At 43.0% G+C, this 243793-nt stretch overlaps 17 protein-coding genes and 3 long non-coding RNA genes across 30 annotated transcripts; 10 read left to right on the top strand and 10 right to left on the bottom strand.

Annotated features, from left to right (window-relative positions):
* Positions 1 to 2739: 2739 nt before the first annotated feature.
* Positions 2740 to 8916, top strand: LOC143316819 (uncharacterized). Its single transcript, XR_013076622.1, has 2 exons — positions 2740 to 4522; positions 4602 to 8916. It is a non-coding gene; the product is annotated as an uncharacterized LOC143316819 (long non-coding RNA).
* Positions 8917 to 16595: 7679 nt separating this feature from the next.
* Positions 16596 to 20218, top strand: LOC143316804 (E3 ubiquitin-protein ligase TRIM39-like). The gene is made up of 6 exons (XM_076724493.1): positions 16596 to 17159; positions 17629 to 17724; positions 18340 to 18573; positions 19075 to 19222; positions 19524 to 19550; positions 19640 to 20218. Exons 1-6 carry the CDS (start codon positions 16596 to 16598, stop codon positions 20197 to 20199), a joined length of 1629 nt encoding a protein of 542 aa, XP_076580608.1. The 3' UTR covers positions 20200 to 20218.
* Positions 20219 to 21505: 1287 nt separating this feature from the next.
* On the top strand, positions 21506 to 31109 carry LOC143316799 (nuclear factor 7, ovary-like). Its single transcript, XM_076724488.1, has 8 exons — positions 21506 to 21562; positions 23257 to 23723; positions 23852 to 24043; positions 24199 to 24294; positions 26380 to 26613; positions 27729 to 27876; positions 28662 to 28688; positions 29476 to 31109. The coding sequence occupies exons 1-8, from the start codon at positions 21556 to 21558 to the stop codon at positions 30012 to 30014; spliced, it is 1710 nt and encodes a 569-aa protein (XP_076580603.1). The 5' UTR covers positions 21506 to 21555; the 3' UTR covers positions 30015 to 31109.
* A 1537-nt stretch (positions 31110 to 32646) lies between these two features.
* LOC143316798 (E3 ubiquitin-protein ligase TRIM39-like) lies at positions 32647 to 36018 on the top strand. Its single transcript, XM_076724487.1, has 6 exons — positions 32647 to 33603; positions 34322 to 34417; positions 34531 to 34761; positions 35030 to 35177; positions 35293 to 35319; positions 35412 to 36018. The coding sequence occupies exons 1-6, from the start codon at positions 32647 to 32649 to the stop codon at positions 35963 to 35965; spliced, it is 2013 nt and encodes a 670-aa protein (XP_076580602.1). The 3' UTR covers positions 35966 to 36018.
* A 481-nt stretch (positions 36019 to 36499) lies between these two features.
* LOC143317340 (E3 ubiquitin-protein ligase TRIM38-like) lies at positions 36500 to 39817 on the top strand. The gene is made up of 7 exons (XM_076725451.1): positions 36500 to 36574; positions 36904 to 37492; positions 37586 to 37681; positions 37766 to 37999; positions 38268 to 38412; positions 38496 to 38522; positions 38594 to 39817. Exons 2-7 carry the CDS (start codon positions 36911 to 36913, stop codon positions 39172 to 39174), a joined length of 1665 nt encoding a protein of 554 aa, XP_076581566.1. The 5' UTR covers positions 36500 to 36574; positions 36904 to 36910; the 3' UTR covers positions 39175 to 39817.
* Positions 39818 to 41905: 2088 nt separating this feature from the next.
* On the top strand, positions 41906 to 43704 carry LOC143317445 (E3 ubiquitin-protein ligase TRIM47-like). The gene is made up of 3 exons (XM_076725601.1): positions 41906 to 42433; positions 43324 to 43554; positions 43678 to 43704. The coding sequence occupies exons 1-3, from the start codon at positions 41906 to 41908 to the stop codon at positions 43702 to 43704; spliced, it is 786 nt and encodes a 261-aa protein (XP_076581716.1).
* Positions 43705 to 44688: 984 nt separating this feature from the next.
* On the top strand, positions 44689 to 48504 carry LOC143317216 (E3 ubiquitin-protein ligase TRIM21-like). The gene is made up of 7 exons (XM_076725257.1): positions 44689 to 44766; positions 45659 to 46230; positions 46321 to 46416; positions 46735 to 46968; positions 47078 to 47225; positions 47307 to 47333; positions 47430 to 48504. Exons 2-7 carry the CDS (start codon positions 45661 to 45663, stop codon positions 47990 to 47992), a joined length of 1638 nt encoding a protein of 545 aa, XP_076581372.1. The 5' UTR covers positions 44689 to 44766; positions 45659 to 45660; the 3' UTR covers positions 47993 to 48504.
* Positions 48505 to 48781: 277 nt separating this feature from the next.
* On the top strand, positions 48782 to 64374 carry LOC143317444 (uncharacterized). The gene is given in 39 exon segments (XM_076725600.1): positions 48782 to 48858; positions 49972 to 50450; positions 51057 to 51138; positions 51238 to 51320; positions 51402 to 51485; positions 51566 to 51662; positions 51768 to 51835; positions 51954 to 52034; positions 52144 to 52206; positions 52484 to 52562; positions 52647 to 52687; positions 52807 to 52902; positions 53002 to 53097; positions 53431 to 53526; positions 53679 to 53774; positions 54057 to 54135; positions 54220 to 54260; positions 54381 to 54476; positions 54576 to 54671; positions 55005 to 55100; positions 55253 to 55312; positions 55418 to 55499; positions 55581 to 55624; positions 55750 to 55845; positions 56110 to 56205; positions 56285 to 56380; positions 56645 to 56734; positions 58842 to 58877; positions 60030 to 60270; positions 60479 to 60564; positions 60810 to 60885; positions 60982 to 61061; positions 61264 to 61359; positions 61688 to 61783; positions 61869 to 61972; positions 62058 to 62166; positions 62346 to 62490; positions 62593 to 62619; positions 63506 to 64374. Coding segments are annotated over 38 exon segments (4155 nt in total). The 5' UTR covers positions 48782 to 48858; positions 49972 to 49973; the 3' UTR covers positions 64054 to 64374.
* Positions 64375 to 68356: 3982 nt separating this feature from the next.
* LOC143317443 (cerebellin-2-like) lies at positions 68357 to 70813 on the bottom strand. The gene is made up of 3 exons (XM_076725599.1): positions 70591 to 70813; positions 70347 to 70478; positions 68357 to 68649 (listed from the first exon to the last, which is right to left on the bottom strand). The coding sequence occupies exons 1-3, from the start codon at positions 70811 to 70813 to the stop codon at positions 68357 to 68359; spliced, it is 648 nt and encodes a 215-aa protein (XP_076581714.1).
* A 1053-nt stretch (positions 70814 to 71866) lies between these two features.
* Positions 71867 to 97060, bottom strand: LOC143317442 (uncharacterized). Its single transcript, XM_076725598.1, has 7 exons — positions 97004 to 97060; positions 91061 to 91108; positions 90856 to 90946; positions 90202 to 90369; positions 89978 to 90106; positions 72294 to 72503; positions 71867 to 71901 (listed from the first exon to the last, which is right to left on the bottom strand). The coding sequence occupies exons 1-7, from the start codon at positions 97022 to 97024 to the stop codon at positions 71867 to 71869; spliced, it is 702 nt and encodes a 233-aa protein (XP_076581713.1). The 5' UTR covers positions 97025 to 97060.
* LOC143317498 (galactose-specific lectin nattectin-like) lies at positions 75699 to 78537 on the bottom strand. Its single transcript, XM_076725655.1, has 11 exons — positions 78492 to 78537; positions 78288 to 78378; positions 78104 to 78142; positions 77954 to 77989; positions 77796 to 77837; positions 77315 to 77344; positions 76968 to 77000; positions 76752 to 76861; positions 76474 to 76593; positions 76280 to 76391; positions 75699 to 76037 (listed from the first exon to the last, which is right to left on the bottom strand). Exons 2-11 carry the CDS (start codon positions 78358 to 78360, stop codon positions 75970 to 75972), a joined length of 663 nt encoding a protein of 220 aa, XP_076581770.1. The 5' UTR covers positions 78361 to 78378; positions 78492 to 78537; the 3' UTR covers positions 75699 to 75969.
* On the bottom strand, positions 81571 to 85926 carry LOC143317497 (uncharacterized). 2 transcript variants are annotated; one of them, XM_076725651.1, is made up of 8 exons: positions 85819 to 85926; positions 85614 to 85704; positions 84716 to 84880; positions 83773 to 83826; positions 83568 to 83658; positions 82849 to 83076; positions 82625 to 82753; positions 81571 to 82309 (listed from the first exon to the last, which is right to left on the bottom strand). In XM_076725651.1, the coding sequence occupies exons 3-8, from the start codon at positions 84773 to 84775 to the stop codon at positions 82029 to 82031; spliced, it is 843 nt and encodes a 280-aa protein (XP_076581766.1). In that variant the 5' UTR covers positions 84776 to 84880; positions 85614 to 85704; positions 85819 to 85926; the 3' UTR covers positions 81571 to 82028. The 2 variants fall into 2 exon arrangements, with proteins under 2 accessions (XP_076581766.1, XP_076581767.1); XM_076725652.1 differs by lacking the exons at positions 85614 to 85704; positions 85819 to 85926 and having other exon boundaries at positions 84716 to 85553.
* An 853-nt stretch (positions 97061 to 97913) lies between the features above and the next one.
* Positions 97914 to 102105, bottom strand: LOC143317199 (uncharacterized). 2 transcript variants are annotated; one of them, XR_013076646.1, is made up of 4 exons: positions 102065 to 102105; positions 101860 to 101950; positions 98103 to 98244; positions 97914 to 97988 (listed from the first exon to the last, which is right to left on the bottom strand). It is a non-coding gene; the product is annotated as an uncharacterized LOC143317199 (long non-coding RNA). The 2 variants fall into 2 exon arrangements; XR_013076645.1 differs by having other exon boundaries at positions 98103 to 98150.
* Positions 102106 to 104664: 2559 nt separating this feature from the next.
* On the bottom strand, positions 104665 to 105980 carry LOC143317196 (complement C1q tumor necrosis factor-related protein 3-like). Its single transcript, XM_076725231.1, has 3 exons — positions 105479 to 105980; positions 105255 to 105383; positions 104665 to 104945 (listed from the first exon to the last, which is right to left on the bottom strand). The coding sequence occupies exons 1-3, from the start codon at positions 105720 to 105722 to the stop codon at positions 104665 to 104667; spliced, it is 654 nt and encodes a 217-aa protein (XP_076581346.1). The 5' UTR covers positions 105723 to 105980.
* A 176-nt stretch (positions 105981 to 106156) lies between these two features.
* LOC143317197 (uncharacterized) lies at positions 106157 to 110342 on the bottom strand. 2 transcript variants are annotated; one of them, XR_013076643.1, is made up of 6 exons: positions 110318 to 110342; positions 110113 to 110203; positions 109459 to 109624; positions 109235 to 109363; positions 106352 to 106399; positions 106157 to 106237 (listed from the first exon to the last, which is right to left on the bottom strand). It is a non-coding gene; the product is annotated as an uncharacterized LOC143317197 (long non-coding RNA). The 2 variants fall into 2 exon arrangements; XR_013076644.1 differs by having other exon boundaries at positions 109459 to 109621.
* A 1671-nt stretch (positions 110343 to 112013) lies between these two features.
* casq1b (calsequestrin 1b) lies at positions 112014 to 134415 on the bottom strand. 2 transcript variants are annotated; one of them, XM_076725093.1, is made up of 12 exons: positions 134032 to 134415; positions 119439 to 119471; positions 116921 to 117014; positions 114883 to 114983; positions 114624 to 114735; positions 114456 to 114529; positions 114228 to 114358; positions 114010 to 114055; positions 113859 to 113913; positions 113682 to 113782; positions 112943 to 113017; positions 112014 to 112708 (listed from the first exon to the last, which is right to left on the bottom strand). In XM_076725093.1, exons 1-12 carry the CDS (start codon positions 134266 to 134268, stop codon positions 112439 to 112441), a joined length of 1329 nt encoding a protein of 442 aa, XP_076581208.1. In that variant the 5' UTR covers positions 134269 to 134415; the 3' UTR covers positions 112014 to 112438. The 2 variants fall into 2 exon arrangements, with proteins under 2 accessions (XP_076581208.1, XP_076581209.1); XM_076725094.1 differs by lacking the exon at positions 119439 to 119471.
* An 18194-nt stretch (positions 134416 to 152609) lies between these two features.
* pea15 (proliferation and apoptosis adaptor protein 15) lies at positions 152610 to 200201 on the top strand. The gene is made up of 4 exons (XM_076724689.1): positions 152610 to 152998; positions 191339 to 191513; positions 191599 to 191754; positions 192826 to 200201. The coding sequence occupies exons 2-4, from the start codon at positions 191342 to 191344 to the stop codon at positions 192888 to 192890; spliced, it is 393 nt and encodes a 130-aa protein (XP_076580804.1). The 5' UTR covers positions 152610 to 152998; positions 191339 to 191341; the 3' UTR covers positions 192891 to 200201.
* A 2237-nt stretch (positions 200202 to 202438) lies between these two features.
* Positions 202439 to 208070, top strand: LOC143316894 (NACHT, LRR and PYD domains-containing protein 1 homolog). 6 transcript variants are annotated; one of them, XM_076724681.1, is made up of 10 exons: positions 202439 to 202492; positions 202975 to 205597; positions 205909 to 205968; positions 206054 to 206097; positions 206197 to 206261; positions 206357 to 206571; positions 206669 to 206919; positions 207017 to 207145; positions 207231 to 207354; positions 207463 to 208070. In XM_076724681.1, exons 2-10 carry the CDS (start codon positions 202999 to 203001, stop codon positions 207522 to 207524), a joined length of 3549 nt encoding a protein of 1182 aa, XP_076580796.1. In that variant the 5' UTR covers positions 202439 to 202492; positions 202975 to 202998; the 3' UTR covers positions 207525 to 208070. The 6 variants fall into 6 exon arrangements, with proteins under 6 accessions (XP_076580796.1, XP_076580794.1, XP_076580797.1 ...); XM_076724679.1 differs by having other exon boundaries at positions 205906 to 205968; XM_076724680.1 differs by lacking the exon at positions 202439 to 202492 and having other exon boundaries at positions 202895 to 205597; positions 205906 to 205968.
* A 155-nt stretch (positions 208071 to 208225) lies between these two features.
* mrpl48 (mitochondrial ribosomal protein L48) lies at positions 208226 to 212364 on the bottom strand. Its single transcript, XM_076724688.1, has 8 exons — positions 212189 to 212364; positions 211509 to 211567; positions 210844 to 210875; positions 210643 to 210722; positions 210088 to 210257; positions 209119 to 209221; positions 208932 to 209021; positions 208226 to 208457 (listed from the first exon to the last, which is right to left on the bottom strand). Exons 1-8 carry the CDS (start codon positions 212207 to 212209, stop codon positions 208380 to 208382), a joined length of 633 nt encoding a protein of 210 aa, XP_076580803.1. The 5' UTR covers positions 212210 to 212364; the 3' UTR covers positions 208226 to 208379.
* Positions 212365 to 212629: 265 nt separating this feature from the next.
* Positions 212630 to 219188, bottom strand: LOC143316895 (E3 ubiquitin/ISG15 ligase TRIM25). 2 transcript variants are annotated; one of them, XM_076724686.1, is made up of 8 exons: positions 218810 to 219188; positions 216919 to 217753; positions 216612 to 216720; positions 215560 to 215655; positions 215101 to 215334; positions 214875 to 214897; positions 214479 to 214624; positions 212630 to 214100 (listed from the first exon to the last, which is right to left on the bottom strand). In XM_076724686.1, exons 2-8 carry the CDS (start codon positions 217551 to 217553, stop codon positions 213796 to 213798), a joined length of 1548 nt encoding a protein of 515 aa, XP_076580801.1. In that variant the 5' UTR covers positions 217554 to 217753; positions 218810 to 219188; the 3' UTR covers positions 212630 to 213795. The 2 variants fall into 2 exon arrangements, with proteins under 2 accessions (XP_076580801.1, XP_076580802.1); XM_076724687.1 differs by having other exon boundaries at positions 216919 to 217566; positions 218810 to 219176.
* Between the last annotated feature and the right edge of the window lie 24605 nt (positions 219189 to 243793).

Below are 243793 nucleotides of genomic sequence, written 5' to 3'. Positions count from 1 at the left end.
CAGGCGGCGACAGAAAGATGAAAGATGAGAAAATTAGATGAGTCGTCATCTGGAGATGGTCGAGATGTTAGCCGCAGCCTCCCCCTGCTTTGCTCTGTTTTCCCTCTCTGAAGGTAAACGCCAGGCACATTTGGCATGTGACGAGATGTAGCAGAACCTGGCTCCCACTCACACTCATTCAGCAGTGAATGTGTCATTTCGAGTCCCTCGCAGTCATTTGATCCCTTCCAAGAAGACACCATACTGTCTTCTGCCTCTCATCCAGTCTGCCAGGAAGCGTGTCTCAGCAAAATATGAAACTCTCAAGCCGCAGCGTTTGGCAGAAAGCTGAAACAGAACCGAGCGCAGATTCATCCACAGCGTGTGTGTGTGTGTGTGGGCGCTACTGTGTTTATTAATACAATCATGACACTTGGATGATTCAATTATGACTGAAAACACTTTAATTTGGCAATCAGGAAGCGCTTGATGGAGCAGTTGTTATGCATATGTTGCGCTAATTGTGTGTGTCTTTGTACACGTGCGTATACACTAAATATCTCATGAAGTTCCTTTGCAGGAAGCCGTAATTTAAACATGTGACAGTATAAAGTGTACAGTTGCAGTGCATGTTGCTTTAAGTGCTGTTCTTTATCGTCTACAGGTGGCATCCACTAACTCTGCTAACAGCAGCCAGACGACTGCAGCTGACAAAGGTATGTCTCATGTTTATTCACCACCTCTACGATGATTCCCAGCTATCACTGCCGCCGACCTTTTCCATAGCTTTATTTGTTACGAGCTGAGGAAAGTTTTTAGCAGACATCAACAACTTTCCTTGAAAGCGTTTCCACTGAAGTTCGGAGAGTCTTCAGGCTTGTTTGCACTCCCCTCTCAAACTCACACTATGCCCGCAGTTGAGTCATCGGCATAGGCAAAGACAAAAAAAAGGGTTTTGAGGGAAAGCCCCGAGAAGTTTTTAAAACTACTGGCTTCATAATTCAAATCATGCAAAAAGGGCCTTGCTTCTGATGGTGAGTGCATTATTCCATAAGGAAAGCTGAGGGTTGTTGCGCTGGAGTCACTCCGGAGATGCAGATTTGTCAGAAACATCAAGTCTTCAAGTGACAAAAAGTGTCTGAAAGGCTTGTGTCTCTCTTCCTCAGGCCTTTTTTTCTGTTTATCTCTGTCTTTTTTTGCTCCCTCTTTGAGCCTCCACAACACAAGAAACCTGGCATTCTGCTTTACAGAGGTCAGACCACTGATTTTCCATGAGCTAAGCAACTCAGACGAGGCAGTCTTTTGGCAGGAATCACAGTGTGTCAGCCGGGAAAAGTTGGCTGCAGCTTAACTTTTGTGCAACATTGCTCATCAATAACCAATTCCAGCACTGCAGAATTTACCATCTATCAATGCACCACCGGTCTGGATCAGCCGGTCGAATGAGGTTGTGAATGCACAGTTTTTGCTTCCCTCCGCACATCTTGCATTTTCAGTATTTCATGAAACAACAACAAAACAACATCAGCGGCTCTCAGTGCCTTTCCCTCTAACACGAACTCTTCCTCTACCTTCCTTCTTGTCGCCTGTTCTCTCTTTTGCCTGAAATGTCTTGCGCATTAAGGTTTCCCGCTCTGGCCCTAAGGCAAGATTCACCTGCCGTAATGGCCACAGTGCCTTGCAGCTAACGTACATGCACAGTGGAAATGGAGGTAACCCAAGGCTAATCGTAGTGCTCTAAATCTTACTATTGCCCATGCAGCTTGATATCATGCCAAAGCGTGCAATAAATCCACCATGTCAGCATCAGTTTTGCCTCATAAGGTGAAAAGAAAAGAACACGTTCTCATTACGTTGGCAGGATTCAGATACAGACGCTCAATATGCATCTTTATGCATTAACCAAGTACCTTCTCTGAAGAGAATTTTCAATATTAACTGAGTTTCATTCTTAAAAACGAATCAGTTAATAGTCTAACTGTTACTTTCTTCACATTTCCCATCAGTCTCGAGCATTTTACCCCTCGAGAGATGTAGATATTTCACATGAGGGCTGCTGAATCCTAGTCTGTCTGTTGACAAAGCCGTCTTAAGGGTCTCGGTCCTCGAAGACATTTTTAGCTGACTGAACGTTTTCTGTGGTCTATTTTTTGTGCTGCTCCTCATGACTGAAAATTAACAGTGACATCTTTGTTTTCCGAATAACCACCAATGTTCCTTTGTCTCTAATAAACTCAAGATTGTAAGAGATCGTTCTGCATGACTGCACAGAGGTGCTGTTTGTTCATCCACACGACTCTTTGCACAGTCACTGCAGATTAGACCAGCATGCCGTGTGGTTTTTAAAGCGCCATCAAACACTGACTCGTTACTGTCACTTAGGTACATTTATGTTCTGTAGCTTTTATCACCTCTGATTTATTTTTGTCTTTGTCGTCATGTTTCCTTCTCAAAATCAGAGATGGGATGTTTTGGAAAGAGTGCTGAAAGCTACTTCTTGTACAATAACAAGCAAGTTTTAGTCGAGAAGAAAACTGATTGAAATACTGCTAATGAACCGAAATACTGACAGATCAACTTCCTGTCCACTCTGCCGTGTATTAACCTCTATCCTTCTCCCTCCACCCCTCCAGAGAAGGCATCAGCAGCCAAGCCTCAGGAACAGGAGGAGGAGATCGACATTGACCTGGAGGCGCCGGAGACGGAGAAGGCAGCGCTCGCCATCCAGAACCAGTTCAGACGTTTCCAGAAGAAAAAGAAGTAGAGTGACTGATTATGAAAGAAAATGAGATGAGGAAAAAAAAAAAAAAAAAAAAAAAAAAAAAACTTTCCGCAGATGTACAGAAATACAGTAAATGATTGAGATGAGTGGTCTGGGGGCTGACGGAGCAGGGGTTTCAATTGTTCAGGATTTATTGTCATATTATGCAAAATGTCATGAAACGCCTTTTTGCATGAGAGATCGACTGATACCAAGGATGAGGAAGTTGTAAGGGCGAAGAAAGAGGGAAAATATGGGGGAAAAAAAGGTGGAGATTTGGAATTTATAATCTAGCATGATGAAATACTGTAATCTCCCATCACCAAATTAACCTTTGCAAACTTCCTCCCTACATGTCACCCGTGTGTCCCTCGACGCTCCCGAACATGCAGCCCTGATCCCTTGTCCTTGCTAGTCCTGCAGATGCAACGCAAGCCCAGCACATAAAACAGACAGGAGCTGTGCTTAAAATCAGCTAAACACTCGTCTCTGCTGACTGACAGAACAAGCACACGTCCTTCAACGTTGATGAAACAGCAACGCACAAAAAGAAGAGAAGCACACTCTCTAGTTTCCAGGTTCTTTTCTCTCTGTCTCCTTTGCCGTCACAAGCTTTCTTTCATTCTCTGTCTCGCTCTCTCTCTCTCTCTCTCTCTGCAAGGATGAAAATAACACCGAGCGACTGTCTCAGGTGTAAAATCTCCTCCCGTGTAGACCAGATATTGGATTGCCTTTGCCAGTCTGATCTCACAGGTGACGGAGGTGGTGGTCATGGAAACTGGCTGCTAACTCGCACGGTCAGAGGCGGTTGGCTGTAGGCAGGCTCGATATGCGACTGAAAGTAGTCGTTAGCGCCTCTCTCGCACATTGACTGACGCATTAGTGATCGTCAGGTGTTTCCGTGTCTCGAGCGTCTGCATCTTTTTACGGTCCCCCATCTGTCAGTCATTCCTGGCCAACACAGTCAGAGCAGTTTGTGAAATAGTCACAAGATGTAATCGAAAGGATCCATGTGCGTGGACCTGAATTGTCCTTTCGTTTTCGTGACACTCAGGACGACTTCCAAACACGCCTGCACCACGTCCATCATTGTTCTCATTCCACTGTCAAGTTAGCAATAATAAGTATGCAACATCTGGTTAGACTTTCAAAACCAACACCAGGGAGGCGTATGACTCATCACCTCCCCTGAGAAGATCTGATCACAACCTGGTGCACCTCCTGCCTGTGTACAGACCTCTTACACCCTGGCAGCCAGCTGTCACTCACACAGTGAAAATGGTCCAATGAGGCTGAGGAGGCTTTGAAAGGACTGTTTTGGTGCAACTGTGTGGGAAGTACTTTGTGATGCTCATGGAGAGGACACTGACAGTCTCACCCACTGTACAACAAATTGTACTAACCTCTGTGTGGACATTGTCGTACCCACCAGGACTGTACGGTGTTTTTCCAACAACAAACCCTGGATTACTCCTGACGTAAAGGCTCTCCTGGAGGAAGAAGAGCTGCAGAACATGCAGAGGGAACTGAGGAGGAGGATCGGAGAAGGAAAAAACACCTACAAGTTACACCTGCACCCACTTCCTCCAACATTCAGCTCAAAGCCACCCTATACATCCACTGCATTGCCTGTCCGATGGCCTACCCCAGTCCCAGTGGTACCAGTGCCAAAGACTCTGCACCCCAAGGACCTCAATGAGCACCATGAAGAGGTCCTTGTCCATCGACATCAATGTGGAAATCATAGGGCTCTAGAAAAGTACTTGGTTAGATTTAGGAAAAGTTCACGAGTTGGGCTAAAATAACTTTCCTTAAAAGAGTCAGCAGTGACTATTGGTTTCACATGGGAATCAAACCACAGTCTCCTGTGTTTGGCCCATCCGTCCATGCTGCTCTTTATACTACATTCGTCCTTATTACTTTAAAAACCGTACCGAGTGTCATGAAGAAAATGGAGCATTTGTACGCACGTTCACGAATCTACAGATTACATTTTGTTTCACTGTTTCACAAACTGCTCTGATACTGCGAACAGCCCAGTATTACCTGCTGACACTCCATTTTTGTGGGTGACCCGACATCTGTCACTGGCTACTTAGCTGTAGCAAGCTAAGGTTAGCTCCATGACTTTGTTCTGGTTTGCTTTTTGTTCTTTTCGGCCAGCAGTGTTGTCATTGCCATCCAGTTGATTCTGGACTTCAGACTTTCGACCACACCTCATAATCTTCCTCAGCTGATGGAGTTTGCTCAGCTCTCATTGCTGTAGTGACATATGGCGTATGAGAACTGAGCAAACTGAGCAAACTCCACTCACCAATGCTCTGGAAAAAGCCAGTCAGGGGAAACACTGTAATAAGGTCCCTCCTCTTAAATAAGGCATTTTAACACAGAAAATATACAAATTCTGAATGAGAAGTGGCTCAAAAGTAACGAAATATGAAAGAAAACAGGAACTGACTACAGTGCGTATTGTTATCATGCTGCAGCATACGGCCTCAGCTCAGCACCTTTCTACTGTCTTTACACAACCAAGAATAGTTTTGAACTCCAGCAGCCCGGAAACCAGGCCTGAAGCCACTGATATGACGTTTGCTTGTCTCTACAACTGGCATCATATTGCTTCTCTGCCTTAAGTCACAATTACAACATTTACGCAGTGTCTGTCTGTGGCTGAGAGCTCTCGACCACGCTCGGTGTTGGGTTACTCAGTGCCCCAGTAGGTAACTCAAGCCTCCGCATCCTTAAATAAACACTTGATAATGATTCGGAGCAGATGCCAGCCGTGAACCTGAGCCCTGTCACCTTTAGATCAGAGAGACAGAAGGAGAAGAGAGACGCAGCTGCAGCTGTTGGACAGAGACGGAAAGAAAGACTCTGAACGAGAGAAAGAAAATTCAACTTCTTGTTCGACTCAAATCAAATATGAAGCACACTCTACAATGAATGATCGATATACACGTAGTCTGCACACACACACACACACACACACACACACACACACAGCTTCATCCATGCCCCCCCCCCCCCCCCCCCCCGCCTCCCCCTCCAATGTATGTAGCACAAACTGCTTCTAAAAAGCCAGACTTACTCTCCATCGCTTTAATAATAATCTCACTAATTACTGGAATTATTATTGGAATGTAACCTCTTTTCTATTTCGAGGACAGGAAGTGGTTTCCAAAAAGCCAGCCGCCATCGCCGCCCGCTCGCTCTTCTGTCATCGTCCGACCGTTCCCTCCTTCCTTCGCAGCGTAGAGGAGATTTGTTGATGACTTCACCTGAGCTTGATATCAAACCCCTTTTTCACCCGTAACTGGATTTGACATGGCTTTCAAATAATCACCTGACGTACACTTAGTAATACGGATTTAGGTGGATTTGACTTGGCAGGCGTTTTGAATGAAAAGCCACGTCTAGTAAAAGGCTTGTATAACATATAATTCTTCAAAAAATTTCAAGTCTGTGTGGGTCTATCCAGCGTGGACACATTTGTGCTTGAGCTTAGAGGACAGCTGGGATAAGCTGGACACCACTGAGATTCAACCTCCTTTATGCACCTGCACCTGCCCCCTTTACTGTACATCCAGCTGTTCCAACATCGCTCACACTTAAAGTAAGCAGTGTTTGAATGTTACACACCTGTCTGCAAATAGCGTATACTCTGAATTTGGACAACGCATACTGTCTCTGCTTGATACTGTCCGTAGAAAATAAGGAAAACACCGCAGAGCAACGTGGGAGAATGCAGTAAAGCTTGTTAATCAACCTGCATTCAATCAATCAGCTTCGTAGGTGCCTGTGTGGAGAAATAATAGAAAGAACGCTGAAGTAGAAAGACATTTGCAATAATCAGTGTCTCCTGAAGTGAAATAATACCTTACAATGCTTTATTTAAACTTTGAATGCTGCATGTTTAGTCATAAATATATAGTATTATCGTGAAATAATAAGGTTTGAAGCCACGTTTTCAGGGGTTTTAATCATCGGGTGTCCCCAAAGTACCACCACTGAAAACTGATTGCCCCCCAGAATTTAAAAGCTCCACATTTAGCATCATAGTAAAGGTTATAGAGCGCAGTCAGTGCAAATCAGTGCTATGACTTGAGTAAATGCATGTACTGCATAAAAAAAAAAAGAATGAATCGTCATTGTAGGACGTGTTCAGGAGGCAGATCGGTGTAATTGAAAACAGAGTCTGCATCTGGAGGCTGTAAATAGCGACCTGTCAGAAGCTAAAGAAGCTGAATGCTGCTTGGCAACAGCCACAACTCAAGGAAGTGGCGCCATGCTGGTCATTTCAATGTGAACTGTGACGTGTGATAAGCCTTTGGATCTGAGGCCGTGAGACCATCCAGGCGGTTAGATAAAGGTGACCCCCAGCTGAAAGGTCACAGGTCGGATCCTCGCAGGAGCGTGCAGCCGTGTCTCTCGTGGCATCGGACAAGATTTTCCTCCCTTACTTGCATTTGCTCAGGATTAGCGGAAGTTACGAGCCTCAGCTGTAGAAGTCACTTTTGCTCACTCCAGGAGGGCGAGAAAGGAGTTTGATACAAATTCAGCCTCTAGAGGAAAGCTGATAAAGCCATCGCAGTCACACTTGCCTACAGTCCGTCATGAGTTTGCATGTAGTCAAATCTAAAATGAAACCGAATCCTGTCCATCTGTCACATTTTACTACTACCAAGCAGGGAGATCACTTCTTTCTTTGCGATATCACGACAGCCAGTACCTTTATCGATCCAATAACCGCTCCTCCGAAACAGCTGATTAACTGCTGATAAGCCATTCGTGTGGATGCACTTTGCTAACATAGCTACACTTATCACATGACAGATGCTGCTACTTTAGCATGTTGATCCAGATGTGCAAGATGTTTCAGGTTAGACTGTCAAGGCGTCATATCACATCCTGATCTCTTATTTTTCCAATATTTAATCTAGAGTTTGAGCTAATTTTAGACATGTAGCCCCCCCTCTTGTAATCTACTGCACCACACTACAGCATAGAAGCACACTGGTCTTTCTTTATTTCTGCCTTTCTTTCTTTGTCAATGTTTTCGCTTTGCTTTGTTCGCCTGACCTCATTTCACTTTCCCCCCCCGAAGGCAGCCGAACGGGGGGTTCGGCGAGCACAGCACGGTCGCTGTGTGTGAGTGCAAAGGATGGGTGGAATAAAAAAGCTCGTCTCACTGCTGTGATCGTGAATGGAGCAAAGCCGCGTTTAGTTTGTCCAAGATGGCTTAAGTGAAGTCCCCACATCCTCCTTAAAAACCTCTTGACGTCACGGCAGACAAGAGCTTGGCAAACAGCGGCCAGGGTTTTTGTACATACCATTTATACACTACAGCGTCTGTGCAGTGTCTCCCCAAATCCATGCTTGCTAACTTAATATTCTCCTCTGCTTGTATATGTTTATCTATATCCACTTCTTATTATGCTTGACGAGAATATAATGTACTTGACGGAGGAAAGTAATTGGTGCGGTACGCCGACGGTGGATATTTGGGCACAGCTTTACAGCCGAGAAATGACATCAAAGCCATACTTTAGAGAACAAAAACATGTATATTTAGATAATCCTTCCTCGTGCATCCCTTCTGTTATGTCGTCTGTAGCGCTGTAAAGACGCAGTCAAGCGACCCCAGAAGAAGAAGAAGAAATCCGGTGCGTCCCGCTGTGATGACCATGCTACAAACAGAAAGCCTGTGAAGTAGGATTGTAGTTTGTGTTAAAGGTGATTCGCAATGTGGCGTTAAGGTGTGGGCTTACCCTTCACAGCGTGGCCAATCAGTGACCACTGTCCTTTCAGGGAGGCATCTGCCAATCAGGAAGCTCTACCGGGCCCCATCCCACGACCCACCAATGTTCTTATTGCCTCATCACTTCTCCTACCCTGATGCTTTATTTATTGCTGGTTGATTAAACCATGTTTCTGTCATTTCTGTGGATACCTACGTTGTTGTGAACTCCTCTGAACTCGTTTAGTCGTGAAGGCATGTGAAATCCATGTTTGTATGTTTTAGGCTATAAATTCCCTCTGTGTGTTTTTGACATTTCAATCTATGATGTGTTGTTGGACTTTCAGAAATGGTGGCTAAGGTGAGAATGCACAAGAACCCTCCCTGTACTGTGTTTTCTGCACTAAATAAAATTTGCTGCATATTGCTTTGAACCGCAGACGCCTCGCTGTTTTCAGTTTTGTCGATTATTTGCGTTACGCATTAACAAAAACACTCACGTTCCACTTCTGTAGGTGTGTCACGTGTGTTAAACTGAATGTCGAGCTCCTAAACTTATTCCAATATCTTAAAGAATATCCTTCTGGCCTGGACCCTTCAGGGGACGCTTGCTATGAGGGTCCCCACAGGAGCTGGTTTCAATCTCGTCCCCTCTGGGTGCTGTTCCAGTTCAAACAGGCTCGTGGATGACACCACAGAACATGGCTTCTTCATTACAGCGTTGGAATTTAGGAATGTGGAGCAGTCAATTATGTACAGGCTAAATGGGACGCTTTGTCTTTGGCACACATGAAAGCATGTGACACACCGCAGGGTTCAGGGAGGCCGTGCATGTTTCCATGCTCCCACACAGACACGTATTTGTGCACATTTAAGTGAAATAAAACACTTTTATTAACATGAGACATCTCAAAATAAATTTTCTAAAGTTATTAAAAGTCACTTCTGGTCATTTAAACCTAACAAAAACTCATTAATGTGTGGTGCTGTCTCTGTAAGACCTAAATAGGACCTGAATATTTGTGCTTTTCTGCAGCAGCACGACAGTTTTTGGGGCGATGGATCCTCTCATTGTGGTTTTCTACAACCCATTACTAACTGATCACCCAAGAAAACAGACTATAAAACTTCAACCTGACAATAATTTTAATACAATGACATACAATTTGGTTTATAATATAAAAAAACTGCCCTTCTTCTTCAACCAAGAGCACAGAAGAAGACAGCACAGCTCAAAATGTCTCGAGCAAACAGTTCAGAGTTCACCATAAAAGGGACACATGCAGTGATTGAAAGAGAGAAGCTCTTCTGTTTGTGTGGTGATTATTACAGGGATTAATGGAGGAAAAAGTAATCAAAGAAGTGACTGATAGCACTTCATCGCACGATAACATCAGAATATATACAAAGAGAGAGACACAGAGAGAGATATTTAGGTCAAAAAGAGGCAGATGAGTATGATTTTATTCTTTCTGTCCAACAATGATCAACTTCAGCTTATTTATCTTCCAGACTTCAGGCTGAACTCCCTTTTTTCTTTGACTTTGATTGAAGATTCAAGGTCTTGGACATGAAGACATTTGCAGTGCTGTCAGACACATTTACATCCCCAGAATAAAGGAAATATCGGCATTATGCAACAACTGACTTCCCTCAGAAATAATCATTTATACAGAATGCAGAATTAACTTTTGATAGCCCGTGAGCAGGCGCCTCAAATCCACCATGTTGGATTCATTTTCTCTCTACTGTGGTGGCGTCTGTGTCCTATTGATTCTCTATTGTAATTTCCTTTGGAGGATCAATTTGCAGGCTTGTAGATCAATTTCCCAGTGAAAGATCAATAAAGTTTCACTGAGGCAATGCTCAAAGGTAAAGTCGATCTGAAAGCGGAGACCGCGACGCCTGCGGCGGTTTTAAATGAATATTTCAGGGCGATTATCTGATTCCTTTTCGGAGAGTAGCTGACAATGTGAGTAAAACACAGAAAACTTGAGCTGAGAGGGCTGAAAGCATCCAGACAATGGTTCTGAGAGAAATCCATGTTTGATCAATACACGCAGGATGTTTTATGTGAGGACATACTGGAGGAGGTCAGAGGTCAACCTGCTTTGTTTATGCTTCACACACACTGAGGGAATATGTTTGAGGAGCTGTGTTTGGATAAGATGCTCAGATGAAGCGTAATGAAAAGAAAACAGAGATCCGTCGGCTTTTGGCCGCCTTCAGCCTGAACTGCTCTTTTGTTTAAGATGAAATATAAGAAAATCCTGCTGCTGAATTCTGGGAGTCTATAATTTAAGGATGGGATTTCGCATGTTTACTGAACCACATGAGCTCCAGCCTCAAAACGTCTCATACGATCACACCACGATTAGACATGCCATTTGTCTTCTGTGGCGTTTCACTGTCTTCATTGAGACATATGCACAGGATAATTCAAAATTACACAAGATGAGGAGAGACGAGATCAGATCAGACAGTATCAGATTAGATCAGATCACATCTGAAAGGAGAGGAGATAATGTCGCTGTCAACTGCAGCGAGCCGCGTAAACAGAACGCGGTTTGAGGAAAATCCGACATTGGCCCGAATGCACGAGCTCTCATGTCTCAATTACACTGAAAAGAACACGCGAGTCATCAGAGCAACAAACGGCCAACGTGAGGCATGAAAAGGTATTACCAGACACGGGTGTGATACAGATGTTACAGTGAAAGAATTCAGTGGAGGACACGGAGATTCACTTCCCCCATTCAGGGACAGGGTGCATGTAGACACACACGCACTGAACATGCAGCAACAGGCAGAAGCTGAGAGAGCAGAGAAGCCCACAAACTGAGCGCTGCATGTGAATGAAGCACTGCAGTGCTGAAGCTTGTCATCAGCCGCATGCGTCTGTGTGTGGTGGAGCTTCTGGGGACCGAAGGCAGGTTACAGCCACACATTTGTTTCTGAATGATGGGGACGATGAAACGGCTTCTCACTCACTCTTTGGCTGAAAATAGGTTTATTTATGAAGCAGACACTGTGGCTCGATTAACCGCTGGGATGGTTTTCTCAGCGCTGCTTTTGCTCCACATTAATGCAGCTGCAAACGTTCATTCAAGCATGCTTCGACAGGCTCTACGAGGCAGAGGCTGCTGATGAGTATGGATGTCTTCCCTGGGAAACTCCTCTCCTGCACAAGAGGCGATGAATTTCAACATTTAAAGAAACAGTGTTTGGAATACAAATGAAAAGCAGGGGAGCACATAAGAAACTGCAGTCTTCACTGACTCTTATTTATTACTTTTTTTGGCCCAGTGCACTGTGTGCAAAAACATCAAAGTGATGACTAACAGCAAAATCAACAGAAGCAGGACTCATGCAGATGATTTAACGGTGCTGTTGAAAGGTGACTTGGAAATTTATGCTCTCATTACTCTGCTCAGGCTCCCCCAGTCTCCCAGTCATTATCTCTCTTCTGTGAGCTTCACGCTGCCGCTTCGTGTCGTCGATGGGTCAACATCATACAAGGCTCTCTAGCATTTCGTTACTTTGATAGGTAATTAATTCATACTTCACGAAACAAGACTTCAGAGTCTGCAGCTAGAGCTGTACTTCAAAGCAATAGCTTTGAGCTAAATGCTAACATCAGAATGCTAACACACACACAAATGGTTTCTTAACATGTTAGCATGCTAACTACCACTAATGCTGCAATCCGCTGCACATGTAACTTGGGAAACGCTGACCTACAACATGGAAAAGTGTAACAGAACACTGAAGTCAGAATTTTAGGTGAGAAACTTGGGAACATCCACCTAGCATGAATTCGCCAACATAAACACACTTGCAAAATGGTGGTACACACAGTTTTTATTTGCCTTTTGTGGTGTTTGTGTTGTGAAATGTGCAGAAAGTTCCATTTCCATTCAGTTGATTTGTGGACAAAGTGACATTTCGCACCATCCATTTTAAGGATTGAAATGTTTTTCAGCATCTGAAGAAGCTAAAAAACTGCATCTTGGGTATACGTGCTGGTCTGACTGAACCGACTTCATGCATTTGTTAAATTCATGATCGACTCCTGACTCTGCATGAATGAGTGAGTTAATAAGTGCACTGATTTTCATTTGGCAGGAGCTAATGGAGCGCCTCATGGTCGGATCAGTTTGGTGCTGCTCTAATTTACATGTCATGTCACTGACAAATCAGCTGTGCCACAACACTCCTCTGGAACAATCAATCAATCAGTCTGCACCACTGCTCTTACATAACCATTCAGCTGCAGCAGGGTTAGTTAAGGGTCGAGGAACAGCTTCGAAGTTGCAGGCATGGGCACCTGCTCTGCTTCAGCGCCCTTAAGCAAGACGCTCAGTGTCGGCTTCTGAGCTACTGATCTCACCTCCCCCAAAAAGTCCAAGGAGAAAACCCCAACTGGGATTAATATCATCTCAGGGTGTTATTAGAGGTGCTAATGCAACACATTACCCCACTGAGAAATGCCACCTGATCAGATGCAGGAGGAGTCATTTCAGCTGTGGGTTTTGTCCTCCGGTTGCCGGGGCACTGCGAGGTTATCGGTAACATAGAGAGTGTGACACTATCCGCACCGACTATCAATAATGCTCACCAGCGCTACCGTATCCCCCGAAGGAGGTGAGAGCACCGATACCCTCTCTAAGAAACCAGAGAGCGTCCGGAGGAAGATGGCACGGGAGAGGTGAGCCGGAGAGGAAGCAACATGCAGAGATGTGAGGAAGTACGAGGAGAGCGAGCTCACTGTTCTTCCAGCAGAGCGACAAGCGAGCGGGCAACCTAAAGCTACATTTTCCTCAGAGAGACCTGTGTGTGTTTGCAGGGTTCTGTCAGGGTTCCTCAAATTGTGACACGAAAGAGAGAGACGGGGGTGCAGCACGAGGGAGTTTAGAGTGAGAGATGGTTCAAGACAGGAAAAACAGTGCAGCGTAGCTTCCAGCCGAGACTCGGGTTGCAGACAAGGAGAGAAAAAACAGGAAGCAGTGGAGAGAATAAGAAGCAGAGAGACAGCAAAGGAGAAGGGTATAGCTTCTATTTATAAACCTGAAAGAGAACCTTTGGATTGGGCTACGGAAAATAAACCAGAGAGAGAGAAGGAACAAAGGGGGGAGTCAGAAAAGACAGCCGGATGAGTGCAAAAGATGAAAAGATGGATGGATACAAAGAACAGCTGGAGAGCTCGAGCTGCCAGTGGACGGAGAGAAGAGAGGAAGAGAAAAGGGGGAGGAAAAGGGGGAAGGAGGAATACATTTACCTTGACTGACACTGCGACAGGGAGAGAAAGCAGAATCCCCCTCTCCAAGAAACTGTGGCTCCAGAACATCATGCGACACAATCTCTGCAGTGGGTTTGCTGTGGGGGCTACACTGAACATTACAGCATGCACGCACAGATGCATGCCCACGTGCACACACAAACACACAGCAACGATCCGACAACGCACACAGTTTTACAGCAATAATAAATATAGTAATAATAAGTTTCAGCTGTAAGTTTCCAACTGAAGCTGGTGGAATAAGACCAAAACAACCCAAACTCAGGTGGTTTCTCAATAGAAACTGAGGAAAATGAAGATATGTAAGATAATCAATAATATGCAACAGATAAATAGAGATGCAGTGACATTTGGAGGAAGTGAGGAGGATCAATAACATCTCAGAAACCCGGAGATGTGGTCATTTTTAGAACAGAACCCCCCTCTTTAAGGTCTCATTGACATCAGTTGCCGTCAATATGCTGCAGAGCCAAGAAATCAATCTTTCTGAGGGCTCGGCGGGCGGCGGCAGGTTTGAGGGTCATCACTCAAAGTTGTAGCCCAGAAACGGGAGAATCTTCTGTAAAATGACGCTGAGTGCATCGTCATGTTTTCTGATGGGAAAGCGTCTCACGGTATTGATTCCACAGCGTTTGGAAGGCGCAGCAGCTTTCACCCCAACATTGATTTCTTTAGGATGTTCAGGAGGATTGAAGCCTGTTCTGTTGTTGTGCTGACAACTTGCCATGCGCGACAGCAGCAGCTATAGGGTAGAAATGCAACATGCCTGTGAGGAGTCTGCTGGCAGAAAGCTGGTGTTCCCTCAGTGTTGGCTCAACGTCGCCCACTAGTGGTGGAGATGAAGGATTGCAGCTTCTAACACACTCAGTGCTGCTGTGCATTAAACTGAAAACTTAAATATTTAAAGGGGAATACAATAAAGACTCAAAGTTTAATCAACTGATATGATTTCAATTGATGATTTAAAACACAAACAAACAAAAATGTTATTATAAAAAATCTTCCAGCTGCTTTGCTCTTGGGATGTCGACAACTTTTGGATGGATTGTCATGACATTTTGACATTCATGCCCCTCTTTGGGTGAACTGCAGTGAATTTTGTCATGGCTAAGCCCATGTGACAAATCTGATTTTCAGTGACCTAAAACTGTGTGGCGAAAGGCCAAAACTCACAGAAAAGCTACATTTAGAAAAATGCCTGTGTGCATCTGATCTATCTGTGTATGTGTGTGTGTATGTGTGTGTGCTGTGAGCGTGGAAATCCCTCTCTCGTTCCCTGCTCTTGATCCCTGCCGATGACGCACACCTGCTGAAGCTGCCCACCTGCTGTCCGACAGCTCATCAGCCCGGCATCGTTTCAGCCCTGCCTCAACCCCCACTCGCTGCTGAATCACTGTTTTTACCAGAGCGGTGGTTATACTTCAGGTCATCTCTGTTTATGTTTCCAGTGGTTGATTATCTGGTTTTCTTTCTAACCCGCTCTTTCCTTGTGCTTCAGGATCCCGTCGACATCAGCTGTACTTAGCGTTTCGTGTGAAGTGACAAACGTTCTTCTGCTAACAAGTCAAAATAAGAGAGTGAACATAGTAAACTTCAGTGTACGCTCGCCAAACAAACGCTAACAGCGTGCTAACATGCTGAATGGCAATGACGTCAGAATTTAGCTAAAAGCACCACATGCTGATTCCACTTCATACATAATCATATTACATAACTGCCATACTGTTTAAGCAGGTAGCATACAAAAAGAATACTTTATGTGTGTGCTGTCAGAAGTGTGTCAAAGCACACCCTCAAAAATCCATTTTTTTGGTCTGATTTGAGTTTATTTGTACAAAACCATACACTAAAGTCTGCTTAGAGTCAGCGTGTAATATGTTTTTTGGGACACGCTGTCTTGTTTCCTGTTAAAGGTTCTTTTATGTTCAGTTTTGGGGGTTTAAGAAGGGTCTCACAGGCCACCTTGTCCGGTCTGTGAAGCCCTCCGAGACAAATTCATATAAAAATAATCACTTCTGTCAACATTGACGTGACTGACCAATGCACAGCGGCTTTGAGGTTGTCTTTTGTCGTCCCAAAACAAAAGAGAAAGCGTCTGTGGATACCTGGCAACACGAGCACCTGGGGAAGTACAGAGCTTCCCAGCAGTTACGTTTACAGGAGGAGTAAAATGTGCTACTGTTTCTCAGATTCCAGCCATTACAAGCAGGAAGAGAGATCATACTTAACACCTGTCACAGCTGAGCGAGCGGCCAAGAGACACACAGGTATGTCTTCATTTCTTATATTCTCTGTGTGGTGGGCTTATACATACATTAACAGATATGGGTACTGTGTTTCTGGGGAGGTCTTACTCTGTTTTCTAAACAATTCAGCTATTTTAAGCTGTGATGATTCATTTTATTGCGCTGTATGTAGAAAATGACACAGCAAACTGACATAAAAACTTGGCTCATTTTGGGCTCAAACGTTCACTCGAGCTCAAGCTAAACCCCGAATAATCTGTTTCTAATGAGTTTGATAATTCAAAATGTGCCGAAGGGCATTTAAACCTGAAAACTAACGAAGTGATGTAATCATTTTTATCGATCAATCTTGTGTAGACTCGCCCAAGTCATTTCCTCGAACCAAACAACATTTATGATTTGTTTGCTTTTATTTATCGCCTGGTTGTGGAAGCCTGCTGTGAATCTCACATTCCATCAAACCTGTTCGATATGGGCGGAGTTGGTTTTCACCTATTACCTCATTAGTCAGTCATTAATTTTCTGTTCTTTGCTATTGTTTTGGTTGGTTTCACTCACGTTAGACCTTCAGACATGGCAGACGAACTGGACGAGCAACGCCTTCATTGCTCTGTGTGTTTGGAGCTTTACACCGATCCGGTCTCGACTCCCTGTGGACACAACTTCTGCAAGCTCTGCATTGAACAGTACTGGGACAGCACAGAGGTGTACTGCTGTCCCCTGTGCAACGAGACGTTCTGCAAGAGACCTGATCTCCGGATCAACGTCTCCTTCCGAGATGTTGTCAATCACTTCAGAAACACAAACAGCATCAATGAAGCCTACAAGGCCAAAGCCAGCGACGTGCCGTGCGATGTCTGCACGGGCGTGAGGCTGAAGGCCGTGAAGTCCTGCCTGGTGTGCGTGGCGTCTTACTGTGAGAGACACCTGCAGCATCACAAGACGGCAGCGGCCCTGAGTAGACATAAGCTGATCGAACCGGTCAAGAACCTGGAGGACAGGATATGCAAGAAGCACGAGAAGATCCTGGAGCTGTTCTGTAAGACGGAGGAAAAGTTCATCTGTCAGATCTGCGCACAGACCAACCACAGCCGGCACAAAGTGGTGACGGTCGAGGTCGCGTCACAGCAAAGAATGGTAAAATTCAGTTTTCAGTTTGCTCCTTTTGTCTTTTATGCAGAACCAAATATTATTATTCAATGCAGATATGCTGGTTGAAACAGGATTCAGAGCTCTACGCTGTGTATATAGTGTTCAAACTACATGACCTCAGTGTGGACATTTGCATGATCAAGGCAAAATTCAGGCTGGCTGGTGGCCTCTAAAATTCATTTTATGTTGTATAATATGAACCAGTGGGGTAGAAAATCAGTTGGATTGCTGGATGTTTTTTTATAGTAAAAGAAGTAAAATTTAGCTTCTTGCTTCTTGCGGAGAAAGATTGACAGATGATGAAAAGTATGATGGCATTTACAGCAGTTACTTCAACAGTGAAACTAAGTGCATGACAACATGAGGAGGACAGGAAGAGCTGTGATGGTGTTTGTAGAAATGAAAACTTTTCTCCCTGTTTTCACCACAGCTGATGTTTTCAATCCCCTCCCAGATTCAGGTGAAGAGGCGAGAGAGAGAAGTGCATCTGATGATTCAGGATCGGCGAAAGAGGATGGAAGAAATCCACTGCGCCCGCAAGCAAAGCAAGGTGACAGCACAGCTCCAGTTTATCAGCTCTTCACACCTGCCTTAACTCATGCACAGTGCTCACCTGTGCTGCATTGACGTGCCTTAATTAAGCCCCCACTCTCTGAACCTGAGAACTGCACAAAGAAACAGCCATTTACAGCCACACAGCCTCTTTCTGACTGAGCAACTTAAAAACAACACGGTGTTTGACAGCAGAGGTAGCATTTACCACATAACAAACAGTACAGCGTCGTTTGTAGAAAGTTTGAAGCTCCATTCATAAGCTTCACATTCAGATTCTAAATCAACATTTGAACGCTGCTCAGCTTTGTTTCTGTTCACACCAGGTATTTCGGCACAGTTGCAGATAAAGATTAGGCTCCTTTATCAGCATTAAACTGTGTGAAGGATTGTTTCCAACCTGTATGACAAGTAAAAAAGCAATGGTGCATGCTTTTCTTTTTCCACTATGGCACAAGGACAATGTCAGAGCTGAAATAAGTTCATGCATGTTATCAAGAACAAAGGAATAAATCCCACACTTTGCTTAGCCTGCACAGCACGACCATTCATGTCTGCTGCCGACACACAAGGTGCCTTCAATGACAGCATGTTTGATTTGCTTGACTTTCAGAAAAATGCACTGAACGAAGTGGATGAAAGCGTCCGGGTGTTCATGTCTGTTATAGAGTTGATGAAGAAGACCCACAAAGAGCTTATGGAGGAGATTACGGCGAGAGATGATGCCGAACAGGAGAGGTTTGAAGAGCTCATCGAGGAGCTGAAGCAGGAAATTGATGAACTGGAGAAGAAGAATGTTGAACTCCAGCAGCTCTCGCTCATCGAAGACCACATCTCCCTCCTGCAGGTCGGTGCTGGAATAATCTTATCTTGTCTTCCATGTGAATGAATTGCTGTGTACAGTATGCTAACGACAGAACATGCCTGGTTGTATCTCTGCTGGGCTCTAAATGAGAGGAAACATCTATACTATTGATGCAATACAGGTCTACAGCCAAGGTAGCAGCTGAAAGCAAATGAAGTCAGTTTCATTTATTTAGTCCAAAATCATAAATAAGTTGCTACAATAGATCAAGGGGTTGGTTTTATCAAGGAAATAACATAAAATTATTACCTGAATCTGCAGTTCCTTTCAGCTCTATGTAGCATTTTAGCATCTTGCTGCTCTTGGTTTTGGTTTTATGGCCCACACCTTTACTGGCTCATCGTTAAATGTGTCTTTACACATTAGCATGCTAACATTAACGTTAACAACAGATATGTGCTGATGTTTAGCATGTAGCATGTTGGCACACAAGTATGATAAGTTCCACAACTGCAAGCTAACAGCTAACAACAACTTCAACAGGCGATCGACCGAGCCGACGCGCTACCATCAACTCTGGACTGGCCGAGCATCCCTGTTACTGAGGTGGATTTCCTGGGTTACGTGCGGACATCTTTGGTCAAAGCGAAAGAGTTCATCAACCTGGAAATTAGACATCAGTCAGCCAACGGTAAGCCTGAACAAGTCTCATTAGCATTCTGCACATTTTTTAGCTGGGATCACTGAAACGGGTTAAAATTTACAATAAAATGAAGTGATGAATATTTCTGACTCTGACAGTCTGATGGATGAAAGGTTATTTGACGAAAACGCACAATAAAGAAAGAGTGATAAACCGTGTTGTCACTAACCTTGAGTTGACCACAACAGGAGATTTGATAAATTGACCTATTTTTCTCTGTCATTTATCATCGGTCACATCAAACGCATCATTTATCACACCGCTGATTATGTTCTGTCTTCCCCCACAGACCTAAAGAAAGCGCAGAAATTTGCAGGTTTGTCATTTTTCATATTTGAAGTTGGATGATGTGTCGTTAGAAAGACATCAACGTATTTAATTCTCACATCCCGTCTGTTCTTACAGAGGACATCACCGTTGACCCCGACACGGCGGGGCCCTGGCTCACTGTCTCTGCAGATGGGAAGGAGGTCAGACAGTCTCCAAAGAAGCAGAAGGTGCCATCTAGCCCAACGAGGTTCACCGAAAACACTTTCGCTGTTGCTACACGGGCTCTGACCACAGGCAGGCACTACTGGGAGGTCGGGGTGAAGGACAAATCCAACTGGCTGCTGGGAGTAGCTTCCGGCACTTTGAGGAGGACGGAGCAGATCCCCCTGTCCCCGGAGAACGGCCTGTGGACCGTAGGTCACAGGGATGGAGGGCAGTATTTCGCATGCACGCAAAATCCATTCCCTTTCATGCTGTCTCCTCCTCCCCAGAGGGTGGGGGTGTTTGTGGATTACGAGGAGAGGCTGGTCTGGTTCATCAATGTGGAGGCCAAGACCCACATCTTCACCTTCACAGAGTGCGACTTCACAGACAAGGTCTACCCCATATTTGATCCGTGTTTGGCGATAGAAAAGAAGGAGGTAGCTCCTCTGAAACTTATGATCCCGAAGATCAAAGACGGAAAACCAGTCTAGGTTTGTGACCCTAAGCAAAGGCCGACGCAGTCATCAGAAATACTTGCAAAAGCAAGTAATTGCATGCTTTATGATAAGATTGCAGATTATTATATACTAATATATCTCTCAGTTTGCAGCATGTGGTTATGTTCAACATTTGTAAACACTGTTCTCGTTGTTATATGGTCAAGATGATGGTGGCGGCCATGTTTGTGCAATACGTCCAGATGCATTGATGTAATATAAGAGATCTGAGGTGATTTTGAGGTTGTTTTTTTTAGCAATTTAAAACATGATCCCAACGGATTCCCCCTGAAATAAACATCAACAATGATATATTTCCTGTTTCTGTGTGTGTCTTATTTTGTCTGCGTGTCTTGTTCTGTATGCAACTTAAAATAACTTTATGACCACTGAAGTACAGTGACACTTTTCTGCTTTCCATTAAATTGATTCTGGACATGCTAATATATTTCCAGCTGTAACGAGGTTTAACTGAAGGGCATTCACTGTATGTAATTTCTATTTTTATACAATATAGGACTATTAGTACACTGCACAGTTGAAGTAAATGAGGAGGGTTGAGGCTACAGCAAAGAAAGTCACTGCAATAATGGCTGATAAAGCTCAGAGGAACGGAAATTTGTTTTTACTTGTTGTCATTTTGGATATTTTTGTCGTTATTTTTGCACATTCATTGTGTGTTTGTATATTTCCTTGTATAGTTTGAGTTTTTTTGCCTTTTCGTGACATCAGTTCACCTGATTTCTGCCGTTTTGCGTGTTTTTGTTGTTGTTGCATGGATTCCATTGAACTGATATATCAAAACTGATCAAATATAGATATTTTTCATGCATTTAGCCTATTTAAAACAAGCAATATGTCTCAAAATTGAAAGAAAATGAACTTTGAAATTCATGAATTTTCCAAGCTCACTGTTTAGTGACTGATGTCGGCTCTCAATCTGATTATTTTATTCTTCCACAGTCAGAGTTTATGATCTCATAAACCTGTTTATGAGACTTTGTGAGATGAAAGGATTGTGTAGTAATTGTTACCTTTCAGAATGACACAGGGTGTAAACTGCTCTCTTATTCCCACAACCTTCATTTAGCTGCTTGAAGTGTCCCGCTGAGTCTTTTCAAGACCTCTTCAAATGGAGAAAACACAGCCCGTCCTGTGGTTTTGCATACCTACGCCGCAGAGCCGTAGAAATCAGAGCGTGATAGCGGCGGGAGGGCATGTGTGGAGGTCTGGGTGTGTCGCACTGAGAGTGGGAGGGCCACTTCAGGTTTCAGGAAGCACCTGTGAGCTTGTGATTCACAGCAAAGTGCATGAAGTGAAGGACTGCGCTGCTCCACGTCAGAGGGAAACATGCAGAGTAAGTTCTCCTTTATCTTAAGTGTTTTTTATTGCCTCTTCTGTCGACTGTAGGACATTATGAAGCTTTCAAGTGCAGGTTTCTGTAGAGGTTGTGTTCAAACTGTGTGAAATGATCACACTTCTCTACAGAGAGAAAACCTCTTTCAGTGTCGTATACTAACAGAAACTTACAGCTGAGGGCAGCTGTTTGTTTGACTGATAAAAATGGTCTGAAGCTGATGTTTGTGAATCAAACGCTGCTTAACGTTGAAGTCCTGACATGATGCTGCACCGGCCGACATGTTTCAGTCTAACTCAGTTCTCAGTAGCTGTTACATAATAAGAGAAAACTAATAACTACTGATTCTGTTACTTCACTTTGCTTTAAAATAATGACGTGATACGGAGACCTAATTAAAAATTGCCAGCAGCAGTGGCTGTCAGTTGGTTGGAGCTGACTCAGAGTAAATTTCCAGTGTGTGTTTTCTTTTAAACCTGAAGCAGCTGCTGTGAGGTAGAAGGTCCTGAGTTTCTGCATTCCTCAGATAACTTCTCAACAATCACTGGACACAATGACACACTTAAACTCACTTCCTGCTTGTGTGCGAAGGCTTTGCGTTCCCTGGCTCTGAATGTCAGAAAACTTCTAGGAAAAAGCTGTTTTATCATCTTGTGGCGAATCTTCCCACTTCTAAATATGTTGAGCTGTGTGACGTTTTCGCTCAGTTTCCGTTTGTTCACACTCACACTTATCAGCTCTAAGTATTAGTCACCATCTCGTTGCTCCCCCTCATTAGATCCCTGCCCTGAGCTCCATGAAAGAGAACAGAACGAATCGTAAATTATCAAAGTTGCACCTGATAGCGCCCACGAATCCCAGCATTTCCTCCCACGTGCCTGCTGATGTTTTGATAGGTCACCTGTGTCATGCTATGAAACACTTATCACCTCTTCTCTTCTCCTCTGCGACTCTTTATGACGGAAGCGCCAGAGGAACACCAGATTATACTTGCACACATGCTGACCTTTGGCCCTGTAGTCAAGACTGAGGGCAACAGAGACACCACGAACCCTCAGCCCACGCCTCTCTGTAACATGAAGAACTTTGAATTTAGTCACATCAAAACTGATATTTCTCATCACACCATGAGTTTTTAAATGTCTCCCCATCTGTGTGTTAAGAGTGTGCTGATTTATCTGGTTTAAAGGGACACCACGTCACTGCTGCGGTCAGCCAAAAATGGCCGTTTAAGTCATCTGTGCAAGCAGGTTATTACAACCCATATTTATGATTGTTGTTAGGCTGCAACCTCCAGTGGCCCCAGTAATTATGACGAAAGCAAAGGAGGAAGTCAGGTGACGTAGTATGACGAGCAAGAGGGTCCACATTTGAAGGAGAGTGGGATGGATGGGAAAAAATGTGTTTTTTTTAAATGTGCAAGTGAAACTGTGAAACTGCTGTCCTGAAGGCAGTTTCACAGCAGTTCACGCTTCAGTTCACGACTCACGACTGTGACATGACTGCCGTGTGGTCTTAGTGACTCCTAACGTGAAGGTGTGAACGACCCTCTTGGATGGATGGCAAAACATGCTGGAAGCAAATCCAGCAGTCTACATTGAGTGCGTGCTGATATGAAATGGAGTTTCTCTTGTGTAGAAACATACCTTAAGGCTTGTGCGTCCAATCTGTATCATCCTCCCTCTTTCTTCAAGGCAACACGAGCTCTCCGGGAGGCCGGGTCCTCTCTGAGGAGCAGTTCAGCTGCTCCATCTGCCTGGAGGTGTTCGTGGAGCCCGTCTCCACGCCCTGCGGCCACAGCTTCTGCAAGGCCTGCCTGCAGGGCTACTGGAACCACAGCAAGAAGTTCATCTGCCCCATGTGCAAGAAGAGCTACTCTAAAAAACCCGAGATGAGCGTCAACAGGGTCCTGGCGGAAATCTCCACCCAGTTCCAGGGGCTGGTGCTAGCCGGAGGGGCTGAGGGGGCGTCCCGGGGATCCACGCTGAATCTGAGCTCGGATTCAGCCCACGTGGGCTCTCAGGGGCCCGACACCGGGGAGTTCGCCCGGCCTGGGGATGTTCCCTGTGATGCCTGCATCGGGAGGAAGTTAAAGGCGCTCAAGTCTTGTGTGAACTGTCCTGGATCATTCTGTGAGACCCACCTCAGACACCATAAAAAGGTCAGTTTTTCTTCTTCTGTACAATTATTGCAAGCTGATATTGTAAGGCAAGCTGTCCAAACCACAGTCCTGAGTTTGCTGCTCCTACATTTGCCCGTTCACACCGACGTCCGTCTTCCACCACGCAGGTGAAGTCTCTGATATCTCATCGTCTGATCGAACCCACTTTCCACCTGGAGGACAAGATCTGTAAGAAACACGAACGTCTCCTGGACGTCTACTGCCGCACGGACCACGTCTGCATCTGCACCGCCTGCGCCGAGGCCACGCACAAGTCCCACGACACCGTCTCCACCGACCACGAGTGGAAGAGGAAGATGGTGAGCCGCTGCCGCTGTTTGTCCAGTAATGTGCCGCTACAAGCTAATTTCAGCTAGTTCAATCTCAGTTACGAGGACTTTCATGTGACTTTCACGTTACAAAGCTGTGCTCGGCTTGATCTCAGTGAGCCATAATACTGATTTTCTTCTCACAGAGTAATCTGGGTAAGAAGAGGTCAGAGCTCAAACACCTGATCAAGGAGAGAGCCAAGAAACTGGAGGAGATCAAACAATCCATCAAGGTCATCAAGGTGAGTCGGCCGACGCCTGGTCGAAGAATAGTCAGGAACCAAGCTCTCGTCTGTGAGTCTTAACAGTGGATGTGTGTCATTAGGTAACAAAACACTGCATGTTTGGAAGTTTTGGTGTCATTTTTCAGCTCTTTAAAGCATAAAAGCAGTGCGAGTAACAGCTTTTTTTCACCGTGCCTGCAGCCTCTGTTTGATCAAACCCACGCAAATAGTCTCAAGGAACAAACAAGACTTCCTGTTTAAAATTGGACAAATATATTGTTTACAGGATAAGCCTCTTAACATGCACCATCTCTCCAGAGTACATAAGGAAGAGGATAAAAACACGACGAATTGTAAACAAAACATTATCAAAGTTGTTCTCATGACATTAACTCATAATTAGAAAACTGAACAAGAGGAACTTTAATTCAGATAAGAATAATTCATCTTAAAACATTCTGGATTGAAATGTGTAGAGCTAAAAAACAAAGCTTAACGTCTTAATTAATGCACTGAGGTATATGACTGTAAAAAATCAACATGAGCTAGTTCATCTCTCCTCTGGCAGCAAACCAAGAGCTTGATGCATATTTCAATGATGGGCGTGAAATTGACATTTCAAAATAAAAGCAAGATTTACCTTTGCTTTGTTAGGGAATCTGTCACACATCATCTGTGTCACACCTCTGGTGCTCTGTGGCAGCGACGACGGCGGCCTGTTCATGCAGTTTGTTTTTCTCTTGAGTAAATACGCTCGTATCCATGTCTGTGGTCGCCCAACCGGTGTGACCAGCGTAAAGCTTTACCTTTAGTTTCCCCACACCCTGTGTTTAAGTGCAGCCTCACGGCAGTAAAACCTAAAGATAAGAATTGAAAACATGAACGTTTGGCTGCTTATGTTCAGATAAATTAAAGGATCGTAACCGTAGCTGGAAAATGACTGAAATGCTAATGAGGTTTTGAGCGGTTTTCTGTAATAATCCAGTAACATGAGTGTTTCAAACCCCAGAGATTAAACCCCATCGGGCTAAAATTAAACTGTATTAAACAACACATGATCAACATGCTGCTGATGTCTTTCACCCTTATGAAACTAACTGCATTTCTTTCTCAGCCAATCGTCGCGGGTTCAGTGCAGCTCATTTAGCTTCCTGCTCGGTGACATTTTCATACTTTTATAAACACAATGAGGATTCAGTTACCAGAGGGTTGAATATCAGGACGTCCACGTCTCTATGTGTGTGTGTGTGTGTGTGTGTGTACGGTATAAACACACAACTGCATGTTGGTGAGTGTGGGTTCGACCGATAAAGACGAGGATGCATCACTGGATTCTTTTGAGGAATCACGCACAGGAGGGAGCTAAATAAATACCATGCATATCAAATATCATGAACATCTTCATGCACCTGAATTACAGGAGACTGGAGATTAATGTTGAAACCTATGGGAAAATTTGAGATTAAAAGCTAGGTAGTTTCCTTCGCTTTGCTGCAAGAAGACGTAACCTGTTAGTCCAGTTGTACAAGCAGCACACGGGAAACAAAGGATAAAACAGAAACAGGCTAATTTGTCAGACACTGTAGTCCACAGACGCTTTAAAGCAAGGCACGTTTGTTTGTTTCACACCCTCAACAACACGTTGGTTTATAATGGACGGAGGACAAGAAGGTCCCTGAGCCAAGCTGTGAAAGAGACATGAGGTAATATATGAAGGCACATATACATCTAATTTTAAAAGCAGAGGATGAAATATTCTTTAGTCTGCAGTATAGATCTTTTCATTAGACCTGATAGATGCCCTGTTTTTCAAACTTGTATTGCAGGCTTTCCGTTGTAGTCTCCAATCTCATGCTGGGATAACCCTGATGACATCACTGTGACGTCATCAGAGTTATTTTCTCACCATAGAAAGCTCCTTCAGAGCCACAGAAGACGTTATGCAACTGGTTTCACTGACTGTGCTCCCAGTTTGACCTCAATGTTTGGACTCTACTAGTCATTAAGTAACCGTGCAGACTGGAACCCCCCCATCCTTTTTTTTTCGACATCCCTGCTGCACATACTCACATTCGCCTCCACCTCATGTCTCCCCCGTCGCAGGCCAGCGCTCAGAAGGAGCTGGAGGACAGCTGGCAGGTTTACGCTGAGCTGCAGCGGATGGTGGAGCAGAGCCAGGCGGAGCTGGTGGAGGTGATCGCCACAAGGCAGCGCGAGGCCGAGCGTCACGCGCAGGAGCTGGCCCGAGGTCTGGAGAACGAACTCAGCCAGCTGAGGAGGAGGAGCAACGAGCTGGAGGCCTACGCGCAGACCCAGGACAGAGTGGTCTTCCTGCAGGTAGTGCAGCGCTTCCAGTGACACGACGGTGGCGGCCATGTTGGAGGCCGACCTCTTGAGAAACCAGATGGGATATGATTAAAGGTCCAGTGTGTGAGACTTCAGGGGATCTATTGGCAGAATATGCTGTTGCTGTTGCACCACCCTCCACAACGTCCCATTTTCACCCAGCTTTGGGCGTAGCTCCTCCCATTCTTTCATTACCGCTGATCAATATTTTACACCAAGACCACACTCCAACTGTAATTTTAAAAAATGCATGCTGGCATTTCAAGTATGACTTCATTAGTCATGATCCAGCATGTAGCCTACATACACAAAACACACTTAATATGCATTTAGGACACAGCAAGGAAGCTAATTAGTTAAAAGGCTAAAACCTTCAAAACAGCAGCGTAAGCTTACTTAAAGTCACGGCAATCTGAGAGATGTCGACTTTAAAAGACTGATGTAACAGAAGAAGGCCGGAACAATATATTTTTAAAGCCATCTCGTCATAATTTATCTGAATGATATCCACGCAGCCAATTATCTGGTGGACCTCTGTGGTTGCACCAGCTGTTGTCTCCATGAGATCTGCCACACAACATCAAAAGCCTCCATGAACGGAGCCAGCTGCTATGGAAGTTCCCCCTTGTGCATTTCTCTGTTTACGTTGATGAAATGTTGACTTCCTCTCGCGAAAGTCGTCTTTGAAGTTGCTCATTTAGAATTTCATCCAGAGAGGATGAGGAGGAGCAAAGACATACATACCCAAACACAGTGTTCTGCCTCTGTTGTGGATCTGTAAGTCTGCTGATACGAATTTCTTCATCTGGACAATATCCTGCACTGCCTGCTCTGTGATTTTTCCGTCAGAGTGATAATGTGCAGTGCTCTGTGTTTGTCTGCATTACTGGACTTAGATTTATGGAAACAGATCTGCACACTTTCAAGATTTTTTTTACCTTATAAACCCGTTTAAATCACAAAGACAGCACTGAACATAGTGAGAATTTTTCCACATCTGCGTCATTCTCTGTTTGCTTTTCACTGCAAAGACTTTATTTCCCCTGAGGCCCCATCACGTTTTAATTTAATCTCACCTTGCATAACCTTGCTCTTCTTTCCTGCAGAATCTGACGACGCTGCCGCCCGCACCCGAGCCCGCCGATTGGTCGGCGGTCAGCATCAGCACCGACATCTACCTGGGAACCATCCGCTCCTCCGTCAGCAGCCTCATCGACAAGTTCCAGGAGGAGCTTAAAAGGCTGTACGGCAAAGGTGAGGGCGGCTGGGCCAAGTTAATTTCTCGCTCCGTTGTGATAAAACAAGGTGATTTGCCAAAGATGCATTTTAGATTCACCGTGTCAAGACAGAAAATAAGTAAATAAATGAGAATCTATCTGTAACATATCGACAACATGCAGGTCTCCATCACAAACTGACACATACGCTGTGCCACCGGGGAAGCAGGCCCATATGTGTGACTGATACACAGGGCTGTACAAAATAAAAGAAACACCTTGTAACAATGTAGACAGGTGCAACAATACTGCAAAGCCATAAATGGCTACAAAAAGGTTCATTCTTATATAACAACTGTTGGTGCTTTTTGGGGTCCCTACCAATTAAGAACCTACTACAGAACTACTACACCCAGCGAGCTGTGCTGGGTGTCTGTGTGGATCCTCTGTGTGAAGTTGCAGTGAAGCACACCCTCCCTTGTACTACGCTTCCTGTGCAAAATTCAAAACAGGGATATGTAGGTCACTGTACGAGCACTTGGAAATAGAAAAGTGACTCATCCTTGCACCAACCACCCCGACACACTCACACGTCCACACATGCAAGATGGTCGGACAGCTGGAGATAGTGTTGATGCCGCAGTTCATCCACTTGGAATCGGTGGAGAGGCTGCGGAGTGACGGCGGCACATGGTTCGAGCGTTTACAGCTCTGGATTAGAGCTGCATGTTTACCACCCACACGTGCCATCTGCTTTGACTTTGACTCTTTAGCTGGATGATTTGCTGACTCGCTCTCTCTCTCTCTCTCTCTCTCTCTCAGAGCTCCGGAAGGTACAGAACTATTCAAGTGAGTGAGACATTAAATTGTCAGCGTTTTGATCTGTAGGTTTCCACTTGTTTGGTGCAGAAAGTCCTGATTCTTCTGATAAGAGATGTTAGAAAAATGTGGGAGTTTTTGATAATCTTCAGTGTAACGGAACCATAACGTGACGTTCAGGTCTACGTATAGTCCACAAGATGGCCCCACTTCTTCAGAGCTCACTTCAGGGTCATGAAGCGAGTTCATGAGTGTAAAGTTACACCTTCGCAGCGTCCATTTACTCAAGCAACTGTACTTAGTTTGCAATATTGAGGTACTTGCACTTTACTTGAGTACTTTCAATTAGTGCAACTTTACACTGAACTAAACACTGAATTTTTTTCAATTTTAAAGTTTAAAGTTTTTAAAGTACATGCAAAGCTATGATCAAATATGAAAGATTTTTACGGACTAAAAGCCCTGCACACCTGCACAGGTGTCTGCAGTTATTGTGGCCGTCAGGTTAGAGTTGTGCAAAGCTATGCTAGGATGTATGTGAGGCCACCAAACTCCATGCACAAATAAACATAATGAAGATTTAACTTAAACAAACTAACAGAACAGTGACAGAAGTGTGAATTAAAACTCAGTGAGAGGGTGAAAACTCAGAGAGGGGCCATTTATTCAAGAGTGCTATTAGTTTTGATGCATTTTGCTGATAATACTTCTGCACTTTTACTCAAGAAGACATTTTTAAGTAAGACTTTTTCCCATTGTGGTATCGCCAGTTTTACTTAAGTGAAGGATCTAAGCTCTTCTTCTCTGTCCTGTCCAGGTGAGGTGATTCTGGACCCTGCCACAGCCCAGAGGAACCTGGTCGTGTCCGACGACGGCCGCCAGGTGAAATATGAAGAGCGTAAGGCCTCCCACACAGAGGGTCCGAAGCGCTTCAGCCCGGCCCTCTTCGTCCTGGGCCGCGAGGGTCTCAGCTCTGGGCGGCACTACTGGGAGGTGGACGTGGGGCGCAAGACAGCCTGGACGCTTGGCGTGGCCAGCACCTCGGCCCGCCGCAAGGGTGAGATCAAGCTGAGTCCTGAGGGGGGGTACTGGTGCCTGTGGCTGAAGAACGGGGAGGTGAAGGTTTTGGCGTCATCCCGCCTGCCTCTGATGCTGCAGTCCCAACCCAGTAAGGTGGGAATCTTCCTGGATTATGAAGGAGGACAGATTTCTTTCTACGACGCAAAGGCACGTCTGCATCTCTACACCTTCGCCGATACCTTCAATGAGAGTCTGTACCCGATCTTCAGCCCCTGCCTCGTCCAGGACGGGAAGAACTCATCTCCTCTCATTTTAACCCCTGTTAAACACACCTGAGACTGGTGGCCGGTCAAAAGCCAGTCAAAGGTTAAAGTTTAATATCATCTTTAGGACCAAATAACTTTGGTCCAAAGTGCAGATTTTTGGAACAGGTGATTTGAACCTTTAGTCAGTCTTAAAATATGATTCATTCTCCTCAGTGAGCGAACTTTGCGACAGTTTTACATGTATACGAAGCACTTTACCTCAGACAACTTAAAAAAAAAAGTCATTGTGCATATCAAAACCAGCAGCTACAACACCCTCTCATCATACGAACATGTTATTTGCTCGAATTAAATCAGGTTCAGCACAGATCCCATAAAGGCTGCTGACCTATATTGACTGTTTGGAAGAAAGCGTTGGGTTTCCAGAGTGTGTTTGAGTCCAAGGAAACCAAAATGAAGCGTGGATGCTGCTTGGCATTGACTGACTGCATCTTACAGAGAAAAGTATTCAGATTTTGGTTCCTCAGAAACACCAAATAATTCCTTTATACTGCATACTTTTATCTCAAATTGTGTATTTAAGTATAAAAAAACATGTGAAGGACTAGAAGGGATATTGTAAGGGCCAGACGACCTGTGGGTCTTTCGTTTTGAAGGCCTGCTTCAGTTGGACATGTTAAGCAGGTTGTTGAGTTTGAGTTTCGCTGTACTTCTGCCACTTTCCTGACTGTCTAAGTCCTTGTTTAAAGGTGTGGTGAGTCATTCTGGATAAAGATTAATTTTCTCTGAATCTGAAGTGCACGCTGAACACAGCCCTGTGAATGGGAACGACAGGGTGGCCACATGACATTCTTTCAGCCAATCAGGAACAGGTGGCGTCCTACGGAGTGACTCATCCCACCTTTAGCTGTAACTATGAGGCTTTGGAGACTTTACAGATTAAAGCAGGGAACTTAAATAGATGTACATTTAGTATCTGGAGGCTGAGGCCTGCCTGGGGGACCAAAAGAGAGATTTCTGTACACACTGGAAGACATTGTGTCCAACGTCCAAAAACTTTACCTGGACCCAGGATTGTTCGTGGACCGATGTTTTGTTTTTTTATATCAAATGTTTGCTTTTGTACTTTCTTTCTGAACTTGTTCATTAAAGATCAATTACAAGGACACTCTTTAATGTACTTTTTATTCCATATAGTGATAGTGATCAACGATGGATCAAATGTGCTTTCAGCCCTGTGCAGCGTTTTAGCTTCTTTCGTCTCATTGTTTTGTTTGCATCCAGTGTTTTTCCTCTGTTTCCTTATAGGTGTGCTCTGGTACATATCGCTCCAGATTCCAACCCAATCAATCAGTCAGTTTAATATGTAGCTCAGTGAGAACATAAATAGATCAGACAGACCATCAGGTGTTGCCTTCTGCAGCCTGAAATTCGAATCTTTTGCTCCACCTGCAGGAGGTGGACAAAATAGCAGAAACACCTTACAGTATATCAAAGTAGCTCTGCAATGCCAAATGAGAGAAGCTCGTGTTTTATGTTGACATTTCAAATGACACAAATCACAGCTTGTGACTTTAAAACTACGATTTTAGCCATTAGATATCAAGAAGCTAACAAAATGAGCTTTAACAAACTGGAATTTCCTGTCGTGTGGCAAAGCTGCTGTAAGGGTTAAAGCCTCCTGGAGCTCTGAGGGCCGTGGCCTGGGGTATAAATTTGTATCTGGGGTAAAAAGAGGGGGCGGGTGGAGGGAGGGGGTTGTATTTTGGGTCTGAGGTGTGTGTGTGTGTGTCTATTAGTGGGGGGAGGTGGAGGTGGCGGTGGTTACAGCCTGTCTCATGTGTCAGTGTACAGCGTGAGCCTTGAGGCAGCTGCTGTCTGGTGAGTGTCCCCATATCTCTGCTTTTCTGTGGCTCCTCGTCCTCTCCTGCCTTCTCTTTTCTATTCTGTCACATCTGCTTTTCTGTGCACCAGCAGGTCTCTTTGGAGAGTGTCTGTTGTTTGTATCTTTCATTTGTTTCATTACTGTTTGGCTGCTAAAGAGCTGTGACCTGAGCTAAGGGCTTTTTTTCTGCTGCAGCCTGCTCAGTACAGATACAAATAAAATCCAAGAAAAGACTTTAATCATAGCTACAGGGTTGGATTTTTTGAGGTATGAGATGTTTCAGTGTCAAAATAGCCTGGATTATTGTTTGGAGAGGGGAAGCACAACTGGACCAATATTTTTGGAAGATGTTAATCTGGTCCATGAATACCAAGGCCTCAAGCAGAGTGTGAAAAGACAAACTGATTTACCCACAACTTCAGAAGCTAATTAAACAAGCAAATTTCAAGGATCCTTATCAAAAATGTTTGCTTATATTGTGTTTTTATGTTGAAGTGAAATACCAGTTGATATGTTAATAGATACGACCTCAAAAATCTGGTATTGGTCAGGCTGAAGAATCAGAAATCAGAAATAAATGCACAGTCTGACATCACTGCACTCACAGGGGCTCATTTATTACAGGAAAGAAAAAGACTAAATTTGGCTCAATCTTACGGTGCAAAATCTCGAATTGACAGAAATCTTTGCAGTGATAAATGAGTCTCCTGTCATGCATGAAAATGACCCCGAATCAAGTCCCGCCATCTAACCCCAGCGACCTCAATATCACAGCAGGTTTGATGCCCCGTTCAGAGCCTGGTTTCTTGCGCTGAAAATGACCCTGCCTCTCCGCCGTGTAGGAATGGCCACCACTGGGAACCTTTCTGAAGAGCAGGTGCACTGCTCCATCTGTCTCGACGTCTTCACCAACCCCGTGTCCATCCCCTGCGGACACAACTTCTGCCAGAGCTGCATCCTGGGATACTGGAAAACCAGCCCTCTCTACCAGTGTCCTATGTGCAAGAAGTCTTTCTACAAAAGGCCTGATATTAGCATCAACACGGTCCTGAGGGAAATTGCGGAGCAGTTCAAGGAGATCAGGGTTAGAAGTGTGGAAGGGAAAGCGAGTAAGGAGGAGGAGGAGGAGGAGGACAGGCCGGAAAAGAAGTGGACAATGGAAAGAAGGAAAAAGGAGGATGAGGAGAGGCTTTTGGAGGAAGATCAGAGGCAGCAGCTTCTGGAGGAGTTGAAGCAGAAGCAAGAGGACAGGAGAAAGAAGGAGAAACCAGGAGAGAAAAGTCCACTACAGGAGGAGCTACCACCGCTGATCCCTCCTGTGTCAGCACCCAAAACCTCTCCTCCACCATCACCCCAAGCCACAGCTCAGGGGCCGCCACCGCCTCCGCTGCCCCAAACATCGCCCCCGCCCTCACCTCAAATACCACCATCTCCAGCTCCTCCATCCTCACCTCCTCCACTCCCACCTCCGTGCTGGGAGGAGGTCCTCTGTGATGTCTGCCTGGGGGACGGCAGGCCAAAAGCGGTCAAATCCTGCCTCGTGTGTCTGACCTCCTACTGCGAGGAGCACCTGAAATCTCACTCGGCCAGGTTCACCAAGCACAAGCTGATGGAGCCTGTGGCCAACATGGAGGACAGGATGTGCCCGAAGCACGAGAGGCTCCTGGAGCTGTTCTGCAAGAAGGATCAGACCTGTGTGTGCGTGCTCTGCACTGAGACGGACCACCGGGCGCACTACACCGTCCCGGTGGAGAGGGAATGGACAGAGAAAAAGGTGAGACCGGCCAAGTGATTAAAAATCTAAGTTAGGTCTAAGGTATTCAAAGTGTGTCAAATAAGGGAGTAAAACAGGTTTTTAGGTTTGCATAAGAGGATAAAGCAAAAGTGAAAGTAACTTAGATGCACAAACGCACACTGGACCCTGATAACAGATACACATTCTGTATCCTGAGATTAAATAACATACACTCAGAAAATGGGGAATTAACCAGCACAGAGGACAAATAGTCAGGGATGAGATTATATACTGTCATCTTTAGTGTTTGGCAGTAATCTAGCTGCATTAGTACAAGGGATTACAATTTGAAATTCAGGCATTAAATTATTGCAGTAACTCCCAGTGTTCAGTGGAAACTAAGCTAAAGGACGTGTTAGCTTAGTGGCGAGAGGCGGTTGGCCAAAAGCCGCTATCAAATGAGGAGAAATGTAGCTCCTTGTTGTTGCAAAGTCGTCTTATTGACATGTGGTATGGTCTTACCTGGCTTGTTAACGTTAGCCACAGTGTGCTACGTTCAGGAGTCACCTAGTTTTGTGTGTGCAACCAAAGAGGCTAAGCTAGCTGCCAGTAAATCCCCTCTTTTTAAACCAGAACTTCTTGTCTTGTACTTCAAAAGTTGTTAAAGGAAAACAATTGTACAACCGTAAAAGTAAGAACCAAGTTATCACGTGTTAGCATGTCGTCAGCCTTGCTTGTGTTAAATCATGTTGTGCAGGCGCAGCTGAAGAGGACAGAAATAGACGTCCAGCAGATGATCCAGGACAGAGTGAAGAAGGTGGAGGAGATGAGGCAGTCTGTGGAACTGAACAAAGTGAGTCCCCCTGAGATTAAATATAGACTGCTGTCACCGAGCACCATCAGCAAATGCATTCAAACAAAGATTATTGCTCAACATAGATTTGTGTATTTTGCCTGCATTCTCAGGCCAGTGCTCAGAGAGAGATTGAGGAAAGCATGCAGGTCTTCTCGGACCTGATTCGCTCCATCCAGAGGACCCAGGCCGAGCTGGTTCTGACCATAGAGGAGAAGCAGAGGCAGACGGAGAGGTGGGCCGAAGGCTTCATCACTGAACTGGAGCAGGAAATCGCTGAGCTGAAGAGGAGGAAAACAGACCTGGAGAACGTGGCTCGGACCGACCACATTCACTTCTTAAAGGTGAGAGAACCTTCCTTTAATGTGAAAGGTCGGGGATCACTTCAAAGGTAAATACAAGAGGCTTTTCACGGTGTTGTTGTCGAACTTTGGAAACCCATTACATTATTTTTGCTGAAACAACAGTGCCCTCTTCCTGTACTGAAGCGTAATGCAGTCCAGAGGCACATATTTTAAAATACACTGCAGACTGAAGGCTGTGGAAATAGTCTTACAAGTAGACAAATATGAGTTGTTTCTGAGTCATTTCTTCTGCTCCATCTCTCTGTAGAACTTTCCAGCCCTTAGCACTCCTCCCTCTGTCAAAGACTGGTCTGAGACCAGCGTTCCCACTGACACATGTGTAGGCATGATCAGGAGATCTGTGTCCAAACTGGAGGCCACGTTAAACGAACTGATTGACAAACTGGCTGAAAGTGGTAAGATTTCCTGTAACATCCCGTATGTTTTTCATATGTTTTTGTTCATTTTAGTTTCAAATTCAGAGCATCACCAGAATAAACTTGACACAGTGTATCTTTTTTTTTTTTACAGAGATCAAGAAAATCCTGAAATATGGAGGTAAAATGTTCTTTTCTCATGTGGTTCGATCATTTGATCATGTTAGAAGCCTCCAGCAGACTAAATCCTTCCTTGTCCTTGTGTTTGTGCAGTGGACGTCACTCTGGACCCTGACTCGGCCAACCCTTGGCTGCAGCTTTCTCAGGACAGACATCAGGTGAGACACCTGGGCGCATGGCAGGACCTCCCAGACCACCCCGATCGCTTTGACACGGTGGTCATCGTCCTGGGCCGCGAGGGCTTCACCTCAGGGAGACATTACTGGGAGGTCCAGGTTGGGGACAAGGACGACTGGTACCTGGGCATCGCCAGGTCGTCCGTCAACAGAAAGGGCAGGATCTCTGTAAGCACTACCCAGGGCTACTGGGCTCTGGCCATGAAGAAAGGCCAGGGGTACCGGGTGTCAACATCCCCGCCAACACTGCTCGCCCTCGACCCCAGGCCCAAGCGGGTGGGGGTGTACGTGGACTACGAGGAGGGGCAACTGTCCTTTTATGACGTGAGGGCTCGGACCCATATTTACACCTTCAAAGACATGTTCAAAGAGAAGATTTTGCCCTTTTTCTACCTGTACTGCTGCGACAAAGCCTCTGATACCATGGTGATTTGTCCAGTGAGTGAGAAAAGCCTGATCAAGCAAAGCTAATAAGACAGTCAGACGGTAAAAACAGCACTAAAAAGCCCCCGTGAAGGTGATAACTGACTGTTTTGTTGTTGCCGCCACTGCTGCAATGAAATCTTGTATTCTATGTGTTATGTATATTTATTATATGTATAGTGTAGCTCAATAGATGTACTTGTACACCTTATCGTCATATCAGCTCAATGAAGCTCCACAAAGACTTAAAGGAAATTATTCTGAACTATTGCTGAACTATTCCCTGAACTGCATGACGTGTCAAATAAATCAAAAGGAAGTGTAGTTTTTAGATCTCTGTTCATGATTGCATGTTGATTATAATTTGGGGGGGGGGGGGGTTATTGCTGTAAAGGTTGTATGATGAAGAGATCTGTGTTCATGATTTATGACAATAAATGTCATTTTTTCTGGCTTAAAGGGTTTTTGGGGAAGTACTTTCAGTTTCATTTCAGCTAAATGGTGTCACTTGAACACACCCACTGAAGTAAGTGAGGCTGCCTCAGCTTCTCAGAGCTCGTCTGGAGATGATGAGCGCTGCATTGTCTGTGGTGCGTGTGGTCTGTGTGAGAGACAGTTCAGTCCTTTCGAATTTACAGAAGAACTACGGAGAGTCAGGTGAGGCCTTCTTACAGCTCATCTATGTGTGTTGTTATGTGCGTACATGTGTTATATACAGAACGATAAAGGATGTTATGCAGAATTAAGAAGTTCAAGCTTATTCATGTGAATATGACTCATAGGGCGGGTCAGGAATTGCTTTGTAAACAACCTAAAAATAGACTTGATTCTAAAGACTTATCAAACTTTTTGGCTCTCTTTTTCCTGGTTCTTGTGTCTGAAATCAGTACAAAGCAAAAAACACGGAGTTATGTCACATTAACCATGATGTAAAAAGCCTTAAAGAAAATGTATATCAAGCATATAAACCACATTTTCTCCCACAGAGGTTTCATGATGTCGTCATTCAGTGTCCTCACTGCGTTGCCGGAGAATTATTTCCAGTGTTCGATCTGTCTGAACGTCTTCACTGACCCGGTCACGACCCCGTGTGGTCACAACTTCTGCAAAACCTGCCTGAGCGAGGCCTGGGACAACAGTTATTTATGCCACTGCCCGACGTGCAATAAAAGATTCCACATGAGGCCTGAGATCTCCACAAACGAGGTGCTCGAGGAGATTTCAGTCCAAATAAAGAGGAGGAAGGTGGAGACGCCTGAAAGCGCCGCTGCACCGTGGCAGGTGAAGTGCGACGTGTGCACAGGGGTGAAGCTCCCGGCCCTGAAGTCCTGCCTCGCCTGCCTGACGTCGTACTGTGAGGACCACCTGGAGCCCCACCACAGAGTCCCCACCCTGATGAGGCACAAGCTGATCGACCCGGTGGACGACCTGGAGACGAGGATGTGCGAGAAGCACGGGCGGCTGCTGGAGCTTTTCTGCAGGGACGAGCAGGTGTGCATCTGTCTGCTGTGCGTTGAGACAGACCACAAAAACCACAAGACGGTGCCCGTTGAAGAAGAAGGGGCTCAGCAGAAAGTAAGAGTTCATTTAGTGAAATGAGTAAACTGAACTTTAAATGAAGGATTGAGCAGCTGAGTCGCTTTTTTCTCTTGAAATTCTATATTGTAGGAAAACATTGAATCCAAGAAAGACAATATCAAGATTATGATTGAGGACAGAATGGAGAAGATAAAGGAGTTCACTGACTCCTCTGAAATGAGCCGAGTGAGTACTGCGAGTTTTGCACATGCAGTATTTTACTCTTCAATATAAACCTGTGCCAATGCAATGTTTCTACTTAATTTTCAGGAAAAAACAATCAAAGAGTTGGAGGACAGCGATAAGCTCTTCGCTACGCTGATGAATCGCGTGCAAGAGGCGCACACTAACCTGAAGTGGAATATCAAGGAGAAGCTCAGAAAATCACAGGACAAAGACAAAGCCATGATTGAAGAGCTGCGGGAGGAAATCACCCAACTGCAGAGGATCTGCTCCGAGCTGGAGGAGCTTTCGCAAAGTGACGACCACCTTCACCTTCTGCAGGTCAGGCAGCACTCGTCATTCGTCGCCTCGTTTCCCTTCATCCGCATCTTTTACTTTTGAGACGTTTGTTTAATCCATACAGAAACCCGAGTATATGCAGACAACATGCAGGATTTCTTGGCTGAGACTCATTTAAGGAGACGGTGAGACAGCGTGTCAAGACAGGCCTACAAGAAAGTGTCTGCTTGGGTGCAGATGGTTGGCTTTAAAAAACAGATTAAATATAACTCAGCGCCACTCACCATCATGTGTTTGTGAATCATTTCAGACTTTGCAGGCCCTGAGCCCATCTGTCACCAAGAACTGGTCCAAGATCAGTGTTTACTCAGACCTGTGTGTGCAGACGGTGAGGAGAGCCATGTCTCATCTCGTGTGCACTTTTCAAGCAGAGCTGAAAAATCTGACAGAAATCGGTAAATATCTCCTGCTTTTCCTTCGTCAGTGAGGATTTCTCTGCTTTCCGAGTCTGTAACTGAGGTGTTTTCGCTTCTTCCAGAACTGACCAAGATGAGACAATATAAAGGTGAGATCTTAAATATATTGGATCCATTCATCAGTTAAGACGAGAGCTTTAACTAAACGTTCTGTTCTCAGAGGCTGTCACCTTCGACCCGGCCACAGCTGGTGGCTGCCTCGTGGTGTATGAATCCGGGAAACGTTTGAAGCACATCAGAAATGCAAGCAACTCATCGTCCGATGACATGGGGAGGTCCACCTGTCCCATGATTTTAGCCACGAAGGGCTTCACCTCTGGGCGCCACTACTGGGAGGTCCAAGTGGGCCTGAGAGCCGACTGGGATGTCGGTGTCGCCAAGGAGACGGCAAACAAAACTGGGAAGGTCTCTGTGAAAAAAGAAAATGGCTTCTTCGCCATAGGGAAGATGGGTGTTGATTATGAAGTTCGCTGTTCGCCCTACACAGCCCTTCACCTGTGTCCCAGGCCGAGAAACATAGGCGTCTACGTGGACTACATGGAGGGCAGGGTCTCCTTCTATGACGTGGACAGGAAGTTGCACATTTACTCTTTCACAGGAGAGTCTTTCACAGAGAAACTGTTCCCGTACTTCTATCTGTACAGCAAGGCCAAGAAATCGGAGCCTATGGCGATTACCTTTGTGCAAGATCGGGCATCGTTGCTTTCTCTCATTCGGTCCCTCGACAAAGCTAAAGAGTAACTGAAGAGGATAAAGGTGTTACAAGGTCAAACCGAAGGTCCTCTGAAATGAAACGCTTCAAAACCAGCGTGTCCAAAAAGACGCACTTTTGAGTAATCTCATCGAACATCCAAAAAACGCCCCGTTGTTACTGCTGCTTCGTCTGCAAACCTTCCATTTTTGCATGTAGTGTTGCTTATTTAGCGACTTTCAGGCTACATTTGGTGACTTTTAAGACCCCTTTGGTGACTTTTTTCAGAAAAGCGCCACGTCATCTTGTTGCGCCTTCTTCTTCTGCAATGCTGTCTTGGTTTTCTGACTGGAGAATTGGCGCCACCTACTGCTTATCTCAATCAACCAACGCCTAATAATTGGGCAATGAATTGAAATAAGCATTCATTTGCATTTACTTTTGACAATTCTTTGAAAATTTTGTCAAAACTTGCAATGCATTTGGAGTGAAACCCAAAGCCGAGCCGTGAATGTCGGGACGTGATGAGCAAACGCTGACTGCCGTTGTTTGTCTCCTTTGTTTCTGTTCTAAATGATTTAACTTGACACTTAAAGTTTCCTTTCCTTTACTAACATACATACAGAAGTGCATTTGCTTAGGGAACAAGTGAATGAACTAGACATCGTCGGTGATTATGGAAGCCAATATTACACAGTGGATGTGCTCCTCAGCCTGGTGGGTAGTAAGCTGTTTAACCAGCGATGCAAACGACTGCAGCACTGTTTAATCCATCCCTTCCACTTTAACTCTCGTGTGTTAACATGAATGCAGTGGACTTCTTATCCGGTGAAGGTGTCATCACCTACAGCACATTATAAGTGATGTGATTATAAGATGTACTGATTGACTGTCTTGGTTAGAATAAAGGTGAATGGAGGTATCAGCATGCGTGTTTGTATCATTACTGAACTAAAATAAACATATTTGGAGGTTTTGTTGCCCTTTTTTGAAGCTGCAGCTGATTTGTTATGAGGAAAGTTCACTTCCTGCTTCATCAGGTGTGTATGGGTTTATGAGCGTTGATGAAATGGCAGAGTCCAGCAGGGCCGCCCTCTTTGCCAGCAGTGAAAGGCGTGTTTGCAGCGTATCTGCACAGAGGAGGAACAAGCGATAAGAGCCTAACACAAAACTGGTACAGCCTCAGGAAAGAAAGGTATGTGCTGCTTATCCTTTAATGTTCCATTATTTTGAAGTTTTGATTAGTTAAGTCGATTTTCAGGCAAAAATTAGTCAAGCTGTGAACTGATCATTCATCAGAAATTTATTGTTTGTTGTTATCTAAGTTATAAGCAAGTCCGTTTCATTTTAGCCACTTTTCATTTTCAGCATTTAGACCAACATGTCAGAGCAGAAACACACAACCCGAACTCTATTTTTACTGTGAATACTTTTACTCTATATACTTCAGCAATCAGCAGGCCATTTTGAATGAATCACTTACCCGCATCAGAGAGAATACTGGATTCTGATTGGCCAGGAGGTGACCACGTGGCTCCGACACAGCGTCTTCACTGCTGTTCTGCATGGCAGCCCGTCATAACCTGAAGCTCGTTCATGTCAGATGTTCCTATGTTGTGGCTTCTACTTGCTTAAGAGGGAAAATCATGTTTTGTTTATGTTCGGCGCTGACGGAAAGTATTTTCCCAACGATAGACAAACAATGCTTTTGTATATAACGCATTTTATACTTCTCTATATTGAATGATATTGTGTAATCTACCCTCCCTCCTCTGTTACTTCCTGACCCCAATAAGGAGTGAGGGTGTGTCAGGGTCAGCTAAACCACATCGTCTGTCTTATCACTCCAATTTAAAAGGTTTCTCATGCATTAGAAATAAAATTCAACATATTTATTGTCCAGTAAAGAAGTTTGTTAGCATGCATGCTAGGAAAGAGCTCAGAGTTGGAGGGGGTGTTCCTCTGCAGCTGCAGGGAGAAGCTTGAATCAAAACACTCTCGTAAATTTAACAATGATTTACTGTTTAACCAAATACAGCCGTCATCCTCAACCCAAAATGTAAGCAGTTAAGGAAGCATGAAAAGCATAAAGCCACAAACAATATATTAAAAACAACTGCAGGCTTTGCAGGAGTTAAGTTTTGTGTTACAATAGCATTACACTATTCTATGCATCTTAAAGAAGACTGAGACTCTACAGCACAAAAAAAACCTCCACCAGATATTTCCCCTTTCCTGGTTTTAGCCGCACACCTGACAGAGATCTGCAATCTGCTGAGTGCACTCTTTCTGTTAGAATCAGGTAAACTGTGTTCAGGTGTGAGTTCACTGGTCCCTTCTGGAATCCATGAATTTCCAGTCCAGATATCCACATACCAGTCCCTGCTGAGCTCTGCCCCATGTTATTTAGACAGTATTGTCTCTGGAGAAGTGCGTAGATGACTCTAGGAACTCCTCCTTAAATGGCTAAACAATATAAATATCTCAAATTACTTGTAGTTGTGCAGTTGAATAAAAATGTTTGGTCTTTTCATCCTGTCATTTGACACACAGACTGAGACACAAATGTTTGTACTCAGTCTTGCTCAGCTGGTTTTGGTTTCTGCCATCAAAGCTAAATTGTCTGAGAGGTATTGTAATTCATATGTGTGCAAACACAAGTCTTTGTTTTCTGCACAGATACACTGTATTCACCAACCGGTGGAATGCACCATCTCCTGTGCATGCTGATAAAACAGACAGACGGACTGCAGGTGTGTGCAGACGCTAAGTTTTGACCTCATGTCAGAGCCTCCTAAGTGCTGCATCTGTCTGGATGAGTTCACCAGCCCCGCCTCGCTCCCCTGTGGACACTGCTTCTGCCTGGGCTGCATAGGCGAATACTGGAGGATCCATGGGGCCTGTCAGTGCCCCCTCTGCAAGGCCATTTTCCCCACCAGGCCACAACTTAAAACGCACCAGACACTGAATGCCGGCGCCCCCTCAGAGGAAGCAACTGTGCCTTTAAAAGCCAGAGAGGTTCCCTGTGATTTCTGCCCTCAAAAGCACCGAGCAGTCAAGTCCTGCCTGGACTGCATGGCCTCATACTGCGCCGCTCATCTGGAGCCGCACTACCGGAACGAAGCTCTTGGGCGCCATCTTCTGATCAGTGTGGCGAAGAACCTGGAGGACTCAGTGTGTAGGCTGCATGGAAAGCGGCTGAACAAGTTCTGCAGGAGTGATCAAACGTGCATTTGTGCCATGTGCGCCCAGACGGACCACAGGGGCCATCACATTATTTCTGTCAGCAGGGAAGCCACAAAGAAGAAGGTAAAGTTTAACAAAAGCCCCACAGCAGCAAACATGAAAAGATTTTGCTGAACTTTGGACTTTGTAAGTTCTTTGTGAGTCACTTGAAGTTGCCGGGTGCAGATTTATCATTGATTGTTTAACATTTCATAACACAATGCTCCTCTTACAAATAAAAAGGTGAATTCCCAACACTAAAACACACCATTTGTCAACTTAATACACTTCACATGGTCTGATATGACCAGCGGCTAATGTCAGCAAACTTGTTGTTTTCAGTTTGCTGACTCTCCTCCACTTATGCTGCAGCATTTAGCTAAATGCTAACATACTTTACAGCTAAACAAAACTGCTTTGAAATCTGCTTGCACACTGCATTTGTTTATGGTTTCATGTTTATGAGAAAACCTGAAAGCTGAGCTAAAGCTTTCTCATCACGACACATAAAGTTTGACAGAGAAAACAATAACAATACAATGTGGAAACAACAAACATCATTTCTATGGCAGTAAGCCACAACTTTAGAGAACATCTGGTCTTAATTGTGAGAAACCAGAGCAAAAACCACCAGGATGACAGAAATATTTAAGCATGATCTCATTTAAGCACACATTTATACAAAAATACCACAATTAATTTGCATTTCATGGAATCTGAAGAGGAAGTACATGATAAATTATTCAGAGAGAACCCTTCATGCTGGTGGGTTGAAGGTCTGAAAATCTCAATGAAGCAAAATCAGGCCTGTTTTGCATCAAGTGTCAAAGGAAAATAAGAACAAACTGACGTCTCTGAAGGGTTGCGGTCGGGATTGCAACACGCTTCAGATGCTGAGAGAACAATGCAGCAGTGACACTGAGGTCTGCTTTGGCTTTATGAAAATAACACTGTGTCTAATGTTTCCTCACAAGGTTAAACTAAAACGGAGGAGGATGAAACTTCAGCAAGCCGTTCAAGAGAGACTGAGCAAAGTGGAGAAAATCAAGCTCTCTGCAGACCTCGGTGGAGAACATCCCGACGAGTCGTGGGCACAAAATAAAGAGCTCATCAGACGGCTGGAAGAAGAAATCTGTGAGCTGCAGAGGAGAAAGGCTGAGCTGGAGCAGCTGTCGCAGATTGAAGACGACCTCCACTTCATACAGGTCTGCACGGAGAGTCGACAGATCCGTCATTCAGTGAATCCTCCTCCTTTTAATTTCTTTGGTCTGCGACGCTGCACAGCAGATGCTCATCCTTTAATGCCGTCTCTCTCTTGGTTTTGACAGAAATTCCTCCTCAGTGCTTCATCTTAACGACTGGACGAACACATTGACGACTGACCTTCAAGAGCACCGGAACAACATTTTTTATTATTCTCTAAAATGGTTTAATAATCCATATTCAGCATGGATGGTGAGAAATATGCTTATTCACTGTCTGGCTGAGAGTTTCCAGTCTTGGTGCTAAGCTAAGCTTTTATATTGAAGACAGAGTGGAATTGATCCTCTCATCTCAGATTTAAAAGAGCAAATACCGTATGTGCAAATGAAATATTAATGATTTGTACGAATTTAAAGAAACAGTAAATCTCAAGGACTACAATAACTGCTTTAGACCAGTAAATCAAAATAAACTGAAACTGATCCGGGGTTTGGGCAATAACTGAGAATATGTTGTATGAATGTAACTTATGCTTGGATGGATGATGTCATTTAGTGAGCTGACATGCTGTGCTGTATTTCAATAAAAATGTTTGTGGTTTTTTGTGTTGTTTTCTTGGATAAATGAATAAAATGTCAAATTCAAAACACTGCTCATGCTAAAAACGTTTTTTTTTTTATAAAAATTAGATAAATCAGTACTTTTTTGTGTGTTGTTGGAGTTGGAGATGCACTAGTAGCATTAATCAAAAAACATCATTAACACTACTACTACTACTACTAATAATAATAATAATAATAATAATAATAATAATAATAATATTTGCTGGGACCATATTCTGCGTACTTTCACTTTTGATTCTTTACATAAATTTGGCTGATAATACTCACATCCTCTACTTAGCTAAGCTTTGTAATGCAGGACTTTTCCCGATCTGTTATCGACACGACGATTGAATACTTCATCCACCGCTGGATCTGTGTGAACTTGCTCAACGTGCAACACACCCTGCAGCTCATAAAACAGGTGAGGTGGATGCTCCCTTGCATGCTGACATGCCTCTTTCAGTAAAGGAAGTGAGTAGCAGAGCTTAGGAACAGAAATGAAACTTAACAGAGGGAGGAAGCCCCAGAGGAAGGACACACAATAGCTGGGAGTAGAGAGGGAACGAGACAGAAGCCCGAAGAGATAAGAAGCCTCTCAGTCGCTGAAAGGTAGTATTATCCTCCACATATAACAATTATATCATATTAGACATGCTTCTTATGAAGAGAATGAACTCTTTGTGGTTAAAACCAGTCGTCCCTTGTCTATTATTTTACTGTGTGTAGCACTGAATTTCAAAATCAGTTGAACTAAGTTGTTGGTGTTTTTGACAGGGATTTTACCTAATTAATGATTTGGGAAAGTGTGTTTGTTTGGTACCTAAATCTCGACTTTACACACACACACACACACACACACACACACACACAAGGCTGAATTATCCAGTGGGCGTGTCACCAGTAATGCCTATGAGTACTCATGTTTTCTTGTTGTGCATAAAGAAATCGCTTAAGGCAGCTAATGCTAGCACACTTAGACAAATTAACTATTCATTGCATTAGCTGGAAAGTGCACCATCACAAAGCTGTAATGGAGTATTTTCTCATTGTGTTGTTAGTATTTTTACTTCAGTAAAGGATCTGAACACTTCTTCCATCCCTGGTCAACCGTAATGTGTTGAAATATGTTTTATACAAACACCAGACATGAGCCTCCAGGTTCGTAATGCCTATGAGTACTGACGTTTTCTTGTTGTGCATAAAGAAATATACTTAGTCACCTTGATTTTTTTAAATGATGACCAGTAGCTTAAGGCAGCTAATGCTAGCACACTTTAACTAGCTATTTAGCATTTACCACTGTCCTGGACTTGCCATCTGCAGAAAATGTTATCACAAAAGTCTCTTCGCTTGAAGTAATTGGTTATTCATTGAACATTTAGACAAATATTTCAGTACAAAACAAGAATGTTTGCAGTGCGCTTCTTTGAAACGCAACAACATACTCATCTGAGACATTACGTCTCTACGTGAGTAACCTCATGTCGCTCTCTTTAAGCAGATATGGCTCAAGCATCACCCAACGAGACCTGCGCACTGGAGAAGCAGCTAATGTGCCCCATCTGCATGGATTTATTTGTGGACCCTGTCACTACTGCTTGTGGCCATTCCTTTTGTAAGGAGTGTGTGGAACGCAACATGAAGATCAATGACTCGTCGTGCCCCCTGTGCAAGAGGCATCAGAGCAAAACCCCAGATGTAAACATCATCCTGAGAAACATTGTCGAGCAGGTAAAAAAGGCAGCGGAGGAGGACGATGATAGGTTCACCGGAGCACCCGACGAGGTGGCCTGTGACATTTGCACAGAGCCAAAGCTGAAGGCTAAGAAGTCCTGCCTTTTGTGTCTTGCCTCGTACTGTTCGACCCACCTGGAGAATCACTCCTCCACTAAAAGGCTGAAGGGCCACAAGCTGGTGGAGCCCGTGAAGAATTTGGATGAGAGGGCCTGTCTGCAGCATGGACGCCCCTTGGAGCTGTACAGCAGGAAGAAGGAGAGATGCATTTGTGTAGAGTGCATGGATGAAGGTCACGAGGAGGTTGTTTCTACGGAGGACGAATGGATGAAAAAGAAGGTAAATTAACATGAAGGCTTGACTGTTTTGACTGTTTACGCACAAGATAAAACATCAAATGTACTGACTCATATTGTGCTGTTTCTACAGGCCGACTTCGAAAAAACCAAGACGGAGATAGAACAGAAAATTAAGAAGAGACAAACGCAGGTGGACGAGATTAATACATCTCTAAACACCTGCCAGGTAAGTTGCCAGGGAGACAAACTGATCCTGGACTGACATGGATTGAAAAACCAATCAGACCAGTTTGTCAAAGTCTAAACTGGCAGAGCAAACAGTGTGGCAGTTAAATGTAGCGGGAAGTATTTATCGGTGTCCCACACAAATGATAATGCCGCATCTTTGGCCAGTTGGTAGGTACCAGTAATGCCAGTATTGGAAATGTTGACCCTTAGTGGTACATGTAGCATTTGTGCAAGTGTTGTTAAGAGAAACAACATATGAGACAGAAAGAAAGGTCAAATGTCAAACAGACAATGCTTGCTTTTCTACAAATTTCAGGACCAGCTTGACAACGAGTGGTGGGAAATTGATGGTGTGTTCACAGCTGTGATTGCCATCGTGGAGAGAGCCCAGGCAGCAGCTCTTCAGCCGCTGAGGGACAGGAGGCAGGCTGTGGAGAAACAGGCAAAAGACCTCATAGAAGAGTTGGAGGAAGAGCTCAACAAGCTTGAGAAGGCCGTCACTAAGCTGGACGATATATTTGAGCTTGACGATCATGTCCATTTCCTGCAGGTGAGAGGAAACTGGTTGATTTTTGGTTGATTTGTTTGACCGATGAAGAGAAAGTGTGGCTTTTGAGGAGCTTTGTGGATTTCTTTCTTCCTCTTCTTCCCTGTCTCAGATTTACCCATCTCTTCAAGATGTGGACGGCATCAAAGACAGGACAGAGGTGGACTTTGATACCTCACTGTCTTTTGGCACCTTGAGAAAAACCACAACAGCCCTGTTGGACCAAATTAAAGACGAGCTGGAGAAGCTGACATCCACGGGTAAGAGACAAATCATGGTGGGAAATGTCAAAAGCTAAAATCTTGACTCAACTGATCTAAAACAATTCCTTCATTCCGCAGAACTTCTGAGACTTCCAAAGTTTGCAGGTGTGTGATTTAATCCGTTTCTTCATGACAATATCCTTCAAAAATAGAGACTTTTGCCTTCGGGTCTTTTAATTATTTTCAACTTGTAATTGGCAGTGGATGTAAGGCTGGATCCAACCACTGCACACCAACGTCTTGTTCTTTCTGACGATCGGAAGGAAGTGAAAGACAGAGGAGAGGACAAGGAAGTAGATGAGGCTCCTGAGAGGTTTGATCTGTATGCCAGCATCCTGGGGCTCAACATGTTGACCTCTGGGAAGTCCTACTGGGAGGTGGAGGTCAACAACAAGACAGGGTGGGACCTGGGTGTGGCGCGAGGCGACGCAAACCGCAAAGGAAAGCTCTCGCTGAACCCAGATAATGGGTACTGGCTTACAGTTCATTATGAAGATGAGAAGTACGCAGCCCTGACAGCGCCGCCGGTTCGTCTTTCCCTGGAAGAGAAACCAAAGAAGGTGGGCGTGTTCGTGGATTACGAAGAAGGCCTTGTGTCCTTCTACGACGTGACGGCTCAGTCTCACATTTACTCGTTTACCGAGTGTTCGTTCGGTGGCAAGATCTTCCCTTATTTCAGTCCACATGTAAAACAAGATGAGAAGAACTCTGATCCTTTGATTATTTCTGCTGTGAAAAAGTGTGAGGACGTGGATATGCCATGAAGTATGTGTGAGCTTCTCTTCCGGTTTTGGTCAGTTGTGCTTGGTTGAATCTATTTTTGGGGAATTTGTGGTTAGTGGTAGTATGAAGAAATGAACAATAGAGAAACCAGCAAAATTATTTTGAAGTGTGGGTGGAAAAGACACGATGAATACGCAGTAAGGTGTGCAGATATATGAAATCAACAAGCCTTGTTGCCCTGGAGTCACAACGCAACATGTTATTTGATGAAGTTTACACACCTCTTGCATTTGCTTTTAATGTTATAGCGCATCCACAGCTGTTTTCTCTTTCTCTGGTACACACATAATGCTTCTGTCAGTTTGATTGACAGCTGCTTCACCCAACCAAGACACGGCAAAAGTTTATGGCACAATTTTGGCCTTGTTTTTGAAGCTGCAGTCACTTATTTGTCTTGTGAGAGTCGGCAACGCTGTGATGAGGGAACATCAACTTATTCTTCTGGGCATGAAATGTGAAGTTGTGTGTGTGTGTGTGTGTGTGTACATGCAGAATGAAGCCTGATTATTTACAAAATATGCTGTTATTACATGTTTCAATCAAAAAGTCTAAATAAAATGAACATTTTCAAATTACATCTGGTTTCTTTTTTCTTCTGCAAATATGTGTGACCTCTGTAATCCACCACCGGATCCGGTCTGTCAGTGTGGCTGAAGCACGTCTGGACTCAGTTAGAGGAGAATCCCCTCTGCAGTGAGTCATTCAGGGCGGCGCTGAGTGAGGGCGGATGGCGCGTTTTTGGAAATGAAACTGAAAGCAGAAAAAGTGAACCCGCCAAACATCACAGTGCAATAAAGGAAATATTTTAGAGGCAGGGCGGCAACACAAGACAGAAGAAGACCACAAGGTAGGCAACACATCAGCACGTTTTCTTAAATCTTCAATCTTTTTTCTTTGAAAATCTGAATGCCAATGAAGGACTGTGTGCAGAGCGCAAGCTTTTTCAAGTCGGCTTAAGTGCTGCTGACATGAGGTCGTTCAAAATAACGGAGATTAAGGAGACCACAGAGAGATTTTTGTGCTTTAATTTGATTTGATAAGAAACATCTCATCAGCCTTTACAGCTCCATCAACACACTGAACTGATTATTATGCAGTGTAATATGTAATAACCTAAGTATAAAAATTGTAGTGGTGCAGTAGATTATTTTTCTAAGCATAGAGTTACAGAACAAATGCTGATTGATACATTTAATTAGGAAGTTTACATTCCAGAGGATGAAATTAATGGTTTTTATTGAAAAGGCGGAGGGTTAGTTGAAATAGGCGACAGTTTCCTGGATGAGGCAGAAATTCATTTCAGATTTTATTCACCGTAATACAGTGTCTAAGTCTGTAAAGTACTAGTAGTAGTGCAATATTTCCCTGTTGTAGTGGAGCACAAACAGAAAGAAGCACAAAATTAAAATAGTCAAGCAAAGTACAGAAAAACTTTCGCTTCTGCTTGCAGTACATATATAGCAAGTGTTACCGGATGCAAGTGAAAAGAGGTGCGCATGCTCTGAATCAACCAGCAGTGGTGGGATGTAACTGAGTACAATTACTCAAGTACTGTACTTAATTGCAAATTTGAGATGCTTGTACTTGAGTTTTTCCATTTTATGTAGCTTTATACTTCTGCTCCACTGCATCTCAGAGACAAATACTGTGTTTTTTTACTCCACTGCATTTGTCTGACAGCTTTAGTTACTAGTTACTTTTCAGATTACAGCTTTTCATACCCTGCTCGTCCAGTGAAAAACACGTATGTTGACATTTGGTGATTCGGGAACTGAAGGATGGAGTTTTCCTTTTTGGGTTGAGAAAATTCTCCTCTTTAAGACAAATTAACTATTTATTGCATTAGCTGGAAAGTGCATCATCACAAAGCTGTAATGGAGTATTTTCTCATTGTGTTGTTAGTATTTTTACTTCAGTAAAGGATCTGAACACTTCTTCTCATGGCGCTCTCTTTAAGCAGATATGGCTCAAGCATCACCCAACGAGACCTGCGCACTGGAGGAGGAGCTAATGTGCCCCATCTGCATCGATTTATTTGTGGACCCTGTCACTACTGCTTGTGGCCATTCCTTTTGTAAGGAATGTGTGGAAAGCAACATGAAGGTCAATGACTCGTTGTGTCCCATATGCAAGAGGCATCAGAGCAAAACCCCAGATGTAAACATCACCCTGAGAAACATTGTCGAGCAGATAAAAAAGGCAGCGGAGGTGGAAGATGAGGAGGAATGTGACATTTACACAGAGCCTAAGGAGTCCTGCCTTTTGGGTCTTGCCTCGTACTCTTCAACCCACCTGGAGAATCACTCTTCCACTGGCAACCTGACGGGCCACACGCTGGTGGAGCCTGTGAAGAATTTGGATGAGAGGGCCTGTCTGCAGTGCATGGACGAAGGTCACGAGGAGGTTGTTTCTACGGAAGACGAATGGAGAAAAAAGAAGGTAAATTACCATGAAGGCTTGGCAGTTTAGGGTTAGGGTATGAGGATCCCAGAGAGAGAGCAGCCTGCTAAGAGAACCACGGTCAAGAAGGAGTTAGATGTTTTATCAGTGACAACCAGTTTAAATTCAGTTAGAAAAAGGGCTTTTTTTAGCCATACTAGTGCTGTGGCTCTCAGCGATGAAAGTCTCTCTGTCGATTGGTTCATCACTTTGGTTCAGACTGAAAGATCTCAACAACTATTGAACAGATTGGTGATTTTGTGATCTTACCCCATCGTCAGCTCAGAACTATCATTTGTAATAATGGCATTCATCAGCCTCAGCCCAACTCTGTGTTAATGCTAGTTAGAAAATGTTAGCATGCTAATACACTACACAAGGATGCACATTAGCATTGCAGTTGGGCGCATGTTAGCATGTTGATGCTAGCCTCATGTCCAAAACCCACCTATTTTTGTGCAGCTTCACAGAGCAGCTATCTTGGCTATGGACTAATTTATCATTTACTGGATTCATTCAGCAGTAAAATGAACAGTTGCAATCATTACTGTGACCTTGATATAAATAATATCAACTTATTTTCAACTTTAAACCTTAACCTGACAGACTGCAGCATCACCACCAAGCACCAATGTCTATACCAGCTCTGCAGCAATGACAACCACAGACAAGGAGGAGTGCAAATCAAGTATGTACCCGATAATAGATCAGTCACAACAAGATTTTGGAAACTGGTCTGAAAAATGAAGCAGCTAAAACTGGGACTGACCATCTCTTTTCACTGCAGATTTTGCCTCTTCTCACTCTACTCAAACAGCCACAAAGCCAAAGTCACATCATCTGCAGCATGATGTCTACGATGGTGTGCAGGTAAAGCAGATCAGTTCAATTTCTCTGACCTGGATGTAAAAAAGATGAAAATTAATATTATATGAAATGAACATCTTTCAGGTGAATAGACCAGTCAAGGAGCATCAAACACCAACACCGCCTGTAACAGTAGTCCGACCAAAGGAGCACCAAGCATCATCACAGGTATTCTTTTCTGTAGGCATTACATTTTAAATTAAGCAATTAATAGTATATTTGAAGCATTTTTTTTATATCTTCATTAGCCAGCAGACCATAGAGAGATGACAGGAAATTGGAGCATCAACAGTTGTACCGACTCTGCAACTACAGCAGCCAGAGTCAAGGAGGAGCCCAGATCACGTACGCAAAGAACCCGAATTACACTTCATTCAAGAAAATATTGAGAAAATCAATCTGAAAAATAATACAGCTCAAGGTGACACTGATCATCTCCTTTCATTACAGCTTTAGAAATGCCACAAAGGTCTTCTCAAAGAGCCACAAAGCCACATGATTTGTCCACTGGGCTGCAGGTAAAGCAGATTTGCTTGGATTCTCTTACCAACATGGTCCTTTTCTGGCCTAGTTTCTTTATTGTTACATGTCTGGTTGTTTGGAAGAGCGATGTGTAAATTGATTGACATCTTTCAGGTGAACAGACCTAGTGGGGAGCGTCCAACAACTCCACCTCCAGTCAAGAAGAAAGACAGGGAGGATCAATCATTGTCACAGGTACTACTGTTATAACTCGACCATTTACTGTTGAAGACTCTTGATTATATTTTCAGTTGCTCAGCGGGTCTTTCTGTGATTGTTGTCCTGTCTTAAACCCCAAATACAGCATACAGAGGAAAGGAAAGTTAATCCTGAATTACTGCCGAAACTGCAGCTGAGAAAGGAAAAGGTGAGTGAAATCAGACACAACATCTTTTTCGCATCATAAATATATAAAAAGTACTATACAACACTGTTGTTGCTGCCACTTAAAAAAGAAAATGACTTGAATTCTCTTTGAACTTACACTAAAATGAAACTGATGGTGGATGCTGAAGGCATGAGATTAGTCTTTGCTTCAAGGAAAACCTTATTAATGTGAAAGAACAAGCCATAGAAATGATGAACAGTGTGAAACCACCTGGAAAAGTCATGTCACAAATTACAGTGTACTGTTTATCTGACAGAGTGACCCAGATTCAACGAGTACCACCACTCAAATTAATTCAGCAGCAGAGACCACAACAACGGAGGATAACAAATCAGGTATGTAGTAGCATGGTTTCATTCAGCACAGGAAATAACTCAATAATCAAGAAAATTAAGAAACTGCTGTATTCTTCTCTACAGTTTGTGACACTGCACAACCTGATTTCTCCACCGGCATGAAGGTACCTGATCAGCAGGATTTTGACTTTGGTGCATAAACCAAAGCTGATAGCGCAGTAAAGGTCATGATGTTATCATTGGGGTCTGACTTGCCTTTCACTGAATGTTCAACGTGTTTCAGGTGAAGGAACTGGCCCAGATGTTTTCAGCTCCCACGACCCAGGAAACAGCAGAGCAAGCAAAGAGGAAACACAGAGAGGAACAAAAGCCATCAGAGGTAGTCGACTCTGTAAATCTTATAGTTGAACTCACTGAGGGGCCTCATGGGAGAGGCTTTGCCAGAATACAGAAATGTTTCCCTGTTTCATTCTTTCAGGTGAAGCATGTAGCCCAGAAGGCTTCAGCCGCCACAGCCCAGGAAAGAGCAGTCCAACCGAAGGAGAAGGACAGGGAGGATCAAAAACTATCACAGGTACAGCCCGGGTGCCTCTGCTGTATTGTACCCATGGCTGTGTCCAATGGTTGGTCCACCACGTTGGTCCAGACTGACAAATAGCTTTAGATGGTTGCAGTGAAGTTATCTACAGACATGAATCACTTTCCAAGCAAGAGGTGCTGTTTTCAGCCTCTCCAGTTTGTTTTTTAGACTGTTGGTTGGACAAAACAAGATATCTGGACCCTGTCAAATTGTCAGAGGGGTTTTGGGATTCTCTTACCAACATGGTCCATTTCTAGCCTAGTTTCTTTATTGATACATGCTTGGTTGCTTGGAAGAGTGATGTGTAAATTGACTGACATCTTTCAGGTGAAGAGATCTAGCAGGGAGCGTCCAACAACTCCACCTGTGGCAACAGCAGTCAAGCCTAAGAAGAAATACAGGGAGGGTCAAACATTGTCACAGGTATGACTGTTTACGACCATTGATTTTTGCTTCACCTGCAGCATTTTTGTCGGTTTCAAACAAACAGCTACTTTGTATACGACACTGTTCACTGACAAGATGTCCATTATATCCATGTGTGTTCATGCACTGTGTGTGTACTTCCATTCAAGGCAAGCCAAAGGAAAGTTAAACCTGCATTACCGCCGAAACCGCAGCTGAGAAAGGAAAAAGTGAGTGAAGTCAGACAAGTGGAGAGAGCCCGTGAGGTAAACAGCAGCATTTTATTCTTTTTCTTATCATAATATAAAACGAACTATACGACACTGTTGTTGCTGCCACCTAAAAAAGAAAATGACTTGAATTCTCTTTGAACTTACACTAAAATGAAACTGATGGTGGATGCTGAAGGCATGAGATTAGTCTTTGCTTCAAGGAAAACCTTATTAATGTGAAAGAACAAGCCATAGAAATGATGAACGGTGTGAAACCACCTGGAGAAGTGCTGGAAAAGTCGTGTCACAAATTACAGTGTACTGTTTATCTGACAGAGTGTCACAGATTCAACGAGTACCACCACCCAAATTAATTCAGCAGCAGAGACCACAACAACGGAGGATAACAAATCAGGTATGTAGTAGCATGGTTTCACTCAGCACAGGAAATAACTCAATAATCAAGAAAATTAAGAAACTGCTGTATTCTTCTCTACAGTTTGTGACACTGCACAACCTGATTTCTCCACCGGCATGAAGGTACCTGATCAGCAGGATTTTGCCTTGGGTGCATAAACCAATGCTGATAGCGCAGTAAAGGTCATGATGTTATCATTTGGGGTCTGACTTGCCTTTCACTGAATGTTCAACGTGTTTCAGGTGAAGGAACTGGCCCAGATGTTTTCAGCTTCCATGACCCAGGAAACAGCAGAGCAAGCAAAGAGGAAACACAGAGAGGAACAAAAGCCATCAGAGGTAGTCGACTCTGTAAATCTTATAGTTGAGCTCACTGAGGGGCCTCATGGGAGAGGCTTTGCCAGAATACAGAAATGTTTCCCTGTTTCATTCTTTCAGGTGAAGCATGTAGCCCAGAAGGCTTCAGCCGCCACAGCCCAGGAAAGAGCAGTCCAACCGAAGGAGAAGGACAGGGAGGATCAAAAACTATCTCAGGTACAGCCCGGGTGCCTCTGCTGTGTTGTACCCATGGCTGTGTCCATTGGTTGGTCCACCACGTTGGTCCAGACTGACAAATAGCTTTAGATGGTTGCAATGAAGTTATCTACAGACATGAATCACTTTCCAAGCAAGAGGTGCTGTTTTCAGCCTCTCCAGTTTGTTTTTTAGACTGTTGGTTGGACAAAACAAGATATCTGGACCCTGTCAAATTGTCAGAGGGGTTTTGGGATTCTCTTACCAACATGGTCCATTTCTAGCCTAGTTTCTTTATTGATACATGCTTGGTTGCTTGGAAGAGCGATGTGTAAATTGACTGACATCTTTCAGGTGAAGAGATCTAGCAGGGAGCGTCCAACAACTCCACCTGTGGCAACAGCAGTCAAGCCTAAGAAGAAATACAGGGAGGATCAAACATTGTCACGGGTATGACTGTTTAAGACCATTGATTTTTGCTTCACCTGCAGCATTTTTGTCGGTTTCAAACAAACAGCCACTTTGTATACGACACTGTTCACTGACAAGATGTTCATTATATCCATGTGTGTTCATGCACTGTGTGTGTGCTTCCATTCAAGGCAAGCCAAAGGAAATTTAAACCTGCATTACCACCAAAACCGCAGCTGAGAAAGGAAAAAGTGAGTGAAGTCAGACAAGTGGAGAGAGCCTGTGAGGTAAACAGCAGCATTTTGTTCTATAGCAAATGCTTGAAATATTGTAAACCTTCTACCTTTCTCTGACAGAATGTGCCGGAGCCAACAAGAGTCACCACCCAAATGAATCCAGCATCAGCACAAGCCACAACTGAGGAGGATCCTAAATCATGTCTGTACAGTATTATGGTTCATTAATAATCAGTACAAGTAAGAAAATGTGGTTGACAGTCAAAATCTTCTCCTTCAACAGCGTGTGAAGCTGCACAGAGCCCAGATTTCTCCACTGGTTTGAAGGTACAGCTGATTTTTGACTTGTTCGGATGTTAGCAACAACTTCTTTAACACATTGAGCCTCATACACGACCTTTATACTGTTCATGACTGACTGCATCTTAGATTGAGCGTTAATCATGTTTCAGGTGAAGGACCTGACCCGGATGTTTTCAGTGACCACATCCCAGAGAACAGCAGTCCAACCAAAGGGCAAAGACAGAGAAGAACAAAGACAATCGCAGGTAGTAGAGCCTGTATATATAAATATATATATATCAGTTGTAATTTGTATGGGAGTCATTTGTATGAGTTAGTAATTCACCACTAAAAGTCAATCCCATGCAGTCCGGAGTGGAGGCTAATGTGTTGCTACATGATCATTGAGATGTTTCCAGGTGGTTGTTAAAATGTTAGTAAGGTGTGGTTGCATGGCAGTTTTAGGTAGTTACTAGGCAGTTGTTGAATATACTCATAATAAGTCGGATACTTGTTCTACTATCTTTCAGGTGAAGCCTATATCCCAGAAGCTGTCAGCCACCACAGCCCAGGATACAGCAGTTCACCCAAAGGAGCAAGACAAAGGGGATCAAAAACGAACACAGGTACCTGATACCTCATACAGGACCTTTATACTGTTCCTGACTTACTTGTGTCTTGCACTGAGTGTTAATCATGTTTCAGGTGAAGGAACTGGCCCGGATGTTTTCAGCAACCACAATCCAGGAAACAGCAGTCCACCCGAAGGGCAAAGACAGACAGAAACAAAAGCTATCGCAGGTAGTAGAGCCTCTGTTTTTCATGCTACCTAACACCCCATTTACACCTGGTTTATAAATGAGATCTGAATCCAGATACGTTGAATGCGTTCTTGTTGTCCTCACTGAGATTGAGGTGGTGGCAAATCAACACTCCCTTTAAAAAAAACAAAGTTTTGTGAGTTAGGGGAAACTTTATAAACTATGTGAAATATTAGTTTCAAGAAATCATAATTCTGCAAATTTAATACATAAAGTCGTGCACTGAGTGTTAAACATGTTTCAGGTGAAGGAACTGGCCCGGATGTTTTCAGCGACCACTACCCAGCAAACAGCAGTCCGACCAAAGAAGAAAGACAAGAAGGATCAAACCTGGTCATAGGTACAACACCAGTGCATTGATTGCACCCTGCTTGTTTGAGCAATGCCAGTTTTCTTATTTTAGGGATGTAACAGCACCGCTGATCAATCTCTGGTCTGCCAGGCCTGCTGGAGCTTCAACTAATTGATGAAACTTTGTACAGTCATGACTTTGGGTTTCCCCTGACACAAGCAAGTTTTCCCTTATTGTGCAACTTTTTTTTCATACTGTCATAAGGTAGAAATATGTATTTATTAAATTAAGGGAACCTTGACTGGCTGGAGATGAACAATGTGCTCTCAGACGTGGTGAAACTTGTACAGGATGCTTAGCAGAAGTTCCTTGACCTTCCATACTCCATCAGTTAGATGTCACTTTTGTTTTGTATTGCCTTCATTTGTCATTTACAGTTACTAATAATGGCCAAAAGGAAAGTATGTATGTGTAGCAGATGTGACTTATATCCTCTGGTTAACTGCACACAGATGCTTTGTGTCTGCAGGAGAGAACCAGGAAGCTCCGGGGAGGTTTGGCAGCATCCCAGGGCTCCACAGGTTGACCTCTGAGAAGTCAAACTGGGAGGTTGTTGTCAGCAGCAAGGCGGGATGGGATCTGGGTGTCGCAAGAGGTGATGCAAACCACAAGGGGAAACGTTTGCTTCCCTGATAGCAGTTACTGGGTAACTGGACATAATGAAAACAAAGAGTGCTCAGGCCTGACAGCACTGCCAGTTTGTCTTTCCCTGAAAGGAAAACCATAAAACATGGGAGTATTTGACGTTTATGAGGAAGGTCTCGTCTTCTTGTACAGTCTCAGATCTGCCTCTTTAAATGGGTGTTTCTTTACTGGAGAGATTTACCCCATTTCAGTTTGCACCTTAAAGGAGATGCTGAAAGTGCTGATCCTGTAAAATACCAGTAATTATGCATTAAAACGTTAATATGAGGGTGTGTGTGCAACATACTTGCAGCCATTTCCTTTTTTTATTGTTATCTACCATTAACCACTACATCAGTGGTTTACGGTTACTGTTAGCATTTTTGTTAAAGCTACATTTTGTTAAAGGGGATAAATAATAAGCTCTTAGTGTAGGTCAAGCTCCTACATTTCCCATAGTGCAGATGAATCATGTGTTTTATAAAGCTCAACCTTTCCAGGAAACACTTCTGAATAGCAGGGTTAAGTTTGGGGGGGGGGGGTGTTGTTGAATGTACATGCTCTGCAGTTTTTTTTCTACATATCTGATGGAGAATATGCTCTTTTTGTATAAATACATCTAAAGCTCAGTCAGCTCACTGATTTCATGAGTCTTCTTGTTTGCCTGTGCTACTGCTGCAGTGGCTAAGCACTGTAGCTAAATGCTAAACGACTGTGGAACAAATTTTCCAGTTTAACTTTCCAGCATTTTGGTGTTCGGCAGCTTGCTGAGACCTACAGTGTATTGTTAAAAAAAGAAAAGAAAGAAAGAAAAAAAAGTGTACTGAAGTATTTATATTAAATAAAACCCTAAAAATTAAAGTTGTACATTTATTGTAAAATCCTTAATTTGTTCAAAGAAAATTAAGGTTCCTTAATATAAATAAATAACTATATTAGTATTTTTTTTTTTACCTCAGACTTATGAATTTTTATTGTATATGCACAATGTGTGACTATAATCTCAAAGAATATTCAAGCTTTTTCTTATCATTTTACAACTCTAATATCAGAAATTCAGAGGTTTTCTCTCTGCAAATTACCCTCCTCCTCCGGATCTGTATTTTATTTATTTATCTATTTTTAATACCTACAGTAGGCCTAATAGTCTGTCATGCAAATGATAGATGTTGATTGGAAAGGAAAGCTGCTCTTCTCTTACTCGATCATGAACATTTCACATGTTTAAATGTCTTCAGATGTCAGATCCTCTGACAGGATGACAAAGTGTCAAAGTACAGAGTAAAAAAACTAAAAAACAGATGTGCATTGTTTTACTCTGAACTTTGAGACTCTTGCCACAGATCAGCGTTGCATAAGAGCATTAAACTCCAGCGCAGTTAGCAGGAAAACCTCAGGATCATTTTGGCTGAAATGAAAGTGAAAGAGTTCAGGATGAGCTGACAGAGACGGGAAGTGAAGACAGATCAGTCAGAGGAGCATCGAGGTGTGAGAGCTGAAGGTAAGCTGCTGCAGATCTCAGGTCTGATTCTGTTGTTATTTTTCATTAAAGGCTGCCACGACGCAACTTAACACCCAAAACCTCTCGGGTGAGAGTTCAGTGGTTTATCTTCCTGTTTCCTAACATTAAAATATTCAGTTGAAGTAATAAATAATAAGAAGTAGTAAAAACAGTTTATCTCTGCAAGAAAGTTTTCATTGATTGATTTATTTTAATGATAAGCCTGTTAGACATCAGTTTACTTGTGAAAGCTTATGTAACACTTCGATTGATAGTGATACCTGACACAGTGTGACGGAAGCCGGGGCAGGACCGCCGGCCTGCGGTGGTAAACCACAGGTTTCAGGGTGTGCACACAACACAGGAAACATAAAGAGGAGTGCGAGTAAAATGTCTCCCCTGATGAATGTTATGTTCAGATCTTGTTGTACTGTGTGAGTGTCCACCGAGTATGATGACGATAAATGTTTTATTGAAATGGTTTAAAGTCAGACTGCAGTATTTTACAATAGAAGAAAAAATGTTTTTATTATTATATCACGTGACAGAACTTCCACGATTATAGTCTATCATTCATGTCATTCATATATTGTTTATTGTGTACTTCATATTCATACACGTTCATACAAACATATTCTCATAATGTTATTTTAAATGTATACGTGACGCTTTCTTAAATTAACAATGCATACATACCAGACAAACGACTGGTATACCGTATCTGTGCCACTTTGATCTGGATTAGTGGAACATATTTATCAGTGTAAATAGCTTTCTTACTTTTGTATTTAATTTTCAGCTTATCTGCATGTCGCTCCTGGGATCAATAAAGTTTGATCTCACCTGACAGCTTGCTCCATTAATTAAAATTGTTTCAATCCCATTTCAAGAAGACCTCTTAAGGACCCCGACGAGGGTTTCTTGGAGGTTAACTGCTTAATTGCTGATTTACTTTCTGGTTGTGTCTCACTGTGTGTGATTTACAGCAGGAAGGAGTCGACACTGTATGATATACTCAGTGCCAGTAGAGGGAGACTAATTACTGTCTAATTCATGATCTCAGCTCTGCAAGTCCAGTCCAAGTTCTACAAACGTGGAGCCAGTGCTTTCCTGAACAGAAACAGATAAAAATATGCATTTTGACTTCTGCAGATAATCACCAGATCAGACATGAGCCTCCAGGTTTGCGGCTGCTGCGGCTGGTCCAAGGTCACCACCTACCATGGCCTGAGAACTCACCAGGGGAAGATGGGCTGCACGCCGAAGGGGATGAGGATCCCTGAGAGTGAGCAATACAGAGTCAACAGTTACTCTCCGAAATATACCTTCATCAGACCTCCAATCAAAATCGAAGACCCTTTCATGGACATCTTCACCCCTTCTGTCAAGCCTGGTGAGCAGCACTCCATGTATCAGTGATGTCTCCAAATCTTCAAACAGTTTAATCATTATTATCTGTCCCATATCTGCGTTAACTCAATTTAACTGCATGGTACAATGAACTGCACTTACAAACTACTGAATATAACACGGCTGTCAGCTGGTTCACAGCTTCAAAGACAACTTACTTGATAAAAGGGATGTTTTTTTCTTATTTTCAGCTGTTCAACGGAAGATGTGGACAAGCCTATGGGAAGAATCTCATAAGGACATTGGACTAATTAACGGCACTCCATTCCGGAAGGAGGTATATTCATGCAAAAAGGAAGCATTCATTTGGCTAAACAGGCATAAAAGCTGCACGACTGATTCGGGACATAATGTGTCGATACAAAATCATTATAGATAACAAATTATAGGATAGTCTGAAGGAAGAGAGCAATGTTTGTAAAGATGGTTACACGTCACGTGTCAGGATATCTTGAGTGATACGGAAAAGTTAGCAGCGTTTCATCGAGTAAAGCTCTAAAATCTTCTTCTTTTCTCCAACAGCCTTTGACAGTCATGTCACTGTCACAGACCCTCAGCAGCCGAGTGACTCCTGCAGTGACGAACACGGACAAGTCACGTACGCTCTGTCATTGATTCATACCAGAACAGGAATAACATGTAGATTCGGTTCAAAGCTTCTTTGTTTGACATCGACCATCTTCTTTCTTCACAGTGTTTGAAACTCCGCAGCGATCCCATCAAACCGCCACCAGAGCTCGTCGAGAGCTCGACTTCTCCGTCGGTGCCCCGCAGGTACAGCAGATTCTCCACTTGTTCGAATGACCTGCTGGAGAGCAAATCCAGTTCTGTGCAACCATCCAGATGCATCTGAAGTTTATTTAATTGCTTTGTAACCATGCACCACTGCAGCTTGAGCAGTTCTGCTGCATGTGAATTAGGTTCTTCTGTGTGTTTCCATTTGGTCCTGCTTGCACTGAGTGTTTTCATCCGTTAGGTGCCGCAGCTGGTCTGGGATCCTCTAACGACCACAGTTCAGGAAGCAGCAGTCCGACTAAAGGAGGAAGTAAAAGAGGCTGAAAAACTGATAAAGGTACTAAATGCAGAATGATCATTTTTCAACAGTTATCGTAGAGACATTCATGACTCTGGTGATCCTCTGACTTTTTTTCTAGGTCCGTGTTTTTCACTTATCCAGTGAAATATATCTGATATGTTCCAACAGCTGTTGGATGGGCTGCCATGACACACATTCATTTCATTATTTTAAAGCACCTCTCAGCCTTTCAGCGTTTATTAGATTTCAACTTTATCAGTCCACTCTACATTAATCAACACTGTCATTGTACTTGTGTGTGTGCATGCAAGGTGTCCCTGCGATGTGTGCATCCTAACATCAGTACTTTTTGCCTTCATTCCAGGCAAGGAAAGACAGGATAAAGGCAGATTTACTGCAGAAAATTCAGATGAGAGAGCAAAACATTGCTGAAGTCAGATCATCTGTAAAAGCCTGCAAGGTAAGCTGCAGGAGATTTTTAACTTCTTGGTTTTGGGTTTGATTAATACATCTTTAACCTGCTGCCTGTTCATCACACCTTTCAGGGCAGCTTGGATGCTGAATGGATGGAGATCAACAACGTGTTCTCGGAGGTGATGAGAGTTGTGGAAGACGCTCGGCAGAAAGCTCTTCGGCCTCTGGAGGAGAGGTCGGTCAGATTATGACGCCACAGTTAGAGGTCATCAGTGCAAAGTTTTATTAAAATGAACTCATGTGCTGTCTGTTATGTGTAGGAGAGACAGAGTAAAGAGAGAAGAACAAGATCTGCTTCAGAAACTGCAAAAGGAAATTAACAAACTCAAACAGACCATTGATGAGTTGGACAAAAATCCAAACTTGCAGGTGAGATTTTGGCCATTTTAACATTTGAGCAAGTCATTATGCTTCTGCATGTCAGAGCACAGTGTGACAGCCAAACGAATATCCACGGTTTAGTGCTCCAGAAATACAGCTACCATGGTGTAATAGTAGAGTTAGAGACGTCACCAACAACTCAGTGCTTTTGTCCACTTTCCTCACAGGTGTCTCCTCCAGCAGGCCTGGATGAATCTCAAGATTGGAAAAAAGTAACCGTTGACAGTCCATTCCCCCTCGGTTCACTGAAAACTGAAACATCACACATGATGGAGCGAATTCTCCAGAAATTAGAAAAACTCTCCTCTGTCGGTGAGCATTTACGAAGTTTATCAGGGGGAAGTTTATTCAGCGTCATCGCGGTCTGTATTTAATTCACAGTCACTTGTCATGATATCATTTATTTCTCCGCAGAACTCAAGAGGATTCCCACATTTGCAGGTGTGTGACTCAAAACTTCCTTTTTAATGCGACTAATCCAAATGTCAGATTGTATATGTGTATTAGTGCAGCTCGAATTTAAAGACATCACGAAGGAATTAAAAATCCAATTATTCTTCTAAAGGTTCAGTTTTTAAAGTCACATTTGTGTTTCTGATCATATGTTAGTCTGAGTGTTTTCTCATACAGAGCGGTATTTTGTTTAAGATCAAAAAAATGGAAAGAAAATAAAAGACAAAATATTCAGACCAACGTCATCACATCACCTGCACACAAATCAAAACCTTCATTCCAAATTCCAGTTCATACCAGCACCAACATCTGGCTTTGACACATAAAGTAGTCCTTTCAAAAAACAAGAAGAAGAAGAAGAAGCTAATGTAAGCGAAGGCTCAGGTCAAAACCTCACAGCAGAGCACATGTACTGTACTCTTACAACACCTGTGTTGTAATCATAACCATGATTACAACACCTGGAAACAAAATGTTGCATGATACTTGATTACAGCACTGGAAACTCAACAGAATACATGTGTGCTAATCATATTAATAATGATAATCATAGGATACATCCTTGATATACAAGCAATAAAAAGATATATAAGAAACATGAGTCACATACGAACTCATTGTTGATCTTGTGGGCACCTCTGTCGCCAAGTCATCCTTAAAAAACTGCAAACTTTAGTTGTATTTGCATTTAAATTGAAGCCTAATTAACGTTACGCCAGAGCTGGAGCTACACTGGTCGCTGTCAATGCCCCATTGCATTGTGGGGTATTTGTGCCAGCAGTGTCCAGTATTGCTTACTGTAATACTCACCAGAAATCTACTGTGTCCTTAACCATGATTCTGCTTGATTCTATCGTATTCTGTTCATCTGCAGTGGATGTAAAGCTGGACCAAACCACTGCACACCAATGCCTTGTTCTTTCTCCCGACGGGAAGCAAGTGAGAGATGGAGGACAGACCCAGAGAGTTCCCGACTCCCCAGGGAGGTTTGACATGTTTGGCAGCGTCCTGGGGCTCAACAGGTTGGCCTTCGGGAAGTCCTACTGGGAGGTGGAGGTCGGCAACAAGACGGGATGGGATCTGGGTGTAGCAAGACGTAATGCAAACCGTAAGGGGAAACTCTCGCTGACCCCGGATAATGGTTACTGGGTCACAGTTCATTATGAAGATGAAAAGTACGCAGCCCTGACTGCGCCAGCCGTCAGCCTCTCCCTGACAGCGAAGCCTCAGAAGGTGGGAGTGTTTGTGGACTACGAGGAAGGTCTCGTGTCCTTCTACGACGTGAAGACTCAGACTCACATCTACTCGTTTACCGAGTGTTTGTTCAGTGATGAGCTTCTCCCATATTTCAGTCCGCACCTTAAACGAAACGGGAAAAACTCTGATCCTCTCATTATCTCTGATGTGATGAAGCAGAAGTAGGCGCACGACGTGCATGTGTCACTGCTGCAATGAAGGTTGCACCACTCGTTACGAAACGCACAAGTCTGGGTGTACAGTAACATCTTAAACCGCCGAAGGGTTCACACTGGGGTCACCTCGGGTCTCTGGAGACTGTTTTCGTGTCCAATTTTAGACTTTTAGACGTTATCATGAAAATATCTTGTGTTTTTCATTTTAGTTTTAGATTATATATATTTTTCATATGTTTCACATTGCTGGTGTTTTGCAAAATGTATCTCTTCAAAAATATATATGAAATGTATGCGTGTGTGTGTGCGTGTGTGTGAAAAATGTAAGAAATGATCAACTAAAAACACAATTTTTACATATTTTATGCCAAGAACAGAACGAATAATGAAACATATCCTGTCAGTGACTGTTTTTAATGAGCCCACCCTTAATAATTGATTGTAAATATATGTTTTGTCCTCATATGACCTTTTTATATTTTCAGGTTAATCTGTTCAACCATGTGTCAAATGTCATAAATATCCTGCAGTATGAAGTGAGGATACATGAGCAGAGCCGGTGTTTGGGGAATATGTTCAGTTTTATTTTTCATGGCTGTGGTAAGAATAAAAGAATGAAACATGTTTGACACCTTGCCTGTCTCTCAGGTTTCTCTTTGCTGTTTTCTACCTGACCCTCCTCTCTGCTGCACACCTGTCCCTCATCAGACCTCTGTGACTTTGTGTTTCATCAAAGATAGTTCTGGAGCAGATCTGGGACACCGTGGCCCAATCAGCACCTTTCATTTCAAGAGTTTTGTATCCAGATACAATTAGTCGAGCTTTGATACACCTTACTTTACACTCAGCCGCATATATTCAAATGTTTGCCTGATCACATGTCTGACTGTTGCCTGTCTTGCGTTGGCCTCACCTGTCCTGCCCTGACGTGTTTCACCTGTCCCTCGTTAGCCTCTCATGTATTTAGTCAGTGGTTTGTCTGAATGCTTGAGTGTCCCACGTTCACTTCTTCTTGAACAGCCAAACGTTTTATTGTCTTCGTGGGCTTTCATCGTCACTGCACTCTCACCCAGAAAGACCTTTTAGTGATGAAATGATCTCCGCATGATCAAATGTGTTGAGACAGTCGGCGTCAACCCTCAGCCCTGATTCAAGTTGCAGGGGGCAATGATGGCTGGTTAAAATTTCAGCAGAGATTGAGCTGCATGTACACATCCAGGAAAGAAGCATTTACACCCTACGATCAGTCTTTGAATCTGTCTTTGAGCTCAAAGCCTTGTAGAGTGTGGCTGCTCACAAATTCAACCGGCTGCATTGTGGCTACAGCTGATTGCGGCCATTTCAGACAATGTTAGTGACGCACCGCAGACGCACCGCAGCATGCTTCAGAACATTTCTGTCTTTATGTATTTACAGAATCTCACATCACAGAGTCTTTTCTATATTTGCTTTATTTACTCGATGGGTTGAAGATCATGCGCAGTATTTTTACATGAACCTAGAAGGAACACCGGCTGGTGCTTCTGTTTTGGTGTTTTCCGTTACATTTATGCAAATATCTTGTGCAATATTACTGTTTTTTTCTACTATGCAAAACACTGTATTTTGTTATCCATATCTTACCTGTGCAATTCAAATTTTTCCATTGTTCACAAGGCAATATTATATATATCTTTTTCCACATCTCCTTTTAGTTTTTAATGTCTGTAACAACTTAATTTTCCCAGCATAGAATCAATAAAGTTTTATCTAACTTATATATATTTTCTTGCATTATTATCCACAGAAGCCTGACAGTTTTACACAAACACAAGAGAGAACTTCCTCATTTGAGAAATAGGACTGGAGTCAGCAAACACATCCGTACACTAATTTACTGTTGCTTATCATAGACGTGGTATTAAGCGGAAGGGAAGTTTGCAGTGTTTTAATTGGCTGTCCGTCTCTTAGGGTTAAAGCGATTGGTTGCGATCAGACGTTCACAAGACAAGAGGTTGTATAAGAAGGGAGAAATGTTTCAGGACTCTTGCAGTGCAGAGGCCGACTGATGTGAGCAGGTGAGAAAACTTCCTCATCACTAGCACAAATGAATTGTTTTAATAAATTATTGGAATGATTTTTTTTCCTTTTTATAGCTTAACTAATCGGCTCACATCGTGACTGTTTCTGTCTTTCTACTGAAATGAAAGTCAGAAACACAAACGCAAGTAGCAAAAGCCAAAGTCTGTGTATGAAATAATGAAATGCATCATTCACAAGCGTTTCATTTTGCACGTGGTGGCTGTTAATTATACACAGCATTTGACTAATTACTTTATGGTGTGTTTCTATTGACATGTTAACATGCTCAAAAGCTCTCATTGTGTGTCTCACTCCAGGCAAGATGAACGTCGTTCTCCTGATCACCGTCATGTTCGCTCTCGCTCTCGCTAATGAGTACACCCCACATCCTTGTCAGATTAACAATCACTTCAATGCTTACAGCACGTTTGTTTCGAGACACGTCCTTCAGGAGTCCTTTCGCAGAGGATTCAGGTGTGACTGGAGAAGGTGAGTGAAGGTTAAGGCGGTTCATTGTGAAATGGCCACCAATTAGATGGAGGTAATAGCATTATGGGAAGGTGTGCTTTTACAGCGTTTGTGAAATTCTGTCAACTGTATCAGCTGAACAACCCATCCTCACCAGGAAAGCAAACTGTTTCTGTTTCACAACATTAATGATGTGAGGACGAAGGTTCGGTACCATGAAGGTCCGTCTTCGTCGTATCAGCCTGTTGCTGGTACTCTCTGATGGTGATGTCGTTGTGAGCGTGATTGGCAGTCCAGCATTTCATATTGAATTCAGACCGTTTTCACTGTTTAACTTAATCATCGTGGTCAACTGTGCACTGAAACATTGATCTCATTATGCAGGTACTTGCGTAAGTACGGACTGTGCAACAGAGTTCATCAGTCCTTCATCGAGAAGAGGGATCAGATTCGTGCTGTGCAGACCTGTAATGGCTGCGGTCGGGTGTACGGAGGCAACTTATGCATCAGTGACTCGGCCATGGTGGTATATGACGTCACACTCCGCAAGAAATGGAAGTGCAAAGTTAAAAGAGTGGTGAAAAGGGTCAAATTTGTGATTGTGGCTTGTGATAAAATCAAACACCAGTGCCTCCCAGTGCATTTTCAGGGATCCACCAACCAAAGGCCAAACAGACACGCCTGTCCCTGCAGACCTCATGCTTAGAATAGACCAAGTGTTTTAGGGTCAGCAGATGTTGGATTCCAGTTGTCAGGCTCATTATTGGCCTGACATCAAAGACCTCTGTCATGCTTAGCTAAATGAAGCCAAACAGCACAATTTGTGGTGATGAATGTCAAAGTTAACCAAACAGTTCTGTTTCCTGAACCTTAACTGCCAAATCACCTCAGGGTTAATAGGTCAGTTGTCTGTATTAAACTGTTACCTATCCCTTTCCAGTGTTAGTCAGATTCAGGCAATTGTGTATAATCCTCTTATGGTCAAGCTAATCCCCCCTTACATATACTTTCTCCATTGCTGAGAAATTTTGTGAAGCTGCATTAAAATCCTGTTTGCTTTGCTTTGCATGAAATCAAATAAATGCCTTCAATCAATATATCAGTGTTGTTGCCATTGAGTCAAAGGTTTCTGTTGACTTTTAACAATTTTTTAACGGACTATATGTTAATGTCAGAAAATTGCAAAACTCACTGATGAATGCTGTCGTGCATTCAGTGTGTAAAGACCAAACTGCCTTCCCCAGAAGTTCGAGGAGACTGAGCAGAGCTTGAAAAAGGATTGTGAAATTCCCACCCACAGTACAACTCACTGCACCCGCGTTCGTCTTAGGTCGATTCAGTGGCTGTTCCAGTGTAGAATTAAGTTAGTTGAGTTTCAGAGTTCTTTATGCTGTATTTAATGCAAATAATGCATCATTTCCAGTGTGCATTTTACACATTGGGAAATTTAAATTGTTCCATAAACGTAAACCACAGAGCCTATTTATCACTTTTGCTGGAAAAAGAAACATGAAAAAGTTCAAAAGTCTACACAAGTACAATAAATGTTTTTGTTGTGAGCTCAAATTATTGTTTTTGAGAAGAAAAACAAGAGAATGTAAGAGCTGCATAAAAGTCTTTAATCTATGAAAAGTTACAACTTGTTTGCAGCCAAATTTTACTGTATGTGAGTTCACTTTTTAACCTGCCGCAGAACAGCTGCAATAACTGAAATGTACTGTAGATTTTCACGCACAGACAAACTAGTAGAAAGTCATTTGAAATACAATGGTACTGATCATATGTTAAGTCAAGGTTGAGAAAGATTGCAGCAGAAAACCGCTGAAGGTGGTAACTAAATCGTTTCCCCAAACGTGCGTATTTGCCTCCAAGCTCACGCGCACCTGGTCCCCCTGCTGCAGCTGCAAGAACACCGCATTGCCTCCATTATCAGCTCCATCATTCAGTGTGCGGTGATCGTACGTCATCACCACCACCTGGTTGTTCTTCATGAGGGATAGACTCGCAGCGTGATGTCCTCCAGCGTGATGAAACAAGGTGAAGTAGTAAATGCCTGCGACAGGAGCCGTGAAGATACCTGCGGGAACAACATGTTATTCCGACAACTGGCACAGCTTTGTGGAAGTCCTTGAATCCGTCTTGAGGGTGGATGACATTGAAAGTGCTCTCTTCATAACAACATACTACAGCAGTTAAATCTGTACATTTACCACATGTTCAAATGCAAATTCTCGCTAATTAGCTCTAGACAGGAAGGATAGCTGAGCCTCACGGCGATCGCTTCGTGGGTTTGGTTGATGATGAGGAATCAAGGTTATTACAATTCATCCTCTGGGGACTATGAATGTCTGAACCGTATTTCACAGCAATCTATCCAATAGCTGTCCAGGTCAATGAAGGACTACAATGTCAACCTCGTGCCAGCGAAGGAGGAAACGTCCAAGTATGACAAAAGTCAACAGTATGAGACACCATGTGTAGAAAAGGCCCCAAAGTCGCCAGTTTATTGTATTGACTACTGTTGATGTGCCGTTAATTCCATATTTGTTAGTGTTCAGTCCTAATTTTATTGGCGAGCAAGCTCATGGGTTGGTTGTGAGTGACGTCACACAGCAGAAAAAGTGAGCGCGTGAGCTGCAGTTGTGCAGGACCCTGACTTCAGTGTGAGTCGCGTGTGCGTGAATGACGAGTGAGTACAGCCATCGTATCACCTGTGTTATGTTTCCGCGTTGATGTGGTTGTGCATAACCTATACTGGCTGATGCAGACGACAGTTCAGAGCTAAATCACTTTAATTACCCTCGATGTCCATACCTGCTAGATAGCCACCTAGCTCACTTGTTCCTGCACTAAATACGTCTTGTTTATTTACAATCATACTTGTATGTTCATTATCTGGTTCAAGTACAGTTTAGGGGGTGTTGTCGCTGCACTAAAAGGCAGCGTAACTAGTTTAAAGTGGCGTTTATCGCCGAGGCGTAACGCTAATTGTCACCGGAAGTAGCAGTAGAAAGTTGGACTTTCACAATAAGAGCATCATGCCGGTTCGGTCACCGGAAGCGATATATGCAAATGATGGTGACTTGACAAAGTGAGACAAATCTGTGTGCTGAGTGTTTGTTTATTATCTACCTCATTTGATTGTTGTCTGTTCATATTAGACTGGTGCTGTGCTATGGGTTGAGTTAATTCATAGATATGTTTATTTATCCTTCACTAAGTTGTATTTGTTATTCTTTCTTGTAGAAAACACACACACACACACACACACACACACACCCCTACCCACCCAAGGTTTGTACCCTGTATGTGATGCTCCACAAGAAAAGTAAAGAGAAGAAGGGAATACCACATCCACCTCTCAGTTCTTAATCTGTATATACTCTGAACAGCCTTTAGCGCTCTGGCCGGCACTCCCGGTGTGAACCTGCGATAAAACCCTGAGCCAGCCCCTACCAGACAGAAGAGAGTTCTCTCCACTACACCATGGATATCTGGACCAAATTCAATGTCAGTCCATGTTGTAGATTTTAAAACGTTGGACAGGATAGGTGAAAACTTTCACCAGCTGGTGGCGCAAGTCAGATAATCACAGAATTCCTCTCACGGTTGTTGAGATATTTCAGTCTGGACCAAAATGTTGGACTGACCAACCTACTCTACCAATGCATAGAGTATGTGCGACAGTCTAACATGGTCTGCATTGCTACAAATGTTTTACTTATTTATAGGAAGATAAAAAAATGACAATATATGTCATGCTCCTGAGCTTACCTGTGACTTGACTGTAGGCATTGCCAATGTTTGTTATCACTGTTCTGTAGATTACAGTTGTGTCCTTGCTGAAGGGTCCGATGGGAGTATTTCCTCCTCCAGTAGCTGCACTGAATACTACAGTAGTTTCTTCTGTAAAAGGTAAAACATTACAGTCAAATTACTCTGTAAATGTATTTCCACACTGTTCTGTGTGGTTTATTTCATCACTTGACTGAAGTCTTTAAATCACTCAGAGTCGTACCTTTGTTCTTCAGTTCACGAATCTGGATTTCACTGTCCTTCAGCCTGTTTTCCACGACTCCCAGTTTTTCTCTCAGGACACCAACCTCCTTCAGGACATCACACATATCAGGATAGCATGACTGAGTTTCATTATTTTTTTCTTCTTCAAGATTTCCGTAATCATCTTTGGCCATAATCAGGCCGCAGAACAGCGACAAAACCAACAAAATGCTGAAATTCATCTTCGGGTTGATTCAGCGTCGCTCAGTCGCCTAAACTCTGAGTGATGTGATCCCTCTGGCTCCTTTTATGTTGTTTAAAGAATGTTAATTTTTAACATCTCCTTTGAAACAAGGCTTATGCAATGAGAACGTTGGAATAACTACATTTAGTGGCACTAAGTTAACCTTTGGTATCTTGAAGAGAAATGTAAACAAAAATATTTCCCAACTTTTCACTGATTTTACAGTGACTTTGCAAAGATTCATGTGTTTCAGGGAGTATTACAGCAAAACAACCCACTACAACTACTTTATCTCTACATGTGGTGCTTGTTTTATGTTAAAAATCTTTCAGAACCTGGTCTGTGAGAAGCTCCATGTTCCTCAGAAGAGGGAAGAGGGACACAATGACTGATGATTGAATGATGTCGCTAAGATGTCTGTCCAGGTGTCTCCCATTAGTGTCCTCTGCAGCTGCTTTATCATTAGTTCTATTATAGTTTAGTGAAATCTTGTTCCCATCGGCTTTTCTCTTAAATGTTCTGCACTGCCTTTCACTGATCTGTAAAGGTCCGGTATGTGGGATAGCAGCATCATTACAACAAACTGAACATCCCTCACCTCATGCTTCCCTACGGTGGCCGCAAAACATGCAAAAGGCCCTCTTTAGTATCTCTAGAACTCTTCTAGACTTTGTCCATTCTGTACAAACATTTTGGTGCAACATGACGGATTCCATGGACGGGGACCTGTTCACTCTCAGGTAAAAAAAACACAGCCAATCTTATTTTTAGGTAATTATAACCCTAACCCTAACCTAACGAAAGCATACTTGGATATTAAGTATTTTAATGTTTATATGCTGTTTTAGAATGTTTTTAATGCATTATGTAAACCGGAGCACTGCATCACTGCTCCGGTTTTGTAACTCATACTGGAAATGATGCGAACACATTGGATGCATGAAGGAATTTTATTGGTTTAATCAAAAGATAGCAAGCCACATAGTCTACACACCACTTTTGCATTCTTACTTTTGAGTTAATTGAAAAAAAACACAGAAAGTTTGAAACATCAACAGGTGTAGAGGAAGGACAATAGAGATGCTTCTATGATGAGACACAACAGAAGTTTCTGAAGAACTCATTTGAAATAGATCAACTATCAGCTCACAGATGAGGTGTTGTTGTTAATTCTGATGTAACTTTCCAGTCTGAAAGTCTGAGGTCTATTGCATTGTACTCATCCAAACTGCACTGTAAGTAAGTGCACTCTTTAACCTGCAGTAGCTTCTAGAACAACTTTAATAATTGAAAGAAATGAAAGTGAAGACACATTATAGAATTTCAAATATGTAGATGATTTCAGATCTCTTTAAAGTAAAATTGTATTTGTAAATTCAGGCCAGTCACAACTGTATTCACTGTTTTTCAAACATGACCAACCAGAAAACCACTGAAGGTGGTAATAAAACCATTTTGCCAAACATGTGTATGTGCACTCAGGCGCACATACACACGGTCCCCTCGCTGCAGCTGCAGGAACGCTGCATTTCCTCCATTATCAGCCCCATCAGAGGATGTACGGTGGTCATAGGTCGTCACAACCATCTGATTGTTCCTCATGAGGTTTAGACCCACAGCGTGTTCTCCTCCAGCATGATAAAAGAAGGTGAAGTAGTAAATGCCTTCAACAGGTGCAGTGAAGATACCTGTGGAAACAGTATTTTACTCCAACATTTTATTCCATCCTGGAGAGTATGTTTGAAACTGGGTGGATCACACTGTAAGTGTTAGATCTTGTGGCAAAGGATAGATAAGAGAAAAAGGTTTTTCCTGCACTGCACAAAACATCTGGTGAAAACTATTGAGAAGTCATTGAAGATTAAGACCTCACCTGTCTGGAAATCGTGCTTTGAACTGAAAAACCTTCAAATTTTAATTACATTTTGGCACATCTACATCACCGCAAACATTTTACTTACTTATTTGTAAGTAGAATACAGAAAATGTCATTACAGCTGTACTCACCCGTGATTTTACTGTAAGCATTGCCAATGTTCGTTTTCACTGTTCTGTAGACTAAAGTTATGTCGGTGTTGAAGGGTCCGAGGGCTCCACTCCCGCCCGTTGCTGCACTGAATACGATCATGGGTGTTTCTATGTAAAGCAAAACATTGTAATGTCATTATTTTGTAGATGTGTTTCCATACAATGCAAAAATGTCACTTTACCTTTGTTCTTCAGTTGAAGGATCTGGTTTTCACTGTTCTTCAGCCTGGTTTCACTGTCCTTCAACCTGGCTTCACTGTTCTTCAGCCTGTTTTCACTGTTCTTCAGCCTGGCATCACTGTTCCACAGCCTGGTTTCCAAAGCTCCCAGTTTTTGTCTCATGATACCAAACTCTTCCAGGAGCTCACACATGTCAGGAGAGCATGAGTGTTGTCTACTGCTTTTTCCCGTTTCAAGAGCATGAACACCATCCTCTGCCATAATCAGGCCACAGAACAGAGACAGAAACGTTAAGATCATGAAATTCATCTTCCAAGTTGTTTCAGCTTTGTTCAGTCACCTAAACTCTTGCTGCTTTTATGTGGTTTAAAGATGACCTGTTAATTTTTAACATCCCATTTGACATGTGGCTTTAATTACTTGTTTGCTGTCTCAGTGGACAGTTTCATTGGGTATGAGCTTGTCAGTTTGCATTTCCCTGGAATTATGTCCAGGATATAAACCAGGAAGAGGTCATTTATATGATCCATTGTAAGCAGCAATTACAAATGTTGTCCAACATCTTATTGACCATTTTGATATTTTTGTATCTTACAGACTTTGATTAATTGCAAACGTTCACTCGTTGGGGACCTCTAGTAATCTGTAATAATTTCAGAGGTCACCTGTTATCGTAATCCTCTGTGGATCTGCAATGTACATAGTTTGTAAAGTAAAAATTCCACCACAAATTATCAACCATATTTCACCAAACACCAAACCCATGTGAGGATATTAGTCCCATGTGAGTATTGAGTGTTATGGAGGCTGCATTGGCAATTATAAATCAGAGTTCTATCAGCATTTGGGTGCATGTTCAGGAGGCTCATTACTCTTGTCGTTCAGGAAGCAGATGTTACGCAGAGTCTTGATGTCATAACATCATATCCGGAGGATAATGTCAGTAAATTCAAGTAAAATACAGACTATGATTATTCTGTGTCCAGTGCAAACATACAAGCTGTAGCAGTTCTTCAAACTTGCCATACACATTTTAAATGCCTGACTGCGTTGGCAGACACAGTGAAATGCCTTTGATTCAACTGACCTTTTCGCTCCAGTTATTGAGTTTGTCTCTTCTGCTGAAGGACATTCACCTTGTTGTTGTTGAATCACTGCTGTGGTGTGTTTGGCCTTGTGTCTGCTTAAAGATAAGGTTTTTCCCTTTAGTTCTGATCCAACTGAGCACACTTGGGGAGTTCCTATTTCGAAAGATATTCTGGAACACAATGGTTATAACAACAGGGTATTTCAGCAATTTTTCATGCCTCCAGTTTACCCTCTGGACTAAATTTATATTGTTCATGCAGTAGTCTCTTGGATCTGACCTTGGATGTCCCCAATGGCATCTTATCTCAGGTGTCTGTCAACAGGATTCTTATTTGTCAGTGCCTGCAAAGATCCAATTCAGGACAGCACGCTCTCCAACAGAACCAACCTCACCCCAGACCACATATGTGCCCAGGTAGACCTCTGCTTGACAACCACCTATTTCTAGAACAACCAGACAGAAGCAGGGCTGTGACAGAAGACTCAACATTGAAGCATACAACACAAACCCATGCACAGATCAATATTTGCTTTCTGATTCTCACTCAGAACACCAGGGAAGCACCTAGAACATGTGGTTACCCAAACTGGGCCTTTATCAAGACTGCAAAAAGACACAGATCAGAGCGAGTATGAAAGGACCATGAACAGAACAACATTGTCATCCCTGACATTGCGAGATCAGGCACAGTCATTGACACTAGTGACCCCAATGACGCACATGATCGCCAGGTGGGTCAAGGACCTGCCCATTTACACCATGACACACCCATTATAACCCATTGACCCATTAACACCGGGACTCATGTGACCCCAATGACTCACATGATAGCTGGGTGGGTCAATGATCATGCAAGAGGATAAATGCCTGGTACTCCCCACCAGACAGTTAGAACTGAAGATCAAGGCCACAATATAACCCCAAGGAACAATCGTAGTCACAGTTGACTGTTGGAAGGAAACAGGAAGTGAACACTATTCCCTTCTTCATCCCAGCAGCAAGGAATTGGAATTCCTACGACTCGGGGGCTTTGTCACTTGAACATAAACAAATATCACTTGTGGGAATTGCAGCAGGTGATGCTGTTTATCATCTTGGGAGGACCGTCTCATCGAAGTGACTGCAGAGTGGGTCATTTGGAGTTTTGCATTGGACACAGCTGTCGGCAATCTCCTGTCACTTATTGTTAATTCATTCATTCTAAATTCACATTACTGCTGTAAGTACTGTGGAACAGGGTGACACACTATTTGGCAAAATATAAGAATTAGAAGTGGATTGCTACTACCTGCTGAAATTGGGAAATTGCTTTGTATGAGTATGTTTATTGATATACCAGATTTTACCCCCTTTTGGAGAGACGTGGGTGATCTACAGTAGCGTCAGTGATACTCCCGTGACAGTTGTGTCACATCACAGTGGGAGTGCAGAGTTTGAAAAGTTCATCTTGTTGGATTCTGTCAGCATTTCCACAAGGTACTGCAAAAAGTTGTGATGTTCAGTATTATTTAACGGTGCTATGGAGCTCTCTGAGATACAGGATTTATACCAATAAGGCTGGCACACAAACTCACAAACAAGCTCATTTCAATGCTCGAATACTTTAATGATTAATTATGAGTCATACAAGAAAGACTGCAGAATAAAGTTGCACAAAAATCCTTATTTTCATTACCATTCAGTCTGCTCTTATTTAAAGCACAAGGCCTAAGAGGCAGCTCCTGATTACGTCACTTGTCACTCCTTTCCTTGAGTAGCATTACAGCAATAGAGAAGAAATGCAGATTTGATATGAGATATAAAGCCAGTGTTTGTGCTCCTGACAGGTACTTCATGCCTTTGTCTTTGTCCAGGAATCACACCCTCCTTGCACAGACAAATCCGTAACGATAGGTACATGGAATGTCATTCCAGAGCCTTGCAGCTGTGAGTATCGCAGAGACAAGAGTGAGTCAGCAAGACACAAACCAAAACCTGACACTATTCATCCTTTGCTAAGCAGTTTATCACTTTGTCATTTTTCTTTATTATTTTAACAACAAATGTGCCATTTTTCCAAAAATCAATGGATGTATTTTTCACTGCTTTTCATATTTGCCTTTAATCATCCAGAACACTCACACGTTGTGCTTCAAAGGTCAACATTAAATGGCAATTGTCCTTTACCTGACCAGTTCATATGTGCACAGTGCTCCCTGCGACGGTAGTTGTTAGGCTGTCCACGAGCCCAGGCCGCATAGTTGACACGTGAACCATCAATCCAGAACCAGTAACGCTCCTAGAAGACAAAATGTTAAAGTGTATTCTACATGTAATGAAAAGGTATTACTTCAATATCTCTCAGACCTTGTTTGATTTACCTGTTGTGCATCAGAGAGTCCGATCCAGGTTACTCTGTTGCGTGTCAAACGCCTAAGATACAAATTCTCGTACCTGTTATGCACAGATACAAGGTTTCCACCATTGGCCTGACAGTGTCTCTACAATGGAGATAAACAAACAGAGAGTGGAGTTGCCGAGGACAAAAACATAACTCGACTCAGAGGACGATGCAAATTGTGTTTGCGAAGTGTGTAATTCCAGTCAAGCAGAATAAACACGGTGAAGATGCATTCTGTACTTGGATCGTCCTGATTACCTGAGCCATAGCCCAAGTCTTGGCTACTGGAAAGTAGCGGAAGCAGCGTCTTCCGTACCGAGCCCAACCACAGCGGCAACGAAGGGATCTCTTGGCAACTGCATGTTTTCCTGAAGGCAAATAGAGAAGTCAGGGGGATGTTGAGTCTCAATTTAAAATGAATTTCAAATAAATGGAATAAATGTGGTAATAATCTGGAAAGTAGCATCTACTGACCCTGGGTATCGGTCTCATTTCCACTCGCTGCATCTGGAGATTGAAAGATGGAAAGTTTCAAAGACAATAGCAGCTATTGGCTGGTTCATCTTGTCACTTTGTTTACATAAATGCAGAGTTTCTCTCTGTGTATGGGCAGGCATGATAACAAAGTATAATGCACTTTTGTCATGTCCTGTTTATGTCTGTGCACATATTATGTTGTTTAAGTAGCATCCCGTAATTGGTGCTATCTTCCTGAATCATTTCACTTCTACAAAAATCCTTTCACGAGACAACAACAGTGAAGAGCATTCAAGTTTACTCCAGCCCACAACGTTCCCGTAAAGCTTGTTAGCTGTACTCACTTTCCTCAGATTCTGATTCGTCCTCATCGTCTGAAAGACATGGACACTTTGACATATTAGTGATGGTGACAGGGAATGAAGGAAAAAGGAGCAATAAAGGAAAGACTGTGGTTATTGCAATGCAATTTGTTGCATTAAAAACAGTGAACACAGTTATCTACATTATACAAGCCGCGTTATACATCATTAACCCTTGTTTCCAGCCAGGAACGCTAAGCTAAGCTAAGCAGAAGCATCAATCTTCTCATCTAAATCTACAAACTGAAAAAAAGAACACACTTATTTCCAAAATGTTGAATCTATTTATTCCTTAAAGACTGTGTGAGTTTGTAGTAACTTCCCTTGCAGCGAGTCAGTGTGTTTGAAGAGGTTAAAGACAGTTAAATGAGATGCAGGCTGTTGGTTTCTTTGTGTTAGTTTGTGGTAGCAGGTTAGCAGAGAGTCTCTTTTTCTCATAACACTAATGTGTCATTGCACTCACCTTCTGATCCGCTCTCAGAGTCGTCATCCTCAGTGTCAGCAGCTGGACAGTTTGACATATCAGTGAGTTTTTACTCATGTAAAAGTAGAAGAAAAGCTACAATATACATAACACAATGTGACGTGCTTGAATAGAAATCTGAGAAAAAAGACACTTACTTGTTCCAGATTTAGAATCTTCTTCTTCTTCTTCTTCTGAAAAAAGGTTAACCACACCAGTAAGTGACTGTTTTTCTGTCTGGTTTTCTCTGAGTGTGCAGACATGTTTATTGTGTGCGTTGCTACAAATGTGAAGAAAAATGTTCTTACTTTCTGCAGCTGCTGCTGAAGACTCCTTGGCTTTGTCAGCTGGACAGTTTGACACAACAGAAAGTGACTTTTTTTTGTTTGTGCAGAAAAATTGGATCTCTGGCTCGCCATCTTTGCCTTTTCTCCTTTAAACACAATATTCAGAACGCTCATACACAAACCCTGCCTGAAAACTCATACTCACCAGTAGCCTGAGTCAGAAGCATCAGGGCAACAAGAAGCACAGACACAGTTAGCATCTTCATGGTGAAGTTCATCCAGGTGTTAAAGTTGACCTTCGATAAAAAGACCCAAACATGTTAATTAGACGTGCAGGGAGAACGTTGACTCCACGTGACTGTCAATACATTAAAGATAGGACAGAAAATAATAAGAGTTTATCGCAAACCTGTTGCAGAATTATCTTCTCTTCTTGTTCTCGGGGTCCTTCCTCGGCGAAGTGTTAAGCAGGAGAAAGCGTAGCTCTTAAATACAGTTTCTTGTTGCGCCATCCTGCCTGTCAGAACCAGGAACCATGGACACACTTACTGACACTGCACACACAAAACGTAAACCTGAATGCACATGACAACACTTTCAGGTACAATTTCATATTTGTCCAGTGAGCGTGTTTGCTAAGTCTAGTGAAGCAAAAATGGATTAGATATACATTTCCAAACAATGATTTTCCATTCTTCCAGCTCTTTGTAACTCCAGGAACAAAAGTCTTATCAGCAGTGCACTCTGGGAAGAGGCAGTACAAGTTTATTAACATAAGTTACTGAGAACATTACGATCGGTGGCAAATTAAAAGAATATGTGTGTTTATAAAACTGAAGCCATGAGCCTCCACAACAGCTTCATTGTCCCTTGAAGTAGCTTGGGTGGTGCCACACAAGATCTTGCACACTTGAAGAGAATGCGTTGAAGGCCTATCGGGAACAGGTGGGAGACCTGTCATTATGGTGCAAGGCTAACAACCTCTTACTGAGCAGCACACCCCTGAGGATCAACAGGACACTTGGGAGGCAAGAAAGGTGAGGAAACTCCCTTTCCACCTCAGACAGCTCCAGAAATGTAGGCTCTTTTTAAGGAACCTTTGTGGAAAACATCCTAAAAGAGAGCATCACCAACTGGCAAAGTTCCCACAGAAAGTGGTGCGTTGACCAGATCACAAGTGCAAAGATGGAAATACAAGTGTGAACAACCACCAAGACGCATTGGGATCCAGTCACCCAAACCACTTGCTGCGTTGGTCTGGGACGGAGAACATGGAGAGGAGCTCTGATGGACGTGGACTACAAGGTCCTTTCTTGCCCTGCGCTCATCTGCAGTTCTCAAAGGACTTTGTCCAGTCAGTCTCAATAGTTGGAAGAACCTGTATCTGTATATCAGCTCTTGACAGTTTTATTTCTTAGCTAGCCAGTGTGGAAGAAACATGACAACACATAATAAGTGTGCACAGAACCCTTTGACCGTCTAGTGGAACATGCACATTTGCATATTTGCACAAAAGTGTGTACAAAACTTGATCATTTGCTAATCGGCTTGGCGAGTCACAGTGTAGAGTTCTGATTGGCCTCTTTCTTTCCTGATTTCTTTGAATTGTCTAATGCCTGTTATACATACTATGAAGTGGAAAACATCTGTTTACCAAATGAATCATATCAAGCAAGTTGTTATGTATAACAGTGGAGCAGAGCTGATTGCTATGAAAGTAAGTTTCACTATTTTATATGTGATTTCACAGCAGTATTTACTGTACAATCGAACATACTGTCAGAATAAACTGGCACATAAATGAGAAATGCCACTGTGTCTGCACTGTGTTTGTGATTCTTGTGTTGTAACAGTAATACTGAGGTCTGAAGTAATACTGATGATGAAGTTCTCAGGAACTTATGAGCGGTTATCACTGTTTGGACATCTGATCCATGTCTGCAGCTCTTTACGAAGCAACAATTCACATCTGTAAATGAAGCCTTTATGGTGTGTTACAGCCAACTGGCGTGATGTTCTGTCAAACTTATGTTTCTGTCTGGAGACAATAAAGTTTACTTTGGCTGTACTTGTACTGACCAGGTGTACCTAAGTCAAACATGGGAGTTGAATCAGTGTCAGTGAAGCGGGGCATGTATACTCAGCCAGCACCATCACAAGATTACAAAATTAAACAGTGATAAACCAAGTATTTGTTTTGAGTGTGTCCATTACAGGTTTATTCAAATAATACACACCTCCTGTTTACTGAGATTACTGATGTGTGTGAGCCTGCATTTTGCTTTTCACTTGGTTGTCTCTGCTTTAGTGAATTTAAAAAGTACATCCATGGATTTCTGTATGTTGTTAATGATGAATGCTAATTGACTGTGTGATTAGTGATACACATAGTTCAGTGCAGCAGAGCAGCTCTCAGCGAGTCTGACAGCTGTTAGTGAGTCACTCTTTACTTACTCTGTACCTGTAATTACTTAGTAGCACATTACTTTGTAACATGTGATCATATCATCAGAAAAAGTAAACTGTTTTCTGTCAAAACAGTTTTTTCGTTCCTAACACATGACTCTGTAACAACGACATTTTCAGCATTAATGTGACTCCTCTTTTCCTCTGAATCACACTTTAAATTTTGGTGAATTGCATCACACTTACTGAGGTTACAATGGGTGAGTTTTGTCTCTGCGTGTTATGAATTAACACTATGAATTATTATCTATTATTATCAGAGCTCCGGCGTGGTCTCAAAGCAAAAGAAAAAACATCCACTGAGCCACACTGTTGCATTTGATATTGTATCTTGATTAAACTTAGTTCATGAATAATGCAAAGTATTTAAATATATATATTTAACACACACACGCATACACAGACATAGCAATGACAAAAAACAAACAGCGCTGGTTGTAAAATATTTTTGTCTTTCCTTTTTAATATGAGAGCAGAAACAAATTGTTTTGTAGATTTTTTTTTTCTGGTACCTTAATAGTTTTCCAAAACTGTAATAATCTTAAGACTGTCCAGTGAGTTCAGGTTTATTCTCTTTAAAATAGTACAAGAAAGTGTTTGTTTCTTCTCTTCATCAAGTAGAAAACATGTCATTGAAACCGGTCTGTGACATAAGGTAGAAAATGATGGGAGGTTAGCCTCTGTTAGCCTCTTTGCTCACTTTCACTGTGAACCTGCGAGGTGAGAGATTAGCATGTAAATACGGTAACAAAGGATTTTAAGATGCACCCCTGTTCATCAGCAGAGATGCAACTCCTCTACTTCTTTGAAAATCTCCTCCCTGGTTGACAGCAAACGTTTCCCATAGGATCATTATATTTGTCCCTTATATGAAACCATGCAGGAAGCAAACTTGGATATTACGTATTTTAATGTTTATATGCTGTTTTAGAATGTTTTTAATGCATTATGTAAACTGGAGCACTGCATCACTGCTCCAGTTTTGTGACTCATACTGGAAATGATGCGAACACATTGGATGCATGAAGGAATTTTATTGGTTTAATCAAAAGATAGCAAGCCACATAGTCTACACACCACATTTTTACGTTTGAGTTAATTGAAAAAAAAAACACAGAAAGTTCGAAACATCAACAGGTGTAGAGGAAGGACAATAGAAATGCTTCTATGATGAGACACAACAGAAGTTTAACTCATTTGAATTCAATAAACTATCAGCTCACAGATGAGGTGTTGTTGTTAATTCTGATGTCATTTTCCAGTCTGAAAGTCTGAGGTCTATTGCATTGTACTCATCCAAACTGCACTGTAAGTTAGTGCACTCTTTAACCTGCAGTAGCTTCTAGAACAACTTTAATAATTGAAAGAAATGAAAGTGAAGACACATTATAGAATTTCAAATATGTAGATGATTTCAGATCTCTTCAAAGTAAAATTGTATTTGTAAATTCAGGCCAGTCATAACTTTATTCACTGTTTTTCAAACATGACGAACCAGAAAACCACTGAAGGTGGTAATTGAATCATTTTGCCAAACATGTGTATGTGCACTCAAGCGCACATACACACGGTCCCCTCGCTGCAGCTGCAGGAACGCTGCATTTCCTCCATTATCAGCCCCATCAGAGGATGTACGGTGGTCATAGGTCATCACAACCACCTGATTGTTCCTCATGAGGTTTAGACCCACAGGGTGAGCTCCTCCAGCATGATAAAAGAAGGTGAAGTAGTAAACGCCGTCGACAGGTGCAGTGAAGATACCTGTGGAAACAGTATTTTACGCCAACATTTTATTCCATCCTGGAGAGTGTGTTTGAAACTGAGTGGATCACACTGTAAGTGTCAGATCTTGTGGTAAAGGACAGATAAGAGAAAAAGGTTTTTCCTGCACTGCACAAAACATCTGGTGAAAACTATTGAGAAGTCATTGAAGATTAAGACCTCACCTGTCTGGAAATCGTGCTTTGAACTGAAAAACCTTCAAATTTTAATTACATTTTGGCATATCTACATCACTGCAAACATTTTACTTATTTGTAAATAGAAAACAGAAAATGTCATTACAGCTGTACTCACCCGTGATTTTACTGTAGGCATTGCCAACGTTCGTTTTCACTGCTCTGTAGACTAAAGTTTTGTCTATGTTGAAGGGTCCTAGGGCTCCACTCCCACCAGTTGCTGCACTGAATACGACCATGGGTGTTTCTATGTAAAGCAAAGCATTGTAATCTCATTATTTTGTAGACGTGTTTCCATACAGTGAAGTCTTTGAATCAATCAGAGCAAAAATGTCACTTTACTTTTCTTCTTCAGTTCAAGGATTTGGTTTTCACTGATCTTCAGCCTGTATTCACTGTTCTTCAGCCTGGTTTCACTGTTCCACAGCCTGGTTTCACTGTTCTTCAGCCTGGTTTCCAAAACTCCCAGTTTTTGTTTCATGATACGAGACTGTTTCAGGACCTCACACGTTTGCAGAAAGCAAAAGTGTCTTTTACTGATTTTTCCCTTTTCAGGAGCCTTAACACCATCTTCTCCCATAATCAGGCCACAGAACAGAGACAGAAATATTAAAATGGTGAAATTCATCTTCCAAGTTCATTCAATGTATTGACCATTTTGATATTTTTGATCTTACAGACTTTGATTAATTGCAAACATTCACTCGTTGGGGACCTCTAGTAATAATTTCACAGGTCACCTGTTATCGTAATCCTCTGTGGATGTGCAATGTACATAGATCGTAAAGTAAAAATTCCGCCACAAATGATCGACCATGTTTCATCAAACACAGAGGTCATGTGATGATATTAGTCCCATTTGAGTCTTCAGTGTTATTGGAGGCTGCATTGGCAATTATAAATCAGAGCTCAGCTGGACAGTTTGACACAACAGAAAGTGACTTTTCTTGTTTGTTTGTGTAAAAAAATTGGATCTCTGGCTCTCCATCTTTGCCTTTTCTCCCAAAAACACAATATTCAGAATGCTCATACACAAACCCTGCCTGAAAACTCATACTCACCAGTAGCCTGAGTCAGAAGCATCAGGGCAACAAGAAGCACAGACACAGTTGGCATCTTCATGGTGAAGTTCATGCAGGTGTTAAAGTTGACCTTCGATATAAAGACACAGACATGTTAATTAGACGTGCAGGGAGAAACTATGACTCCTCGTGACTGTCAATCCATTAAAGATAGGACAGAAAATAATAAGAGTTTATCGCAAACCTGTTGCAGAATTATCTTCTCTTCTTGTTCTCGGGGTCCTTCCTCGGCCAAGTGCTAAGCAGGAGAAAGCGTAGCTCTTAAATACAGTTTCTTGTTGCGCCATCCTGCCTGTCAGAACCAGGAACCATGGACACACTTACTGACACTGCACACACAAAATGTTAACCTGAATGCACATGACAACACTTTCAGGTACAATTTCATATTTGTCCAGGGAGCGTCTTTGCTAAGTCTAGTGAAGCAAAAATGGATTAGATATACATTTCCAAGCAATGATTTTCCATTCTTCCAGCTCTTTGTAACTCCAGGAACAAAAGTTTTATCAGCAGTGCACTCTGGGAAGAGGCGGTACAAGTTTATTAACATACAGTTACTGAGAACATTATGATCTGTGGCAAATTAAAAGAATATGTGTGTTTATAAAACTGAAGCCATGAGCCTCCACAACAGCTTCATTGTTCCTTGAAGTAGCTTGGGTGGTGCCACACAAGATCTTGCACGCTTGAAGAGAATACGTTGAAGGCCTATTGGGAAAAGGTGGGGGACCTGTCGTTATGGTGCAAGGCTAACAACCTCTTACTGAACGGCACACCCCTGAGGATCAACAGGACACTTGGGAGGCAAGAAAGGTGAGGAAACTCCCTTTCCACCTCAGACAGCTCCAGAAATGCAGGCTCTTTTTAGGGAACCTTTGTGGAAAACATCCTAAAAGAGAGCATCACCAACTGGTATAGGAACTGTTCTACCAGGTTCCCACAGAAAGTGGTGCGTTGACCAGATCACAAGTGCAAAGATCGAAATACAAGTGCACAGCAACCACCAAGAGGCATTGGGATCCAGTCACTCAAACCACTTGCTGAGGTGGTCTGGGATGCATGTGACCTCATGTCATTTGTAGTGTAAATGCTAATGTGTCCCTGTCAAGGATGTAACAGGAACATACCTCATCAATGCAGGACATGGGGGTTGTTTTGGTTGCAGTGCACCAACGCTCAAAAAACATGGAGAGGAGCTCTGATGGACATGGACTACAAGGTCCTTTCTCGCCCTTCACTCATCTGCAGTTCTCAAAGGACTTTGTCCAGTCAATCTCAATAGTTGGAAGAACCTAGACGTGTTTCCATACAGTAAAGTCTATGAATCAATCAGAGCAAAAATGTCAGTTTACCTTTCTTCTTCAGTTCAAGGATCTGGTTTCACTGTTCTTCAGCCTGGTTTCACTGTCCTTCAGACTGGTTTCCAGAACTCCCAGTTTTTGTCTCATGATACCAAACTCTTTCAGGAGCTCACACATGTCAGGAAAGCATGACTATTTTTACTGATTTCTCTCCTATCAGGAGCCTTAACACCATCTTGTGCCATAATCAGGCCGCAGAACAGAGACAGAAATATTAAGATGGTGAAATTCATCTTCCAAGTTGATTCAATGTATTGACCATTTTGATATTTTTGTTCTTACAGACTTTGATTAATTGAAAACATTCACTTGTTGGGGACCTCTTGTAATAATTTCACAGGTCACCTGTTATCGTAATCCTCTGTGGATGTGCAATGTACATAGATCGTAAAGTAAAAATTCCACCACAAATTATCGACCATGTTTCATCAAACACAGAGGTCATGTGATGATATTAGTCCCATGCGAGTCTTCAGTGTTATGGAGGCTGCATTGGCAATTATAAATCAGAGCTCAGCTGGACAGTTTGACACAACAGAAAGTGACTTTTCTTGATTGTTTGTGAACAAAACTGGATCTCTGGCTCTCCATCTTTGCCTTTTCTCCTTTAAACACAATATTCAGAACGCTCATACACAAACCCTGCCTGAAAACTCATACCCACCAGTAGCCTGAGTCAGAAGCATCAGGGCAACAAGAAGCACAGACACAGTTGGCATCTTCATGGTGAAGTTCATGCAGGTGTTAAAGTTGACCTTTGATAAAAAGACACAGACATGTTAATTAGACGTGCAGGGAGAAACTATGACTCCTCGTGACTGTCAATCCATTAAAGATAGGACAGAAAATAATGAGAGTTTATCGCAAACCTGTTGCAGAATTATCTTCTCTTCTTGCTCTCGGGGTCCTTCCTCGGCCAAGTGTTAAGCAGGAGAAAGCGTAGCTCTTAAATACAGTTTCTTGTTGCGCCATCCTGCGTGTCAGAACCAGGAACCATGGACACACATGGACACACATACTGACACTGCACACACAAAACGTAAACCTGAATGACATGACAACACTTTCAGGTACAATTTCATATTTGTCCAGTGAGCGTGTTTGCTAAGTCTAGTGAAGCAAAAATGGATTAGATATACATTTCCAAACAATGATTTTCCATTCTTCCAGCTCTTTGTAACTCCAGGAACAAAGGTTTTATCAGCAGTGCACTCTGGGAAGAGGCAGTACAAGTTTATTAACATAAGTTACTGAGAACATTATGATGGGTGGCAAATTAAAAGAATATGTGTGTTTATAAAACTGAAGCCATGAGCCTCCACAACAGCTTCATTGTCCCTTGAAGTAGCTTGGGTGGTGCCACACAAGATCTTGCACACTTGAAGAGAATGCGTTGAAGGCCTATCGGGAACAGGTGGGGGACCTGTCGTTATGGTGCAAGGCTAACAGCCTCTTAGTGAACGGCACACCCCTGAGGATCAACAGGACACTTGGGAGGCAAAAAAGGTGAGGAAACTCCCTTTCCACCTCAGACAGCTCCAGAAATGTAGGCTCTTTTTAGGGAACCTTTGTGGAAAACATCCTAAACGAGAGCATCACCAACTGGTATAGGAACTGTTCTACCAGGTTCCCACAGAAAGTGGTGCATTGACCAGATCACAAGTGCACAGCAACCACCAAGAGGCATTGGGATCCAGTCACTCAAACCACTTGCTGCGTTGGTCTGGGACGCTAATGCTTCCCTGACGAGGATGTAACAGGAACATACCTCATCAATGCAGGACATGGTAGTTGTTTTGGTTGCAGTGCACCAACGCTCAGAAAACATGGAGAGGAGCTCTGATGGACGTGGACTACAAGGTCCTTTCTCGCCCTGCACTCATCTGCAGTTCTCAAAGGACTTTGTCCAGTCAGTCTCAACAGTTGGAAGAGCCTGTATCTGTATATTAGCTCTTGACAGTTTTGTTTCTTAGCTAGCCAGTGTGGAACAAACATGGCAACACATAATAACTGTGCACAGAACCCTTTGACCGTCTAGTGGAACATGCACATTTGCATATGTGCACGAAAGTGTGTACAAAACCTGATCGTTTGCTAATCGGCTTGGCGAGTCACAGTGTAGAGTTCTGATTGGCCTCTTTCTTCCCTGATTTCTTTGAATTGTCTAATGCCTGTTATACATACAATGAAGTGGAAAACATCTGTTTACCAAATGAATTATGTCAAGCAAGTTGTTATGTATAACAGTGGAGCAGAGCTGATTGCTATGAAAGTAAGTTTCATTATTTTATATGTGATTTCACAGCAGTATTTACTGTACAAGTGAACATATTGTCAGAATAAACCGGCACATAAATGAGAAATGCCACTGTGTCTGCTCTGTGTTTGTGATTCTTGTGTTGTAACAGTAATACTGATGTCCCTTAAGTTCTCAGGAACTTATGAGCGGTTATCACTGCTTGGACGTCTGATCCATGTCTGCAGCTCTTGTTCATATCTGTAAATGAAGCCTTTATGGTGTGTTACAGCCAAGTGGCGTGATGTGTCAAACTTATGTTTCTGTCTGTGGACAATAAAGTTTACTTTGGCTGTACTTGTACTGACCAGGTGTACCTAAGTCAAACATGGGAGTTGAATCAGTGTCAGTGAAGCGGGGCATGTATACTCAGCCAGCACCATCACAAGATTACAAAATTAGAAGTGATAAACCAAGTATTTGTTTTGAGTGTGTCCATTACAGGTTTATTCAAATAATACACACCTCCTGTTTACTGAGATTACTGATGTGTGTGAGCCTGCATTTTGCTTTTCACTTGGTTGTCTCTGCTTTAGTGAATTTAAAAAGTACATCCGTGGATTTCTGTATGTTGTTAATGATGAACGATAATTGACTGCGTGATTAGTGATACACATAGTTCAGTGCAGCAGAGCAGCTCTCAGCGAGTCTGACAGCTGTTAGTGAGTCACTCTTTACTTACTCTGTACCTGTAATTACTTAGTAGCACATTACTTTGCAACATGTGATCATATCATCAGAAAAAGTAAACTGTTTTCTGTCAAAACAGTTTTTTCGTTCCTAACACACACTTTAAATTTTGGTGAATTGCATCGCATTTACTGAGGTTACAGTGGGTGAGTTTTGTCTCTGCGTGTAATGAATTAACACTATGAATTATTATCTATTATTATCAGAGCTCCGGCGTGGTCTCAAAGCAAAAGAAAAAACATCCACTGAGCCACACTGTTGCATTTGATATTGTATCTTGATTAAACTTAGTTCATGAATAATGCAAAAAAAAAAAGTAAAAAAATAATGCATATATTTAACACACACACGCATACACAGACATAGCAATGACAAAAAACAAACAGCGTTGGTTGTAAAATATTTTTGTCTTTCCTTTTTAATATGAGAGCAGAAACAAATTGTTTTGTAGATTTTTATTTTCTGGTACCTTAATAGTTTTCCAAGATTGTAATAATCTTAAGACTGTCCAGTGAGTTCAGGTTTATTCTCTTTAAAATAGTACAAGAAAGTGTTTGTTTCTTCTCTTCATCAAATAGAAAACATGTCATTGAAACCGGTCTGTGACATAAGGTAGAAAATGATGGGAGGTTAGCCTCTGTTAGCCTCTTTGCTCACTTTCACTGTGAACCTGCGAGGTGAGAGATTAGCATGTAAATACGGTAACAAAGGATTTTAAGATGCACCCCTGTTCATCAGCAGAGATGCAACTCCTCTACTTCTTTGAAAATCTCCTCCCTGGTTGACAGCAAACGTTTCCCATAGGATCATTATATTTGTCCCTTATATGAAACCATGCAGGAAGCAAACTTGGATATTAAGTATTTTAATGTTTATATGCCGTTTTAGAATGTTTTTAATGCATTATGTAAACTGGAGCACTGCATCACTGCTCCAGTTTTGTGACTCATACTGGAAATGATGCGAACACATTGGATGCATGAAGGAATTGTATTGGTTTAATCAAAAGATAGCAAGCCACATAGTCTACACACCACTTTTGCATTCTTACTTTTGAGTTAATTGAAAAAAAAACACAGAAAGTTCGAAACATCAACAGGTGTAGAGGAAGGACAATAGAAATGCTTCTATGATGAGACACAACAGAAGTTTAACTCATTTGAATTTGATAAACTATCAGCTCACAGATGAGGTGTTGTTGTTAATTCTGATGTCATTTTCCAGTCTGAAAGTCTGAGGTCTATTGCATTGTACTCATCCAAACTGCACTGTAAGTAAGTGCACTCTTTAACCTGCAGTAGCTTCTAGAACAACTTTAATAATTGAAAGAAATGAAAGTGAACACACATTACAGAATTTCAAATATGTAGATGATTTCAGATCTCTTCAAAGTAAAATTGTATTTGTAAATTCAGGCCAGTCACAACTGTATTCACTGTTTTTCAAACATGACGAACCAGAAAACCACTGAAGGTGGTAATTGAATCATTTTGCCAAACATGTGTATGTGCACTCATGCGCACATACACACGGTCCCCTCGCTGCAGCTGCAGGAACGCTGCATTTCCTCCATTATCAGACACATCAGAGGATGTACTGTGGTCAGAGGTCATTGCAACCACCTGATTGTTCCTTATGAGGGCCAGACCTGCAGCGTGTTCTCCTCCAGCATGATAAAAGAAGGTGAAGTAGTAAACGCCGTCGACAGGTGCAGTGAAGATACCTGTGGAAACAGTATTTTACGCCAACATTTTATTCCATCCTGGAGAGTGTGTTTGAAACTGAGTGGATCACACTGTAAGTGTCAGATCTTGTGGTAAAGGACAGATAAGAGAAAAAGGTTTTTCCTGCACTGCACAAAACATCTGGTGAAAACTATTGAGACATCATTGGAGATTAAGACCTCACCTGTCGGGAAATCGTGCTTTGAACTGAAAAACCTTCAAATTTTAATTACATTTTGGCATATCTACATCACTGCAAACATTTCACTTACTTATTTGTAAATAGAATACAGAAAATGTCATTATGGCTGTACTCACCCGTGAATTTATTGTAAGCATCGCCAATGTTCGTTTTCACTGCTCTGTAGACTATAGTTGTGCCTGTGTTGAAGGGTCCTAGGGCTCCACTCCCACCAGTTGCTGCACTGAATACGATCATGGGTGTTTCTATGTAAAGCAAAACATTGTAATCTCATTATTTTGTAGACGTGTTTACATACAATGAAGTCTTTGAATCCATCAGAGCAAAAATTTCACTTTACCTTTGTTCTTCAGTTGAAGTATCTGGTTTTCACTGTCCTTCAGACTGGTTTCCAGAACTCCCAGTTTTTGTCTCATGATACCAAACTCTTTCATGAGCTCACATATGTCAGGAGAGCAAGAGTGTTTTTCACTGATTGTTCCCGTTCCAAGAGCATGAACACCATCTTCTGCCATAATCAGGCAGCAGAACAGAGACAGAAATATTAAGATGGTGAAATTCATCTTCCAAGTTGATTCAATGTATTGACCATTTTGATATTTTTGATCTTACAGACTTTGATTAATTGAAAACATTCACTCGTTGGGGACCTCTAGTAATAATTTCAGAGGTCACCTGTTATCGTAATCCTCTGTGGATGTGCAATGTACATAGATCGTAAAGTAAAAATTCCACCACAAATTATCGACCATGTTTCATCAAACACAGAGGTCATGTGATGATATTCGTCCCATGTGAGTCTTCAGTGTTATGGAGGCTGCATTGGCAATTATAAATCAGAGTTCAGCTGGACAGTTTGACACAACAGAAAGTGACTTTTCTTGATTGTTTGTGAAAAAAACTGGATCTCTGGCTCGCCATCTTTGCCTTTTCTCCCTAAAACACAATATTCAGAACGCTCAAACACAAACCCTGCCTGAAAACTCATACTCACCAGTAGCCTGAGTCAGAAGCATCAGGGCAACAAGAAGCACAGACACAGTTGGCATCTTCATGGTGAAGTTCATGCAGGTGTTAAAGTTGACCTTCGATAAAAAGACACAGACATGTTAATTAGACGTGCAGGGAGAAACTATGACTCCTCGTGACTGTCAATCCATTAAAGATAGGACAGAAAATAATAAGAGTTTATCGCAAACCTGTTGCAGAATTATCTTCTCTTCTTCTCTGTGTTCTTCCTCGGTAAACTAATAAGCAGGAGAAAGCGTAGCTCTTAAATACAGTTTCTTTTTGTGCCATCCTGCGTGTCAGAACCAGGAACCATGGACACACTTACTGACACTGCACACACAAAATACAAACCTGAATGCACATGTCAACACTTTCAGGTACAATTTCATATTTGTCCAGGGAGGGTGTTTGCTAAGTCTAGTGAAGCAAAAATGGATTAGATATACATTTCCATACTATAATTTTGAATTCTTCCAGCTCTTTGTAACTCCAGGAACAAAAGTTTTATCAGCAGTGCACTCTGGGAAGAGGCGGTACAAGTTTATTAACATACAGTTACTGAGAACATTAAGATAGGTGGCAAATTAAAAGAATATGTGTGTTTATAAAACTGAAGCCATGAGCCTCCACAACAGCTTCATTTTCCCTTGAAGTAGCTTGGGTGGTGCCACACAAGATCTTGCACGCTTGAAGAGAATGCGTTGAAGGCCTATCGGGAACAGGTGGGGGACCTGTCATTATGGTGCAAGGCTAACAACCTCTTACTGAGCAGCACACCCCTGAGGATCAACAGGACACTTGGGAGGCAAAAAAGGTGAGGAAACTCCCTTTCCACCTCAGACAGCTCCAGAAATGTAGGCTCTTTTTAGGGAACCTTTGTGGAAAACATCCTAAAAGAGAGCATCACCAACTGGTATAGGAACTGTTCTACCAGGTTCCCACAGAAAGTGGTGCATTGACCAGATCACAAGTGCACAGCAACCACCAAGACGCATTGGGATCCAGTCACTCAAACCACTTGCTGCGTTGGTCTGGGACGCTAATGCGTCCCTGACGAGGATGTAACAGGAACATACCTCATCAATGCAGGACATGGTAGTTGTTTTGGTTGCAGTGCACCAATGCCCAGAAAACATGGAGAGGAGCTCTGATGGACGTGGACTACAAGGTCCTTTCTCGCCCTGCGCTCATCTGCAGTTCTCAAAGGACTTTGTCCAGTCAGTCTCAATCGTTGGAAGAGCCTGTATCTGTATATTCGCTCTTGACAGTTTTGTTTCTTAGCTAGCCAGTGTGGAACAAACATGGCAACACATAATAACTGTGCACAGAACCCTTTGACCGTCTAGTGGAACATGCACATTTGCATATTTGCACGAAAGTGTGTACAAAACTTGATCGTTTGCTAATCGGCTTGGCGAGTCACAGTGTAGAGTTCTGATTGGCCTCTTTCTTTCCTGATTTCTTTGAATTGTCTAATGCCTGTTATACATACAATGAAGTGGAAAACATCTGTTTACCAAATGAATTATGTCAAGCAAGTTGTTATGTATAACAGTGGAGCAGAGCTGATTGCTATGAAAGTAAGTTTCACTATTTTATATGTGATTTCACAGCAGTATTTACTGTACAAGTGAACATATTGTCAGAATAAACTGGCACATAAATGAGAAATGCCACTGTGTCTGCTCTGTGTTTGTGATTCTTGTGTTGTTACAGTAATACTGATGTCTCTTAAGTTCCCAGGAACTTATGAGCGGTTATCATTGTTTGCTAATAAGGACGTCTGATCCATGTCTGCAGCTCTTTACGAAGCAACAATTCATATCTGTCAATGAAGCCTTTATGGTGTGTTACAGCCAAGTGGCGTGATGTTGTGTCTCACCTGTCAGTAAAATTGTTTTCTTTTTTTTTTGTCAAACTTATGTTTCTATCTGGAGACAATAAAGTCCACCTGTTGCTGCACTGAATACGATCATGGGTCTTTCTATGTGACACAAAACATTGTAATCTCATTATTTTGTAGACGTGTTTCCATACAGTGAAGTCTTTGAATCAATCAGAGCAAAAATGTCAGTTTACCTTTGTTTTTCAGTTCAAGGATCTGGTTTTCACTGTCCTTCAGACTGGTTTCCAGAACTCCCAGTTTTTGTCTCATGATACCAAACTCTTTCATGAGCTCACACATGTCAGGAAAGCATGACTGTTTTTCCTGATTTTTCCCCTTTCAGGAGCCTTAACACCATCTTCTGCCATAATCAGGCCGCAGAACAGAGACAGAAATATTAAGATGGTGAAATTCATCTTCCAAGTTGATTCAATGTATTGACCATTTTGATATTATTGATCTTACAGACTTTGATTAATTGAAAACATTCACTCGTTGGGAAACTCTAGTAATAATTTCAGAGGTCACCTGTTATCATAATCCTCTGTGGATGTGCAATGTACATAGATCATAAAGTAAAAATTCCACCACAAATTATCGACCATGTTTCATCAAACACAGAGGTCATGTGATGATATTCATCCCATGTGAGTCTTCAGTGTTATGGAGGCTGCATTGGCAATTATAAATCAGAGCTCAGCTGGACAGTTTGACACAACAGAAAGTGACTTTTCTTGATTGTTTGTGAACAAAACTGGATCTCTGGCTCTCCATCTTTGCCTTTTCTCCTTTAAACACAATATTCAGAACGCTCATACACAAACCCTGCCTGAAAACTCATACTCACCAGTAGCCTGAGTCAGAAGCATCAGGGCAACAAGAAGCACAGACACAGTTAGCATCTTCATGGTGAAGCTCATCCAGGTGTTAAAGTTGACCTTCGATAAAAAGACACAGACATGTTAATTAGACGTGCAGGGAGAAACTATGACTCCTCGTGACTGTCAATCCATTAAAGATAGGACAGAAAATAATAAGAGTTTATCGCAAACCTGTTGCAGAATGATCTTCTCTTCTTCTTCTCGGGGTCCTTCCTCGGCCAAGTGTTAAGCAGGACAAGGCGTAGCTCTTAAATACAGTTTCTTGTTGCGCCATCCTGCCTGTCAGAACCAGGAACCATGGACACACATGGACACACATACTGACACTGCACACACAAAACGTAATCCTGAATGACATGACAACACTTTCAGGTACAATTTCATATTTGTCCAGTGAGCGTGTTTGCTAAGTCTAGTGAAGCAAAAATGGATTAGATATACATTTCCAAACAATGATTTTCCATTCTTCCAGCTCTTTGTAACTCCAGGAGCAAAGATTTTATCAGCAGTGCACTCTGGGAAGAGGCAGTACAAGTTTATTAACATAAGTTACTGAGAACATTATGATCGGTGACAAATTAAAAGAATATGTGTGTTTATAAAACTGAAGCCATGAGCCTCCACAACAGCTTCATTGTTCCTTGAAATAGCTTGGGTGGTGCCACACAAGATCTTGCACACAAGACGCATTGGGATCCAGTCACCCAAACCACTTGCTGCGTTGGTCTGGGACGCTAATGCTTCCCTGACAAGGATGTAACAGGAACATACCTAATCAATGCAGGACATGGTGGTTGTTTTGGTTGCAGTGCACCAATGCCCAGAAAACATGGAGAGGAGCTCTGACGGACGTGGACTACTCTTGACAGTAGTGCAAAGATGGAAATACAAGTGTAAACAACCACCAAGACGCATTGGGATCCAGTCACTCAAACCACTTGCTGAGGTGGTCTGGGATGCATGTGACCTCATGTCATTTGTAGTGTAAATGCTAATGCGTCCCTGTCAAGGATGTAACAGGAACGTACCTCATCAATGCAAGACATGGTAGTTGTTTTGGTTGCAGTGCACCAACGCTCAAAAAACATGGAGAGGAGCTCTGATGGACGTGGACTACAAGGTCCTTTCTTGCCCTGCACTCATCTGCAGTTCTCAAAGGACTTTGTCCAGTCAATCTCAACAGTTGGAAGAACCTGTATGTGTATATTAGTGGATGAGTTTTGTCTCTGTGTGCAATGAATTAACACTATGAATTATTATCCATGCATCCTCTGTACCACAGAGCTCCAGAGTGGTCTCACAACAAAAGAAAAACTTCCACTGAGCCACACTGTTGCATTTGGTGCCATCTTCCTCCATTACGATGATCAATCAAACAAGTGCTGCCCAGATGTGAACAAATTCACATGAGAGCATTTATCACCCTTTCATAATCTTCCCATTCCTGTAATTCAGTAGTAGCTGTACTTGAAATACCTTAATATAATTGTTACTTTATGCAACCTCGCTTGTCATAGCAAGACTTGTGTCTTGTGTGTGTGTGTCCAAAGCAGTTAATGAGTGATTGGACTCCATATATACGAGGTAATATACAATTCTAGTCAGAATTATTATGGTATTATGTCTTGATTAAACTTAGTTAGTGGATAATGCAAAGGATTCAAATATATATAACGAACACACGCAACCACAGACATAGCAATGACAAAAAACAAACAGCGTTGGTTGTAAAATATTTTTGTCTTTCCTTTTTAATATGAGAGCAGAAACAAATTGTTTTGTAGATTTTTATTTTCTGGTACCTTAATAGTTTTCCAAAATTGTAATAATCTTAAGACTGTCCAGTGAGTTCCGGTTTATTCTCTTTAAAATAGTACAAGAAAGTGTTTGTTTCTTCTCTTCATCACGTAGAAAACACGTCATTGAAACCGGTCTGTGACATAAGGTAGAAAATGATGGGAGGTTAGCCTCTGTTAGCCTCTTTGCTCACTTTCACTGTGAACCTGCGAGGTGAGAGATTAGCATGTAAATACGGTAACAAAGGATTTTAAGATGCACCCCTGTTCATCAGCAGAGATGCAAGTCCTCTACTTCTTTGAAAATCTCCTCCCTGGTTGACAGCAAACGTTTCCCATAGGATCATTATATTTGTCCCTTATATGAAACCATGCAGGAAGCAAACTTGGATATTACGTATTTTAATGTTTATATGCTGTTTTAGAATGTTTTTAATGCATTATGTAAACCGGAGCACTGCATCACTGCTCCAGTTTTGTGACTCATACTGGAAATGATGCGAACACATTGGATGCATGAAGGAATTGTATTGGTTTAATCAAAAGATAGCAAGCCACATAGTCTACACACCACTTTTGCATTCTTACTTTTGAGTTAATTGAAAAAAAAACACAGAAAGTTCGAAACATCAACAGGTGTAGAGGAAGGCCAATAGAAATGCTTCTATGATGAGACACAACAGAAGTTTAACTCATTTGAAATAGATCAACTATCAGCTCACAGATGAGGTGTTGTTGTTAATTCTGATGTAATTTTCCAGTCTGAAAGTCTGAGGTCTATTGCATTGTACTCATCCAAATTGCACTGTAAGTAAGTGCACTCTTTAACCTGCAGTAGCTTCTAGAACAACTTTAATAATTGAAAGAAATTAAAGTGAAGACACATTATAGAATTTCAAATATGTAGATGATTTCAGATCTCTTAAAAGTAAAATTGTATTTGTAAATTCAGGCGAGTCATAATTTTATTCACTGTTTTTCAAACATGACCAACCAGAAAACCACTGAAGGTGGTAATAAAACCATTTCGCCAAACATGTGTATCTGCAAACAAGCGCACATACACATGGTCCCCTCGCTGCAGCTGCAGGAACGCTGCATTTCCTCCATTATCAGCCCCATCAGAGGATGTACTGTGGTCACCGGTCATCACAACCCCGTGATTGTTCCTCATGAGGATTAGAACCGCAGGGTGAGCTCCTCTTGCGTGATAAAAGAAGGTGAAGTAGTACATGCCTTCGACAGGTGCAGTGAAGATACCTGTGGAAACAGTATTTTACTCCAACATTTTATTCCATCCTGGAGAGTGTGTTTGAAACTGGGTGGATCACACTGTAAGTGTCAGATCTTGTGGTAAAGATAAGAGAAAAAGGTTTTTCCTGCACTGCACAAAACATCTGGTGAAAACAATTGAGAAGTCATTGAAGATTAAGACCTCACCTGTCTGGAAATCGTGCTTTGAACTGAAAAACCTTCAAATTTTAATTACATTTGGCACATCTACATCACTGCAAACATTTTACTTATTTGTAAATAGAATACAGGAAATGTCATTACAGCTGTACTCACCCGTGATTTTACTGTAAGCATTGCCAATGTTCGTTTTCACTGCTCTGTAGACTAAAGTTGTGTCAGTGTTGAAGGGTCCAATGTTTCCATCCCCACCAATTGCAGCACTGAATACGATCATGGGTCTCTCTATGTGACGCAAAACATTGTAATGTCATTATTTTGTAGACGTGTTTACATACAGTGAAGTCACTGACTCAATCAGAGCAAAAATGTCAGTTTACCTTTGTTCTTCAGTTCAAGGATCTGGTTTTCACTGTTCTTCAGCCTGGTGTCACTGTCCTTCAGGCTGGTTTCCAGAACTCCCAGTTTTTGTCTCATGATACCAAACTCTTTCATGAGCTCACACATGTCAGGAGAGCAAGAGTGTTTTTCACTGATTGTTCCCGTTCCAAGAGCGTGAACACCATCTTCTGCCATAATCAGGCCACAGAACAGAGACAGAAATATTAAAATGGTGAAATTCATCTTCCAAGTTCATTCAATGTATTGACCATTTTGATATTATTGATCTTACAGACTTTGATTAATTGAAAACATTCACTCGTTGGGGACCTCTAGTAATAATTTCAGAGGTCACCTGTTATCGTAATCCTCTGTGGATGTGCAATGTACATAGATCGTAAAGTAAAAATTCCACCACAAATTATCGACCATGTTTCATCAAACACAGAGGTCATGTGATGATATTCGTCCCATGTGAGTCTTCAGTGTTATGGAGGCTGCATTGGCAATTATAAATCAGAGTTCAGCTGGACAGTTTGACAAAACAGAAAGTGAATTTTTTTTTTTTGTTTGTGTAAAAAAATTGGATCTCTGGCTCGCCATCTTTGCCTTTTAAACACAATATTCAGAACACTCAGACACAAACCCTGCCTGAAAACTCATACTCACCAGCAGCCTGAGTCAGAAGCATCAGGGCAACAAGAAGCACAGACACAGTTGGCATCTTCATGGTGAAGTTCATCCAGGTGTTAAAGTTGACCTTTGATAAAAAGACACAGACATGTTAATTAGACGTGCAGGGAGAAACTATGACTCCTTGTGACTGTCAATCAATTAAAGATAGGACAGAAAATAATAAGAGTTTATCGCAAACCTGTTGCAGAATTATCTTCTCTTCTTCTCTGTGTTCTTCCTCGGTAAACTAATAAGCAGGAGAAAGCGTAGCTCTTAAATACAGTTTCTTGTTGTGCCATCCTGCGTGTCAGAACCAGGAACCATGGACACACTTACTGACACTGCACACACAAAATACAAACCTGAATGCACATGTCAACACTTTCAGGTACAATTTCATATTTGTCCAGGGAGGGTGTTTGCTAAGTCTAGTGAAGCAAAAATGGATTAGATATACATTTCCATACTATAATTTTCAATTCTTCCAGCTCTTTGTAACTCCAGGAACAAAGGTTTTATCAGCAGTGCACTCTGGGAAGAGGCAGTACAAGTTTATTAACATACAGTTACTGAGAACATTATGATAGGTGGCAAATTAAAAGAATATGTGTGTTTATAAAACTGAAGCCATGAGCCTCCACAACAGCTTCATTGTTCCTTGAAGTAGCTTGGATGGTGCCACACAAGATCTTGCACACAAGACGCATTGGGATCCAGTCACCCAAACCACTTGCTGTGTTGGTCTGGGACGCTAATGCTTCCCTGACGAGGATGTAACAGGAACATACCTCATCAATGCAGGACATGGGGGTTGTTTTGGTTGCAGTGCACCAGCGCTCAAAAAACATGGAGAGGAGCTCTGATGGACGTGGAAGAATGCGTTGAAGGCCTATCGGGAAAAGGTGGGGGACCTGTCTTTATGGTGCAAGGCTAACAACCTCTTAGTGAACGGCACACCCCTGAGGATCAACGGGACACTTGGGAGGCAAGAAAGGTGAGGAAACTCCCTTTCCACCTCAGACAGCTCCAGAAATGTAGGCTCTTTTTAGGGAACCTTTGTGGAAAACATCCTAAACGAGAGCATCACCAACTGGTATAGGAACTGTTCTACCAGGTTCCCACAGAAAGTGGTGCATTGACCAGATCACATGTGCACAGCAACCACCAAGAGGCATTGGGATCCAGTCACCCAAACCACTTGCTGCGTTAGTCTGGGACGCTAATGCTTCCCTGTCAAGGATGTAACAGGAACGTACCTCATCAATGCAGGACATGGGGGTTGTTTTGGTTGCAGTGCACCAACGCTCAAAAAACATGGAGAGGAGCTCTGATGGACGTGGAAGAATGCGTTGAAGGCCTATCGGGAAAAGGTGGGGGACCTGTCATTATGGTGCAAGGCTAACAACCTCTTAGTGAACGGCACACCCCTGAGGATCAACAGGACACTTAGGAGGCAAGAAAGGTGAGGAAACTCCCTTTCCACCTCAGACAGCTCCAGAAATGTAGGCTCTTTTTAGGGAACCTTTGTGGAAAACATCCTAAAAGAGAGCATCACCAACTGGTATAGGAACCGTTCTACCAGGTTCCCACAGAAAGTGGTGCATTGACCAGATCACAAGTGCACAGCAACCACCAAGAGGCATTGGGATCCAGTCACTCAAACCACTTGCTGAGGTGGTCTGGGATGCATGTGACCTCATGTCATTTGTAGTGTAAACACTAATGCTTCCCTGACATGGATGTAACAGGAACATACCTCATCAATGCAGGACATGGGGATTGTTTTGGTTGCAGTGCGCCAGTGCCCAGAAAACATGGAGAGGAGCTCTGATGGACGTGGACTACAAGGTCCTTTCTCGCCCTTCGCTCATCTGCAGTTCTCAAAGGACTTTGTCCAGTCAGTCTCAATAGTTGGAAGAGCCTGTATCTGTATATTCGCTCTTGACAGTTTTATTTCTTAGCTAGCCAGTGTGGAACAAACATGGCAACACATAATAACTGTGCACAGAACCCTTTGACCGTCTAGTGGAACATGCACATTTGCATATTTGCACAAAAGTGTGTACAAAACTTGATCGTTTGCTAATCGGCTTGGCGAGTCACAGTGTAGAGTTCTGATTGGCCTCTTTCTTCCCTGATTTCTTTGAATTGTCTAATGCCTGTTATACATACTATGAAGTGGAAAACATCTGTTTACCAAATGAATTATGTCAAGCAAGTTGTTATGTATAACAGTGGAGCAGAGCTGATTGCTATGAAAGTAAGTTTCACTATTTTATATGTGATTTCACAGCAGTATTTACTGTACAAGTGAACATATTGTCAGAATGAACCGGCACATAAATGAGAAATGCCACTGTGTCTGCTCTGTGTTTGTGATTCTTGTGTTGTTACAGTAATACTGATGTCCCTTAAGTTCCCAGGAACTTATGAGCGGTTATCATTGTTTGCTAATAAGGACGTCTGATCCATGTCTGCAGCTCTTTACGAAGCAACAATTCATATCTGTCAATGAAGCCTTTATGGTGTGTTACAGCCAAGTGGCGTGACGTTCTGTCTCACCCGTCAGTAAAATTGTTTTCTTTTTTTTTTTGTCAAACTTATGTTTCTATCTGGAGACAATAAAGTTTATTTTGGCTGACCAGGTGTACCTAAGTCAAACATGGGAGTTGAATCAGTGTCAGTGAAGCGGGGCATGTATACTCAGCCAGCACCATCACAAGATTACAAAATTAAACAGTGATAAACCAAGTATTTGTTTTGAGTGTGTCCATTACAGGTTTATTCAAATAATACACACCTCCTGTTTACTGAGATTATTGATGTGTGTGAGCCTGCATTTTACTTTTCACTTGGTTGTCTCTGCTTTAGTGAATTTAAAAAGTACATCCGTGGATTTCTGTATGTTGTTAATGATGAATGCTAATTGACTGTGTGATTAGTGATACACATAGTTCAGTGCAGCAGAGCAGCTCTCAGCAAGTCTGACAGCTTTGAACTTAAAACCTTCAAATTTTAATTACATTTTCCATATTTATTTGTAAATAGAATACAGAAAATGTCATTACAGCTGTACTCACCTGTGAATTTATGATAAGCATTGCCAATGTTCGTTTTCATTGCTCTTTAGACTAAAGTTGTGTCGGTGTTGAAGGGTCCAGTGAGTTCATTCCCACCCGTTGCTGCACTGAATACGATCATGGGTCTTTCTATGTGACGCAAAACATTGAAATCTCATTATTTTGTAGACGTATTTCCATACAGTGAAGTCTTTGAATCAATCAGAGCAAAAATGTCAGTTTACCTTTGTTCTTCAGTTCAAGGATCTGATTTCACTGTCCTTCAGACTGGTTTCCAGAACTCCCAGTTTTTGTCTCATGATACCAAACTCTTTCAGGAGCTCACACATGTCAGGAAAGCATGACTGTTTTTACTGATTTCTCTCCTTTCAGGAGCCTTAACACCATCATCTGCCATAATCAGGCCGCAGAACAGAGACAGAAATATTAAGATGGTGAAATTCATCTTCCAAGTTGATTCAATGTATTGACCATTTTGATATTTTTGATCTTACAGACTTTTATTAATTGAAAACATTCACTCGTTGGGAACCTCTAGTAATAATTTCAGAGGTCACCTGTTATCGTAATCCTCTGTGGATGTGCAATGTACATAGATCATAAAGTAAAAATTCCACCACAAATTATCGACCATGTTTCATCAAACACAGAGGTCATGTGATGATATTCGTCCCATGTGAGTCTTCAGTGTTATGGAGGCTGCATTGGCAATTATAAATCAGAGCTCAGCTGGACAGTTTGACACAACAGAAAGTGACTTTTCTTGATTGTTTGTGAACAAAACTGGATCTCTGGCTCTCCATCTTTGCCTTTTCTCCTTTAAACACAATATTCAGAACGCTCAAACACAAACCCTGCCTGAAAACTCATACTCACCAGTAGCCTGAGTCAGAAGCATCAGGGCAACAAGAAGCACAGACACAGTTAGCATCTTCATGGTGAAGCTCATCCAGGTGTTAAAGTTGACCTACGATAAAAAGACACAGACATGTTAATTAGACGTGCAGGGAGAAACTATGACTCCTCGTGACTGTCAATCCATTAAAGATAGGACAGAAAATAATGAGAGTTTATCGCAAACCTGTTGCAGAATGATCTTCTCTTCTTCTTCTCGGGGTCCTTCCTCGGCCAAGTGTTAAGCAGGACAAGGCGTAGCTCTTAAATACAGTTTCTTGTTGCGCCATCCTGCCTGTCAGAACCAGGAACCATGGACACACATGGACACACATACTGACACTGCACACACAAAACGTAATCCTGAATGACATGACAGCACTTTCAGGTACAATTTTATATTTGTCCAGGGAGCGTGTTTGCTAAGTCTAGTGAAGCAAAAATGGATTAGATATCCATTTCCAAACAATGATTTTCCATTCTTCCAGCTCTTTGTAACTTCAGGAGCAAAGATTTTATCAGCAGTGCACTCTGGGAAGAGGCGGTACAAGTTTATTAACATAAGTTACTGAGAACATTATGATCGGTGACAAATTAAAAGAACATGTGTGTTTATAAAACTGAAGCCATGAGCCTCCACAACAGCTTCATTGTTCCTTGAAGTAGCTTGGATGGTGCCACACAAGATCTTGCACACAAGACGCATTGGGATCCAGTCACCCAAACCACTTGCTGCGTTGTTCTGGGACGCTAATGCTTCCCTAACAACGATGTAACAGGAACATACCTCATCAATGCAGGACATGGTGGTTGTTTTAGTTGCAGTGCACCAATGCCCAGAAAACATGGAGAGGAGCTCTGACGGACTTGGACTACTCTTGACAGTAGTGCAAAGATGGAAATACAAGTGTAAACAACCACCAAGACGCATTGGGATCCAGTCACTCAAACCACTTGCTGAGGTGGTCTGGGATGCATGTGACCTCATGTCATTTGTAGTGTAAACGCTAATGCGTCCCTGTCAAGGATGTAACAGGAACATACCTCATCAATGCAGGACATGGGGGTTGTTTTGGTTGCAGTGCACCAACGCTCAAAAAACATGGAGAGGAGCTCTGATGGACGTGGACTACAAGGTCCTTTCTCTCCCTTCACTCATCTGCAGTTCTCAAAGGACTTTGTCCAGTCAATCTCAACAGTTGGAAGAACCTGTATCTGTATATTAGTGGATGAGTTTTGTCTCTGTGTGCAATGAATTAACACTATGAATTATTATCTATGCATCCTCTGTACCACAGAGCTCCAGAGTGGTCTCAAAACAAAAGAAAAACTTCCACTGAGCCACACTGTTGCATTTGGTGCCATCTTCCTCCATTACGATGATCAATCAAACAAGTGCTGCCCAGATGTGAACAAATCCACATGAGAGCATTTGTCACCCTTTCATAATTTTCCCATTTCTTTAATTCAGTAGTAGCTGTACTTGAAATACCTTAATATAATTGTTACTTTATGCAGCCTCGCTTGTCATAGCAAGACTTGTGTCTTGTGTGTGTGCAAAGCAGTTAATGAGTGATTGGACTCCATATATACGAGGTAATATACAATTCTAGTCAGAATTATTATGGTATTATGTCTTGATTAAACTTAGTTAGTGGATAATGCAAAGGATTCAAATATATATAACGAACACACGCAACCACAGACATAGCAATGACAAAAAACAAACAGCGTTGGTTGTAAAATATTTTTGTCTTTCCTTTTTAATATGAGAGCAGAAACAAATTGTTTTGTAGATTTTTATTTTCTGGTACCTTAATAGTTTTCCAAAATTGTAATAATCTTAAGACTGTCCAGTGAGTTCCGGTTTATTCTCTTTAAAATAGTACAAGAAAGTGTTTGTTTCTTCTCTTCATCAAGTAGAAAACACGTCATTGAAACCGGTCTGTGACATAAGGTAGAAAATGATGGGAGGTTAGCCTCTGTTAGCCTCTTTGCTCACTTTCACTGTGAACCTGCGAGGTGAGAGATTAGCATGTAAATACGGTAACAAAGGATTTTAAGATGCACCCCTGTTCATCAGCAGAGATGCAAGTCCTCTACTTCTTTGAAAATCTCCTCCCTGGTTGACAGCAAACGTTTCCCATAGGATCATTATATTTGTCCCTTATATGAAACCATGCAGGAAGCAAACTTGGATATTACGTATTTTAATGTTTATATGCTGTTTTAGAATGTTTTTAATGCATTATGTAAACCGGAGCACTGCATCACTGCTCCAGTTTTGTGACTCATACTGGAAATGATGCGAACACATTGGATGCATGAAGGAATTTTATTGGTTTAATCAAAAGATAGCAGGCCACATAGTCTACACACCACTTTTGCATTCTTACTTTTGAGTTAATTGAAAAAAAAACACAGAAAGTTCGAAACATCAACAGGTGTAGAGGAAGGCCAATAGAAATGCTTCTATGATGAGACACAACAGAAGTTTAACTCATTTGAAATAGATCAACTATCAGCTCACAGATGAGGTGTTGTTGTTAATTCTGATGTCATTTTCCAGTCTGAAAGTCTGAGGTCTATTGCATTGTACTCATCCAAATTGCACTGTAAGTAGGTGCACTCTTTAACCTGCAGTAGCTTCTAGAACAACTTTAATAATTGAAAGAAATTAAAGTGAAGACACATTATAGAATTTCAAATATGTAGATGATTTCAGATCTCTTAAAAGTAAAATTGTATTTGTAAATTCAGGCGAGTCATAATTTTATTCACTGTTTTTCAAACATGACCAACCAGAAAACCACTGAAGGTGGTAATAAAACCATTTCGCCAAACATGTGTATCTGCAAACAAGCGCACATACACATGGTCCCCTCGTTGCAGCTGCAGGAACGCTGCATTTCCTCCATTATCAGCCCCATCAGAGGATGTACTGTGGTCACCGGTCATCACAACCCCGTGATTGTTCCTCATGAGGATTAGAACCGCAGGGTGAGCTCCTCTTGCGTGATAAAAGAAGGTGAAGTAGTACATGCCTTCGACAGGTGCAGTGAAGATACCTGTGGAAACAGTATTTTACTCCAACATTTTATTCCATCCTGGAGAGTGTGTTTGAAACTGGGTGGATCACACTGTAAGTGTCAGATCTTGTGGTAAAGATAAGAGAAAAAGGTTTTTCCTGCACTGCACAAAACATCTGGTGAAAACAATTGAGAAGTCATTGAAGATTAAGACCTCACCTGTCTGGAAATCGTGCTTTGAACTGAAAAACCTTCAAATTTTAATTACATTTGGCACATCTACATCACTGCAAACATTTTACTTATTTGTAAATAGAATACAGGAAATGTCATTACAGCTGTACTCACCCGTGATTTTACTGTAAGCATTGCCAATGTTCGTTTTCACTGCTCTGTAGACTAAAGTTGTGTCAGTGTTGAAGGGTCCAATGTTTCCATCCCCACCAATTGCAGCACTGAATACGATCATGGGTCTCTCTATGTGACGCAAAACATTGTAATGTCATTATTTTGTAGACGTGTTTACATACAGTGAAGTCACTGACTCAATCAGAGCAAAAATGTCAGTTTACCGTTGTTCTTCAGTTCAAGGATCTGGTTTTCACTGTTCTTCAGCCTGGTGTCACTGTCCTTCAGGCTGGTTTCCAGAACTCCCAGTTTTTGTCTCATGATACCAAACTCTTTCATGAGCTCACACATGTCAGGAGAGCAAGAGTGTTTTTCACTGATTGTTCCCGTTCCAAGAGCGTGAACACCATCTTCTGCCATAATCAGGCCACAGAACAGAGACAGAAATATTAAAATGGTGAAATTCATCTTCCAAGTTGATTCAATGTATTGACCATTTTGATATTATTGATCTTACAGACTTTGATTAATTGAAAACATTCACTCGTTGGGGACCTCTAGTAATAATTTCAGAGGTCACCTGTTATCGTAATCCTCTGTGGATGTGCAATGTACATAGATCGTAAAGTAAAAATTCCACCACAAATTATCGACCATGTTTCATCAAACACAGAGGTCATGTGATGATATTCGTCCCATGTGAGTCTTCAGTGTTATGGAGGCTGCATTGGCAATTATAAATCAGAGGTCAGCTGGACAGTTTGACAAAACAGAAAGTGAATTTTTTTTTTTTTTGGGTAAAAAAATTGGATCTCTGGCTCGCCATCTTTGCCTTTTAAACACAATATTCAGAACACTCAGACACAAACCCTGCCTGAAAACTCATACTCACCAGCAGCCTGAGTCAGAAGCATCAGGGCAACAAGAAGCACAGACACAGTTGGCATCTTCATGGTGAAGTTCATCCAGGTGTTAAAGTTGACCTTTGATAAAAAGACACAGACATGTTAATTAGACGTGCAGGGAGAAATTATGACTCCTCGTGACTGTCAATCCATTAAACATAGGACAGAAAATAATAAGAGTTTATCGCAAACCTGTTGCAGAATTATCTTCTCTTCTTCTCTGTGTTCTTCCTCGGTAAACTAATAAGCAGGAGAAAGCGTAGCTCTTAAATACAGTTTCTTGTTGTGCCATCCTGCGTGTCAGAACCAGGAACCATGGACACACTTACTGACACTGCACACACAAAATACAAACCTGAATGCACATGTCAACACTTTCAGGTACAATTTCATATTTGTCCAGGGAGGGTGTTTGCTAAGTCTAGTGAAGCAAAAATGGATTAGATATACATTTCCATACTATAATTTGGAATTCTTCCAGCTCTTTGTAACTCCAGGAACAAAGGTTTTATCAGCAGTGCACTCTGGGAAGAGGCAGTACAAGTTTATTAACATACAGTTACTGAGAACATTATGATAGGTGGCAAATTAAAAGAATATGTGTGTTTATAAAACTGAAGCCATGAGCCTCCACAACAGCTTCATTGTTCCTTGAAGTAGCTTGGATGGTGCCACACAAGATCTTGCACACAAGACGCATTGGGATCCAGTCACCCAAACCACTTGCTGTGTTGGTCTGGGACGCTAATGCTTCCCTGACGAGGATGTAACAGGAACATACCTCATCAATGCAGGACATGGGGGTTGTTTTGGTTGCAGTGCACCAGCGCTCAAAAAACATGGAGAGGAGCTCTGATGGACGTGGAAGAATGCGTTGAAGGCCTATCGGGAAAAGGTGGGGGACCTGTCTTTATGGTGCAAGGCTAACAACCTCTTAGTGAACGGCACACCCCTGAGGATCAACGGGACACTTGGGAGGCAAGAAAGGTGAGGAAACTCCCTTTCCACCTCAGACAGCTCCAGAAATGTAGGCTCTTTTTAGGGAACCTTTGTGGAAAACATCCTAAACGAGAGCATCACCAACTGGTATAGGAACTGTTCTACCAGGTTCCCACAGAAAGTGATGCATTGACCAGATCACATGTGCACAGCAACCACCAAGAGGCATTGGGATCCAGTCACCCAAACCACTTGCTGCGTTAGTCTGGGACGCTAATGCTTCCCTGTCAAGGATGTAACAGGAACGTACCTCATCAATGCAGGACATGGGGGTTGTTTTGGTTGCAGTGCACCAACGCTCAAAAAACATGGAGAGGAGCTCTGATGGACGTGGAAGAATGCGTTGAAGGCCTATCGGGAAAAGGTGGGGGACCTGTCATTATGGTGCAAGGCTAACAACCTCTTAGTGAACGGCACACCCCTGAGGATCAACAGGACACTTAGGAGGCAAGAAAGGTGAGGAAACTCCCTTTCCACCTCAGACAGCTCCAGAAATGTAGGCTCTTTTTAGGGAACCTTTGTGGAAAACATCCTAAAAGAGAGCATCACCAACTGGTATAGGAACCGTTCTACCAGGTTCCCACAGAAAGTGGTGCATTGACCAGATCACAAGTGCACAGCAACCACCAAGAGGCATTGGGATCCAGTCACTCAAACCACTTGCTGAGGTGGTCTGGGATGCATGTGACCTCATGTCATTTGTAGTGTAAACGCTAATGCTTCCCTGACATGGATGTAACAGGAACATACCTCATCAATGCAGGACATGGGGATTGTTTTGGTTGCAGTGCGCCAGTGCCCAGAAAACATGGAGAGGAGCTCTGATGGACGTGGACTACAAGGTCCTTTCTCGCCCTTCGCTCATCTGCAGTTCTCAAAGGACTTTGTCCAGTCAGTCTCAATAGTTGGAAGAGCCTGTATCTGTATATTAGCTCTTGACAGTTTTGTTTCTTAGCTAGCCAGTGTGGAACAAACATGGCAACACATAATAACTGTGCACAGAACCCTTTGACCGTCTAGTGGAACATGCACATTTGCATATTTGCACAAAAGTGTGTACAAAACCTGATCGTTTGCTAATCGGCTTGGCGAGTCACAGTGTAGAGTTCTGATTGGCCTCTTTCTTCCCTGATTTCTTTGAATTGTCTAATGCCTGTTATACATACTATGAAGTGGAAAACATCTGTTTACCAAATGAATTATGTCAAGCAAGTTGTTATGTATAACAGTGGAGCAGAGCTGATTGCTATGAAAGTAAGTTTCACTATTTTATTTGTGATTTCACAGCAGTATTTACTGTACAAGTGAACATATTGTCAGAATAAACCGGCACATAAATGAGAAATGCCACTGTGTCTGCTCTGTGTTTGTGATTCTTGTGTTGTAACATTAATACTGATGTCCCTTAAGTTCCCAGGAACTTATGAGCGGTTATCATTGTTTGCTAATAAAGACATCTGATCCATGTCTGCAGCTCTTTACAAAGCAACAATTCATATCTGTCAATGAAGCCTTTATGGTGTGTTACAGCCAAGTGGCGTGATGTTCTGTCTCACCCGTCAGTAAAATTGTGTTCTTTTTTTTTTTTTGTCAAACTTGTGTTTCTATCTGGAGACAATAAAGTTTATTTTGGCTGACCAGGTGTACCTAAGTCAAACATGGGAGTTGAATCAGTGTCAGTGAAGCGGGACATGTATACTCAGCCAGCACCATCACAAGATTACAAAATTAAACAGTGATAAACCAAGTATTTGTTTTGAGTGTGTCCATTACAGGTTTATTCAAATAAAACACACCTCCTGTTTACTGAGATTACTGATGTGTGTGAGCCTGCATTTTACTTTTCACTTGGTTGTCTCTGCTTTAGTGAGTTTAAAAAGTACATCCGTGGATTTCTGTATGTTGTTAATGATGAACGATAATTGACTGTGTGATTAGTGATACACATAGTTCAGTGCAGCAGAGCAGCTCTCAGCGAGTCTGACAGCTTTGAACTTAAAACCTTCAAATTTTAATTACATTTTCCATATTTATTTGTAAATAGAATACAGAAAATGTCATTACAGCTGTACTCACCTGTGAATTTATGATAAGCATTGCCAATGTTCGTTTTCATTGCTCTGTAGACTAAAGTTGTGTTGGTGTTGAAGGGTCCAGTGAGTTCATTCCCACCCGTTGCTGCACTGAATACGATCATGGGTCTTTCTATGTGACGCAAAACATTGTAATCTCATTATTTTGTAGACGTATTTCCATACAGTGAAGTCTTTGAATCAATCAGAGCAAAAATGTCAGTTTACCTTTGTTCTTCAGTTCAAGGATCTGGTTTCACTGTCCTTCAGACTGGTTTCCAGAACTCCCAGTTTGTGTCTCATGATACCAAACTCTTTCAGGAGCTCACACATGTCAGGAAAGCATGACTGTTTTTACTGATTTCTCTCCTTTCAGGAGCCTTAACACCATCTTCTGCCATAATCAGGCCGCAGAACAGAGACAGAAATATTAAAATGGTGAAATTCATCTTCCAAGTTGATTCAGTGTATTGACCATTTTGATATTTTTGATCTTACAGACTTTGATTAATTGCAAACATTCACTCGTTGGGGACCTCTAGTAATAATTTTAGAGGTCACCTGTTATCGTAATCCTCTGTGGATGTGCAATGTACATAGATCGTAAAGTAAAAATTCCACAACAAATTATCGACCATGTTTCATCAAACACAGAGGTCATGTGATGATATTAGTCCCATGTAAGTCTTCAGTGTTATGGAGGCTGCATTGGCAATTATAAATCAGAGCTCAGCTGGACAGTTTGACACAACAGAAAGTGACTTTTCTTGATTGATTGTGCAAAAAAAATTGGATCTCTGGTTCTCCATCTTTGCCTTTTCTCCTTTAAACACAATATTCAGAACACTCAGACACAAACCCTGCCTGAAAACTCATACTCACCAGTAGCCTGAGTCAGAAGCATCAGGGCAACAAGAAGCACAGACACAGTTAGCATCTTCATGGTGAAGTTCATCCAGGTGTTAAAGTTGACCTTTGATAAAAGGACACAAACATGTTAATTAGACGTGCAGGGAGAAACTATGACTCCTCGTGACTGTCAATCCATTAAAGATAGGACAGAAAATAATAAGAGTTTATCGCAAACCTGTTGCAGAATTATCTTCTTTTCTTGTTCTCTGGGTCTTGTTCCTTGGCCAAGTGTTAAGCAGGAGAAAGCGTAGCTCTTAAATACAGTTTCTTGTTGCGCCATCCTGCCTGTCAGAACCAGGAACCATGGACACACATGGACACACATGGACACACATACTGACACTGCACACACAAAACGTAATCCTGAATGACATGACAACACTTTCAGGTACAATTTCATATTTGTCCAGTGAGCGTGTTTGCTAAGTCTAGTGAAGCAAAAATGGATTAGATATACATTTCCAAACAATGATTTTCCATTCCTCCAGCTCTTTGTAACTGCAGGAACAAAGGTTTTATCAGCAGTGCACTCTGGGAAGAGGCAGTACAAGTTTATTAACATACAGTTACTGAGAACATTACGATGGATGGCAAATTAAAAGAATATGTGTGTTTATAAAACTGAAGCCATGAGCCTCCACAACAGCTTCATTCTTCCTTGAAATAGCTTGGATGGTGCCACACAAGATCTTGCACACAAGACGCATTGGGATCCAGTCACCCAAACCACTTGCTGCGTTGGTCTGGGACGCTAATGCTTCCCTAACAACGATGTAACAGGAACATACCTCATCAATGCAAGACATGGTGGTTGTTTTGGTTGCAGTGCACCAATGCCCAGAAAACATGGAGAGGAGCTCTGATGTACGTGGACTACTCTTGACAGTAGTGCAAAGATGGAAATACAAGTGTAAACAACAACCAAGACGCATTGGGATCCAGTCACTCAAACCACTTGCTGAGGTGGTCTGGGATGCATGTGACCTCATGTCATTTGTAGTGTAAACACTAATGCTTCCCTGACGAGGATGTAACAGGAACATACCTCATCAATGCAGGACATGGTGGTTGTTTTGGTTGCAGTGCACCAACGCTCAAAAAACATGGAGAGGAGCTCTGATGGACGTGGACTACAAGGTCCTTTCTCGCCCTGCGCTCATCTGCAGTTCTCAAATGACTCAACAGTTGGAAGAACCTGTATCTGTATATTAGTGGATGAGTTTTGTCTCTGTGTGCAATGAATTAACACTATGAATTATTATCTATGCATCCTCTGTACCACAGAGCTCCAGAGTGGTCTCAAAACAAAAGAAAAACTTCCACTGAGCCACACTGTTGCATTTGGTGCCATCTTCCTCCATTACGATGATCAATCAAACAAGTGCTGCCCAGATGTGAACAAATTCACATGAGAGCATTTATCACCCTTTCATAATCTTCCCATTCCTGTAATTCAGTAGTAGCTGTACTTGAAATACCTTAATATAATTGTTACTTTATGCAACCTCGCTTGTCATAGCAAGACTTGTGTCTTGTGTGTGTGTCCAAAGCAGTTAATGAGTGATTGGACTCCATATACGAGGTAATATACAATTCTAGTCAGAATTATTATGGTATTATGTCTTGATTAAACTTAGTTAGTGAATAATGCAAAGGATTCATATATATATAACACATACACAGACATACATGTACTAGTCTTGTTCATATAGCAATGACAAAAAAACAAACAGCGTTGGTTGTAAAATATTTTTGTCTTTCCTTTTTAATATGAGAGCAGAAACAAATTGTTTTGTAGATTTTTATTTTCTGGTACCTTAATAGTTTTCCAAGATTGTAATAATCTTAAGACTGTCCAGTGAGTTCAGGTTTATTCTCTTTAAAAATAGTACAAGAAAGTGTTTGTTTCTTCTCTTCATCAAGTAGAAAACATGTCATTGAAACCGGTCTGTGACATAAGGTAGAAAATGATGGGAGGTTAGCCTCTGTTAGCCTCTTTGCTACTGTGAACCTGCGAGGTGAGAGATTAGCGTGTAAATACGGTAACAAAGGATTTTAAGATGCACCCCTGTTCATCAACACAGATGCAAGTCCTCTACTTCTTTGAAAATCTCCTTCCCTGGTCGACAGCAAAAGTTTCCCATAGGATCGTTATATTTGTCCCTTACAGGAAACCATGCAGGAAGCAAACAGACACAAAGTGTGTTTGCTGCGAGGTGTTAGAAAAAATGATGCTACTTTTGGGTTTCTCCATTATTGGCTAAATCATAGTGAGGTGAAAGATGGAAGTGAGCATCTATTCATCATCGTCATCATCATCATCATCATCATCATCGTCGTCGTCGTCATCATCATCATCATCGTCATCATCATCATCGTCATCATCATCGTCGTCATCATCATCATCGTCGTCATCATCATCGTCATCGTCATCATCGTCGTCCTCCTCCTCATCGTCATCATCCGGGTCGATCTTCCCGGACAGAACGTCCTCAATCCACTGCTCGAGCTCGTCAGCTGTGGGCATGTCGTCGTGGTCGTCCATCTCCATCCACACGCTGTCGGCCTGCCGAGCATCGACACACAATGTTTACGAAATCGCGAAATTTTGTCATCTCAGACTGCACGTATTACATTACGAGTGATGATAGGAATTGAAATATAGTTTAGATACTGACTGCAATCCAATACGTTTTTTTATAGTGTCAAATCATTGAACACATTTCAGTTTCAGTTAATTTTGGATGACGTTTCCTTCTGTTTTCCATTTTAAGCTTTTGCAGTGAGAACGGTTGCTTACATCCTCAACATCAACCACACCAATCTGAGGAGAAGAGAGGTCGATGTGGAAGGTCTTCTCCCAGTAAGGCACCAGCTGAAAGTGAGATACAGACAGAGGGAAGCACGTGGTCAGGCTCTTGTATCCTGATACAATTATCAATGACATCCTGAGCAGTAGTTTGGGTCCCAATTTCTACCTCTGCTTAGTCATTTTCTGCGATCTGCCATTTCCCACCTGTCCTGTAGGTGCCCTCAGTGTGTTCCCACCATTCCCAGTCATCTGATCCCCTCACTTACCAGCACACCTGTTCTCTATTCCCCTCATTAGTTCCCTTGCATATATATCAGCCATTTTCCCTTGTCTTTTGCCAGGTCGTCTCATGTACTACCCAGGCTGAGCAGTCATGCCTTTGCTTTTCCTGGTTCATGCCTGCGTGTTCCTGACCAAAGCCTGTTCCTGGTTCTCCCTGCCTGTCCCTTGCTTGCTTTGTTTGCCCTCTCTACCTGTTTTATGACTCCACCTTGAACTTCTTCCCAAGTGAACGATTGATTGCTTTCAACTGCTTTTGGATCCCTGCAGAACTGCTACCATTGATAATTTTGGACAATGTAAAACTGTGTTTGCTAAGATAAAACACTAACTAGATGGTAAACTCAATTATTTTTCAGTTACAAGAAACATAAGACTACAAAAGGATATACGGAGTTAATAATTTCCTAAACTCGCTGATATACAGTTTAAGCACAGGTATTCGTACCAGGGGGAAATTGTCAGGGTCGATCCAGATGATGCTGAGGTTGGGGTTATCGGTGTTCTCGCGTGCCACGTCCTTCAGGATTTCCAGGAATTCAAAACCATCTGAGGGAAAGTTGAGAGGTCAGGTACATTGGTGTGCCAGGTAACCTAAAGTAGCGGCACTAGGGCATAAATTTACCTGGGTCATCTTCCTCAGCGAAGGCAACAATGTGCTCTCCATCAATGTCATCCTCCTGCAAACACAAAAAGACGAGGATGTCTTATGATTTCCGCTGGCAAGAAACACACTGGACAGAAAGAATTAACACATGTAAGATCAAATCTCTTACCCAGATCTCATACATGCTGTGTGGCTCAAGCTTCCTCAGAGTGGGCCTGAAACAATCAAATTGGCGTATCCCATTGACTTTATGATTAAATGGCTGTATGGTTAAGATCCAGCAATCATTCTCAGCTTTAGATTATGTAAATTATATAACCTAAAGGGTTTATGGGTCATTCATTATGGATGTGATTAATGTTACCTTACTATCACACAGTGTCTCACCTGTCGTGCTGTTCAATGTAATCAACAAGCTCAGACTCAATGTAGGGCTTTCCTGGAATCGTGACGGGTTCCTCCATGAATGGCTCATAGAAATCAACTTCATTCAACTTCAGCTTCAGCTTCTTGGCAATCTGACATAATGTTAAGAGAAAAGACAGTCAGACAGGAAATGAACCCAAGAACATAAACTCACATCTCTGTGTGCACAAGTACTCGAACAGTTCAAACCTTGGGGTCAAATGTGGCAAAGAATTTGACGAAGGGATGGAACTCCTCAGCAGCATCGTCATATTCAATGAAGTCTGGATGGAGACGATTGGGAAAAACAGATTAGTGAGCTCATAACAAAATGTTCTTTTGCAAATGGTCTGCTTTAGGTCATAATCTTCAACCTACGAGGAGATTTCTCGCTCTTGAAATAGCCAACCAGCTTGATGACCTCATCGATGTTGTGGAAACCCTTCAGCTCACGCTCGTTGTCAATGATCTCCACAGGGTCTTCAATCACCTGACAGGAGACAGCAGGACAATATTTAAGAGATTTAAGCTGACAGTGGACACAATGTTACTGCATTCACACACCATGAATGCATCACAACTGAATGTAACCACGGCACCTGGCGCCGTCCCTCGCCATTGACCCTAAATCACTTACGTCATAGAGGAACTCAACCAGGGTGTCGGAGGCCAGCTCTCCGTCGTACTCAATGATCTCATTGTCAGCAAAGATGTAGATGCTCTCCACCTCATCCAGACCTGGGGAGAGAAAAGGGGGATGGGAGTTACGTCTAAACAGTCACTCCATTATTACACCATGAAGATCAACATATTGATACATACTGTAAAACCACAGTGATTGATTCTACAATTGCTGCTCATGATACAGTGTTATTGATCCTAAAGCCTTATAATGAGATTGATTTCCTGCTCTGTTGCTGTAATGTTGCATACCGTCGAAGAGCAACTCTTTGTATTATAAATAAGTTTGCTATTGGAAAATTAAAAAATATTACGGATAATACTGTAATAGTGAGCTATATTTACTCATTATTGTCATAAAGCCTCCTCTGTGACACCTGCCTGGCTGTTGTGAATGTGTTTTTTCTTATTTTCAATCTTTTCCTATGAGTGCGACGTGCTCGGTGTGTTTTGGTTTTGCCTCTCTCTCTTCACACCTGCTCATCATTGAGAATCAGCACACCTGCCTGCCATCGAGCCATCACTAGCTCACTGCAAGAACCCTGCCAGACCCTGCTGGATTGTTGTGTGGTTGTTGACGTGTCACACATCTCTGAATGCCAGTTAACCTGCCTGCATGTTTAGATTTATTGTTTGTCATCACACCTCTTCTCCTTCTCTGCAGGATTCCCTGCCTACCTGCCAGCCTTGCCGGTCTGTTAAGCCCACCGAGCTCACATCACTGGGATTCCCTCTGCTACGCCTACCTCAACACCATCCAGACATCACCTCGCCATCTCTGCCTGCTTTGAATAAAAGACTTATGTTTTCACCTTACCTGCTTGTCTCCGTCTACATTTCAGTTCAGTCTAGAATTGTGACATATTTTCTTGATATATAGGGGATGAAAATGCATGCATTTCCTTCAACTGTAATGAAAATTATGCAGGAAGCTTTTTTGTCCTCCATGATCATCATGTTCTCTATGGCTTGTTGACTTGTTGTATATCATAGCATCTGTTCATCTATGTAACTTTAAAAATCCATTACAGGCTCATAAAGCTGGAATGAACCACAGAAAAAACTTGACAATAAAAGTACACTGTATACAGTCTCACCCACTTCAGTAGGTGCTGATGTAATAGATTTATCACCGAGCTTATCACAGAGCTTTTTATTGCTTGGGTCTGTCAACACAAACTGTGTCATAAAAGACTATAAACTGTATCAGAAATGTCAGAGCTGTACAGTACGTACATTTCTATACCTCGGGTTTTAGTGCTGGCATGTTTTGTTTGGGTTTTTCAGCAGTTTACAGCTGCCGCACCTGTTGTTAAAAGGAAGCTGTGACAGCAAGTCAACACTTGAGGGCAGAGTTCTTTCATTTATTGCCTGTACGAGACCTCAGACATCAACCTGACGGCTCACTTCAGTATGAACACCATGTTGAGATTTGACTTTTATTATTAACACATTTGGATTTTTATTCCATCCATCTTTAATTTTGTCAGTTATGCATTCACTCATTCATCAGTGACACTGGAGAGGTGTCACTTCAAGTTAAAATGTATTAAAAACGCACACATGCTACTCTAAATTAGCAGATTAAAGTTTTTTTTTCTTTGCTGTGTAAATTGGTAATGAAATAGAAACACAATCAATAACCAGGTGTTAAACACAAAAAAAAAAAAAAAAAAAAATCCAGATTCCAATTAAAATTGACCCCAAAAGTTTCCGATTACATGACTAGAAACAGGTTTGGTTCATTAATTTATATGTTAATAACAGGAATAAAGAGGTCCTTGTAAAATCTGCAGAATTTGCTGAGTTGTGAGATGTGTCCCACTTAATCAGCCACATCCAGTGAAAACACCAGGAGAGGCCATGAGAAAAGCGGTGGGATTCGATTGAAAGACGATTTACACTGAGCCAAAGCTCTCTTTTCTTTTTTTTCTCATTGACAATTAGGCAATGTTTTCACCAGCAAGGTCTCTGTCAGTGACTGGCAAGCTCACCCAGCTTCTTGGCAACAGCAGAGTCCTTCTTTTCATCCACCAGGCCGAATCCAATGTCCTCATCGTCAAGATCGTCCAGGACTTGAGCTGCAAGCTGGACGGAGCAGCACAGCCAGAGACAGGAGAGACAGGGGAGTTGGACGAGAGTGGGGGTGAAGACGGGAGATAAAGAGAAGGTTGTATTTAGTATCATATGAGGTCTGGCTCTATCTCTGACTGATCTTAGCAGTTCACTCCTCTGTCCATTATTGACATCTCCTAATCTCAGAATGCCATTGAAAACATACTTTCAGTTTCATTTACACGAGCAACCCGTTGGCATTTCATATTAATTTCACGGCCTTAAAAGCGAAAGCTTTGGATTGCTGCCTTGCACTTTCTAAATCTGAGTGAAACTGAAGCCAACAATTGACAGCCTTCATAGCCGGCCTGAGAGGAGCGCGGACAGCGGGCCTCCAGAAGAACAAGAGGGGCAGAACTTGAGCCAACTATGTCGAGGGGAAGAGACGCTGCGACAGGTGTGGTGGAAAGGAGAGGAGCCCACACTTTGCCAGAGTGAAGCGGCTGCAGACATGCGCGTACATATTTACACATAGTGAATGCAGATTTAAGCGTACATTTCTCACAGCTGTATAGAAATACACACTACCATTTTCTTTTTTAAAGGCCACTTTGCTCTCCGTCGTATCGCTGTGCCGCTCAGTTTAGCGCTCGCAGATGATGAAAGGATGACGGCCCCTTCAAATGTGAGACTGCACTTCCTGCGAAGTGAGTCAAAAGCATTATGTAGCGGCTTGCAAAGCAGCATTGCAAAATAGATAACATTCATAAGCGGCCAAATGCCCCAAAGCACAAGCACAGTCAGCTTGTACAGTATGTATAGTATGGTATCGTATGTGCTTTGCTGCTCTTCACAGGCTCATCTTTAAAGCCATCCATTCTTTGGGTCTCTAGAGTCGAGACATAGCAGCTCATGAGTGGACCCCGGGCCAATTTTTGCTTGGAACATTGGCTTATTTCCTTTGAAACACTAAAACAAAATAATCACCATGTAAATGGGAAAGGTTGCATTCGGGGTAAGTTCACCGAAATCACAAAAAGTCACATATTTTCTCACTCCTCGATATTTTGCGATGTATTTTTTATTGCAGAACATTGAATGAGAGGCTCAGTGTTATTGTCATATCTGTCCGTTCAATACAAAGCCACAGCAGCCAATTCACCTGATAGTGCTGCTGTAGTGTTGCCAGGCAAACAAGTCCTTAGGTCAGGGCTGGCCAAACTAAAAGACTCGCTTTGATCTGTTTTAAAATAAACAAGAATATGGCTTGAATATATGTCTAATAAATTGCTCTCTATGCACATTGCATATCCTAGTTTATACACTGGAGGCCGTCAATGATTATCAGTCAATGGAAACAATTGCCAGAGTTGATGAAGTTAAACATGCCGAACCAAAAAGGAAGTGAATGCCAACCATTCAACCTGTTCTCAGTCCGAACTTGTCACATACGGATATTTGGTCAGGACCCCTTGGCGTCACTTTTTAACAGGCAGGGTAGCCCGTTTTCACTACCAAAGCATCAAATGACATAGTGTAAAGAGCAAAAAAAAGTCCACATTTGGAGGAGGTTGGTGTGGTTGAATGGGTCAATCACAGGACCTTCACCGAAGAGACCATGGTTCATGTCCTGAGTGAAAACAAGAACGAGGGTTGATTTCATAGACCCAACCAACGCTAAAGGGGTATCTAGTGCCATAAAAACTGATGCCAAGGGGTCCTGACCGAGCAAGTTGTGAGTGAGAATATGTTGGAAAATTTTGGAAATGTTGGAGAAATTAGTACATTTTCACAGATGTCAATGGGAAGTGTGTTTGAATTCAGGAGGGGGTTTTCTGGTCTACAAAAACTGATTTTCTCACAGTGTTACCTGAAAACTACACATGTATTAAGATAAGCTAACTTCTTGCTGGTTATAGCTTCATGACAGGACAGATGTGAGAGTGGTATCAATTGCGCATTTCTCAAAAAACTGGACTATACAAAGACCCAAACTTACCTGTGAGGTAAGACAAGGCATTGCTTGTAGTAAGTTAGAAAATATGATTTTTGTGATTTGGGTTTAGTGACCATTTGCAATCGTTGATGGTTGCATGGATGAATGGGTGTAATTGGAGATGGACTATCGTGTCATGGATGGACTTGATAGAGTATGATTAACAGATTAATGGGAGCCTTTTTCAAACAATTTCTCTTTCTCTTTGACAACTACATTGCCTTGTTTTGTCACACAACGTACAGTCAAAGTAAAGGCTCTAAACTGGCACAGCCCAAGCTGCTGTTGCTAGACTTTGAAAGCAGTTCAGTCTCTGTGATGTCTGATTGTTGCTTTCATCGGTTTTGAACTAAACTGCAGTCAAGGATTTGAAGAGAACAATCAGCAGATACCGCAGCAGCAGAGGAATCTTGTGTTTCGCAGCCCAGCTTTACAGACACAAAAGGCAGACCTTAACATACCTGAAAGATATTTGCTGCTTGACTTGTGATCAACTGCAAGAAGAGGTAACGCTTTAGGGCAAAGCACAATAGTCACAGCCTCCAGGTTTACAACAAATCGGAGTGGCCTTCACGGGAGACAAAATAGGTCCAAACTTAAACACTGACATTGTACTCGGGTGATTAAAGCCCAACTCACACAGGACTACCGGTAACACTTTAAAGCCAAAGTTATACTTTCGGTATCCATGAGCGCGCAAGGGTCCTCGTGACAAACATTTCATGACCTGAAGCTGTACGCACACACACCCTGTACGGACACCCAAGCTACAGAATACGTCTGCACATGTGTGGAACCATGCCGACTCTAGAATGTAGTATAAAGCATGAGAGGCTGCTTCAGTATGTTTCCTCTTTAGAGGGTGTATGTGTAGGCTCTGCGCAAACGTCCACGTACCTCCAGTTTGTTGTGACATGTCCCCCTGACGGACTCCAGAAAGTATTATAAACAGACCTACTACGCGTCTCGGGTGTCCGCAGCTGTCCGCATACGCGTCCGTTTCCAGTATGTTCAGGCCTTAAGTCCCTCATCTATCATTTCTAAGCAGTTTTCATGTATTTAATACATTAGTATAACACACTATAGTGTAGTTGTACAGAACTACAAGGACATTTTAATAAATTACTTTAATAAACACTTACATCTGCTTACATTATGATGAGTTATTAAGCATTTATTATATCTACAGACCGCTTATGAATATTAAATAGAGGGACTTAAAATACAGTGTTACAGGACTGTCATTACCTGAGGACTTCATGCTATTTGTGCTGAATTTGCCATAGATCCTTTCTTTATGTTATCAAAATACATTCTTCTTCTTCTAGTATTATAATATTGTTGTTGTTTTTTTTCTAAATGTGCTCCTTCTTTACCTCTAACAGAGACAGTACAAATGTCTTGGGGGTGTTTTAGGTTTCATTTCCATCATGTCTGAAGAGCGACTCTCTGTTTTTGCTGTACTCACTATCACAGGTCAGTTGATCCGTCACATGAGGTCCTGAGGTGATGCTCACTCAGTGTGAATTGGGCTTAGCACAAGAAATCAAACGATTATTGAATCACTTTGAGTGCACTGATTGAATAATGACTTGTGTATGGGGTTACTGTGAGAGTGCAACTTGTTTGTTGCCCAAAGCTCATCCTATATCCCCCTCCCCATGACCACACGGCCATATTAGTGACACTGGGGTATTTATAAGAGAGGTGAAGTTGTGGGTGCTTGCAGTGGGGTGGAAAGTGAAGCAGGGACTTCACAGCTATATAAGGGTGTGCACCAAAGCATGTAGAGGAGCTGCAAAGAAGGCTGAGATCCGTTACATATAGAAATGGGTGTGGAAGGGGGAGGAGGGAAGGCCGGCAGGGTTGATGAATGGAAGAAGACACTCGACACACCAGTTCGCACTTCACAGCCACCTTCTCCTTCTGACATGCTGGTCATTTTTAACCTCACTGAAAACGTCTCTCATTCCTGATTTCTGGTGTTTCCTTTCCCTTGATCACCTTTCTTTGCCATCCTTTGTGCCCGTCTGCATAGTTTGTCCTGGCTTACTCTCCTGACACCGCTTCACCCTCCCTCATCTGTTCCCATGCTACCACCCGACCCATGCAGTCTTAGTGCACAGAGCCAAGGGAGGGGTGAGCAGTGTAATCGCTTGGCTCTCTCTCCCAATGCCCAGTCAGAGTCAGCTCGTCAGGTGACACAAGATGAGGGCAGAGCGCCATGGTGAGTTGTCAGAAACGTGCTCTGGGTCTCTGCTGCACTTGGCTGTGGCACCAAATGATGAGCTAGGAGAAGGTGGCAGGTTCACAGTGCAGCAGAGGGGTCACATTTCTTGTAATATAGCCACCCACATGCTTCCCCTCACTGCTCACTGCAGGTTAGCCTACAGATCGGCCACTTTGGCTTAACTGCACTTGAGTGGCAGATGTTATTGCCATTGATAGACACACTGTTTTAAGCCTGTACCATCTACTTGTCCTCTCTTGCTGCATCTGTTGGACTTAAAGCGATACTCCACTGAAAACTTGTTCTTGGAGAATCAAAGGACATTAGTTGCAGCCAGCTTGGATTTTTTTCACCAATTTCTTTTGCTTTACGTGTATTAATTTTGGAGATGCTTTAATTCAAAGCAACACAAAGTACAAACTCCTGACATTCCGCCTGACACACGTTTTCACAAAGTCTCAAATTCCTCCTGATAAAAGAGTAAAAAGTAGGAAATTTCATCAGTGATTTAGTTTAATGACAACAAAAGTTCCTATGAATGACTGAATCACCCCAAAACATAATCCACCTCCCCTTTGTCCATTTGTGTCCCCAGTACATTCAAAACACATGCAAAAATATCCAAACATGCACCCAAATACACTCCTTCCATTTGTCAGTAACATGATGTGATGTTTGGGACAAGATGACAGTACTGTATTTGTTGGCATTTGATTAGGTTGGATCAATAAGTCCTTCACCACTCGCCAAGATTTCAGAGATGCCAAGATTTCGGGACTTCAGAAGTCACCCTCTGGCCCCTGATCTGTCACACGGACTTCTTTCAAGACATTTCCATTCTCCTCACACACAAGTGGCCTTTTGTGCTACACAGTTATGGGTCACAGTGCAACAGTAAATCAGTAGGTAACACAGTAATTTGCATGTGATTCATCCATACATTCATAACAGCTATGCAACCAGCTACCATCCATCCATCCCCTATGTAATTACCATACCTGCTTATTTCTTTTCATTACCAGCAAAAGGTGGAGCTTAGTCTGTTTAGAAAGCAGGACACACTCTGTTCTCCTTCATCACAGTGTTACGAGCATTGACAGTTATGTGGAAACAACCACTCAGGCTTTGATTTTATATATCAGAGTGCAACAATGCCTGCAGATCCTGTAGAATTGGGGCTTTTCCTGACTTGACATAAGCCTGATCTTTATTTATTCATCCATCCACCCAGCACTGTCCTTCTTCCCTCTCTCTGCCCTGTGTGTCATTCGCCCCTCCAGCCCTGAGACGCTGAAAAGGGCTGAATAAACCATTAAAGTAAGAATTTGCCTTGTTGTTCCCTCTTCGCTCATTGGTCTAAATCTGAGCCTCTGACTGAGACCGGGTCTTTTTTTGTTCGTACCCGTGCAGGCCTTGTGTGCCTCTTTAGTGAGCAATTGATGGTGAGTCACACGTTTCTGTTTGTGCGCGTCACCTTATGATGTAAGTCACTCAGTGAGAACCCAGAGGACACGAACACACTGTAAGAGCTTCCACACCAGCTGCAGAGACAGCTAGCTCTGCTGTCAGCCTTGCTCTCATTAATATTTGAGTGCATGTACTGTACATCTGTGAACGTACAGATACTGCACACAGTGTGCATGTGTGCTGAAATGGCTTTACTTGCATGTACCATAAATGCAGGTAAACCAATGACCATGTATATTGCAAGTTTTATCCTTTTATTTCAAATCACCAATTATTGTCCAAAAACAATCAACAATTTCTGAGTATGATCTCCCAGACAGCCATTGATTTCTATTCAATTCTATAAAATGGCAGGATTCTTCAAAGTCAAGACCTCAGTTAGCATCTGGTCCAAGCCACAATATGTTATTAATTATAACATTTTCTACTTTGAAACAACTCGTCCCTTGAATAAATAACTTCACATTGAATATTCAGTGTAGCTGGAGATCGTTCACAGTGTTCCTGTCCCCGGTTTAAATGTGGTTTTAATGTGGCTTATTTTGTTGACATCGTTGTCATGGCTGCATTCGCTGCAGCAGGGAGTTTTGTGTGTTGTCGCTGCAGAGTTCACACACTAACGTTACAGAGGACAATTTCCTATCGGCTCCTAAATCACAGAATGTGTCTCGTTTAGTCTTGTACACAATTTCCACAACCAGTGTAAATGTAGTTGTAAGAATGTCTGAGTCAGAATTAAATGTGGACGAACTGTCTGAGCTTGTCTGCCTCAGTTTTGTGCTGGCCAATCACAAGAGATGTCATGTTGAATGTTATTTTGTTAATCACCAATCTGGATCTCTGACCTTGAATAAAAATCACTTGCACAGACTTGAAACCTGTTTGAAATATAGTTAATGAAAATCTGTTGTTTGGACAAGTAAACAACCCTGTGATGGATTGCTGAGCTGAGATTTAAGCAATCAATTTTCACCCTGAAATAAAAGTAGTAGAAGCCAATGGCTGCTGAGTGGGAGGAGCATTAAAAAGGTCAAAACCCGACAGCACGCTTGGAAATATATACCGAAAAGTATGCGTGATGGGCCACAAAAACACTGCTATGGTGCTTTAACATGTTGACTCACAGGTCAAACACAAACCAGGTGGTAACAACACTATCATCTTTCCCACATTTTCTCCAACATCTGGTCTACTACCTGAAAAATGGTTGAATCTGCAAAATGAAGGAACATTAAGAGATTTTCAAAGCAGCAAGGTCTCCCATCACCCAGTATGAGCAACTGTCCCGGGATCTGTGCAGAAGTAGAAGTTCAGCCAGCTTTTCCCCCCAGCCAGATAGTAAATTAGTAATGGCTGCTGTAACACATCAGGACGTTCTACACCAGGCTGTTACATAACACTGCGCCGGGGTGGTCATGAAAGATTCAGATACAACAGTCAACACACACTCTGACTTGCCACCAGCGAGTGGAACTGCACTCTTTGGAAGGAGGCCATCGAGGATTTTGCACAGAGATAAGATGCTCCGATCTAATGTCTGAGACTGAATCCAGAGGAAATCTTGAGTTTACCGGTTTCACTTTTTCATGGCACAACAAGGTCCCATGGGAGATATGATGAAATGCATGGAAAGCTTTTAGAACTCGCAAAGCTACACAAGCTGATTCACTACATCAAATTGTGAAGAGCAAAGTGTCTGGGACCATCTGCGAATGAGTCACTGTGACAGCAATAAGCCATGTTAGAATAAATAATCTCATCTGATAAACTCAGAGGCCCTCCTGTGTTTGTCAAGCTGGTTTTTGTGAGTAACGGAAAAGATTTGACAGAAGTTATGTGGATCGGATGAGGGGCGGCATGATGTGGTTGGTTTGTGACAATTGTTTTTCACTGTTGTTGGTGGGAATATGCACCACAAAATCACAGTGTTTAACCAAATTACCATCAAACCGTCAGTTTACCTGGGAAAAAAAATGATAATGATAAAAGCATGTTAACATTGCCATCGTGTGTGAGCATGTTAACATGCTAACGTCAGCATTTAGCCTAACATTTCAGCATCTATATATACATTTCTATATATATACAGTATATGCATATATAGCATGATGTTATCTTTGCAGGAAGTAGGAAGAATATTGCATGACTACAGTGAATGAGGTCATAAAGTACCAGCAAGCAGATACAGTGAGTTCAGTTACACACTGTGATGTAAAGTACTTATGGACTGTACTATCTGTGCTATCTTTATTCAGGTCCATCACTTTGTGGACTGAAGATGTAAGTCAAGGTCTCAACGTCACAACATGCACATTTAAATTTTTCATATTGCACCTTGAGTCCCTGCATTTCCTTGGCATTTTTCTCCCATGAATAAGTTATGCCTGATACAGATAAGGGAGGAAGAGGGAAGCAGAAAAGAACATTCAGTAAAGAAAAGCAAAAAAAAAGCGTAATGCTAACGGAGTAAGTGAGCACAGCAGGATCATTTCTAAATCATTATGTACAGCAAGAAAGTACACATACTATAACGCACTGCATATCACCATTTGCAAATACTGTGTATGGGCTGTTTACTACAACTGTATTTTGGGTTCACAATAACTTCAAGCAATCATCCCCTCGATTTTCAGCTGGCAGCCATCCAATGAAATGTTTACTTTTGCTAATTCTATGTCAGAACATTTTGGTTCTTGAGCAAGCTTTGTTGGGTTTTAATGAGGACAGTCAGTCAGGGGTGGAGATGAGGGAGGGGGGTGGCGGGGGTAAATTTAGCATGACAGAAACAGCATGTGGGCTGTCTGCCATGCACCATGGGAACTATTTCGGATGGTTGTTGGGAGCTGCAGACGGTCCCACACTGAGCTGCAGAGTCTCACCTCAGCTAATATTGAAGAAATGTGGAAAATCTAAAGCAGCACAAATTCTCTTTGTCAACACTTGGTTGACTGCACTTTCATCTATTTTCCAGCTTTATTTCTTTCTTTATGAGTACACATTCTCTGTAAATGTGTTTTTATTGATATTTACAAAATATCCCTACAGCTCTTATATTGAAACATTTTTTAGAAAATTTGGATTTTGTTGCATCTGCTGTTCCTGGGGTATCCGGAAATCCTGCCACATGACAGCAGTGAACAGCACACAATATGTTCATGTTGAACACATTGTCTAAACTTTAGACCATTTTTATCTTTCACGTCTTTCACTCTCTGTGGATGCTACAGAGAGGTGTATATGCTAATAAGTAGAATTTCTGGGAGTATTGATATGAGCCTTGCTATTACAGCCACACCTCAAATCCAGGCCTAGTGCAGTCAAACGCTGCTTGATGTAGCACTAGCGACGATAAAGCCGTTAAGTGTTTTTACCAAGCGAGATTGCAGATGTACTCTGTGGAGGCCATTCATCTGCAGAGAGGGGCCTGCTTCCACTATGATTATGCTCTAAAATAGATTTTAAAGAATCACACGAAATGTCTCAATTCATGCACTGCGGAAAGGGTGAAGAGATGATTGCATGCACAGTAAAGGTTTGGTACAATAAAGCGACTTGAGAACTGCAGTTTATCGTATTCAGTCTGTACAAAAAACCTCTCGTATCATATTATGCTGGTCATGTATGTTACTTTGCACACAGACACACAGTCATGCCTGTGATTAATAAGTGTTATACCTTTATTTTGAAAGGAAAATGGAAGAAAAAAAGGCGTACTAACCAATGTTAGGGATAGCTCAGCGCTATCTAATGAGATATTCTTCAACGATCCATATTGTGACAGTGCATCAGGCAGCAAAATATATTGTTTCACCAACAGCTGAGACCCACAAAATCAAAAGGCTAACGCTTCTATTATTAATCCTCTACAAACAACAGGTGGCTTTTGACATGGACCAAACTGGACAGGCCGGAACGGTAGTCCAGTCTGAAAACAAACATCTCTACCCATCAACACTGATGAGGTGTCATTGGAGAGTAACACCAAGGTCACTTTATCTAAACATAACTCCCGTCACATTTAATGACATCACATCTGACAAATTAGTGCTTGATTTAGCCCGTCTTTCACACTTTTAATTGGGGCGCAGAGTTGCAGCGAATGCGGGAGATCTACTAAGATGTGATGCTCTCACACTTGACAGCAGTGTCACATGATGGAGGGAAATGTTAAGTAGTGACAGCTGTGCTATTTGAATCAGTGAAACAGGTCTTCTGACACGTGCAGCTGAGGAGCGAGGGGAGCTTTATGATGTTGGACAGTATATCCTGGAGGAAGTGAAGTGGCTTGAAGCTGAAGTACCTGATCTGGAGTTCATGAGGTAAAGGGGCCATTGGAGATACGGCCTGTTGGCCCAGCCTGCTTCCAAGATAACTTACGGTAACGAGATCCGATCCTACTTATGCATTCTGGATGTGGGGTGACAATGTCTGTCGCCTAAAATCAGAGTCAGTAATAGTTGCCGGCTGGCTGTCAAGTTTACACGCACGGGAAGGACGAGCTGCAGAGGACACGAGTTAATTCTGACCCTGATTTAGAAGAATTACACTTAAGAGAATTGCAAAGCTGGCCAGTTTGTCCTGTTTACAGTAGCAGCTAACAGCCTGGCTGCTAACAACATGAGCCAACTGACCATTAAATCCTGCCTCTGTTAGCTACTGTACTATACCTGTCAGGCTTTCCGTACTAGCATAGCATATATGAATATTTGCAACTCAAAATTCTTGCAATGGATCCTCGATTTCAGAAAGGCAGGCTTTTCATTTCTAGCCCAACGGCTAGTAAACTGTAAATTTTGGTGGCTAGCATGACACCAGATTTTATCAGGTGTAACCAGCTAGCTAATTAAGCTAAGTATAGGTCAGTGAGTTGGTTGTTTCCTCTCATTTGACTCATATGAAAACAAGAATACTGTCAAAGGGGCCTTGAATGCACACATGATATCTGTAGACATGATTTAGTTGTGTAGGAAATGATCCATTTCAAGTACCAAGCATCTGTTGCATCTGTCACAACCATATCAAAATCTAGAAGTACTCTCTCAAAAACAGCACTAAATAACTAAGCAAAAGTAATTCGGATGCACGATTCTTTGTTGAGTCAAGGTTGTGTTTTTTCATGCCAGAGGGACGTCTAACAGTGCCATAGCTTTGAGAAACGGAGGTGAATCAGTGGACTAAGGTGCATTGCCTAAAATAGCACATACACTATTAGCCCCACTCCTCCTCTCTTTCCATCAAGCCTTTCCACCGCCATTAAAAATGTAGGCATGAAATTTATTGTGCCAGAGAAAGGAGGAGGGCTCAAACAGTCAGTTTGGATAGCAGTTACCACAGCGACGGTCTGACCTTTTCCCAGATCTCTGAGTAGATGGAAGAAGATTAGAAAAGACAAGGCAGAAGCCTCCTTCAAACCATGAAGATTCCCTGCACATTATGAGACTGCATGTTGGCTCGCCTTGTGTGCACCTATGTCACTTTTCTCAGGTATTAACATAATTTGATGCGACCAGGGGGGTAAAGGGAGAAACAACAGCCCTCGAGCCCTCGTCTCTCCATGGGGTGTCTTGTAGCAATAAAATGATCCACAAATAAATGCTTATTTCACTGCTTCAGTTACTGCACTGTTCTCTTGAACCAGTTTCTAGACCCTGAGTGTTTCACTCCCACGTTCAGTCCTTTTGGGGATGTGTGAACAAGGCAATCACACTGCAAGGCAAAATAAGTGGGCCACCATCAGAGACCAGAGAGGGTGGTCTCTGCGCACCTCCACTCAAATTCATCGAACGTGCTCGTGTTTGTAATGAACGCATCAGTGTGCAACTAATTAACATGAACACGCGCGTCGTTTAGTCCTGTGAGACTAAAGAGTTTCATTGCTCAGAAAAACCTAAATGCAGTGAAAACAATTAGCAATATAAAAATGGTTCAAAAACCAAAAAAGTCAACCTCATGGTGGCGCTAGAGGGAAAAGTCCAGACATCACCAAAGTTAGTGGGGCTTCAACCGTGAACATCTGCACACCTGTTGAGACATTTCATCCGCACACCAGCAGTACCATCCCTACTAGCGTTGCTAAAACCCTCATATTCTCCGCAATGCTCTTTTCAGCCCGTTTTTCCACTATTTTCACAGTTGCCATATAATACAGAAAAGCTCTCTGATGGCATTAACATCCAGATGAAACCCTGCAGTGTTGGAAAATGGGTTTTTCTACTTAAAGCGTGTCAGAAGGAATGAGCCTTCAGTATGTGGTGATAATGCCTTTTGCCATGATTGAGCAATTGTGTGGTGCTATATGTTCTTTAACTTGCATCTTGGGGTAGGTTATGTGCTTCTACACTTGTTTCTGCCACTTTTTCATGTTTTTCTTTAACTGTATTATCAACCAGGGGTTGCAGATAGAGCGGTAAGACTTTAAAGAGAGGGTCAACAAGGTGCTTTCTGCTATTTGTTCATGCAGTTTACTGAATGGTGCACAGGGTGACATAATGTAGTGTGAGTGCGAGAGCGGTGGTATGCTGGTGAAGATGGTGGCAAGTAAAAGATCACTGCAATCTGAACTGTGTGGAGTGCAGTGATTGAAGAGCATGGGCATTTACAGTGCGCAGTAAGCCAAAGGTCAGAGTCCAGACGGGGAGAGAGGGACAGAGAGATGCATGCAAGGCAGAATTAGGCTTTGCTTTTGTTTTCCTTACTGTTAGAGATACAAGGCAGAGGCAGACCCTGATCCAAACACAGACTCAGTGACCACAAGGAGTCATGTCTGTGGTCACCGACCGACAGGTGAGGTAGAGGCAGAGACGCACTTCCTCTTATGTCCTCTTATTACATATGGAACACAAATAAAATACACATTTGCTGTTGTTTGACGTTTTCCTCTTTTTTTTCTTCATTTGGTTCATTTCACTCAATGAATTGTGCTTTTTTTCCCCCCTCTGTCTCATTATTCAATTGTATTAACCTTGATGCTTTGACAATATTGTTCACTTGACATTCATGCCAATAAAGCATATTGAATTGAATAGAGAGAGAGAGAGAGAGAGAGAGAGAGAGAGAGAGAGAGAGAGGATGAATGAATATGCAGACCAGCATTCTCAAAATTAGAAATTCATTTAATCACAGCCTTTGGCACATGGTTGCTAATTCTGCCCCCTGCCTGTTAGTCTTTAATCATGTCTGCGGATGACTTCTGCTTCATAATATTTGGTCTGAGTCATAATGATGAAAGATATTTCTGGCTAAAGTGCTGCAGGTGAGGCGGGCTTATCTTAAGACCGACTCATCAGGGCTGTCAAATCTACCTCGTGCCTCCCGAACGTGCTTCCAGTTTATTAAACAGATTGCTGTTGTTACTTTGCACAGATTGCATGTTAGGCGCCTGTGATTACTCTGCTAGATATGAAATGGGACTGAAACACCGCACAGCGAGAGCTATGTTAAACCCTGTTGCTATGCTGCACATGAAAACTTCGACAGACGTTGAAGGGAAAAAGCAGCAGAAGATTGCTGTTGCGACTCCCGTTACGATGCATATTTTTAACATTCAAAACATGATGAAAGCTTTTAAATCTTCATGTCTCTCTGCCTAATTCATCAACATGTGCCCCCTGTTTGCAGGTTCAAGCACACATACTGTCTGACTGCAACAACCTACAAGTTAGAGTCTAAACTTTCTTCAAGGCTGACTTTCTTTGGAGGGAGAAGTTCTCATTTATTTAAAGAAACTTCATTTGGTGGAGCCAAAAACACGCAGATTTGATGAGATTGTAACTTGGAACCCTGAGTTGTCAATTAATTAGCAATTATTTTGCTAGTTGGAGTCATTTTCAAGAAAATGCCCCAAATTTTGATGGTTCCAGCTTCTGGAATTTGAGACCTTGCTGCTTTTCTCAGTCTCACACTATGGTAAATTAGATATATTTGCACTCTTTGATAGAACCAAAGGACTAATATCTAAAATATGAATTCGTTTCGACCCATAATAATGGCAGTAATCCCTATTTTGTATTAATGTGTCATGGTCAATGTGAAATACCGTCTTTGTTCAATTGATTCAACTTTGCCTCAACAAACGAAACATTGAATTGGTTGAGGCAGACGCTGAAGTCAAGCTTCTCTTAACTGATTGGCATCAGCTGCTTCATTCATGCCTCACAATCACTGGCTCTTCCAGCAGCAGCGTGGCTGTCATTTGACCAGTAACATCCAATCAGATTCAATCAGGTGCACCATTATAGCCTGACACTTTGATTACCCAGCAGGGAGGTTCATGCCAGCTCTGTTTGCTCCTGCAGCTCCTTATGTGCAGGAGCGTATCTGCGTTCCCAGGGTTCTAGCTTCATATCTGAGCTCAAGAGGCTTTTACGTTCTCAGCCATGTTTTTTGGATGTTGAAATCACCCACCTGCAGCTTAGCCTAAAGTGAGGATACACTGGATTATTTTTCACAGACTAAGTCAAGTCCAGCTGGGGTCAAAGGTGGCATGTCGGGCGTATTTTAAGAGGGACAGGGTGAGTGGGGAGTTTGTTGGTGACGTGTGTCAGAGTATCGCTACTCTGGGAGGTTTTGCTACCTGTCCTAAAGCTGTCAGGATTTCTGCCGTGTTTGCATTTTCTTCCTTCTCATCGCTCTTTTTAAACTGTTACCTCTGACTTCAGCAAGTTCTTTACATGCTACGTGTCAACAGAAGCCTTTTTGCAAGCTTTTCAGCACACCGAAGATATTGCTGCTATCATCATATCTCCATACCTTCTCAGGAAAAGAAAAACCTATATGGTTTGAACTTTTTTTTTGCAAGCTCAATAAGTTTGTCCACCCACAATGGAGTAAGAAATCTTTACAGTGACAAGGATTTAATTTGATGGCAACCATCTGATGCTTTCATGCATCATCAGTTATCATCAGTGATCTACTTTTGGCAGCCGCTGGTGGATTATTCTCCAGACTAATTTGCTAAATATAACTTATTCTGTTTCTGTTCATGCGCTGGGCGTCAAAGAGGAAACTGTGATTTAAATAATTAAGAAAGACCATTTATTTTCCTGTACGTGTAAGCGAAAAATTGAAGAAATAGCTCCAAGCACCTTTTGCTCAAATTAATAAACAGCCAAATGTAATACGTAATAAACCCTCTGCCATTACATTTTTATGAAAACACAGGAACTAGAAGCGCACATCAACACATCCTATCAAACAGCGTATGGTCCAAGCTTGAAACAAAGGCAGTTTAGATTTGATTCCCTGAGCTCTGCACTTTAATAATTCATCCTTCCTGATTCATAGGTGGTAATGACCAGCTATTTTAAGCATCCCCTCTGAGCACCTCTTGTGCTCTATCCTGATTGGCTGACTGGTCACAACTGGCAGGAAGTCAGTAACGGAGTAGCAGTCCAGCAGGGACCTGCTCCCGTAAGCATCTCTTTCTCAAGCCAAGAAGCACAACTTGGCAGCACCGAGAGGAAATTGATCAGATCCAGTGACTTGTGTGTGTAAATGATGGTTTAGGACTTCAGCCTGCACCCAGAGGGTGTGTAGTAACACAGAACAGAATAGTTTGTGTTGCCTGAGGGAACTGACAGAGCAGTGGGAGCAGTAGCTGAGGTGAGATATGGCCCTAAACTCTCTGTCCATCCCAGGAGGGCTTTTAGCCTCTTGCTAAGCATGCAGGGCTGTCCTGGGCTATTTACAGAGGTGACTTATGGAGGCTGGTGTAAGGTACACTGCGTCTCTGTAAGAAGACACTGCTGCGTTGATGGGCAGAGGGTTGCTGTGGTGAATACACTGGCCGACAGTGGGGCCCAGGTGCATCGACTGTGGGCCGGCTGGTAGAGAGTCCCTTAGACGTATTTATCCAATAAGAGCTTCCAGAACATGCATACTCTTTTTCTATTGCCAACTGATTAGTAGCACTGCTGGAGCAATTTAAGTGGAAGTGTCTGGCTCAAAGGCACCTCAGCAATAGCTATTGAAAGACTCATTTACTTGCCCCCCCCCCCACCCCCCCCCACCCAAGTGTGATTTGCAGGCCCACTGGTCACAAGCCTCCTCTATTTACTAATACAGCCTCTGGTTAACTGGCAACTAAACCGAGCTGGAAATGTGATGCACCATATCTGCGGGCAGAATCAACACTGAGGGAGTTACATTTTGAACCGTTGTCCTGGTCTTCAACAAAGCACGACAGCACATCAGTGGATCATTTGAAAATGTTCTGTTCCGTCTACATGCACTCTGATTTATGTACCATGCTAATGGTGTAATTAAGTGTGATGAATGACAAATGTGTCAATGAAGTAAAGTCACAGAAACACAGAAATACACTCATGCATGGAATTCTAGACTTAACATAACAAGAGTGTTTGGCCTGGTCTGAACCTGCAGTGAAAGCCATGGGGTGTAGGACTTGCACAATAGACACTCTTAAGTGATACAGCCTTAAATGGGTTAGCATGTTTGGTGTAGCTGTCAATCGACTTGGGTTTGACTTTCTATCCAATCCAAAAATTTTATGAGAAACCATAAAGCTTCGAAATAGGCTGTAAAATGATGTGCAAGGCTCTTTGTGCTCTGGCTGACTGTAGCTCTGCATGCTGGGTGTCCTGACCAGCACGATGTGGCTAAAGGCCAGGGAATTCTTGATAAACTGGGCACCACAAAGTGCCGTCGGACAACATCAAAGAACAAAAGTGATTATTCTGAATGGCCACACTCAAAATCAATGCCAAAGACTTGCCATCCTATAGAGGGGAAACAGTCATTTGAACAAGGGAAAGACAATTTCAAACCCTGCCTACTGTCTCACCTTTACACACCTGGTAAATCACCACAGGGAGTGATTGTGTGATTTTCCAGATTGTGTGTACCAAACCCCGGCCTTGGAGCAAATGGTTTGGCATAAATACATGTGCTGCTATGCTGAACACATTGTGTTCTTCAGGTAAACTGGGTCAAGACAAGCCAACTAAATAACAACTTCACTGATAATCAGACAGCATGTGTTTGAACATTATTCACCCATCACTTGACATCATATAGTTCCCTGTCAGTGCTTCTCAGTGCTTCGTTCATTCTCCAGCCTGAATCCTTCAAGTCAACATCTGTCCAGTCATACTTGGCAGGATGCCATGCCTGAAGGGTCCACGAATCCCTCTACTTGACCTCACCCCATTATTTCCACCTGTTCTGCTCGCCTTCCTCCTCAACCCTAAAGTACGACAGCCCTGACAGCATCCAGGAATCCCCAACTGGAGCCAAATTCTCCATGTGAAACCCTTACCTTCCTTCCCCTCTTCCCACTGTGACCCTTCCCCCACATGGGCCACAGATCCATCCACTGTCATGCTTTGGCGGAGACCCACCTCCAAAGCCAGCTCCTCTATCTGAAACTGCTTCATGGCACTGCGGTTCCCATCCACATTTTTGTGGTAGTAGATCACCATCACGTCGTACTTCTTCATGATGGACTTGTAGTTCTTGGCGCTGAGGCTATGGACACGGTCTTTGCCATCGTACTCAGGGATCTCCAAGCCCTTCTCCCCCCAGGACAGGGTTCCTAAAGATAGGAAGACCCCCAAAAACACCCAGCCCCACTTCATGGCTATTGTCACCTGGTGGTCGCAAGAATACCTCTTCTCACAGCCTTAACTGTTCACGTGGGGTAGATGGGGAAAAAATACACTTTGAAGGTTTAACGTTGTTCCTAATGCAAGTTGGTCAAGCAGGGAGTTAGGAACAAAGTCTGCTTCCTTTCCCCACCGGCTAGAGAGGAGCAGGTCTGACAGTGACACCCTCCCTTTAAAAAAGAGACACACGTGGTTTTGCTGACGCCACAGAAAGGGGGAGGGTCCCTTCTTCGGGACGCAAATCGGTATGTGAGTAAGCGACACACCGATCCCACTCATGCAAGAGCCATGTACAAACCAGACAGGCTGCCAAAAAAGTAGGACTTACAGTGAGAGGGGTGGGGGTGGGGGCTCCTGAGCAGCCATCAGAAAAATAGCAAATGGGTGGTAACATGGGAGGAGCTGTGTTTAGGTCATGCGGCCACCTGTTTGAAGTCGTGGCCATGAAAAGGGACAGCGGTTGTGTTGGGTATTTGGAAAGCTGCAGATACCGGCTCAGTGTCTTGGAGGACAGACGGCATGGACGGACGTACGACGAGAGCTTGAGGAAAGAAGAGCTCCAAGATGCCATTCCCATATTAAGTTTTGCGGAGGAGTCGGACTCTCGCTAAAAATAAGGCCTCTGCGGGACAGCGGTCTGTGGACAAGATGGCGTCCACGCAGAGGGTCAAAGGGTAGATGTTCTCTGTGGGCACAGATGGATGGAGACAAATGGAGACGCAGAGTCATGCACACACTTGCTTGTGCTGGACTTTTGTTCATCTAATCTCATGGCGTTGGTCAGCTTTGTCATGCTCTGGAGCCATTAATATGGATAGTTACAGATGGTGGACTGTTGTGTTTTTGAGTGTCCAAAAAAGAAGACAAAATGTTCTACTTTATTGTTTTTCCGCACACACTCCCTTTGTACTTCCTTAATAATGAAATCATTATTGAGCTTGAAGGTTAAAGGCGCCCTGTGGAGAACAAAAGCACAATACAAACAAAATGTGGATCCACTCATGAAAACATAGTGCTGCTTTAATTAAAACCAAAACAGTGGTGATACACGTACTACAGTACATCCTTCCAGTGCGGATACGATTTTCTCAGTTGTCATGGAGATGGTTCACTTGTCATCACATGTAAGCCATTAATTATGGCGGTGGTGGTCGGGGAAGGGGGGATCCCGCACCTCCCCTCACTTCAAATTCACATAATTTTTTTTATGTTGTTTTGAATGTGTGTTTGTTTTTCTTAATTCTGTTTTACACTTTGCAATTAACTCTATTTAATGAGAAAAACATGAACTCTGAATCCCTCATCAGCTATAAATCCATGACCTGATGAAAGCACAAGTCAGAGTCAGGATTTGAAAGAACGTTCACTGTGGGGAAACTGTGGAAAAACAGAAAATATTTGCCTTTTTCTGGTGTCAAAATAACATTACCTCAGGTTAGCCGTGCTCTAATTGACTGCCATGCATTTAAATACACAACCCGAGGCAGCTGTTACCAATAAACGTTGATTTAACCGACACCAGAGGCATCGGCAAACCACTGGCTCAAGACAAAATAACTCGGTGATGTTACACGCGGCGGTTTTGTGGATGGTGGCTGTCATGCGGAATGGCTGACGCACCAGTGTCATGCATGTCATATTTCCTCACACTCGTCAGGCATGCGTGTGGAGTATATTTTGGAAACGATGATCTGAGCAGAGAAAAGAGATGGAAACATGGAATGGGAGAGAAAGAGCGAGAGACTCCAGTTTGGGATCATGTCAGCTATTAGTTTACAAAGAGAAAGGGGAGGGAGTGGCTATTAATAACAGTGTGTAATATGATCAGCCTTCTCCTCCTGCCAGCACAGCGGGGTGGACAGTGTTTGTAAGTGCCTATTGAGATGCCAGTGAGGGTTTGGGAGGGCTGGACTCTGGTCGAGGGTCTGCACGACATGGGTACAGTAGAGCATCATGACACCGTGAGCTTTCACATATGAAGTATCTGCCTTCTTGGACACAGTTTGGAAGATTCTGGGACTCAGAAAGTTAAAGAACTGAACTCTGATAGTTTTTAACTAGTTTGAGGTCGCGTCATAGTTTGACTGCATTAGTTTTATAAAATGGTTCTGTTTGTTCACATTAAAGGGGCCCTCCAGCTGTTTGTATTGCACTTCCATAAAGTTGGGGGTAAAATAAACAAAAAAATAAAAAGCCAAAGTAGCATCTTTTGCTACAGTCCTGCTCTCTGTTAAATGTTTCTTTATTTTATAGCTCAACAACCGAATTTGTAACACCTTTTCTTCATTTTTCTTTGTTTTGTTTTGTTATTTTTTATTGGTTTGTTTTGTTTTTGTTGGGGTTGAGTGGCTAATGTTTTGTTGGGTTTTTTTTTTTGTGCCCCAGAAGGAACAATATTTTAACCTTGAACCCAAACCTATATGATTTATTATTATTATTATTATTAGTAGTAGTAGTAGTAGTAGTAGTATGCCTTAACATCATATAGCCTCAATTAAAAGCTGATGCAGAATATATACGTCATTGTCAAGACAATAAAATTGGTGAATAAATAGTGATGTAGACATTTTAAAGACCTCACTGATGCTGGTTTCATTAGTGCTGCACGCCTGTGTGCCTCAAAAGAATAATTTCTTCCCTTTTCCAGCTGTCAGAAAGCGCGAGAACAGCCCGGTGACAAGCTAACTGAAAGGCTTTGGGTTACACTTATCAACTCCATATCAAATATTTTGAGAAGTCGCAGGCAGGAGCGGCTGCTGCAGTGATGGCAGACAGCGGCAGGATTTGACATTTTTTTTCAAAGACTGGCAGAAAGTGCAAGAGGCTTGACGCAGAGATTCAAGCAGACTCCACACACTCCTCTGCTGTATTCAGCGTCTAACATCTGTCATCATGGAGAATAACAAGACTTTCACCGCAACTGAAAGGTGACATTTCCCCTTAGATTAAATTAACAGATGCGTGGCCTATAGCTACAGCTGATACTGCCTCCTTCATTAAATTACCCTCTGTATTGGCAGTGTGTGTGTGTGTGTATGTGTGTGCAGATGCATGCATGTGACCAAGTGACATCCTGACCTGTTGCACCTCTGAGGTAAACAGCACCCTCCTCTGGCGGTTGCACTATTGAACCTCATTACAAGTCCATCTTCTCCCTCTTATCCCTCCTTCACCAATCGACTCAAGCAAGATGAGTAACAGCAAGCATCCATACGGTCTGTGGCGAGTCATTAAACTGTGTGTGTGTGTGTGTGTGTGTGTGTGTGTGTGTGTTGTTGCTACAGAGACTGGAAGAGCGTCTCAAGCAGCTCGCTTCATCAGTTGAGAAAGCACAACACACACGCTGCAGCAAATGTGCCTCATGTCGAGGATCTGATGGGGTGAAATTGCAAATCGAAAGGAGCAAAGTCCATCGATCGGGTTTGTGTACTGTAAAAAAAATCCTCAGAAATGAGTCATGCAGATGCTAAAAAAATGCTAATTAATGTATAAGAAAATGAGCAATGAGCAGGCTAGTGTTTTAGTCTCGAGTGCGTTCAGTCCCTTTACAGTCATGACTGAAGTGGTTCTGGATGGAGACCGGCGACCTGCAGCACGTCTCGGCAGGGCGACGAAAGGCCTCCATGCTGCATGTCACCTCATCCGCCATGGCAGGGGGTGAGAATGTGACACGTCTGAGCTGCAGCGCTAATGAGATCTAAAGGCTCTGTATCGCAGGGAGACGGCGCTGACGAGAGGGGGTGCAAGGTGTAATGGGAAGAGAGGAAATTAGGCAAGAGAGCGAGGGACGGAGAAGAGAGGGAGAAGAAGAGGAACAACTGGAGAGGGAAATTAAATAAGGAAGTAGAATACGAGAAAATGTGCCCGTGTGAGTAATAACTAGGCAGTAATTAATGTGTATAATAAGTGCAGGGTAATCAGGCTCGGTGGAGATGATGGAGCCAAGCTGTCAACGGAATAGTGTAATTTGAACACACACACATCAGACACACACTTGAATGCAAGTGCTCAAAAGCAGAGGTTAAAATGACTAAAGCACTATGTTTCACTTGGTTTCAGATAGGAATCAAAGTCCTGCGTTTCACTCATCCATTCATGCAATCTCCTCTAGTGTAGCAGGCTTTTTCACTCTTTATGCTTACATCATCTCACTCTGACCGTCTGAAATTGCTCTTACAGTGGAGTTAACCGAAAGCCCGGTGCGTCAGTTGCTAAAGGGTACGTTGTGCGCCAAGAGGTCTGACAAAATGTCACCATTAGACGATCTGGGAGTGAGAACGGCCTAGCAGTTTTTAGTAGTGGTACATTATATTTAATGGAAACTTGGTGGGCTCGATTCAGCATCTTCTCTGGAAGCTTCAGAAAGCAAAAAACAACATGAACACTGAGGTTTTATTGTGGAATCAAGGCGAAACAGACAAGAAGAGGCACTGCAGCTAAACATGATGTACAACCAAGCAAACTGGAACACCAGCAGGTGGATGATGGGAACTCTTGGGTGAGTCCTCCAGGTCGCGGTGGTGATGAGGAGGTGGGGGACGGCAGGTCTGAACTGCAATAATACGGCAGGCAGACAGATCATCGGTTCAATACAGTGACATCAGAATTGTGAATGTGGGCATAAGTGACAGAGAAAACAAGGGGTTTTTTTGGGGGGGGGTGTTGTGTTCAGTGGTACAATGTTGACACGTGTCAAAGGCATCACACAAACAGAGGCATAGTAGTCGAGCCGAGAGATGACGTGGGTTAGGGCCACAGGGCCAACCTGCAATGACGCACATCAAGACACTGCTGGTGTGTAGGTGTAAAAACAAGCATCCAGTGTTGAACATTGCATTAGCTCACTTTGTTATTTGTGGGGTAATTTCAATGCAAATACATCTTTGACTTTTATGTACTGTATTTAAATGTGCAACCCGCTCAACCTGTCATTATGAACGCATGGGGAGCAACTAAAGCCATGCAAATGCACCAGACGTGCTTTCTACTGTGGCTCTTAGAGCTCAGCGCACTGCAACAGAAAACACACGCAGATAGTAAAAACACAAGAAAATTAAGGAAACGTCTTCAATTTGGACAACAAACGTGCTGCGTCTCTTTCCAGGGGATGTTAAACAGTGTATGTTTTTCTGGTGGAACAACAAGCTTGCGTTGATGACTTTTTACTGTATTTGCTTGTGTTGCCTTTGATTTGCTTGTGTTTTGTCTATTTGCGAGTGTTTTCTTAAGCTGCAGCGAGTTGAACTCTCAGGGCCATCGTCACTTCTCTGCTGTGCTTTCGCTTGCAGTTTTTCTGACTTACTCTCACTTCAACCTCTGAGTGAGTCACTAGGAGCTGCTCATGCTTAGCAGCCAAACATTGTTCAAAGCCAGAAAACTTTACTTTAAATTCTCTTAGAGATCCCAAGTTTCTATTACATTTCCATTTGATGGAAGGCACAGCCATAAAAACAACATCTTCAGTTTGAAGATTTCATCCGTATGTCATCATAAAGATGGGACTCATGTATGTATTTCCACATGAAGGCACCTCTGCAGCAGCTTGGTATATCCATTCTGACACAGTATCCTGCAGCCAGTAGCAGTGGGTGTACACATATGATACGAACCTGCAGCCGAGCAGATTTGAGATTTAATATGCAGGATAAAAGATTTGTTTGACCAGTAGTTTATCTAATATGAATAATCTGCCAAGTCAGACCCGAGTCACAACCCCACACATGCATTGCCACCTCCCACCAGGCCCAGTCTGGCCCTGGTGCCCGCTCCCTCGCTGTCCCACACCCACGGTCCGTATGCTGGTATAAATGTTGCTAAGCGTCACCACAAGCTACCAACACACACTGGCATGCCCGAAAGTTAACAAAAATCACAGAGTAAGATGCATGTAAAAGCAGACTGTGCAAAAAAAAAAAGGTTAAAAACACACAGATGATGCACAGATAAACATGAAAACAGAAAGAAACACCCTGAAACACACACATCTATCCCTGCTGGTAAAGTGGTGGGTTGGCAGCCTCTCAGCACTGGTGTCCAAGCAACCAGAGAGGGCAGAAAAGAGTGTACTCGCTCTCTCACACACACACACACACGCACACACACACACACACACACACACGCACACACACAGTGGAGACACATGCAAGCAGAACAGCAAGCACAGATACACACTGAGATTCTTTCACATGCAGTTTTTTATTATTAGCATTTAAGGCCTTGACATTTCCAGAATAATGGGGAGAGGGGCTTGTGCAGCAGCTGCGAGAGAGACAAATATTTTACAGTTCAGGAGTCCCAGTCTTTCAGGTGAGACACTTTGGACGGCTGTCAGACTTCAGCTGTCTTCCCGGACGGCAGTCAGCTGTGAATAGACGGGCAGCGCAGCTTCAATTTATGCAAGATTCAATACTTCACTGCAGACTCGAGGCTCGGGTTCGCCTCCGTGCACAGACACAACGAAAGACTGCGCGCTGCAGGGTAGGAAGTACCTTCGTAATGAGTTTCAGCTCATTGTTTGGCTGTCCGACCCACAACTTTACTGTTTATCTCACTGCTGTCAGTCAGGGGCGGGCAGAGTAATGAAAATCAAAGAATACCATTTGAGAAATCTACTTAACTAATAGTAAAATAAAGTACAAAGTCATTAAATTACTCAAACTACAGCTTACCTTCCATTCAGATTTTTTAGAGGTGTGCAGCCAAATAATGAAAAAACAGCACTTGTGGATGAAACATACCTCTAGCTATAAGATAAGTTAGTGTCATTATCACAACAGCAGAGATTAAATGAAAAAACATAATTTACATGACTTAAAAAGTAATGATACCTCAATGTTGTGCTCACACTTTCTTTCCACTGTTGTTAAATATTCATGTTATATATGTTTGTTTGTTTTTTTACTTGTCTAAAATAAAAACAAGTCTGTCATTATAGCTAGCTACTTAGCTAGCTACTTCTTAGCAACTTTAGCTTGCCAGCTAACATAGTTGTGGATAAACTGTGGCCATAATGAATTAGCTAGCTTAGTAGCCACGTAGCATAACTTCGAAAGAGAGAAATTTACACTTGAAAGTTTGATCATTTGATGATGGAAACACCGAGAAAAAAAAATCACAAACTCAGTTAATTATTTGTTTACATTCATTTATAAGGAAAACCACTGATTTGAAGACATTTCATGAGTGTATTAATATAGAAAGGATCCATCAAAGGATCCTGTAAACTTTTTCTTTTCACTTGTTTTTACTGCTCTGATATGGACCAGAGAGACGTCACGTTCACTGCTGCCTTGTGTTTTTTTGTTGACGCAGAGGTTTTAGCCCAGTTCTGCTGGCTGAGTGCTGCCAACATTTCCAACTGCTTCAGGCTGCGCACTTTCTTTCCTACCACTTTCTTTTTCCTACCCAGAATGCACTGGAGAGAATCCCCCAGTTACACATCACCCACGTTGGCCTACAGGGGACGGCATACGCATCCATTATGAATACTTGGAAAGCCAGTGAATAAACTGTAAACACAGCGAAATGCAGAGATGGCACACACCTAATCGGGACCACTTTGAGGCCTTCGCTGCTCATTTTCTGAACGTTTCAGGGCATCTGTGCCTGGAGCAGAAGTTCATTTCTGTCTCTAGTGTCTTTGCTCATGCCAGCACTGCGAGACCATTTAGTCTCTGTCAAGAAATGTCAATATGAAGAGACTCTTTGACAGTTGGCTGATGACTAGAGGACTAGATGTTGCTTAGTAACTGAAAACCTGACAGACTGACTGATCAAGCTTCAGACCGAGCAGTTGGCGTGTGTAGGATGGGTATATGCGCTGTAGTAAGCGTGTGTGTGTGTGTGTGTGTGTGTGTGTGAACTGTGTGAATCTGGAAAGCGGGGATGTGACGGATGATGTTTGAGGCAGGGTCAAAGAGTTTAACCTGTTTTCAATCGGGATGCTGATGATGGAGGGACTGAAACAGATGGTCCTTCAATCAGAATCAGACTTTTTACCTCCTTTTAGAGTAGATGTGCTCGAGTCACCAGCGACATCAGGACATGACGTGACTACACGATGGCACGTGAAATCAAGGGAAACATATAATGTGGTCATGACTTGATATTGTCTGATATGAGGAAACAGACTCTTACATCACTCTTGGGCCCACCAGAGCGACCCTATGCATCTTTCAATACAGTATTTTAAGACTTTTTTAGTCTAAACAAACACACAAATCAGTGACCCGCTTAAGCTGTTTGCCCACATTTCACCAAGTGCATGCTGGGATGAGTTCGAGCCTGAGGAAAAGCACCAAGCTGCTGCAACAGAGTCAATGCTGCACCAAAACTGTTGGATGCAGCAAGTCCTCCAAATAAAACGTGTTAGAAATCACTGCTGGAAAACAGATGTTTCTTTTTTTTGGTGGGCCAACACCATGGTTGAGGTTTGGGCACAAAAACGAGTTGGTTCAGTGTTGTAGGTTAATATATTCATTAAGGTGAGGGGACCTTCATCGTCCTGTTTACAATAATAAGCATGGTTAAGGTTCAGGAACTTGCGTGGTCATGCTTTAAAAGATCAGCCATGATTGGAGGTCGGAAAGGGGAACAAACAGCGGCCCATCCACCCCAAACTCCTCGCTTTGTTGCTTCATAACCTCACCTGACCTCCTCCTGTTCTCTCCTCATAATTCCCATCTTTGTTTGTGAACATTAACATCGGAGCATCGTCTTGTTTCTTGAGTTCATCTAAGTGCCCGCGCCAATCGACGCACATCCGGGATCAGTACACGAACATGTTTGAGAGTTAGCGTGTTTTCAAGAAGCGCGTGCGACTTGTTTTTGCAGGGAGCTTTAATTTCATGGATCCTTTTTTTTCCCCACATTATCTCTCAAATTATCACTGTTTCCTCTATAAATCCCCTCAAACCACACACACAGCCTGCAGCCACTGAAACAGTCACGCGCCTTGTGTTGAAGAGACTTCTTTCAAGGCTTTTTAAGGACAAGTTGGGTAAACATACTTTTTCCAGCTGCTCCCTTTTTTCCACACACAGCCACAAAATTCAGCAGCCATTTTGTGTTGTGATTAATGAGCTGTACTCAATGCCTCTGCAGGTTTCTGAGCAACACCTAATGTGACAGCCCTTTTAGGCCGTAATTGCAAATTGTAATTGTGCCCTGGCTAACAGGCCTTGTGGGGATGGTATAATTAAGAAACTGCTGGTAATGGAGGCCAGTTATCATTGTATGGATGTCAAACCCAGACCTGGCCTAATGCGGCTGTGTCCAACAGCAGGGAAATGTCTGAGAGACGGATCATAAACACAAAAATGACTGATAGAGAAGAAGAACTGACGTGAATCTGCACAGCGGGAGAAATCATGAAATCTTCCCCTATTGTCTCTGTCTTTGACAAAATCAGTCGTCTTTGCAGCGTCTTTGGCTCTTTATGACGTATGTGAACGGAAGATGTATGAAAACGGATGAGTTTACCTTCCAGCTGAGGATAATAGGACGCTGATTTGTCTGATAACAATGACAGAGAAACCCCACGATCCTTATTTGCATGTTACCAAAATGTGTCATACAATGTAATGTCCTGGCTGATGAGCCCGTTTTACATGTACGCGGTAGAAAAATTGTTTATTCAGTCATTACTCATCACAGCACCAGAACACGTCACCGGGCCGCTATTAGCAAACCAAGCTGAGGAGTCACGACCGTCTGACACATTTAGACGAGGCTGGAGTATTTGAGGAGAGAGCAAACAAAGCCCCGAAGGGCTCAAGTCATCCAGAGGAGATCTGGATCTTGACTCGTGACAATTATTTTTAGCTCCAAATTCACTCATCTTATCAGGCTTAATCAGAAAGCAGCGCTGCAATTAACTGTTGCTGAAAAATGTACTGTAGGTTGAACAGTGTTGGAGCTAAGACCCCCCAAAAGTGATGCATTATGGTCATATATTGTGCTACTTTTTTGCAGTAATTATGTCATACTAATAAGAGCAACCTGGTGGGTGGGTGTGTATGAGTGTGCGGCTGCCTCTGTTCAGCGAGCATGTGGATAAATATATTTACTTGGTATCATCCTCATGTTTATGTGCAGACTGTAGAGGAGCTCAGAAGCTGAACGTGAGCGTGCACGGAGCTGCTGCAGGCAGCTGCAGAAAATAAAATGAGAGTGAATGTGTTGCCTGAGATGTTGAAGTAGGAAAAATAAAGCTTGTCAGCAAGACCAACAGCAGAGGCGATAGCGGCGATAGCGTTAGTACTACAAACCTTATTAGAAGCGTAATATATAGCCAAATTTAATGCTAGTTTTACTTCTGTGGTAATTCTGACAAAAGTAACGCAAAAGGGTAATCAGTAAAACATTACTCTGCACAGCCAGTAATACTGAAAGCTACTTATTACTTTAAAATTAAAGTAACATGAAAGTAGATTTTGAAATGAACTCGCCCAACAGCGATGGTGAAAGCATAAGTTAGAGAATTTTTATGCATTCCTGCATTAAAGCTGCATTAATTGGGTTTTCTTGGCAAACTTTTTCTTTATATCGGCAATGATAACATCGCACTCACCAGTTTTATCACTAAAATTTATGAACGATGTCACATCACTGTAAGACTGTGCTCGCTAGAAGATGGACAGCATCAGTCATTTCAGCAGCTCAGAAACGACACGAGCCCTCTAGTGGCTGCAGTTTTGGTTTTTTTACACCTTGACCACAGTCGTTCCTAAACCTTAACCACATATTCATTAGCTTCACCTTAACGAAGCAATTATTAAAACCCAAACCAAGACATGTTGGTAGTTAAAATATATAAGAAAAGTGTAAACCTAAAGAACAAAGATGAATAAACACAAATCATCCTTTAATAGACTGTCACAAAACCCTGAGCTCAAAGCAGTTCACACCTGTTGACTGGTAATTGTGAAAAGTAACTGCAACAACTTAAAAGGGCGTGATAATCACTATTATTTTTCAGATGGTTCATAGCAGCATCTAGTCTCTCTGTTATCAACCGGCTGCTTTTTGTGGTTTGTCATTACCGCTCTCAGCCGCCTGTCTCTGTGTTTATAATGGGGTCTGATGCCCTGAGCTGCTGGCCCGCACTTAGCGCCGATGATGATTAGAGGCCGGCCTTTAATTTCTGCTGCAGAGTCAGTGTCATCGGGTGGAGGGACGAGGAGAGGGGAAGCGAAAGAGAGGGCTGGATGACAACAGGAAAGACGCTGAACAGAGAGATGCGGGTGAGCACCTTTCATGTTTGAGGGTGTAAAGGGAAAAAAAAATGACCACAAGGGAGGATTTAAAAAAGCAGGCAGTGAGCGATGGCTGCAGCACGGTGAGGTGGCAGAATGATGGATGGCAAAAGACAAAGATGAAGCAAACTGAGAGAAAGATGCAGCTCTACAGTGAGTGAGAAAAGGACCCCAAACTGAAGGTGCTGCATAAAAAAAACCCTGAAATCTACTGTATATTTCAAAGTTACGTGACGCTTTTTGTTGACGACTGCGCAGAGTCTGATCAACTGTCTCAAGTGATGTCACTTGAGTCGGCTGGGTGTGAAGTTTGAAAATGAAAAAAAAGTTAGCCAACCAGACTTATGTAGTCCTCTCTGTTTGAGGCTAGTGGCTCGAGGCTACATTAGCTGCTACTAGCATAATGCACTCGAATCTCTGAGCAAACGTTCTGCAGACAAGTGGCATTGTGGGTAAGATAGGCACCAGGTTTTCACAAGGAAGAATGTGTGGAGTGAAAAGGACGATATCTCTGGTTCTGATGTTGATCCTTCTTCTTTAACTGCACACAGTGAAGAACTCATATAGCCCAAAATGCTGAGTTACACCTGGTAACAGGATGCTAAAAACCCAACACTCCCAGTGGCTTTGCATCGCCGTGATTGCACCCAGTGAGTGAAGCAGCTCACAGGATGAATAGATGCTGTTTTCTGTGATATTGGAAAATGTGGCTCTTTGCAGCTTTTCCACACTGATTAAAAGACATCAGTCAAAATGGGGAAGCATTCAGCTGAAATGTGAATGAAGCCGTCGGCCAACAGAGGTAGAGAGAGTAAGAGCAGAGATCTGAATGAAAGCGGCGCAGTGACTCTGCATTTTCATTGTTTCTCTTTCCACCGACTCATCCCTTTCAATGAGCACATTCACCCACAGCGACACAACAGCCCCCTTCTCTCCCTCCACTCCCTCCATCTTTCTCTTTTCTCTCCACCGCTTTGCCTTTGTTTCTTCTTCATATGTTCCTGTCTCCTGCGTCCTTCCCTCCCTCCCTCCCTCCTTCCCTCTGTCCTTTCTCTCCAGCTGAATCCTCTGAGTTGTTTTTTTGCTTTATTTTGGGAGAACTTCCTTTCTGTGGCTCTTTCTTCTCCCCAATAAATGAGCCGGTCTTGTGATGGGAAACAAGAACTTCCCTATTTTAGTCTGCTGTGGGGAAAACACACAGGCGTAATCACACACACACACACACACACACAGAAAGAGAGAAAGAGAGAGAGAGAGAGAGAGAGAGAGAGAGAGGTTGGCCTTGTATTAGATCAGGATCCTGTTTGTCCACTGGGACGGCCACTTCCACATCCCCAGGATGCAAAGGCGCTCACATGAATGCACACATGCTCTCTGCACATTTTACGTGCAATCAGGTCAGGACTCATTGGTTCCTACTGAGGATGTAAATCTTCAGAATCAGGTCACAAATACAGAAGTAGTTTCATTGTAAAGAAGGGCTCAGTCAGTTTCTAAAACACCTGGCCACTGTGGTTTTCAGCCAGTGTTCAAACAGGTGGAAATGATGTGTTTGTTGGGGACTTTTCATCTGCAGATTAAGACATATTTGGTGCTCCAGTGAGTATTTAGAGCAGCATGTCGGTGCGTAAACTACAGTCTGTGCTCATGTTAAAGGAACGAGTCACCCAGTAAAGTGATGTGGCTCACTGATGTGTTTTTAGTAGTTTTAGACATCGATGATACAAAGACTTGAAGCTATTTTAGAACATACCTGAATACATCACATTTCCGCCAATAGTTCCTCTAAGTCCTACACACTGGACCTAAAACAGCATCTGAGGGTAGAAATATGAAATAGATATGTGAAATATTCAAACCGGGAACTACAAGATTTCACAGCTGCATCGTACCGTCACATCGAAGTATTCTGGGTGTCTTGTGCTTCATTTTATACACATTCCTGCAAAATTCAGCCAGACGTGTGTTTGGTAACCATCTGTGAGGTGAAAGAGGTTAAAGAAAGTGGAGAAATGAACAGTAAGATGTTTTATTTGGCTCTTTGTTGTGGAATTCTTATTGAACTGTTAATGGATCGATGCTCCATGCTGCGGCACAGTAAGGTGCCCTTTTTACACAGTTCAAACGCCACAGAAAAGCTCTTTGCTGCCAAGCAGGCCTGAACAAATGTACTTACATTAGCAGGAACATATTTGCTTACACTTGTTGGACATTTGGAGACGATGTGAGAACTCTGCAGCCAACTGTTGCAGAACCAGAACGACAGAAGAGTTTATGCTAACTGTTCATTCATCGTGACAAGACAAAGTGAGCGAGTTGTCTGTCTGTAACGCTGATAGCATTTCCATAAATCCCAGCACGCTAATCAACATATGGCCCCACAGGCAAGCAGAGATCATCAACTGACTCATACATCACCCACTGAGAGCTATTTGAATACCTGACATGGGAAGTTTGAGCTTTAAAAAGCTGGTTGTTGGTCTTAAGTTCATTTCCCTTTTGGAAAGTGCTGCTGTTTTGAGCCAAATGTTGGCATAAATACATTTTTTTATTGATTATAAAAAGGGATATTAAGCAGAAATTCTCTCAAGTGAAAAAAATATTAAAGCCGGTTTTGATTTTGATGCTGCTCCAATGCAAATGACTGCGTGCTGATTTGCATACATTAACAACAATATGGCCATTGTTTCAGTGAAACCAGCCAGTGAGAGGACTCCATTTCATTCAGCTGGGCACAGGTGGAGGAAGTTTGGACCGGGTGGAGAAACAGCTGCAATGATCATGTGTGCAGCAACACTGAACTGGATACCTTTGCCTTTTTTTAAACATCCACACAGATCTGATGTTTCCATCCGCTTCATATCACTTGTACCAACTTCAATTTTAGACTTGTTGGAAACAGATAAGAACAAGTTCAAAGTCTCTTCAAATGTTTGGTGGACCAAACACTAAATAGTCACAGTAACAGGTTCAGATCCAGGAAGTGCCACATCAAGTTTCAGAGTCTATCAGTGTTTGGGAAGCACACATCAATCAATCACAGGCAAACAAGAACCAGGAAATGCAGGGCAAGACTCGTGGTCAGGAAGAGAAGGCTAAGGTAGTTACCAGGTAACAGACGAAGCCAAAAACAGGCTGGTTCAGCAACGACAGGTCAACAATGGTAAACGCTGGACAGTCATGCATGGAGACAAAGAACGGTGAGTGTGGGAGAGCAGCTTAAATACTACACTGATTGGGAATGACTCTCAGGTGTGTGATCAGGTGACTGGGCAGGTGGGCGTGGCTAGCAGGGGAGTGAGAGTGGAAAAGCACCAACTGAGCATGTGCCCAGATGAAAGAAAATGGCAGCAGGTAAGAGTCTCAGTATGCTGTGACAACAATCAATGAAAACAATCAATGTTTAGTAGTTGGCTGCTGAGCTATTAATTATTCTAAACTGTGCTTTCACAGGGCTAGTTTAGCACTTAGCAGAATGTAACAGGTTTGAGCTGGTTGCTTAGCTTAGCTTAGCTTAGCTAGCTAAACAAGCTACCTCTGCAACAAATGTTTGAACCAAACTAAATGAGAGATTTGAATTTCCACCACCGAGAAACACCAACCACGTCGCTCCCCTCATATGATGTGAGTGAGGGTTCATCTGCTTTTAAAAAGTGTGTGTTTGTGCATTTGTGTTTAAAAGGGGACTTCATTCCTGCCTCAGGGTCACAGACCTCACAACAAAAGTCTAATTCATGTTGAGAGATTTGGAGATGGGCCTCGTCATGAGTTACAGACCGACTGAAAAGCCAGAACTCTTTCTCTGATGAGGAATGAAGCACACTTTGAAAAGGCACAAGGTCATAAGATGCACAGCGGATTTTAGGAAGTTTCCAGACCACAAAATAGTCCACAGAGTGATTCATTTCCAAACCATGTGCTACTGAACATGCCAGCTGAAAATGAAAGGGAGAAAACATATTAGAAAAGGTCAAAAGGAATCCAGTCCAGTTGTTCTGTGCTTTAAAATTCAATCTTTTGAGAAATGTTTTCATGCCTCCAGAACTGTCCGACAGTAGTGACAATTTATACAGTCCACACACATACACACGCACACGCCTGAGGCATGTGACACCGTTTGAACTCATTAGCCCTCTGTAGCTGCGAGGAGAGTCATTTCTTTCAGTGGCTTCGTGTGCAGTTGTGGCCACTTTGCTCTCCAACGCCTGTGAGCGTTCTGGGTTTAAGTTACACTGAAAGAGCTAAAGCAGCTGTGCTCTTTACACCCACATCTGACCATCTGTGAAGACTTTTGTGGGTAAAATTAAGGAAGAAATAGGATTTGAAGTGTTTTTACACAGTAAAACAGCTGTGCTTCCATTCCCGATTGGCTGTTTCCAGGTTGTCACTCCTGGTTTAGGTACCAAAACTAATTTGTTAGGTTGAGGGAAGGTCACAAGTGCAGCAGTCAGCACTGACTTACAGTCTCATCTACACCACCTTCCTCCAAATGCTTGCTATGACTTTCTTGTTCTTTATACTACATCAGTATAAAGAGTAAGACGTCATCTGGTAGAATATGTCCTCCCTGCCTGCTGCATAGACTTTGCAATGACATAGATTTTAAAGCTTTAAATCAGGTTTGTTGGGCAAAATCTCATGAATTTGGGGGCAGAGGGTCTTTCCGGGTGTTTTTTTTAACATAGAAACTGTAAAAGTTCAAAGCTATTGAGAGCTTAACTCTATCTCTAAATGAATATGCTCCTGTTTTCCCACTTTCAATTGTACCACAGGGTAATTTCTCTTTCTGGAGGCCAGAGAAGAGAAACTGATGGGTGATTTAACTTCATTTGAGAGCTCAGCACCCAGCAGCACAGCCCCTGTTGGCTCACGGTCACTTTTAAAAGAATGGAGTTGGGGTTGGAGGGTGGAGGAGGGCTGGTGTTTTGGATCGTGTTGTGATGGAGAGAAAGAAACAGGAGGAGGGATTTGCAGACCGGATAGCATGGTGACATCAGCTTTGAAAAATGTGTGTGTGTCTGAGTGTGTGTCCATGTCTGAGAAAAAGTGGACTCAGAAGGGAGATGCGTGGGAAGAGCTCTCACTCTGTTCTCTTTTCTGGGGACCAAATGTCAGGCGAGGAGAACAGGAAAGCAAAAAAACTGCTGTAGATTAGAAAAGTTGCCGTTTCAGAATGTGCTGACATTTGTGCAATTCGACCAAATGCTTGTTCAGCCCATATTATTCGGCACATGCATTTTAAGTGAATATACTGCTGTCCTTCGAGTGCATGCTGGGATACCCTCAACCTTGAGTTTACATTTGTTTTTCCATTTATCTCTATTGAGCGTTTCAATAGCATCCATGCCATTTTGATAAGGTGGTGAGAGGATTTTACAGCGTATTATTATCAGCAAGAATATCTGTGCCATCTGTGCATGTGGCAAAACTGCCAGAAATGATTTTCCCTTGTGCTGACCATCAGTGTGTCTGCTTCCCTTTTGTTTCCCTGCTTTGGCAATTAAGGGAAATGTTCACGAAACGCTGATTAATTTACATCTTGGCCAGCTCCATGCAGAATATACAGCTTATGGCATTGTGCACTGCTGTCGAAAACAGTGGCTGCATCCCAATTCCGTACTACATACAAATTGTGAGCAGGCTTTGCGTGGTCAAGCTGGAAACTGGCTCAATGAAGACACTCCAAAAAGCTGCTCAGCAAACTAGAACTTCTTTATACTGATAAAAAGTTGATCAGACCTGGAAAAATCTGAAATAACTTGTGGATTGGCCGTCTGTTCGTGTAGCTTGACTGGCCGCTGCACTCTCAACATTGCAGTTTGACTGTAGTATTTGGCACATATAGTGTTTAGTACGTGGTACAGAACACAGTACATGCTAACACTGAGAGTCGGCAGAGTCAGAAACCTTTAAATCCTCCGCAGGTCAGGGCATTAAATCACTTCAGAGCCCCTTTGACCGGCGCCACCACCTTTTCTTTCATCCAGGCATGCCCAGGCGATGCATCCATCAAGCACCCACCACCGCACACTCGACCTCGTGTAGTGCTTGTGCAAGTGGGCGGGCGTTGCTCAGTGCTCACACAGTGGACTTTGCCAGCCATTTTAGCAGAGTTTAGATGAGTTAACCACATTGTAATGCCAATATAGTGATAGTAGTAGTCTGAGCTACTTTTTCTCAGTAGCTTTAATTAACCGAACTACATTTCTCTGTAGGGTAGCTTTGCTGTAGTTCAGCTTCTTCCAGTGTGAAGTGCTTGATTGTAAAGCCATGCTTTCAAAGTAGCTTCCCAGACACTGGTGGTCTTAATGGATGTGTCTTTGCAGGACTTTTTAATACCCAAATGGATCAGAGCACACTTGCAATCTGATCCGATCAAGTGGAGCATCAAAATTATTCAAGAAGAAAAATGTGTTTTGTTGACATCAGAGTGTGGACTGGGAAATGTAAGCTTAAACTCATCACCACATGAATCTGTTTAATGACCGTGCAGGTAAAAAGGATTGCCACTGGGCCTGTATTGATCCCTCCATGTCATGAACTCTTGAGTACAGTGTGAACCCAACCGCCTCCAAGTTCCCAATGCAGTTCTAGTGCAACCAGTACTCCTGTACTGGAATTATACTGAATTTATGACAGTTTGTGGTAACAACAAGAACATGCATCCAGTGAGAATAAACTAGATTTTGACATTGTCTTCCAGCAAGACACAAAGGACCCCTTTGATGTATATGGTACTTTATTGGTGCAGATTCTCCAATTAATCAAATACAAAAAGGTCAGGTATTCTTTTCTCATTTTTTTGCAAATTAATTTATGCTTCTGGACCCCATGTGCGACTGTCAATATCATCAGCAACAGAAGAAAATAAACAAATAAATGAAGTTCTGGGAATTTGAACCTGAATTTGCCCAAACTTTCATTGATTCATTCACCGATTGGTTCATTGACAGAGTGAGCCATCGTTTTCAATAGACGATCTCTGGGCGAATCAGACAGCGTGCTTAACCGTGACCGAGAGAGAGAGAGAGAGAGAGAGAGAGAGAGAGAGAGAGAGAGAGAGAGAGAGAGGGAGGAAAAGGCGTTTCCACGCTTCAGCAGCCGGTGACAGAGCAGCGGACAGCGGAGCACACGGACAGAGAGCGGATCCACGAATCCCTAAACCCGCCACTTCTGGTTTCTTTTCCCGCACACTGTCTGACAGTCGATCCCACCCGCTTCCCCCCAACGGCCGCGTCTCCCCACGCCGATGAAACAGCCTCAAACCCATCAGTGACCGACTTGAAACCGCCAAAGTGGACTTTTTTTTCTCTCCTGCGGCACGTCTGTCCTCTCTTTAGGCCGAAATTCCCACGGAGCCGCTTCCTGTGAGACCCGGAGGAGCTTATCTTCCCGCAGACTCCCGCATCTCTCCGTCTCTGTAGCTGACTCATTTTGCCTCGCTCGGGGTGAGTACATCTCCGTTTAACTCCCCGCTCTCTCCTCTGGAGGCGGCTTTTCTCTAAGACCAAACATCTCCGGGGTGTAGTTCGTTAACTGGACCGCGCCGGGAGTCGGTCAGCCTCCTCCGTTCATGGATCATTTCTCCCCGCATACCGTTACATGATGGCCGTGTGAGGGAGTCGCCTACTTCACAGGCTGCCTGGAAAATGAAGTTTTCCGGCTTGTTTGTGGCGTCAAATGGGGGAGAAGTTGAAGGAATGGGGCGTTCAGGGTCCTTGTGGCTCTCTAAATTTGCTTTAGCTGTAAGAGCGTAAAACACTTCGCGGATGAAATTCCCTCAAGTAGACTTTTGGGACACCGGAAAGATGCCTTCTTCCTGTTATCAGTAAAGAATCTGATCAAAATAGCTCAAACTTACAAAAATAAGAAACGCAGTGCATTTAAAAAAAAAAAAAATAGACCTGTCTCGTGTACTTTCAGTACAATGTGCCGTAAAGTAAAAAGTGAAATGTGCACAGTCACGACTCACTCGTGAACTTGACTGTTAAGCTGCAAGTTGGTGAATTTCCCACTCTCAAGAGGGCATTTAACACACCATTGATTAAACTAATTGGATTGGGTTTAGTGTCGCTGGAGGCATTCAAGTACCCCGTGTCCTTTTCATTACTTTCCGACCAAATATTCCCATGCAGATTTGATGTACTGATATCATTGTAAGTCCTCCTATTGAAGGAACAGACCAGGTTGCTTAATTGATGCAACACCAGCTTATTAAACTGGTTTGTTCCCTAAATTGCCTGAGATGTTTAACTGGTGCATATCTGTATTTGTCAGGACCACTGCAGTTGTTTTGGAGTGTTGTGCCTCTCGAAGCGATTCATCCAGAGGAAAGAGGCGATAATAAACCACTGGTGACCACCTGTGACCGTCCTGGACGGCTGTGTGTGTGTGTGTGTGTGTGTGTGTATGTGTGTGTGTGTGAGCGGATGAGGAAAGGGTGGGTCTTTTATGAATGGATGTGTCTGGCCAGCCAGCACTTCTGTATATGTGTGTGTGTGTACTGTGAGAGGTGGGCGTGACTAGTATTCCTCTTCTTGCCAACAGCAGGTTTATATCATCTGATATTCCCGTGTTGTCTAGTTTTAATACCTTTGTAGTGTCACATAAATACTCCGAGAATATTCTTGTAGTTTTTAAGGCCTGCAGTGTTTTGTAGCTTGGACTCGGCGTAGAAGCCGTCGTGATTGTGATGATTTTCACGTGTTTTTAACGCGTAGCTCTGCTCAGTCTCTCTCTTCAGGGCTGAAACTGAAGGTTGTTTTCAGTGTTGATTCATCTGATGATTGTTTTCGCATTTGGTCTATAAAAAGTGAAAAATCCCAATGTCACACATCCTGAGGTTATGCCTTGAAACTGCTCGTTTGGTCTGACCGGCAGAGACTTCAGTGGGAGGCAAAGAAATCAGCACATCCTCACAGCTGAGAGGCTGGAACAAGGTGGCGTTTAGCGTTTTTATTAAGTGTCTCGTTGTGTCTGTTCTAGCTTTAAGCAGTTTACATGCAGCGCACGCGTTTAATCAATGTCCCTTTCTCGCATCCTGACCCCGTGTGACACACATGTACAGTACATCCAGTACATCTGCATACTGTACACACAAACGCTTCATAGTGTGTGACACTTGCACGGCGTGACAGCTGTCAGTCCATTTCCTGTGAGGCTGCATTCCAGTCGCGTTATCCCTCCACGCTGTGAACTTTTTACAAGCTGTTAAACAGTCCCAGCGCAGCCGAACACAGAGGAGCCAGCTTCAATTTATCGAAGGAGTAACTGCGAGTTCCTTTGAGTTTCTGAGCAGTAAATTCGAGTCAGGATTAGAGTCTTTGAAGTGCGAGAAACAGTGAAGCGTCCCTGCAATCTCTGCGTTAAATGTGTGTATTCTTGCAGGTTTATGAGGGCCTGGTTGAAAAGTGGGGACATTTCGACCTCCTCGTGAAGGCTGTTAGACGTGGTTTCAGGGACGAGGTTAGATTTTAAGAGGGTTTAGTTGGAGGAGGCTCTGGTCCTCACAACTCCACAAATGTGTGCGCCTTGACTCAGCTTTTTGGGAGCCGGTCTCCTCTCCCCTCTCGTCCATATCGATCTGTCTTCTCGGACGGAGGGGAAAAAAAAGTGGGCAGCGCAGCAGAAATGTGCTTCCTCTCTCGGGTTCACTTCCTCTCTGTGCGCGCCGGTGGTGTCGGCTATCCCCCCGCCGCCGCCAAGGGAATGTTTGTGGTCGACTGTTTGCAGGCGCTGAGTCAAACACAGTTTTCGGGAAGATCGGCATTGAACTGGTGGAACTTGAAACAATCAAAACAAATGGAAAACATGCCATTTTTTTTTCCTTTTGCATGGACTCTCAAGTCTGTCTTGTCAGGATGCTGTTCATCGTCACACATTCCAGCCACAGACATACAATAGATTAGACCATCACTTCACCATAGCAATGAGAAAGTATTGATGGCTACTGCTTTTAGCCTTTTTAACGACCAAGATCTTAAGAGGAAATGTTATTTTTAGAAAGAAAGGAAGAGCATCTCATGCTGCGGACCGAAACCCATAAATTAAATCAAGTTCACCCACAATGGAAGTCTGGTGTTGAGTGCGATTCACTTCTGCAACCACAGGAAATGAGGAATGGAAACTTTGGTCAGATGCAGCCGGACTCACCAGCAGCTGATCTGTATCCTCCCTCTCGGCTTCATTTGGTGTGAAACGTTACAGACCGGCCGGGCCGGTAAACACCAGCGAGCGGTGTGTGGTGACGGACTTCATCCTGCAGGAGCTGGGCTGGGCAGTATGGCCAAAAAAGGTCGTTCAAGGTTGTGGATGATGGATGTTTTTGAAATATTTTTCCTCCTAATGAAGCTGGAGTACAACATAATTGATTTTTTTAGATGGCTAAGCAAGAATACTAAAACACTCGCAAGGCTGGCAGCACTGTGTGTATCAAGGCAATCCATCCAATAGTTGAGATATTTCATGAAAAGCAAAAATTATCAACCTTTTACTGGCACCAGAGGAAAAGTCAGGGATCACCAAAGTCAGTAGGAGTCATCCTTTTGGGATCATTTATGTCTGCCAATCCATCCGATAATTGTTGAGATATTTATGTTTGGACGACAGTGGTGGATCGACCAAGAGTCTGCACTTAAATTGCTCTTGCTGCTCATGTTTCTTGACATAGCTAGCATTAGCATGGCTAAGCATTAGCTTATTATGCACAATAATGCAGTGAACTGCGACATAAAACTGTTCACCGGTCAGGTCAGCAAATGCAGCACTGTTTGACTGAAAATAAGTGTTTTTGTGCATAGTTTTCACAGGGTTGACATTAAACGCATCGTGCACAAACACACATTTGAATTAGTCTAATTGATTTGATACAGCGCCCAAACCTGTGTAACCTCTTCCTGCATTTTAACGCTGCCATTGTTTGTAATTTTGCCAATATCTTGCAAAGAAATGCACAAAATCTGCGGCACAGAGGAGAGTTAGTCCATTAGCTTGTTGAAAAAAATGGTGGACGTGTCAGAAACCCTTTGAATGCCCCGATGCGTTGGGCATTGGCCTTCCTCCCGGGGCATCACAAGGCTTCCAACAACAGTCAGTAAAGTGGACCGAAAGCTTTTTAAACCTTTAATATAGAGACGGCCTTTGCTTTCGTTTCTGTGTGGGTTTTGTCACACTGCAGTCCACCCAAATGCACCTTCCTCTATTCAGGTTTTTTCTTAAAATCGCTAAAATTTTGTCACAGATTCTGTTGTTATTCAGTGTTTGTAAAAATATATTTTTATTACTGTTCGGATGGAGGATTTGCTACAGGACTGCATTGTTGTCGGCGTAGAAAAGTCCATGAAAAAGCCTTTATATCGTCATGAGACCCCGGCTGACCTCCGCTGCATCAGCTGCGGACGACGCTGATATTTAATAAAGCTCGGCATCAGCCTGATCTGACAACACCGCCTGTCAACACGGCAGCCTTGGCTGGATAATTAAAACTCACATCAAGCTGAAAACCAGCACAGATTGGAGCAGGAAGCCGGATACGGTGAAAACAAGCCGTGTTTTTCAGCAGAGCGGCCTCGCCGTCGCCCTGAAAGGATCACTTCCTGCGGCGGCGGATCCTCTGACGTGCCCCCCGCTACTCAGAGAGAACAGATATGTCACTGTCAGACCACCCTCGCCTTTTGTTTCCCACCTCACCCCCCCTGCTGTGCGTTTGTTTACTTCCACCATGTGTGTACCGGGCCTGCATTAGGCCATGAGTTACAGAAGGCCGGTGTCATTACGGCGAGTTACATCACCGCCGGTAATGTGCGCCGCGGCTGCTCGCTCACATTGTCTTCTGCCGCCGCCCCCTGAGCTCTGTTCAAGGGATCCATTTACAGATTAAACTTTCGAACTCAACAGGAAGATGCTCCTTAAACAATCACGTTTCCCACGTGCAGCGGTGCACAAACCGTTTATTCTTCCTTTACTCCCGCAGCCCAGAGCAGACGCGCAGCTGGGATAAAACGATGGAATAATCCTCCGACTGCAAACATTCAGGCAGATAATATATGAAGCATTAAAAACAGCCCTCCAAAACTGATCTGGTAAATTATTTGGTTCTTTTCCATTCATGTTCCTGGGTTGTTGTTGTTTTTTATTAAAGCTGTTAACAGAGCACTGCTGTAAAAGAGCAAACTGCCACCATGAGTGAAGGTTAAACACATAAAGCCTTTATGTTCAACTGACTAATTAATTTAAGGCTTTGTTACCGAGCTGAACCTGAACGACGCAGGGCAGCGATGCTCAGCTCTGCTGCTGGAGGAGACCCTGGTCCAGCCTCCAGCCGCCCGGTGGGACTGACCCTTCAGGCTGACAGCGCTGTCAGGAGCGAGACAGACGCTCCTCAGCGCTCCAGGATTCGATTGCTGAACCGCGAACAGGACTCCCAAAAGCATTGAGATGCAGGTCTTGCAGGTAAAACCCAAGACTTGACGCGACGGCTGTTGATTGCGGGGCGGCTCGTTGAAGAAAAAAAAAAAAAAACCTACCGGGAATAATGTTGAATATTTAAACGACTGATCTGAAGAGAAGAACAAGCAGGAAACAAGATCACATGACACCCTAAAATACAGACGTGGGACGCTCTCTGAAAAGAAGAACTGGAAACTCAGAGCTGCTTTGGAAATTTCAGGTACATCCCCAACGCTCGCAGCTGTAGATCAGATGAAACGACAGGAAACCGTAGCCTGAGGTCTCACCGGGGTCACAGGAAGTGACACTGCCAGCAGGGCGAGTAGGACAAGAGTGAAAGCAGCGCCCAGAGCCAAGCTCGCGTCCCCGCTGTTTGAAAGATGTCTATAACAAATGCTGTTTACTGTGCTGGACTGAGCCGGAGCGCTGGATGCAAACAGGAAGCCTTACAGGGGAAGGCTGCGTTTCCACTTACATCACCACTTATAATGGCTTTTTAATTCCTGCCACAGATTTCTTATATTCTAGATACATTACAGATGGTCCCATTAGGTGTTTTTTTTTAATCCAACTCCACCCACAAGCCAGCAGTATATGAATATGTAACACTTCATTTGCAGGTTAATGTATTTGGCAAGATGATGATGTTTACTTGGAAATCAGCATTAAAAACCATGTATATGTTTCTTGGAAGAGGAAGTGAGCATCTAGTCACGATTTTAACCTGGAGGAGAGATTTACCTTGATGCCATGTTAGTATATGTGAATCATGTGCAGTGATTTATTTTAAATTCCCCCGTGCCACAGAGGTTAAGCCTTCCTCTCTCAGGCTGCAGCCACATGGACGCATTTAAAAAAAAACAAACAGCAGATTTAGTCCCTGCAGCAACTGCTTGCTTTGCGTGGACGGTCAGATTCTGTGCTACAAGTGACGCCTACACCAGCAAAAAGCTGCTTTTCGATGCCTGCTTCCACTTTTCCTGCTGTGTGTCTGTTGCTCTGTGCTGTAACTGCATTCACGTAAATGCAACATGCTGCAGAGAGTTTTCAGATTTCCTCTTCTGAGGTGGAGCAGCAACGCATCAGAGCCTACGAGAAGGTGCGACTGGCTGTCATCGCGTGGCTGAAATCTGTTGTTTTTATGGACGGGGGGAGTAACCGAGCGGTGTCGCCTGCCTTAACGCCGCCGTGGAAGTGTTTCATAAGCCCAATCTGTGTGACTGGCAGCGTTTCACCGCGGCCACAATAATGGATGCAGTGATCCACGCGCAGTACACCTAAGCCTACCCAGACGGGCAGGGCCACACAAACAGCAACAGTGCAGATGGGCTGAGGCGCACACATGCACAAACACGTGGCTGCGCGCACACACTCTTTTTCTCAGCTTTACGTCCACACACACACACACACACGCGCGCTTTGATTCATTCGCCCTCATCCGTGTGCATAATCTACTCTGCTGCTCGACTCCAAATGAAACGCCTCAGTGGGTCTGATTGGATTTGATAAGAGTTGATTCGATTGAAGCAGGAGTGGAGGGAGGCGAATACACTTCGCCGTGTGTGTGTGTGTGTGTGTGTGTGTGTGTGTTTCAGGTGTTGGAGGGTTGCAGGATTCCCTGCTTCCAGCTGTTTTTCACCCTGGTCTTTCAGTCTGAGCATTAGTCTAAATTTGTGTTTGATCACGCCAAACCCCGGCGCGCTTCCGGAGCGTCATCGCACCGTTTGATCAAAGTCGCAGTCGAGTAGAAAACATCATGAGACTGATTGTAGTGAATCAGCTGCTCAGCTGAGGCCCTGCGGCCCCTCTGGGCGCTGTCGAGCTGATTCGTTTCACATGCCTCCTCTTCTACATCTGCACAGATCCTCACACTTGTGTACACACACAAAAGTCATGATTGCTTTACCATGTCGGTCGGTTTCCTGCGATACCTTCGAGGCAGCCGTTGGCTTCCAGTGATTTCAGTAAGCAGAGACCCTACATGGTGCATTCCAGTGCTTGTGGGAAATTCCAAAATCTGAGAGTTAATGGGCTTGTTCAACAGCACAAAAACGACTATTTTCCGATTCATTAAGTGGCATTAATACAGTGGAAGTGAATGGGTTAGAGCCCAAAGCTACATTCAGGAGGAGGTTCGTTAGCTTAGCATAAAGCCTGGTCGCTGAGTCGATTTCAGTTTGGGTTTTGTACAGATTGAACATGTTCATTAGTGAGCGTGTTACCAATGAACAGAGCGAGACTTGATGTGCTTTCCTCTGTTTCCAGTGTTTGTGCTAAGCTAAGCTAATCATCACCTCTTGCTAGCTTCATATTTAACGTACAAACATGTGAGTGGCATCAATCGCCTCATTTGACTTTCAGTAACAAGGCAATTCCCAAAACGTTGCACTGTGATTGGCTGATACTTGTTGCCTTCGTTGGTTGGGTTGGTTAGGATTAGGCGTGAGGAGTGTTGATTAGTAAGGGTTGGGTAAGAATATCAAGGTAAGCCAATCAGAGGCGGGGTAGGGCGGGTCTTCCCTTCGCCATCGTGGGATTCGTACGTTTGCGCTCTCAGCAGCCTTAAAATGCAAATTTAATATAACTGATAGAAGTTTAGATGGAAAACAAAAACTCCTGAACTGCAATAACCCTGGTGTGTGTGTGTGTGTGTGTGTGTGTGTGTGTGTGTGTGTGTGTGTGCGTGTGTGTGTGTGTGTGTGTGTGTGTGTGTGTGTGTGTGTGTGTGTGTGCCCGTGACACACACTCAACTTTTTGGCCAGTTTTTGTGTTTGTCATGCGACAGACGAGGACTCAGCCTGTGGCGCCGTGGAGAAGCTGGCCGTGCCCGTCGGGGGGGCCTGGTGTGTTTGCACTTCTTCATCTGCTCTTTGGATGATGAAGGATATTCGCGCGTGTGTGTTTGTGTGTTTGTGTGTGTGTGTGTGTGTGTGTGTGTGATGAAGAAGAAGCTCATGGCGTGGGTGGAAAGTACGGGTCTTTAACAGTTGCTCTGATGAGCCATGAGTGCCCTGGTGAGACACTTTGTGTTGCTGAGGTGATTCATTTTTTTTATGCCACCCTGAGTTAAACCAAATGTTGTCCTTATGCACTTCACGAGCAACAGTTTTCGGTTGGTGCAGCCTTTTTTGGAGCATAACGAGCCGGTGAAATACACGTTGTAGCTCCTGCTCTCCTTTTCAAGCCCGTTTTCTGGCATTTCCTGATGTTTGTTCACGCAGCCGTCTCCGCTGCGAGCATCCATCCGCGTCATCCCTCTGGAAGAGGAAGTTCGCTTCCTGCGCTCATCAGTTAAAGCCCTGAACGTGTCTTTGCCTGCCTTCATGTTATTACCTCCATCCCCGTCTCCAGTGTGCGTTCAGGATTGTGTGTATGTTCATGTACTGTACGCGTGGTTGAAAAAGCCTCAGGAATCAGGTTAACCTCCCTGCCACAGAGATGAAAAATTCACAAAGTACATGCACGCACACACACACACACACACACACACACACACACACACACACACACACACACACACACACACACACACATGCACGTGTACCTTCTCTCCACTCCGACTCAGCCTGATAAAATGCGATGCAGGCGTCAAACTTGCTCTGTGTGTGTTGTTTATGTAACCCTCTGGGGACCTGTGTACCCACCTAGTGCTTGAGGTATTGCAGCTTGCACTAATGCATTGTACCACTGCACAAAGGCCCGACTGGAAGCTTTCATGTAACACCTTTTCAGTTTTTGGAGAAGCTAAACCTGCCGTGTGCTACGAGCAGCCCACCAGCCACCTCTGCCCTTGTCGCTGTTTAGCTTCAGTCTGGTCCCACATCTGAAGCACTTAGCATTGAACGTGTGGAACATCTCACTGATGAGCGAAATTACATTTTGTTCAAATTGTCCCCGCGGCTAAAAACAGCTTTAACCTGCCGGCTTTTTCAGATGACACGGCGTCTGCTGTGTGAGCGTAGTGGCGTTTAGAAGATGAATATTCATTACCCTGTCGGTCCTTTTCCTGAAAATAGAAAGTGTTTTTCGGTGCGCGTGCTTCAAATAATGAGCTCTAATTTGTATCAACCTTCAAATCGTGGCACTTAGCCTTTTACGTGTGATTACATGTGTAACCTAATATCATTTCTGTCTCTCATATTCGGCTGATGCTTCATTTACACAAATTTTCAATTTCCAACTTGCATGTGTGTTGTTATGAGCGCTGGAACAAAGTCAGGAAGGTATAATCACTTAATCTGGACACAAAGAGGAGAAGTGTCAGTAAAAGATCATCTTATGCTACAGTTAGCGACATGTTGCTAAAAGTCAAAAGTTACATATATGTTGCCATTCGTTTAAAAAAAAAAAAAAAAGTGTCGTATTTCATTCTACCACTAGAGGGAGACGAAGCCTAAAATTTTCAAACTCTGCACATCACGTAGTGACTTTAATCTACCAAGAAAGTAAACATGTAGCAACCACGCATCAACGACAGCAGTAAAGATTAGAGTTTGTGAAATAACTACGAATCGGATGTTAGCTAGCTTAGCTGGCGTTGTGTAAAACTGATTAAAACATGTCCGTTTCCAGATAGAAACAGCACAGAAATAATTAACATCCATTAACATCAACCAGTTTATTGCTTATACCTCTTTCCTGTCAGCTGACCAGGGCCTCGGCTCCATAGTTGCTCCGTATTTGAGCCCTCGCGCTCTCCTGTGTGCACTCCGTTATTACAAAAAGCTCTTAGTGCACCATATTGTACACAGTGTCTTGGTGGTGTTTTGGACAGTTTGGGCAGACGAGGAAGTGTTGAGCAGGAAATCCAATTTCACTTCAGCATTAGCTTCATGTTCCTTTTTAAAGGCCTCACGCAGCGGCTGGTCTCGCATTAGGAGGACAACAAGGATGTTTAATAGAGTCAATGTGTTCTTAATGGCTGCATTACATAAGCAGCCATTGAATTCAAGCCAGTCTGGTGATGAGAGTTACGTCTCAGCCTCTCTGGTTGCTGTTAGAGGACAGATGTGAGCTGTTTTGGTTGCTACGGCAAGTGGTTTGGTAATCAAGGAGCCAATTAACAATCTTTCATAATGATATCCTACTACTGCTGCGTCTCGTAATAATTCCCAGTTAGCTGACATGTGGTGGTAATGACATGGTGAAAAAGCAATAATATCCTTGAGGATTGTTCTTCACTGTAATTGTGGTTACTTTAAAGGCTGCATAACTGCTCTTTATGTAACATTATAATGTACCACATACCTGAAAAAAGACATTTTCTCAGAAAATGAAATTGGCAGATTTCAACGGTGCCCAGAGGACGACTTTACTGCCACCTGAAGCAGCTTCGTCTTTTTGTTTTTAGTGGAAAGCCACTTTTGGATGGATCGCCATGACATTTTCTACAGACATCCATGGTTTCCACATGATGGATCCCACTGACTTTGGTTTTTTTCTCTGTGGCCACCAGCAGGTTGAGTGAAATGAAAGTGTGGTCCAGGTGTTCATGTTCCCTTCAGTAGGCGGATGGATGTTAGACTCTGCCTTTGAATTTACTACTAGACTTTGAATTTCTGCAATACTTTATTTTATGACCAAATAAGCTGTAAAACGAATTAGTCATCTGTACTTTGTTTAGTGCTAATTAGCAAATGATGGCATGCCACCAAGAACATTACAGGAATATATAATAGGGTCATTTTCTCATAGACTTCTATACAATCTGACTTCTTTTCTGCCTCCTGCTGGCCATTAGAAATAATGCAGGTTTAAGGTACTTATACAGTTTATGAGCAAAATGCATTTATCACACAAGCGTACCAAAGCCGATTTCCATCTTCAGCCCTGCGACGGAGACCACCAGTGCTGCACAAGTTGTTGTAAAAAGATAGCAATTGGTCTGCAGCCATGTTAGCATAACCATTTAGCTCATACGCCACACTGCTTTGATTCAGCCCCACAGAGCGGCAACCGTGACTGTAAATTCATTGTCTTGTTCAACAGAATGAGGCGCAACTCTCGCCGTGCATCAGTTAACGGGCTCCGAGCACAACTTGGCCATAAATATCCCCATAGAGTCCGGCTTTGCCAACAGGAACGCTCGTTTAACTCTGAGTCATTACCTCAATAATGTGGAGGAGAAATAGCAGGACTTCACATCGAGTCCTGCAGCGAATTCATCTACGCTTGTGTTATTATAGAAATCCATAATGGAGCCCTAATGTGAAGAGGAGATGAAGGCAGGCAGGTGAAGCACGCCAGTTAGACGTGTAACGTCCCCCCCAACGCAGGGCGATCGACTGAGTTTAATTTCCTGTGAATTGCGCCCATCTTCCTCCCTGGTACCAGCGTGCTTCATCCGCTAATGGAACAATAGAGAAGAGCGAGCGATAGAAAGAGAGACGGGGAGAGCAGTGGAGAAGGAGGAGAATGAGAGAGGCGAGGAGGAGGCAGACGAGGAGGCAGAGCAATCTGAAATTTTGAGTCACGCCTGGAGTCTGAAACCGACTGAACGACTTGTTTAATCTCTAATGGACTGTTTGGGGACTCAGGCCCATTTATGTGTGTGTGTGTGTGTGTGTGTGTGTGTCAGAGAGGGGTCAATAGCTCTAATATAGACAGCCATTCCCCACAGTCCCTGACCATTTGACTCCACGTCCCCGTTAGTGAAAGAGAAGGGGAGCTGCCATTAAAGGCTGCCTCTTCTGTGTGTGTGTGTGTGTGTGTGTGTGTGTGTGTGTGTGTGTGTGTGTGTGTGTGTGTGTGTGTGTGTGTGTGTGTGTGTGTGCGCGTGCACGCGCGCGCGTGTGCGTGTGCGTGCGTGCACGGGCCTTGCCTCCTCTCCCCCTTCGGCTCAGATGATGGCTGTAACTGACGATGACTCAGGCTACACCTCACCCCTCCTTCCTCCTTCCTCTTCCTTTCCCTCATCCTCCTCTCTCCCCCCCCCCCCCCCCCTTCCCTCACCTCCTCCTCCCTTATCGCTCATGTCTCCCTCATCCTCAGTGTTTTTTCTTGAGATTCATCGCAGCAGCAGCAGCTCTTGTGTTTCCAGTGGCGGTTGCTGTAGATTAAGATTCAGGGTGTAGACGTTCCCTCCGCCCACGTCCTTTTATCTCTTTCTACACCGCTGACAATTCGACATCAAGACTAATTCCTAATTCCTCAATTAAAACACTTTTTTACATGCTAATGCGCGACTTTGTTCATTGACGAAATAACCCTGTTTCAAGATTATTTCATGGGCGATGTCAGAACACTTTTAGGAACAGGATCCTCCGAACTGGATCACAAAGATCACAAAACATTATAATTAAGATTATGTTGATATATCAGGATGTTCAGAAGCGCTGTGCCCAAGTTTTTAAAGCCACACCAGGGATGTGTCCCAAAAATGGAGCTGGGTAGCTTGAAGGTATTTCATAATTATCTGCTTGTTCGTGCTTTAAAAGCTGTTTTTTAAGCATCTCTAACTCAAGAAAAACAGCTCACAGGACCGTTTTTGGGCCGCAGAGGTAGGTTAGACGGATGAAACGAAAATATTGTGTGTCAAAGCTAAAATTACAGCAAATATTTGGCACAAAAATGTTATTGAGATTCAAAAGCCCGTATTGGTCAAATCCTCATTTGTCAGTCGGACACTATTAGCAGTGCGACGTCCTGTTGGATAAGAAGGTTTTCAGTAGATAAGAGGCAGAAAGCAACACTGTCTAAAAATGTAAGTTATCGCTCTGCCTGGTACCTTTGAGTCCTGCAGAAAATGAGACAAACAAAGAGGCTCAGGATTGTTGTTATGTAAGCCAAGGTCTCAGATGTGAGCTTGTGTGCCTTTCCGTGTGCATGCTAGGTGTGTTTATGAGCAGCTACGTTATTTGGATCGGTGGAAGCAGAGCGTGCACGCCTGACATGCAGCTGATGCTTTTATTGTTGAATGAGTGGATTAATGCCAATTTGTCAAAAGATCTCAGCTGAATTGTTTAATTATTGAGCGACAGCAACAAAAGGTTTTCTTGCGGTATATAAAGGTGATGCTCTGCTGGCAACAGTTCCTCTGTTATGAGGAAGTCGTGATTTAGTGGTTTCATTATCTCTAACTGGATTATCCGATCAAATGTCTGTGTGTGTGTGTGTTTTTCACATCTTTGGCCTCATTACTGTTGCCTTCAGGAGAAATAAGTTGAGTAAACTCAATATTTTTCTGCGTGAACCACAGTGGGACCTCAATTTTGATATAGAAATTTGATTTGATAGCTGCTCTGTGAAGCTTTGAGCTAAACGCTAGCATCATCTTTCTGCGGTTACATCAGACATGCTGGTTTCTTTGAAGAATAGAAAAATGTAGAGTTAGCCTGAGTGGCAATAGCTGCCGAGGGGAAAAGGCCAAGAAAAAAGAAGACACTCAGACTTTAGCGACATAAAAAACAAGACTTCAGCCGTGCTAGCCACTATGTGAGAGTGCATGTTAGCACAGTGTAGCTTTGAGGCAGCTAACGCCAGCACGGCAGCATACTCGCAATGGCTGACATGCTGATGTTTAGCATGTGTTTGCAATGTTCTCCTGTTAGCATGCAAACATTAGTGAATAAGCCCTAAACACAAGTTATGACAGGGATGCGTGTACCAACTTTCACGGCAATCCGTCCAGGAAGTGTCGAGATACTTCACCTGAAACCACACGTGACCAAAGTCAGGATCACCAAAGTCCTTAGCATTCGTCATCAGGAAACCATGAATATCCGCACCACCGTTCACGCCAATCCATCCGATAGCGGTTGAGATATTTCAGTGTGGACCAAAGCGGTGGACTGACCAACGCCGCCATTCCTAAAGCCGCACAGCTAGCGTGGCTAAAACGATTCGCGCACGCGTCAATGAAACAGCTGAAGGAAGAATGCGAATAACAACGCCATTTTAACCCATTTTTTCTTGTCATTTCCCTCCTGCCACGCTTCGGAGGGAGTAAAGCAGCTCTGGTGCAGGACTGCAAAGAGGAGGCTTTTTGCCTTCCTCGTCTAAACAGGTCAGAATAACATTATTACTTGTCGGCGACAAATCCCCTCGCACGTCGAGGCTCCTCTGCCTTTCTTGTCGCGCAGAGCCTGAAAACACAACAAAAGGCAGTTTCTCCTCCTCCCACTCCTCCGCCACTTCCAACGCCGCTGCCACCTTCACTTTCTGCTGTACTTTATGCAAGGCTGTGTGTAAATGTGCCGAGGCCCGTTTTGTCGTGTTGCTGCGGCGAAAGCGGCGGCGGCGGCGGCTGCTGCTTTGCAAGCGTGTTTCTGAGCACGCCCATGTCTGTTTGTGCGTTCGGTGAAGATATGTACAGTAGATATGCAGAGTTTTTCTGGAGATACAAGCATTCATGTGGGTTGATGCAGGCGTGGGTGCTCTGGCCTGTTTATCCTTGTGTGTGTGTGTGTGTGTGTGTCAGTGTGTGTCTGCAGCTGTGGCTCTTGTCCACTGTGTGAGGCGAGGTTATGGCATCCTGTTCCTTTTCCTCGCTGCCTCTCCATCTGGAGCGCCGCCAGCCTCAGTGAACCGTGCGTTACAGTGGGATACAGCCCCATTATCACTGTGGAGGACGCCGGCATCCGGACGCAGGCCTGCTGTGCAACTGCGTCTGTGCATGTGTGTGTGCGCGTATGTGACTTCATTTGTGTGTATGTGCAAGTTTGTAGCTGTGTGAGATGATTTTTGGACTGAATTGACTCGAAATCTTCGTCTTTAAACAGGTGATGTTTTGCTAAAATACCCCAAACATGTTTCTGTGTGCACGATTCTACGAGTCGGTGTTTGGTTTTGTCTGCAGCCGTGTTTCCATGGATGTATTTTAGAGTGAAAACAACAATTTCCCGAAAAAAGCTTTTACTCTCACTTGAGTTTTTGCACTTAATGGGTTCTGCAAACACCTTTTTCAAGTAAGGCTCATATGACTGATGAGCTGTAAAGAGAAGCTCGCCTCAGAGCTGCTCTAACCTTCCTCACATTAATGCATCAGACAAACAGAAATGTCATGTTTCCTTCATGTTTTCTACATTTTCTTAAGTTTGAAGTGAATAAAGGAACATTTCGTCCTTATCAGAGTAATGTAGTGGAGTTGAAGTATAAAGCTGCATAAGATGGATACTCCTGTAATGTAAAAGTACCTTGGATTTGTACTTCAGTGCAGTACTTGTGTAAATGTTTCCACCTCAGCCATTTTCATCTCCTCCCTGACAAACAGGCCAAACAGCAGCTGCTGTAAAGGCAGTGATAGGCAGGCAGAACAAACCCCGAGTCGCAGGCTAACGCTCCTGCATATGTTTCACACTCATAAATACCACAGGCCAACAATAGGGGAGAGAAACACGCCGTCGAAGGCGCCGCGTTCACACGCCGATAACAGCTTGGCCGAGGTGAGAGCGTGGGTTTGTGCAGGTGTCCGTCAAATACGCTGGGACAATATGCAGCGGACGAAGTGACGGATGGTAGCTGGAGGAAATGCGTCTGTTGTGTCTCAGTCGGAATAAGGAGCTTCGGCAGAAACTAACTTTCAGCAGTGCATCAGCCCGTCGGCGTGATGAGCAAACACGTGAGCGAGGATCTTCTTTCCCGCCGTGTCCAAATGCTCCAGCAGCATTTTTCCATGTAGCCGTTCCTCCATCTGGGATCCGGCAGGAGCCAAGCAGGAACTCTTTTTTTTTTTTCCTCTTTTTGTTTTGAGCAGTCAGCGGCTTGAAGTCATTTATGCAAAGGTGCTGCGTGCAAAGCGAGTGGGAAACGAACCCTGCACCATCAAAGTCGGCGTGGGCCTTTTATCGGCGTTGCTTTGCATGTCTGCATAAGTGATGTTGACCCAGCGTGAGCGTCGCTTGGCCCCCGTGCTCGAGTCTTTGCCTTTGTTTGCATATCGCTGAGGGATGGAGCGTACTGGACGTGTGGTGGAGGCGTCCGTGTTGCTTTCAGGCTAAGAAAGCCACGTCAAGGCCCAGGCTGGACTCTCCTTTATCTGCTGCAGTCCTCTAATGTTCAGAAGGCCTCAGATCCAGACCTGCTGGTTCCTGTTGTTTGTAACTCGTCATGCTGAGCTGAACTCAAGAAAAGTGCAACCGTTCCTTTAAAGTTTGCATCAGATGCAACTTCCTTGTTTGTAGTTCAAGCTGTGTGTTTGGCATCAACAGCAGAAAATGCAGAAAGAGTTTCTTTTTTGTGATTTGTCCGATTTAGCGAGTTCGGTTCCCTGCGTTGAGTCTTCCAGGCGATGCACCACCAGTCAGACCATTCAGATTAAAGAACAAGCTTCTGGTTTAGAGAAAAACGCTTCTTTGCTTTCTTTCCGAGCGTTAACTAGGACACTACCACCAGCAGCTGGTTAGCTTAGCTTAGCATAAGGGCTGGAAACTGGGGGAAACGGCTTGTCTGCTTCGGTCGACCAGCGTCCGACGACCTCTAAGGCTCACTAAATGAAGCATGACTATATTCTATTACATTGTGGATTTACAGGAAGTTACAACAGGAGCTATTTCTCGGCCGGCACCAATCTTCTCTTTTAAATGTCGGCAAGAAAGCAAATAAGCCTATTTCCCAAAATATTGAACTATGTCTTTATAGTCAAGATTTAGGGCAAAGTGTTTGAAAAAGTCTGCTGTTGCCTGAGAAGTTCAAGAGAGAAGAAAAGTCCTCAGCAGCTGATGGCAGTGAACAGGAAGTGAGTTTCTTTCAAAATAAATAAATGTGAGGCCAAATAATCTTTTCATGGCCGTGAACCATCACACAGATGAAAAATGGCACATTGAAGAGGATATTTTTTAAAGTGAAGCTTATAAAAGAAATGACTGTGAAGGTGGAAAACATCCACGTTTCCTCCACAGTCAGACCAAAATCTGTGGTTGGAGTTTGTGACTGACATGGTTTTGATTTCCAGAGCGTAGCCTGAGGCAGAGATTAAAACAAAGATACCAGGATCAAGAGGGCGCATGCAACAGGTTGTAAGACGTTTGAAGAGTCTCAGGAAGACAAACAGGGAAAAAATAGAATGTGTGAGATTATTTGAGCGGGAAAAAAGAGACATGTGATAATAGGAGTGAACAAGGGGGAGGGGTGCAGGTGGTGGAGACGTTCGGGGGGTGAATGGAAGAAGCGAAGCAACGAGACGACGGGGGGGGAGTGAAGAAAAGGTGTCGGAGGACGTGAGAAAAGAAAATGAGTCTGACGTCATTCGGAGTGTTACTTGTCTTTTTCTTCTCGGTGCAGACGGGAAGAGACAGTGGACAGACTGTCGCACCTGTTAATGGTCTTATTGGAAAGATTGATAGCACCCTGAAGCTACAACCGGCTGGTTAGCTTAGCATCAAGCCTGGAAACAGTTAACCCGGCAACCCAACCCAACCCAGCGCTCACAGATCTAGACTGTGTCACCCACACAAAAACTGAGCTGTCGAGGAGAAAATCTGTGGCTTTAAGGGTCGTTCTGTGCCAGACTATTACTTGGACGGGCGCATTTACTTCCTGGAGTTGCGTCATCACCCAAAGTGGTGAGCCAGGCTAGCGGTGTCCCCCTGTTTTCAGTCTGTATGCTAAGCTAGTTTCATAGTGGCCATGACCTTCTCGTCTGTCCTCCAGGTGCTCCGGGAAGAATCAGGCCACTCTAATATTATTAGTGTTCATAAAATGACGGCAGACATTCAGAACTTCACTGGAGAAGCTGATTAATTTAAGGGGCTCATGACCGACTCAAGTTTTCAGACGCCATAGAGAGATACTGCAGTATTTTCCATGTATCAGATATTCTTAACATGTGATTTTTCATGTATTCACGCAGAGATTATGGGTTTAGAGAAGCTAATTTCCTTCACCTTGTCTGCTTCTGCTGGCTGCTCTGCTGTGGTTAAATTTAGGATCGAAGCGGGCTTTTAACTTCATAATCAGCTTTTTAGGTGGAAATAAACGTCCCCGCTCTGCTTCCTGTCCACAGAGTAGACGTCCTCTTCGCCTCTCTCCTCTTCAAATGACGAATTTCTTCTGTGAACTTCAACCCTTTCGAGGAAATGAGATGCCATTAGAGCGACTGCGCTGCCATCTGGCTCTCATCTTCTCATCAGGGGACGGCTCGTAAAAGCGTCTTAAACACAAGTCAGAGCTCAGCGTAACTCTGAGCAGGCCGCTCGGCGTCTCGTCCCTGTCGTCCCGCTCTTTCTTCCTCCTCTCCCTCAGGCCTCTTGTCTTTTTAATTCTGTAACACGCACAGCCGGACACGTCATCAGCTGATCATCCCAAACCAGCCACACCCCCAGTCTGATTTTCTTGATTATTGGACGGCCAATCAAAACATCTGACAGCATTACCCTGCAGGCCGACTGTCCGAACAGTTTTCACCCCTTCATTTGTTTTCCTTCCACCTGTCTGTGCGGCTTTCTTACCAGTTTTCACACTCACTCACAAAATTGTGTGGTGCCTCTGTGTGTTTTAGCCCTTTAGCTACAAGTCACTGCTGTCCAGTCGAAACCATGTATCTCCACATTTGGGGATTTTAAAGTGCTCCTTTAGCACTTCCTCTTAAAGTGCCAACCTCGAGGATCCAATTAAACTTGAAGTCTCTTTGCTAATAATACAAGCAGTCTGCAGTCCAGCAAATGAAAGAACATGTTATGTTTATGAGCACACATCAGGAGCTTTGAGGGAGCAAATACTGAGCTCAGAACAACAAATTATCACCAAATGACACGATTGTTATTCATGGAAAAACAAAACAAAGATGAAGCCTGAGCTGGTTCAGTGTAGCTGAGGTCGGACCTGTGGATGGAGGTTGTATCTGGATGTTTCTGGTCTTTCAGGTATCACGGCCTCAAACAGTCCAGCACTTGGCCCACTTCAGCTCGCCTGACATTTCAGCTGATTTTTAAAAAGCTTTTACAGCACCACCGTTTTCCAGCAGGTCAGAGCAAAACGAATGGATCTGAAATTAGAACAATTTAGTGTAAAGGACTCAATTTAGCCTTTAATTCATTGTAAGAACAGGTGAGGAAGGTGTGTTAGTCACACAGCCTGTTGCTATTTGTGGTAAAATGGACTTGGATGAGCCTGAGGAGCAGAGATGCGTGAACACGTGTTTAAGTTTGGTTCGGTGGCTGAACCGGCTTCAAATATATGCTGAAATTTAAACATTTCTGCATTCATTGTCCCACAGTTCTCGTTTGCGTGCACGGCTGCGTACAGGCTTACAAAAGCCTGCAGTGTGGTTTTGATGAAGGAGCAGGAGGAAGACGTGAGGAAGAGCTGGGGAGTGAGGGAGGTTGAGGCGAGGAGGAGGGATATTTTTGACTTCACAGCAGGATGTCTGGAGACGCTGACGTCAGCTCGCGATTTGCACCTTTTGTCACATTCTGCCTGGAAGTTTTGCTCAAAACGATGTCACGGTGGCAGCCTCGCTCGTGCACGAGCAGACCAGAAACACACAAGAAAAACTCCTCACACACACACACACACACACACACACACACAGCCAGCCCCTCCCCTCCTCATCCTCTCTCCTCCCAGAGGCACAAAGATATTTTTATCTTCCGTAGAGCCCAAACGCTAATGAAGCAGCGACGACACAAATACATTTCCATGATTTTTCAAATCCTACCACCGCTGCTGTAACACGCTCTGTCTGCCGCCGTGAACGCAAACCGTCACAGTGCATCAGAGGCGAGGTTATGTTAGTCCTGTCCGACGCATTTCAGTGAAAACTACATTTAAAATGGCCATTTGATCACGTTTTTAAAATCTCATTAGGTGGGAGAGGCAGAGAGGTGAGGTGATTGCACTTATTTCCAGTTCATTTACTTGTTTCAGGCATTTCTGTGGAACGGTTTACAGCGCCGTAAAGTAAGACCCACAGCCCTTCCAACACAATTAACACTTTACTGAAGGGAATTCTTCACGTGAATTTATCTGCATTGGAAACGAGTGAAAGTAATCAACACAAATGCCAGATTTATCGGAAAAGAGAATCTTAAAAAATCACGTTGTAGTCGCATTCGTGTTGTATCTCTGGTACAGGAAGTATCCTCTCCATCACGGCTGCATCATAGGATTCAAATCCTAAATTGAACACGTGATGAGACATGTGAACGTGCACAAACCCAGAGATCATGTCGCTATCGAGGGATGTGCTTTCAGTCTGCGTGATGCAATAGATTGTCATCGAGCCCGACGTCGTTTGGAGGCACTTCAACTCCAAGCCGTGTTGTCTGCGTCCTCTCGGCACGTGATATCATTCCTCTCCAGCGCTATCAGATTTGTACTGTGATGTACCTGCTGTCTGATTGTTTACGTCAGATAACCCTCTGCAGACGGAAAGCGTGCATGATTCAACGCTTCGTGGCTGCGTCGAGCGCAGGCGCTGGGTCTGCCAATCACTCAATGCCTCACTCCATCATGTGCAGGATCTGACAATGGCTGCATGTGTTGGAGGACTTTGATCAGCCTGTAAGAGGTTTGTCGTCATAATGGCGAACGTAACATCATTCTCTTTTTGTGAGATTGTACTTCCACCGACCAACATTTCAAACCACCCAGAAATGTTCATTTCAGCTCAGCTGCAGTTGGAGGAAAACTGTCCCTGAAAGCTCCAGAAAATAACACCTGCATCATCAAAACAAAAGGAAATGACATCACTAATAGGCAGCTTAAAACTACCTTGAAGCGTAAACAGCTTGTAAAGCCTGTTGACTGCGCCGACTTATCAGGTGCTGAAGGTTACTGACTTGCTTACGGTAGCTTAGCCGCGTGGAAGCTGGATTTTAATGGATTAGGGTATTAAACCAGCATGGCGGCTCAGCGTAGCGGGGGTGCGTTGCGTGACTGCACGCCGCCGTCGTCTCATTTTGGCCTGACCGCCGTCACCGCGGGGTCAGCGAGTCGTGAGGTTCGTCCCAGAATAAGCAGAGCTGTGCCTTGATGAGATGAAGCGCAAAGCATCGTGTGTTTACACATGTGGCGGCTGATAAGTCACTCCTGGTATTCCTGCACATGCTCTAACCCATTTACCTTCGTCCCCTCCTTGTCAGCCTTCCAGTATCTCTTCCTGCGTCTCTCACGCCACATCTGGTCTCTGGCGCTCTCTCTCTCTCTGGTTTTACTCGTGGCCATCTGGTCTTCTCCTGCAGCCACGATGAAGCGTTTGCCATTTAGAATTCAGATTAAGCAGAAGGCAGCTCCAGTGACAGGCGATGGAGCCGCTCACTGTCTCCTCTCTCCATGTCTCTCGCTCACACCGCTGCACATGTGTGTGGCACATGCAGCCATTCATATTCATGCAGCTATTCATGCGTACAGTGAGACATACTCAACCTTGAGACAGGCGTGCAGACCGTGAGTGCTTCCTAGAAACTGTTGAGGTATTCGCGGTATCAGACAAAAGGCTACAAAGGCTGCAGAAGGCTCGACACTTCTGGAAATGGAAAAAAAAAAACAAATGTCGACTCTTGGATGGAGACATTGTTTGTGGTAAATGTGAAGCTTCCACCTGCCAGCAGCTGGTTAGCATAGCTTAGCATAAAGACTGTTTCCAGTCCTCATGCTCAGAAAAAGAACAAGTAAAAACCACATTGGCCTTCACAGTTGAGATATAATGTGTTTTTCAGCGAGCTTCGCGTTCTAGCTGGCAGATTTGGTTCCCTTTGGACAAAGGCAGGCCTCTCACAAAGAAAGCCTGTAGGCATAGATGCATTTCCCAACAGAAGGACTATGTGTAATGGATCCCATGCTGTGATGAGGAGAGAATTTTAGCATCTTTCAGCTTATTGTTTTGGTTTTCTGGCAACTTTCGTTTTGCAGTGCATCACCACCGCTCTCCAGCAGCAGCAGCTGCTACCTGTCGCTCACCAGACGGTTGACAGACAGTGTTAGCATTTAACAGCTTGAACCAGCTCAGGTGTTGGTGGAGACCAAAACAGTGCCTAAAGGAGAGTTAGCATTGGACTAACATTCGTTGGATGCTACAACCGCAGATCCAAATGAATGCTAATGTTGAATCTGCTGAATGTGTGCGTTGTTTGCTAACATGTTTGCACCTTCAGACCTGAAATACATACGAAATGATCAATATTGCATGTGCACACATAGCCTTTACAGTCTGTACAGTTCGGTCGGAGTAATATTGCTAGCATGTTGTCAACAAAGCCGCTATTCAAAGTCTAACATGCCGCCTGAACGTGCTCCTGTGGATGTTTGTTTCGAGCATCTTCTGCATGTATTTTTGCGAGCGTGCTTCCACAAATAAGAGCCACTGTCTGCAAAATGTGTCTCCATAAAGCCCCGAGGGGACGAGTTAGAGACAGAAGAGGAAGAGGGTCGTGGTGAACAATGCAGAAGGGATTAGCTCCAGTTTTAATTCCGAGTCCAGCTGCTGTTTTTTTCATTCCTCCTCGTCCTCCCTCCATCCTCTCTGCTCTCCCTTTCTCGACCCTCTCTATCTACTCTCTCTCCCTCCTTTTCTGCCTTTCTCTCTCTCCCTTGGCGGCTGCTGTTTTTTCCGCTGCCCTAAACCCGGGGCCAGGAAGTGTGTCCATGGTGACAGCAGGAAGTAAAGCCTCGGCTGGTCAGTCTCAGCCAGGTCTCCACGGCACAGAACACGCTGTCTGAAGGCCCCTGAAATATCTTGTTTTCTCTTTCATGGAAGCCCTCTGGTCTTAAATGTTGCATCTCTTGCTGTTTTAATGTCTTTTCATGTTGGAGGCAATTAAATCTTAATTTCATCTGTTATTTTTCTTGCTTTTCGTTGTGAATCACAGAGGAAAACCAGGTGTAGATGCACTCAGGCCATCATGTCAGTGTTCTGTTTTCCACGACAGCGTCCAGTTTGACTAATGAATCAGCTCCCGGTACATTTCGCTCCATCTCCTCCACCGCCGAACAACAAATCCAGGAACCTTCTTCCTTCTTGAAGATTCATTCGCGCTCACGTTTCCATGTTTTGTGTTTATTCCAGTGTTCACTCAGAAAGAAACTCTTCGATTTAGCTGCTGAAAGTCTCCAGGGGTGTTTTTCTCCCTCTCTTTCGGTGACCTTTACCCTCTGGCTTTACGCAAGCTTGTGCCAAAAAATACGGGGTATCTGTATGCAGGACACATCCACACAGTGCCAACAGAGTGTGTGTGTGTGTGTGTGTGTGTGTGTGTGTCACTTGGGAGGATTGATTGTTGGCTCTGCCTACACAAACTCCTCACCGATGTTCTTCTATAGCTTAGAGAAAAATGAGAGGGAGGAAAGTACCAACACACAGTACATTTAAAACACATAAATACGCACAAGTAGTAGTAATTACATACTGTATGCAAATACATTAAGGACATGAAAAGATTGAAAGGCATGTGAATCAGAGACGCACTTGTGCACATGTACAGCCTCATTAAGTAGTTGGGTTTTCTTTATTTGGATCCCCCATACGCTTCCACAAAGTGGTTGCTAGTCTTCCAGCAACAATAAAAGCAATAGAAACAAAATTTCAGCCGGAATAGCGACACAAACCTCAACAATGAATATCTCAGAACCCGGGCCAATAAAACTAAAACCAAACCATGGCTAAAAACCACTAGATTTAAGCGTTTAGACCGCGATAAAGTCCAACCACAACAATCAAAAGTAAACCAGCTTCTTCCTAAACCAGAGAAGGAAAACTAAATCGAAGAAGCTGTTAATTTAAGATTGGTGTAAAATAGGCCTTGATGCATTAGTTTCCTCACAAACCAGGTTTAACAGCAATCCTCCGGGGGCCGTCATTAGTCCTCATCAGGGAGCACAAAGTTTCAATCAGCTCTGCATTCAGCTAATCATCAAGTTTCATTCAGACTGAACAAGGGATTGTATGAATGTTTGATTGACCAAGTCAGTGTGATGAAGCCATTTATTCTGTGAAGAATGCCTGTAGATTACATTTGTTTCCCTTTTTGTACACAAATTCTATGTTGGCTTTTCCACAGTAAAAATCTAATTGACTGAAAGTAGAGGCCAGATGCATGGTAACAGTATCTGCTGAGGATTTAAAGGATAAGGCTGGCGTTAGTCCATATTATTTCTGACAAAAACAATCTAACCACAAGGTCCGCTCAGCAGCTGCTTTCATAATGCAGGATCTTCACAGCGTATTGTGTTACCCAGTTGTCATGAAGATGTTCAAATTCACATTTTTTTTCGTGCACTTTGAAAGCTGAGATATATTTTTCTTGACGTCAACAAATTCCATCAAAGGACCGAAACCTGCAGTGTGTTTGTCCGTCGCTTTCCAGCTAGTCTGTCTTTGGCAAAACAAAAACATTTGAAAGGAGTCACAAACTTATACAGCTGGGAACTGTTAGGAGTACATCAGTCTGAGGCTACGTGGATAATACTTCACCCGCAATAAGAAAAATATAGAATATCAGCAGCCGCACCATCTGCGTGGCTCTGCAGATGGCAGACTCAGTCTCTTTCCATTAACTATCATTGAATTGATTGCCAAGAAGGTTTATACAGACATTTCAAGACATTCTCATGCCTAAAAAACTGAATGGGTCCCAAATGACTCCCAAAATGACTTATATCACAGTTGGAGAGTAGCAGCAACAGGCGTGCTGGACCTTCATAGGACCGGACCTTCATCCTCACGTGGTTAGCGTTGTGAAACGGTTGCAGTTTGGTTATTTTTCAATTCCAGACCCGCTTAGGTTAGGTTTGAGAAAAGACTACGTTACTGTTTCGTACATAACTTTTGACGTAATTCAAGTAACAGGTCACTGTTGACCTACGGATTCGAACGGGACACAAAGTTAATTTGCCAGCTTGTACTTTGAGTTTAGTACTAAAAAAGTTAGCATGCTAGCACACTAAGATGGTGAACATTATACCAGCTGAACGTTAGCATGTTAGCCATTGGCAGCATGTTGCCAGTTAGCTGCCTCGAAGCTACACTGTGCGGCCTCACGAAGCTGCTAGCAGTCTTGTTTTTTTTTCTAAGTTTGCATTTCTTCCTGTTTTCTTGGTCTCCTTCGTTTGGCAGCTTTTGCCACTCATGCCAACTCCTACATTTTTCTGTTTATTCTACAAACAAAGCAGCATGTGTGAATCAGATTTTACCCGAGAAAGGTCGACCTTAAAAGTCTCAAACAGGAACATTTTGAATGAGCAGAGGAGTGAATTTATTTATTAGAAAATGTCACAAACGACTGCTGAAATCAAGGCACCAAGTTTGGGAAAAGGCGTCAAGAGGAAGGAGAAGACTCATGAAATAAGAGAAGAAAGAGCGGTTTCAGAAAACGAAAGACAAACTGATGGATTGTTCGAAAAAGATGAAGATATTTGAATCAGCTGCACTATTTTTACACACAGCAAATCTTCTTTTCTCCTCAATGAAAAATGGGCCAGTGGCCTATATTCTCCGGCGCTTCGCTGCTTCTCCCCAGATTAGCGCTTCCTCCTCTTCTCCATATCGCTCGCTCCCTCTCTCTCTCCCGCTCTCCCTCGCTCTGGGCTTTTGAACTGATAAGTGCTGGCAGTGCTCGCTGCCTCATTGGACACGAGGCCGTCTGTGAGGAAAAGGGCCAAGCCTCCTTCTTCCCCTCCGCTCCGTCATCTAACCTCCTCTCATCCCTTTCTGCCCCCCTCTCATCCCATAATCCCATGCACAATATCACTCTTCACTTCTGCATCCCTCTTTCGCCGTCCAGCCCCGTGGTGTGAATGGGACGGCAGCATTGAGGGAACATGTCCAACCGGACGCGGGTTAATCCCGTGGTAATGGGCAAAGCATGCAAAAACAAACAGCACATCCAAGAGAGAAACGGGCGAGAGAGCGAAGCCGTTGAAGGAGGGCAGAGACAGCAGAGATGGTGTTACACAAGGTGTTTTATTTGGCGAGCAGACATAGGCAAGAGAGAGACATCAAAGTAAGATTAATGGTCAGAAATCAATTCTTATGTTTCCCGGCAGCGGGATGCGCCTGTGATGATGGCGGCTTCATTGTCTGGCCTGTGTCTGCACCTTAAAGAGCACGGAGAGGCAGAAAAAGGGCAGCTATGACGAACGAACGTGAAAAGCAAAGGCGGAGTAGGGAGAGAGGGAACCGAGAAGGACGCCGACGAGGGGAGGCGGGGCGGATGGCACAACCTCTGGAGCGTTGTGTTTGACCTTTGATGGCAGGATCGTGTTTTAATTTGAGATGCGTGTGCGTGCACCAGATTGCGGCGCTATGCTCAGCAGTGAAAAATGACAAGCCGCACAGGCGACGTAAATGTCATCTTCGTTTAAAATCCACCTCACTTAAACTCGCGTTTTGCAAACATCTGCGCTTAATAGCCAGAAGTCTGAGTGAGTGCTTCACCATTAGTGGACTGACTTAACTGTTAGCTCATCACCGGGATGAATAAATCATAATATGTCCATTACTGAATCCACTTCACATTTTGAGAGATGTGATTATTATAAATCGTGTCAGCAAAATTTGAATATTTGCTGGCGCTGAAAGTGCATTACCGGAGCTGTCGACTGGAGAGCTGTACTTCAGTAAACTATGAGTACCTCAGATCTGGATGTGAGTATTTTCCATTTCATGCCACTTTATGCTTCTACTCCCCAACATTATTTGACAGCAAGAGTAAGTGGACAATTAACAAATTTAAGACTCCAAATAAAACATGGATCAAGCTCATGAAATATGTGTACAACAACAGCACAACAGTGAAATACTACTTATGTATTAATGCATCAGTAATAATACTGCAACACTCACAGGGGCCAGTTTATTCTGCATTGAATACTTTGACTCTTGATGCTTTACTTAATTAAGGTTTTTAAGGACTTGAATTAAGTATTTTTAGAGTTTGGACTTGCTGATCTGAACACTTCTTCCACAACTGGACTTGAAATTTGGCGAAATGTAAAAAACTAGGAACGTAACATTCGCCTCGCTCAGGACTTGACGGCCGAAAGTGAGCACTAATAAGCACAGCTTTGAAAATACAACCTATAAGTGATAAGTCCTTTTAATGGTTAGCATTTTAGATACCTTGAAGAATGCGACCATGTGTTCAAGTGGTTTAGTTTTCTTTGTGCGGTGTCTGGGCTCATAGCGACAGGCCGAGCAGGTATCAGGAAGGATCTTGGGGTATACTGCTACTGCCTCATGTTGGATAGGCAGATAAAATGGATCATAAATCACCTGATCGCTTGAATTTTTGGGTGCGTTCCTAAAGGCGCAGGCACACCGTTGGTTTGATCCATTTCAGTTGCCAACAGTGCCGAGTAAATTCCAACTGAAAAGGCTCAGCAGCGCCTCTCATAACATTAAAAGCTGACAGTGATTCACCTGCAGCCTCATGAGCCGCCATTTAAACCACTTCCCCCACACTTTGTGGTAGCATAGCAAGCAGCACACCAACAAGGCCAAATGGAGTGCAGCTACTAAGCCCTCTGAAGGAGCATCGAGGTCAAGCATCAGGCACTCTGACAGAAGTCCACAGGTTGTGGGCTGGAACCCTTCACATGTAGCCTCACAAGCAAATCATTTCTCTGCAGCTGTGACTGTGAAAAGATTATATAGATGGCATGTAATGTTTTCAGGAATCCAGATAGAACAAAAGAAAAAAAGCTTGGCCCAATCTAAACAGTTTGCCATCGGGTCTGCAGCTGTAACCTGTGTGCTTTTATTGCAGCATTTTATTCAGTGTTGTCAGATTATCCAGAGATGGAGACAACTACCAGACCTCGAGAAACCAAAATAAGCACAGGCAGAGAATCAAAACTCAAACTGCCCCCAACCACGTCAGTAGAAATGGAAAAGGAGACACAGCTGCGTGTTAACAGCATGGTGTCATTCTGTAGCCCAGCAGGATGCCACGCTGTAGCAGCGGTGGATAAAGCTATTACGTGCCGATGTGCGGCGAGGGCTTGTTGATCCCTGCAGTGACTGGACAGTGTTTCCTCCTCCTCGATCGCCGTCTGCAGGGGGCGTCTGTTTGTTGTTTGCTATCGGAAGAGAGACCCGCAGAGAAGGCAGGTCGGATCGCTTTAGTGCCTGCAGCACCGAGCACTGATCAATGTCTGACTGCTGCTTTTGAGAGCCAGTCAGATTCTGCTGTGGTTTACACGGCGCTTCTGTGTTCACTCAGGTAGACACAACAGAGGGCATGTAGCTGAGTGACTTTTAGTGTTTGATGATACGTTTTGTGTAATTACTGCCTCAACCCAGAGTGTAATCGGTGAGAGATTAGGACGTAAGAGGGGAGAACACCTTTAAGTTTTGGTTAAGAAAGAGATTGGTCATCAAATTTCTATTGATTTGTTGGTGTAATTAGCCACAATGTTCCTTCCTGAACCAACAACAGAACTAGCATATATGAAACAGCATAAGCTTCAAAAATCACAAACCGATGGTCGACTCTTGGGCCGACCTCAAGAACCCAACAGGAAGTTCTTGTTTGGAGACTTGCAATTAGGAGAGATTGGTTCGGATCTTGGCAAAAGACGTCTTTATAGTGATGCATTTATTATGTATTTGTTTGACTTCCACTGTCATCTCACAATAACATTCAATTATCTTGAATCACGATACGTTTGAAATCACTCTCATACAACGTTTTCCATCCCTTCAAGAAACTTGTTTTCGCGAGAGGATGAGAGGCGAAGTCTTGGCGCTGGCTCTGATAGCATCAGGAGTAATGGAAAAGGAGTTATTATGAAAACCGACATTTTTAACCAATTTCTGTAATTATAGCTGCCATCATGGCCAGCAACCACATCCAGCCCAGCGCTGCTGTTAAAACAGAGTAGCTTCCGTGTTTGTGCAAGGATAGCCTTTCATTACCTCATCTAGAATTACTCACTTCAGCCAGCCCTAGTATTCAACCCAAAACTCAATACTTCTGCAAGGCTGTGGAGATTAACCACACAGCACAGCACAGGAGGTCCTTCCTGACACTTTGCATTTTGAAGATTCGTGCCAACTCAGGAATGTCAGTCCAATAATCACTCTTCTTTTAGCTCGGTTTCAGGTTCCACTTTCTTTAGCAGCTAGTTGCTAATTGTCTGCTGTTTGGTGCTGGACAGGTAGCTAACAGAGGGTTACAGAGGGAGCTGCAGCCAAAAACGATGCTGTGAGAGCTGAGAGAGTGAGCCAAAACTGAAAAGTCAGCAGTCTGGAGAATATCAGAACAGTGAGCTTAAAGATGGTCAGTTCTGTGCAGCATCATGGTCATGACTGAGCCATCTCATATCAACACATGGCCACTTGATGCTTTGTTACCTGATTCACTCAGGTGTTACATAGGTAAGACTTGTGTGTCATGCATGCTGCACATGAGATACCAGCGCTATACATCATGTCACGGTGCTCAGTTTATTAACAGCCGTTCACTGCAGGCACAATGCGTTCAAAGTACCTGTAAACTAGAGGATATTATCTGTGACGGCTGTTGTCTCCTGTTGTTGTAATACGTGCTTTCGCAATGACTTATTGTCGCTAATGCTTGCAGCCACCTCAATAAATACAGTTCCGCTGCATTAGGCAGCAGTCTAATAGCAACAGAAGGATGAGGGACAAACAGAAATTCGAGTCTCTTTCAGGATGCTTCAGAATGATTTTGAATATTTTCCCACAGTGGCTTTGAAGAAGGGTGAGCGTGCAAACGCCGACAGCAAAGCCAAACGCGTGAAAGAAAGGGCAATTAGCCGCACGCTCACGGGATGTTTAGGACAGACTCCTGACCCCAGAGGTAGATTTTGGAGGCGGATGTTTGCTACAACCTGCAACTGCGAGCTCCTCCGCCTCCCACTCTCTCATCCCTCACCTCCTGCTGCTCCTGCACGGCTGAAGATACATTCTGAGAGAAAGAGGAAGAAGGTTTACTGCAGCGAGAAGTCAGACGTATAGATAAAAAGAGACGTATTGTGAGGGATAGACGATACGAAAGAGATGCAGCGTCTCAAACTGTGGCACATTTTAAAGAAACACTGGCTGAATTACATGAGGTAATTACATAATATTTTGCTGCATTTTTTTTTTTTTGTTTTTTTCGTTTTTGGAATAAGAGCGATGCTGTTTCAGAATAGGTATCGCCATACATGGACAGCAGAACAGATTTTTGTGAAGTCGAGGTGAGTTCCACGGGAGATTTAAAGATGGAGAGTGGGTGGGACTCCTACACTCTGCCTTTTGGTCCATCTGAGCGAAACAGAAAAATACACTGAGAGAGAGGGAAAGAGAGGATAGGAGGTTGTGAAATGTCAGGATATATTTAATGAGGGATTTAATGAAGGAGATGGAGACTAACTGCTCGTACGCTCTGCTTCCCCGAGTAAAACATGAAGCGACGGGGCAGAAACAGACAGAGGTAGAGAAGCTGTGCAATATTTAATAGTCTTTACCACATTTAGTTTGACGCTTTGGTGTGTTTCAGTCTGCACTGGCCTCCGTAGTTTGTCTACAGTATGATGCCACTTTGTCAGGTTTATGCAGGACAGTTATTGGATAAATATATTGAAGTGATGCCTGATAATGAGGAGCAGCTTTGCTAATGAAGACGAAACACTCGGGTTTATGGGAAACGTGGTCTTAAAGTGCCAGTGAGCGCTTAAACAACTAGCCGATTAATCAATCAGTCGACCAGCAGACGCCTGATTTCCATTTCTGGCTTCTAAATGTGAGAATTTGCTGCTTTTGTCTGTTTTTCTGTTAATATGGCTGTTAATCTAAAGTGATCGATAGCTGCTTGATTGATTCGTCAATCGATAGAAAACTAATTGGCAAGCGTTTTTAGGATTAGTTAATCGCTTGAGTCACTTTTCTAAGCAAACATTTTTTGCTGTCAGCTTCTCAGATGTGATTTGCTGCTTTTCTTGCACATATATGATGGCTTATTGAACATTTTTGGGTCTTGCGCTATTGGTCGAAAAACAAATAGTTTGTGTCACTGTCAGCTCTGGAAAGATGGGCCTTTTTTTTTACATTATTAAGAAAATAATCTGCAGATGAATCCATACTGCACATAGTTGTTAGTTGCATCCCATATTTGTGCTTGCTCAATTGGAAAACCTGAGAAGTCCCTTGTTATTTAGCTGCTAAAAAAGTCATTTTTTGACATATTTTACCATTTTGCTTGCGGTTTGGTCCAAAACTATCCACACCCAAAGCATCAAGTGGTTGCATTGCAGTCATTAAAAAATGCTGCGTGAGGACGCCATGCTTTATCTACCACGTCGTCAGTTATCATCAGCTTCAGCCACAACCCTGAAGAGAAGACAGCAACGTGGACATTTGGCATTTTCAACTTAAACGTCCATTAAACGCTCAAAGGAAAGTGTGAGCTCTCGAAGAAGAGCCTGTGTTGTGGTAAATCATGACTTCCTTCCTTCATTCGTCTCTCTCATGGTCCTCAAGCTAACAGCAGTGAAGACAGAAGGGAGGGAGGGACGGAGGAGAGGAGCGAGTTAAAAGGAAAAACTAGAACAGAGACAAACCAGACGCACAAAGACGTCTGGACGTAGCGTATAGAGCCTCACAGCACGGCCCGCTCCTCTCTCAGATCTCCGTCAGACACATTTTTGAGCTGCCATCCTGGCGGTTTGGTTGCCATGGTAAAATCTGAAGGCCTGTCTCCGTCGCTGAAGTCCAGCAGAGTTCAGGAGGGCCGTGCGTTTCTGTCTTCGTGCACGGCTTTGATTTAGAAAGACAAGAGGAGGAGAGCGAGTCGCCGAGTGCAGGAGCTGCGTGTTAATCACATGACCGTCACGATGTTGGAGTCAGAGGATCAGCTGCCTCCTGTCGTCTGTTTGGACTCATTTCTGTGTGTTTGTGTTCATGGGAGGTGTTTTCTGGCACTTTTTTTTTTCATTGCGTCACTATGTTGGTTATGATGAACCAAAATTTAAGATGAGGAAAAAGAAATTTAAACGTGTTTTTATGCGTCGGTCGTTCTTATAGAGTAGAAAAAAACAATATCTTTATGAAGTTTGTCGCTTCTGCACTCGATGCTTTAAAAAAAAAAACAATAAATGAGGTAAAAATTAAACAGCAAATAAGATAAAGTAGCAATAACATAACAAACAGGATAAAGTGTGTCTCTGACGTGAAGACCAGCAGCAAACACCAGTACAGTACCAACATCTAGACGAGAGTCTCCATGAAAACACGATGTGGATGAATGGGGCGCTTTTATTCTGAAAGGGGAGGAGTGGGTGCGAGGTGAGGAGGGGAGGGAGGATGGTCTCTGCCCTGTCGCTAGGTAACAGCCTTCAGGCCTAAAGGCAAAGCCAGGCCTGGTCTCCATGGCAACGTCATTGGTGTGGAGGGTGAATGGAGTTTCGGCGGTTGTGGTACATGTGTGCGCGTGCGTGTGCGTGTGCGCGTGCGTGTGTGTGCTCAACAAAGACGAGCACTCAGCAGGTTGAGCATCAGTACAGCTGAATAGAGGAAGTGTGGGCAAATATGAGGCGTTCAATGGAAAATCGAACGATGGCTTTGATCCCTGTTAGCATGCGACGGATATCACGGCTCTCGAGCTCTTTGTGTGTTCACGAGTACGACGCCGCCTCAGCGCTGCGTTCATGTACTTCATGGAGTGTATTGATCGACTGCTGCTGTCTTTACTCCATCTCTGTGCTCGCGTGCTGTTGCACATTTACGAAACCTCTCGCGATCTGACGTGGCGATGAAGACGGGCGTGAGAGGAAGGATCGAAGAGGAAAAACTGGAAATAAAGGCCGAGAAAAGGAGCCGCGTAGGGAGAACAGTGCGTCTGCTCTGGATGGACAATGGCCTCATTGCACATTGTAAAGCAGACTGTGGTGGAAGTGGTGGCGGGGGGTTGACAGTTTAGTCACGGAGTGGAAGGAGATTGGCATCCATTTATGCCATGAGACCCTATGGAAGTCCGTTAACGACAAAACTAGAGCAAAAATAGTTCATGCTGTAAACACTTGGAGGGGAATAAGAGACCTCTACATGCAGACAGAATAGACTGAAATTCTATGATAATAAACAAAACGGCGCACATAAAATGTGTGTTTTTGTGGACGTCAATCATCCTAATGGGGCTTTTATTCTGAAAGGGTGCACGCTGGGCTACGTCCAAGTGCGCTGACAAGTTCATTCACTTCCTTGTTGAGAGTTAGATGAGAAGATCAGTACTCTTGTCTGTATGCAGAGGAGCCCACGCGTGGTTAGCCTAGCTTAGCATAAAGACTGTGAACAGAGGGGACCGAGCACAGTGACTTCCTGCAGGCTTTAGACGTGGTGGTAGGCGGCTTTCTTTATCTTTGAAAGAAGGCAGGCTCGCTGTCTCCCCTCCGTTTAAAGGATGGACAGGTTAAACGGAGGACTGTTCATGTCCTGTGTTTGACCCGTCCATCCTCTCCACCTCGTCCATACGTGGACACCTTTGCTCCCGTCATAATAACTAGAACCACTAGAGGTCGCCACCTACAGATGTAGGTGATGATTAGTCGTAATAACCCACTTGCATGGACGATCTAAAGCTCTTGAGAGGTGCAGACAGACAAAACTGTGAGAGAAGAGAAATTTCAAACTGAGCATGAACTCAAGTGTAAATCTTTCACAACTTGATCACAATTTGAATGAATTTACTGCTCATCAAACGTTTTGTCACCGATAAACTTCCATATTTAACCCAGCGCACTTAGTTTATTCTTGTTTTTGTTTGCTTTTCTCTCATCTCAGAAATCTGATTTATACAATTATCATTTCAGTGATTTCAGCTCTTTCTCCCTGCCTCTCTCACATTTAAAGACACACACACACACACACACACACACACACACACACACACGCACACACACACGCCGGCTGCAGAGACAGAGCGACGAGCAGACAAAAGCACGTTTGTGTCCATGAGAATGTGAAGCACAGTGGGTCTCTATGTATGGAGGCAGTGTCAGGCTCGTCCCAGAGAGACTGGGCAGAGGGGGAGCGCTCGTTTCGCTGACTCTTTTAATCCAGCATGACTGCAGTGTCGCACAAGAATTAAAAAACGCATACATACCTGTACTTTTTACAGTGCGTGGCAGTCGGCCATCACAGAAACGTCTGGGTCACTTTCTGTCTGAGTGTCTGACTCTCGTTATGATCACTTTTACTGTTGTCATTATAGCTGATTCAGCAGCACAGGTGGGTTCAGTCATTGTCATGTTTTCTGCTTTAATATATTGATCTGAGTTCGATACAGCTGCCAGAGAATTACTGTTAATGACCCACTAAGACTGGCTGAAATGTTGTGCTTTAATCCAACAACAGAGCAGACGTATGGAAGCCCGTTTGTGCCCTAAAAAGAGCAGTTTTTTCTTGTAATGGTGAGATAAGGTCATAATAAGAAGCCGGTTTGTGCCAAAAAAATAAATCATTATTATATTTTTTTGTCAACGTAATCAGTCATTTCAGGTCCAGTCGTGACTGTGATCACGTTTGTCGCTTTTATCTCTGAACAAACTGTAAAAAGTGGATTTTCAGCCTTTCATTTTAACATTACAATACTGACAGTTTGGATAGAAACATCTTTTCTTTCGGCGCTGAGAAAGAGTTAAAGGCGGCGGGTGGAGGGAGGTGGTGTGAGGGAGGTGGTGTGAGAGAAACACTAAATGTAGCCTCTCCATCCATTGTTGTTCTTTTTCCCCTTTCTCCTCTGAAAGTACACAAAAGCCGCGCCAGTCCATTGTGGTGCAAAACAGAGAGCAGGCAGGGCGACCTGGGTCCAGCACGCACACACACACACACACACACACACACACACACACACACACACACACACACACACATTCAGCCTCCCCTCCGTCTCGCACACACACACACACAAGTTGGTGAGTTGAAGCGTTGGAACACACATTCACTTGCACACAAACACATGCAAAATGCACACACACTTCACAAACATGCATTTCAAGACAGAACACACACACACACGCACACACACACACACACACACACAGTGAGTATTCAGCCCCTCGTTGCATTCACTGGAGTTAAGGTGCGTGTCCCTGCTCTCTCCCACACAGCGCTTTGTGTTGATTGAGCAAGTTGCTCTGGTTAGAGAGGAGATGAATGTGACATTTAGGACTGAAATAACACACACACACACACACACACACACACTACACGCACAGTAAAAAGCGCCCTGTCATCGTTGTGCTCCCGCCCCGAGGCTTTAGATCGTGGATCAGACAAACCAAGCCAAATGCCACCATTAGCCATTAGAGAACAGACAAACAAATGTGACCTTAAATCAGCCTCGCGGCACGGGGACATTCGCCCTCATCAGCTGTGGGACGCTGCAGCAGCCCGTCCATCTCAGCACGGGATGTAGAGCTACTCATCTTCTGGCTAATGACTTTTGATCTGTGGTGGATGCAACAATAACATTTTAGCTGTATTTTTGAATGAACGAGTGGCCATTTTTTTTCCATCACTGGCATCTGACGTGGAAATTGTGACAAGATCAGCGTCTCCAGCTCAGCTTTAAAGCATCAGCTCCCATCAATATGTCCGTATCGGCATGCTGAAGATCATTAAGTAAAGATAGCGCTGTGAGATGCTGGTGCTCTGCAGCGAATGGGGGCCCTCTGGTGGTCGCTGCAGGTAACAGCAGCTCTGTATATAGGTCACGCCGCTCATCACAGAGCTCTTCTGGGCTTTCTGTACGGCCTGTTTATCTGTGATGAGACTGAGGGGATCAGAGGCAGACAGAGCTTCGTGCCAGTGCCCATGATGCACTGCACCGAGCAGCAGCCTCTCGCCAGATGCATGGATGCCAGGGACCGGGGAGGGTGGAGGAGGGGGTGGGGGGGGCTGCTGTGTGTGACACAGAAAAAGACGTATGTGTTGGGATGTTTCTGTCGTAGCTGTGTTGAATGGTGGAAGAGGTGGAGAGAGGGGAGGCCGCGACTTGTATCTCGCCCCAAAGTTGCCAAAGCCTCCCCGAGCAGGACACTGGATCCCATTCAGCTCGAATGCAGCTGTTTTTCGGTGACCTTAATCATTTCCACACAGCTAAACTGGGGGCAGCGGAGAATCTCGCTGAAACAACGGGGTATTGGAAATCCCGAGGCGGCCGTTTGATTGGACGTGAGGCCGCGAACGTCTCATTTTCAGCCAACTTTGGGTCATTCATTTGCACCCTAATCACTCATTCTATTGAATATCGGGAGAGAAAATCACGACGCATTTATGCTTAGAAATGCACTTAAAGGAATAATCAATTATCCTAATTGTTAGCAGTTGATTTTCTGAACCGTTTGCACAAAACGCAGCTGTTCTCGTTCCTCTGCAGCTCTCCTCATCGTGCGCGTGTGACCAGAACAACGACAGAAACACGCACGGACGTTTCCCATCATCCGGATGTGCAGATGCAGACGAGTAGCTTGACCCGAATATGTTAATAAGCGAGATTTGAGCCGCGGTCTGGATCTCGGCGTTTCTGAGCTGCGACGTTTTCCTCCTCATCTATTTTCTTTGCTTCTTCTAAACAGGCGCAGCTGAACAGAGCAGACGGCCTCGCAACATGTCTGAATCACTCTGTCTGTTTTTCTGTCTCTTTTTTTTTTCTGTTTCTGAACAACTCGCATGCCAGCACACACACTCCTACACACACACACAGAGAGAAAAACAGGGTAACTTAAACTCTGGGATCTTGGCGTCATTCCTCAACGCGAGGCTGGTGTGTAACCACCGCGTGCCTGCGTCCTGAATCCTGTGACCACCGCTCCCACTGCAGGTCTGAAAACCAGCCAGTGACGGTCAATAAAAACCATTTTCTGTGCAGAAAGTGTTCCTCCAAAGACCTGGTGTGTGTGAAACTCAGGAGAAATGCTCTCTAACACATGGTCCTGAACTTATGAGTCAACTCTTGGCCAGAAGTGGGCCGTAATCCAGAACTTGTCTCCCCCTGCTGGCAGCGAGAGTCATTACACAAACGCCGTCCGTCTTCGGACTAGTTTACGGCGCCTGTAGGTGCTCCCACCTTCATGTCTTCCCAAAAATGTCCTCCCAAGCTTCCAGCTCAGAATCAGCCAATAGCGGGCCTCAGAAGTATCATGGTTGCATCTCAGCTTCACGCGCACTTTGTCTTTATATCGACGACTGCGCTTCACTCTCCGTCATTTCCGTACTGTAGCTCCTGTCTTGTAATATGTGCACTATGTGGGATACTATCCTGGATGTAGTAGCCGTTTGAATTTATATGTTTACAGTCATTTTTAATTTGTCACTCCCGTGCTCTGTTATTTATTGTCTTTCTGTCTCATGAGTCGGTGTTTAATTGTGTTCATGCTGATCCCATCGTGCCGTGTCTTTATCTGTGTAGCACTATGACAAACCGCTGCAGACCCAAAGAAAAACTCACCAAAACAAACAGATAATGCGTGCACTGGAGTAATAACAGCAAAATTGGGGAATCAGGATAGGATGGGTTACAAACACAGATGAAGAATGTGGACGCGGGGGGACGTACTGCAGCACGTCAAGCGTTATGGTTTGATCTTGACGAAGCACACTTAAAATCTCTCTGCCTCCTGGCTTGAGATGCATTTTATGTAAGGTGACACAGACCAGAGGGACAAAGCCAAAGACCTGCTACAGCCTCACGTGCATGTTCTCCCTCAGTCAGTCCACTAGAGGGAGACAGAGAGCCACAGGATTTTTCATCAGAGCTTAACTTGATGAAAATGAACTAATAACTAATGTTTTTTCCCCCTCGACACATGATGCCAAAGGTCAAAGTGCACTTTTAGGAAGCTTTTTAATGCAGAGTTTAAAAGACTGATGTCATTTTATATTTTCTACTCAATATTTTCCGGCTTCCCTGTGTCGTCTGTGCCGCTCAGCCCAAAGCTCGCTGGTTCCTGCTCCGCTCCAGTCTGCTCTGTCCGGCCTCAAAGATCAGTTCAAGTCAAATGAACGTCAGTAGAAATTAATGACCTCGTGATGGGAAACAAAAGCCGAGCGCTGGCTGAAGTCCTTGACTGAGTGCATAGATCCCCCCTTAATGAAGTCAGAAGACAGCTTTTCGTCCCTTTTTGTCCCGTCCTGTCTTCCCAGTCAGTCTCCTCTTTTGGCTGCTTGCCAAAAACAAAATGATCTCACAAAGAGAGGAGATTGACTCGTCCGATGTGCCTCCGTGCTTTTCCCATCCCACTCTGACAGTGTGCTTTTGTCATTAGCAAAGACGTCCTGACTGTTTCCATCTGCAGTCTGGGAAGTAGGTGGGCTGTTTGCACGCTGAGCAATTTAAGCACACGAGGATATTTTCAGTCACCGCTCTTTGTTTCTGTTGCCTCGCTCCGCTGACCTCTTTCCTCTTGGCATCCTTTTATTCATCATATATAACTGTCTGTCCCCTCTCTCTGCCTCTGAACAGACCATGGCGGAGTACAGCTCTCTGCTCAGCGACCTGTCTGAAAACATCACCAACGAGGACCTGGAGCAGCTCAAGTCGGCCTGCAAGGAGGACATCCCCGAGGACCAGAGCAACAACATCACCTCCTCCAAGGAGTGGTTCAGCTACCTGGAGAAGAACGACAAGCTGGCCCAAGGTGAGCTATCGCATCATCACTCTCCCTCAGCGGACGACTGAAGCGTTTTGGGTGAGCGAGCCCGCTAACAACACCTCTCGCGCAGATAATCTGTCGTACATCGAGCACATCTTCGAGATCTCGCGGCGACCGGACCTGCTGACGAGGGTGATCGAGTACCGCACCACCGTGCTGAAGATCTCGGAGGATGACGAGATCGACACCAAGCTCACGCGCATCCCCTCAGCCAAGAAGTACAAAGGTAACACAGTCAACATCTACAACATGTAGACGAAGAGTTAGATCTATACGTCAGTTTCATGAAACACAAGGTCGGTTTTGGCACGTTTTGGACATTACAGGACTTAAAAAACCTCCTTCTGCGTGTGTAACCTGTGATGAGGGCTTCATTTGAAGGTCGACGACTGCTCTAAGTCTCCATGTTGTTCCTAAAAAGTTTGGTGAGAAGCAGAAACATTTGGATTAGTCCTAAAACCTCGGTCACTGTTCAGAGGCCTCTCAAATGACTTAAAATCTATTCAGTTGATTAATATTATGGACTGAGTGAGCTGTTTGTCTCCGTTAAGACTGTTTAGTTTATTTATGCTTGCCGTAGTTTTAGTTTTAGTTCAATCATACCAATAAAATGTGATTTTAAAGCACCTTTGCCAAGAATTTTATTTAGTTTTCTTAAAGGAGATAACAAGACAAGGAGCATACTACTCAAAGATTAAAAAAATACAAATAATTCATGAATATATATTTAAAAAGAGAGACAAAAACACACAACCGAAGCAAAGAAACCCCATTCTCAGTAAACGAGTTAAAGAGCTTTTTGTGCTCACAAAGGGGCACGAACCATCATATTCAGATAACATTAATAATAATCTATACAATCATGTCCAGATTCAAAGGGGAATCATTGATCTCCTCTTTTTTTCTCCTTTTCGCCCTTTTCCTCTCTGATCAACTGTGATTTTAAACCAGGAATCTTCGACTTTATCTTTAATAGTTTGATATGTTTCTTGTATTGAAATCAGCATTAATCTGTCACTAACAAATAGATTTACTAGTACAGAGAGCTAAATACAGACTGTCAGTACAATGAGTGGCTGTTCCTGAAAAAATGAGGGAATTCTTAAGGATTAAAACTTTAAATTGCATGTTGGATCCTTATTATTATTTATTTATTTATTTATATTCCACACAGCTTTGGCTCATGTTAGAAAATAGATTCTTGTGAGCTAAAACTGGTGCAGATGTGTTCAACGTATAGGTTTCTTATGGTTTCTCTCTTTCTCTATCCTCTTTTTCCAACCCCTCCCCCCAAAAGACATCATCCGCCAGCCCTCTGAAGATGAGATCATCAAGTTGGCCCCTCCCCCTAAAAAAGTGTGAGGTCACGACCCCCAGCCCTGATCTGTGCACCTTGATTTCTTCACTCCTGGCACTCCAATCAACCGACCAACCGTTTCCAACCACTCCCATCACTCCCCCACCTCACCCCCTGCACACACACACACACACACACACACACACACACACACACACACAACCAGCCACGCCACCCTCCTTGCACTAACACATGCCGTGAAACAGAACCACGCAGGCAGCCATCTACAAAGCAACCAATCAGATCGTAGCGATGCAGACTCTTCCCTAGCTGAGGGGAGACGGCAAACTGCGGGAAAAAAGACATTAGAAGAAGAAATCGGACGACAGTGTATGAGTGTGAGGAGAGAGAGCCGAAGTCTACCCTCGATTCAAAGGCCGAGTGGGTCAGTTCATCTGTGAACACTGTTCAGTCTGTGATGCTGTTTTTACGCAGCCGTCTGTGTGTGTATGCGTGTGTGTCGGTCAGATATGTTAAAACATCCACCCGAGAAGAAAACTACAAACCCTGCCGTCAAAACGTAACAATAAAATGAAATGGCAAAGTTGTATTTTTCAGAAACTCAGAGAAAGCCAATACATAAAAACAGAGAGGCTGCGTGTGCAGTGCTACATGACTACGGCTAACATAACGCAGCAGTGCTAAGTTGTCATTTGATTCACCTTGAATATGCAAACATAGCCAAAATGCCAAAACTGGCAGACTGACACGTACTATCTGGAGATAAAATGGAACTAAAACATGTAAATACACAATTTACGTGATGGAAAATTATCTCAACCTGCAGCTAAACTCGACACTTCGTAAAAAGAAAGTGAAAGCTAATCTTAATCTCACACATCATTTCTGGGGGTGATTGTTTTAGTGTGCGGCTGCGTTAACTGTTCAGGTGTGTTTGTAATGCGAATGGGAGAGTGCGACATTTTGGGAGTATGAAGCCATGTTAGCTTAACTTAGCACAAAGGCCAGAAACATGGAGTAACACCTAGCCTGGTTAGCTTTGTTTTTATTTTGTCAAAGGATTAAATAAACGTGATATATTGTGTGAGTGAACTTTAGCGGCGCTGGGAGGCAGATTTTGGTTTGTTTGTTTGTTTGTTTTTTCGGATAGAGCAAAGCAAGCAGTTTCTCCCAGTTTCCTGGCTTTGCGCTAAGCTAAGCTAACTGGCTCAGCTAACCAATTCATATGTGGTATCAATCTTCTCATCTAAGTTTTGGCAAAAAGGCAAATGAAAGGATTTCCCAGATTGTCTGACTTTGCTTGACAGCCTGTAGAATTCATTTTAAAATAATTACACTTATCAAGTGACCATATTAATGCCTCTTTTGGCCACGTTGCCGTGAGGTCGCTGTATTTGAAACAAAACTTTAAGTCAAACTTAAAGGACAGGACGGTCACTATTCCTCAGCTAGAGGTTCTGTATGCATTCCCTTTACTCGAACACAGAGAATTATATCGTGTTTCAAGAGCAAAACAAAAAAAGTCTAATATTTTAGAAGATATTTAAAGTTGATTTTCGTAGGAAAAGCCAATATTTGCCTTTAGCTTATGAGTCATAGCAAGAGTTATTTAGAGAAAATATTTAGGTGGGAAAGCAATTATTTCTATACTATGGACGTTCCCTGTCCGTAGGTTCTCCTTTCATCAAGGTGAGTTAGCATGAGGGTCCGTTATATGAGCTGGCTACAGATGTAAATATACAAATAATATATTACAAAAAATATAGCAGAAATAATATATTGGCCCGCAGTGTGTAGTCCATAGAGGACACTGTGGTCCAGCAGTTTCACCATATCTGGTTTTTTAAGTCAAGACTTTCACCCTAATTTTACCTAATCTGAACTGAGACGACGAAGGCTTAGCGAGCACTAAAAGTACCTGGACCTCATTAGAAAGTGTATTTTCAAAGATCGTATCGGACGTTATATTTTGCCGTGTGGGAAAACTAAACTTTCTCTCGCCATTTTTCTGCGCTGATAATAAACAGCTCGTGGTTTTTCACTGACTGGCTGAAAGAGGACGAACAGGAAATAAAACGTAAGAGAAAAGTAGGAGACGATGTCAAAGGAAGAAAGCGTGGCATGTGGTCATACAACATGTCCTTTAATAAACTGTACATAAAGTAGATTTGTGACGCGGAGCTCTAATGAACAGCTCATTAACCCGCTGACTATGCCATTCCCGCCATGCACCGACATAATAGCTAGCAAGACTGTTGAAACTAAACTATAATAACTGCTCTTTTGAACACTGTGTCTCTTTTTTCCCCGCGTTGAAGCCTTAGCGGACTTTGTGTTTACCCCGAAATCTTTCAGAACTGTGAGAGATCGTGTGCGAAGCGGAGGCAGACGCCGGCGCACACGTCAACTTCATCCAAGCGGCTCTCACTTTTAAAGAGAGCCACGATGCTTTTATTCTGAAATTTGCTAAGGACTTCGGTGTCGGTGTGTACCGAGTGTCTGTGGGTCTGTTTCCGCCGCCTCGTTTTCGTTGTGATCAAAGCTGTAGGATCAAAAAAAAAGAAACGAACCAACACCTTAAAAATCGATCAGTGTACGACTACTCGTTCCTCCTCCTCGCCACCGAACTCCAGCCCCTGTGCCAACAAGCGACGCTTTTATTTTGATCACAGCTTCCGTGATCTGTTTTTTTTTTTGTTTGTTTTCTTTTGTATTGCTCGCCGTATATCGTAGTGTTGGACTGATTTGTATCCTATGCATTTAATGTCTGTAGGAAAACTCTGCACTGTAACATATCCTCCCGGCAAATCACTTAATCTCAACAGCTGAACTCTTCACGAGCGACGAGTCAGTGTGTTTGACAAGCTCCCGATGAGAGGAAGTGAGTGTGTGCAGCTTCAGGAAAGAAAATAAATGCTTGTTTCTCAATATTCATTGTTTGAAACTGGAAAAAAAAAAAAAAAAACTTGTTAGACCAACTATACTGTACAACTTTCTTTCTACTCTTGTGCGAGAGAAGTCTTAAGAACTAAAACATCCGATTGTCCTTTAATGCCTGCATTTCTATGGCGAGGTTTGATAGTTTACAAACAGTGGACATGTTTCTTTGCCTGAGACATCCAGTTAATCTAGGCCGGATTAAGCGTTTTAATACTATTGTTAAAGGAAAAATCCACCCTTAAATCCTTTAACACTGTTGTATTTATATAAAGTATACTTTGAATGGAGCGGTAGACGGCGTTGTGGATTTGGTCAATCAGGCTGCCAGACTGAAAGATCTGAACAACTATTGGATGACTGATTGACCTCGGTGATCCCTGACTTCTTCTCCAGACGGAGTGAGACAGGATGTCAGACACAGGAACGGTGTAGAGAATCCGGTAGATTTTCAAAATAAAACTGCAGTATATCAACAGTTTAAAGAAGCTGATTTATCAGTGATAGAAGTACAATAATCAAGGCAAAATGACCAAATCGGTGTAATAGTGTCAGAGTATTTCTGGGTGGATTTTCCTTCCAGTGTCCAGACCAGCCCCCACCAGGCCTGACCCCAAGTGAAGCGGTAACTGCCGTCCTGTAGCCTGAGGACGACTGCATTCATCACATGTTGTCAGGCAGAGGGAGGCAGTAGTTCTCACTGCTATGACCTGTGGGTGACGGTCTCTCCCCGTGTTAAAATTCAATGTAATTATTTGCCATAAATGTTGGATTGCCACTCAGTGAGGAGCTTTGGTAATTTTACAAAGAGAAAGGCAGGTTTTTCTTTCCAGATCTTAGCATGCGTTACCATTAGTGTACAAAATATCAGCAAGGGAGGATTGGGACCATTGTATTTCCTTTTTCCTTTTTTTATTTGGAGTACTTTTTGAACTTGTGAATTTAGATGTATGTGACCAAGTGACTTTTTTTTTCTTTTTTTCTCGCCCTCCAAATTTCAGTAGGCAATGGACTCACGTTAGCAACTGTGCGTTAGTTTGTCAGTAGTTTGAAACATTGAAAAAGGAACAAAAAAAATCCAACTGCGTGATGCTCTAGATGCTCCTGGTTGAAGTCTAAATTAAATCATCAGCATCAAAACGTGGCTGTGCCGCACATTCATTTCTTAATGTTCTTCACATCCACTTCCTGTTTCCTTCCCCTTTAAAATCAAGCTCCATCAGTATCACCATGGTAAGCGCGGCGCAGCCCCTCTGACTCCATCACCAGGCAGATTATATGTTTGGCATTGCTTAGCGTTTTCCTCTGTAGCCAGTCGGCACATAATATATCAACATATCAGTCACAGATGATGTCAGATTTGGATTTCCGTGTACCGAGTACATATCAACTTAGTAAATGCTGCAAAAGGATTAACCTACTAAAATATATATGTATTTATGGCGAATACCTGATTGTAACCAATACATGAGTATAGATGAAGTAGAAAACGGAGGCCGATATCGATATATGTGAAGGTGTTCAGCATGTGATGCTAACAGTCCATTAAATTCATTCAAACTGTCATTTTCCCTTAAGGATAAGACTGTATTTTTCTTTTCATTTTATTTGGTTGTAAATATGTATTTTGAATATATATCACTGTGTTTGTTTTGAAATTGATTAATTTATTTAATGCCTATATATTGTTGTTTTTACGTATCCTGGTTTTGTTTTACTAACTGGAAACAAATCACGGGGATGAAAACGTGTTGCTTATCTAATGTAAAGCAGACCATGCATCGACTCTTTTATAATTCATGTTATTCTCTTCATTTATGTTTTGCTGTTTCAGCTTTGGGTGATGATTTTCTGGAAAAACAAGAAAAAAAAGTGATATTCATTTCATTGTATTTACTGATATGTAACATATTATGTTTTACTGTGTCGTATTTGATCAGATGTGTTGTGGTCACTGCTTGTAAAATGATTTTCTTCAGAGAGTTTCCAAATCATGACAAAAGACAAAAGCAGTCACAAGTCATAATCTGCCATTCTGTTCGTATGAGACATGTCACGTTACACCAAGAGCAGGAAACATAGAGAGTTCAGACTGTCGTGTCTTCAAACGTTGGCTTAGGATGATGTAGACGGTAACATCGGTGCTTGATTTGTAGGCTGTAGTTTTACAAGAATAATTGAAACAAATAGGTTTTAGTATCAGATCAGTTCTTTTATTTACTGGATCTTTAACAGTGTTTTCATGAAAAGTATTTCCTCAATCTACTTAAAAACAAACAAACAAAAAAAGATAGCTATATAAAACATCTGAATATTAAGCAGTAACTCTAGTTTTGTATGGTAACCCAAAGTATTGAATATTAAATGTAGTGACATGAATAAGTTGTGTTAAATAATCAGCTGAACAAACAAGCTCAACAACTGCTCCCACATTTAGACACTAATTAACCTTTAATTTTGCTTAACAAGGCTGCAAATGCTGCTTACCTAGCTAGCTAGCTAGAACTGCTAAACAACTGAGCCTAGTTAGCTAGCCAGCGACATGGGTAGCTTGCACCCTGTTTAGCTAAGTTAAAAGTAAGTTACTGTGTCTGCACTGTGTTTATTTACAGCAAAAGCTTCTAGTTAGATGAATCAGAATAACTTCTGCGTTGTTTTTGCTCTAGCTAACAAGAGCTAACAGGGTAAATGTGGTAGCAGCCATTGACATTGCTAGCTTAAGAGAAGCTGGGGCAACGTGATTGCCTGAAAGTGCATTTTGAAAATAAAAAGCTCTTCATGAAATAGAAATATGTTAATATATGAAAATAAGATGGATGATCATTAAGTTGCTTTAATCATTTCTTTAAATTACCTTGCAATTTCTTGGTTTATTTAGCCGTGGCTATGTATTTCACACAATTGATTCATATCATTTATTTCTTTCATAATGTCCAATACTTGGGTCCACAGTTTTATTTGCTATTTTTATTTTAAGTAGGGTGTCAGTGAAAGGTTAAGGGTCAATGAAGTGATGAGGTAACTGGTAGCCAATCAGTGCTGAGTAGAGTAGTGAAGTAGTGAACAATAGTTTTGGGGGTTTGAGCTGTTAAAGATAAAACGTAGAGGTGTGAGCTGGGAGAAATACGTAGGTTCAGACTTTGGGAAACATCTCCGTGTCTCGTTAGCATCGTTTTGAATGTGACAGGCTTTGCACAAGAATGCTGTACAATGGTGAGATGTAATTCATGGTAATTAGATGTGTTGATGTGAGGAATGCTGAACGTGTGGTCAGTCGTGTGGGATGAAAGTTGTGCAGCAATGTTTTTCTGTTTCCTTCGCACCTTATAACTGTCACAGGAGGAGTGAGATGAAGTCAAGCTGTTTAACCACACCTGCTTACTTTTCTTTAGAGCTGCACAGCAAAGCAATGTTTGTCTTTTCATTTTGACGAATGAAGTTTACATACGTGCACAAAAAAAAGCACGCGTTCACGTCGTGGGTGAAAGTGCCAACTTGATTCAGTTGCAGACTGCTGGCGTGGATGGACTTGAAATCATGACATGCTTGACATTTAGCAGTTTCTCGTGATGTTCGTGAACAATCTTGATTTCAGATGTTGATGTTTGTGGCTTGATCGGAGGTTTTTCCGAAACGTGTGCGTTTGCAGTAATAGAAGATATTTTGACGTGTTGCGTTTTCAACACTAATCGGATCTTTGTAAGGGGAGGTCATGAAGCTGAAAACATTCCTGTGGTGTGGTGTAGGTTTTATAGGCATCTAACAGTTTGACTCAGCATGAAGGAGTTGTAGGTCAGAGGAGGCTTTTGCAGAGGCGTCAGACAAGTTTTGAAAAGTCTGATCGTGTGTTAGCGTTACGCGAACCGTCTCGACACCTTTGAGGGTGGACACATCTCTGATTGATGTGCTTCATTCTCAAAATGGTGTCGCAAGTGACAGATGTGGTTTTTTTTTTTCGTTTCGCAGAGTCAATCCAATCCATCATATTAAACGAGACTTATTGCTCTCAAACAAGTGCGATCATTCAGATTCACGGCTTTTAGATGGTGTTCACGCAGGTGAATTTAGCTTGATATCAGTTTTGTCCCAGGGACAGAGAAACTTGATTTTATCGATGCAGAGAAGACCGTCGTCGCGTCCCTCTTTACATTATCGCGTTCAGCTCATAACCCTGTTGGATGCCATGGGCTCAATGCTGTTAGAAACTTTTGCTGAGGTTTTCCTCTCATGGGGCGAGAAGTACTTCAGGATTTATTTAGCAATGACTGCAACAAAACATGATATGAGGTATTATTCAAACAATATAAAGGTGTGGCTTTTTGTCATGATTTAAATGAGACTGAACTGAAATTATGCCATTTTGTCATTGTGCTAAAATGAATATAAATATTATATATTAAAATATATTTGCTAACCTATGCTGTGCTGCCTGGTGTTGCTTTCTTTCAGTGATGGCTGAGACAAAAACCAATGGTTACTATCTAGTTCGTCTGAAGTGATGAAATGTAACTACATTTACTCAAGTACTGTCCTGACAAATTTGTGGTATTTGTACTTGAGAATTGCCTTTTTGTGCTGCTTTATACTTCTGCTACCCTTAATTTCAGTGGTGAATATTGTACTTTTTACTCCGCTATGATCATTTCTCCATACTTTAATATGACGGTCATTCGGCAGATGCTTTGGTCCACAGCAGAGCGTAGCGCAGGGCTCCTCAACTAGATTCATATCTCAACAAGAAACTCCTCTTCAGAATCCCAGGAGCTTAGTGATTCTCCTGCATGACCTCCTGTACTCCTGCCAGTGCTGCTGTCGGCTCAGGGAAGAGCAGCCTGAAAGCCGAGATGTTTGGTGGTGGGTCCGCAGAGGAGAGAGGATGGAGATGGGGAATGATCTGATTCTGTGGCAAGCTAACCGACGATCACTTCCACCGGGCCTCTTCCACTGGTAAGTAATGTTAGATGCACATTTAAGCTTTCTTTTAAAAACATTTAGCGAGCTACCTTCCCATATATCTATGGGTAGTGTGTTCCAGAGTTTTGGGGCATCACTGACAGGCTGCCCCGATGCTCTTTCAGCTGTTGCTGGAAACCTCAAATAAACCAGCAGCAGGTGGTCACAGTGCTCTTGAACGCAAATGGTGAACAAGAGAGTTGGCAATGTAGCTTGATCTCACCCAATTAAGTGATGATGTCTGTGGTTGTTGTTTAATAATTCACCAGTCTGACTGAGTTTCAGTGCAGCAGCTCCTTGATTGGTGTTTGTTGTGGATGTCGGCGTCCTCTGCATGCCTTGGGTGAAGCAGAGAGTCAGGTGAGGCTTTCTGCCTGTGTTTGCTGTCTTTGGCGCCTGTGTGTGCTTTCTTGTTTTGGGACAGCATGCCAAGAGCATGGGCCGCCAAGCAGTCTGCAACCAGTGACGGTTGGATGTAACCTATCAGGCTTAAAACAGTCCCAAGATGTTGAAATGATCAGTGATGATACAATTTAAAAAGGCAGAATTCAGTCAGTTATTACCAGATTCTGAAAGTTTAATCGGTCACTTTGAATGGTTAGCCGTTATGAAATTACTGTCGTATTACGGGTTTTGAGGCCCTGTTGGCCTGTTAATAATGGTAGCAGCTGTCTGACATATCACTTAATTTCATTTATTTATTTTTTGAGACATTCAAGTGATTCAAGTAAACGTTTTTTGATGGAGAATTATCAGGATTCAGTCCAGCCAGCACCCCTGCTTGCATTCCTACTTGAAATACATAAAAATTAGCATATGCATGAATATTGCAAAACATAAAATATAAATCACAGTCCTTTTTTGTTTTGTTTTGTTTTCATACCTTAAGTACATTTTCCTGATTATACTGCAACTGTAAGTGGTAAAAACCTGATGAACAGGTTTAAGCAACCACAGGAGTAAACTGCCAATGGAGGAATGCATGTTAGGTTTCCTCAGGAGGATTAAAGAAAACTGCGAGTACATGATAATGATCATTAAAACACAACACGGGTTGGTTTCATTTCATCATCAGGCATATGTGGTTTTGTTTCACTTCCACCCTTTTAATGAAAATCCTTGCACGCATTTCCAGTAAAACGCTAGCGTTGTAAGAAAAGAACACGACAATACCGCCTGACATCGCACACACACCCCTTTTTACAATCCTTTGACTTTACATGCAGGAGTTGTAGGTTCTGTGCCAGCGTCACAGAAACCAGCATGATTTGACTGAAGAGGAATGAGGAAAGAATGTATTTTTACATTTCCTTGTGAGGTTTATATTTGATTTGTTTCATTTAATATGAGGCATCTTCAGTTTTTGACTTCTTTACTTTTAGGATGATAACGTTTCAATGATTAAGAGACAGCAAATTATTTGGATGTCTGTCACATTTTATAGATTTCATAGAGTTACATTTCATAGATCAACTCACCCCACCCTTTAATGGAAAACTGTAAGCATTTCTAGTAAAACAAAACCACTGACATGTCTTATTTGGCGCTTCTTAACAACCCTTGTGGCTTTGAATGACTTACTCTTTTGTTTGGCAAATGCAGCCTACAGCTGTCAACATCCGTTATTACACTCACCTACGGTGGGCGTGGCGTGTGACTATATTAACTCCAACCACCTTTCAGGTTATAGCACATACTGTCGTTACCTGTCACAAATTCATTAGACCTCGGAGGCCTCATCATCATATGACAAAAGGTAAGAAATCAAACATTTTTATTTTCAAGTGCACTGACACAAATGTATGTATGTATGTATGTATGTAAAAAAAAAAAAAAAAAAAAAAATGTTGGAGGACTGGAGAACTAGACTTAAATTTACATTTGAATTTGCATGAAAGTATTTCTTAAGTAAAAGCACAGACTTATTAGCAGTAAATACACTTTCAGTGTTTCAGTGTCATAATTACTCATTAGGCAGCAGCGTGGTCCCTGTCAGCATCATAATACTATTAAAACACTATTACTGACTCATTAACTTGAGCAGCATTTAGACTTAATAACTGCTTGAGGTGAGACTAATGTTACCTAGGACATGCCATATTTTCATTTGTGCAACATAAACTGATCTGTTTTGTATGTGAAATCATGATCTACAAAGATTCTGATTTAAAATCTGTGTCGTCGTCGCAGCCAAATAGACAACCGATAAGATAACCGTCTGTTTTTTTTTTAAATCAGGTAAAACAAAACTGAAAGTCTGAGATGGCGCATGGACCAACCCTGTCCGCGAACAGAGGTGGGGAAATTCCTGTGGGAAGCGAAATCAGAGATTCCGTCTCGCGGTTGGATGTTCTCTATGCAAATCAGTTTGAGGGAGAGTCTTTCGATCGAAATCTTCTTGAGGAGACGGAGGAAAACTTTTACAGAGGGGCCCCACCCCAATGGTTAAACTTTCACATTAGTGAACAGGCAAAATCAGACGACACAGGAGCTCCTTTCATTAAACGAGATGGATATGACACACTTGTGGACCAAATTCTGAAGAATCAAGAAAGGAAACACCCTGGAATATCAACTGTTAAACTGTTCCACCAGCCAGGATGTGGAGGAACCACACTGGCCATGCAGGTGCTGTGGGACTTGCGGAAAACCTTCAGGTGTGCTGTTTTAACAGGCTCGAGCTCAGACATCACAGAAGTTGCAAAGGAGGTGGTCTGCCTATTCACAGCAGGCAGTGGAGACCACCAGAACACTGTGCTGCTGTTACTGAATGATGAGCCGAATTCTGTCTCGCCGAGTCTGGAAGAAAACATTATGATGGAGATGGCTGAGCTGAAGGTAGTCCCGAATATGCCCGTGGCGATTTTGCTCAGCTGTGTGAGAAAGGATCTGGGTCAAGTGTTCATTCGCGATGTCGTCCTACGAGACTTCCTTTCTGACACAGAGAAGCAAAAATTTGCTGAGAAAAAGGAGGAGCTGAGCAGAAAGTACAGCGATAAACACGAACAATTCCACGGCTTTAACATAATGCAAACTAATTTCTCTCAAGATTACATCAAACAAGCATGCGCAGTATTCAGTACAGTCCGAAAAGATCGCAAACCGCTGAAGACGCAGCTTGCTGCCCTCCTGTCCCTGCTGAACGCTTATGTTCCAGGCTCATATCTCCTCGAGTCCCAGTGCCTCGACTTGTGGAAATGTCAAAACTCCATCCATAGAGACCTTTTACTGGAGGAGAGAATGAAGCCCTTTAGTCATCTCATCATCACCTTTCAACAAGATAAGACACAATGTGGAAAAAAGGTCCGCATGGCTCACCCTATGATAGCACAGTGTTGTACTGAATTGATGGCTGAAGTAGGTTTGACCAGAAGTGAGACAGCAAGAAACCTCTTGACCTGTTTGTGCAAAGATGAGGTTCCTCCATTTTTGCTTGGTTTTGTCAAAGACATGCTCACCAAAAGAAAACCAAAAGAGAACAATGGTGCAAAGATGAAAGAGGACCTAGGAAGGTTCTCTAGACTGATTCTAGATATTCAAAAAAAGGAGGACAAAAGCAAGTGTGTGTCAGTTTTAAAGATGGCGTCAAAGACATTTGTTCAGAATCCATTTTTTCCACAAGCACTTGCTCGTTTTTATTACATAGAACTAAAAGACTACAAGCTAGCGGAAATGTGGGCAAAGACAGCGAAGCAAAGAGATCCCCACAATTCATTTGTTGCTGATACACTGGGCCAAGTCTATAAGAACCATCTGATGAACATGGGGTTTTCTCCCAACCCAGCAGACGTTTTGCAGCTGGCCAAAAAGGCCATTGAAGCTTTCAAACATGAAGAACAACTCGCTGAAAATGACATGAAAGAAGATGGCAACACCAACGTCTCGCGTGTTTTCAATGCCAGGGGGATGTTTGGTTACCTGCAGGTCTGCAACTGTGTGTTTGACCAACTTGTCAGTCAGAAAGAAACCTGGGAAGGAGTTCTCACAAAGAATGTGTCCATGGCCTCGGTCCTGGAATCACTTGGGGGCAACGAACTCTTAAGATTCAACGATCTCATAAGAAGCCTCAGACCCGAGGTTGAGAAAAGGTGTGCTTTTTATGAGAAATATCTGACATACTCAAAGGTTGACAGGGAGAACGATGATCCTGCATACATCGACAGAGACGTGTCGGAGTGCTTCCGGAAATATGTCAGAGTGTCAAAACATGTCGCACAGAACGGAGCTGGTTTCATCCAGAAGCTTCAACAAAACCTGGCTGACACCTCTGCTGGAGTGCCCTCATGTCTGGAAAGAGAATACAATGAATCAGAGCTTAAAGAAATAACTACAGGGTGGGAAGAAATCTTCCTACAGTCCTTTTGCGAGTCTTTAACTGCATTGAGACAGCAAATCCCCCTCAGCCCCAGCGATGCACCTGAGCTGCACCTGGTAACCCTCCTCCTGTGCTGGCCTTCAGACAGTGAAGACAAAGGTGTCTTTGACCTCCGTCAATTAATTCAGTGCATGCAGCGCTCTTATGAACATGCATATAAGAAATACTTTAAATCAAGGTACCTCCGCCCTCTGTTTTTCATTGGAAAAGGTCGAGACTTGAGCAGAATTGTTCACAGAAAGGTCCTCCAGAGCGACTGGAGCGATGAGACGATTTTCCAAGATCCCATGGTCCAAGAGCGTCTTCTCCAAGTTGAAGGGGTGGTAAAAAATTACAGAGTCTTTGCAACTGTTGGTGGCAAAGACATTGAGGTTGATGCAAACCAGCGAAAGAGCCTCTGGAAACCACGCCAAGTTTCGTTTTACCTTGGATTCACCATCAGAGGTCCTGTGGCCTTTTGCATCAAGACAAAAAGTTCAGAAAAGGGTAAGAAGGGTAACGTACTACAACTTAAGCATAATTAAAAAGCTACCGTAGAAATGTCCAAAGCAGATCACACTCAGTCTAATCATCGTTTTCAGTAGTGTTGCTCTCAACCTTCACAACATAGTGAGACAGGATCAGCTAAAGTTGTTGCAATGCCGCATTTTAAACACTCCAGCATTAGAAAATAGTCAGACTGTTGACAGAAAAAGGTCAGTGGTTTATCCAGCGTATCAGAGCCATTGAATCACATAGCTGCTGAATTTTTTTTAAACCACTAATGAAATCCACTCCATTGTACTGTGTGGCAGCAGGAATCTCAGAGCATGATATCTCAAAACCGGACACGTCACCAGGGACTGACGCCGCCAGAGGTTCGTAAGTACAGTGAGAATGAAAATGTGTTATTTCTAAATTGGTTTTACCTGCTCTTAAACTTCACCGATGTGCTTTAACAAGGGCCCTCTGGGAGGCTGAAGTTTGGAGCTCTCTGTGGAAAAATGGTGAGTGTTTCTGTTTGTTTTCGTTGTATTTTATATGCGTTTTGAAACACAGCTGATCCAACATGGCTGCTTATAAAAATATGTTGTCTTCTGAAACAGGACTCCACTGATCTGACCAAGCTCCACCCTGAGGTCAGCAGAGCAGATGAGGTTCACACCTACAGGTAAAGATTATATCTTAATACATTTCAAAGCACAGACGAACTGAAAAGCAATGATAGTTAATTTCAGTCATTTGTTTCCCCTTTGACAAAATCAGCCTGCAGTCTGAAGCAGGCAAGTATGAATGCAGCGTGTCTGCCCTGCGCTGGGTTTGTAAGGAACGGGTCAGCTTCCAGTACCAGTTCAGGTCCTGGCAGGAACACATGAAGAGGCCTCAATGTATAGATTACATGCCAGCAGGACCCCTACTGGACATCACAGTCACAGACGGAGAGATCGAGGAGGTGCATCTGCCACACTGCATCTGTATGGGTGAGTAGTCATATAATAAAAAAGCACTATTTTTTGGTTTTATTACAGATTTCCGCATATATACGGAGAACTAAATGTCCATGTTTGTGCTGTGCAGATCAAAAGTCCACTTTGTCAGACGCGTTTGCAGTCCTGCATGTGGATGCCCGTGGAGTTGTCGTGGAATCAGTGCCTGAAGTGACAACGTCCCACATCAAGTTCCTTCAGCCCATTTTCTTACCAAGGGGGGTCATGGTCCAGAAGAAGCCAGGCGTTCCTGTTTACTGTGACGTGTTGATATACAAGACAAAGAAAGAATTCCTCACACTGGATGTTTACCTGGTGCCACGTGATCCGGCAATAAAACAGGTTTCTATTTCATTTGTGCAAGCCAGAGTGCAAATGTCATCCATGTCGGCTGCTTTGACTTTGAGGGTGTTTCATTCTTTTTTTTTCCCCCCCACAGGAAGTGGAACAAAACCAAAGCTCTCGTGGATCAATAATCATCCAAAAACCAGGCCCAGACAAGGTTCTTCAAACGGGAGATCATCTCTCCCTCAGCACAGACCGGGCGGATGCAATCGTTCGACCCAGAGTAGGTTTCAGCTTTAACATCTGGGCTCTGCATTCACAGAACACCTTGTTGAAACGAGGTCTTAACTCCGTCCTGTCTTCCACAGATGCAGGACCTCAGGTGTGACAGCAGTAGATCCTTTGAGGTGTTCATCAGAAATGCAGACAGTGACTTCACCCTCAGGCTTGAGCGTGAGCAGAACACCATCTGGACCTGCACTGTTCATAGAGGTCAGTGGTTTTTCAATCATTTTCATTTGCTTCCAGTGGGAAAAAAAAAAATCTAATTAGCTAAACTTCCAGTGACTGATCAGCTCTGTGATGTGGATTCTATTGCAGGAGACTACCAAAATCAAAGCACCGATCTTGCACACGGTAAGAAAAGACATAACTTCAAGTAACAGCTTCGACTGTGAGAGCGTTAAAAACCACACATGACCAGGCGGACATCCTCAAGTTTGTGAGCTCAGCCAGCGAAGACGACCCAGACGCTCCCAATGAAAACTGACAGGGTCTGAGTGAAGGGTGCACAGTCCTGGAATGACCACTACAGATTAATATGATAGATTTAAAACTAAGTGATTTTTTTTTTTTTATCATGTGACACTTTTTTTTTTCTTTTTTCCTTATGAATTATTTCCTTGTTTTGGCAGTTTCGGCTCTCCATACGAAACCAAATCAGGAGAATTTTTATTTGTACGAATTATTAAATTCACTTTTCTACAGATTTGTGTGCATCAGGAAATGCTTTACTACATTTCCTTCCTTATTGAGGGCATTTGTCATTTTAAATATAACTATTTTGTAATGTTCCCACTGCCTCTGTGTATCTTTGAGTTGCATCAGTTTGTATAAAATGTGTGGGGTTTTTTTAAGTTTTAAATGAACACAAATACTGCACCTGATGACTGTTTTACTTTGTATTTTTGGACTTTCTTAGACTATACAAAAAAAAAAAAACTAAGCCTCTTTGGTAGGCAGCAAATTATCTAAAATCAAGAATACTAATTGTAATTTCTTGTAATTTCAAGCATGTGTCTGTATTTCTTCTGCACAACATTTACTGTAAAGTAACAATAGAAACAATAAATACGATGATGTCTTAAGTTGGAAACCAGACGCGGGGTTTTATTTTCCAGAGCTCACAAAAGAATCCACTTACTTCAATGCAAATGATCCTCTTTGACAGCATTCAGTCAAGGAATAAATACACAAAATCAAACAGGTATTCCTCGCGGACGAGGTTCAGCGTGGTCCTACTGGTTCATCTGAGCCATGAGCTCCTCCATCTCTGGGCGGCCCTTGAACCGAGCTTGGTAATCGGCTTCGGTGTGCTGAGAAGAAACCGGGGCAGGGAGATCATTACTGACGTGCTAAAACATATAGCTTATGTAACATATAACATATGTTCAAAATGTGTCCTGATTCGTGTACAATATATGGCCTCTTTGTTCCAATTAAAGAATAAATTCACGTTTTTTCCCAAGTCTGTCTTGAAACAACAGCCCACATGCACAGTGAGACAGCTGAAAGATCTCATCCTAATGCAAGAGCCAAAATCAACACACTAATGTGAGGAACTTTCGGTGCTACGGTATATTTTCAAAACCAGCTTCCAACTTTGTGGCTACAGTTTGATGAAGAGCCTTCCCTGTTTACAGTGGCTCTGGATTCTGGACTCTGAGGTACGTTCTCTGTTACACTCTTTAAGAGATGTACTGCAGGATTTCCAAATCTATTTGGATGAAAGCGTGTGAGAAAGGTCGACTGGATGGTGTCATGATGCTGCTGCAGAGCTGCTCACTCACCTCCTTCACAGACAGATTAACCCCCTCTGGCTGATTGTGTAAAAGAACTTCCATGAAAACAGGACACAACACGGCGCTCAGAGAGTTCACCTGGACGAACACAGAAATAACAGGGTTCAGTGGGCAGATCTGAAAAAACTCAATCAGCGATCGAGCTGAAAAGAGGCCGAAAGCAGGTAAGTTTTACCTGGACGACTCGCTCATGAGTCTTCAGGACGGAATCGACGAACAACTTGGTGCCTTTCTCTTGCATCAGCATCACCTCTGTGCTTTTGGTTGGCATTGCGTAGCTGCAAGTGAAAAACAGCAGTAAAAACATGGAGTCATTTCCTGATCAAAGCATCTGTTCTTCCGTGCTGTGTGTGTCTGATTCAGCTTTGTTTATGGAAGTTTGTTAATGGATGACTCGATGTATGTAGTTTAACACACATGCTGCGCTGTAGCGTCAGCCCTTTTGGGTAAAGACCTGCGAGTCTACTCAGGTAACCACCACTACTCTTAAACCACTCCTGCTGCCTTCCTGCACACACACCATGTGCTACCAATATATCCCGGTCAGCCAGGGCATGCGAAACAAACACATTACTCCCTCTGATTTTTCCTTTGGCCTATGGAATTGCTGGTCTGCTGTATCAACTTCAGGTACTGGCCCTGACCCAAACCTGGATGCGTCCACTGCACACCTCGTCCTGATGGAGGTGGAGGTGGCACGGGCGCACTCATTTCCAAAGACTGGAAATTCAACAAGCTCACTCCTCTAAGCAATAACTCTTCCTTTGAATATCACAATCATGGTTACTGCTCCCATTACACTGAATACAAGTGTCTTATATCCTCCACCTGGGCTACCGGGGAACTTTATAGTCTTCAACCAGCCCAAATGAGCATATGTCACTCCTTCTTCTTCTTCTTCTTCTACGACCTTCTTCCTTCAAAAACAAACAAAGAGCTCTCTGTTCACTCTAAGCGTTACCTCGTAGCACCTGTGTCCAATTGGACCAGAAATTAGCGTTGGCGTTAGCGTTGAAATTGTTTTTTAATAAATAAATACATTTCTTTCTCGTCGGCTGCTTTCTTCCACGTGAAGTAACTGATTCCATAACTGAGCAACACCTCCAGTCCGCCCATTACGTTAAGCCTTTCCAAATATGCTCACCTCTCTGCCACTCTGATGCCAAGCCGGTTGCAGAGTTGGTGGACGTACTGGGTGTAGTGCTCCACCACCGTCATGTCATAACCCGACACCTTCACATTCAGAGTCCCGTACTCTGTGTCCGTCGCTGGGATGATCGGCTTCATCTGGTGTCTGTCTCTCTTTTTCTTTGGCTATTAAGGAAGAAAAAACAGGAGAATTAATTAAATATTCGACCTGCAAGACAACATTGGATGTAGTTTCCCATGCGGTCCAGCGGAGGGCGCTCTTACAACCCAGCCTGACCTGGAGACCTGTCAGTGAACTGAGATGCTAAAGAAACGCACTCTACAGCCAGTGGACGATTTAGTGTTAAGTAGATTTTTGGGATGAGGTGGCATCATCATCACCACCGAGAAAGACAATGAGACCTCATCGATCTATATTCCTAAAATGACCACAAACACAAACCTTTATGTACCGTTTGGCTTGTTCAGACTCAAACAAACAGAACTAGCGCAGTCTCAACTCTCACTTTAATCTTTAATTTTAGCGTTTTTTGTGGTTTCAGAGTCTTACTGGTTCTTTAGGCACAAGATGTCTCCACCTGCCGATCCCGTGGGTTGGCATGCTTTTATATTGTCTGTCACTTGCAGAGGCTGTGGACGAAGAGGAAATTGTCCATTTAAATACACATTTTGGTACGTGCAAGATGAATTTAAAGTTTGTCTGACAGCAGTTACACACAAACACAGTATGTTACATGCTTTAAACACTTACCCCAGACAGGATGCCGGTAGGATGGTGTGACCCTTTAAATACAACAGTAGAAGCATTAGAAAGAGAGAACTAATTTCGGTTTAGTACAAGCTGGCGCTTACTTTCGGAGTGTTTTTCCATCTCTCGTGTAACGTTACACTGAATAGGTGAATTGCTGAAATCTGGAATTGAGGCAACATCGCTAAAAAGAATTCAGACGGGGCAAGAAGAAAATGGACGCAAATGCTAAGATAATAGTCCAAAGTGTCCACTCATCCATTGCATCTTACGGACCTATTTTGACCTTCCCTACCTACCGTAGGTGTGCACACAGTTTCTGTCATAAGCAGAGAGGTATGATTAGACTTCAGGTGCTCTCACCTTCTTATATACTGCCATAAAAAGTGGTTTGGATCCTCTGGTTAATCGTTTGACAATCTGTCTGATCATCCCACGGCACATTTCCCGCCATGTTTCAGTAATGTCTACAATGTCAGCACTTAAATGTTTTCAGAAAGAAAAAATGCCAAAACTGTCAAAACAACACCGAAGTCAAGATAAACCTTCCAAGTTTTCGATAAGAAAAGTGCATCTTTTAACCCGACAGTTCTTTGGTTGTTGCTTTGAAGGATTACAGTGATCACACCTTTATATCATAGCATTAACAATGAAACACAAAGACTTACCGGCATAATGTAAGCGCTTGATTTAACACGGACGACTGTTGTGTGACCGACACCTGCAACTGGACAGAGTACAATAACATCAGCCTCCGTATTTACAGCATGAATCACTCAATACAGAGCTAAAATACAGTGAAGCTACTCTGTACGGCTGTAAAAACCTGAAGGGTAGCTTTTATTTTCTTTGCATATCATGGAAATTTCAACTGAAAGCTCTCTTCGTGGAAAGTTTTACTGGGAACAACCATCAGCCACACTCCTCTGACAATAAACTGAGTATCTTTAACACGAACAGATCGTCTTGAGCTTTTGGAAACACTGTGCGACATTTGTCACTACTTTCTGACTTCATAAACACCAAGCAGCTAATCAAGTAGTAGAAAAAATAACCGACTGATTATTCGAAGATGAAGAGAAGCGTCAGCTGCAGCCCTGCTCTCCAGCGTGGTGGCTAGCTAGCTGCTTTCTGTGGTTAGCATTGGATTTTGGACATTTTTCTCACAGACATACACGAACAAAGCAGCAATAACGCCCAATACAGATTTCAACTTTGATTCAAAGTAACTTTAGCTAAAGGTAAGTTGTCGTAGCAGCGCTACAAACAGTCGGTGGCGTTGATACACTCGCTGCTGTTTGACCTCTGTGGAGAAACTAAACGTTTAGCGGAAGAAAACCAAAGTTACCTTTCGAAAAACAGGATTCATGGCTCGGCCTCTTCCTCTGTGGTTCACGGGAAACACACACTGAACGTTGCGGTGTGATTCGAGGGGTCAGCTACATGTGGGGAGAAGAATAAATATTAAATACACATGCACTGAGGTCTGTAACGAGCAACACCGGAAGTACTCACAGGAAATCAGTCCGCCATCTTTTCTGTCCGTGGGTCGAACACACCACAACAAACGTTCCGGGACCATTATCACGTTCGGGGTTTCTTCCCATTTCTATTCCAGCGGGACGTGTTGATGTATTTCTTTTTTTTTTTTTTGTATTTCTGTGTGTTAAAATGTAAAGAACGTGAATGAAAACTGTGAGAAATTGTTAAATAATTCACCCGATAACGTCTGAAGGTAAATAAATCAGGTGCGCTCTTTCATATTGGCAAGGACGACTACACAACCGCGCTCATTTCAACAGGCTTTATTACTCTGTATTAATGTTTCAGTTTGGCACCTCATAAAATCACTCGTATCAAAATAAAAATCGTCTTTTAACATTCAAATATCTCAGGCCAAACGTAGCGTTTTCTGTAGTAAAGTGCAAAAGTCCTCATCACCTGAAACTGATATTTTGAGAATAATGTGCATAGGAACATTTGACTCTTTTTTTTCTTTTTTTAAACAATGCATTAACTACTTTGAAAGCACAACTATGAAAAGCAAATTCATCCCGTAGCCTTATATTACTAACACATAGCACTTCATTTTAGAACAGCATGCCCAGCATCCATGCACACGCACATCCTTACTCTTTGGCTTGCAATGCTGTAGCTCTAGCATGACTGAAACAATAACAGCAACGCACGCAGGACTCATTCAAGGTGATTGTTGCTGGCCTTGCGTGTTCGTTCTCCTTCAGGTCAAATACGTTGCCAAAATGGTGGCGTGTTTGCAAGTATACTGATCAGAAGGCTTTCTATGGTGACGGAAAACTGGGAAACCTTTTAAACATTTCCTTCTCTATGCTTGGAAAACTTAAGAGAAATCCTTTCAGACGCTCTTTCTTCTTAGCACCTGCTGTATCAAAAATTCACATGGACAGGTGAAAGTTCCCAAAACAAATTCAATCAAATCTGTCAACACTGTTCTGGCTTTTTGCAAAAATGTTTAGCAAAGTGTTAGAAAATCCGGCACAGTTGCAGACATGCAGGGTTTTTTTTTTGTTGCTAAATTCAGTTTGAAGTGCCACGTTCCATCACTGTACATTCACAATCGCGTGTGTGTACGTATGCAGCAAACGTCTTCTAGTTATAAAGCACCTTGATAAAGTTTAGCAGTGTGCAACGCGGGTTAAGCATAAGATTCACATTGGCAGAGTCTCAGTGCATCGTTAGCTTTGAATCCAGCTGGATCAAAGCTCGGTTATCATCCAGTGTGTCCTCTCAGAATACTGCAGGAGGGCTTGAGGCAAAACGTGGCAGCTGTTCGAGTCCTTAACTGTACGAGAGACATTCAAAGAGAAGATGAGCGCGACACGAAAAAACAGATGTTACAACACCTGCTGCACTCACCCGCAGATTAAGGTTCAATCCCAAAATGTAAAAATAAATGTATACAAATAAAGTCCTCTGTTAAACCCCTCTGTCTTCCTCGTCCTCCTCTTCCCCATCCTCGTCCTCGTCATCCTCATCCTCCTCCTCCTCTTCCTCCTCCTCCTCCGGGCTGTACAGATCATCAGCCAGCTCGCTCTGGTCATGCCCTTCGTCTTCGTCTTCGTCGTCGTCCTCGTCGTCCTCGTCCTCATCTTCCTCGTCCCCCTCGCTCCTTATTTCCTCCACGCTGCTGTCGTCGAGGTCTTCGTCGTAGTTGTAGTCCTCCTCCGCAGCCTCTTCCTCATTGTCCTCCTGCTCCTCCTCCTCAAGATCTGAAGGATGACCTGATGGGGGACAGATGAAAACATGTAACATTCACCTTGAAGCTGCACTAATCAACACCTTCATATGAACGATTCATGAAGGTGATGTTTAAACTGCTTTCCAGACGTGCTGATGGTGTTTCCATTATTTTGTCAACCCCTATTTATGTCACTTCAACAGAAACACCTCTCAGTGTAATGATACAACTCAACAGCACCACAAACTGCAGGACTGTGTCATTAGCTTAGCTCGGTGCATCCAATAAACTGACAACTGACTGTGTGCAACACGTCGTGTAACACGCTAAATGCTCAGGAAACAAACAGTCGGTCACAGCTCACGTAGCAGGCAGCATTTAGGATGACGTGAAGGCGGTTTGATGAATGAAAAGTGTTTACACAGGGAGCTGATGGCAGGAAGGATGTGACACGGCAGCTCTTCGAGGAAATTTCTCATCTCTCCTTCCATCATCACGCCGACGACGTCCGTCTCCATGTCCACGTATTCTGGGTAGAACATGCTTTTTCTTAGCTTCCTGTAGCACCTGAAATACACACACACACAGTGGATTGAGACATCTTTCTTTCTTTTTTCCCTGTCTCTGTTTCAGTAACTGGTTGTTTTTCTACAGGTTTTGGATTGATGAATCACCTCAGGCTGTGGGCAATTTTAAACAAGCACTGTTTTCTGACATTTTGCAGATAAAACAATAAATCAATCAAGAAAAGAATCAGCAGTTTAATTGATAATGAAATTAGTTGCAGCCCTGAATTAATTATAAGAACAGAACTTACTGTTTTCCTGTTGTCTTGTATGCCTGAAAAACGTACAAAAACACATGTTTGGACACACAAACCAGATTTCCATTAAACACAAGTTTTTGTGATATACTTTTACAAAAATAGATCTGCCATAGTTTTTGTCTTCTCGTGCTTTCCAAAAGCAGCTGGACTGCGGTTCTAGAAGCTTCTCCTCTTATCCAGGAGGCTTCTTCGGTCCAAACTGACTGCTGGGACTCACCTCGATGAAGCGGAAAGGGTCGTTTTCCTGCATGAGGCTCTCGATGCCGCAGCGGACCTCCTGCAGACGGGCCTGGTCCTGGCAGATCCTGGAAATGTTCTTCTGAATCGTCGGCCCGTTGGTGTCGCAGTGAGTGCGCGTGCATTCCCGCAGTCTGGTGACGAAGCCGGGCACTTTGGCCTGGATCTCCTCACCCAGCCTGACCAGGCTCAGCTCAGAGTCCTCCAGAAACCTCTAGACGAGGGAAGTGATGAGGAGGAAACGTACAGAGCGTGAGCAGTGGATCGAGAGAAAGCTGACGGGCAACTGGTTCGATTATTAATCACTGAATTTGAGCGGTGTAGTGTAGTACCACGAGAATAAAACAACTACATATGAAAAACTAGTACTCGCCAGATGAGACATTTTCAGTCAGTCAGTGTTCGCTGTCAGTAACACTGAAGGTGCGTGCCGTCTTACCTTATTCTGCCTCTCCTTCTCCTTCTGCTCCTGGAGCTTCCTCTCCGCCTTGCTGTACTTCCTCTCCACCCTGTACAGCTGCTTATCCAGCGTGGCCTGGTGAACATGAGGATTGGAGGATTTATATATGATTATCATCGTTCTTCAATGCACACAAAAATAATTTTTATATCAATGTAAAATAAATCCACATATATAAAAAAAAAACAAGGTTCATGCACGTTTTTCTGATGCACAAATATTTGTTTTATGTATAAATCCTCAAATACGTTTGAGAATCCTTTTGTATGCATTCATTAATACTGAGACTGATGTGAAAAGGAGACTTCTTATTGGTCAGTTCTGTCTGAAGCTACTTGTGCAACATGACGCATTCAACAGGTTTCTGGACTGAATATCCATAGCAATGAACTGGAAGCCTCTCAGGCCCACACACAGGAGAATGAAAGCACAGGAAGTGGGTTTAACTCTTCTATAGAACGACCACAAAGTCATGTGACTCTCATGCACTCATTTACACACTGCCACACACACACACACACAACTGACAGTGTTCATTCATAAGGATTCCAGACTCATCACAAGACTTTGTGTGAGCCAAACAATCAAATCAAAAGGTGGTTAAACTGAAGGGAGAAAGCCACAAAACACAGAGCGATGCACAGCCGTCGCACACATCCAAACCCTAACACCCTAACCCTACCCTAGGTGCTGGACCGACAGAGGACAGCAACGAAAAGGTGGAAAAGTTCTGCACACCATAGCTCCCTTGAATGCAGCGTTTCCAGCTCCTTGTCGTCTTCAGCATGAAGGAGCTGGAAACTTTACTGGTGGATGTTTTATTAAACTGCACTTCAGGGAGATACAGTGTGTGGACATTTTTCATTACAAAACAGAGTTCTGTTATCATTTCTGTGACTACAGGGATTATGTGGGATGTAGGTGAGGATGGAAAATCTGTCCTTTATATTCAATGGGACTGAAAAAGAGTTATTCCAAAACCGTATTTACATAATGACTAAAATAAACCATCATGATGATGAAAAGCGTACCTTGAAATCTTTCATTGTGTTTTTCAGGGTCTTGATTGTGTGTCCCAGGTGTCCTCCTTCGATGGTGCAGGCGTTGCACACACACACCTTGTCATCCATGCAGTAATATCTGGAGGTGCACACCGAACAAACACAGGACAGATAAACCTTAGAAACAGCAGATCCCGCTTTAAATACAGAACTGAACTCACGAATGAAAAAAGAAGGAATTAAATGACTGATCACAGGAACCCAAACAAAAACTTTGTAGCTTTGAAAAAAAACTTTCACTCCAAAACGAACGGCCATGAGCGCACATGCCTCCTACCTGTATATCTCATCATGATCTGGGCACTTCCTCTTCCTGAAGTCAATCATGGGTTCTGTCAGAGGGTGCTCGCGGAACGCTGGCAGTTCCAGATGTGGCTTTACGTGCTCCTGGCACATCGACACCTCGCACTTCAGGCACGTTTTGACCGCAAAAATGGACGCAGGAGCTGCAGCTTCCTGCTTGTCTGCATCTTCCTGAGAAACAGAAGCAGCGGAGGACCCGTCCGTGGCGGCGCTGGTGTCTGATGCCTCGGCGGCGAATGGAGGGCAGTAGTCACATGGGACGGCAAACGCACAGCTGACTTGCTGCGCTGCCAGAGAAGATGACACCAGTTGGCTGGATTTTGAGGCCGTGGCAGCCACGGCGGTAGCTCTGCACCGGCGACGGTAGTCATCAGAAATATTGGCGAGTTTGAAGTTCTTCTGAAAGTTGATGCCACACCGGTGGCTGTCGCGGCACTCCGGGCAGCGGAAGCGACCTCGCTCCGCCTGCCGCTTTAGGCGGTCCAGGCACGTGCTGCAGAAGTTGTGGCCGCAAGGAAGCAAGTAGGGGTCGCGGTACAAGTCCAGGCACACCGGGCAGGTGAGCTCCTCCTGCAGGACGCTGGACTTCTCTGACTGGGCCGCGGCCATGACAGCATCCACGCTGTGAGGTCAGAGGGTGAACCGGAGACGGGCGGAGGTGGGGAGGACAGGACACAAGAAGATGAAAGGTGAAAACAGGCAAGACAGAGGTGAAGGCAGGGAGAAAAGGGAGTAGGAAGAGGCAGAAAAGGGTGGAGAGGCTGCAGGTTTCCTGATGTAGAACTTCGCCCTTTGCAGATGTAAGGTCGCTGAAACAAGAAAGGCTAGTCGTTAAAAATGTCAAAACGACTGGTCAATTCATCAACTAGCTGACAACAATTCTGATAACAGACTAATTAGGGAATTTATTAAGTAATAATTCTAAACATTCACTGGATTCATTGTCAGATGTGAGGATTTGCCTCCTGGTTTCTAGTTGGACAAAACAAGGAATTAGAGGATACTTAAGGACGGGGAACATTGTGATGGGTATTTCTCACTGTTTGACATTTTATGGAGTCACAAATCACTGATTATCCTTTTCATTATCATCATTAAGTCGTTTTTCAAGCACAGGTGTCAAACATCCGCTGCTGTCTCAAACCTGAAGGTTTTGGCTTTTCCCTCATACATCATGACAAGCCAATCATCTTTTAAATCAAGCAACCAGAACACATCTTTGGCTTTGGGAAACTATTACTGGCGTTATTCACTATTTTGGGCTTTTTATACACAAATTAATTAATGTGAAAAATAATCCGCAAATTGGTTGGTAATGAAATCAGCTGTTAGCTGCAGATGTAAACGTGATGAGGCCTTTAATAACCGAGCAACCCGACTCATTTCAACCTTTTAGTGAGCACCTCATCACTTCCTCCTTCCTGTGTTCGCTTCAATGATGGAGAAAAACGAAAGTAAAACACGCTGGAACTTCAGGCCTTGTGACAAACAGCCTCGATTGTTTGAAGGCGGTGACCCGAAGATCACCTGGAAACCTGCCAGCCTGCTGCCGTGTTGTTTACACGGGACAAAAGGTGCCGTCCCAGTTAGTCCGCACTGGTTTCCAGTCCTCCACCTGTCAGGCTGAGACAAAACACGGGCCTACACAGCTGCTCTGACAGCGGCTTCCCCTTCATTAAAAACCACCACCGTTTATTTAGCATGTTCCTCCTCATGACAGCACTGACAGTAGATTAAGGGGTCAGTCAACAATTAGCTAACTTGCCTCCCTGTTAGCTTCCGTAATCTCCCCGGTTGAGTTGCTGGGACAGTGATGAGCAACAGCAAAATACGACAGACGGACACAGGCTGTTGACGCTGCTTACCTCTATAATGTAGATACTTGTAAAGTGACTTGGTACAAAGCTGAAACACTTCTTTCCAGAGCTGCTGACGCTGCGTGTGTCACACACGGTGAGGCTAACGTCTCAAATCTCGCAGCCGCGGTGCACCTGCCGTGCCGGGGCTAACATGTTAACGTTACGACCGTTAGCTGTGCTTTTTCCCCCTTTTCTGGTTCCCACAGCGTCCGCAAACACTCCAGTTTGTTTCAGGAGTCCGGGAAAATACTTCAGTCGTCGGGTATTTACTTTGTCATCTGGAGTTTTCGGTATTTAACACGAAAGGAAGAAGCGACACACACCTGCGCGACAGACAAACGGACGGCTGTGCTGAGACTCGGCAGGTTGATGCGGGGAAAATGCTGCTTTCAGGGGTACTCGGAATTTCTTGTTCTCCGTACATGGCTGACCGCTGTTCCACTCTCTGCGCCGCGGAGGGAGGTTTTACGCGACTGTTGTCACATTTTCTACTTTTGGAAAATGTTTAAAATTAATTTCAGTCAGTCTTTAACAGTGGAAGAAGTATTCAGATCCACCACGATGGTACTGGATGAAATACGTGAGGAAATTGGTAAAATCTTCTATTTTTTTTAATGTGTGTTTTTTTTTTTTTTTTATGATGCGTCTTCCGTTTTGTTACCGTGTTCCCTGAAGAATTGTGTTTTCTGTTTTCATGTTTTCTAAAATGTTTGTGTTTTTCTTTTTGTTATATTTTTCGTTTCATTGACATGTTTCCGAATTAATTGTTCTTTCCTTACGTGTTTATACACTTTCTAAAATGTTATATATACATAATGTATGGAAGTAATAACTTGTTTCCGGTTTTGTTGTTGTGTTTTTTGAAATGTGTTTTCTATTGTGTTTTATCCAGTTTGTGTTTTGCAGTTCAGGACCACTATAACTACGTACGTGAAAGTACCAATACAGCAGTATAAAATTAATCCATTAATAAAGTCTTGCATGAAAAATCCTACTTACGTAAAAGTACAGAAGTATGCACAGTAAGAGTACTATGTCCCTGATATATTATTATGGCATGATTAGATAATTAATTAGATAAGTTAATTCTGATGCATTAATGTGTGGTAGCATTTTGAAGCTGGTCGAGGTGGAGCTACTTTTATCTTCTTTATATGCAGTTAGCTGGTTTAATTCCGTGGTTGTCATCCGGGTCAAGGTTATCCAACGAGGACTGAATCAAGGGCAGTTGGACTTGCTTAATAGACTTGAGCATTTTCTGAAATACATGTGTGTAGGGATGTTGCCACATTGAATATTCACAGGCCTGCAGCTGCAGAACATCTGGAAACAAATGTTGAAGCAATTCACCGTACATGCCAACTCAAGTAACACAGAAGGCACCCTTAACTCTAAGTTTAATATTTCCAACAGCATATGATGGCAGAAAACATCAGTACACCATCTAACATCCTTTCAGTGCACTTCAGCTGTAGATAACCTCTTCAGAAACTTACATAGAAAACAACTAAACCCATTTCAAGTTTCATTTTATTAACTGCAGACATTATTTTCAATGATATTTTCACAACATGTTCACTGATTAATTGTTTTATGTCAGGATAATACAGGAATACATTCAAATAACAGGAAGACAACCCACAGCACATAAAATATCATAAAACTCACCAAATGCAATCCAATGCAAGAATATTACCTCCTATTTATGTTCATATGTGAGTACACTGTGTTGGAAATGTACATTTTAGGAGATAAATGCTGTTCCGATCATTGTTTTTTCATCACAAAAATCACAGAAACCAAAGCCACTTGATTAAAATACTAAATGTAAACTTAATTTTGAAAATAAAAATGTTTTATACAATTATCCACCTTCACAAAAATTGAAAACGCAGAATGGTTAAATGAATACATCTTGTGAGAAATAGGTTTGAAGATACCACCGCTACCATCTACCACAGCTTCTAAAGTGACCATACAGCTGAATTATGTTATGTAATGCTGTCAAGCTATTGTTTTGTGCATCGACAGTCCGAAAGTGTTCACTGTCCATCACTGTCCAGAGCTGTGAGGAAAGACGACAGGACCTTGAATGGTGAAGCCGAGATAGAAACGCACTGGGCTCGGCCTTCCCTCAGGTTTAGCCTCTGCTGTAGCCGTTATGTTCATCCCTCCAATACAAACTAACGCTTCCTGTGCCATGGGAGGGTGGCTTACCTGGACGGGGAGTAGGATATCTTGGATTTTTGGGACTTGCCACACTTGTCCATTCATCCACATTTTACTGATTTTCCTCTCTATCAAAATTCTTTCAGATGTTGTAACAGCTTTCTCAGCATGCACCATTTCCTCCAGGATTGCATCCAACCTTGACTTGTGAATCCATTTGCTCAGTCCAGAGCCCTTTCCCAGAAAAAACAGAGGCAAAAGGTACCGGCCTCGGAGGTACTTGGCGTACTTAGCTCTTCCAAACGCCTTCCTCATGAATGTGACTTGCTGTTGCAGGTCAAGGTCAAACATGAGCTCACTGGATAGTTGTGCAGTCTCTCCTCTTGTTTCTTGTTCCTCATCCCTGTCCTCATCTTCCCAGGTTGTGTCTTCTGACCCATCATCCTCTGTAGTCTGTTGTTCCACATCTTCATCATCCTCCTCTTGCACCGTCTGCGGCTGTTCTTCGGGCCAAAACAACAGCAGAACCAAAAGGTAAAACTCAGGGCTTCTACGCCCCACTTCTGCACCCAAGAATCTGTGTATTATTGTTTGGAGTTCTCTCACCGGTGTGACATCAGGAGAGTCACGCATCTTGTTGCTCAAGATAATGTTGGAGAGGATGTATCTCTTAGCAGCATCGACATCATCAACATTCGCCTCGTAGGTAGCTTTCAAAGAATCTCGGATTGTCTGTAAATCAGACACCGTTTCTTCGGCCTCCTCAAATCCAGCACGTCTTCCCTTTGACATGAAAAGGCCATGATTCAGATAATCTAGAAGGCCTGGAAAGCTGGTGGATCTAGACGCTGTATTTGTTGTGTAGTATTTGTAACACCGTACAATGTCGCCCCAGAAGTAATGTGGCTCTAAGGTTGCTTTGTCAGGCTTGGAGTAAGTCAGATACCATTCAAAAAAGTCAAACTTGGCTTCAACTTCGCTTTCTAAGCTTTTGATGAAATTCCTGTGTTCCTGTGGATGAAAAGCCCAGAATTTCTCAAAGGCTATCTTTGCCACTTGAATAAAGCCGAAAAGGCCTCGGTTGTTGAAGCTGTCTGAAATGCTTTCAGTACCGGCTGTATTGTCCATTTCTGGACCCTCTTCTTTTTCAGCTTTCCTCTCCACATCTTTAAATGCTCTGAAGGACTTTTCTCTCACTTTTAAAATATCCTCCCGTTGCCCGGCTTGCCTCAAACGGCTCTTACAGACCTGCCCAAGAGTGTCAGCCACATAAGAGTTGTTTGGAGCTCGTCGAATGGCTTTCTTTGCCCATTCTTCAGCTATTCGGGAGTAAGTGCTTCTCTCATGCCATTCACATGTCATACAGTTCATGTAATAAAGACGTGCAATGGTTTGGGGGAAAATGGGATTCTTTCTAAATTTATCTGATGCAGTTTTCAAGACAGAGACAGCGTGGGAAAACTTCTCTTGCCACAATATATCATGAATCAACTGTGAGAACTTCTTTTTAACACTTCCTCCCAGTTTTCTCTTTGTCAGCAAATCTGTGATAAACTGGATTATATGTGGTTGTGTCTGTTGTCCACAAAGTTCCATAAATTTCTTCACTGTAGAACTCCTGGAAATCCCTAAATGAGCTAGTATTTCCACAGCTCTCTGTGCAACCACTGGATGAATCACGCATACATGTTCAGGGTTTGAACTGGATGCGTTGATAAAATCGGTAAAAGGCTCCATTCTTTCTTCAAAGGGGGGGCCTCCATGGATGGGATCAGGTGGTCCAAGAATCTGTAGACACTCTGGCATCAGGAGGTAGGACTCAGGAATGTATGCGTTCAGCAGCGTCAAAAAAGAGAACAGTTGCGTGTTGGTGGACTGTGGGTTTTGTCTCACATACTCTGAAACATTTTCAAAAAGGTGGTGATGCATATTGGTGAATTCCTCTGCCGTCCACTCCTCTCCACAGCAGACAAAGGTTTCTCCTCTGCTGTCGCGGACCACAGACTCTGTTGAGGTATGCTCCATGACGGTACGCTTAGACTTAGATGAAAATGAAAGTGTTGTCTTTCCTCTTTGGATCTGTTCCAAAAGGTAATCCAGCAGCATTCAAATACCTGAAGACATGATAACAACAAAACCCATGTTAAGGATTAGTTTTAAAATCTAAAATAATATATTCTATTATTGTTGTGTATTATATAATATTTCATTGGTGCCACTTCCTAATAAGGCATCCTTTGTTAAGAGTTTTTTGTAGCATGGCTCTGTGGATGGTTGTGGCAGTCAGTTGGTCAGTCCACCACTTTGATCCAGATGGAAATATCTCCACAAGTATTTCATGGATTGTCATGACATTGTTTTGCAAATGCACTCATGGTGGCCAGAGGATGAATCTTAATTACTTTCATGATCCCCTGACTTTTCATCTCGTGCCGCCATCAGGTCAAAATTTTAATTTTCCAAAAATTTTGGTTTATGCGATACCTGCAAAATTAGATTCAGAGTCAAATTTATTTGTCCTGCAAGGAAAATTGTTTCCGCCTTCTGTACAACCTTGGAGGACACAAATACAACAAACTGGACAGGAAACATCAAACTGGACAGATGCGTACGTGAAAGCATAAAGCTTTACTAAATCATTTGAGTAACATTATTAAAGTTAGTAACAACTTATGACTCATCAGAAAGTGGCACCCTTTAAGATCTCATATATTTACTGAATTTAATGTTGTTTCTTCTTATGACAAAACACATATCACAAAACACTTACATAAAACAAAAGGCTCTATCCACAAATTCTTACAAAATGTCGCTTAAATCATATTTGTTCTACCACACATAATAAATGCACATTTATTTTTGAACAAGAAACAGTTAAAAAAATCTAATCTTGTTACCTTGTTGGATCCAAGCAGTTGTGTGGATGAATGAATAGCCTCAGAGTAGGATGTTATTTATAAGCAGTTTTTAGCCACACCTTCTGCATACTGTGTATTCTTGTACAGTGACTAAAGCATTCATCTCCTTGGTGATCCAGCATAATTATGACCGCAGATGTAGTGCTGTTTATGAGAAACAACACCTTGAACAACTCAGGCTTGAAAGACAAGATGCCACCTGAATTTCCAGTTACGTTTCTGAAGAAATGAAAATGAAATCCATACACAACTTAACAGTTCTGTTTACCTCTAAATGTCTTTGTAGCTACTCGGTAAGCCTGCATTACTTTGTGTTGAACCTTTCAATCAAAATAAAACAGCTTCACTGTTAAGTTGTAGCATTTATTATGAAACATTTACACTGAATTTCCAAAAAAAAAAAAAAAAAAAAGTCATTATCATCTTGTAGTATATTTCAAACAATGAAAATTAGCAGGCTTTTTTGACAATCTCAGCCTCTGAGGCCCTCCATAGATATTCAGGTCACATTTTCTATAAATCTAAGAAGATGAAAACAGGCAATAGCATATTTTCTTTCATTCACATGATTGACAAAGCATACGTACATGTACATACAGTTAAATATTAAAGCTGTTCTAATAAATGTATTAACAATGGATTAAACCAAATACTCGCACCTGGAGCAAATTGCAGTAATCAAGGCAGGAGAAAATGAAAGCATGAATCAATAGTCGAAGATCAGTATGCAACAGCATACGTCTGAATTTTACTATATTTCTTAGCTGAAGAGAAATAGACTGAACACGCTTAGTCATATACTCATCAACAATGAAACCAAGATTCTTAGCAGTAGAATTGATTTTTTAGGAAAATGGGCCAATGAACTGATCAACTGCAGAGGAAAAATCCTCTGGACCAATTAAAGGAATTTCCAAACTGACAGACATCCATCCTTTGGTGACAGGTTAGCAATCATGGAGTCAGTATCAATATTATCACGTATGAGCAATAGTTTAAATCACTTTATGTCCCGCCGTGACTCAACCCTACCAGCAAATGACAGACAGACAAAGCTAGCAATTAGCTAGGGAACATAAGGAGCATTTAGCAGCTAAAGAGATTTCACTCTGGAGTAGGTAGAGACCAAAATCAGAGCTAAAAGAAACAGAAACTTGACTCCAAATGAATGCTAGCATTGAGCCATCTTCACTGGATGTGTGAACCTGCATTAAAAATAAAAGAAAGAATGATTCAGTTAATTGCTTGTCATCAGAATGCATGTGATGAAAGACATGTTGAAAGTGTGGTTTCATGGGTGTGGTTTACTTATGGGCATGTTGTTTTGGTTCCATTGTCCCGTTTGCGGTGGAAGGTTTGTTCCGTCTTGATCGTTAGCCAGCGGGTTTTGACTTCAATCACACCTTGCTCTTCCAGCTGTGCCTGGATCTGAATGCAGATATGCAAAATTTTCAAACTATTGATCAGTTTGTCTTCGTACTGACTCTCTTTCTCTGTGTGTTTGTGTCTCTCACCTGCTTCAGCAGCGAATCACTCTCTGCAGGAAGACTCAGATTTACCCCAGAGCTTAGTCTCAGTTTTATCACAGTTCTCTTAATTTTCTTCTCTAAAACAGGTCCCAAAACAAAAAGAGTCATTTGAAGAGTTCATGTTAACACTACATATGTAGTGCATCACAATGGTCAACATAGTAAAGGTTCAATATTTTGGGAAATACATTTTTCGGTTAAGCCTGGCCAGAGTTAGCTGCTAGCTTGGTAACATGTTCAGCTAGCTTATCTTAGCATAAAGATGCAAAACCACAGCTATTATTTTTACACTGCCGCTTCTATATGGATGAAGCAAACAAGATATGGTGTGTTAATAAGAGATTGGAGAGAGTGTTTGCAGCTTTAGACAGAACCAAGCTAGCTGTTCTGGCCAGTTTCCAGTGTCTATGCTAAGCTACATGAACTCAGGATTGCCAATTTGACACATGCTTTCACCTTCAGTCTCAAAGTGTCACACCACCCAAACATTTCTCACATCAAATGCAGAAACAGAGATAAACAGGCAGACATATAGTTATGGTTAAACCAAGCAAACAGTGGTTATGTACTGTAACCACAGACTCTATGAGTATAAGTTCCTAATAGCCCGTGTGAGTGGCCTGATGATGCTCATTGTGTTGTCTTTTCTCGTGTTATTATTTTTCTTGTCACTGGCTCACGGATGTCAATCGCTGACCACAGATTTCAGTCCTAAGAAGCTCTGACAGTAAGTTTAGTATAATGTTAATAACTTAAATGATCAAAATTGGTGATGAATTCAAACGTAATTCCAGACTTGTGGAATGTCATCATATGACATGATTTGTCATTTCATGTACAGCTGCTGCTAACGCACATGATCTGTTTACTCAAAAAATAATAAGGATTCATTGATTTTTCTGTTGCAGCCATTTTCCCTCAGACTGCCTTGTTTTCCTGAATTTCCCAGAATGCCTGTGGACCAACCCTTAAAACAGGTGCGAACTTGATGTGTCGGAATGGAATTTATGATAAATTCATCATTGAATAACTCACCGCCTTGACAGACAAAAGGATAGCGGTTGCTACAGGTAAGGTCATCCCACTGATACTGCAGGGCTTCTCTGATCGCAGCACAGTTCTCAGCACCCAGCGCATTATCGGGGCTATCTTTCCACCAGTTTCTGAAAGAGCCACTGCCTCTGTTTGACCACGTCCAGGCCTCTCTGATCAGCCCAATCCAGATGGTGTGGCCGCTGCCTTGCACATGTACTTCTTTATTCTGCGTCCTAGTTTTCACACTGACCAGGTCGATGTGATGCTTTCTGCAGTAGGTCTGAGCGTCTCGCCAAGACAGAAGCTCCGTATTTAGGATGTAAGTTTCATTCCCCATGCTGTCAACTGGAAGAAAACATTTGATTCATACAAATCCATCCATCTCTCTGTAGCAGAGTTCTTTGAAGCTGTTCAGGATTGCTGAGGTCATGTCTTTCGTATTTTTCTCACAATCACAAACACATGGTGGGTGTTCAATAGGCTGATTCTAGTGTTTTTGGACTGAACATATTTCAGTTGGACCACTTTTAGGCAAACCAACAAATGAATAAATAAGGATTGTGGACTCTGGAGAAAGCTTTAAAAAGGGCTTTGGGTGATTTACAGAAAATCATTATCACTATGGTATTTACTGAGATTTTTAATTCTCCCCAGAGGATGAACCTGAACCCTTCTTGGACACTTTTGATACTCTTCAGGCCAAAATCTAAAGTTTGTAAGTGGCTAGATTTCACAGTCTAAGCAGATTTTATCCATTGCTCATATTAATGCTCCCGAGAGGACAAACCCTATGAACTTAACAAAGCTATCGTCTTTCCTTTTGCACCAAAGTACTGTTGCTTTTACTGTTGCTTATTGTCTCTAACCCAACAAAAACAGTTTAGTCATCAAATGCAGCCATCAGCAAAGCATGTAGATTCAAAAGTACTCTAAAAAGAATAGTACCAATTACTGCTCTTACTTACGTTCAAAGCAAAGAGATGCCCTCAGTTCACTACACTGTTCGCCGTACCAGTACCCATCTGGCTTCATCAGCACACAGTCGCCGTAGTGCTTGGCCACATTCCACTTGAAAACCGTCACTTCCCCGATGCCCTCAGACCACACCCACCACTCCGTCTCTCTTTTCTCCAGGCCGATCCAGATGCGGCTCACATCAGCATTGCCCATGCTCCCCACCACTTCCCCGTTCTGCGTCATGCTGTCTATAGTCGCCAGCTCTTCGTAGTTCACTCTGCAGTAGTTCTGAGCTTCACTCCATGTTTTAGGGATGTTCACAAAAGTGTACACTGGTCCTGTGGAGCAAAACAGAATTTGGAAATAGAGAACTTAAAACAATTTCCCCTGTGTGTCCAGCAACACACTAGGAGGCAAAATATCACATGATATTTGTATTTTCAGCAAATAAAAGATCAGCTACAACACTTAACTATTTAACATGTATGTATGTACATGTATGCATGTATTAATATTTCTAAAATGCATTAATTATATGTTCTAGTTCTGAGCATACTCACTGATCACTCCAACAAAATCAGTGATACAACCACGATCAAACATTTGCAAAAACAACTTTAGGTTGTCAAATGTATTTTTATCGTTGAATACTTTTTCTAAGCTCATGTAAAGCTTGTTTTGGGGCAAATAGATCCTCAAAACTTAAAGGATGTATTTTTTTCCCTTCACGAGCCTGTATCAGAAACAAGCCCCCCAGTTCACTCACTTCAAGCATGATAAAGCAGATTGTGATTGAGTGTTGCAGTGTGGTCTTAGCTACCTGTGGTACCTGACATCGCTTCTGGAGTGTCGTCAACAGCCATCAAAATTACCAGGAAAACACCTGCAAGTCAAGTAATAACATAGTCTGTTACATCTGACAGTCATAGCAGTCATCTGTTACATGCACAAATATGCATGTGTGTGCTTCTGTTTTCATTTTTCAGGCTGTTTCTGTCTGTTTTAAAGATGTTTGGACTCCTGGTTGGTCCTCCTTTGTCTAGTGAGACATTTCAAGACATTTTGAAGCAGTTGTTTGACTTTGGTGATGATACCTGACATCGTTAAAATTTAGTTTTTTGCCGGTGCATGTTGTTGCACTCGCTGCAGGCTATAAATATCCTTTAACATGAAGTCAAATGAGCGTGCATAGTTTACTTAAGTTAAATTAAATTTCAAACATTTGATTTCCACTCTGATTTCCACTCTGGTGTGTAAATTTGTGTCACTATTTATCTCAGATGGTCTCAATAAAAGTAATATTCTCAGAATTTGGTGGGCAAAATCTGTACGAAGTCATTTAACACATAAGAAGCATCGATGTTTCTCGTGATAATAAACAGACTGATGGTCACGCCTTTATAAAAACACTGTACTATTAATGATGTGTAGATGATACATTTTCAATTCTCACATTAAAAAGTGGTTAAAACAGAAAGTTTACAGTTTTAGTTACTTTTATATTTTGAATAACAATGTGGAAAACAACAGAGATTTTAATGACGTTTGTTTTACCTGTAAAGACAGTTTCAGGATCCATGGCTGCAAATGTAGATGAAAGAGTTACGACACAGCATCACATTCTCTTTATCACAAAATCAGAAGATCACATGATAAGGGAAATCATTGGAACGTATATCAGTTTAAAATCTTCTTTCCTTTTCAGAAGTATGTCCACCGGTAACAAGCAGTGATTTCTGAAAAAGTTAGAAATGTACCTCACCTGATGCGTCTCGTCCTCTGTGCCTCTGTGCCGCTGCAGCCCTGCACTTTATGTGGGCGTGAGGCTCTAATGATTTATACTGTATGCAAAGCCACCGTGGCGTGTGATGGTGCCATTGACGTGGATTTGACTACAAGTCAAATATCTGGCAGGATTAAGGTGGATTAAGGCGATACGGTCAAGTTAACCTGTATAAACCACTCCAGAGGTTAAGAAAATGATGTAAGATTAAGAGTTACTTTTTTCGTCTCGGGTCAAAAGCATCAGCGACCACACAGCATAAACACACAAAATCAATAAAACCAGACATTAATTCAGACGTGAATGTCTTGTTTTTATGTTTTTCTTTATAAACAAATGATTCATGACTGATAATCTGGCATTGAAACATGATTAATCACAAAGTCACAATACATACTGAACATAAAAGTCCCCAAAACGCCATTACAGTCAGAGTGAAGTCCATCAAGCAGCTGATGAGCAAAAGTGTAAATGTTAACAACACCAGATGGATGTAAAATGTCGTTTTACTGACATAAAAGCACAGACTTTCAACTTGAGCAAGCAGGTCAGGAAGTTCATTTATTCTGCGTGGTTTCTTTCGTTGCCCTTTTGGAAATTCCCTTTGTGTCTCTAATTGAACAACTAATACAAAAATAAACTTTTTTTTTTTTTTTTTTTTTAATTTTTAACCTTTGTTAACATTGTAAAATTGGGCTGATCTGCTGGAGTAAATACCATACATGTGAAAATCCAGTAGATGGTAGTAAAGTTCAACAGCAACAAACAGAATTGCAGAAATACATTGACTCCAGGTCACAATCCACATTCAGGGGTTTACACGAGGATATTTGTCAAAGACACACTTGATGTGATAAATGCAGATGCAGAGTCCGTAACCGTGGAGCAGACTGATGGTTTTGGTTCATCAAGACGAAGAGCATCTTCTGTGCTCCGCCTGTATGCAAATTCAAGTTCGTCAAGTTTGTTTTGCGCCTCAACCTTCAGTCCAATAGATGACAAGGCTGTGGGACGTAATCATGTCAGACCAGACCGGCTCTTCGCTACACTCCTTCAGCACCAGCTAATCAATCAGTCCCAGCTGCCTTCTCTTATCAAATCTGACGTTTCAAACCTTTCATATAATTTGTTTAATTCATTTCCCTTTGCTATCATCCCCATGATTACCTGCCAATGATTTCTTCTTTTCTCATCCTGTCATTGTGGACACTCCCCGCCATGACTGTGTGAAGTAGTTCTGCTTGACAGTTTCTTTTCATGTGACTCTAACTGGTGTAATAACCCCACTGCTGTGAGAAGTTAATAAGGCGTCTTATGAAACGGGACACTATGAACGAGTACACAGCACATAAATGCACAGAATTTAGATGAGCATGAAACAATCAGTCCGAATTCTACTGCTACTTTAACCCCAACAGGACTGTAGCAATATGGGCGCCTCTGCTTAACAATTAGCATCCTGTAACAAGAGAGAAACATGTTTTTTAGAAAATGACTTTATTTAAATGAGCAAAGACCATTTAATACTGTGAAAATGACATTTTCCTGTTCAAAAGTTTAATTGAACTGAATTTGTTGATTTAAGTTTTTAATCTTCTGAAAGGAATAGTTACTTTCTGGTGGAGAGATATAAGATAAGAATGACGTGACTCTCAAATCCGTGTGCTAAACATGAAGCTAGCAGGTGGTTAGCTTAGCTTACTTTAGCACAAAGATTGTAAAGGGGAAACAGCTAGCCTGGCGATCAGCACCTCTAAAGTTCACTTATTGACATGTTGTATCTGCTTTGTTTAATTCAGACACAAAAAACGGAATCTAGTTACTTTTAGACAGTCAGGCTAGCAGTTTCCCCCATTTCCAGTCTTTGTGCTAAGCTAAACTAAGCTAAGCTAACTGGCTGCAAGCTGTAGTCAACATAGAGACATGTTAGTAGTACTGATATTCTCATTTAACTCTTGGCTAGAAGATGAATCAGCTTATTTCCCAAATTATTGAACTATTCCTGTAAGTTTGTCAAGAAGTTTGTATTTACCTGCACTGAATGTTGATTTGTTTCAACCCAAAACTTTATCGTACTGTTGTTGGGACAGCGGGTCTCAGCTGATGACGGCTGACAATCAGTACGAGTTGAAGGGTATCTGGGGTCGAGTTTGCCTTTTAATTAATGGGCTACACTCACCTCTGTTCTCGGGGACCACCAGCTGCTCATGTTGGAAGATCATTCCATTTTTGTCACGTCGCCAGCTGAGATTAAAATCAATCATCCCCTGAAGTTCTAGTCTTGTCTCTAACTGAGAGAAAACAACAAACCTTCTTTCACTGTCATGCTCCGCAGTTATACCTGCAGCCAAACCCCTCGGTTAAGGTACCGCATTTCCATTGCATACTGCAATTTAATACATTTATATCTGAAATAAACAATCATCTCTTTCAGATGCAGAAGCATAAACACATTACTGTCAGTATGACCTTATCAATCATGGTTTCTCACCTCTTTCAGGAGTGCATCACTGACTCTGGAGTCAGTGAGATCCACATCAGAGCGCACCTTCATCCTTATTACCATCTTCTTTACTTTGAGATCTGCAGCATCCACACAGAATCAAACTGTTAGTGATCAATGATGTCACTGTATTGCCCCTGAGTTACTGCCCTTGTCATATTTCACAGCTTTCTATAGTTACTACGAAAAAGTATGCCCTTGTTTTCTAAATATTAATAAAAGTGATCAATGCTGCAGAGGGTGTTCTCAGTGCTCTCAATAAAAATCGCTTTGGTGCCATGCCTATAATTCTTTCATTCATTTGCCACCTCGGTTACTCACCGCCCTGGCAGACGAACGTGGCTTTGTCGTTACAGTTAGCATCGAGCCAGCGTCCCTGCTGTGCTGCAACAGAAGCACAGTTTCCCCCAACCTGCGCGCCACTCAGCCAGTACCTGAAGGAGGTTTCTCTTCCATCCGACCACATCCAGGCGTCATTGAACAGACCGAGCCACACTTTGGAGCCCGTCCACACTTTGGCTAAATTGGCGATGTCTGAATTATTAGTCTTGGTGATTACATAGGCCATGTCAGTGTGCTTACTTCTGCACAGCTCTTGACTGTTCACAAAGGTTTGAGTGTGTGAGTAATGCACATACTTTTCCTTGGCTCCCTGCTGACCTGAAGGGACAAACAGGGAGACGGCAGCAAATGAGAATTTCAGGTCTTTCCTCTGCAAAACAAACAGGTTCAACCAAGGGATTAGGAGTAAGAAAAAAGCAGCGAATTCACACAAATGATTCCTTTAGGTGGCTTTAAATTTACGTGCTCTAAAAATAGAGGGACATGTATGCAAACCGGACGTCCACTTACATCATTCAGTGGTTTGCAGGAAAGAAAATTGTATGGAAATTTGAGGAAAATGTCCACTTTTGCATAATTCAATCTTGTTTGAATTCCTTTTGAAGCTTGTGATACTAGTGTTAATGATCATCCAAGTTTTCTGGCCTCTGCCACCTGTTACCCTTTACCCTTAATCCCAAAACGTGTCCCCCTGAAATCTGTCCCTGCACCTGAACCTACAGGTAATCTGTATCTGCCTGCACCCTCCGTCCTGTCCATGGACTCACTGGATTACTAATGGACTGTCATCAAATTCCTGAATTGTTCCCATCTGCATTTGGGTTCTATTTGAATTTTAATTAACATGTTTTTAGGGATGATTTTTTTTTATCACCTCACATCGGCTACAGCACAGCATGTCGTGTACTCACGGTCATAGCACACGACACCCTTTCCCTCGTTACAAGGTATGTCATTCCACGAGCCCTTCTCAGACATCTCTGCACACCATTCACCGCCTGCGACGTTATTGGGTTCGCCGTCAGTCCACATGGTGAAGTGCGCTCTGCCTCTGCCATCGGACCACATCCACCTGCGAGTTCCTCCTCTCTGCAGCCCGATCCAGCTGTACGTCACGTGACTGCCCAGCGTGTGGACCAGCCTGTTCTTGTCAGCCATGTTGTTCACGGTGGCCAGGTCGGTGTACTTTACTCTGCAGAACCTCTGAGCCTCATGCCAGGTCAGGGAGTCTTCGACGAGGTGGTACGGCTGAGGTACTTTAATAAAATGAGAGGCAAACATACAAACTGCACCGGCAAAGAGGAATTACTGCAGAACTGAAAAACCTACATGACACGGTCTCAAACCACCACCCAGTGGTGCACAAAAAACCATCAGCAAGAGAAATGGGAGGCCAGATAGTGAGAGTTATTGATTCTGAGTAAAGAAAGGTTGGTATATTGTTGAGGTTGAAGGCTTAACATCATTAGGATGAATGCAACCAGTGTAGCAGACTCAAAGAAGTGGAGTCCTTTACCCACTAGGGGAGTATCGCTGACAAAAAAGGACGTACAGATGCAGATATCAAAGCAAGAACAGGCAAATTGAGGACAGTATTTTCACAGCTGAAGAACATCTGGCACTCTAATGGGAAACAGCAACAACTGAAAATAATCTTTAACTCAAATGTAAAATCAGTGCTGCTTTGGCACCGAGACCTGCAGAATGACAAAGGCCACAATCAGTGAAGTGCAAGCCTTCGAATTCTTAATATCCACCAGCCAGACAAGATCAGCTATAAGTGGACCAGAACATAGATGAAAATTCTGGAGGTCTCTTGTCAATGGTCTACACTGGGGGTGCCAGGCATAATTGAAGAGGTCAAAAGGTCCCTGGATATGCTACAACACAAACTGAGTGAGTTTTATTTTAATGGTAACTAAAACAAGCTCCAATAGCATGAATCAATTCACACACGCAATGAAGAGTTCATCAGCTGCCCTTTGGCTCATGACCAACCTTTCCACAAAGTCACTGCCACCCCCCACCCCCCCACCCCCCCACATTAGCCACGCCTTCACACACTCGACCCCCACGCCAAAGTTCAGTCTCCAAGGTGAAAACTGTGTGAGCTACAGAGCTGCTGGTGGCAGCTAATAAAGGAGGAGGCTAATAAAGCATTCATATTTTGAAAGTGCGGCACCCTTGTCTTCCAAATACACTGCATTTTTATAACATTGAACATTTAAGAATGAAGGCTGTAAAATTAATGTTTGTCCTGAATGGGTACTTACTCTTCTCAGCACTGGTTCTTTGAAGCAAAACTAGAATCCCTGTGAAAAAAGCAAATCATGTCAGCAGCCATCAAAGTCAAAACTGCTGCTCCAGGAAGTTGTTACTATAAAAATAGTGTTTACCAACGAAGGGGATAGCACTTTGCAGCCACACCATTTGTCTGACAGAAGAATAAAAATGGCACTTTGTAAATCCAATAACTTCCAATAATCAAATCATTTTAGATTACAGCATGTGGGTTATTCTATATTCGAGAGTACAGAATGATTTCAATTAGTAGAACATAGATTTTTAGCGCAGACTTACCTTTGTCGTCGAGACCATGCAAACCCAACTCTGACAGGCAGCTTTCTGTGTTGGGAACACTGATGGAAATTTTTGTTATTTTTCCATCATGTGATGCAAAGTGAGGCCAGTGGTGACGAGGAAACACGCGCAGATTTGGTTACCAGTGGTCCTTTGACATCAGGTGGTTGAACAAGCTCGTTTGGTTTCCCACCTTTTGTGTTGTCAGCGGTGTTGCTTTGCCAATCCTACCAAGCGTTCGTAAATTCTAAAATATCCTGTTGAATTGCTGCTAATAAGTGTGTACACTAATGCTATTTGATGCTATTGACATTGCCAAGCACCTGCCAGAATATGGCCTTGAAATAAATGTACGAATACAACAGAATGTAGACTCTCAAGTATGTTTTGTTATCAAATCAAAGTCGGGATATGAAATGGAAAAACCAAGAAATAAAACCACAGTGCACAGGATGACTAACTGGACTAGTGAGGTTTGCTTTTCAAACACATTCATTTTATTCACAATCAGTATTTTGAATATTTTCATGGGCAAACAGACAGCCTCTGACCTTGGAGTGCATCCTTTCAGTTATCATAGTCAAACCAGTGCTTTTGCTACCTTTGGACAGAGCCAGGCTAGCTGTTTCCCCCTGCTTTCAGTCATTGTGCTAAGCTAAGCTAAGCTAACCAGCTGTAGGTTGCAGCTTCATATTTATTCTACAGACATGAGAGCGAAAGCTTCTGATCCCACTCTGGCGAGAGTGTGACTTAACACATTTTCCCAAAATGTCAAAGTATTTTTTATGTGCATGTAATGGTGCCACCATAATATCTGACATGAAAGTGCAAAACACATTTAAAATTAGCTTTTTTAACAAAACTTTACACACGGTCAACTCTCTTTAACTTCAGTCCAGTAGCTGGACTGAGTAGCTGGACCTTCACCTCCCACCTGTGGCACGCACCTGTGGGAGAAAAGACACACTCTGTACTCTGACTCCCTCTACAGGTAAAAATGTAGAACAGCACTTGCCAAAAAGAATAAATATAAGTTTTTAAATGCTCTCAGCCTATGCTTAGGTGTTGCTTCCACTAACATAAATACATATATAAAAAAAACAACTTATCATCTTTAAAAGATGGAAAATTATGCACAATAGCTGCACTATCATCGTCGTGTTTCTTTACACGAACATTGGGAAGAATTCAAAAAGAGATCGGGATGAAAATCTGACAGAAAGTCTTACTGTGCCATCTTTCTTGTGTGTGAAACTCATCCTCCAGCTGATCTTCAAATCACTGATGCCCCTCTTCTTAAACTCAGCCTGCAGCTGGGAAGTATACACAAAAAATGAGTGTTTACATTTATCACAACCTCAGTAGTTAGCAGTGCTAACAGTGCCACAGACATCTGGTGATCAGAACTTGGACTTTCTATAAATGAAATGTTGTATATCTCTTCTTTCTCACCTGACTCAAGACTTGTTGCTGGATGAATGGATCGCTCATGTTAAAGTCAGTGCCGATCCTCACTATGGTCCTCTTATTTAAGTCTGAAAAATGGTTGCGGATGTGATTGCCTTGTTGGCATTTTAGCAGTTTTATGATTTAAGATGATTTAAAGAGCTATACCATGTGTTTGGCCTGTTTTAGGCAATTGCCTGTTAGCTACAAACGGCATCGCTACTCCCAGTTTTGTAAGGCATAAAGTGAGTTTTAAGGCTTATTTTCCATTCTTCAGGCAGCTATTGGATCAGGTTCACAGTCCATAACTCAAATTTTTTTACTTTCCAGTCATGTAAAACAGAGAAAAGCAATAACTCTTCAAATTTGAAGAGCTTGAATCAGCATATCTCGAACATATTTTCTTGAATTGCTTTTGTGTAAATGTAAAAACGTAAATTAAAGCTCATACAAACTTGTATAACACTTACAGTAGCAGAGGAACATAGATTTGGTGTTGCAGGATCTTGTGCTCCATTTCCTGTGGTGAATATGAGCACAGCTCGGTTCTCCTAAGCTGCCCGGTGCCCCCTGCCACTGGTATCTGAACAAGGAGTTACTCCCATCAGACCACTTCCAGGGGTCTCCAAACAGCCCGATCCAGGCCAGCTTTCGCTCCGGCACCATGTTCTGGACTTCCTGGTTTTCACTGTGGTTCCTCAGGCTCAGCAGGTCTGTGTGGTGCTTTCTGCAGTAGTGCTGAGCTTCGGTCCACTTCATTGGTGTTTCCACGAGAATCTTTGTTTTCGGCACACCGCCTCCTGTCACCAGAGAATAATGATGACAACACATCCTGGAAATCCTTTTGAACAACTGCACTGCTGTGGTAAGAACTCAGCCTTGATACATGGTAGATGCTCCACCAGGGGAGCTACCAGGTCCCTCTGGAGAAAGATCTGACACCGAATACGAGAGCCTCTGGGACAGTTCTTAGTATGGTGCTAATTCTAATTATTGGGAAAATATTTGTTCAACATTAATTTAAATGTCTAACTAGACTTACATGTACATGTCTTATACAGCACATATACAGCACATACTTACAAATGTGTATATTCCAATGGAGGGTATTTAATTCATTTATCATTTAGTTCTTTAAAAGAAAAAAAAAACACTTTTTGGTCTAACAAGACAAAGAGTGGCTGAGGCTGTGAGGCTGCACCTAGATACAGTGGTGCTTTGAGCTAAATGCCATCATCAGCATGCTAACATGCTCGCAGTGACAACGCTGACATGCCGATGCTAGCAAGGTGTAAACTTTAGCATGATCACCATCTCATTAATTAGCACTAAACACAAAGCACAAAGGAGATATTAGTTTTGCAAGTATGTAGTTATAGAAAAAAAGTGTGCGAGAAATTAAAATTTTGTCTCGATGATGGTGCTAGATTAACAGTTAAGGGCTGACCAAATTAATATTCAAGCTACCATAAAACCTTTAAACCATTCACAGTTCCTGTTTGACAGTATAAAACATGCAAAAACAGGTTAGTTATTCCTTGGCGACAACAGAATGACACATGATTAACACATGAATGCATGCAAATGATATTTTCCACAACATTACCATCAAAGCATAAGAAGTAGTGAAGTAAGTCACAGTCCAGGTCTTTCCATTCGCCCGTGCGTTGTATGGCAGTGCAGTGCTGGACGGCCATCTGTTTGTTGGGTTCACCAACATCCCAGTTCCTGAACTCGGCTTCACCGTCTCCATAGTAATCCTCATCTGGCAGAGACCACCTCCAGGTTACGACATCTTCGTACAACCCAATCCAAAAGTCATAGAAGTTATTCTCCATTTTATCAATGACCCTGTTCATGTCCTGAGCGTTGGGGATGGTGGCCAGGTCAAAGTACCTCTCTCTGCAGTAGGCCTGGGCTTCAAACCATGTTTTACGCTCGCTGTGAATGAGAATGTAGTCCCGGCTGCAGGAAGGGAGGGCGCAGTAATCTGTCGGCAGAAAAAAAGATAATTCCACAGTAACTAGCCTGTTGCAAGATCAAATCACTAAAAGATCAAAGAGAACGATACATCAGCAATTTTCATTTATCAAGGGAAAATACACCGTCAGCATGGAATCAGCCACCACCTCGTTAGCTTCAGCTGTGAGTATGTGTATATGTAAAGCTCCATAATGTGTTTACCATGGGGCGGGGGCAGCTGAGGGTGACTGTTCTGAGGACTTTCCCAAGTGCTGAAGACCTCCACCTCACACACAGGCGATGGTTTGTCAGGATGGACTACGGTCACGTAGCGACCCATAATTCCACCACAATCCAGAGTCGCCAGAGACTGTGAACTAGCAAGGAAGGCCAAACAGCTGTAATAGAAAAAAGGGAACACAGAAGGTGGTTACTGTCAAAACTTGATTTTAGGAGTTAAAAAGATAATGAGTAAAGTCACGAATGGGCCAAACTCCCATTAGGTATGTGCTATAGTTTTTTACACCATGTCCTCTTGGGTTTAGGGATGTATTTTATGTGGTTTAGGTGCAAAAACCTTGGGAGGCAGTTTGAGGGTTCATTCTCTCTCATAATGAGTTGGATAATTAGCAAGAATGACAACTTTTTCTGAAATGTCCTTTGAATTCCACACCAATCTTGCATTGCCCCTGTCTAAAGTTGTGTTTTGTAGCTCAAAAAGACCCGAATACAGGACGCCCCAGAGGCTTTTAATATCGTCAAAGCTGATTCCAGAGACACAAAACAGGCAGGAACAAAAATCGAGAGAGCAGGCTGAGGAGTAATCCAAAAACCGCAGGAGAAAATACAGATGACTAAACTAAAAATAGGGGTGACATGAGGAAAACAGGCCGGGGAGCACACAAGAAATGAACTGTGAACGCAAACGACCTGACAGCTGGAAAAGGGAAAACACAGGGAGGCTAATGCGCTAATGAAACACAGGTGAAACTGAACACACACAAAGACAGGAAGTAAAGCAAAATATGGCACATGAGGAGAAACTCTTTCAACATAAAACTGTATATTTACCTTTTGTTGTCTACTCGGACCTCATAGTCATAGGTGTAGTCCTTATCATAGGCAATCTGGATGAAAGTCACGTTGTAGGGAACCAACAGATCCACTGTCACCCACTGACCGGGTTTGTCCTTAGTTATGCTGCAGGAGGAAATCCGAACGCCGTCAATAACTTCGCTAGCTTGTCCTGCATCTTTCTGTCTCGAGGAAGACTGAAAAGCCACTCCTGTCACAGCCACATTTTCTAGTGAGGAGAAAAGTGTCAAAAAAGATCAATAACACTTGTTTAAAAAAACAGCTGCAGAATCAGCCATAACTTGCAGAAATGTTTTGCACGTGCCTCTTGTGTATTTGTCCAGATACATTTAAAATTTATGTGTTTTCCTAAACACTTAAAGGACCAGTGTGTAGGATTTACTGCCATCTAGGGGTGAGGTTCCACAATGCAACCAGCTGAAGACCCCCTGCCTCATCCCTCTCGTACCAAGTGTGTAGGAGAACCTATGGTGGCTGAGAAACTTGCAAAAAAAAACACGAAAGGTGCTCTCTAGAGTGTTTGATTTGTGTGTTTTGGGATACTATAGAAACATGGTGGTGCAAACAAAAACAGAACTAATCTAACTTTGGGGTGATTATACACTAATACAAACATGCTTATGAATATTATATTCCATTTTGCCAGATTCTGCCAATAGATCTCCCTAAATCTTACGCACTGGTCCTTTAACACCAGGCTAAAATGCTGTGTTTTGCTGCCCTCTCTGGTTGAAGACTTCAAGCCTGTTTCACCTGTGGTTGGGTGTGGTTAGGGTTAGCACATTTCTAACAGCAACAGCAATATTGTGGGGTCCGGAAGCACACCTGTACATCACTGCAGCCAGGTCAGAAGTTAAACCACTGGACAGGATTTTCAGGAAGTGTGAAGTTTCATTACTGCTGGTGTGTGGAGCTTACCAAGCACAGTACCATACACCTGTATTTCACACAGAGTCAAATTCTTCTGTAGTCCAGGAAGAACAAAATAGACGAAGCGACCTTCCATGATTCCACACTGGAAGCTGTATTTGTGCTTTCCCTCTACTGTGGAGATGATGGCACACCTGACAGAAGGGGAAAGGACACGTCACAATCAAAGTGACTTGCCAGTGCTTACACTACTACAGCAAGTGCATTGTTCCCGCCAGTATCACCTCTGGTTGCTGTTGTCTTTCCTGAGGCCGACGCGGATCTCAGCACCGTCCAGCCGCGTCGTACAGCAGTCTCTGCCAGTGAGGAAGGACACAGCAGTTATGCGGTAGATACTCATCAGGTCCAGTCGCAGCCAGGGGTTGTCTTGCAGGAGGACTGAGATGCATGTTTTGCTTGTATATTTCGACCCAGGGTATTCACCAATGGCCTTAAGCGGAGCAGAAGTTGAACTTGCAAGCAGTGTAATTATTCCTCTGCCTGCCACGTTATCTAGCAGTTGTGAAAAAAAAATGATGAATGAATGAAAAGATTTGGTTACGGATTCACAACACGAGCCACAGTTTGATAAACCAAAGTACTATACAAATAAAAAAAAATTGACCTGATGATCAGGGCATCAAGTTCACGAAAGCCATGAGTGTCTGCACTGAAACTGCAACTGTTGGATGGATTGTGATCATCCAACAGTTAGAGACATTTGACTCATAACACACATAAATGTAATGGTGGCGTTGGAGGAAACATCAGTGGCTCCCCGAATCCTTTAGGAAACCTTGGATGTCTAAGCCAAACTTTGTCCTAATCTATGTTGATGTCGAGAAATTTCACCAGGTAAGTGGAGGGTTAGAATTAGAATACATCCTCTAGGCATCATGAATGTGTGCACACAACCAACCAACCAAGCAGCTAGCATGTAGCTACTTGTTGAAAAGTCAATAAATACACGCAAATAGAACAATTTTAACTATAAAAAAAAATGCTGAGAACAGTATGTCAGAATATCCATGTCATCTCTACTTCATTATGGTTAAAACAGGAACCACCACATAATTGAATTAACTGTAGGTGCTGTTACTCAGTGCTGCATTACCTCCACTAATAAGAGCTTGGGCGTAAACTTTGACCTCACAAAGCTGAAGCCTCTTTCTTCCTCCAGGGAGGAAAATGTTGACGTAACGTCCTCTCATCTCGTTGCATTCGAAGACCATGGTAGCGTTATTAGTGACAGTAATGACTGCACATCTGAGGGACAAAGAGACAGAGATTTTGATTAACACCAGGATGATGATTCATACCTCCACAAAAACCGCAGTCAATTCTGATTTGTCTGTATGCGTGCAGTTTTTAAACATGAACACGGAGAAGCAGGACTGAATGCAACAGCCAGCCAACTGAAATTCAACTTCAGTCTAGTTGAAGCCATTGTATCACCTGGGATTGTTGTTGCCATTGTTCTCCAGTGAGTCACCAATGCGGATTTCAGCCCCGTTTATCTCAGTGATGTATTGATCTGTTCTTCGCAGGACTTCAACTGACAAGATGCTGTACGGACCCCGCAGGTCCAGTCTCCACCAGGGGTTCTCCTCATTCAGAGTGGAAGAACAGCTCCCCTTGTGATAGTTTGAATCAGGTCTGCCATCAATCACCACATTTGGTGGATTCCCTGCGTCCCACACTGAGGACTGAGCAGCCACTCCACCCAGAGCCACGTTAGCTGCCGAGTTAGCGCAGTGACAAGGTTTATACAATCGATAATCAAGTATATGTTTACAGTGCAAACTCTGTCAAACAACTACACAGGAAACAATGAGAAGCACAGAGAGACCAGGATGGATGCCAGCGATGCAAAACGTGATGACACTGACAAAGAAAAGCACGTGATGATGAAGGGACAAGATAAATTTTACAACGAAAACACAGCAGTGTTTTTGTTTTTTGTTGCTTTATATGACTCCACGACAATTTATAGGTAAATTTACAGGGATTTGAAAGCTGTGGTTAGTTACTTTTCTCATTACGATGTTGAAAAGAAACATATGCCAAGCTTATAAAACACATCAATATAAAATATTAAACCAGTGATTCCCAAACATTTTGGTTTGTGACACATTACAAAGAAACGTGTAGCTGGGGAACCTCGACACATTTCAGCAGTTCCACCGCACGTGATGGTGATTTCGCCTCAAACGAGCAGAAAATAGCTTCTAAATTCAGCAGACAGGTGAAGGTAGACACACCTTAGTCTTCACTGAAGATATTTTCTAACTCTAAATGTCAGTAACACTAAACAATACTGAGTCCATTTCTACAACCCTGATTCTTTTTCTGAATTCGTATTTTTTTACTTACACGGTGTATCCCAACCTTTTTGAAATCGAGCTTGAGCTTCATTATACTCTTACAAGAAAGTTATTCAATGTATAGCTGCCATTGCTCAGTGCTGCATTACCTTCTATAACACGAGAAGTGGTGTAAACTTTGACCTCACAAAGCTGAAGTCTCCTTTTTGGTCCTGGGAGGAAAATGTTGACGTAACATCCTTTCATGCCTCCGCAGCTGAAGGCCATGGTGACATCATCAGTGACATTGATGACTGCACATCTGAGGGGCGAAGAGCACAGGAGGAAAGACAGCTTTTGATTAACACCAGGATGATTCATACTTCCACAAAAATGCAGTTAATGCAGATTTGTCGGTATGTATACGGTTTTAAAACACGAACGTGAAGAAGCAGGACATACAGTAATATGAGTTAAGAATATGCAGCTGAATGCAGCAGCCCAGCCGTAAATCCAGCCTATTAACCGAGTAGCTTTCCCAAACTAAAAATATTCAACATGAACACAATATCAGTGATTAATAGAATGAAAAGTCTAGTTGAAGCCATTGTGTCACCTGGGATTGCTGTTGCCATTGTTCTCCAGGGAGCTCCCAATGCGGATTTCAGCCCCGTTTAGGTCAGAACTGCAGCAATCTGATCTGCGGATGACTTCCACTGACGAGATGTGGCGCAGATGCCACATGTCCAGTCTCCACCAGGGGTTCTCCTCCCACCGAGTGGAAGAGCAGCTCCCATGTGTGTAGTTTGAATCAGGTCTGCCATCGATCACCAGGTTTGGTAGATTCGCTGGGTCCCACAATGAGGACTGAGCTGCCATTCCACCCAGAGCCACGTTAGCTGGAGAGTTAGCGCAGTGACAGAGATTATGAATCGATAATCAACTTGTTTACTATGAAAGATACATAAAACGTCCACACAGGAGAGCGTTTGATGAGAGGCTTAAACATGCTGTAACGTTAACTGACTACATGAAAGACTGTCGTTCTGTATGTTCATTAAAAAGCAGAAAATATGTTCATCTATCTGTGAAAGAAAGTCATTAAGTGTAAGTTTTTGCACACGGTGAGCTGCTGGGTTTTTTTGTTTTTCTTTTTTTGATGAAACTAAATTTCATGCTGTTGGAGAATTTTCAAGACCCACAGATATTCTAAATAACTATTTGAGGCCCAAAGATGTTAAATTATCCAACAAAAAAAAAAAAAAAACAAGAAAGCCACAAAATAAACACATATAGATTTGTGCAGCAGAAGCTCGTTTTTCTTTCTTCCTACGTCATTAATCATCTCGCGACCCCTCAAATTTATCTTCAAGGGGGCCTGATCCCCTGGTCGAGACCTGGGCTGAACTAAGTAAAGTACCAAATTATATAAAGTAGGTAAAAGTGGCATTTGTCCCAC

Source organism: Chaetodon auriga, chromosome 24, assembly GCF_051107435.1.
Source record: "Chaetodon auriga isolate fChaAug3 chromosome 24, fChaAug3.hap1, whole genome shotgun sequence".
NCBI lineage: Eukaryota > Metazoa > Chordata > Actinopteri > Chaetodontiformes > Chaetodontidae > Chaetodon > Chaetodon auriga.
The sequence above is the reverse complement of the archived record's forward strand: the minus strand, read 5'-3'. Positions and strand labels throughout refer to the sequence as shown.

Excerpts from the sequence above, each read along its gene's own strand:
- LOC143316804 (XM_076724493.1), top strand. The coding sequence starts at position 16,596 with ATGGCAGACGAACTGGACGAGCAACGCCTTCATTGCTCTGTGTGTTTG. Across the intron at positions 17,160-17,628 it reads TCGCGTCACAGCAAAGAATG|ATTCAGGTGAAGAGGCGAGA; the intron begins GTAAAATTCAGT and ends ATCCCCTCCCAG. Across the intron at positions 17,725-18,339 it reads GCGCCCGCAAGCAAAGCAAG|AAAAATGCACTGAACGAAGT; the intron begins GTGACAGCACAG and ends CTTGACTTTCAG.
- LOC143316799 (XM_076724488.1), top strand. Across the intron at positions 24,044-24,198 it reads ACGAGTGGAAGAGGAAGATG|AGTAATCTGGGTAAGAAGAG; the intron begins GTGAGCCGCTGC and ends TTCTTCTCACAG. Across the intron at positions 28,689-29,475 it reads GAAGGTACAGAACTATTCAA|GTGAGGTGATTCTGGACCCT; the intron begins GTGAGTGAGACA and ends TGTCCTGTCCAG.
- LOC143316798 (XM_076724487.1), top strand. The coding sequence starts at position 32,647 with ATGACCCTGCCTCTCCGCCGTGTAGGAATGGCCACCACTGGGAACCTT. Across the intron at positions 34,762-35,029 it reads ACCACATTCACTTCTTAAAG|AACTTTCCAGCCCTTAGCAC; the intron begins GTGAGAGAACCT and ends ATCTCTCTGTAG. Across the intron at positions 35,320-35,411 it reads GAAAATCCTGAAATATGGAG|TGGACGTCACTCTGGACCCT; the intron begins GTAAAATGTTCT and ends GTGTTTGTGCAG.
- LOC143317340 (XM_076725451.1), top strand. The coding sequence starts at position 36,911 with ATGATGTCGTCATTCAGTGTCCTCACTGCGTTGCCGGAGAATTATTTC. Across the intron at positions 38,000-38,267 it reads ACCACCTTCACCTTCTGCAG|ACTTTGCAGGCCCTGAGCCC; the intron begins GTCAGGCAGCAC and ends GAATCATTTCAG. Across the intron at positions 38,523-38,593 it reads CAAGATGAGACAATATAAAG|AGGCTGTCACCTTCGACCCG; the intron begins GTGAGATCTTAA and ends TTCTGTTCTCAG.
- LOC143317445 (XM_076725601.1), top strand. The coding sequence starts at position 41,906 with ATGTCAGAGCCTCCTAAGTGCTGCATCTGTCTGGATGAGTTCACCAGC. Across the intron at positions 42,434-43,323 it reads GGGAAGCCACAAAGAAGAAG|GTTAAACTAAAACGGAGGAG; the intron begins GTAAAGTTTAAC and ends TTTCCTCACAAG. Across the intron at positions 43,555-43,677 it reads ACGACCTCCACTTCATACAG|AAATTCCTCCTCAGTGCTTC; the intron begins GTCTGCACGGAG and ends TGGTTTTGACAG.
- LOC143317216 (XM_076725257.1), top strand. The coding sequence starts at position 45,661 with ATGGCTCAAGCATCACCCAACGAGACCTGCGCACTGGAGAAGCAGCTA. Across the intron at positions 47,226-47,306 it reads GGAGAAGCTGACATCCACGG|AACTTCTGAGACTTCCAAAG; the intron begins GTAAGAGACAAA and ends TTCATTCCGCAG. Across the intron at positions 47,334-47,429 it reads GAGACTTCCAAAGTTTGCAG|TGGATGTAAGGCTGGATCCA; the intron begins GTGTGTGATTTA and ends TGTAATTGGCAG.
- LOC143317443 (XM_076725599.1), bottom strand. The coding sequence starts at position 70,813 with ATGAATTTCAGCATTTTGTTGGTTTTGTCGCTGTTCTGCGGCCTGATT. Across the intron at positions 70,479-70,590 it reads TCGTGAACTGAAGAACAAAG|AAGAAACTACTGTAGTATTC; the intron begins GTACGACTCTGA and ends TACCTTTTACAG. Across the intron at positions 68,650-70,346 it reads TGCCTACAGTCAAGTCACAG|GTATCTTCACGGCTCCTGTC; the intron begins GTAAGCTCAGGA and ends TTGTTCCCGCAG.
- LOC143317498 (XM_076725655.1), bottom strand. The coding sequence starts at position 78,360 with ATGAACTTCACCATGAAGATGCTAACTGTGTCTGTGCTTCTTGTTGCC. Across the intron at positions 77,345-77,795 it reads CTCTGAGAGCGGATCAGAAG|ACGATGAGGACGAATCAGAA; the intron begins GTGAGTGCAATG and ends CATGTCTTTCAG. Across the intron at positions 76,038-76,279 it reads TGCACATATGAACTGGTCAG|CTGCAAGGCTCTGGAATGAC; the intron begins GTAAAGGACAAT and ends CGATACTCACAG.
- LOC143317497 (XM_076725651.1), bottom strand. The coding sequence starts at position 84,775 with ATGTTTTTTGAGCGTTGGTGCACTGCAACCAAAACAACCCCCATGTCC. Across the intron at positions 82,754-82,848 it reads CCTTGAACTGAAGAAGAAAA|AAACACCCATGGTCGTATTC; the intron begins GTAAAGTGACAT and ends TGCTTTACATAG. Across the intron at positions 82,310-82,624 it reads TGCCTACAGTAAAATCACGG|GTATCTTCACTGCACCTGTC; the intron begins GTGAGTACAGCT and ends CTGTTTCCACAG.
- LOC143317442 (XM_076725598.1), bottom strand. The coding sequence starts at position 97,024 with ATGCTTACAGTAAAATCACGG. Across the intron at positions 90,947-91,060 it reads AGAAGATAATTCTGCAACAG|GTCAACTTTAACACCTGCAT; the intron begins GTTTGCGATAAA and ends TTTTTATCGAAG. Across the intron at positions 71,902-72,293 it reads CCGTGTGTATGTGCGCCTGA|AAGCATCTCTATTGTCCTTC; the intron begins GTGCACATACAC and ends GTCTCATCATAG.
- LOC143317196 (XM_076725231.1), bottom strand. The coding sequence starts at position 105,722 with ATGAATTTCACCATTTTAATATTTCTGTCTCTGTTCTGTGGCCTGATT. Across the intron at positions 105,384-105,478 it reads CCTTGAACTGAAGAACAACG|AGAGACCCATGATCGTATTC; the intron begins GTAAACTGACAT and ends TGCGTCACATAG. Across the intron at positions 104,946-105,254 it reads TGCTTACAGTAAAATCACGG|GTATCTTCACTGCACCTGTC; the intron begins GTGAGTACAGCT and ends CTGTTTCCACAG.
- casq1b (XM_076725093.1), bottom strand. The coding sequence starts at position 134,268 with ATGAAGTGGGGCTGGGTGTTTTTGGGGGTCTTCCTATCTTTAGGAACC. Across the intron at positions 114,736-114,882 it reads TGGTTGAGTTCCTCTATGAC|GTGATTGAAGACCCTGTGGA; the intron begins GTAAGTGATTTA and ends GTCTCCTGTCAG. Across the intron at positions 114,530-114,623 it reads CAAGAGCGAGAAATCTCCTC|ACTTCATTGAATATGACGAT; the intron begins GTAGGTTGAAGA and ends GTCTCCATCCAG.
- pea15 (XM_076724689.1), top strand. The coding sequence starts at position 191,342 with ATGGCGGAGTACAGCTCTCTGCTCAGCGACCTGTCTGAAAACATCACC. Across the intron at positions 191,514-191,598 it reads GAACGACAAGCTGGCCCAAG|ATAATCTGTCGTACATCGAG; the intron begins GTGAGCTATCGC and ends CCTCTCGCGCAG. Across the intron at positions 191,755-192,825 it reads CTCAGCCAAGAAGTACAAAG|ACATCATCCGCCAGCCCTCT; the intron begins GTAACACAGTCA and ends TCCCCCCAAAAG.
- LOC143316894 (XM_076724679.1), top strand. The coding sequence starts at position 202,999 with ATGGCGCATGGACCAACCCTGTCCGCGAACAGAGGTGGGGAAATTCCT. Across the intron at positions 205,598-205,905 it reads GACAAAAAGTTCAGAAAAGG|CAGGAATCTCAGAGCATGAT; the intron begins GTAAGAAGGGTA and ends ACTGTGTGGCAG. Across the intron at positions 205,969-206,053 it reads AGGGACTGACGCCGCCAGAG|GGCCCTCTGGGAGGCTGAAG; the intron begins GTTCGTAAGTAC and ends TGCTTTAACAAG.
- mrpl48 (XM_076724688.1), bottom strand. The coding sequence starts at position 212,209 with ATGAATCCTGTTTTTCGAAAG. Across the intron at positions 211,568-212,188 it reads TGAATCCTGTTTTTCGAAAG|TTGCAGGTGTCGGTCACACA; the intron begins GTAACTTTGGTT and ends TACTCTGTCCAG. Across the intron at positions 210,258-210,642 it reads ATCTTGTGCCTAAAGAACCA|CCAAAGAAAAAGAGAGACAG; the intron begins GTAAGACTCTGA and ends CTTCCTTAATAG.
- LOC143316895 (XM_076724686.1), bottom strand. The coding sequence starts at position 217,553 with ATGGCCGCGGCCCAGTCAGAGAAGTCCAGCGTCCTGCAGGAGGAGCTC. Across the intron at positions 215,335-215,559 it reads AGAAGGAGAGGCAGAATAAG|AGGTTTCTGGAGGACTCTGA; the intron begins GTAAGACGGCAC and ends TCCCTCGTCTAG. Across the intron at positions 214,898-215,100 it reads ACCCTTTCCGCTTCATCGAG|GCATACAAGACAACAGGAAA; the intron begins GTGAGTCCCAGC and ends TACGTTTTTCAG.